This window comes from Sebastes fasciatus, chromosome 20 (assembly GCF_043250625.1).
Source record: "Sebastes fasciatus isolate fSebFas1 chromosome 20, fSebFas1.pri, whole genome shotgun sequence".
NCBI classification, from domain to species: domain Eukaryota; kingdom Metazoa; phylum Chordata; class Actinopteri; order Perciformes; family Sebastidae; genus Sebastes; species Sebastes fasciatus.
In genome coordinates, this window is record NC_133814.1 from 24,779,056 (window position 1) to 25,067,413 (window position 288,358).

General features: G+C 39.7%; 10 protein-coding genes across 51 annotated transcripts in view; 5 read left to right on the top strand and 5 right to left on the bottom strand.

The window, feature by feature from the left end:
* Positions 1–7,138: 7,138 nt before the first annotated feature.
* kctd2 (potassium channel tetramerization domain containing 2) lies at positions 7,139–11,956 on the bottom strand. The gene is made up of 6 exons (XM_074621070.1): positions 11,248–11,956; positions 9,515–9,623; positions 8,703–8,794; positions 8,472–8,567; positions 8,177–8,302; positions 7,139–7,254 (listed from the first exon to the last, which is right to left on the bottom strand). The coding sequence occupies exons 1-6, from the start codon at positions 11,605–11,607 to the stop codon at positions 7,225–7,227; spliced, it is 813 nt and encodes a 270-aa protein (XP_074477171.1). The 5' UTR covers positions 11,608–11,956; the 3' UTR covers positions 7,139–7,224.
* A 1,046-nt stretch (positions 11,957–13,002) lies between these two features.
* On the top strand, positions 13,003–20,677 carry tubgcp2 (tubulin gamma complex component 2). Its single transcript, XM_074621069.1, has 18 exons — positions 13,003–13,132; positions 13,311–13,472; positions 14,569–14,697; positions 14,987–15,163; positions 15,499–15,658; positions 15,748–15,955; positions 16,035–16,234; positions 16,825–17,014; positions 17,109–17,254; positions 17,336–17,516; positions 17,694–17,874; positions 18,309–18,481; positions 18,596–18,724; positions 18,806–18,926; positions 19,047–19,190; positions 19,661–19,777; positions 19,861–20,024; positions 20,303–20,677. The coding sequence occupies exons 2-18, from the start codon at positions 13,323–13,325 to the stop codon at positions 20,376–20,378; spliced, it is 2,646 nt and encodes an 881-aa protein (XP_074477170.1). The 5' UTR covers positions 13,003–13,132; positions 13,311–13,322; the 3' UTR covers positions 20,379–20,677.
* Positions 20,678–21,858: 1,181 nt separating this feature from the next.
* Positions 21,859–38,894, top strand: adam8b (ADAM metallopeptidase domain 8b). The gene is made up of 23 exons (XM_074619346.1): positions 21,859–22,078; positions 25,610–25,716; positions 26,739–26,812; positions 26,899–26,974; positions 27,257–27,333; positions 27,811–28,018; positions 28,122–28,184; positions 29,285–29,347; positions 29,442–29,611; positions 29,699–29,780; positions 29,890–30,032; positions 30,260–30,446; positions 30,819–30,908; positions 32,366–32,564; positions 33,075–33,177; positions 33,367–33,532; positions 33,622–33,702; positions 33,813–33,897; positions 34,969–35,089; positions 35,189–35,348; positions 35,459–35,506; positions 35,700–35,750; positions 36,804–38,894. The coding sequence occupies exons 1-23, from the start codon at positions 21,976–21,978 to the stop codon at positions 36,906–36,908; spliced, it is 2,562 nt and encodes an 853-aa protein (XP_074475447.1). The 5' UTR covers positions 21,859–21,975; the 3' UTR covers positions 36,909–38,894.
* A 3,855-nt stretch (positions 38,895–42,749) lies between these two features.
* On the bottom strand, positions 42,750–64,844 carry LOC141758038 (inhibitor of nuclear factor kappa-B kinase subunit alpha-like). Its single transcript, XM_074619086.1, has 22 exons — positions 64,703–64,844; positions 64,105–64,223; positions 62,557–62,651; positions 62,229–62,346; positions 60,680–60,749; positions 60,495–60,583; positions 60,318–60,407; positions 60,023–60,147; positions 58,845–58,952; positions 58,487–58,622; positions 57,412–57,606; positions 56,941–57,043; positions 56,589–56,712; positions 54,712–54,863; positions 54,536–54,597; positions 54,318–54,427; positions 52,625–52,674; positions 52,364–52,469; positions 52,011–52,158; positions 49,855–49,991; positions 47,365–47,464; positions 42,750–46,128 (listed from the first exon to the last, which is right to left on the bottom strand). The coding sequence occupies exons 2-22, from the start codon at positions 64,207–64,209 to the stop codon at positions 46,063–46,065; spliced, it is 2,289 nt and encodes a 762-aa protein (XP_074475187.1). The 5' UTR covers positions 64,210–64,223; positions 64,703–64,844; the 3' UTR covers positions 42,750–46,062.
* A 2,845-nt stretch (positions 64,845–67,689) lies between these two features.
* On the bottom strand, positions 67,690–152,768 carry LOC141757960 (PH and SEC7 domain-containing protein 1-like). 7 transcript variants are annotated; one of them, XM_074618893.1, is made up of 18 exons: positions 141,844–141,975; positions 140,702–141,024; positions 127,192–129,621; positions 126,833–126,950; positions 125,308–125,857; positions 123,901–124,368; positions 116,758–116,952; positions 114,250–114,330; positions 112,877–112,989; positions 110,927–110,985; positions 108,846–108,935; positions 87,835–87,878; positions 79,001–79,194; positions 77,866–77,936; positions 75,397–75,554; positions 73,608–73,752; positions 71,315–71,458; positions 67,690–71,206 (listed from the first exon to the last, which is right to left on the bottom strand). In XM_074618893.1, exons 3-18 carry the CDS (start codon positions 129,337–129,339, stop codon positions 70,931–70,933), a joined length of 4,854 nt encoding a protein of 1,617 aa, XP_074474994.1. In that variant the 5' UTR covers positions 129,340–129,621; positions 140,702–141,024; positions 141,844–141,975; the 3' UTR covers positions 67,690–70,930. The 7 variants fall into 7 exon arrangements, with proteins under 7 accessions (XP_074474994.1, XP_074474990.1, XP_074474991.1 ...); XM_074618889.1 differs by having other exon boundaries at positions 126,827–126,950; XM_074618890.1 differs by lacking the exons at positions 140,702–141,024; positions 141,844–141,975 and adding an exon at positions 152,414–152,768 and having other exon boundaries at positions 126,827–126,950.
* A 6,939-nt stretch (positions 152,769–159,707) lies between these two features.
* LOC141757974 (very long chain fatty acid elongase 6-like) lies at positions 159,708–177,505 on the top strand. The gene is made up of 4 exons (XM_074618963.1): positions 159,708–160,034; positions 164,619–164,750; positions 168,313–168,464; positions 170,388–177,505. The coding sequence occupies exons 1-4, from the start codon at positions 159,934–159,936 to the stop codon at positions 170,816–170,818; spliced, it is 816 nt and encodes a 271-aa protein (XP_074475064.1). The 5' UTR covers positions 159,708–159,933; the 3' UTR covers positions 170,819–177,505.
* A 2,998-nt stretch (positions 177,506–180,503) lies between these two features.
* Positions 180,504–200,145, top strand: LOC141757973 (transmembrane protein 150A-like). Of its 2 annotated transcripts, none has more exons than XM_074618961.1 (8): positions 180,504–180,852; positions 182,302–182,375; positions 184,975–185,022; positions 188,233–188,319; positions 189,727–189,794; positions 193,136–193,263; positions 198,187–198,364; positions 198,568–200,145. In XM_074618961.1, the coding sequence occupies exons 2-8, from the start codon at positions 182,311–182,313 to the stop codon at positions 198,813–198,815; spliced, it is 822 nt and encodes a 273-aa protein (XP_074475062.1). In that variant the 5' UTR covers positions 180,504–180,852; positions 182,302–182,310; the 3' UTR covers positions 198,816–200,145. The 2 variants fall into 2 exon arrangements, with proteins under 2 accessions (XP_074475062.1, XP_074475061.1); XM_074618960.1 differs by having other exon boundaries at positions 180,506–180,820.
* Positions 200,146–202,012: 1,867 nt separating this feature from the next.
* On the bottom strand, positions 202,013–212,165 carry LOC141757971 (S-adenosylmethionine synthase-like). Of its 3 annotated transcripts, none has more exons than XM_074618957.1 (9): positions 211,926–212,165; positions 207,166–207,243; positions 206,600–206,722; positions 206,378–206,490; positions 205,975–206,118; positions 205,487–205,705; positions 205,179–205,361; positions 204,816–204,949; positions 202,013–203,686 (listed from the first exon to the last, which is right to left on the bottom strand). In XM_074618957.1, exons 1-9 carry the CDS (start codon positions 212,014–212,016, stop codon positions 203,584–203,586), a joined length of 1,188 nt encoding a protein of 395 aa, XP_074475058.1. In that variant the 5' UTR covers positions 212,017–212,165; the 3' UTR covers positions 202,013–203,583. The 3 variants fall into 3 exon arrangements, with proteins under 3 accessions (XP_074475058.1, XP_074475059.1, XP_074475060.1); XM_074618958.1 differs by lacking the exon at positions 211,926–212,165 and adding an exon at positions 208,799–208,867; XM_074618959.1 differs by lacking the exon at positions 211,926–212,165 and adding an exon at positions 207,341–207,829.
* Positions 208,435–259,100, top strand: LOC141757967 (microtubule-associated protein tau-like). Of its 32 annotated transcripts, none has more exons than XM_074618938.1 (18): positions 208,435–208,727; positions 216,759–216,796; positions 218,233–218,335; positions 230,350–230,485; positions 234,158–234,229; positions 236,006–236,104; positions 237,758–237,781; positions 240,611–240,645; positions 241,368–241,508; positions 242,106–242,172; positions 242,314–242,352; positions 242,561–242,814; positions 245,648–245,740; positions 246,087–246,179; positions 249,632–249,713; positions 249,860–249,966; positions 251,097–251,247; positions 255,731–259,100. In XM_074618938.1, exons 4-18 carry the CDS (start codon positions 230,368–230,370, stop codon positions 255,733–255,735), a joined length of 1,380 nt encoding a protein of 459 aa, XP_074475039.1. In that variant the 5' UTR covers positions 208,435–208,727; positions 216,759–216,796; positions 218,233–218,335; positions 230,350–230,367; the 3' UTR covers positions 255,736–259,100. The 32 variants fall into 32 exon arrangements, with proteins under 32 accessions (XP_074475039.1, XP_074475032.1, XP_074475030.1 ...); XM_074618931.1 differs by lacking the exon at positions 251,097–251,247 and adding an exon at positions 244,439–244,531 and having other exon boundaries at positions 208,439–208,727; positions 218,233–218,285; positions 237,755–237,781; XM_074618929.1 differs by lacking the exon at positions 251,097–251,247 and adding an exon at positions 244,439–244,531 and having other exon boundaries at positions 208,443–208,727; positions 237,755–237,781.
* Positions 259,101–260,654: 1,554 nt separating this feature from the next.
* LOC141757963 (KAT8 regulatory NSL complex subunit 1-like) overlaps positions 260,655–288,358 on the bottom strand; it is a 36,404-nt gene continuing 8,700 nt past the window's right edge. The window contains exons 3-15 of one of the 2 annotated variants that reach the window (XM_074618908.1): positions 275,104–275,245; positions 274,839–274,922; positions 272,260–272,369; positions 271,133–271,274; positions 268,704–268,872; positions 268,070–268,225; positions 266,472–266,690; positions 266,208–266,353; positions 264,312–264,433; positions 264,114–264,171; positions 263,039–263,151; positions 262,630–262,882; positions 260,655–262,209 (exon numbers count right to left, since the gene is read on the bottom strand). In XM_074618908.1, the coding sequence (XP_074475009.1) occupies positions 261,970–262,209; positions 262,630–262,882; positions 263,039–263,151; positions 264,114–264,171; positions 264,312–264,433; positions 266,208–266,353; positions 266,472–266,690; positions 268,070–268,225; positions 268,704–268,872; positions 271,133–271,274; positions 272,260–272,369; positions 274,839–274,922; positions 275,104–275,245 (1,954 nt within the window). In that variant the 3' untranslated portion in view covers positions 260,655–261,969. The remainder of the gene's footprint in view (positions 262,210–262,629; positions 262,883–263,038; positions 263,152–264,113; positions 264,172–264,311; positions 264,434–266,207; positions 266,354–266,471; positions 266,691–268,069; positions 268,226–268,703; positions 268,873–271,132; positions 271,275–272,259; positions 272,370–274,838; positions 274,923–275,103; positions 275,246–288,358) is intronic. The other variant, XM_074618909.1, reaches the window with a different exon arrangement.

Sequence of the window (288,358 nt, forward strand, 5' to 3'; positions counted from 1 at the left end):
ATTATATTATATTATTTATTATATTTTCATTGTTGTTGTGTTTTAAAGTATTTTACTTAGAATTTTGAGGCACTTGTAATTTACTTGAGTATTTCCATTTTATTTTTATCATTTATGTGTTTGTTTTTTTAAGTATTTTACTAACAATTTGAGGTACTTGTAATTTACTTTTGTATTTCCATTTTAATTTGATTTATTTGTTTTTTTTTTTAGTACTACTGCAGTGGTGTAATTATGTAACTAAGTAGAGTAAATAAATAAGGGAATTAATACAAAGATAAATAAAGAAAGAAAGCAAATAAAACAGAAATATAAATTTCTGTAACATTTTATCAATTAATTAATGGCTACATTTATTTTTAATATTATTTTTGCAACATTTAATGACATATTTATTTATCAAGTCATTTATTTATTTTTTATTTTGTCAGGTTCCGTCCTCAATAAAATAGAAACAACAAACTGTCAGTGAGCCACATTTTTAAAACACAGACACATTTTATGATTAAAAACCAGACTGGGTTTTGTTAAAATCGTTACATGTAAAGAAACGACATCGGTAGACAAAATTCAAAAAATATAAAATAAATAAAAGTGAAACAAACAAAGACAAAAAAAAAAAAGAAAAAAGTTTTTGTCAGCTTCCGAACATTTTTCTCCACAGTCTCCATTGACAATATTCACATTTGACATCAATACTGTTGATAAATGAACACAAAGTAACGGTTAATAGGTGACATTTTTCAATACCTCTAAATGAGTGTACAAGTGTGCATGTCCACAAACGCATGCAGGTGTTTACAGGTTAACTGGCAACATGATCCATGGATTAAAAAATCTTTCTTTTGTGTGTTGAGCTGCGGTAAAATGCTTTATAAACCAAGGTTAGGGGCGAGGAAGGGTGGGTGGGGGGGGTCTGCAATCTGATTGGTTGGTTAATTTGTATTGAAAGCTAGCTATTCTGTATCTACTGTTAACATGACAAAGATACAAAAACAACAAAGAAACAGAACATGTGAGTAGAGAGTATGTCTAGCTGTAGACCAACTGTTCCACACAAGAAATCTACACCTACAGACCACAGAGCCATGCCGTCCCTCTGCTCCGCCACCATGCATCACATACACGTTGCACTAACACAGAGGTCAGACACAATCCAGTACACAGTACACATCATAATCTCTAGAACAACGCATGCTCTCGTGTTTTCACGTGCCCAAACAACAGATATATATATATATAGAGATATATATTTATTTTTTTACAGATTTGTTAAAATTGCACATAATCTGAGGACTAACTAGTGCAGGTGAAAGTAAAAAAATAATGGTCTTTTTTTGTTTAAAAAAAACAGGTGCTTGATTCAAAATGTTCAGATAATCACACTGCAAAGTTCAGCAAGGTCAGTAGTTCTCAAACTGTTTGGCTTGTGACCCTTTAAAATACCCGGTTGTGTACGCAGCTCCACCCGATTCGACTGTTATCAGGCCATTAAATGTGCGTTTTTGATCCCTATAAGCATCATAGATGTGGGTCAGTAGGGGCCTACTACGCTGTAACAGTGAAAACTAAACATAAAACTGAATGAAACGTTACATATTGAAAACAAACAAAACGGCTTCTTTAAGTTTAGGCAATAACACTACAACTTCTTTAGGTTTAGGCAACAAAACTACACCTTTTTTTAGGTTTAGGAAACAAAACTACAACTTCTTTAGGTTTAGGCAACAAAACTACAACTTCTTTAGGTTTAGGACAACAAAACTACAACTTCTTTAAGTTTACGCAATAAAACTACAACTTATTTAGGTTTAGGGCAATAAAACTACAACTTTAGGTTTAGGCAACAAAAACAGTTAAGTTTGAGGAAAAAGATCGTCTTTTGGTTTTAAATAAGTATGTTTGAAAAGTGAAAGTGAAACTTAACGCTTGTGAACACAAAGACAACATGTGGTTGGTTTCACATTGGATGCAAACCCCTGGTGTCCTGGGTGAAAGCTGTGTTTTTTAGCTCTGTCGTCTTCTTTTATTCCTTCTTTCGGCAATCGCCCATATGAATCGATGATAAAACCTACTAGTGGGTGTAGCAGGGCCCTACTGGCCCACATCTATGAGGCTTATAACCACTGATAATGCATATTTAATGACCTGATAACGGTCTAATCGATTCCTTTATTTAAATAATTTATTTGATTTATCAAGAAGTAAAACTATCAGGTGATGAAACAAGACTAATCAGCCATGCAAGCAGCTCTCAGCTCTGCTTTGAGCTAAATGCTAACATGCTTATGTTTAGCAGGTGTACTGTTTACCTTGCTAACCATCTTACTTTAACATGTTAACAATTTATTTATTAGCCCTAACACAACAAGTCAGAATCACCAAAGTCAGAAGGGATCATCCTCTGGGAACCATGAATGTCTGCACAAAATTAAATTGAATGGCAATTGTTGTTGAGATATTTCAGTTTATACCATAGTCACGCTGCCAGCATGTAAAGCTGCAACGATTAATCGATTAGTTGTCAACTGTTTAATTAATCGCCAACTAATTTGATAATCGATAATCGGTTTGAGTATTTTTTTAAGAAAACATTTTTTTATATAAAATTAATATTTACTGGTTTCTTTACTCCTATATGACAGTAAACTGAATATCTTTGAGTTGTGGACAAAACAAGACATCTGGGGATGTCATCTTGGGCTTTGAGGAAACACTGATCGACATTTTTCACCATTTTATGACATTTTATAAACCAAACAACTCAAAACAATGAATGGAAAAAAATAATAGACAGATTAATCAACAATGAAAATAATCGTTAGTTGCAGCCCTACTAGCATGGCTAATAAGTAAAGGATAACGTACAGGGAGCCGGTCATTACTGTGAAATAAACCCCACCCTGAAGGGGTTTTTATTTCCCAATAATGACCTGCTCGCTGTACATTATCCTGCTCATTACACGGCTTCTTACTGAAGAAATCAATAATTTGACATAGAAATGGTCAGCCAGAGTCCGACATCAGAACTGCGCCCATAGCAACGGTCTGTTATACATAACAACGGTCTGCTATTCATAGCAACGGTCTGCTATACATAGTAACGTTCTGTTATACATAGCAACAGTCTGCTATACATAGTCACGGTCTGTTATACATAGCAACGGTCTGCTATACATAGTAACGGTCTGTTATACATGGCAACGGTCTGTTATACATAGCAATGGTCTGTTATTCATAGCAACGGTCTGCTATACATAGCAACAGTCTGTTATACATAGCAACAGTCTGTTATACATAGCAACGGTCTGTTATACATAGCAACGGTCTGTTATACATAGCAACGGTCTGCTATACATAGCAACAGTCTGTTATACATAGCAACGGTCTATTATAAAGAAATAACAGACTGTAGAATGCAGTGATTGACCAATCAGAATCAAGTATTCAACAAAGCCGTGTAATAAAAACAATAAGTAGAGGAAATAAGCAGAAATATTATGTCTTTTTTTTTGCTTTCCTATCTTTTTAACCATCTTGCGACCTCTTCTGGGGTCCCGACTCAGCCTCAGTTTGGGAACCACTGAACTGTGCAACCAGGGGGAAGATATAACTGGGTATCCACGAAGGTGACAGGTACAGTAAGTGCTTTAAAAAGGTTGATTACATACATCTAAAGAACGGGATCATTAGAGATGGCTTCGGCATGCAACAACAACAAAAAAAAAGAAGGCGAGTTTATAGTCCAATCGATTTCTGATAAACAAGTGCACTGCTGGAGTTTTACTAAGATAAAAGCAGAGGAGGGAAATCTGCTCTGACTGGTCTTCCTGCTGCTCCCTGCTTCCCTCCCATTTTGGTAAAACACAACTCAAACCACCTCCGCCACCACCACCATGTTTACAGCAGATTCAGACACAATTTTGAACCTCCAGGAGCGATGATGAGGGGTCGTGGGTGGATTTAGCTCAAAAGCGATGGCACAAAGAAAGCAGCAGTTTGTCGGTATCATAAAACATTAAATAATGCAGGGGGGGACGGACGATGGGTTTGTTTGGCTTGCCTCTCACTGAAACACTAACGATAGAAAACAAGCTAAAGACCGCGTTATACATTATACCTCAGGTAGGTGCCTCCGGGGCTTTTTTTAAGGTATGAGAGGCACCTCATGATAAGAAGAGGGGGAGAACAACTGTGCACAACACAGGTCAAAAGGCACAACACTGGACACAGACGAAGGGGGGAAACAACACCCAAGGTGCTTTGCAAAAGGCCCAGAGAAACAACAAGGGGAGGAAGAAAAAGTGCTCCTCAATGAGACGTTTGGGCATTTTTAGCAGCACACGACTCGGCTGCTTCACGACTCAGATCAGCAGAATAAAACTGCACAACACACACCGCGAGAGGAAAAACAAAAAACAAAGAAGAAGAAGAAGTCACATCAAAGTTTGAGCCTGACTGAACATCAGGGAGCATGACAACAGCACAGGTTTTTTTTTTTTTCCTCGCATTATTTTTTGTTCATGCTTGATATAGTAACATAACTGCATCAAATATGTTCTTTATACAAAGAAGGGTGTATCAAAGTGATTAAAGATCAGACGCTCCTTTTAGCTTTTGGTGATTTAAAAATGGGAGTTCAGTCTGCACGATGGGCGCCGACGATCAGTTCTCCATCTGATATGTGTAAATATGGCTCAAACTTTGCATTAAGCTGCTCATATCACAAGGCTGCGTTTACACCAGTAACAGCATTATATTCACAGTTGATAACAATTTTGTACGGTGTAGCGGTGAAACGATTAATCAGTTAGTCGATTAGAAAACTGCAGTCAATTAACCGGCAAAAAAAATCACTAGTTTCAGTTTCTCAAATGTTTTTTTGCTGTTTTTCTCTGTTTTATATGATTGTAAGTTGAATATTTTGGGGGTTTTGACGGCTGGTTGAAGCAAACAAGCGATTTGAAGACGTCACCGTGGGCTCTGGGAACTTGCATTCTGCATTATTCACTATTTCCTGATATTTTATAGACTTAACGATTAACTGAAAATAGAATCATTATTAATGTAAACAATCATTGCATTGCAGCCCTACAGTTTGGTGACTGTTATAGCTGCAACTAACGATGATTTTACTGATTACTTTCTCAATAAACCGATTAATAGTCTAGTCTGAAAAACGTCACATTTTCTCGGAGCCCAAGGAAACGTCCTCAAACGTTTTGTTTTATCAGATCCAAACCCCCAAACATATTTAATTTACAATGATTTAAATGCAGAGAAAAGAAAGTTGCAGATTCATTTTCTGTCAGTAGACTAATCAGTTAATCGACTTGCTCCACAGTTTTTTTAAATGCACATTTGAAGTAGAAGTCAATTCAGTTTTACTTACAGAAAAGTGCACATCAGTTATAAATAATTTGAAACCAAATATTTGTATGTATTTAGCCAGATAATCATTGAGCTGTGTGCTACAAACAGGAGAGTTTATCTGTGTTTCCAATGTTGTTACAAGTCTTAAAATCAGCAGTTATCACACAGCAACTTAATGTCAAGCACATTTCAAGAGAAATATACGTTTAGCCGAGTTGGTGCCCATCTGCTGGCAACAGAAAAACAACGTTACATAACATCCGAAATATAAAGGCTTCGCTCCAAAGCTCGGGAAAAAACTGAAGACACTTCCTGTGTGGCAGGTTCGGTTACAGTCTCTGTAAATCTCTGTGATGATGTCGGCTCAGGTTATCTCAGGGCATTTAAGCGCGAGGAGACACAACTCAGCTCGCGCCACAAGTTGCTACAAGTGCTGCAGAATGTGAGACGACACAGTCAGACGGAGGCAAAGTGAGTGGAGGTTGGCAACGAGAATAGCCGCGGAGAGAGAGAGAGAGGGGGGATGCTTGAAGGGAGTTTGAGGCAGCATACAAACTGGCCCACGGTCCAATCCTCGCCACACCACGCTCGTCTGGACGGATGGCAAATGACAGTTTTTCTTTATCCATAATTACAATTTTAAGATATGCAAGAGATCAAAGTAGGATATCTAAGAGAAAACGTGTTTTTTTTTTGTTTTTTTTGAGGAACACTACAGAAAAAACGTGCAGCTGAAAAAACGTGGTGATATTGATTCAGTCATGGACAGAAAAGCAGAGAGGCACTGCATTACACAAACTCACATCCATGTTTACCGGGTGGGAAACCTTTCAGGAAAAAACTGGTTATGAAAAGTGATATTATTATTCTCCGTCATTTAAATAGACTCACCCACCAAGAATATGTAAATATATGACAACTATGATACAGAAATCAGTAATTACACCAGTTGCATTTCATATAATTTCATCATGTAGCCTATATAGATTTATATAGATTTCCTCACATGCCTTGACACATTGTACACAGGTTTTTTTTTGTTTTCTTTTGCGCGGAAATATCCCAAATTTTCCCAAAATCGAGCCCAGGAAACAGGAAACAGGAGGATGGCGTGATCTTTCCAAGACGGGACGCCTGTAAGATGTCAGCGGAGGAAACGCTGCACCAGGCTGGCTCACACACAGCGAACTCTGCGTCATGCTGCTGCCACCTCCTCCACCCTCCTGGCTCGGTTTGTTGCGCCGCGACCTGCCTCAGACATCAGCTGAGGAGTCTGGGAGGAGTGCGGAGAGGAAAGGCGGCGGACGCTCACTCCATCAACAGATTGAAGTAAACGAAGCTCAGTCAGTGTCATTCCTTTACGTCCGTTGAGAGTCCTGAGGAGATTTTCTGCTAAGTCGATAGAGCCAAATGTATAAGCGATGATGATGAAGATGATGATTTTATAGTAGCTCTGCGCTGGGCGTCCATCCACTGACGACAATAAGGGGGTACAATCAGCACCGCGGCGACACTGACCATCAAAAAAACAGCTGCGATGAGGAAAACCACTCACTTGTAATCCCTTTTAAACTCCTCCTGAAGTGTTCCACAGCCGGCGATGGAGGAGGAGGAGACGAGTCGAGGTCGTGTTGCAGCACTGGAGGAGAGGGAGGCGTCGGGTAGCCCCCCGCTGAGGAAAGGCACACCAGAGGAGGAGGGACGACGATGATGATGATGAAGGCGGTGATGGTAGAAAGGTACAGGGCGGGGCGGGGTGGGGGGTAAACTCATGGATCTTGATGAAAAATGTTTGTGTTATTGTTTTGTTTTTGTTGATAAAGTGTTATTTAGATCAGCGTCGGGGTCTCTTCACATCCGCGAGCCTCGCTCCTGAAGGATCTGTGAAGACAGAAGGACAAATAAGTCACAGAAATCCCTTTAAAAATCCCTTAAAATCTCACTTATTGTGAAGGTAATTAAAGCTGGTCAGATAAAGTAATTGTTTAAGTCATTTACAAAAGGAAAAAAAATCTAAATACTTTCAGGTTCAAGTTTCTCAATTCTCTCTTTTATATAATTTCAAATTGAATGTTTTGGGTTTTGAACTGTTTGTCCAAAATCAACAACATGCAAGTCCATCTCTCAACACTTCCTGAGACATGAATCCTTAAAAACGGATCACAAATATATAGTTTAATTTAAATAAAAGTACTGTTTGCCTGTATATACCTGTATTTACCCTCTGTCTGAAACGCTCCGTTTTAGTGCATTTCAACGGAATTGCAACGGAATTGCGTTGCTAGGCAACAGCTTGGGTCCATGTTTACTTCCTGTCAGCTGATATTATTCACATACACTGCAACAGGAAATAAACTGGGACCCATTTAGAATGTTTAAAACCGTGTAATGGTCTAAATATTGTATATGTGACATCACCAATGGACAGAAATCCTAACGGCTTGTTTCAAACGCACAATTTCTGAATACGGGCTGTGTGTGTATTTCTCTGTATATCGCTTTGATAGTTTAACAGTATTTATATATCACTTAAACCTGCTATAAAATATAAAAGACATGAAAATCTCACTTTTTACAATATGGGACCTTTAAATACTTTACAAATCTGCCTTTAAGCTACATTTTGAACACATAAAAAAAATTTACAATTAAATATTTTAATCGATTGACAGCCCTAAAAAAATATAACTGTCAGACCATTGAGAATACTTATTAGTACCAGTTGGTTTTTATCTTTTCACAGGATTTACTGAGAAAAAAAAAAATACTGAATATCCTTTGAGATGTGCAGCAGACGGCTCACCTTGGCCTTCTCGGTGGGCTCGATGACGATGCCGTTGGTGGAGTTGTTGAGTTCCCGGGAAACGACACATAGAAACTCTGCCTGGTCCTCGTTGCCGTAGTTATAAGAGGAGCCGATGCTTATAAGCTGAGGACAGGAGAGAAAAGACGAAATATAAGTTCCCTGAAATTTTCATTAAGTTCTGTGACTGGAGCAGAGAACCATTTGCATTCTGGGTAATATTTCTATTTCTCAGGTTTTCTTGCATGAACTAAAATATGACAAGAGGAGAAAAAAAAGGCTGTATTTTCTGCACCTGCTCAAACTTCCAACCGTCCGACATGGTCGAGACCATCTGTGTGAGTTCCTCTTCTTGGCACTGTAGTACTCGATACACATGCTTCACGGGACCCTGAGGGACGAGACGAAAACACACACAGAGCAACATCAATGATCTGCACGCAAACAAACACAAAGCTATTTTGGTTTTATTTTGTACCAGAAGGAAGTCTGGAGTAACAGATTTATCCGTCTCTGTTTTCTGTACCTGAGATGTTCGGTTCTCGTTGTCCCGTATCCTCTCTTTCACCAGCCGCACCAGAGACACGATGTTGTAGAACTCGGCTTCCTCCAGAACACCTGAAACAATTTCTCATCAGATCACATTGTTTGGTCTCTTACGGTTGAACCTAAATATTCTACTATTCGCTCGTTGTCCAGGTATTGGACTTTCAATTCGGATATTCATTATGTATGTTTTTGAACCCCTCAGGATTACAAACATGCATAAAACATACCAAACCTTTCCCAAAGAGCAGTCTGTTCTTAGTAGGGATGCACCGATACCACTTTTTTCAGACTGAGTACAAGTACAAGTACTTACATTTCGGTACTCGCCGATACCGAGTACCGATACGAGTACTTCTCTGTGCCAAAAGACCCTCGTTAACAGCCAGCTGGAGGGTGTGAGCGACACACGGCAGGCTGGGGAATCCCGCATACCAGGCGGTGCGCCGCGACCGGCTCTAGGTCGACTTGGAAAGTGTGCCCCAACCGCGTCATGCCCCCAGGGCGGGGCTCGGCCCACGTAAAAGCTCCAGGGGTCTGCGGCGATGTCTGCAACCTACCCGACCCGTCTTGAAACACGGACCAAGGAGTCTAACGCACACGCGAGTCAGAGGGTGCAAGCAAAACACTCTACACTCGGACGCAGCTTTGGATATTCGCCGTTGACAGCTACCGAAGCTTCGGAGCCCTAAATATGGTATTCGGGACAGCAATAGTCTCTATACACTCTAAATTAATGATCACTGGCAGATACCAACTCTGCAGCAGCAGCAGCTATTAAAAACATTTTACCTTCCTCAGCCAGGTGTTTATCCATGATCAGTTTTCCGTGCCGAAGGTAGTTCAGGATGGGGCCGAAGTATGTGGGGTCCCTGTCGATCAGGTAGGCTCCTGTCTCGTCCTGTAGGAACAAATAAAAAGGTCGACATTCGTGAGGAGGATTGGTTTGTCTTCACTGTTGAAACGTGGTCACTCTGCAAAAATTGGAAGAGGGCAAAATGTTGAGTCGGATAATGTCCAGAAAAATAATTCTGGAGGAGAAGAATGAGTTCATTCCTGTTAAAACTGACATGCCATGTTATGATTTGAGCATATTGTTTTATGCTAAATGCAGTACCTGTGAGGGTTTCTGGACAATATTTGTCATTGTTTTGTGTTGTTAATTGATTTACAATAATAAATATATACATACATTTGCATAAAGCAGCATATTTGTCCACTCTCATGATGATAAGGGTATTAAATACTTGACAAATCTCCCTTCAAGGTACATTTAAGGTACATTACCCTCTGTCTGATCCGCTCTGTTTCAAGTGCATTTCAATGGAATTGCCACAGAATTGCGTTGCTAGGCAACAGTTTGGGTCCATGTTTACTTCCTGTCAGCTGATGTTATTTACATACACTGCAACAGGAAATAAACTGGGACAATTTAGAATGTTTACGTTTAAAACCGCGTAATGGTCTAAATATTGTATATTTGTGACATCACAAATGGACAGAAATCCTAACGGCTTGTTTCAAACGCACAATTTCTGAATACGGGGCTGTGTGTGTTTCTCCGTATATTGAGCGTTTTGATAGTTTAACAGTATTTATAAAGCACTTAAACCTGCTTTGTAATATAAAAGACCTGAAAATCTCACCTTTTTTTTTTACAATATGGGACCTTTAAATTGAATTTTAGAAAAACCGTCATAGTATAAAATCACACCACCATATTCATAAAATCTGATTTTAAAAAGTTATTTTTTATGCAATCACAGAGGGATCTTTGTGTAATATGTAATCTATTAATTAAAAATCTTTACAGTGTTTTGGAGAATCCATATCAAAAAACATAATATCACGATACTCAATATTTTCTTCCACCCCTAGTACTGACTGATGTCAAATATTACAAATTACATGAAGGTTTTGTTACACACAGTTAAAGTTTATAACATAATATGCCTTTTGTAATGGTGGATATATTTTGGAATGCACATTTTCCATATATAAAATCGATATAGAATATAGATTTAGCTAGCTAGAATATACAAACAACATCATAATAGAGGTCAAGAAGGAACTCTGGGAATTGAGTCTAATCAGAAAACATGTGCTATGGCCTTTTTTAAACTGTATTATATTTAGTTATGCTATTTTACATTATTATATGACTTTTTAAATATGTGTTACGAGAATAAAGTCATAACTTTACGAGAAAAAAAGGAAATAACACGTAAAATTACTACTTTATAATATCATGACTTTTATTATCATAATATTACGATTTTTTTCTCGTAAACTTCTGATTTAATTCTCATAATATTATGACTTTATTATCATAATATTACGATTTTTTTCTCGTAAACCTCTAACTTTATTATCGTGATATAACGATATTTTAATTTGTTATGCTATTTTACGTTTATTATATGACTTTGTACACATGTGTGCATGTTATGTGTGTTTAATAAAACCCTAACCAGATGAGTATTAAGCCCATATTATTCTGACTTCTTCTCTGTGTGTGTTCTCACCTTGTCTGAGTCCAGGTCCGGGTCTTCCTGACAGAGTCTGAACAGGAATGATTTGGGGTCCCGACAGAGCGTCTGTTTGGTGGTGATGAAGTAGGTTCCTCCGACGTTCAGACGGACCCAGCGGGATCCGGGCTTCTCCACCGGTTCCGAGGTGCTCTTGGCCGGGAACCCGAACACAGAGCGACCTCCGCCGCTGCTGCTGCTCGACACACCGGGGCTGAGCTGGCCGCTGCTCCGCGGAGGAGGAGGAACCAGGAGAGTGGGCGACGCCAGCCGAACCGAACCCGCCCGGACGTCGCGGTGCTCCGGCTGCTCTATGGTGCCAGTACCGCTCGGTTCCACTACATGTAGCTCAGCCATTTTACTCACTACGACTGTAAAAACACTCACACACAACCTGCACACGGTTATCTACCGACACACCGACTCACAGCTGCTCTCACTGCGGAGAATCAGCTCCTCTCGGCCGGATAGTAAACACAGAGATGAGGTGTTTGTCTCCGTCGGTCGGTTCTCATCAGGGCGTTGTTGCTGTTTCTCTGCTCTTCTCTCTCCACCGCCTCTCTAACCGCCTCCAGCTGCAGATTAACTCACTATTATCACCCTCAGAGGCGGTAGGACGTTAGCAGCATCGTGTTTTAATCGTTTCTTTATAAGATAAATTGATATTTCTCGTCTATTCAAACGTTAATCAGAGAAAAAAGGCAGTGCTTCCGGGTTGTAACGTGATTACTGTTTACTTCCGTTGGGTTGGTGCTTTTCAAAATAAAAGCAAATGCAGGCATATTCGGTTAGTGGGATTTTATCTTCTGAAGTATATTATTATATTATTATATTATTATATATTATTATATTATTATATTATTATATTATTATATTATTATATTATTATATATTATTATATTATTATATTATTATATTATTATATTTAGCTGCTACATTTTAGAAGCAAATCAAAATAAATAAGATTAAATTCAGATAATGAGAAAATCTGCTACATATGCTTATCACTACTTCCACACTTAACAAATAAAGATTAAAATAATCAAAATAATAAATAAATAAACGGGGAAATGAACAAATATGGAAATAAATAAATAGGGAAATAAATGTTAATAGAAAGAATAAAGTGGAAAATATTTAGATATGAAAATAAATGAATACAAACTAAGTAATTTATCAAATAAATAAATACTATATATACAATATGTTTATCATTACTTCATTTTTTTCTATTGTTGAAATCAACACTTGTAAATAAAATAATCTAAATCGAAACAAATAAAAAGATAAATATATAAATAAATGGGGGAAATAATGAATATGAAAATAAATAAATAGGGAAATAAATAAAAACAGAAAAGAATAAATTGGGAAATAATTAAATAGAAAATAAAAACAAATACAAAAACAATTAATTTATCAAATAAATAAATACATTTTATTTATTTTTCTATTTCTGTGCATATTTACTTATTTTCATATATTTCACATATTTATTTGTTCTTCCTATGTCTCCTGACACTGTGTTATATTTGTTTCTGTGGAAAAGAGACATGTCAATACCATGTTTTGTTATCTTTGAAAATTATGCCTCACACAACAACAAATACAAAAAACACACTATTAAATAAATACATAAAATATTATTCTAAAAAATTGCATTAAAATTAGAGTTATATAAAATAGATGAATGTAGTGGTGAAATTATGATCTGCTGATAAATAAAGTTGCAGAGTGATATTTAGCCTGTGGAGGGCGCTGTGGCGCCGGTTACTGCGGGTATTACAGCAGCAGAAGAAGGATTTGACTGTTGGAGGGCGGTTCGGTACCGGCTGTCTGCTCCGCTGTTACCTGTTGTTATTGAACCACACCAGACTGATAGGTATAGTTACACCTGTATAAGGTTTATGATTACTGAGTTACGTTGTTATAACTGTTCTGGATGAGCTAGCTGCGCAGTTAGCATCCTCACAGTTCATTTAACCTGTTTAGCCTGTTAGCATGCTAGCATGAATGTGTCTTTCTCTCTCCTCTAATAATAAAGTGTGTTGTTATTTCAGCTGCCTGGAGCCATGAGTGAGTTCAGGATCCACCATGATGTGAACGAGCTGCTCAGCCTGCTTCATGTTCGAGGAGGTGATGGAGCAGAGGGCTACATAGACCTGCTGCAGAAACACAGGACTCCCTATGTCACCACCACAGTGTCTTCTCACAGTGCCAAGGTGGGTGGGACACACTTAGGAAGGCTTTAATACAACTCTCAGGGCACAGAAAAGTCCTGCAACATCACCTTAATGTCCTGCAACATCACCATAATGTCCTGAAACATCACCTTAATGTCCTGCAACATCACCTTAATGTCCTGAAACATCACCATAATGTCCTGCAACATCACCATAATGTCCTGCAACATCACCTTAATGTCCTGCAACATCACCATAATGTCCTGAAAGGTTCTGAACTTTTACAGGCACTACTGGCCAACAAAATGTTCTTTTTGCCAGATGTTCCTGCAACAACTGGCAGGGGAAATTGGGACTCTGTTCAGACTTGAGCTAAAGTGTAAATTGTATGGGAATACTTTGTCTGTTAACATCTAATTTGTGAGACTATTTTCAGCTCTCTTTTAAAAGTTAGCCAGAGGAAGAGTGTATATAACAGGACACTTGCAGTAGGTGGACTTCAGCTGTAGCCTATGAAGATGAATACTGTAAATTCCTGAGATATGTATCTGTGAACTTGTACATACATGTATATTTATATACTGTATACGCATGTGTCATATACATGATCCGGATAAACAATGCGTTACACCCACCACCAAGTTACTGGCCTAAGGAAACAAAACAAAACAAACTTTTATTGAATGACCCGACGAAGACCTATAGTGGTCGAAAGATGTTGGCTTTTTTTTAATGATTTATCCACTATAATAAAGGCTATTTAATATATTTCCTTCCTCGTTGCCACTTGTTTTAATATTTTGGAGTGCCTGGATTGCCTTTCTGTCCGTCCTCATTTTTTCCTAGTTTTCCAAGAGCACCCAACACGTTTTTCCTTACGGTTGAATTCACAGAGCAACCAATTATCTCTCTTTCTTAAGTTGTTAAATGTTCTATAAAATTATTCCTTGAAACAACTTGGAAGCCTGATATAGACATGCATACATAGCAACAAACACATCCTTTAAATATAATAATAAAATCAGCCTTTTCAGCCAATAGGTTTAGTTTAAATCAGATTTGTTGCACCCCCTGTGGAAATGAATGTGTTGCTAACTGAATATTCTCTTAATACTGGCTGTTATATCATTTCCAGGTCAAATTAGCAGAATTCTCCAAAACCCCCGAGGACTTCTTGAGGAAGTACGAGGAGCTCAAGTCCAAAAATGTTCGAAACCTCGACCCTCTGGTTTACCTGCTCTCCAAACTCTGTGAGGATAAAGAGGTAATACATCGTTTATAAGCAGCTAATTACATATGGGTTTGTTTATTACTTGAAAATTGAATAACAAACAAATTGGTTTTACAGATTTGAAATGATTATGATGTCAAGAATGATTCCTGTGTTTACATGTGATTCTTTCATCTCTCAATGATGGGAGTTGTGTTAAAATACGAGTGAAATAAGCAGCTAATGTCACTGATGTAAATAGAAGACTCAACTCTTCATATCATTGGAAGTGGCTCAATTTGTTGATTAGATATCTCACAGTTTTGTCGTGATATTTTCGCAGACGCTCCAGTTTCTGCAGCAGAACGCCAAAGAGAGGTCAGAGTCATTGGCGAACACGACGTCAACCACAACGACCAGTTACACTCTGCCTCAGACCAGCACCAAGATGTCCATGCAGGAACTGGATGAGCTGCGAAAGAAGCTCGGCAACGTGACGGCCAGCTCCAACGCTCCTCTGGTGAGCATCTCTTACTCGGATGAAGCAGATCTGACGGTTAGGTTGGCCCGTGAAACTGTGGTCATTTCCCGATACATGAAGGAAACCGATCAATATCAAACTAAAGCCAAAACAATGAGCTGACGGACGCAAAAAGGCTCTGTGAAGGTGAAGGGAACTGCAGAGATGGTGATAATTCTCTGTTGGTTTGTGACTACAAGAGACCCCTTTAATATTACAAAGCTGACATAAGTTTCATGGGTGAACCTGCTGTTGAATAGAAAGTTTAAATGCAATGTCCCGTATCTGACGCTGCTTGTAGTTCATCGGCCTCTCTTTGTGATTTTTGCCTGCAGCCTGCTGAAGTCACACGGAAGATGCTGAGAGACAAACACAACAAGAAGAACCCCACACAGCCCAACCCCGTGTTTCCTAACTGGGTGTACGACCGTCCCGCTCTCATCGGAGACTTCGTCACCAACCCCACCCCTTCAGGAGATCCAGCTGTGGCCATTGGTAAGCTTCAAATTCAACTCTGCTGTGAGACACTAGCTCAGTGTGTTTCCTTTTTAATACTGGGTCATCAGCTGTGTTTTGTTGTTCAGGTACGATGCCCCTGCCCGCTCAGGAACAAGCTCTGGTGGAGGATCTGCTGTTTGTCCTGGTTGGAGTTGACGGGCGAGACATCACAGCTCAGCCGGTACTGGGGAGGCAGAACCGCTCCTTCATTGTCGACTCAACGCTGGACATGTCTATCAAAGAGCTGGTTAACAGAATATTACCAGTCGCGTCGTATTACTCCACGATAACACGGTGAGTGTGTAACAGTGACATTTGTTCTCATAGATTTATAACTGAGGACAAATCATAAGATGGTGTATTTGTCCTTCAGCTTCATCGAGGAGAAGTCGTCCTTTGAGTACGGCCAGGTGAACCACGCGCTGACGGCGGCGATGAGGACCCTGATGAAGGAGTACCTGATCCTTGTCACTCAGCTGGAGCACCTGCAGCGGCAGGGCCTGCTGTCCCTGCAGAAGCTCTGGTTCTACATCCAGCCCACCATGAGGACCATGGAGATACTGGCCTCTATTGGTAAGAGACTGAACCAGGGTTATTATTGTTAATTAAAACCAGTGTTCAGATTGACACTTAAAACATGCCCAGTTCAATAAAACACAGCCCCAATCATAACCTTTCCAGAAACCTGTGTAAAACCGTAAAACCATTACATGCACAATAGAAAACACTTTATAAGCATACAAATCTTCATCAAATAACCGAAGATAAAATGTATGTAAATAGGCTATTAAAACCCACAAAGAGTGCAGTCAGACAACCAAATCATGCTCATAATTAGGACAGTTGTCCATGAACACAGCAGCTTTGTCAAGTGAACATGAGCTGCTCATTTTAACCACTTGAGGGCGCTCTGAACCATTTTTAGAGGGATAACTACAGCAGCAGATTGGGCACAAATGTTGACATCTGTTGTATTTCATCACTAAACAATACAAGATTAAACTAATATAAACTGTTGTAGCGACAGGTGATCCTTTATTTAGTTTGCTAGAAACATTTCGATATTTCCTGAAGATAACTGCACTAATCTAACTTACTTTTTGATAACTTCAGCTTTTAGTAGTTTTCAACAATGAAATAATCTTCTTCCACTAATTTCTCAGCGTCCTCGGTGGACAAAGGAGAGTGTGCGGGTGGGTCGACACTGAGTCTCCTTCACGATCGAACCTTCAACTTCACCGGCGACAGCCAGGCTCAGGAGCTGTGTCTCTACCTCACCAAAGCAGCCAGCGTCCCTTACTTTGAAATACTGGAGAAGTGGATCTACAGAGGCATCATCAAGGATCCGTACAGGTACACGTTTAAAACTGATGCTCAAAATAACAAAACACACACCGTATCTGCTTTGTGTTTAGATCTGATAATATGTGTGTGTGTGTCGTCGCAGTGAGTTCATGGTGGAAGAGCACGAGCTGCAGAAAGAGAAGATTCAGGAGGACTACAATGATAAGTACTGGGATCAGAGATACACCATCGTACAGCACCGGATTCCCTCCTTTCTGCAGAAAATGGCAGACAAAATATTAAGCACAGGTAAAAAAACAAACAAATGTACCACATTATAAGAGCCTTTCTTAGACAACAGATTAAATTCCCTCCTCTGTCGTTGCGTAGGGAAATACCTGAATGTGGTGCGAGAGTGCGGCCGCGATGTGACGTGTCCTGATGCTAAGGAGGTCCTGTACACCCTGAAGGAGAGGGCGTATGTGGAGCAGATAGAGAAAGCTTACAACTACGCCAGCAAGGTCCTGCTGGCCTTCCTCATGGAGGAGAAGGAGCTGGTTTCACGTCTGAGGTAAATAGTTAATGGTATTTATTAGAGCAGTCAATCAATTACAATAATTAATCACTATTAATCGCACATTTTTTATCTGTTCAAAATATGTTTGAGGCTTGTGTGTTCACAGTCTTTGTATGCAGTGATTTACTGGTATACTTCTAAAACTATATGTGCCTGTGTTGTTTTCATTAGATCCATCAAGCACTACTTTTTGATGGACAAAGGAGATTTCTTTGTGCACTTCATGGACCTGACGGAGGAGGAGCTGAAGAAGCCCGTGGACGACATTGTTCCTCCCCGACTGGAGGCGCTGCTGGAGCTGGCTCTGAGGATGAGCACGGCCAACACTGACCCCTTCAAAGACGACCTCAAGGTGGGACCAAATAATAAGACTGCAGTTTATGGGTGCTCTGATTAGTAAATGCACTAAAACTTTAGATGCACCAGTGCATAAATATGAATCTGTGGTGCTACACGGTGCACCTGTTACATACAATTACTGTGGATGCACGCTTTATTTGTCACTTTTTTCCCTTCTAGTTCTACTTTGTATGCAGGTAACTGAATAATATCATAGCTTTAAACACAACATATTCAGTTGTGTTTACAGCTCGTCTCTGCTGCCTTCAAGTGGCCAAAAGCAGTTAATGCTTGTTTTAAAGACATCTGACTGATGAGACTGACGTCATGATTTATGAGTCATGATTTATGAGTCATGATTTATGAGTCATGATTTATGAGTCATGATTTATGAGTCATGCTGTTTCACACTTTATGACGTTTGAACTTCCCCTTTTTTCTCCGCAGATTGACTTAATGCCTCATGACGTCATCACTCAGCTGCTGCGGGTGCTGGCCATCGAGACCAAGCAGGAGAAGGCCATCATCAACGCAGACCCGACAGACGTGGCCCTCAGCGGGCTGGAGGCCTTCTCCTTCGACTACATCGTCAAGTGGCCGCTCTCGCTCATCATCAACAGGTTCTGATTCCCGTTCTTGTATCTTTTACTATCCTGTCTATCCAGCTCTTTGTAACCTTTAAAAAGCCATCTATAAATATATTTGAACACATTTCATTTGTATTAATTTTGCAGGAAAGCCCTGACGAGGTACCAGATGTTGTTCAGACACATGTTTTACTGCAAACATGTGGAGAGGCTGCTGTGCAACGTGTGGATCAGCAACAAGGATTTCAAGCTGTACTCTTTAAATTGTGCCAAATGGTGAGTTTATTTAGAACTTTAGTTGAATTTATGTAAAAAAAACAAAACTCAAATGTCCTCACACTGCTGTTCAAACTGCAGGTTTGCTGCTGCGTTCGCCCTGCGACAGCGCATGCTCAACTTTGTGCAGAACATCCAGTACTACATGATGTTTGAGGTGATGGAGCCCACCTGGCACGTCATGGAGAACAACCTGAAAACGGTGAGTGAATGAGCTCTCCTGTCCTGATCACTCACTGTTCAGTCTGATGAAACCTCAGCCGGCAGACAGCCGCGACAGTTTACCGTGTTGACCGTCTGTCTCCTCCTCCTCTTCCTCCAGGCGTCAAACATCGACGACGTGCTCTGCCATCACACCAGCTTCCTGGACAACTGCCTGAAGGACTGCATGCTGACCAACCCCGAGCTCCTCAGGATCTTCTCCAAACTCATGTCCGTCTGCGTCATGTACACAAACTGCATGCAGGTGTGTTGACAGGATGACGAAGAGGACATGTTCTCTGAAAAACACACAGCTGCTTGTTTCTGCTCCTTGACTTCATCTTTTTCGTCTCGAGAGCTGCCACTTCTATTCAGGGAATCGCAGACTTTCAAATATTGCTGTCAAAGTTTTTTCGCTTTGACTCGACATTGATTTACTGTGCGGTTTGGTTATGCTGGCGCTGTACCGGACCATTGTGGTGAAGAGGGAGCTGAGTCGGAAGGCGAAGCTCTCGATTTACCGGTCCATCTACGTTCCGTCCCTGACCTATGTTCAGAGTACGATTACTGCGTTCACAACTGCCCAAACGAAGCGCACCAGAGTTCGGTTAAAACTGACTAAATATTCATATTGCATTTCATGTTCTGCTTTGATTCAACACTAAATTTGTACAGAAATAGCAAAACGAGCAGATCCTTTTACTGAGATGTTTTATCTTTTCTTGACTGTTGCAGCGGTTCACTCAGTGTATGAGGTTAGAGCGCCTCTCTCTGGAGCAAGGCACCATGGACGGGCCTCCCACTCAGAGCGAACACGCTGAGGAGGCAGAGAAGAAGAGGCTGAACACAAAGGTATTTCCAAAACAGCCTGCCCCCATCAAATAAACAAATACAACATGTAATGAAAAGTCTCACATAATGTTTGTGTTCTTCAGTTATTATCGGAGCACGCGGACACCCTCCAGTCAGACGCAGGCTTTGAAGCCACTATCAGCAAGTTCGACAGCAACTTCAGCATGCTGCTGCTGGACCTGCTGGACAAGCTGAGCATCTACAGCACCAACGACTGTGAGCACAGCATGATCAGCATCATCTACAGGTAAAACGGCTTGAAATTAAATGTGTTTCTGCACGTGATAATCTGCACAAACTAGGGCTGTCAAAGTTAACGCGATAATAAGACTAATTTCTTCTAGGCATTAACGCAACTTGTGATTTTTAGGTTGTAACAGACTCTGTTTTAGAGCTAGAGTGAAGATACTGGTATCATATGAAACTAGAAAACCTAAAGAATCCATCATTACCAACCATGTCATACAAGCTTGTAGCGAAGGAGGTTAAATAACGCAAATTAAATGAACTCTTCTGATTTCACAGGCTGGATTTCAATGGATTCTACACGGAGCGTCTGGAGAAGATGGCCATAGAGCGCAGTCAGAAAGCATCAGCGTAGCATGTTATGACTTTGTGTGTATTAACTGTCACCCAGCAATAAAGACCTACTTTCCTCATGTCTGTCCATCAGTCCAACCGCCCAGATGATCACCACACAGACATAAGAGTGCTGATGCTTCAGTGTGTATATTATATATGATGTACTGCGTTGCGTCATTTCAATGAATCAAATTGTACATTTAAAGATATGCAGAACTAATATGTTTATTCTCATGTCACTCCTTATGGGTAACTTATTGTACCTGTACAATGAAAATGTATGTTTGTATTCATTAAAACAAGACTTTACTGAATGAATATAAACTCTCGACCTCTGCCTTAACTAAACACGGTATAGCCCAGCAAGCGGGTAACCTTCCTGGAACGTTCCTTGAAGGTAGAGCTGCAACGATTAATCGATTAGTTGTCAACTATTTTGATAATCGATTAATCGGTTTGAGTAATTTTTAAGAACAAAAAGTCAATTCTCTGATTCCAGCTTAAATGTGAATATTTTCTGGTTTCTTTACTCCTCTATGACAGTTAACTGAATATCTTTGAGTTGTGGACAAAACAAGACATTTGAGGACTTCGTCTTGGGCTTTGAGGAATCACTGATCCACATTTTATTGCCCAAACAATATAATATAACATAAATATGATCTACTTATTTTTCCCTGATAACATGATGAGGCTAATTAATTATATATGATGTAAAGGAATATAAAATTAATGAATGCTACAAATGAAATATTAATCCATCAATAAATAGTTCAAATTAAAAAAGGGATTTAAGAAAACACCATAAAACAGTCAATAATTACCCATACCCAGGAAGACTAGCTGGTGCCATTGGCATCAGCTAATGGGGAACTTTATGAATAAATAATATATATATATTATATTAATAATATTTATAAATAAATAAATAATATAGTATACAGTAGTACAGTATTTTTTTATATATATATACACAGTAAAGCAAATAATAAATAAATAAATAATATTATATTATATTAAAAATATTGTATTAATAATATTTATAAATAAATAAATAGATAAATAATATAGTTTACAGTAGTACAGTATTTTATATATATATATATACACAGTAAAGCAACAGTACAACAATAGGACATAATAGCCCCAGAAGATGGCAGTATAGCTGATTATTAATTTTGAAATATTTATAATTATATATATATATATTAAAAAAAAAACACATTTATTATTAGTTAGCGTTAATTGAGTTATTGTGACGCAGTTAAGTGTCCATGGCTGTCAACAGTTCATTACCACTTCCGGTCCGTAGAGCAACCGTTAATTGTGGTGTGATTAAATCAATTAATACGGTAATTATTAAGAATTCGTGCACCCATAACACATTTTTCACACTATCAACTTTACAGTTTAAGTTACATCTTCATAATTCATCAGGAATAAACGCTAGCTAACTAACGGTTCAAGTACAGTGCTTTTATTTTGACATGTTTTTATTTAAACGGAAGTCGTGTGTTCTTCTAACCGTCTCTCGCTTGACCGGTTGATTCCGGTAAACTGTGAGGCGGTGATAAGAGAGTGACCGACCGGAGGCGGAGCTCCAGAGTCCGGCTGGTATGGGTGATTCACGGTGGAGGGTTAACGGTAAGATGAGCGGCGGTGACCGAGCAGAGCGCATCATGATGGGAGTGAACATGGTCTCACTGTGGCTGACTTTAGGTAGGTTCAACCTTCACATTAAAATACTGTTATTACTGTATGAGAGAACTTTAACACTGTAAATACAGAAGAGAAGTTAATGTTTGATAAGAAGCTGTTATTATAATGGCATTCATTAATTATCTAAGGCTCATATTGTTTGGGGAACTTCATGAAAAGTATTTTATTGTTGTTATGAATTTGTTTATTTTTAAAAGTGAGATTTTTTCAGGACTTTTATATTATAAAACAAGTGGACAGATAGCTGGACATCTCTGGGAGTGATATTAATCTCCTCCACCTGGAAATGGAGTGACACAACTATTCTCAGAAAGCACACCAGACATATTTTTAATTTAATTAAATAATTAATAATGTAATTTTTTCATGTAATCATGTTGATATATATATATATATATATATATATATATATATATAGAGAGAGAGAGAGAGAGAGAGATATCAAATAAATAAAAAATAATTCTGTAAAATAAATTGTATATATACCGTATATATATATATATAATTTATTTTACAGATTTTTTACTAAATTAATATATAAATATAATTTATTTTACAGAAGTCTTTTTTACTAAATAAATGAATATTAATAATAAATAATATATATATAATACAAATAAAAAATAATTCTGTAAAATACATTTTATATATATAATTTATTTTACAGAAGTTTTTTTTTACTAAATAAATGAATAATAATAATAAATTATATATATATAGTATATACAGTATTAATTAATTAATTAATTAATTAATTAATTAATTAATTAATTAATCTATTTATTTATTTATTCATTCATTTATTTTAACGTGTGGTAATTTATTTCTTATAATGGCATTAATTGTATCTTAGGCTCATATTGTTTGGGGAAACTGCATGAAGAGTATTTTATTGTTGTTATGACAATAAGTTTTTTGGTCATCAACAACAACACAGCTACACATCCCTGTGGGTGATATTAATCTCCTCCACCTTGAAATGGAGTGACGAAACTATTCTCAGAAAGCACACCAGAGACTTTCCTTTTTAAAGGTCCCATATTGTAAAAAAAGTGTGATTTTTAGGTCTTTTATATTATAAAGCAGGTTTAAGTGCTATATAAATACTGTTATTACTGTATGAGAGAACTGTTACTGACATTTACAGTAGAAAAGTTGATGTTTGACAGGAACGGTTAGATAAGAAGCTTTTAATGTGCTTATTATAATGGCATTAATTATATATCTTAGGCTCATATTGTTTGGGGAAACTGCATGAAAAGTATTTTATTGTTGTTATGTCAATAAGTTTTTTGGTCATCAACAACAACAACAAGTGGACAGCTACACATTTCTGGGAGTGATATTAATCTCCTCCACCTTGAAATGGAGTGACTCAACTATTCTCAGAAAGCACACCAGAGACTTTCCTTTTTAAAGGTCCCATATTGTAAAAGAGTGTGATTTTTCAGGTCTTTTATATTATAAAGCAGGTTTAAGTGCTATATAAATACTGTTAAACTATCAAAACGCTCAATATACGGAGAAAAACACACACAGCCCGTATTCAGAAATTGTGCGTTTGAAACAAGCCGTTAGGATTTCTGTCTATTTGTGATGTCACATATACAATATTTATAGACCATTACACGGTTTTAAACATTCTAAATGGGTCCCAGTTTATTTGCTGTTGCAGTGTATGTGAATGACATCAAATGACAGGGAGTAAACATGGATCCAAACTGTTTTCTAGCAACGCAATTCCGTTGCAATTTTGTTGCAATGCACTAAAACGGAGCGTTTCAGACAGAGGGTGAATACAGGTGTATTCAAGCAGACAGTATTAGGAAAATAAAGTCTTTTTTGAACATTACAGCATGTAAACATGTACTAGTAGAAACACAAAATAAAAGTATGAACCTGAAAATGACAATTACTAAAATTTACAGAGATGTTTTGGTGCAGTTTTATAGAGCAGCAGTGAACAGAGAACATCTTTACTTACTCAATAAATAACTGTGAGGTTTGGCAACATGTCAGCTGAGGACAGGACACACTTGGACACAGTGGTGCGTACTGCATCCACAATTAATAGATATGATCAGCCCTTGGGGAGATCTATAAGACTACAAAAGAAGAAGTTTTAGAGAACCCCTCTCATCTGGCTAACAATCTGTTTAATTTCCTTCCTTCTCACAAAAGAACAAGAAGCATTAAAACCAGAAACAGCGCACACATTTCCTGAAGCTGTCCCTCCTTAACACTACAAACAGCTCTGCAGGCCATATGGCAGATGCAGATTAAATAATGGTGCAATAGGGCAGATGTTTTTATTGCACTTTATCTAGTGGGTCGTGTGATGTTGCTGCTAATTTCCCTACATGTGCTAGTGTTTTATCTATGGTGTTGTTGGATTTTATTTTACGCTTTTATATGCTTCTATGGGTATGGATATTAGGCCTATATCTGTTTTATACTTTGTTTAATGTGTTATGTGCTCTATGAGTGAGTGGCTTTACTATTTTTGTCTTTCTCTGTCTTTGTTTAAAAGTGAGCTCACTAAGACTAATTCCAAACAATCATGTTGATACGGAAATAAAGTATTGAATCTTGAATCTTTTCAAAAAGAGGCAGTGGTGGAAGTAAAAGTATTAATAGGCCTACCACACTGTAAAATAAATAAATAAATAAATAGATAAAAAAAAGACACATATATACTGTTTATACTGTATATATATATTATTTATTATTATTATTCATTTATTTAGTAAGAAAAACTTCTGTAAAATAAATTATATATATACAGTACATGTATATATATACATATATATATATTACAAAATAAAGGAATAAATAAATATATATGTATAATTTATTTTACAGAAGTTTTTTACAAAATAAATAAATTAATTAATAATAATAATAAAATATTATATATATATATTTAAATTTATTTTTACAGTGTGGTAGGCTTTATTGTTACCCATATTACAGTTGTTTAGTTTATTCCTTTGTACATATTTACTCCCATATTTATTAAAATATGTAATCCAACTCAGCAACGTGCAATATCTTACTATTTTTATAGGTCAAGCAAATACATATTTTCTATTTATAGTATCTTTTTTTTTACTCCTTTTTATTTGTACTACTGTTTATTAGATGTGTATTCACCGTCAGGATTGCAATTTATTTTTGTTGTACTGTTTTTGTTGTAGTATTACCAGCAAAATGTACTTAAAGTATCAAATGTAAAAGTACTCACTATGCAAACTATAGCTGTTAAATAAATGTAGTGAAGTGAAAAGTACAATATTTCCCTCTGAGGTGTAGTGGAGTAGAAGTATAAAGTAGCATAAATTGGATACTTAAGTAAAGTAAAAGTACCTCAAAATTGTGCTACAGTACTTGAGTAGATTCCCAGTAAATTTCCAACACTGAAAAGAGGAAATAGAACCAGGGAGTGTCCTTGAAGTCTGTCTAACAGATTAAAATGCAGATTAAAGTATATTTTGTATAAATGTGAATAACAGTGTTGCTTGTTGTGTGTAGTTTGTGTGGTGCAGACCTCTGGGATGTTGGCTCACGTGGACAGATACGAGGTGGTCCGACCTCAGAGACTTCAGGGGAGACACCAGAGAAGCTTGCAGGACAACCAGGTGACTACACCTCACCTGCCTCACCTCACCTGTGATACCTGATAATCAGGGTTGGAAATTAGCCTGAGCCACCAGCCAGATGCTGGTAAAATATGCATGTGGCTGCTAGATTTGCTTCACTAACCAGCCAAAAACAATAATGGTAATCTATTGAGTGTCTTGTAGGTTTTGGAATCCACCAGCCAGTGGCAGGTGGACAAAAAAGTTAATGTTCAACCCCGCTGATAATCAGAATATAGGTTTATCTTATAGAATGGGATCAGGAGGGGAAAACGTAATCAAAATGTCACTTTAGTGCAGACGTGTTTACAGCAAAATGTCCTTAAAGATAATTCCTATCTCTATTAAATAATATTAATAATAATAATATTTTATTATTATTATTATTATTATTATTATTATTATTATTAATAATAATAATAATATGCTATTACTGATTAATTATTCTGCATGCAGGATTTTATGGCTGTAGCTAGAAGTAGTTAGAAGTTAATTTTTACTACTTTATATACTGTTGGATAGTTGAATCTACGTTATATTTTATAACCTGATCATATATTTTGTATGTAAAAAAATGCAATATTCAAAGACGTCAAATAAATCTTATGCAGTAAAAAGTACAATATTTTGTAATATAAATGTGAGTATTAGCGTAAAGTATCACAAAAGTACAGAATAAATATACTTGGTTACTTCCCACCAACAGTAAGCTGATATATACTGTATAGTAGCTCAAATGAGTTTCCTCTTGATCCGCTGTATAACAGTAAAATGTTACTTTCACCTCAGTGCATCAGTAACAATAATTCAATAATATAAAATCATACAATATTCTTAAAGGGGACATACTGCACGATGAGTACTTTTACTTTTGATACTTCTGTACTGTTACCTGTAGCAGAGTATTTTTATTAGTTACTTTTACCCAAGTAAAGGATGTGTGTTTCTTCCAGTGCTGCACATTATTGTAATTTTTACAGTGATAAATAGTTGTTGTGTGACTGACGAACGATTTTCAACAGCTTTATCCTGATACGGTTCAGTACGAGTTGACCATTGAAGGGAGGAACCACACAATTCATCTGGAAAAAAACAGGTAAATTAGAATTTCAGATCCACTTAACAAACATGTATTTTAATATTTTAATATTTTAATATTGTTTTTCCACTTGTATTTAATAGGAATCTTATTGGGAGAGGCTACACTGAAACACACTATTCAGAAGATGGAAAACGGGTGACAGTATCACCAAATGAGGTGAGACTTTAATTTACTACACAGGTGTTGGTGTAGAAAGATTAGTAGGTGTCGGACATTAAGACAAAAATAAATACAGATACATTTGTATCTGGAAACTTTTGTATTTTGCCTTATATCATGTGAAGTTATGTGAGTAAAAGTGAACCCGACATGATAAAGATCTGACATTCCCAACCTGTGATTCATAATTTCATGGATAATAAAAACAAAGGAACTCTTTGTGAGTAATTGAGCACACGCTGATCTCGTCTTTAATCTGATGAATGTATTTTGGTCCAGGAGCACTGCTACTATCACGGTCATATTGAAGGCATGAAGGACTCTTCAGTCAGCGTTGGGATTTGTTCGGGCATTAGGTAAGAAAATCTGGGTGTTTTTTACAGCTACAAACTTCCTTTTTTGTAATTTGCCGCTTACATCACTCCAGTGAAAGTTTCTCAAATACTTGTGAAATGTGTTCCTTCATGATATTTAGTAATCAGTTAGTTGTGATGCAACTTTTTATATGATTGAATTTGGGGCATCTTATCATATTAGTATTGTATCTAGTCTTAGTTTTCATTTTATTTTCCTTTTTATTGTGTTTTTAAATGTCGCTCTGATGCATTTCTTTGCCTTATTTAAACCACTTTGAATTTTCTCTTTGAAAGGTGTTAAATAAAGTGGCCTCGTCTAAAGCTTTTATATTTTTTAAACCAAGACATTTATGATCGATCCATTGCGCTCCTGTGTTCACAGACTGTTTCCATTCGTATGTTGGATCACATCTTTGAAGTTTTGCTTCAGATCATCTACAAATGAAGCACTTGTCTTCTTGTTTTCGGTGTTTTCAGTGGCTTTGTGAGAGCCCAGCAGCAGGTTTACCTGATCGAGCCTCTGGGACAGTCTGAGGACGGCGGTCATGCAGTTTACAGACAGGAGCACCAGAAGATCAGCAGCAGCTCCTCCTCCAACAACACCACCTTAATTTACGACCGGGAACAGGACGAGGACCAGGACCAAGGCCCTGGGCTCTCTGGCCTCTTCAAGTCCAGATCATGGGTAGGTGACATCAGTATGGTTTTATGGTAAACCATAAAAAAGTATGGTTTTAAATCATAATATTAACATGAAGGTTGCATTTCTGTTTCCTTTTTTTCTTCAGAAAACGCCCTTCTTAGGTCCACAGAGGTTTGTCGAGCTGTTTGTGGTGGTGGACTACACTGAGGTAAATATCTGATTTTTAATTCCTTTACTACTATAATTTCCATCACTGAATGAATCCAGCTCAGCCTTAGAGATGATAGGGTGAGGAGCTCAGACATCCAGAGGGAGCTCGTAGTAGAGCCGCTGCTCCTTTGCGTCGGAAGGGTCCAGCTGAGGTGGTTCTGGGATCTGATCAGGATGCCTCTTAGACGCCTCCCTTTAGAGGTTTTCTGGGCACGTCCAACTGGTAGGAGGCCCCGGGGCAAACCCAGAACACGCTGGAGAGATTATACATCTCGTCTGGCCTGGGAACGCCTCGGGGTCCTACAGGAAGAGCTGGAAAACGTTGCTAGGGAGAGGGACGACCCCATGTCCCGGCCCTTGATAAGTGGTAGACAATGGATGGATGGATGGAAATGAATCCATTCTGGGCACAGGCAAAGGAAGGGACCGAGGCATGCTAACCCCTGGCATCACAGATTGGTTCTAGGGATATGGAACGTCACCTCTATGGAAGGTGAGGTGGAGTGGTACCAACTCGATATAGTTGTGCTTTCCTCTACGCATGGCACTGGACTCTTTCCTTTTCCGGAGTTGGTTCTGGGTGAGAGGCGTCGGGTGGATACTCACTAGCCCCCTGCTGAGCGCCGCTGTGTTGGAGTTTACCCCGGAGAACGAGAGGGTCACTTCTATGTGACTAAAAGTTGCTGAGAGGAAGCCTCTGAACAGCAGATCAGAGTGTCTCTGGGTGGCGTCCTGGAAAGGATACCACCTCCAAGGGACTCTGTAGTTCAACTGGGGGACTTAAAGCGCTTGCGTGGGCAACGATGGTGAAACTTGGAAGGGGGTAACTGGGCTCCGTAGGATAGCTGGGCTCACCTTTAGAGATGATAGGTTGAGGAGCTCAGACATCTGGAGGAGCTCGGAATCGAACCGCTGCTCCTTCGTGCCAAAAGGAGCCGGTTGAGGTGGCTCTGGGATCTGATCAGGATGCCTCCTGGACGCCTCTCTTTTGGGTTTCCCAGGAGGAGCTGGAAAACGTTGCTGGGGAGAGGGACGTCTGGAATGGATGGATGGCTGGATGAATGAATCTGATCATGTTTGTCTCTCCTCTTCCTCCAGTATATGCGATATGGAAGCCAGACTAGATCCCGTATTCTTGGAGTTATTAATCACGTTGACCAGGTGAGTTTTGTTTTGGAAGCTGTTCCAGTGCTCTTATCCGACAGATCTCAGTGCATTCATCACTCCTGAATAACGTCTCCTCCTCTGCCTGCAGATGTATCGACCTCTGAACATCCGCATCATGCTGGTGGGCTTGGAGATTTGGACGAATAGAGACCACATTGACGTTGACAGGAATCCGGAGACTACCCTGGACAGTTTCCTCCTGTGGCGGCAGGCCGACCTTCTGCCGAGGACGAAGCACGACAACGCCCAGCTTGTGACGTGAGGATCAGTCTTAGCTGTCTGCGCAGATGTTGAACACAGTAATGCTGCCAGTTTAACCTGATGTTTGACGTTTTCCTTCAACAGTGGCAAAGATTTTGAAGGAGATACAGTCGGACTGGCAAATAAGTTTGCCATGTGTACTGGAAACTCAGGTGGAGTCAATCAGGTATGAATAACGTCTTCTAACTCACATGAATCCTTTAACGACTGGAGATGAAGGTATTTGGTATTTTATGATACATCCTGCTGAATGTATCTCTGCATTTGTCTTCCAGGATCACAATGATAGCCCAAGAGGCCTCGCCTCCACCATCGCTCATGAGATGGGACATAATTTCGGCATGTCCCATGATAGCATACGTTGTAGGTGCGGTCCATCTCTCAGCCTTGACAGCTGTCTGATGACAAGCCAGCTCAGGTAAGGACGCGGACCTTTTGGTCTGTCTTGCTGCAGCTTATAATGTGTATTTTTGCAAAACACAAAAAATATTTTGATAATTTCTTTTGTATTATATAGTTGGAAGTATATTTCAGCGTGAACATCACGAACATTCAGCTTGAACATACAAAAGTATGTGCACACCCCGTGTCCTTGGTTTGGACCACTTAGTTACAATTAAGAGAGATCTCTTTGCTCTTCTTCAGGACAGCAAGTCAAGGGTTCCCGGAGTTTTTCAGCAGGTGCAGCTTTGAGCAGCTCGCTGATTACATGGAGCGAGCTCAGCCCACCTGCTTGTTCAGGCCCAGCTCCAGTAAGATCATCACTCTGGGCCCGAGCTGCGGCAACGCCATGCTGGACCCCGGAGAGGAGTGCGACTGTGGCACAGCGAAGGTAGAACTTTCAGTAATGGCGCTGGTCGTAATTTTTAGGACCTTGGAAAGTTTAAATATATCCTTTAGTGAAGAAAGACACGATGTGGGTTTTCTGTTTTAGCTGACTGGTGTGGTTTCCTGTGCGTGAGGTTGCAGCTAATAAAAGGGAAGGCCGTGGTGATTCAGGCCGTCCAAAGCTGGAGCTTGGCCTTAAAAATTAAAATAGTTTTCCTGTGTGCTCACATCATATCAGGGAGACAACATTCTTGGCAGAGAGGCTGCTTGTGTTGGAGATTTAAATCTGATCTGTGTTTCATCACATCAATCCCTGCTAAAGATGTAACAGGATACACAAACATGACAACTGAAAAAGACATGTTTTTTTTTCTAGGAATGCAAAAACCCTTGTTGCGATGCCTCGACTTGTCGCCTGACTGAAGGATCCCAGTGTGCTCACGGACAATGCTGTGACAACTGCCAGGTACTTTAACTTCCATTAATGTAGCTTTAAAAGTGGGTTTCTTATAGTTTGTTAGCTAAAAACATGTTTGTTATGTGAATTTCCACCCGAGGTCCCAGACCAAATTGAACAAGACTAACAATCCTAGCAGCTCTGTGATGCTGCAGCGGTGCAGGGCTCAACAATAACGATTGCCTGTTTGCCTTGACACGTCGGGCTAGTAAATCTAGCAACTCACTTGCCCGATCGGGGAAATGGTAAAACCGAATTAAACACAGTTTTTAACGGAGCTGATGATGGAAGTAGCTCAGGAGTGAGCCTTCTCGCTTCCTTCTCATCTCTGCGGAGAGTTGCACATGCTCAGTACCGATCGGGCACTCGCTTGAAAATGGCGGCGGGTAAGGACAAAGTTTATGAGCTGAAGCGCAAGCGAGCATTTCAATTATTAAATTATAAGTATTTGTTGTTACTTGATAACCGCTAATAAATTAAACAATTTGTAAAGGGGCAAGTCAATTTCTTAACATTAACATTGAACCCTGTGGTAGTTTGAGCTAAACGCTAACATGCTGATGTTCAGCAGGTATAATGTTTACCATGTTAGAACATCTTAGTTTAGCATGTTAGCATGACAATATGTGCTTATTAGCACACAGAGCACTGCTGAGGCTGATGGGACGTCATTTTCACATTTTGCAGTTATTTGGTCATAAACAAAAACATTCATCCCGATGGGGGACATGAATAAACCACAGTTCATGGCAATCCATCCAATATTGGTTGAAATGTTTCACTCCGAACTACAAATGTCAACCTGATAGTGGCGCTACAGGAAAAGTGAAGGGATCACCAAAGTTATTAGGATCCATCCTCTGGGAACCAGGAATGTCTAAACCAAACACTTTGTTCCAATTCATCCTGTAGAAGTTGAGATATTTTAACACCGGATAAGTGACAACTTTGACCTGCCGTGTGCACTAGCAGAGGATCACCAAAGTCAGAGGATTGAACCTCTGGGAACATGAATGTCATTACCCAATTTCATTACAATCCATCCAATAGTTGTTTAGATATTTCAGTCTGGACCAAAGTGGTGGACAGACACACCAACAGCGCCAGCAGCACGGCTAAAAACCCCTCTAGACTGGGTTAAAAAAGCTAAATCAGATCCACTGTCAGTGGACAGACAATCATACAGACACACCCTGCTTCTGACTAATAACTGTGGGCATTAAAATAGCAACAGGAGAAGGTAACTCTTCCAACCACGTTGAAACAGCAGCAGTTCAATAATAACAGGAAGCAGAAGTTGATATCCTGCTGTTTCTATGTGCTGTAACTGACCACGTCCTTCCTCAAATGACAGTTTCAAAGACTAGACGAGCTGGTGCTAGTCATATATGATATAAATACACAAGCTAATTATATACAGTTTAACCAACATGTACTTGAGCTAAATCACCTGCTTTAACCCACAGCCTAAACTGGCTGGAAGTGTGTGCAGGAAGTTGGCCGGCGACTGCGACCTGCCTGAATACTGCACCGGAGCATCGGGGGACTGTCCCGAAGATAGCTTTGAGATGAACGGCAAGTCGTGCTACAAGAAGGCGCAGGGCTACTGCTACAACGGACAATGCCCCACACATCAGCAGCACTGCTGGAGGCTGTTTGGACCAGGTACACTCAACAGGGGTTCCACTGTTTTCCTTTGCTTCTGAAATAGACAAGCTGAGCCTCCAGGAGATTTAGTTATGAGTTGTTTCTAGTAGTCTCTGAAGTGCCTCTTTCTAAGAAAGATTGCTTTAATAGTGTGCATTTGTATAATATAAAGGACTACAGAAAGTTTAATGAATAGTAGTCTCTGCATCTACAAAAGACGTGTGTATTTAAAATGGGGCTGCCCTTTCTTTTCCTGGCACAAATGGGCCTCCATATAAACTCCACTGACCAATCAGAGGATTGGTGATTACAAAATCATGCTATACAGCCAAAACAAATGTTCAAATCCATATAGGGCTATTTTTTATTCTATTCTAAGATAATTCAATTTGGATTTAAAAAGTCAAAATGTTGACTTGATGTTACATACTTACATACATCTTTAAATTTTCATCTGATTTCTTCTTTTCCTGGCATGAAAACGCTTCCATAATTTAATGGTTAACCGTGAATCTCTTGTTTCCTCAGGGGCCAGAGTCGCATCAGACTTTTGTTTTAACCTGAACCGACGGGGCCTAGAAGGTGCTAACTGTGGAGTGAGCCAGTCCGGCTACACCCCGTGCACTGCAGAGTACGTATCATCAACATTCACACTGAAAGGCCTGGCTCGGTTTCTATCCGAAGTTTATCACTAAACACTCCTGAAGGAAACCTGGCACACAGAATGAGCCAGTACCAGAACTGAGAAGAAGCAAAGACTGTCAAAAACAACACATGAAATGTTGTATGTTTGAGGATAATTTGTTCTTTTCTTTTGTAGGAATGTGAAGTGTGGAGCCATGTTTTGCGAAGCAGGCGGCGTGTCCATCACAGGTAGAAGGGCAGCCTACACCTTGTTCAACATCGAATGTAAACTAGCCGTGGATGAAGACAAGACCAGAAACATCGACAGGGTGCCAAATGGAACCGGATGTGGACTGAATAGGGTAAAACTCCCAGTTGGGGAGACACACATTACATGGAGTTTTGTTACTTATGTTGGATGTTTTGCTCAGAATCAAACATTTGTACACAGGTTTGCCTTGACTACAGATGTGTGGATATGGCAGTTTATGGGAAAAGGGAGGATTGCGCAAAGAAATGCAACAACAATGGGGTGAGTTAGTTATTTTTAGGGTTTGAAATCACTTGCAGCTGTTTTCAGTTTGACTCTACTGGGCCAAGGTCCATGTTTAAATGACTGTTATTGCTTTTTATCTTATATAGGTGTGTAATCACAAGAGAGAGTGCCACTGTAATCCCGGCTGGGCCCCACCTTACTGCGACATCAAGTATGCAAATTTATCTCAAGGTACAGTACAGGACGATTCACTGGACTTGACTTTAAGACAGTAAATGTGTTTCATCTTTAGATATCGGTTTAAACCATCAGCTCTCAGTGAGACAAAAACAGGTCACACCTGCTCGATGAATCATTCTTCCAGTAAGAAAGAAACATGAATGATTCATTATGAGTGATCTCCTGTTTCTTCTAGCACGGACCTAATCAAGTGTTCCCGATACACCTTAAAACAGTTAAAAGCCTTAAAGAGTTAAAGCCAGACTGCGCTCTGCATCAGCTTATAAAACAACGTATCACGTGATATTTTTTTGCACAAGGAGCTAGAATAGAAAAAGAACTTGAAAATGGAGTCTGCTAAGTGATTGTGCAACTATTCAGTCTTCACATTAAACGACTAAAAATATAAACAAAGGAGGAAGAAGAGACACTTTGCAGGCGGAAGTTGTGAAACCGTCAGAACAAACTGAGGATGCTCGATTGTGAATTTCCCCCAAATTATGGGGAAATAAGTTGATCAACTAAAAATACGATACGACTGACTACTTAGAAATGATTCTACTCTTTTTCTGAGTAACAGAACATCTTTCTCTTTAATTTTGTGCAAAGGTCAACCTTTGCTGAGACATTTTACAACTTTGGCCTTCTCATATCAAATTTGTCATATTTCTGCCACCATAACAAATCACAAATGTTCTTATTACAGCAATTCTCTTGTTTTAACGAGATACGTCTTACAGTATTAGACAATATTTTCATGTTTTTGCTACACACCAAATTATTCTGTTTTAAAGAGGACCTATTATGCTTATTTTCAGGTTCATACTTACTCGTATTTTGGGGTTTCTACTAGACCAGCATTTCCATCCCTAGAGTCTCGCCGCTAGTGTGGCTAAAAAGTTGCATGACTAAAAAAAACTTGCTTATAAACTTGGAAAACAACAGTGTGGATATATGTGTCTTTTTTCCACGTAAAGCTTTACGAGCTCCATACATTATGACATAAATAAAAGGCGTGTAACAACAGAGGTAGTGTATATGGTGTATATGACAACAGTGTGATTTCCCCGTCTACGCCTGCAGGTCAGAGCGGGATAATAGCTGGTGTGTGTGCAGCGCTCTTCATCCTGCTGGTGATCATCGCGGTGACTGCCGGCCTCATGTGCTGTAAAAAGGGCAACAGGTACAACTGCATCTCCAAAAGGTAGTTTGTGCTTTAATTCAGTCTCTCATATTCCAGCTCTGTCCGCGTTTCTTTGATTTCGTCTTCTACTTCCAGGCTGACAACATTTTGTGTTCACAGTAAAGAGCATTCAGCTCCATGCCAGCTGAACCCGATGTTTCAGGAGTTGACTGTTCAAGAGAGACCTCAGATCAGTCAGCCCACGTTCATGCAGTCGACAGCAACACAAGCCTGCGCTCCTCTGATTGTTCCTGTGAGTCCCAGCAGAGCCGCTCCACAGGTACAGACAGCACCGATACTAAAGGAGTTACTCATTCAGTGATCTGTTATTATTTATTACTACATCAATGCAAAGTACTGGGATAGTTATTAACTGCTTTTTTCTTCCAGCCACCAAAGAAACTGCCTTCAGTGTCGCCTACCTCACAGACTGAGCCGGTAAGCTTTAGAAAAAACAACTTGCAATGTGATCTAATGCATAATGCAAACTGAGGATCGCATTCAGATTTGGCAACTAAAGTCGGCTGCTAAAGTTCAAAAAAGTTAATAATACATGTAGAAATGTATCTGCATTCAGACGTGTGGTGTGCAACACAAATGTCAGTGACTTTCTTCTTCTTCTTCACCACAGACGAAACCTCTACCTCCATCTAAACCTCTACCTCCTCTGAGTAAAGCACAGGTGAGTCACACCTACAGCTGCTCTCACTGATGACTAGTTCAGCTCAAGACGACGTTCAGCAGTGAAGCCGATCAGTCGCTCAACCAACAATCGATTTGTTGATTCAAGCTTCTCCAGTGTGAGGAGTTCTTTATCCGTTTCCTGCAGTGGGGAAATGTAACTAAGTACATTTACTCAAGTACTGTACTTAAATACAAATTTGAGATATTTGTACTTTACTTGAGTCTTTTCTTGTCGTGCCGCTTTCTACTTCTACTCCACCACATCTCAGAGGGAAATATTGTACTTTTTACTTTTCTACATTTATTTGACAGACTTCGTTACTTTAGAAATAAGATTCATAAAATGTGTTGTTTTATTATAAATTGAACTACCCAACAGTATATACAAGTAGAGCTCATTTTTCATGTAAAAACATTTGATGTTTCCAGCCTCTCAAATGGGAGGATTTGAATGTATAATGTATTAATAATAATGTTGAGGTTTGGACTAAACAAACAGTGTAAAGGTGTCACTTTGGGCTCTGGGTCATTATGACGAACATTTCTCACTACTTTCACTATTTTTACAAACCAAACAATTAATCTATTAATGGAGAAAATAATCAGCAGATTAATCCATAATGGAAATAATCATTAGTTAATAGTTCAAAATCAGCTCAACCAACTACAGCAGTAAAATCCTGCTTTTACATTAATACATGAGTAATAATAATCTAATGATAGAATATAAATTATAATAGTAGAACAGTCACAAGGGACATTTTTTTGCATTTTATACTTTTACTTTTAATACTTTAAGTACATTTTCCTGATGATACTTACATACTTTTACTTAAGTAACATTTTCAATGCAGGACTTTTACTTGTAACAGAGTATTTTCACAGTGTGGTATTAATACTTTTATTTAAGTAAAGGCTCTGAATACTTCCTCCATCACTGGTTTCCTGCCTCTATTGACAGTTTCTTGTCCAAAAACCTCCATAGTTTTAAGTGTAGAAGAAGCATCTTCATATTTATAAATGCGTTTTCATCTTGTTTTGTATTTTTCAGTTTAAGGCAGCCAAACTGAGTCCTCCTCCTGTACCTCCAGTCAAGCCCAGCCCTCCTTCTCCTCCTCCTCCCACAGCGAAGCCACGACCTCACAGACTCACATGAACGTCTCATTAAAAGTCTCAGGATTTTACCAAAGCGTGTAGTCCTACATATAGAAAGAGAGCGATCCTTTCTGGGATCCTACGTGTGACTCACAGAGAGTCTTAAAGACTGCGATGGAGTGACCGACTGAGAATGTCTCTGATGACCAACAGTTGCCTCACAGCTGCTGTGGAAAACTCTCCATTACTGGAACTGCTGCTGTAAAAAGTTCTTTTAATGTTAAGTTGTCTCATTACAGCGTGAGCAAAATGGTGCTCACATGAAATGTACTTTTTAAATATTTATTTAATGCTTGTGTAAGGGACCGTATGAAAATTATTAGAGGGTGGGGGAGGGTCAAAGGGGGGGATGGTGGGGGTGTTTTTATATTTTATTTCAGCCTTCTCTCTAAGCCCAGTTCATTTAGTCACTGGTGGTGGTGATAACTGTTTGGGACGCACTATTCTATGTTTGTCATAATGTGAAGTTTGGTGTTTAGCTCAGTTTTTGGTCTCCACCAACTCCTCAGGAAAATATCTGTCTCTTTAGCTGCTAAATGCTGCACTATGTTCACCAGCTAGTCTCTGAAGCCTCTTTCCCACCGGACCAAAAACCCCACTAACATCTGGCTTTTGTCTTTAGTGTTAAAGGTTACAATCTGCATTTATTCATTCATGACTCTGCAGTAGTCACAAGTATTTATCGACTCCCCAGCTCCGATCGGCAGTGATGGAAACATGAAACCCGGGTAGACGCGCTCATTTTCGCCCCTTTTCCGTTGCAATGCTATGTTGAAGTAAATATATAATAAATAAAATCAACAGGGATTTGGACAATTATTATAAATTATTAACTTACAAAATATATAATTAATATGCTCTCCTCAAAGCCACCAGACTCCATTGACAGAAACAGTAATTTTACCTCGCTGACTATTGAAACACACTTCATCAAAACTCGACATAAACAAAACAAAACTCATCAAAACCATCTTTGTTAGTCTTTCCACTGTTCCAACAATCACCAACTCTGGTCTGGTCTAAATAAAATCTTAATTAGCCGAGTTAGATGTGAAAAGAAACATCTGTTATATGCACTCCTCAATGCCACCAGACTCCATTGACAGAAACAGTACATTTACCTCGCTGATTACTTTAAAACACACTCAAACTCGACAGAAAAAAACAAAACTCATCGAAACTGTCTTTGTTAGTCTTTCCACTGGTCCAACAATCACCAACTCTGGTTTTGTCAAAATAAACCCTTCATTCACAGAGTTAGATGTGAAAAGAAACAGCTGTTATATGCGCTCTTCAAAGCCACCAGACTCCATTGACAAAAACAGCAATTTTACCTCGCTGATCGCTGTAAAACTTTGTAGTCTTTTCACAGTTACAACAATCACCAACTCTGGTTTGAGAGTTTGAAAGAGAGACTGAATAAGTGATAGATATAAAATAGTAACGTAACATTTTCACCGTTTACTAACCCGTTTTTCCTTGACGTTGAAAACACACCAGAAAAAAAATAATTTTCATACGGTCCCTAAACTGTGTCCAAAGCCAGTCTGTGCCTTTTATAAGGTTTGTTTTGTATAACTTTGCACTGTACTTGAAAACCAATGAATGGTACACACAGTGTTCAGATGACCTGTGTGAGTTAACTGTGGTTCAGCTTGAAACATTACATGCTCCTTTGTTTGTTTCCCGTCCCGAGGCGAGGTGTATGACGGAGCCTCCAGCAACTAGTCGTCGTTTTTTTACTGCACTTTTTACGGCAACAAGTCACAGGTTTTTATACCCTGTCGGTTAAATTGTAAATTATCACCGTTTGGTGTTAAAATCCGAGACATGTTTGACTGATTGAATGTAAAAACTCCCACAAGAGGCCTTTTGTTGCAACAAATAAAGTGCACTTTATTCCTAAAGTATGTTGCATCAGCAGATTACACACTTTATCTGTTTATTATGGGAATTGCATAATTATTAAAAGTTACAGTTTTCTCAATGAGGTCTGTTGTGTTCACTGTTTTTCTTGTGGAAAATCTTTATTAACTTACTGAGAAGTCTTCTATTGTTCTTCCCAGTAAACACACGAGTTAACAGTTCATTCATGTTTATTGGTCTCTAGTGAGACGCTGAAGGAAACGGCTCTGAGAAACAATTCCGAGAAACAACTCCCATCATCATCTGGGCTTCCTGCTCAGCCTTCTTTAACAGTCGGACACAAACGCTGATGGCTTCGGTTGTTTTAAGACTCGGCGTTCTCATGGGAAACAAACCAAGAACTTTCTGAGTGAATTAGCAATAAGAGCCTGAAGTTTGTGTTCCTCAGAGGATGAATCCTACTGACGTTGGTGATCCTCAGAGGATGAATCCTACTGACATTGGTGATCCTCAGAGGATGAATCCTACTGACGTTGGTGATCGTCTGTAGCGCCACCCTGAGGTTTACATGTGTGGTTTTGTGTAAAATGTCTCAACAACTGTTGGATGGATTGACATAAAATGTTGTTTCAGACATTCGTGTTCCCCTCAGGATGAACTATAATAACTTTGACTCTTCATCTAGCGCCATCATCAGGTCAACATTTTAACGGTTTTTGATCAAATATCTGCAAAACTAATGACAATCCCATTAGCCTCAGTTAGTCCATGAAAATCACAAACAGGAACAAGGGACAATCCTGGCGAGTATACGGACGCAGCTCTCACTTTGGTTATACAAGGACCAGATAACTCAGAAGTCAGCAACCTTTACTATCGAAAGAGACATTTTAGCAAAAAAAAAGAAGAAAAAAATCTGTCTGGAGCCGCAAAACATTTGATCATTGTGATGAAGGTAACACAGTTTATAGTCTAAATATATAGTATATAAGTCTAATGCAGTGAGGGCCAAAGAGACAATGTACTACAGAGTATTAGGGCCACATTGAGGGAAAAACATCTGAGATTTACAGAATAAAGTCGTAATATTACGAGAAAAAAAAAATCTTAATATTACGAGAATAGAGTCATAACTTTACGAGAAAAAAAAGTCATAATATTATGAGAATAAAGTCATAACTTTACGAGAAAAAAAAGTCATAATATTATGAGAATAAAGTCATAACTTTATGAGAAAATAACACGTAAAATTACTACTTTATAATATTATGACTTTTTTCTAAAAATCGCAGATTTATTTTTTTCCCTCAATAACATAAGCCTTCTCCAAGTCCACAAGACATATGTAGACTGGATGGGCAAGTAGAAAAACTGTATTTTTAACTCCATTCCAGTCTCAGTGAAGCTCTATCAGACGTGATATATCAGATATGACAGAGGCTGAATTTTCAGTAGCACACCAGCAGCTAAGTGACCAGATCTGACTCACACTCCTCCACTCTCCTGGTTTCACTCGTTCCAACAGATGTTTAAACCTGTTAAAAGGATTTACTCCAATTCAGACACTCAGTGAGGTCCAACACATGATGTTGGTGATCAGGTCTGGCTCTCAGTGGGTTTTGGATGGGGTTCAGATTCTGGTCATGGCTCTTAGTCAAGTTCTTCCACACCAAACTGGGAAAGCTGTTTCTTTATGGAGCTGGCTTTGTGCACGGAGGGCGTTGTGTTGTCATGTTGAAACATAAACTGTTGCCACAGAGTTTGCTAAAAGAGGTTTTACTTGCGGCAAACTGCATCAGAGTTTTGGGGAAATTTCTGCTTTTCTCAGTTAGAACAAATGAGGACGGAGCTCCTTGGTAGCCGAGTGGTTACAGGGGATGACATATGACCGCAACGTCTCGGGTTTGAGTCCAGCCTTGAGACCTTTGTTGCGCTCTCCAGCAAAAATCCTTCATCACATGAATCCCCCCCAAATATTTAATGTCAGATTGAATCTAACCATAAACGGGGTGAAAGTATTTGAGTCAGAGAGGAGGGAGCTGAGGAATGTAGGCCTGAGGAAAAGGGTGGAGGGGGTCTGATTCCTCACTGAGATCTCCTCTGATTCACCAAGCCAAGCAGCTCATAAAACAACACTGTTTACAATGAATGTGGTTTGTTCTACAGCGAAGCTTTGTCTCCGCTTGTTGCTCACTCAGATCAGCGGCTTTACTGGACTCACTCTGCAGGAGATGATGTACGATGACGACATCCGTCTTCAAACAGGGGGATCAGGGCGTTTTAGTCAAACACGCAGCCGTCTGTGTTTCCAGTTCCAGAACAGAAACACAGACGGATTTATCTCCTCTTGGTGATTCACGATCCGTGTCTCAAGGTCTCTGGCTGCAGCTGTGTCTCAGACTCTGTGATAAATAATCCTCTTACAAGTCCAAACATCAGAATATCACTGACGACAGCTTATTAGATGTGAATCTTTCTGCTGTAGGAGAGCGGAGACGCATCTAAAACTCTGTAACACTCTCTGATAAATCATTCCCACATGTTGTAAAACAGGCGAGGCTGAACGCGAGTCCTCAAGTGAACCAGAAATAAACACTTGGACTGGTCATAGGAAGGAAGGAAGGAAGGAAGATAATCTGTGTGACTCACGGTTAATCACTCTGAGATACTGTAAATACTGGAGATAATCATCCTGGTTAAATAGTTGAGTCAGGTTATCTTGATTTTTTTTCATACCAGGACAAAGTGAAACTACTTTTCTAAAAGTGTCTTCTACATCATTTAACAGAGGTGGACGGCAGGTCACATTAACCTCATCTGTTACGACGTCCTTTAAAAAAACTGAACTCGTGCTTTAATTTGTGGATCTTTCAGATTATTTACTTGAGTAAAAGTGGTAATACTAAAGTGTAAATATACTGTTTTACTTATTCAAACTCTTACTTAAGCGAAAGTACTAAAGTATTAGCATCAAAATATACTTAAAGTAAAAGTACTCATTCTGCAGATTGACCCATTTCAGAATCATTTATATTATATTATTATAATATAATAATTATTGATGCATTCATGTGTTTAATGTTGCAGCTGGTAAAGGTGGAGCTCATTTTAATTACTAATATACACTCACCGGCCACTTTATTAGGTACGAGGTGTACCTAATAAAGTGGCCGGTGCTAGTACCGGGTGGTCTTCTGCTGCTGTATCTGCTTCAAGGTTGGACGTGTTGTGCGTTCAGAGATGGTATTCTGCATACCTTGGTTGTAACGAGTGGTTATTTGAGTTACTGTTGCCTTTCTATCATCTCCAAGCACTCTGCCCATTCTCCTCTGACCTCTGACATCAACAAGGCATTTCCGTCCACACAACCCCCGCTCACTGGATATGTTCTCTTGTTGGGACCATTCTCTGTAAACCCTAGAGATGTTTGTGCGTGAAAATCCCAGTAGATCAGCAGTTTAATACTCAGACCAGCCCGTCTGGCACCAACAACCATGCCACGTTCAAAGTCACTTAAATCCCCTTTCTTCCCCATTCTGATGCTCGGTTTGAACTTCAGCAAGTCGTCTTCACCACGTCTAGATGCCTAAATGCATTGAGTTGCTGCCGTGTGATTGGCTGATTAGCTATTTGTGTTAACGAGCAATTGAACAGGTGTGCCTAATAAAGTGGCCGGTGAGTGTATATCTATATATGAGGTTGGTTGTATGTATATAAATATGAATATGTATATGAATATGAACTTATCACTGCACTAACGGGTAGTACTTTTTTTAAATTTATTTTTTTGTTTTATATATGTTGTTGATGATGTCTGTATGTCCATTTTACAAGTATGTGTATGTATTCCTTTAACCGTAAATACAAAAAAAAATAATATTTTTTTGACTTGATGATGTAAAAGTAAAAAGTTTGGGGAAACATGAATGTCTCAATCGAGTTTCATTTCAGAATAAGCAGAGAAGTGAGAGCAGAGTCATGCCAAAGTCATTTTATTTTAATACCAGGCAAACATTTGATCTTTATACAAGGACATCTCTAAAAAATTAAACATTCAGAGACAAATAGAAACCATCAGATGGAAACAAATACTTAAATGGAAAGAAAATCAATTTACTTAAATACAAAAAAAAAAACAATAATCTTTTTTCCATTGCACTTCAACTTCATAAATACAACTGGGAGGGTTAACCAACGTCTCTCTGGCCCAAAGTTACTGCAGAACATTCAACCGTTGACTCTCACTGACTGGCTTCCAATCAGTCACATTGATTTCACCGGTCGAAGACACCGACTGAGCTCCGAGGCCACGTTCATGTCATATAGATGGATAGATGATGAAGATAAAGAGTCTGTTGTTTAGGACTAGAGATGAATTAGTTGATTATTCGGCGACTGTTTTGTTAACTGATTGATTGTTTCAGTGATTTTTTTTCTGGTTCTCAGATGTGATGATTTCTCTGTTTTATAAAGCTGTAAGTTGTATATCTTTAGGTTTCAGACTGTTGGCTGGATACATTAAATATTAATAGGTATTTTTCACTATTTTCTGACATTTTATACACTAAATAATAATACTTATCAAATACTTAAAATAATCACCAACAAATGAATTGGTTAGTTGCAGTCCCATTGACTTCCTATGAGTGTTTACATCATCAGATCACTCTAGTTGACAGTTGAGTGACTAAAGAGCGCTGCAGGAATGAGTCCTAAAACCCGGAAATGAGTTAGCGTTTTATCACTTCCTGGTTCCCTCGTCTGGAAGCCAACGGGTTTTTAGTTAGATGCCTGAAATAAGGTCTGTGTTTAACACACGCTGAAGAGATTTAACGTTTTATTCTACAAAAACAACATCAGTAAATATCCCACTCATGAATTTAGAAGCCTTTATGTGTCTTTAAAAAGGCGGTTGCTAACAAATCTAAATGAGACGACTAAACGTCATCACGGTGACTCGTCTGCCTTCACAGCCTCGTTGTTTATACGCACTCATGTGACCGTGGTGTAGCACTCTATTATCGATTAATCTGATGATTAACTGATTAATTTTTTCTCGTCAGATGGCATAAAACATATGTTATTTATAATTTCTTAGAGCCCGAGGTGACTGAAGCCAAAACCAAAAGATATTCAGTTTAAGAGAAGCAGCAAATCCTCACATTGGAGAATGTTTCAGTGTTTATGATTAATCACACCCGACTGTGACAGGCTGAAATATTTAATAACGACATTTGGGCCTGTCCGACCTTCATCGTGTGTATGTTATGTACAGTATGATATACCTGATGAAGGTCGGACAGACTGAAACGTTGTAATGAGGGCTGTCCCCAAACACACCTCTAAACACGACATAACAGTGATCTCCGTCTGAGAATAACTAATAATAATTAATGTTGAATATGAATAATGAATAATGTTGTGGGATTATTCCTTATTTAAATGTTTTATACATTATTATTTCATACTTATATATATATATAAAAAAACAAAAAACAAAGCATTCAAATACTGATTTGGAGGTTGGTTACCATGGCAACGATCGAAGCTTCAAAGCATTCCGGTCAGCCCTAGTTGTAATTAAATAAATATTTCAGCAGCGAGCGAGCGAGACGGTGTACCCTTCTCTGTATTTATGCTTATTCATTTTCTTTCAATCAGAAATTAAGTGTGTTTCTGTCCAACTGTTTTTTAGATACATATTTTCAATTTGCCCATAAAAAACCTGACAACACTGGATATTAAAAAACGTAACGTGAAATATTGCGAGAACGTTTTTCTGCTTGGCTGAGGAGGAAAAGTTGGTGTATTGAAAGAAGCCAAGTGGGACAAAGTGTAATGAAGGAAGACTTCATGAATGAATCGTGACGTAGATGAAGAACGTGACTTAAACGTCCACTGAAGAGCTGAAAACATCAGATCTGTGTGGAGCGACGAGGAGACGTGACCTTCCTCACATTAATACGTGAAGTAAAACACAGATACCAGATTTGGTTACGTAGAAGGTTATGTTTTCGGTTCGGTTTGTCTGTTTCTCAGCAGGATTACTGAAAAACTCCTGGCCTTATTATCATGAAACTTGGTAGAAGGATGTAGCATGGGTCGAGGAAAACCCCTTTAAATTAGATATATACATTATTATTATTATTATTATATTATTACGGCCTTGGCAAAGGTCTGCGAATGCCCTTCTCGTTCCATTATGTTTTCTTTCGTTTGAGGTTTGACTGGAGCTCTTTTAATGACTTCTTCTGAGTGATTTGATGACTAGAGATTTATCTCCACCAGCTGTTTATCTCCTAATATTCACATAACAGTAGTGGATGGAAACACTGTGATTAAATGTGTTTAAAATCGGCACTAAATCTGTAAACTTGAATAATCGTTTCAACCATTTATGACATGAACGCAGCACAAAGCATCCAGTGAAATAACATGTGCAGATAAATGAGACAAACAAAAACCCTTTCTTAATCTCGCAGACATTTAAAAAGACAGATGTACAGTATAGACATTGTATAAACATGATGGCCAGCCACGTCTGTCACATATATATCATGACAAAAGACTTCTGCCTATGATACGTAACACTTTTATTAAAAAAAAACAACAACATTTACATAGAATCTAAACCCCCAGACTGAGTATAGTAAAATATATCAAACTGATTATGAGTGACTGTTAAATCTGTTAATCCTGCGACAGTTTTGGCAGCCTGGAAACGTCTCACATCTCTTTGCAGAGAGGATACATGGAGTATCAAAGTGCTGTTTGCTTGATTGTAACTTCCTCCTCGCCTCCCCCCACCCCATCCCCGACCACTTCCTGTGTTTTCCTTGTTCGTCACACGCTTTAACTGGTTCCCATGTTTCTGTCCGACACTCTCTCTCTCTCTCGTGTGATCAATCCACCTCAAACCCTCAAATCTGGTGCTACAGTTTGCTAAATTTTTGCAATAACAGTTAAAATGTTTATCATTATATGTTATGAATTGTGATGAATATTGTGCAGCAAAAGGAAAACAAAGTAGAGTGACACAGCTTCATGTTTTTTTCTCGTATAAAAACAACTACGGTCCACCATGTGAGACGACGGGATCGGACAGACGCCACTGAGCCGACGGTGTGAGCTCCGTCTGGAGAGACATAAGAGGATATCCCCCGAGTCCGTGTTCAACTGTACAGTGTGTTTTTTTCTGACGCCACTCTGCTTGTGTGTTAGCAGCTCACAGTCTTTAGTGTTACTCGGAGCACAGGCAGGGATGGATGGAAGGACGCAACACAAAACGCTTACGCATTTCTCTTTTTTAATTTGGTTGTTAAAGTCTCGTATTTCGTCCAGCTCCAGTCTTGGTCCTTGAAGGAGGAAAACCACCAAGTGTTAAGAGAGAAGTTGAGATGATAAAACCAGAATTAAAACAAGAAATCCTGTATAAGAAGGAAGCAACTCCCCAGAATGAACTGCAATCTGTGAAAATACTATGTATATTTCTGAAAGCAACAGCATATTAAGCCGAGTTTATGCTCGCCGTGGTGTCCCCAGAGGGCGCACGAACCAAAATTGACATCAACACATACTGTTCGTAAAGTACTTAGACATGATGACTGACACAATAAGATAAATTAAAAAGTAAAATAATGAATTAGAAAGACGGCAAATTTGTTTTTAAATGCTTCAGAAGCAGCAGATCTTAAATCGTAAATATGTTGTCACCCGAATCAAAGTGTTTACAGGATATGAAACCTTTCAACCTTCGTTTCATTATAATGCATTTAATACTTGACTCCTTTCTTTACAAGGATTCTATAAAGGTGATAAATGTGTCCATGAATATGAGATATGAGTTCACAGTTAATTACACAATTCCTCCTCGGCATTGAGGAGTTTGGTTTATGGCATTTTGCCAGTAACACTCATTGACTTTTGTATGCCTGAACGCTTTTGTGCATGCTCGTAGCTCACGCCACGGTGCCTCAGGCGAGTATATACAAAGCTTTAGGGTCATTTGTAAGTTTAAATATAAAAAAAAAATGTAATGTGCCGGAAGAGGGGGATAATATTCCAAGAATTTGCGGGATAAAATTTGTACATTTACAAGAAAAAAATAAAAAACAACAGAAAAATAGAGTTGTGTTTTTGAGGCCCGGTCACATCACCACACCAATCTTTAATAACTGTTTCTACAAAGTACTTTTTGCTTCCTATCTGGCGATCTTAACTGTATAATTAATGCTAATTTGCATCATCTCTGTCTCCATAACTAATATAAACCACCTCTCAGTGTATTTAAACATCCATCTGACATCAGCTTAAACAAATAAAAACTTCAAACATCCTGTAAAAATGTGCAAAGATTTTTCAAAACTCTTAAAATCATATTTATAAAAATGTTCGCAATGAACCAAACACGTTGATAGAACCTTAGACGGACGCTTAGGGATGCATCGATCTGACATCTGCACAGATCTCATCAGGTTATCAGTTAAGTATATGTATGGACACTGTGAGTGTGTTCTGCATTTGTGTCTATCAGTTGTGTAAAAGTATGCAAATGTAATAACAACGTTAGGAGATAAAAGAAGAGGACTCACCACTATGCTTTTGGCCTGCTCATCAGCGGCCTCCTGCATCAGGCTGGTCAGCTGACTGAGGTACTTCTGGTTCTCCTGCAGCAGACGAGGTGCAGCATCACTGAAAGAAAACACACACAGACAGACGCCGGTCAGCCATGTTTTCATCACATGAGACCTCCATCACATGTACAATGGCTTCAGTATGTTACCAGCTACAGAAGAGAAGATAGCCACGGGGGGAGAAAACGCACTGACCTACAAACACAGCATTATTATTCAACATCAAACTAGCAACAAAGTTCTGTTTTGTTTGGGTTGTAAAATACGGCCAAAGAGTTATGATATTCATAAAACAAAGTATTCATTCAACCCTGTGGCTTTTTTATTAACAACAAAACAAACAGACATTGAATTGATGTGATTTAGGACTTTCCTTTAACGCTGATCAACAGAAAAATAAGACTAAAAATGTGTCTAACTTTAAGTACGAGAGGTGGATTGTCTGGAGAAACCTGGAAGTTGCTCAACATCCACCCAGATCCATTCATTATGTGAAGAATACAATTCTATTGGTCATCTATATTTGTGTCACCCTGATTGTCTACACTGTAATTTGATTAGGTTGGTTTATTCTGTACACAGACCTATCTGTCACATGTCTGTCTGTCTGTCCAGGGAGAGGGATCCCTCCTCAGTTTCTCTTCCCGAGATGTTTTATCCATTTCTTCCCCTGTTAAATGATTTTTTTGAGTACTTTTTCCTTATCCAAATAAAGGGTCTAAGGACCGATCATCTGTGTGTAATAGTGGTTGTTGTATCTGGAAGGTTTGTTACACTCAAGCTTAAAGCGACTATAATTAATATCTTTATAACAAGAATGACATGACTGCTTGTATGTGAAAGATGTCGCTTGTAGTGATGAACCCACTAGGAGAATATCCATATACAATCAATACCCGCCGTCGGGGCCTTCCACTATTCAAACTTTCAGAGTTTGTAGCGGGCTCACATGAAACTAGAAAAACCTGAGGAATCCATCGGTATCAACCATGTCACACTAACTTGTCGCGAAGGAGGTTAAATAATGCTCCAAAGTTACCCTAAATTTTGGCGAGGAAAAACTGGCACGGCCATGTTCAAAGGGGTCCCTTGACCTCTGACCTCCAGATATGTTAATGTGTCCAAATTTTTTTTTAAAATGTCCGAAAACGTCTGAAAAAATGTCCAAAAAATATCTAAAAAAAGTCTGAAAAAAGTCCAAATGAAGTCTGAACAACGTAAAAAAAAAAAGAAAAAAGAAAAAGAAATCTGAAAAATGTTTAAAAATTTCCCCAAAAAAGTCCCAAAAAAGCCTGAAAACTGTCTGAAAATGTCCGAACAAATATCCGTAAAAAAGTCTGAAAAAGTCCCAAAAAAGAAAAAAGAAAAAAAAAGAAAAGGAAGAAAAAAAAAACAGTCCAAAAAAAGTCTGAAAAATACTAGCTTCTCATGAAGGAGGTTAAATGACTTACGCTAAATTTTGTCGAGGAAAAACTGTCATGGTCATTTTCAAAGGGGTCCCTTGACCTCGGACCTCTAGATATGTGAATGAAAATGGGTTCTATGGGTACCCACGAGTCTCCCCTTTACAGACATGCCCACTTTATGATCATCACATGCAGTTTGGGGCAACAAATTGTGTGTTTCTGGTGCGTTCTTTATATTATGAGTTTTCATAAAATTAGACGTAAAAAAAATCACAATATATCCCCTTGCTTACAGTTTCACAATATATCGCAATATATTGAATCGTTACTCCTGTATCATGATACGTATTGTATCGCCAGATTCTTGCCTACAGCCCTAGAACCCACAGAGATTTATCACTGACTCTGTAGTTCCCTTCAGCTCTACGGAGCTTTGTGGTTTTATAGCAACTTCTTTCAGTTTTGGTTCACTCTCACTGCTCTCATCAGCGTACAGAGGCAGCTGTAAAAACCCACTGAACACTACCTGCTCAGCAGCAAACAGGAGACAGACCCAGTTAGAGCCTAACTGGTGAACATCGTGGAGCATTTAGCAGCTAAAGAGACAGATATTTCCCTCACGAGTTGGTGGAGACCAAAAACAGAGCTAAAAGGACTTTTATTCAAAAACACAAATCCAAATGAAAGTAATTGTTGCTCTGTGTGTGTTGAATGTGGAAATAGGCAGCTGTTTGCTAACTTACTTTAGATGATAAAGTGTCAGTGTTGTGTTTACAGCTCGTTTCCGCTGCCCCCCGGAGGCCAAACAAATAGTTTCTAGATGTAGAAAGCTGCCTGATACAAACATATCCACAGACTCAAAGGTTGGTTTTACTGCCTGGAGGTGCTTCCACTAAATATTGACTTGAACATTTATGCAATCAATTATTCTGTGTTCTCCGTTTAAACTGAGATTAGATCAATTTGTTTTCACACAGTTAAACATGAAAAAGGTCAAAGGGGGTTAATACTTTCTATACAGGCATCTGAATGGATCCGTTACCTGTCATTTGGCCCAGGTAGGGAGGTCAGGGGATGCGGGGAGCTGACAGGTTGTGCCGACTGTGACCACTGAGAAACCTGCAGCAGGTTGGACGACTCGGGACTGGCTGCTATCGAGTTTCGTGTCGAGTTTTGAGCCTGGAGGAGAGAGAGAGAGAGATAATACTGTTACATGCAGCAACAATAAACATCTTTCTCCTGCTAAAAGGAATGCAGGCAGCTCATCCTCCCACTGTTCATATTTGTGGTCATATAGAGAAGCCAAGTCTGAGGAGGCAACAGAAAACAGGAAGTACAACAGCTGACTTCTGAGCTGCAGAGACAGACACAAGATGGACATTGTGGAACTAAAACAATTAGTTGATTGACAGAAAATAAACCAGCAACTATTTGGATAATTGAATTCAAGCAAAAACGCAATTGTGAAGATTTCCTGTCTGTCTTATGTGATAATAAACTGAATCTTTCATGGTTTTGGACTTTTGGTCAAACAAAACAAAGTGAAGACATCATGTTGGACTTTAAGATGGACATTTTTTAAAATTATTTATGACAAAAGATGAATCAGTTATTAAGAGAATAATCCCCAGAGAAGCCGATAATGAAAATAATCAGTAGTTGCAGCCCGAGGACAGTGAGACATGGTTTTATTCAATTACAGTAGATTACTCTGTATATTAGCGTTGATACTCGGGCTGCTGCGGGGGAAGGAATTTCCTCTGTGGTGATAATGATTCACTCAACAAATATGCGGTATTATCACCATTTTTACTTAATTTATCCTGATTTTAGTTCTATGTAAATATGCATTATTGTTAGGCTGTTATTAAGTATATTGTTGCTTTGTAAATGACAGAGATGACACAGTTTTAAAACTAATTAGTTTATCGTTAAATGCAGAACACAGAAGGGCAATGAGGCGCAGCGCTTTTTTCAGAAGAGATGCTTTGGTTGCATCTGGTTGCTAAGATACGGAATATCAGCGGATGCAAAAATGTCGCCGCAAGATAGAGTACTTGCTCTGGATGAAGGGAAGGCTGAAGCACGAATAGGGAGAGAGGACAGACCCGGCGGTCTATGTGTATTCATTTCTCCTCCATTGTTGTTGTTGTTCAGCACGTGTACATGTAGGATATGTGACGTTCTTTGTGGTATTTGTCCCGCCCCTCCTCCACTGTGATTGGACGGCTTGGTAAAAAGTGACAGTGACGAGTAAAGCTGCACAATTCATCGAATAATAATCGTGATCACAATTTTGTCTTCCTACAATAAAAAAAAATAACATGAACTACTGTGATATTGACATTTGAAATGCGTGCTCTGCTCATAATCAAATCACACGCTTCCTAAGCTGACAGCCAGCCACCAGCGGGTGATCGAGATGTTTTGACTTCACTTTTGGCGAGCTTCCATGCTGCTGCGTGTGCACCCTACAGCGGCATCCTGTGGAAAACGTTACTGAATGTTGCGGCTGCAGTCCGTAGTAGAAGAGTAATATACTGTATATTTTACAGTCAAAGCAAAAATGCACTGAATTCAGGTGAAGAAGAAACTTCTTCACCTGAAAGTCTTATTTTGATTCAAAGATCTGTTAATTAGCAGGAATGTGGCACGATATGGAAGTAAAAGCAGTTCTCTGTTGATTTTTAATATTTAAGTGCAATAAAAATATTTTGTCCCTAAAATCAATGTGATAAATAATCGTGATCTCAAAATTGATCAAAATAATTGTGATTATCATTTTGACATTAATCGCACAGCCCTAGTGACGAGCGCAGCGTTTTACCCAAAGTTGAATATTTTTTAACAACGACGACCAGAGAAAAAAAACGCCAAACATGCAGCGCTCAAGAATAAACGCAGAATAAAATCTAATCAGCTCATCCATGAGTCCAAGTGGATGTGAAGAAATTCAGTCAGGGCGTTTCTGAGAGATCGCGTTTATGAGAATGGGCGTACGGACAACACGAAAACATTATGCACATCCGGCCAAGGCTGTCGCCGGCGCAGAGGCATAAATATCGTGACTACAACGGGTGTGGCAGTTGCTTGCCATTTCCTGCCGTTGACTTAGAAATATTGCGGTAGCCCTAGTTGATACACCACACATCGTTTTACGTCTATACTAGATAAAATAAAGAAGGCAGAGACACTTACACAGGCGATCTTCAGTAAATGCCAGAACTCTCTTTGCCTCTTGATCTGCATCTGCATCACTGTGTTGTCGGCATCCTTGATGCTCTCCAGGGTTTTCTCAATTCGTGGAAACAAGTCAATGATCTTCTGTTTGCTGATCAGGATCTTACTGTTAGGAGGAGTCAAGACAGGGCAGACGTTAACATACAGTATTAGTATTGTGGCTCTTCGGGTGGTGTTTTCAGATTGGAGAATACATTAATAATAGCATACCAACAAAAAGTTGTTGAAATCATAGAGATGTTTAAAGTGAATTTTATTCTCACAGGTCTGAATAAACCACTGACTGTCTCTGAGGAGTGTTGGACTCTTACCTGAGGTGGGTGTACAGGTCTTTGAGGACCTTGTCTTGGTTCTGGACGGTCTGAATGATGGCCTTCACCATCTCAGAGCTGTCACTGCTCACATCTGGCTCAGGTACTGAGAGACAAGCATCACATTAACTACTGAACACACATTTTAACTGTGACAAATGGATTCATTCGATTTCTATTTTGCTATTTGAGGAAAACAAGCCATTAAATTGATATCATAACATTTTCAATGCAAATAAATTTTATTTAGACATTTCTTACTTTTGCATTTCATCTTCATTTGCTTGTAGAGCTCAATCGCCTTTTCTTCTCTGCAATAAAATGAATTAGTCACATTTAAATGTTTACACAACTGACTTCTGAAGCTGTGCCAGAGGCCCAAATAACACATAGAACTGAGAGCTAACAGTTTACTATGTGGTCTTTTAAACAGCAGATTTATTGTATCATGCGGCATGTTTAAAATGCCGTCGAACATCCTTCCTGTCTCGTCTGTTTGCCCCGTTGAAGAGACACCATTCACTGCTTCTACAGCAGCACAGAGGAGCGTTTTTCCTTTTGTAAATTCCCAGAATTTGAGAAAGTAGAGTGATGTGTGTAAATTTTCCATGAAGTCCTGTGGGATGAGCATCAACACTATTTCGTATTTGTATTCAACTCCCATAAAGCTAAATGTGGGTGTTTAGGAATGCATTCACAAAAGATCCGGCGGTGCAGCGAACACGCCGGTCCTCCCATTCATTTTGAAGGGGGGTTGTGCATTTAGGCTGCTAAAAAAAAATGCAGCGGCCTGCAGCAAAAAAGTAGAAACAGAATAAACTTTTTGGAGAAACGCAACCCGACATCATGTAACCGACGATCCAGAGCTGTACAACCAAGTCTTGAGGGAACAAAAGACATTAATCGTCGCAGTCAATGGGCCATTAAAGTGACTCTTGGTGCCTTCAAATGAAACTCATGAGCTCGTGTTTACAACATGTGAAGTCGTGTACACGATATGCTTGGCGTTCAAGCGGTTGAGACGTGAGAACACCGCTGCTAATCAACGGCAATGTTAACGTTACTGTCGGCGTCTAGAAGCCACAGATGTCAAAAAGTTCAGCTGAAAAGTGAGTTTTTCTTAGTATTTGGACACATGATGTTACTACTGTTTTTGCAATAGACTCACATTATATTTTAGGAAATAGCAGTAGTCCCATGTGCCCAAAGGCTAGATATAGTATGACAACAAATGGCTGTATCTCAGAAACAACCAGGAGCACAATCAAGTATTTGGTATCTATGAACTCATAACAAGTTGAATATTAAAGACATGCACACGTATGTAGAGTGAAAAAAAGATTCCTATGGAAAACATTTAAAAAAACACAATGTTGGCGTTTTTCCTAATTTTTAAAAAATCCTGACTTTGGTTATTCATTTGTTGTACTATTGTTGTACTGTTAGATACTTGCCTAAAGTATGTCTATATCAAATTTCAATACTTTGTTTATTTCACAACAAATGTTGAGGCATTTTGTTGTTTTGTGGATGTGCTAGCTGTAGCCTCTGTCGTTGATGTCGAGCAGAAGTTTGAGTAAAGTCAGAATATGCACAGTTGTCGTTGGAGTTATTGAACTAACAATGTTTCCTTATCATAATAAATATAGTCTTTGGGTAAACATGGATTAATAAAGTGAAGGGAGTACAAGTGATCAATGCTGTGCAGGAATACTGTGAACATTTCTTGTGTAAAAGGGGCTAGTTTGACCTGATTATGGTGCTTGATAAAAAGTTAGATGGCTAAAAGATCATAATCAATTATGTTTACAAACCATCACAAGAAGAAACCTTTAGGCTTTGGCTACGTCTTTAAAAATTAAATAAAACATGGGAGGAAGACTATCGTTGATAAATATGTAGATGACATAATGTAGTGTGGCGTCTCCTCAGATCAGACCACATTAACACTCACAGCTGCTCCATCTTGTCTCCTTGGCGTCGGGCGTACGGGCTCCTCTGAAGCTCCACTATCTCCGAGTGCAGCGCCATGATCTCGTCATCCAGGTGGCTCACCTCTGCCACCTGCAGGACAAACAAGGGATCATGCCACCATGAGGATGAAACATTACAGGCCTTTTAAATGGTTTTTTTTTTTTAAATGTTTTAAATGTTTTTGAAAACATGCATTACCTGAGCAAAAGCAGCAGCTCGCTCTTCGTTCTCCTGCCAGGCTTTCAGCATCTTTTCAGAGGCTTTAAACAAACACACACAGCTCATCAAAACAAACATTTCGCTCAGTGCTATTAAAATATTCCAATCTGTAAATGTTTTCCATTAGAGGGTCAAGAATCAAATCAAACACTCACATATGCCATAGTGCATCTGATCGCTGTATTTTTCCAGGTCGTACTGGATGCTGCTCTTGAAGAAGTCCAGCTTGGCCTTCAGCTGCTGAGAGAAGCCAAACATGCTGTTCTTACACCTAGTCAGGTTGGTGTTGTAGCGCAGGAGGCTCAACCTGGAGGGGGAGGAAGGAAGGAGACAATCAAGAGTTAGAGAAAAAAAGCACCATTATAGCAGAGGCTCCGGTCCAATTCCCTAGGCACAATCCTTCTGATGTGGCTGGCAGAGCTGGGTTGATTTCTGGTCCGGTCGTTTGATTTTATGCCAACCAGCTGAACCGCTATTTGTCGTTATGACACATTCTGGCAAATTAAAAAAGTAGCCGACATCAGCAACGCGTGCCGACAGCGTCACGGCACTAAATCTAGCTTTTATTGCATTAGCAATAAGCCACATGACAACGTGATTAACATAATATTATGTTTGTTTATAAACGGACTAACGGAGCCGCTAGTGTCTGACAGGCAGTGTGCAATTTACTGCCGAGCCGAGGCCGGTGTTATGTAGAAGTGTGTTCCCCTGTCGAATAGTGTGTCCCCTCCTGTTAAAATGATAGCGCCCCCCCTTGGTAGGTAGGGTTAAGGATAGGGGTTAGTTCAGGTTTAGGTATGGGGAAACACATATCGACAGCAAACTATTCGTGTTGAATACACCGGCAACATGAAGGAGATAATGTTTTTTTGGGTGACGAGCCAAGACGGGTTTCTGCCAGCTCGGCGGCCCGTAATAATAGGGAGTGTGTGGTTGAGAGAGAAGGAGCGGGCGAGTCACTGGCGGTGAGTGTGAAGTATTACAGTAACCTTATAACTGTGAACGTAGCAGTGCAGTGTGTGTGTACAGTTTATTTGTCGGTGGATAAATGCTGCAACTCCTCAAGACCCTAGCTAAATTCCCGTGTCTTCCTTGTCACCTGCTGATTAAAGTGAAGGAGTTAGCGAAAGGTTAAGAGTTAAAAGTTGAACCCAAAGTTAGCGACAACTTCAGCCCAGGCTCACTTAAGGTGGGCTGCTAAGGTGGACCAGCTATTCTCATTTTAGTGACGAGCTGCTCCACCGAGTTCTGGTGGAGCGGCTGCTGAGTCAAGTGTGACATCTAGTGGTAACATTTGGTACACCGGTTTGGAGTTTGGCTTAACATCAAACCGATTAGAACATTTTTAGCCCTACTCTAATGGCTGGTTTCCCCGTCAAGCTGAATTCCCTGCAGGTGTGAAGTTATGTTGGGAGCACCTGAAGCAGCTGGTGAGCTGTCAACACCCTCCCCAAGCTAACAGGACTTAGCACTGATAAGGACCACAGTGTGAGGGGACATGAACATTAAAAACTAGAACGCTTTCCCCAGGCCAGGATAGTCCATTCCATTGTTTATATCTACATAGGGAGCAGGTCCTCTTCACTGAGTCCGCCACATTACACCGCCATGTTTCTACAGTAGCCCAGGACGGAAAACCAAACACTGACTCTAGAGAGAGACTTTCACGTTTTTACATTACCTGAAAGCCACTGTAGTTCTCCAACACGTTTGTGAAACTGCGTTAACGTGAGCTGCAGATTGCAAAACCGTGGTACAGCCAGCCGCCGTCTGACTTCCGTTGCTCCTAAAGTAGGGTTATTATGCTAAGTATGGCCTCTGAGCGAAGTGAACGCCATTACCACGGTTTTGCACTCAGCAGCTCATGTTACCGCAGTCTTGGAAAGGGAGGAGTGAGCGGAGGGGTACTCAGATATTTTGTGTTGAGAAAATACAAAATGCTGATTTCTTGATTCTTTCGTAAATTGAATATTTATGTTTTTGTGGTAAAAAATTATAACAAATTACAGAAGTCTGTCATGTGACTCACATAGCAGCCCTCTGTCCTTGGAAAAGCCTGCTGTAGTCATCCTTCAGCCCACAGATGTAGCTCACTGCTTCACCCCAAACCTTCTTCAACCCCACCAGGGGCAGCTGCGTCTTGGCTTCTTGCACTGCAAAGAGTTAAAACAAGACCTATGAGAGTCGCACTGTGTGGTGTTAAAACAAGACTGGAGAACACAATACTGCCATTTAGTGGATAAAGTTGACTAGAGATGGTGTTCATCAGGGTAAAAAAAAAAGATATCGTCCGTTATAGAATAGTTTTATACCTGACAACAAGCTAAGAAGGAAACAGGAAATGTGCAACCTGCTGCAAACAAACCTTAAAATAGACTCACCTATAGTGTTGACTTTATCGGGCAGTTGTCTGGCACTGAGGGGACCAGAGTACTTGGTGATGCTCTTGTCAAACAAGTAGACGATGTAGCTATCCCACCCTCTCTACACAGGAGAGAAGAAAATCACCACTTATACAGGCAGCAAACACCTTTCCTGTCGCTTAAAACAGCATTATTGATTGATTCAAAGTCCCTGAGCGCACATACAGCAAGTGTGTGGGAACCACGATACCTGCAGACGCAGCTTTTTCTGCATCATGTTTGCTTTTCAGCACTGAGACAAGACTTTTACATGCATATTCCTGTCTTTGTAAAGGTTCCAATGGGAGATACTAACACGAAATTGCTTTGTTTTTGCTTTATTAGCAGTAGAGAAATGATAGGACATGAAGAAAGAGACTAAATAAAACAAAGGCCTGTGGCTTAGCAGTGATTTAAAACAAAATCTAAGCTGCACGAGAGTCAACTTACCACTCCATCGAGGACACACTGCGCAGCGGGCTTCCTGGGATCCAGTGACACTCCCGTCTCCTGCAGCAGCTCCTGGTTCACCACCTCGATCTTGGTCTCAGCCTCGATGCGCTTCTGCAGACTGTGGAGACTTTCCTCCACAGTCAGCTCGAACGAGTGGACCCGAGCTGTGGTCATGTTCAGGATGTGGACGACCTGCAGAGACACAAAGTACGAGTGATTCACTGTTCGGTAATCCATTGTTTACTGAAATGTTTGGTATACTCAAGGTCACTAAAAGAGAACTCCACTAGGATTCAGCACTTCGACTCACGATGGACCGTTTAAAAGGATTTCTTTTAAACTCCATTCTGTTTAAATTCGGTATTTCTGCACAGTTGCAGATGAAGATCAGGCTACACTAATATATTAGTATTATACTATTTGTAGTATTTGATTCCAGTGGTGGCTGCGTAGGATTGTTTCTGACTCGAGTGATCCAAACATTTCCAATAACTCCAGTTATTAATAATTTCCAAAATTCACAACATAACATAACATAATAATCTGCTTCAATCAATATTTTGTTGGCGTTTAGCCTTTCAAAAACAACATTATCAAAGCTTCATTCAATAACTTCAATAGAAGCTTTGAATGTAAAGAAATTACTTTTAGTACAGCCCTAATATTTTATTCTATGCATTCTTCTTTTCAAAATACAACATGACCTCCTCCACATGTACAGACAAGCTGGCATTAAATGTTTGGTTAGATTCCTAATCTTGATCAGATAGTGACCTTATTCAAAATGATGTCAGTTTTACACTATTTTATTAACGATAAAGTTCTTGTATGGCTGCTTGTGTTTAGACAACATTTGAGAACACAAAACATTGTTTTGATATCGGTATAGAAACTCAATTATCGTATCAGCCTTGGGATAAATGAAATAAAAAAAAACAACAACAAAGAATAATCATCAACATTTTATAAATGAAGGCTATCATTTACAATAGAAATATATAAATGCTGGTAGACCCAGATACAACTAGCTGTAAAGCACCGATGAAAGGCTGCATCTTAAGATAAAACTCACCTTCATGCTCAGTATCTGCTCCAGCGCGTCAAAGCACATGGGTCTCTTGGTGTCGGAGCTGACTTTGCCTCCTCTATAACCGGGGTCCCACTTTAACATAAGCTGCAGCAGACCTTCCAGTGGCTCCGACAGCGTCCTAAATAACAGCAATTAAAATATGTGTTCAAGGAGAGAAACCGGCACCAAACAGTGTCCAAATACTTGGAACACACAGCCAGGCGACTCGGGTCTATTTTCCCTTTCATTTGAGTGACTAAAGGACAACAAACTTTCACTCCCAGTGCAGAGGAAAACAGTGCAACACCCCGTATGAATAGTGTTTGAAGCGATATATTTTTAGCAGTCACCGGGTCCTAACCTGCTGAGATTGTTAGGGTAAGGGAGGTGCGTGGAGAATCTGACTTCTCCGTTCAGTTCCTCGACAGCCATGATGTCTTTTGGACCTTTATTCCTCACTTTGCTGGCCCTGTGGATGACAAGAGACAAGATGATGATGGATAGTTTTACATCTTAAAATGTTTTTCATTTATTTTCTATACAAAGCACAAAAGCATAGTCAAAGTTTGATGGACAATTAAACATTTCCAATTTGGTTAAACTTTAAAATGGACTTGTTAGTCATGGAAGATGCTGTCTTCAAATGAGGAACTTCCTTTGATTGGGTTTTAGATTTTAAATAAACACAGCACAGCATTTCTCATGCAGGAATCATCTAACAAACCAGGTATAAGAGTGGCTGCCTCACGTGTGTGTTCACACGTGTTTGTTTAAAGAGATAAGCAAAGGGTTTTGCTTTACTTTCTGTTTGCTAAGCCAGCCAGGAAGTTGCTCTGATAAGTTGACAGGTGTTTTTGTACTTTCTGTGATTTGGCTCCACCTGCTAGCCTATCCTGCTTATTCTGCGTGTTCAGTGTGTTGCTTTTGTATCCAATATACCTAAACAATGTTATTTGACTTAATGGAAGAAATCCTACAGGTGTGGGAATGAATATACTCTTACTCTACTGCTTTATAACGGATCCACCTATCATATTAAAAATTATTGATAGTGCAACACACCAAAACAAAAACATTAATGGCTTATTATTCTCTGTCTGTATTTTGTGTTCTGATTTGATTGAGTTTGGACTCAAAGAAGGGGTTAAATTTTGGCACAAATCGTGGAATCGGGCACTAAGGGTTTTAGAGTAATTAAATTGCCTCCATGGGTTGTGTTTCACACCCTCTGCTGCTGCTGCAACTGCTGACTGTGTTGGTGAACGGCCAAATCAGCAGACCAAACTACAACAACAAGCGTTCGGTTGTTTTCAGAACACCAGCATGCACCTGTCTCTAGCACGTCACTCAGTATCTCTGCCTTAGGCCTTCCCTTTCACTCAACCTCTGCTGCAGACTGGCGAAGTGAATCAAGGTGACTTTTCTTTTGATTTAGGAGACAACTAAAGTCTCAGATATGCTTTTATCTATCTCGTAAAAATAAATCACTCCTGCACAAAATGTACATGTCATAACGTTTTGCTTATCGGGTCAACTCACCACTGCACAGGTTGAAGGTTGTGCAGGAACGGACGGAAACCACAACTGCATTCAAACACCATGGTACCAAAGCTCCAGTAGTCCACAGTAACAGTGTATGGCTTATTCTCAAACAGTTCAGGAGCCTGCAGAGGAAAAAAAAGTGATGCAATTCAACATGATGCATTTGATTGATATCGACAACTATGCTATCTAGCATTACTACATTTGTGAAGGCAGGAAGAAAGAGTCGTTCAGTAGATAACATAAAGCTAGGTGCATCTGAGGTTTAAGAAATAATTACTTGTTTGCTTACCAGGTACTGAAGCGTGCCAACGAAGGAGGTACACAGACTGCCTTGGTCCAGGTCTTTAGCATAGCCCAAGTCAATGATTTTGTGAACCAGCTGCAGAAGAAGAATAGGTACATGTAAGACATGTTTCTTTAACAGATGTAAAGTCAAACAGAACAAAACCATAAAGTGTCAGTTTACCTTTCCGTTGATTTCTTGCAGCACTATGTTTTCAGGTTTAAGGTCTCTGTGTATGATCTTGTTTTCGTGCAGATACTGGATACCAGATCCTGGAGCAGAGAACAAATGGTTTAACTGATTGATGAGGCTCTATAAAAAGACACGTCTGAATGAACAAGCTGCTCATAGAGAAACATGGGACATACCAACATCATTGAGTAATGAAAGCACTTCACTCTCTTTCAATCCGCAGCAGTTTTCAGGTTTGCTCAGCATCTGTAACTCACACAAAGGTAATTCTATCACATCTGCAGTAAATCAGCCTCATACAACATGCTATGAGTGTGTATCTTGTATGACATACAGTACAGTATGTGATGCAACTTTAACAATTTGCAAATTTCCCCACTGCGGGACTAATAAAGGAATATCATATCTTAACCTTTGCACATCTGCACTGTGATGAGTATTTAAGACTACAGCTAAACTAAGTATGTCCACACTGAAACGCCCTAAACATTAAGAAACAATTTACATCTCTTCTTCTCCTTCATTTTTCTGCAGGTAAACTACAAAACTGTGCATCACAGCCAACATCTGGAAAGGAGACAGACATAGCCTTGTTACTCTGCTGATTAAACTTCTATTCCGTCTCCTCATGCTCTCTTGTTCTTTGTTTTAATACAGACAAACTCACAATTTAGTCGTTCTAATTTACATATTTTTCTGTCTCTGTTGACAGACAACTAAACAAGCATTAAATTTGATTGAAACGTATAATGCTATCTGGAGCCTCCCCCTAAAAGTCGAGTTTTGCTGCATCATGGCGCACAGAGCAATGCAGGAACAACAGCATGGTTACTTTACAACAGATTCTTATCTCAAAATGAGTGAACCACAAAACTAACTGTGATGGAAGTAGAGATGGGTGACGGAAACGGACAGTGTGACTCATGTCTGCTCTGGTGTTGACTGTCAGGGAAGTCAGTTAAACTAATATTTGGACCTCAAACCCTCTAGGGAGTTCCGGGGGCACGCTCCCCCAGAAGAAAATGTTGTACATTTTAAAGTTAAATGCATCAATCTGGTGAACTTAAAGAGCAAAATTAAGAGGTTAGATCTATGAAGAGTCTTTTGGTCGGATCTTGTGCTCTTGTAAACAATGTTGTGCTGTACTTAAGTACAATTTTGAGATACTTCACTTCAAGTATTCCCATTTTATGTAACTTTTTAGCCCACTTCTACTCCACTGCGCTACATCTCAGAGGGAAATACTGTACTTTTAACTTTAATACATTTATTTGACAATATTAGTTAGCCTACTGGCTATGTGCACATTCAGATTCAGATTTAATAATAAATATAAATTCAGCTGAAAGCAGACGGCTCTTTTCTTCCTCTTTGGCGGTTTTGGCAGCGTCTTTCCCGGTTCACTGTGCTTGTTTACGATACAACGCCACCACTTTGGCGTAACGCTGCAATTGCAGTTACAAATGACAGAAATCCATCGAGTGCAACGCTTGTTAAAATATAGTGTTTTCCATGAAGACACCCATCAGAATTTTGTCGATAGCTGGAGGCGGGACGAAATTTGACGGAAGCGGCGGCCTCGTAATTCTCTATGCAGGAAAAACCTGGTAGTGTGAACTATGCATTAGTGTGAATGGAAAGCCAAAAAGAGGGGGAAAATGCATTGTCAAATGCAGCTGGCTTAATGTGGATGGATTCTGCGCTTCCTTTCCAGGAGTCCCTTACCTTCCTCAGGTCTCCCCTGGAGCAGTACTCCATGGCCAACAGTGGAAGATCATTTAAGGCTATGTGCGACATTTCCTGCGGGACCTCTCGGGCTGTCACGACGTTGATGTGATTCAACCTGAGTGAGACGGAGGAGGAGTTAGTACTACATTACTATTTAATGATGCCCAGACGTATTGTGCACAGTCATCCACTGAATATCTGCAGGTTCCTTTAGATAATTATAATAACTGTGAATAAGTATTGTTATTATGATACCAGGACGTGACAATTATTGTGCTAATGAACTGTTCCTCGTAGGAGAAAATTATATAAAATTAAGACAAACTTTTTCATGATTTGGATTTCTCTGCTCCATCTGTCCTTATTCCTTGGTGTGAGCTCCAGACGGCACATTTTCACAGCTAGTTTTTCATTTGTATCCTACAAAACAGACAAACAGAAATTCTATTATTATTTCATCGGTGCATAAAAGCGTACCCAAAAATAGCAGTTTGTGTGTAGCTATTCCCCATAGGTCTTCATGAAATGTCACAACAAATAGACTACTTTATTAACCCTCTGAGACCTGTGGGATCACAGGCGACCCCGACCGACTTTACCTTCTTTCAAAGCCTGTAGCAGGTTCAGTTTTAGAGCTAGAGTAAAGTTACAGATATCATATGAAACTAGTACTACAAATCCATTAGTACCAACCATGTCATATCTATAACAACTTGACACACAGTGCTGAGCTGCATCTCAAATTAATCTTCAGGTTTTCAGCTTTCAGATGACGTACACAACTTCTATGTGACATCTACTGCTGACCTGCTATCTCCCCCTAAACACCACCTGGACCCCCCTGAAAAATACAAAAATGGGTCTATTGTAGGGATGTTACAAGAACCGATACTTCGGTACCAAGTCGATGACAAAATTCTAAAAACGTGACGGTATTCTTTTTCTACAGTACCGTACGATGCCTGCAGGGTCCGAAATTAACACCCGCCAAGAGCCAAATGCGGCTGCTTCTATCTTCTGCTCTCTATCAGAGTTTGACACAAACACACACAACATCGCCATGCAGCAGCGAGATCCAGAGATGCAGATGTCCTTTATGTTCAAGAAGATGATTTACTCCTGGGGGAAAAACTGAACTGCATTTGATTATCTTACACTTAACTCCCCAGATCCACTTTGTTTGAACCAATCCAACAGCATCCAATCAAGTTTCAGGAGAAAACCATGAAGAAGAACTAACGTTATGTCACTGAGCATCAGTTGGATCCAGTTACTCTGCTGTTAAAATTACGTTACATTTGATGAAGAGCGCATATGGCCTGTTTAGGACTCGAGACCTGAGTTGGGACTTGAGACTTACTTGTGACTTGCAAAACAATGACTTGATCCCACCTCTGGTAGCCTGTACCCAGAGAAATGTCACCATGTCAGTGAATTTAAACTACTGCTTGCAATCTGAGGATATTTATAGACACATGTACACATTACATGGGATTTATTGTTTTGTTTTTACAGTGTTATTGAGTTTGGTATCGAGAATCGTGGAACTTCACTGGTATTGGTATCGACAACTAGATTTCTGGTACCGTGACATCCCTATCCAAGATGGTTGCAGATAGTACGTGTTTAAAGTTCTTAAAGTCCTCATAGGTCTCATATGGGGGTCAGGTCTTGGTTGTGGAGCCAGCATGAAGGACTGACCCAGGCACTTTGTGTTGTGCCGAGGGGGGATGAGTCTGTGGCTGAAGGTGCTCCTCATCTCGACTAGCTCATCATGGAGAGGGTGTTAGTAGTGATGCTGGTTGTTTTGCAAGGTGTTGGTGTTTAGTATCATCATGTGTGCAGTGTCAGCTTGATATGGCTCTAAACTCACATGATGCTGGTACAGGTAAACATGAGCAAACCCGCCCATCCCCAGCCTCTCTCTCAGCTCCCAGTCTCCACAGCTCTGGTTCTGTCTGAATGGAGGTTTCTCCATGTTGTCACACAAAGCTGCACAAAAAAGTGAAGAAATAACATTTATATATACATAATACATAACTTATGCTTCATTTTATTTATTTATTTATTTAGAAAAGGCATGTTTTACCACAAACTGATGGCGATGTTTTAATTCCTACCTGGCAGCTAAATAACACTCAGGGACATGGCTACATCCTGGAACACCTGCCAAGCTAATGTCACATTACATCGATGTTTACGCAATAACGACGTCGAATTGACGTTTTGTGGTGATATAAACACAAGTGTCGCGTTAAAGTAAAGATAACAAGTATAAAAAACACACAAAACAAACAGTTTATTACATTTATGTTGGCTACATCAACAGCTAGCTAATGGCAGCCCCTGTGTATTCCAGGTAATAGACGGCGCCCAGCAGCTCTCTAGCATTAGGGAAATGAAGGCTTCTCCGGCCGTTTAGTGACGTTTAAACTGATGTTTCTGTTGCTAGAGCGAGTGTTGAGACTTACTTGGTGTTTCTATGAGGGTGTCATGAGCCGTATTCTGGTGTTTTCGGGTGTTTTCGGTTGTTTTCGTGGTCGTTGCAGCAGCTCTGAGAGGACTGTGTACTTTCCTGCCTGCGTGACGTCACCAGAATCCCCGGATGTGTGTTTCTTGAAAATGAGACGAGGTCCGTTCAGGGACACAAACACCTGCTGCGTTAAAACCACCACTCAAACTGTTTACATTAACGACCATCACATTACTGTAAATAATACAAGTACATTTACCACACAAGTACTATTACATTTTGTACTTTACTTGAGTATTTCCATTCTCTGCTGCTTTATATATCTACTCCACTACTATTCAGAGGGAATATTGTACTTTTTACTCCACTACTGATTACTTTAGTTAGCCTCATTTGCGGATTCAGATTATTAATACAAAACTTAAATCAGCTAATATATTATGATGTATTATGTAAACAATAAAAATACATCTATCCAAGTACTGTACAATTTATAGGTACTCGTACTTTACTTGATTATTTCCATTTTATGCTGTATTGTGGAATATGTACTGTATATATATATATATATATATGATGTCTTAATGTGGTATTTTGCAGGGATTATTGATCATTTTTTATCAATTCTTGATTGGTAAAAAAAAAAGATTGAATTTAGCACCAAATCTGTGTAACAAATGGTGTCAACCTAAAAATTGCTGAAACAATTTATGAGACATAATAGAGCATGGAGATGACCATCATATACTTACGTATATCACCATGCTCTACTCTCTTACATACTGATTTATTAATTTATTATTTATTAATAATTTGTATTTTATTAAACACAATTTATTTAAATTTATTTTTTATTTATTTTTATTTCTTATTAATGACTAGAACAACTTGACACACAGTGCTGAGTTCATCTCAAATTAATCTTCAGGTTCCCAGCTTTCAGATGATGTACACCATGTGTTACATCTACTGTTGACTTTTTATCTATCTCTGAACATCCCCTGTACCCCATCCCGACACCTCTAAAAAAGAGGGCAGGATGGAGGTTAAAGTATCTTAAATAAAATATTCATTATGCAGCAGAATGGCCTCTGTCAGTGATGTATTATTGTATATTATATTATTGGATCATTATTACGGATACATTAAGATGTAAGCAGCATTTTATTGTTGTAGCTTGTCAAGGTGGAGCCAAATTTAAATGGATTATATAACAAAACACTGTATTTATATGCAGTAAAAGTCTCAGAAACAGGGCCGAAGTCTTCTATCATGATATAGAATTTTTATAGAATAAATAAATAAATAAAAGCCTAGCTTATATTGTACTAAAAATGATACAGAAAAATATATATGATATAATATCGTTTTGACACTATATATTGTCATATTGCTCAGCCCTATACTCAGAAATATACTTACGTACAGTAAATGAGTGAATGTACTTTCCACACAATGACGTCCGGACACATTTAACCTTTCAAAACACTTTTATTTTCACCTTCTATGCCTCCCAAAAAGAGAAGCTCACAGACAACATTTCCTTGGTGAGTTTAAACAAGGCAGTGACACATGAAGCTCACTGTGTGTGTGTAGCATTAAATGAACATTGCCTCCTTACCTGCACCAGTCTAAAAAACACTGAGATGGATCAGATCAGACCTCTACATGTAAAAAGATTGGTATGAGCTGGCTCCAGTCTCTAAAACACAACAGCATACATAACAGCGTTTAAATATAGCCATTTCCTTCATTCACATTGAGAGAAATAAAAAAAAAAAAATGACCATGAGCTCAAGGACAGGAAAAAAAACAACAAGTTGACCTACCTTTAATATTAACCCTTTGTTTAATACTCTAACCATAATATAAATGAAAACAGGCCATAATATCTCATGCTTTATTTACATTCAGAAATGAGGCGTTTCTTGGGCTGAAATGAAAAAAAGTGATTTTTAAAGGACAATTCGCCCCCAAAAAAAACTGCTGCAGGCATGCACTGCTGCTTTAACAGAGGTATTCTGTGAGCGCAGTACAACAGGGTGACTTTCACTTGAGCATCACAGAGCCGTCACCAGGGGAACCAGCCATTTCCATGCTAACCAGTGCCATGGAGATCCTGCAGCTGCTCTTTGATGTAAGTGAGTGGTGACAACACATGGAGAGAGGAGGATGGAGGATGGAGGAGGAGGAGGAGGAGGAGGAGGAAGAGGAGAAGGAGGAGGAGGAGGAGGAGGAGGAGGAGGGAAGAGGACCTTGGAGAGTTTGTCAAGGTGGAGGCTCTGAACAGCTGCCTTCCTTTCATACTACATCCATCCATCCTGTATGGAGAGCATACAGCCTGTGTGCCATTTCCACATTAATTATGTGGCTAAACAGTGTTTCTTTCTGGTATAAACGTGTATTTATACGGTAAAATCAGCAGTATTAATATCCTTTTACCGTAATAGTAGAAAAAGCTCTACTATATTTATTATGGTGAAATTCTAGTAACCAGTTTTTTACCGTAAAAACATTTTTTTTTTTAAACTTCTCATAGTTATAAGGTCTATTTTTGGATCTTAGTCTGCAGTTACTTATAACTAGGACTGGGTAGTACAATATGTGCCTTTGAAGTGTATATATTATCAGTTCAGTTTAAGATAAATGATCCAATATCAACTCTTAAAATTCCAAGAACAGTCTTTGAGATTATTTTTATTATTGATTAATCTGCTGATTAAACGATTTCTTGAGAAAATAGTGTATGAAAATGTTCAAAAATAGTGAAAAATGCAATTTCTGACAGTCTTCTGTCTGACCAACACTCCAAAAATCCAAATAGATTTAATTTGCTGTCATATATGACAAAGATGACAGTGAGATGTTTGACATTGTTGCTTTAAAAATGAAGATTCATTAATTATTGAAACAGAGGGATTTAGTTTTTGATTGACTGTAATGATTGTTTCAGCTTTTGTGTTCACATTTAAGATATAAAAATCATTCTTGACCTCAGAAACAGCAGTTGATGAAAACAATAAAAAATAAAAATGAAAATTTGAGCGACTATATTTTCATAAAAACTTGATAAACTATGATCGAAAGCTCCAGAACATGGCTGGAGATTGTGGTAAATGATAGATGCTGTAGTGTGGAATAAAAATAAATGTAAGATACAAGAATAAAAAGGCTTCAAACTGATGAAATACTGTTTTTTTTGTTATCTGATGTAACTGAATGAATCACAACTCATCGTCCTTCCTCTCAGTACACCATGAATGGCACTCAACATGAGTCTGGCTGCTCCTTGACAGTTTGGCCACATTATAAACAGCCGAGTCAAACACTATTAATAAATACAGAGCCGTAACGCCGAGTTATATAACCGCTGAAAGGTACAGGACGTCAGCCACGGCAACAATATCCACAGAAACCTTTTTTTCTTTTTTTTTTTAAACCACCAGATACTGAGAAGCGATAGTGAGATGACCGAGGTGAAGGAAAGACAAGAAAAGCACAGGATGAGATGCAGATGATTATTTTCATTATCGATTAATCGCTTGGACGTCAGAAAGAAGTGAAAAACATCACTCATAAATGTCTCTGAATTGCTGCTAAAAACCCAAAGATACTCATTTTTAGGGCTGCAACTAACGATTATTTCCATTGTTGATTAATCTGTAGATTAATTGATTCGTTGTTTGGTCTATAAAATGTCAGAAAATGGTGAAAAATGTCCCAAGATGTCCTCAAATGTCTCGTTTTAATATTAATATATTAAGTTTACTGTCACAGAGGAGTAAAGAGACCAGAAAATATTCCCATTTAAGAAGCTGCAATCAGAGACTTAAACCGATTAATCGATAATCAAAATAGTTGGCGTTTAATTTAATAATTAATTGTTGCAGCTTTACTCAGTTTTACTGTCACATAAGACAAAGAAAAGAAGGAAACACTCATAATTAAGAAGCTGGGAATGGGGAACGTTTGGCATTTTTGCTTGAAAACCTTCCGTCGATCGCCTAATCGACTAATCGATTAATCGATTAATCGTCTCGGCTCTAAGACTGCAGGCAGAACGTGATTTAGAGGCAAACACCGAGCTACGCTTAAATATAAAAACCATGTGTTCCAAAAAACAAATTAAGAGTAAACAACACGATGCTGGATGGAAGAAGCGTCCGACGACACGACAACTGGCGGTCCAGCTCAGTCGCAGCATGCACACGCTGACATCCACATACGGCGAGACAGACACTCAAACAGACTCCACATCCACAGGTAATACAAACAGGTGTTGTGTCATTTAGCCCTGCAATTCCCCCCCACCCCCACCCATCAGGTGAGCGGGTGACGTCATGCATATTCACTGCAGGTGCAGCAGGTGTGATTATGGCTGATAGAAATCATCGAATGTTGACAGCTCTCCCTGTTGGTTGGACGCCGGCGCTGCAGCTGCGCATTTTTAAAGCCTGAGTAGAAAATGGCTATAATGCTATGAGGCGTTTATGGCCCTCACACGTCCTCCTTAAAGAGGAGCTCCTTCCTTTTTTTTTTTTTTTTTTTTTACATTCTCCACCTTTTTCATGCATCTCTGACAACAACCCTGATCCCTTTTAAAATCATGCTATTAACCAACCATGCGCTGTCTTTGGATTACCTCCCACGGCAGCTGAAATCCTCACATAAATTCACCACGTGTGTGTGTGTGTGTGAAAAAACAACCTTTGATCACTTACTAATCTTTGATAGGTACATAGGCGTCACTATAATACTCATATTGTGCTGAATTATTACCACCATGTAAGAAAATAAAACAACAACACATGATTATCGTGTAGCGCTTTTGGGACTTGACGAGAAGAAAGTGCACCCTAAATGCATCTCCACAATGTTTGAATATATTGTAAATATACCGTCATATATCCTACAATATAAGCCGATGGTGCGTTATATATATACAACACATCCTGGATGTTTACAAAGAGTATGGATAACATATTTTTCCTTTTACATTTTTCAATATCATATACACTTGACATACACAGGAGGAATAGGTTCAACATCAACAAACGACTGTAAAATACTGTAAAAATATTGAAAAAACAAGAACATTCAGGGTCTGCCTGGTGAGTGTTAAAATAGGGTTTATAAATGAGAGGCTATAGGTACATACGCAGATTACACATGTTGGGTGTTATGGCACCGGCATGAGGATAAAATGACCCCAGAGAACGAGTTTCGCTGCTCTCAGTTTTGCCCTCAAAGTAGTAAAAGGCCTAACAGAAGCAGTGCTGGATGCAGGCATGCGGATCACTGGAGAGAAAACAACATTCGGCCAAGAAATAGAAAGAGAACAGAAGCACACCACGGGACAGAAGCCAAAGCAACTGGGAAAGAGATCTCCTGTTCAAGTAGAGCAAAAAATAAAAGACCTCTCTAGATGAGACGCAGTCGCTGCGTATATCAGGAGTACTGTGAAGTCTGACTGACGCTGTCGCCACTAACTGGCCGTCAGTGAGAGAAGAGGAGCTGCACCGTGTCGTCATGTCGCAGCTGTCCACACTTCATTACAGTCCGTAGATTCAACCTTCAGTGAAAGAGGAGCTAAAAGCTGTAATGTCCGGCCCCTGTGTGGAATGTGAAAAAACAAGGAGCTGGAATGTAAGATGGCTCCTGGTGATGTGTTACAGCGCTTCAAACCAGAGTGGCGGTAGCAATCGTCTAAAATGTGATGTTTTAAAATGTTTGGTCCCAAAAAACGGAGTGAAAGGTCAACAACAAAGGTGGGAGAACGAGGCCGGGGGAGGCGCCTTGAAAGAACAAAAGGGGGAGAAAAGGAAAAGGATGCTGGATGTACGTCCCTGTATTGGCGCCAAGCACTTCTCTTTATCTCGCCGCACAGTTCAGTCTGCCGCCGCCACCCAGTTCTCAAAGACACCTCGTCTCTGCAGATGTGTGACCTCCCAGCCGCCCCTCCCACCTCCTGCACCAACGTCCTCGCTGGTGTTTCTCAGCCGCTCTGCCAGTCACAGGATCTGCACCTCCTCTGTTCGATGAGAAGATTGGGGTGCCGGGTAGGGCGTCATGGTTTGGGGGGAGGGTATGGGGTCGACCCCTCACTCCTGCTCCCCCTTCAAGCAGAGCTCCAAACCCTCCTGGATCTCAAATAAAAACCTATGCAGGGAGACAGCCTGCCGCTGGCAGTGCAACGCTGTGCCGCTCCCGGCGCCCCCGCCCCGTCTCACTTCTTGACGGCCTGCCGGTAGCTGTGTCTCTGGCCTTCCTGTCGAGGCTTGCCGCCGCTGTGGGCGCTGGCTTTGCTGCTGTTGCCTCCGTCCCTGGTGCTGCTGGCATGGCTGATCTGGCTGGCCTGGCTGCTGTCCTGCAGCGTCGGGCTGGAGTGAGCCCTCTGCAGCCTGTTGTCCTCCAGCAGCTGGGACTCAAACACAGACAGGTCCTCTTCGCCGCTCCGGATTTTAGCTCGCAGCAGCATGACGTAAGTCCCGTACCGCGTTTTCTATAGAGAGAGAGAGACAGAAGACGAGTGAGAGAGCTGCAGCACTATGATATCGATTTAATGCTTCACTGCCTTTCCCAATTATTTCTTCCTCTGAGTCCAACTCACCTCAAACTCCAGATACTCGTCTCGCTGCCGGTACTCCTCTAGCTCGCGCCCTTTGACCTTGCGGTCCGGAGGGTAGGAGCGCAGCTCAGCCAGCTCAGTGGAGAGCGCTCTGAATCGAGATTCATGGGATCTGACCTGCTCCTCCTGTAAGACCAAGGTCAACGCTGACATCAGCAGGGAGGTGGAGGGAAGAATAAACACCTGTCTTCTTTCATTACCAGTTCTTAAATGTTCTGTCTGTTTCATCCCACCGAGTACTGACTCCCACACCCAACTGTTCCCACCACATTGTCCGCCTAATGCTACATGTCCACCAGATCCAGCGAGGACACTAGGGGATGTGCTGCTCCACACAATTGCCCGCTCAAGCGCTGACGTTCCCCATCGTGGAATGTACCTGCTCATCAACTTTCTGTTATTCCGTCTAAACAATCCACCAAAATCTACTTCTGAAAACATTTTAGGTCTATAAATAGGCGATGCCACTGCTGAATCTGGTTTCATTTTAGAACTAGATCATCTAGTTTCACAGCTTGGTCCAAGTTTCGTGAGCCGGACGCGTCGTGCTGGACGGGCTCATTTGCATAAAGTTGAGATTTTTCAACTTTATGCAAATACAGACCTTCTCCAACTCGCGGCAACACTCCCACCATGCACTGGGTGAGAGTAATGTATCCTACTGTAACTAAAGGAGAGTATTATTTAGTTTTTCTTGCATTAAATACCGTGGTAAACATTTAGTTCCTTCATTCAACGGTGGGACTGCAGAGAGCTGACAGGAAATGAGGGGGAATGACATCAAGCAGGAATCAAACCATGTGGCATACGTCTTAACCACTACTCCACCACGACACGCCATCAATACTCTTGTTATAAGAACAGTAAAGATCTGGTTATAACAAAAAGCTGTACGGAGAAAATGTGTTTCCACTTTCACTTCACAACAGATCAACATGAGGAATGAAACGCCAGCACTCATAAACCTCTAGTGACCTCTAGTAATATATCACTTCGCTGTTAAGCAGAGTGTTTATTCATGAAAATTTAATTCTAATTACCCCGCCATTAGGTTATGAGAAATTACGTGTCAACTACTTCTGACAATGGCTGCACAGAACAGATCATTATTCTAATTCTGAAGGATTTCCATCGGCTCGCTCTGATGAGTTTTACAGGATCCTGGACTCAACTGAGACCAGGTTCAGCCCCCTGAAGGTCTAGAAAGAGCAGTCCACTTTAAGATACCTCAGACAGGACTTAAGACCCGTCCCGTAGCGTCTCATTTAAAAGATAAAAAATTAATTGTCTTCTTGAAAATCTGGGAACCGGTTCCGTCACATTCCAGAGAAACCAACACAGAGTTGTGTAGCTTGACGTATCTTGGAGTCAAAAACTTAAAGTCACAGTCCTGTGGTTCTGACAGGTGGTATCTGTTCGGATTAAAGCGGTATGAGTAAATCACAAATATTATCTCCTGAATAGTTTTGCATTTATTTTTATATTCTGTTTACTCTTTTGTAAAGGTGCCTTAAACACACAGTATGTAGTCTATAGGTGCTTGCAATATGGTGAGTGAATTTATTTGATTAATTAATTAATTTATATTTCTGTATTATTATTATTATTATTATTATTAGTAGTAGTAGCAGTAGTAGTAGTAGTATACATTTTATGTTATTTCTTTTAAATTTAACTTTAATTTTTTAGTATTATATATTTTTATATATTTCTTAATTTATTTTAATTTTATTATCATTATTTTTTATGTATTTTTAAATTACATTTATTTTATTATTATTATTGCCATTTTTTTCCTCCCTTGTTTTTGAATACTTTTTGTTTTTCAATTTACAATTATCAATCAGTTATCATATATACATACATACATTACTTTATTTGTTATGGTTTAGGTTGTTGTAGTAATTAATAGTATTTTTTCTTAAAGGCAGGGTTGGTAAGGATTTTAGAAAAACATTTTCTTTTGTTGTATTAGTTGAAATTCTCATTACATCCCGACAGCAATCAATAAATCAAATGCTCCGACAAATACAAGAAATAAATCTGGTATCTGTGGCTGTCGCAGGACTGTAATAAATCCGTCCAATCATTTCAATCACCCTGAATGTAATGATTGGACTTTGGACTTTGATTGGAAAACAGTTGGCAACACTTGGCTGGGTTTTTCAGCTGGATCATTTTTTAAAATCTAGTGTACTCTTGTTAGTTTCTCAAGATCATCCATCCTGCCTTTAATGAAACAATAAAAAAAACATGATTAAAAAACAGAAGCTACCTCAGACAGCTTTGACATCGTCCCCGGCAGCAGCGGCCGGCTGAACTTCTTCTGGGAGCCGATGGCTGCTGGGAAAGGAGGAGCGGAGAACATGGTGGCCACCGTGTTGATCCTGGTGATCCAAGACTGCATCTGCTCCGCGTTCCTGCGATGGATCATACACATTACAAACAGATCTAACACAGTAGGTACAAAACACAGTTATCAGCTCGTCTCCGTGCTCACTGCAGCACACGACTACAGCTCACACACATCAAAGGGGTAATTATCAGAGAATGCTGCTTCGCTGTTGACAAAGAAATTATTTCGGAGCCAATTAATGCGTGAGAGAAAAAGGGCCTGTTTTACACTAACAGAGCCATTAGGGGCCCATGAGAGATATCAGATTGAATCAGACAGCCTTGCTTAAATCCCCATGGGAGAGACGGAGAGAGAGGTGGAGAGACAAAGAGGAGAAGAGACATAAAGAGAGAGACTCGGAGAGTATCTGGGACAAATGCAAGCTGCAACTGGAGCACAGAGCCTGTCCTCCTGGGGGCTGAAACATGTGGTCACTCATGTGCCACTTCCTGGATCCTGATAACACACACATGCACACCTCCACCTTTCCTCTTGACACTCCACACACATGTACGTATACGTCCTGTTCAACATGTTTCATTGATCCGTGTGCTCTCTGCATGTGTTCTGCGCTCCATGTGCACATGTGCACAGCTGGCGCAGCATGTTGTTAGCTGAGGTTGGGCGCTCAGCTGTGATTAGCCAGCCGCAGATACACTATGTGGCCAACAGTATGTGGACAGTGTAGTATTACACCTATATGTGATGTGTCTTTCCACCAGATCTTTGAACCTGGCTAGAACCTGATCCAACGCTGATGTTGGTGATCAGGTCTGGCTCAAAGTCCAGTTCATCAAAGGTGTTGGATGGGGTTGAGGTCAGGACTCTGTGCAGACAAGTTCTCCCACTCCAAACTGGTAAAACCATTTCTTTAAGGAGTTGTCTTTGTGCACGGGGTCTATTGTCATGATGAAACAGGAGAGGACCTTCACCAAAACTGCTGTCACAGAGCTGGAAGAACACTATTGTGTAAAAGTGTGTTTATATGCACTTAAAGGTCCGGTGTGTAGGATCTGGTGGTATATAGTGGTGAGGTGAGGAGATTGCAAACCGACTGAAGCCTCTCCTGCGTGCCAGGCGTGTTGGAAAGAAACGGTGGCCGACGCGAAAACATGAATGTCGCTCTCTAGAGACATTTGTTATAAGAGTAGAATGCTTAGAGTGTGTGTGTACGTGGGAAGTGAGTGGTGAAGTGAGAGAGAGAGAGAGAGAGCGGCGGTGACGGGAGCGAGTAACGTTATCAACTCCGGCTGGAGTTTGGTTTGTCCGTTCTGGGCTACTGTAGAAAGGTACATTTGCAGCTAAAAAAAACCCTCTAAAATCCCACGGTTTGATGTGTGATTTTGTAAGAATCCAGCTGCCGTGCAAGGTAATTAATTCATTAAATAAAAAGGGTGTCCACATACTTTTGACAACATACTGTAGTTTGGACAGAGAGAAAGAAACACGGCCTCAAGCAGACACAAGATAAGACAGGAGTACATCTGTGCAGGGTAAGATTAAAGTTTAGTATTTTTCACATTGGGTTGAATTTTAAGGTCTGCTGCAGACGCTGTGCAGCTGTCCGTGCACTACGCTGAACACCGCGGGAGTGGATCTCTGTGCAGTGTGTGTGATAATTCTCCACACATGATTTCAGCTCAGTGAGGAACATAAAAACAGGACTCACGGTGCCTGGAAGAGGTACACCCTCCAGTCAGCGGTGCGCAGGTAGAAGACGTTGGGCCTCTTGCTGTAGTCTGAAGCCTTCATGGCCAGAGAGTGGTGGATGGACACGGCGTTCTTCAGGTCCTCCTCAGATAGCTGTTTATCAGGCCTGTACTCCCCCTGGCATGGCGGGTATAAATAAGAAATGAAGGCTATGATTAACACCGAGGGGTGTGGACTCTTATTAAAGTTGGAGAGCTGACTAAGAACATATTTTATTGGAAGAGCGGCAGGAGAGTAAAAGGCTGCATAAAAACATTAGCATGCACTGAAAGCATCCCTTCAGAAAACAACTGACTGAGTCTCTGGAGTAGAGAACATCAGGGCTGGGTATTGATGATACCAATACCAAAACAATACCTTTTCTGATGCCTCGATTGATGTTTTGACACCACACTGAGAAAGGTGACTAAAAAGATGGTGGCATCCTTGATAGAAATATAAAGTTCCCTGAATTTCCACGACTGGAGATGAGAATTTGAACAAACTAAAGGTCTTTACACACCGGAGGCGTGATGAATAAATGACACGAAAATGCGAAACACTCGCCTGCAAATATTATATGTCAAGGGCTTTTATTGTGAAAGGTAATAACAGAGGGAGTGGATCTGGTCTGTGCTGCCTTTATTAAGGTTGTAAGGAGTAATAAAGTTTGTCTGTCCTGGTTTGGACTCTTGATTCGGAGCCTCCAAGTTGCTGTTTCATAAATATAGGCACAGCTCAACCCGTTCTGCACAACGTGATCGGTTGATGCCTTTATTCACGGAGCAAAAGCTCAAAGTATGCTGTATTTTTGCTGCGTAATATTCCCGTTCTGTGTGAAAGTACAAACAACAGTTAAAAAAATTTAGTGACATGCAAATTAATTGCAAGAACAAAACGCTGCTGGGTGCAGATTTATTGTCTGTTAAATAATCATAATAACAAATAATGTTTACAAAATCTTCGAAAAGTCTTCTCAAATGATGGGTTAATTTACTATAAAGTTATATATAGTGGGTGTTGTTTGAAATCTTTCGATACTAGTGCTGGTAAAATTCATTAATTGCAGTAACAATAACAAAAACATACTTTTTTCAGACCTTACTATGAGGAACAAAAGTGTTTTTTTTCCTACAAAACCTTTTTTATTTAACAAAAGAAGCCTCATCTGTAAGATCTCAGATGTTAAATGATCTTTGCCTGAACAAAATACCGTCTCAAATTGGCAGGATCTTGATTTAATTCAGGAGTAATCTAATCCAGAATCAAGTAAACGAGACATTAAAGTAGGGCTGGGTGATAAGGAGAAAATACAATATCACAATTTTTTCGATTTGAGATGATATTGTTGACTATTGGTGCTTTTACAAAATATTTACACAATGAGATGTTTGATAAATAATCATCAGTAATGGATATAATGACTAAGTGGATAAAGGCAAATAACAGAACAGCTAGAGCAGTCTGGTAAGTTCAGAAAATTACTTTAAAAACCAGGAAAAGACACTTCTGCCATATTATGAAATCCAAAATCTAAGACGATTAGTCTCATATCACGATATAGATATCGATATATTTCCCAGCCCGACATTAAAGTCTGACCATTTAATCCCATATGTTTCAGTACCTGACATTTTGATACTACGGACACATTTTGGTCGGAACCAATAAAAGTATTGAGGTTTGATATATAGAAATCTACGGGGTCACTAGGGGCTCATCCTCAAGCTGACGTTGTATTTTCTCTCCACTCAGGAGGAAGTCTGAGCCGCGGTGGCCTGTTAACCTGGCAGGTTTCCCCACACCGAAGCCAGGACATTATGTCACAGCGCTCTCTGAACATGTAAACAGGAAATGGGTTCAGTAAAGTGACTCCCTTTGAAAGTAAAGCATTTTGAGGATTACATCTACAGTCAGCAGGTGACCTGATATATACAAAAGAACATTTAGGATCTCCACGGTGGAGATAAAGATTCACCTTCTGTTACACATTCGTTAATGCCATGAAAGTAAAACTGGATGTTTATGGAGATGCAGTCACCGGTTATTTCAAAGGTTGAATAATGAATATCAAGTAGAAGCTGTTACAAATTGCTTCTCACGCAGCCTTTTTTTTACTGGCACAAGTATATATATTATATACTAGGCTGCACAATTAATCACTATTTCATTGAAATTGCAACTTGGTCTGCTGCTACTTTCAAATCACAGGAGGTTCAGTATATGTTAAAGGTGAAATGTGTGTCGAAATACCATTTTAAACTAAATATGGTGGTGCTGCAGAGATGTCCTGGTCTACACATCATATTCTACAGATTTAAGAAAACATCATTGTTTGATCTCTGCAAAAATCACACCATTATCAATGCAATATCAGTCAAAATAATTGCAATTAATTATTGTTTTCAAAATCGTAATTATATATACTGTAATAATGTGAGTGACTTACTTTCTGCAGATAGAGAATTAGCCCTTTTAGGATGGCGTAGAAGGTCTTCCAGCCTCTCTTCCCTCTCGGTGCTGAGAGGAGGAGCAAATGTGTTAATATTACACCTTTAGTTATGGACATAAATGTAATATCATGCTCTTATTTTGTTTAATTTGCACTTACACGAACAGCACAAACACTGATAACAGAAGAGAGACAAATGTGAAGTAGAGGACAGTAAGTCATATGCAATGAACCTAAAAACAATATAAAAGACATGAAATCGTAAAATTGAAATACTAGGTCTGTCAAAGATAACGCAATAATAATGAGTTAACGCATATTCATTTTAATTTCTTTAACGCATTAATGCAATCCATCTTTCAGAGGTTGTAGTGGGCTCATTTTTAAAGCTAGAGCTTGTCGTGAAGGAGGTTAAATAACGCTCCAATCTTACGCTAAATTTTGGCGAGGAAAAACTTTCATGGCCATATTCAAAGGGGTCCCTTGACCTCTGACCTCAAGATGTGTGAATGTAAATGGGTTCTATGGGTACCCACGAGTCTCCCCTTTACAGACATGCCCACTTTATGATAATCACATGCAGTTTGGGGCAAGTCATAGTCAAGTCAGCACACTGACACACTGACAGCTGTTGTTGCCTGTTGGGCTGCAGTTTGCCATGTTATGATTGGAGCATATTGCTTTATGCTAAATGCAGTACCTGTGAGGGTTTCTGGACAATATCTGTCATTGTTTTGTGTTAATTGATTTACAATAATAAATATATACATACATTTGCATAAAGCTGCATATTTGTCCACTCCCATGTTGATAAGAGGATTAAATACTTGACAAATCTCCCTTTAAGGTACATTTAGAACAGATTAAAAATGTCTGATTAATTTGCGATTAATTATTCAATTAATCACGATTAAATATTTTAATCAATTGACAGCCCTAATTTTTACCTTTATTTTTGGGATGGGAAGATGGAAGATAATGTATCTGCTGATGATGATCATGTGAGGTGATTAAAGGTTCCTAAACAGCTACTAAATGGACCCTGAGGTGAAATTGTTTTTCTGTTTCCGAGGATGAATTTTGAACCTCGAGATGTTTAAAATGTGAAATAAAAGGTTCTGAGGCTTCGTACTTCTCTTGCCGTCCGAGTCGGCGTGGACTTTGCGGACGAGGAATCCGTTCTTGTACAGCAGCGATCCGGACGAATGCGTCTCGTCCGTCAGGGGCTTCTCGCCGCTGTGCTCCCCCTTCACCGATCTGGAGGCGGTGGACTCACACAGGCTGTCCCCGAGCTCCGAGAACGACTTCCGCAGCTCTTCCTCGTCGCTATGGAGACAAAAAAATAAAAAAAACAGATCCCATGGTGATCAACACTTATGTGTCATGTCTCATTAGCAACGCAAATAAACACATCATCATCCATCCTGTCCATTTCTCCTCTCACTCTGTGCTCGTTACAGCAAAGCGAGAGGTGCGGAGACTTCACACACACTTACTGGGGAAAACTTTTCATTTCATACAGAACACATGAGTAATATCCAACGTCCACTGCTGGCATCTTGGCAGAGCTTTGTGTTGCACAAGACATTTAGACGGCATCATGTATCTGGGAGGAAACCGGAGTGAACGGAGCTGCCTTCAAAGCTTTAATTGAGAGAGTTTCCTGCTCCGGTTCTCCTGAGGAACGGTTCTCCTCTTCTCCTTGATCACAACGTACCAAAGCTAACGAGTGACACCATCTTTCTTCTTCCAGCTTTGAGGTGAAAAACAAGGTCATCTTTACCCAGGAGGGCCGAGTGTTACTCTTCTTCCTCTTGAAGCCTCATAGAGGTGAGGAAGAGAACTTTCTATGACTCCCATGTCTATAATGCATTATAAAACATACTTATAATGAGTCATAATCTGCTTATAGCACCGTATAATTAGAGTTATAAGCACTCGTAAATATTCATAATGCTTTATAACAATGACCATAACATATTGTAAAGTATTTTATAATGACTTATAAGGTTAAATATCATAATAATCCATAATTGCTGGTCACTCACGGATTTTTTTTTGTTGCAAGGATCATAGTGTATTATGATTACCATAGCTGTAATTAGGGCTGTCAACGTTGACACGATAAAAGCAGCATATTTGCCCACTCCCATGTTGATAAGAGTATTAGATACTTGACAAATCTCCCTTTAAAGGGACTGTTTGTAAGAATCAGAAATTGCTTGTTGACAGCGACACCTGTGGCCGTTAAGTCAACGAAAGTCAGCGTCCTGAGTCTGAACAGTGTAGCCACACAGCGAGCGCGCATGGGACACCGACCTGCAATGATTTATTCGTGTAAGAAGTTACAAACAGTCCCTTTAAGGTACATTTTGAACAGATAAAAAATGTGTGATTAATTTGTGATTAATCACAATTAACTATGGACAATCATGCCATAATTCGGGATTAAATATTTTAATCGATTGACAGCGCTAATTATTTAATTTTCCCTATTTTTAATGGGGTTTGGTTTCAGATATTCTGTCAATTTTGTCCTTTAAATCCCAATTTCTCACCTAATTCTTTTCTATTTTCATTTAGTTTTCTTCCCTTTTCCTTCCTATTCTGATGATGTAGACCAGGTAATGTCATGATCTCTCTGGTGGTGCGGTAATATGCTGTACATTACTTTCTATTATTGTTTTATTTATGTATTTAAATAACTAGGAATGCGCCGGTTTCTCAACCTCTATTCCTATTTTTCACGGTGCTGATTTATTGGTTTTCTTTCACTGCTTACAGCCTTTACAGTTAAATGCTTCTTTATATGTCAGTACATGTTAAAGGATAACTCTGAATATTTTAGTAATAACAACACTGAGCTCACCAAGTTAATTAGTGAGTTACCTAAAGTGTCTATCCAATAGACATTGTACTTATGTTGAAGTTTGGCGGATGAATTCTATATCCTAATTTGTATTTATTCTATATTTTTGTCAACTAGACCCTTTTCTTATTTGAATATGTTTTATTTATTTTATTACCACATCTGGGAACATTGCTAAAAAGTAAAAGAAACAGATGATCAGATTGTAAACAAACCTCCAAGTTAGAGAAACGTATTTGACCTACTGTACTTGTCCACAAAGTTTTCCTTATTTAAGACGGACAAAGTAAAGAAATAAGCTAATAAATAAGAGGTTAGTCCAGCGTGAAACTGTAGCACTGACCTGTCTAATATAATGTAATTTACCTGACTCCGTTCTTTATTAAAGTGAGTTTTCAGGCTGAGAGTTGTTGCTGGTGGATGTGAAGTTTCTGATCTTGTCGTTCATTAGAAACGGGTCTCGAGGAACCATCTCAGTAAATGAGGATCCTGATGAGCTGCTGAGTTCTGGCTCGCTTCGTCTGCAGCGTTATTTCTTTCTAACTACTCTCATGTGAACCGACTGTGTGTCTTTATTTCCCGCAAAACAAGTCTCTTTATGTTCGTCTTTTCTCACTCAGTGCAGTTATACTTGAAAGATTTTTATTGTAATCTCTGTTTCTTACACCATTTATATTACATTTTATCTTATATTCTTGTTTACTAGGTCCTTCATTTTTATTTTATTACTGTTTCTATACCAATTTGAAATGTTTTATCTTAAATTTTTGTTTTTATTTTAATTTATATTATTGTCTACTAGCTCCTTTTATTTATTATGTGTTTTATTTATTTTATTACTGTTCTATTACCATTTTTTAAAAATTGTATTTACTGTATATTCTTGTCTACAAGGTCCTTTTTATTTTTTTTAATTTATTTTATTACTGTTTCTTTCCTAATTTATTTTTTATCTTAATTTATATTCTTTTCTACTAACTTCTCTTTTATTTCTTATGTGTTTTATTTATTTGTATTACTGTTTTTTTGACAATTTCTGAAAACTTTTATGATGTATATTCTTTTTCTACTAGTTTGTTTTTATTTCTTATTAATTTTGATTACTGTTTCTATATAATTAAGTATTTGTCATCCATTTTTGTTTTTATTTTAATGTATATTCTTGTCTAATGGGCCTTCTTTATGTATTTTATTTATTATTTTACTGTTTTATTAAACATTTTATCATCAATTTTTGTTTTTTATTGCATATATATTTTGTTTTCTTGTCTAATAGCCCCCTTTTTTATTATGTATTTATACAATTACCGTTTTATTACCATTTTTTGTTTGTACGGTATCATTGCTATTCTTTATACTTGATTGTTAAAATCCTTTAAAACTTTTGTTTTTGAGTACAAATAAAGATAATTATATGGATATATTATTACAGTATTTGAAAGAGAGACAATACTTATGATACACATTAGTAGAGCGGTGCTAATCCCATTCTCCTCTAAATAACCCCTCACAAAGCGCTGTGTTTTTAAAGGGATTTGTCACATTAGCAGATGATAGATGCTTTAGGGCAACAACAGCGAGCGTCTCTGCATCTGCCTGGTGAGGTAACACGGCAATTCCACTTGTTACCTCACCAGGCGGCACCCATGCAAAAGTTCAGCCCGAAAATAGAAAAATGGCTTGATGCCGAACCCCCCCGAGACCACGCTATGAGTAACCAACAGTACATAACAGCAGTTAACCCTGTACAGGAGCCAGAGAGAGAGAGAAGGGAGGCTGAGACAGAGCCAATGAGCATCTCGCCTGTTGCCTGGTAACTGTGGCCTGCCTCAATCCCTTTCTACACAGAGACAAAGTGGAGAGGAGATGGAGAGACAGAGAGAGAGAGAGAGAGAGATGGGGGGAGGATGGAGGAGGAGAGAAAGGAGACAAAGATGATCCTTCTCTGATGGCAGAACATTATCCACAATGATTGAGGGAGGAGAGGAGAGGAAAGACAGAAAGGAACAAAGGAAAGGAAGAGAGAGGAAATTAAAGAAGAGGTTAAGAAACGAAAAGAAGAAAGAAAAGAAAAGGAAACGAAAAGGAATTAAAGAAGAGGACAGGAAAAGACTGAGAAGGAAAACTGGAAAGAAAGGAAAGGAAAAAAGAGGAAATGATAGAAGAGGTTAAGAAAAGAAAAGAAAGGAAATGATTGAGGGAGGAGAGGAGAGGAAAAGAAAGGAAAGAAAATATCGTAAAGAAAGGAAAAGGAGAGTAACACAGAGTAGAGGAGGAAAAGAGGAAAAGAAAAGAAAGGAATGGCAAAGAAATGAAAGTAAAAGATGGGAGAGGAGATGGGAGGAAAGAAAATAATGAAATGAAACAAAACAAAAGGAGAGGAAAAGAAAGAAAAGAAAAATATTGTAAAGAAAGGAAAAGAAAGGAGAGGAAAAGACCAAAAAAAAATACTGGCATGGAAAACGTAAACGACACGAAAGAAAAACAAAAGAAAAGAAATGAATGAAACTGAGAGAAGAGAAAGACAAGAAGAAGTGAAAGAAGGGAAATGAAAGTAGAGAGAAGACGTTAAAGGTGTGTTGATGCAATATGAAGAAATAAGGAGTGAACAGGTCGGCCGGTTGAGAGCAGTGCATTCTGGGTTATTTGTGCAGATGTTGCTGCATCAGTAAACCAACAGAAAGACGACGTTAATTCATCCTCTCTCTTATATACACTGTAAAAAAACATATTTTTTACAGTTTTTTTCAAGATATTTTACTTTCTTTTTTTTTAACAGTGTACAGGTTTCAGTACTCAGAGTTACAGACGTATATTACCAGTGGTGGAAAGTAACTAAGTACATTTACTCAGTTACTGTACTCAAGAACAACTTTGAGGTAGTTGCACTTTAGTTGAGTATTTTCATTTTATTTATACTTCTACTCCACCACATCTCAGAGGAAATACTGTACTTTTTACTCCACCATATTTATTTGATAACTTCCATTACTTTGAGATAAAGTCATTCTATCTGTTTAGATTATTAACACATAATATAAATCAACTAATAAATTACGATGTATTGTTAAAGATTAAACTATCCAGCAGTATATAAATGAATTCAAAATGAAGCTCTACCTTTAGCTGCAACATTAAAGTGATGAACAAATGAATGCATCATTCTTATCTTATCTTAAGTAAGTAGCCATGTAATAAGCGTACTTTATGTGTAATTTGATGCTGATGCTTTTATACTTTTACTTGTAACAGAATATTTTTACTGAAGTAAAAGATCTGAGTACTTCTTCCACCACTTCATATAACCAAAGTATTGATGTACTTATTAGAGCTCTAACGATTAATCGATTAGTTGTCAACTATTAAATTAATCGCTATTAAATTAGTAACTATTTTGATAATTGATTGATCAGTTTGAGTAATTTTTCAAGAAAAAAAGTCAAATTAAATTGACATTTTAAAGGAGAACATACTGGCTGGAGCATTGTTGTTGTTGGAGAAGCAAGTATATCAACTTTCATTAATGTCTGATGACGTATCATGGTCATTTTATGATTTATTACAGTAAATATATTACATATTGGTTTCTTTACTCCTCTATGACAGTAAACTGAATAGACAAAACAAGACATTTGAGGACGTCATGTTGGGCATTTTTCACCATTTTCTGACATTTTATAGACCAAACAACTAATCGATTAATCAAGAAAATAATCAACAATGAAAATAATGTTTAGTTGCAGCCTCAGTCCTAATGTTTAAAGGTCCCATATTATGCTCATTTTCAGGTTCATACTTGTATTTTGTGTTTCTACTAGAACATGTTTACATGCTGTAATGTTAAAAAAAAACTTTATTTTCCTCATACTGTCTGCCTGAATATACCTGTATTCACCCTCTGTCTGAAAGGCTCCGTTTTAGCACATTTTGACGGATTGCGACAGAATTGCGTTGCTAGACAACAGCTTGGTTCCATGTGTACTTCCTGTCAGCTGATGACATTCACATACACTGCAACAGGAAATAAACTGGGACACATTTAGATTGTTTACGTTTAAAATTGTGTCAAGGGTCTAAATATTGTATATTCGTGACATCACAAATGGGCAGAAATCCTGACGGCTTGGTTCAAATGCAGAGTTTCTGAATACGGGCTGTGTGTATTTCCCTGTGGATTGAGTGTTTTGATACTTTCACAGTATTTATATAGGACTTAACCCTGCTTTATAATAACAAAAACATGAAAATCTCACTTTTTTATAATATGGGACCTTTAATGTGATATGACGCAAGTGGACGTCACACACGCACTGCAGGTGAGAGGTGAGAGGTGGCGGCGGCAGCAGCAGACAACAGTGAGACAGGAGGACTGGAGCCATTGAGGGAGGAGCAGAGTGAGAGAGGATTAATAGAGCAGATGGGGTCTCGTTGTGTGTCCTCTCTCCCCCATCACTCATTTCATGTACCTCCGTCCTCCTCACTGCACTCGTCACATCATACAGTGAAATCCTGCCGTTTACCTCCTGTTTCTATCCACAGATCTCCCTGCATCTACGACTTGTTGCGTCTCTCTTTCAGTGCACAATAATCACCATCACCACCACCTCCCTCTGCTCGCCACCCCCGCTGCTCCTCAATGAAGAAGCATGTGTGTACTGTATACGTCTGTGTGTGTGTGTGTGTGTGTGTGTGTGTGTGTGTGTGTGTGTGTGTGTGTGTGTGTGAAGAACATGTGGGTGCATCCAACTGCACCGTTGAGAGAGTGGCCGTGTCTTTTTTTCTCTGTGGGGGTGTGAAATAACATCCATCGCCGAGCTTTGCGTTGTGTTATAATACTGCGTGCCCACACACACACACACACACACACATACACACATACATACACACACACCTGTAATGAGATGCACATGCCAGATTTCATAGATTTCACATATACGATTTGTATTCATGTAATCGCAGCACATGGTTTTGTTTTAGTGTCTGTAAATCACACCTCTACCACAGACTGTACTGGAGAGTGTAAATCAAAGCTGAGCCGCTCTATATATAGAATAGAAAGTCTTTCTGTTTGCACTATAATTTAATATTAACACTGATATGTATGTATATAATGTATCTTCCTTCCTTTAGTGCTACTACTACTTAGTAAACTGCAGTTCATCGAATGGCCACTTGCTCCCAAAGCGAGTCAATCCTCATAGACCTTCATGTTAAAATGTCCAACTCTACAGCAGAAATAAATGTGTTTACAGCCTGGTACCAAAGACGGTTTTGGTTTCTAAAGCTAATTTCCCTGTTTGTGACAACTGTTCCGTTGTTATGCTACATTGTTATATTATGTTGTTATGTACATTATGTTCCGTTGTTATGTTATGTTGTTATGTTACATTGTTATATAACGTTGTTATGTTACGTTATGTTACTTTGTTATGTTACATTGTTATATTACATTGTTGTTACGTTGTTATGTTATTATTCAAACACAAACCATGATGTATTTTCTAACTTTAACCACGTAGTTTTGTTGCCCAATCCTAACCAATCGTTTCATAACGTTAACAACATGGCATTGTGTGTTTCTGCAAGAGTGATACGAAGCTGATATGAAACATTTTAATGAAACGTATTTTTTTGTTCAGAAATGTCGACATTCAATGCATCCCGTGGTTTGCAGAAACGTTTAACATTTAACTGTGCAATCCTGTGTTGTATGATGGCAATACAATCCTTGAAATGTACTCTAATGTAATATTCTAATATAATCTATTTTATATCTTATATTTATAATTCTTGACTTTTGCAGCACTTGTTTTTCGTTTTGCACCAGAATACCATGTGAAAACCTACTTGGTAATAAACCTGTTTCTGATTCTGTTTCTGAATATAATAGAATATTAAACACACTTCATTGAGCTGTGATTACAATATGCAAATTGCAAACGCACAACCCGATGGCAAACATTTCCCTGCAAGACGTGCACAAGGACAAACAGAAGCAGCAGTCGCAGCCTCAGAATCGATACAGAACTGAAGGGTATCTGTCACAGGGGGTCAGTTCTTGTGTTGTGATCTCCGTCAAGTGAGTTAGCAAGTGAAAAAATGTCCTCTGTGTGATGAAATATGCATCAACTAAGCAAGCAGGGTGTGAACCTGGTAGCAAAAGTGCTCCGCTTCCTAAAAGCAGAGACAGAATTTACCCAAAGTCAATGATGTCGGCCAGCTGAAATATTAAAAAAAATGAACAAAATCTGCTGCCAAAACTGGAAAAAAGCAGACCGCTGTGGGCCGAATCTCTTAATCTGTAATTCATTTCTGTTTGGAGGTGGATTCTCTCTTTGCTCAGTGGTGTTTACGTCTAAAATGACATCTTTTTCTATCCCCTCGTGGCCTCTTATGCGATGGTAGTGTTTAAATAGCTGTCTATATGTCAGCGGAGATGTTTGAACTGGATTGCCTGCCTCTCTGTGGATCTCCTCCTCGATCTGCTCCTCTGACCACTTTTAGTGGAGCGCTGCTGCAAGCTATTTTTGGAGAGGTAGTGGGAGGCTGTGGTCACACCTTTGTACAGGATGCAGGTAAAGAGCCATTTAAATTGAGTCTCTCTCTCTCTTAGTCAATGCCTCTTTATCCACATGTACAGAGGAGTACACACACAAATATATCTCCACATTTGTACATACAGTACATCATCCATCTGTTACCGTGTGTGTGTGTGTGTGTGTGTGTGTGTTTGCTGCTGAGAGAACACAGGGAGGAAAGAGCAATGCGGTAGCTATGGAGTCGTATCCATGGTGCCGTAACTATGGCAACAAAGCTTGGAAAGCTAGTGACTTAATTGGCATCTCTGAGGCTCTCTGGAACTGTGATCCAGAATAGCAACCCTTGACACACTAATGTTCCTTCACATGCCAGACAACACTCACGTCACTAATGAGGATGCTAACAAGTTAATCAATATCCCTTATTGTTTCCTGCCCTTCAGGACAATGTGTGTGTGTGTGTTTCAGTTCATCGTTGACGAGGCACGGCACAGAAACAGAGTCACAGAGGAAGAGAAAATGAAATAAATGTAGTTTAAAGGTGATTAAATGACTTACAGCGTCCATTGCAGCTTCTGATTCTTGATTGAGTTGTAGAGCGCCTGCAGAGGGAAACGAGAAAATCACATTTTCAGACAAATATGACAAGTAGCAGCAGCAGCTGTTGGCGATTTGATCAAATATTACAGGAGGGGTGGTGTATCGTGGTTTTTCTGTGAAAGCAGCACAGCCGGCTTCATTCAGTAAACTGTCTCACGCTGCTCAAACTGCCCTTTGCCTGAGCTTAACTCATTTTCCTTTTACCAAACAATCCATCAATCATCCAATCAGTCGACCACCACAACATCAGTTACGGAGCCCATTATCCACCGAGCACTCGGCCTGTCGATGGATAGACGAGCAAATCAATCGGCCCCCGATAAATAATTTAGACTTTGACGCAAACGCATCGAGCGGCATGAAGAAAATTAAGTTACAGGAACATGGACACGAAAAAAAATAAAACATGACGAAGAGGTCAGTGAAAACAGACAGCTGAGTTGGCTTTACACTCTCGTCTAAATGCTGTCGTGATGATCAATTAGTTGATTAATTGACTAGTCAAGAAGAAGAATATCTTTATCAGCTCAACTTTATCACTTTTCTCATTTTTATATTATTATAAATGATAAAAAAAAATGGAATAACTTTGGTTTTTGGACTGTTGGTCAGACATAAACATTTCATTTTATAGACTTTAATGATTAATTCTATTAATAGACCGATTAATTAATGAACAACCATTAGTTAGCAGTTAATCAGCAGTGTTAGAAGTTCTGTTACTTAAGTAAAAGCAGCAATATTACATGTGAAAGACTCAATAACAAGTTTAAGTCCTACATTCAAAATTAGACAAAAAAGTACTAAAGTATGAAAAGTGGAAGTACTCATAATGCAGAATGGCTCCTTTTAATATGTAGCCAGTTAATGTTGAGCTAGTTTTATCTACCTTATATACTGCTGGGTTGTTTAATGTATAACGTTTTATAATATTTTATTAATAGGGCTGTGAGAGTTAATACAATAATAACACGTTGACGCAAATTTGTTTTAAGCCACTAATTTCTTTAACGCATTAATGCAACTAACAATTTTTGAGGTTGTAACGGGCTCAAAGCTAGAGTGAAGATACTGGTATCATATGAAAGTCAATACAATTCAGTAAATTCATTACTTTATATTCATGTAATGAATATATAAATGTAAATTAGATGGTAATCTGCATGAGTTATAATAATCATCCATTTATAGTGATCAATTTGACCTGGACAGACGTGATCACTATAAGAGGTCACTAATTAATCACAAATGTACCTTCAAGGGAGATGTGTCAAGTATTTAATACTCTTATCAACATGGGAGTGGGCAAATATGATGCCTTATGCAAATATATATCTATATTTATGATTAGAAATCAATTAACAACACAAAACAATGACAAATATTGTCCAGAAACCCTCACAGGTACTGATTCATTAGGTTTTTTAGTTTCATATGATGCTAGTATCTTCACTTTAGCTTTAAACCTGAGCCCGCTACAACCTAAACATCGCAAGTTGCGTTAAAGGAATTAGTGGCGTTAAAACAAATTTGCGTCAACGCGTTATTATCGCGTTAACTTTGACGGCACTAATCTGCACTTATGCTTAATTTCTAAAAACTTTATTTGGGTTATCTTGATGTTCATTCAAATCCATTCTAACTTGTTTGTGATTAGACTCCCTCTCGTTTCTTTGCACCAGTTTTTCTATCTTTTCTTTTTTTTTGGGGTCATTGTTTCCATTCTCGAGAGAAAAACACTCTTTTACTTTCATTATCATCATAATCAACACAAAAAAAAGTAGCAGCAGGGAGAATAGAAGAGAGTTTAATGAGGGAGCCGGTCAGCGCTCAGCATCTCTGCTCTGAAAACCAAACGCAGCACATTCGGCTTCAACTTCCTCCAAAAAATCTGTAGCGACAATCAAGACGTGTGGACACTTTACAGCCCAGACAGCATGAAGTCATCAGACTGAAGCCTTTAAGACTCAGACGGAGGCCGCTGGATGCAGCTGACAGACAGCAGTGACAGCAGATGTGATGGAGAGGACACTTAAAGGCACTTCATCACCACCTTGTTCACCTCTGGATTCCTTGTAGACCAGCGCTGTATGTTCTCTACCATAATTGCCACCCGGGGAGAAGAAGAAACCTCAGCTAAAATCGATCATTTCATTCCTTTTATTAAAGAGCTGCCGCTAATGGTCCTCACTGGGATTCTGCTGTTTTAGACTTCCAACCTATTATGGATGTGATCGTGACTTTTAGTCAAATGAAATTGGATTTATAATGGCGTTTGATTCGGCGTGCCTAATCAGGTTCATTTCCAGAGTTTTTTCGTTGAGACGAGGGGCTAATCAGAAACACTTCTATGAATATTAACGACCATCCAGCTCTGGACCGTTACAGATTTAGTTTCCATACTGTACAAAATCTTAGCATTCAAACTATGTCCCAAAACTAAATGTGCTCTCATACATTTTAATAATCCCAGAGAGGAAATACAGCTGAGCTTCTCAGAGTCAAACTGCTTCTGTAGCACAAATCTGATGGACATCAAATATTAATGGTGAATTTGTAAGCTGTAAAAAGTTTACTGATGTGCAACAACAGCAACATAATGTTCTGTCGACAGAAGTTCATTATGTGTAAGTGAAGAAAACGGCTTCATTTGCAAAAGATGTGGCAGCAGGGTGCAGCAGGGATGACGTGTTTTTAGAGGCCGACCAGGAAGTTAGCATCGCTCTGGTTCCCTCGATAAAAAGACAATGAGATTGTTCCATTGGGTTTGGGATTATTGCAGAAAATAAGCTCTGTGGCAAACAAACATTTATGATACTTGCACATTTTGTTCAGCAAGATAATCTTCACAAATGAACACAGCTTTCATGATCTTTGAAGTGTGATCACAATCACCGCTTACGTTAGGCTATAAACAAACTAGAATGGCACTCGGAGAGCGCAGACCTCCGCCAACGCGTGACTTTAAAAACAGATCACAGCTCACAGCTGGCAGTACCGTGAGGTGGTCGGCTTATTATTAACACGGTGTGTTTCTGTATAACGTATCGGCGGATGCCTCTCTCATTCAGCAGCCTTGTTATGTCTGTATAACTTTACACTACGTTGTCTCTCATCCCGTCATCTACCGCTTTTTTCTTTCTCATTGCGCACGGCCAGCAGCTCACGCACACACATTCACACACGTATCTCTCTGCTCTCAGAAGGAGGCGGGGTCACGCATCATCAATGCGTCATCAGTCACACTGTGCATGTGTTATACCCTGTGGTTTTAATGCTCAGGCTGATCGGAATCCTTAAAAATATTCCTGAATCCGGATCATGATCTGGATCACCACCAAAATCTAATGGATTTTTCATTGTGCCACACCTCACCCCTCCAAAACATTCCATTCAAATCCATCGCAAACTTTTGGAGTAATCCTGCTAACAGACAAACAAACAAACAAACCAACAAACCAACGCCGGTGAAAACATAACCTCCTTCCTAACCGTCTTTTTAAAGACGCGTAAAAGTTTCAAAATTCACGAGTGGGGTATTTGATGACATATTTTATGTTGTAGAACAAAACGTTAAAACCTCTTCAGCTTGTGTTAACAACAGACCTTATTTCATGGCATCTAACTAAAAACCCATCGACTTCCAGAAGAGGGAACTAGAAGTGCTAAAATGCATTTCCGGGTTTTAGGACTCATTCCTGCACCGCTCTATGAAACTAAACTTAGAGCTGGGGCTTGATTTACCCTGCAACCAATTATTATTTTTGTATGATATAGCAATTAACATACTGTATGCACAGTGAGTATAGAGCTCTGACTAATTATTGATTCTTCTGCAGAATGTTTTCTCAATTAGGTTTATAAAATGTTCAGAAAATAGAAAACAAATGCTAAAAAGTGACGTTATAAAATTTGCATAAAATCTTGTTGTCCGACCAGCAGTCCCAAACCTAAAAGAAATTCAGTTTATTATCACATAACAACCTGTTTTCACTTCCGACCAATTTTGGTTGAAGAAGTGTTAGCGTCAAAATGTAATTTTCCCAAGCCTTTCTAAAAACTTTACATGTGACCTGACGTAGGTTTCTGCAGGATGACGTTGCTACATAGAGTATATACGTATCTGAAAGTCACACAATAACACAAACAAATGAGGAACCAATCGAGGCAGCTGTAGACCAGCAACTCCCGTGTTCTGCGAGGTAAAAATACTGTTTTTGTGAATGTAGTCTGGTGGCTTTGAAGACAGCGATATAAAAGCTTCAGTTCCCCGTTGGAAAGGGCTGTCTGACGGCGAGGTAAAGCGGTGAAAATATTCACAATACATTCCCCTCGGGGCTCCTTCCAAGGCAATGCCCCCCACACACACACACACATGCACAAGCACCGCCGCATCGTAACTACTTCACAGACACAGAGCGGAGAGAGGACCTCAACTCAACAACGCTACCTCATGACAAGTAACCGCGGCAGTGCTACTGCAGGGCTGAGTTTTCTCTTCCATTCTCCAGGAAACGTGCGGCGGTGACGCGCTTTGAGTTCAGGCTGGCGTACGCCAAGGGTAGAGTACGAGCAGGGAGGCAGGGAGGCATCTGATTGGTTCTTTCCAAGCGGACCGCGAGGCAGTGATCGGTAGACGTTTTTACAGGATTACAGCAGCTACAGATGACGGCTCATCAGTAATGGATCGCTGTCGGGGTGTAAAGACCATTTCAACCAATAGAACAAATAGTGTAGACTGGAGAACATCGTCAACCCTGCCTTTAAGGTTGCTAAAATATGTTTTTCTGCTGCTCCTTTTGTACTTTCTACTTTTGTTGCCTAAATAAACCTAAAAAGTAAGTAAACCTACGTTGGAAGTTTATTTCTAAAAGTGACTGTATGCATGTAACAGGCAGAGACTGACACGCCGCCCCTGACACGTCCTAAACTGCCGCTACTGTACCTACTGCGTCACAGTGTGAAGCGTAGTGCCACTGATCAAGCGTCTGTATTTGACGAGATGAGACTGAGAACTTGTTGCACATAAGACGAAGATAAGCAGCTTTTTTCCTGTCGATTGATTCAGTAATAATTATGTTTTTAATGGTGGTGCACGACACCATCTTCCTTCATGAGTTTTTTCTTGTGATTTATGTATAAGGGTGCATGCATTTCTATATTTCACCTGAACATGGGACAGATTTAGTGTCACAGTGAAACTGTGTTACAGATGAGTTTATTCCTGAAGAGTATTTTCCGTTTGTACAAAACAGAAAACACCCCTTACTGTAAATCCTCAGGGAGCACACAGTACCAACAAGCAGCAGGACTCTGTGGCTTTAAAGATAGACGACTAAAGAGGAAAGGTAGGTTTACAAAAAAAAAAAAAGGTAGATTGATGTGAGACTCATTCAGTCTGGAGCCTCACTGAGACAAGGATGGATGTTCGTCACCTTCACCTACTTGCTTCATCAACGTCACCGAGTGGCAGCAAATGAGAGCCATTAGCCTTGAGTGGTGGCTTTACACAACCTGGCAGTCAACCAATCTCCTTCATCAAACACTCCACACTCCATATGTGGATGTATATAAACTGCTTAGATGGTAAATCAATAATAAATACAATGATACAACACAAGGAATCAGATATTATGAGCTATTATTCAACGTTATGTTGGGTAAGATATGACACGTGAAATGAAATTAAGTAGGAAAACTCTGTGATTTCTTTTGAAGATGTGGATCAGCAGCACTTTTGTGATGATGAATGATGTGTCTGAATGTAAAAGTAAAAGTAACAGGAAGAGTTTTCGGTACCTTCCTCCTCTTTCTGGCCTGCGGGTGATTCTGTCCGTCCTGAGCCTTCCCCAGCAGGTCTGGAAACACCAGGGGTTTGAGCGAACGTGAGCGAGGGGTTCTGGGATAGCGAAACGGGTCCATCATGCGAAAATCTCTTCCGTAGCGAACGGTGCAAAGAGAGCGCGAGCGAAGACGCCCTGCCGAGTGCAGGCTGTTGACGCCAATCATTGCTCAGAAACCAGAGTCCAGAGAATCGTTGGGGACAATCTGCCCCGTCTTCTTTATTTTTAATGTCTGCAGGAAATAAGTTGATCCGAACAGATAAAATAAAGTGTGAAATAAGGTTCTGGAGATGGTGATGTGCCAACAGACAGCTGGAAGTGAATTCAGCTGTTACTGGAAGCAGGCGGTGATCAGTGGAAACCGCGGAGGGAGGCAACACATCATCAGTCTGCTGTCAGCGGCTATCAGCATGCATCAAACCCCAACAGTCTCGCCCCTGAGAGAGTCTTGATCAACGCCCACCAGGCGACACCGGGGTGCCCACATGACGCTGAATTATTGATAATGCAGCCATGTATTATACATGTGCAGAACTCCTTTTGCTGCTACTCAAGAAGACTTTGCAGGTGGCAATAAATCCAGCACTTTTTCTTCCAGTGTGAGCACTCAGGTTGGAGTTTAACGGGAAGTAAACTGCAGTTCGAGGCAGTTAAATGTGTAATTTCTCCAGGTGAGTGTGTGTAGAGGTGAGTGAACACACTCTCTCTCTCTGTCTCTGCAGGATACGAGCCTCTGCCAAAGGTGACACCTGTCCAGCTGCCACCTTTTAGCGACAACACACTCCTTAAACCTGCACTCAGCTGACACTCTCACAGATGGTATGAAACACTGGCAGAGGTGTGAACGGACAGCCAGCATGAAACAGATGGGTGCAAAATGCGGAAATCAAGAGGTAAAAAACACACACACACACAATAGGCTCTTTTGTGACAAACACACAGGCTAAAAACACACACACACACACACACACACACACACACACACAATAGAGGGAGATACAGAGGATTGGGAGGGAAGGATGACCGCCTTCGGACTTCAGAGAAGGAAATCCAAAGCTTGATTTCGTCACAAGCCCAAAAATAATACGATGTAAATTAAGGAGAATACTACAAAAAAAGGAGGCGGATGTAGAAGAATCAGAGATGTAGCGCTGATCGTTCCTGTTGCTGCCACCGTAAAATGGACTCCATCAGTTTTACAGTCACAGTGCTGATTGTCAGATTATCTCACTTCTCCTTCTGTCCATGTGTGGAGGTCCGCTGTCATTGTTAACCCCCTCCTCTGTGATCCACTTCTCTCTGTCAGTATTCTCTCTCAGACTCTCGTTCCCGTCGTACGTTCGGCGGGTGTGAGTGTCTGAGGGGATAAAAACGCCGCTCTCCTGCTGCTGATATCTTTCATGCCTTCCTCGTCTTTGTGTGGATGCCTGGTTCGTCTATCTGTTGCGATCTTTAACGTCCAATCCGGCGCTCGTCTTGCTTCCCTTCTCCCTTCTCCCTGCTGCTGCTTCTGCGGAGGAGGAGGTGGAGAGGAGAGGAGGAGAGGAGAGGAGAGGAGAGCTGGCTGCCTGAATCGCAGAGCGACAAACGATGTTGATAGGGACGGTGCTCTCCCTCTCTCTGCCTCCCTCTGCCTTCGCTTCGTCAATGCGTACCTCCCTCCCTCCCTCCCTTTCCTCCTTTCTCTCAGTCATCGCCAGCAAATCACAGTCTGCCTCTTACACACACACACACACACACACACACACACACACACACGCAGGAGAGGTTACACACACATGCACGCTTTTTTAAAAATATACTCGCAATGACAAATTAGTATTCAGTGGTGGTGTTGTGGGAGAGACGGGTAAGGTGAGAGGGGGAAGAAACATGCATTAAACAAAGGACAGTGTGAAAAGGTGTGAAGGACCAAGAGTGTATTCAGCAATAAAGGAATAGTTCAACATGTTGGGAAGAAGGCGTGTTGGCTTTCTGTCTACACACCAAGCCGACATCGAAGAACTAGAGGCAACAAAGACTACCAGATGCGTCGCTTCACGTCGCCTTTTCTTTAGGCCAAAAAGTTGTACTCGAAGACACCGCAAAGACGACAGCAGACGGCCGGTTAGCACGTACATCCTGAGCCTACGTGAGAGGAAATAACTATCCACACCAGCAGGCGGCGGTAGTCTGTATTCGTCATTCAAGACGGGAAACAGGAAGACCGAGGACGGCGGATACACAAGCCGTTGCTCTTATACGTACATGAAACAAAGCACCATTTTCACACAGCTCTCACTTACACTTAGCTTCATTCCAGATGTTCATGTCATTGTGTAAATATCCGTGTGTTGGAATGATCAGATGAGACGAAGATGAAAGATGAGAAGAGCCTTCTGTGCTTTTCTCGTTGGCTTGCTTTCCTCATTTCCGTTTCTCTTCTCGTGCACTGATTCGTTTAAGCTGAACAGCCAATCTGAGTGATTTCTCTCACCGACGATTCAACATGTCGAATCGACCGAAAACACACCGGGACACACCGCAGAAACTAGGGCGAGGGACGCTCACCGATGGCCTAGTTAGTTACTGTGTGGTTAGGTCAAATACATACAATCAATAAGGCAGTACAGTGATACTTGACCTCTGAACTGTTCTGCTTTCTAGCAAAAGCTCTGACTGTTTCCATTCAATCGACCAACAAAGGTCTTCATCAGGGTCACTGTCAACATTCAGCAGTAGCTTGCTTATTTTTGCATTTTGTACTTTTTTTGAGACCATATTCCACCCAATGCAATGAGCCCTTCACAAGATTAAATAAGCCCAATACACCTGAAGGATCCAAAGAGCACCTGTATGTGATTACCACCACAAAGACCCAGCAGCGCTTCTACTCCATTGTCCTCTGACTCTACTCACACTTTTGGCACAAACTATTTGATCTCATCTGTCCATAATCGATTTGATTTGAAGACTTTTTCCACTGAAAACAGCTGCCTGCTGCAGCAGAAAACAACGTCGATGAGACCGAATCAAAACAGTAAAGTAGTGAGCCGGAAAAAACAAAACACAGAGCTGAAAGATGCTAAAATGTCAAAAATATTGATTATAGCCGCTTTAATGGAGCAGTGTGTAGGATCTGGCGGTATCTAGCGGTGAGGTTGTAGATTACATCCAGTGCAAAAAACACGATTGGCTCTAGAGCCAGTTGTTGTAAGAGTAGTAGGTCATCTGGAGCAGAGTGCTTAGATTGTGTTTGTATGTACGTGGGAAGTGAGTGATGAAGCAAGAGAGAGAGAGCAGCGGCGACAGCAGCTGGTAACGCTATCGACTCCGGCCCAAAAGTTAACGTGTTTGGTTTGTCCGTTCAGGGCTACTGTAGAAACATGCCGGTGCAACATGGCGGACTCTATGAAGAGGACCCGCTCCCTATGTAGATATTAACGGCTCATTCTAAGCTAACAAAAACACAACAATTCTTATTTTCACGTCATTATACACTAAAGGAAACATTCATATTATATCCCATTTCTGCCAATATGTCCCCCTAATTGTTACACACTGTTCCTTTAATGCACATACATGACCTTTACATCAATCTCACTCTTAGAAGGAAAGCAAATAAGGGTAAAATTGTTCCTTTAAATGCTCTACAAACAAGCATACATAATTATTTAACCACATTCACATGTTTCCTTTTAGTCTGCTCAAATGCTTCTGATGATTAGTGTGTTTGAGATTTAATGGATCCTAAAAAGCCTCACAATAATCAGCAATATGACACACACTACTTCATCACAACACGCAGATTCACGGCATCACTAAGCGATTATGAATGTTTAACCCCAAATTTAAAAAGCAACCAAACAACCTTTGCAGCAAATAAGCAAAATAAAACACTTCAGGTGCCATAAACCTGACATGGAGGCTCATAAAACCATAACAAGAGTGGAAGCAGGAAAGAAAAAAGGAGGCCACGGAGAAAATTGAGCGTCTGACAGAAACCTTTGCTTTACAAGACAAATGAATGAGGTGTTTCCCCCGAGAGAAATCGGTCAAATGGAATTATTGACTTGAGAGTGAGTAACAGGGACAATATGAGCTACGGGACTGTGACCGGAGATTTAATGACTGCGTCAGTCTGAGACCTCGGAGCATCGACCGCACTGATTTGACGTCTACAGTCGAAACAAACCAAAAGATTCAGAGCTCAGTTTCACCAGGTTCTCCTAAAGGAAACATCCGCTGTTATAATTTGAACTTCATCAAGTGAACAACAGTGTCAATATTAAAAATATTTAGTGTTGTGCTGTTCTACAGGCAACTTTGCAAATATGGTGTGCAACATTTTTTTCTGTCCCGCAAGCTAAAGATACCAAAAATTGACAGTTCTTGCTCACTACAGCCGGCCAGCTGTTTGTTTTGGTTGACGGATACGGAACGGATATGACGTCACGTTACTCAGACTACAACAATAAAAGCGGTAACTTCCTTCTACACCAACAAAGACTCAAATTAAGCAAATATATTGATTCTGGCATTAAAAAATCGATTTCAAAATCACAAAGAAAAAAAAATGCAACACATGGGTGAATCAATTTTTTCCCCCATCCCTACTACAAAAACGTTTTTTTGAGTAAACTGTAAAGAAACCATACACTGTAAAAAAAGAAAGTATAATATAACGGAAATTTTCCGGCAGTCTGTTAAAAAATAGAAAAATACTGTCCGTTAATTAACATAAATAAACTCTACTTTGTCGTCTCCAACCAAAACTCCGGTGGAGACGATAACGTTACTCGCTGCGGAGCCCGGGGCTGAGGCAGGAAAAGCCAACACTAGGATCAGCATTGATTCACGGAGAGACCTTCGTCTGGTCAGCTAACATTACTGCCAAGCAGCTGAAATATAGAGAGATATTGGGGTTTTAGCTGACGTGTGTCTCCTCACTGTTTTGAGCGATGCTCGTTCATGTCTGTTTAGAGCGAGCAAGCGCGAGCCCGACGCTGACTTTGGTTGAGTTAACGGCCACAGGTGTCGCTGTTAACAAGCATTTCTGATTCTTACAATCAGTCCCTTTAAGAAGTAGGAGAATTTCATTTTCTAATAAATGTAGTGGCGTAAAAAGTAAAATATTTGCCTCTGAAATGTAGTGGAGTAGAAGTATAACATTTTATAACATTTTATAACAACATATACTTTTACTTGAGTATACGTTCTCACTGGGAAAAACACCGGATGAAATGGGATTGTTACAACCCTCAGAATTTAATGCTCTACTTTTTTTCTCTTCCTTTTGTTGTTGTTGTTGTTTTTAATAGTTAATGCACCTAAAACCTTTTGTGTAATGAACTGAACCTGTGTATTTGTTTGTATCCAAAATGACGCTCTCATCCTCCTCTGCTCCTTGTTCTGTATTTCAGGCCCATTTCTAAATTTAAAGCACCATAATAAAAGTTTAATGTGTGCTGTGACTGAAGGAAACTGTTCCTCCCTGATGAGCAGTGTCGGTCTTTTGACGTGCGCCATCAGGGCGGACATGTTGGCGAGCTGCGACTTCATCAGGAGGGAAAAGAAAGGAACATCAGCGAGCCCTGGGGGGGGAGCTATGACCTTTGACTGCAAACAACCTGCATCAAGACGACAGCTTGTTATAGCAGGAGGAGGTAAAAGCCTCAGTGTTAGTTTCTGTCACTGTCTGTCTGTCTGTCTTTGTAGTCCTCTTATCCTCCCTGAGACTCTGTGGGCAGCAGCAGCAGCAGCTTGTGGGCTTGTGGCTCGAAGCCCAAGAAAACCATCAAGGTCCCTCCGAGCAAAGCACTTAACCCTGAATTACTCCAACGAAGCTGCAGCCGACCGCACAACAAAGAACACCTGCTTGCCAAAAGCAAACCAAACAACTTGGTTTTCGTTACCTCGTGCCCTCTATCAGTTCTCCCGTCTGCTGTCAGTCTCTCCATCCCACTCAATATTTCACATCCTGTCTGAATGTCTCCCTCCGTCCCTCATGGAGAGTCCAGACAGCTCGGGGAGAGAGGGGGGAGAGTATCCACCGCCTCACGTCTCCGCTGACCTCAGCAGCTGTCTCTTCTTCACACTCTGTCTTTCTCTTCCACTACGTCTCTCTCTGCTACTTCCCCTTCAATAGCACCGCATTTTATTTATTTTTAGAGTCAAAATGTGTGAGATTTGTATCTCAGTCAGTGTCCGTTTTGTTGCAGCCATGAGATGTTTGGTATGTGTTTCAAAGGATTACTTTAAAGGATATATGCAGATGCAACCTTTGACTTTATTGGTCTTATTTTTCTGGATTTATTAGGGACGTTTTCCATCTTGTCTGTCTGTAAGCAACCTGATCTCACGGGAAGGCGTATAAATAGCACGACTTTACAAGGACATTCTGCGGTGACATGGGGACGTCATTTGCACGCCAGGCTACAAAACCACGGTTAACGGCCTCAGTTGATCTGGAGCACAGACAGTTTTAAAAGAAGTGGACAATTCATCATCTTTTCATGGAGTTTAATGTGACTGGTCTCCATTCTCCATGAATAAAGCAGCGTTACTCGACTAAACAAGCAGGGCACTAAGCTCTGTGAGGAAGAGGAGAGTTGTTCAGCTTCGGAGAGGAAATAGCTGAAATGTTTTGTTAAAAATGCATTTTTGTGACGAGTGTTCAAGAAATCCCGTCATGGATCTCTCTGTTCCAGTGGACGGCACGTGCATTAACTATAACTACTGGAAGACGAAAGACGTCAGAAAGGTCTGATGCAGTTTCCCTGTTTTATGAGTGTTTATTGTTAACATAAAACAGATTCAGAAAGTGACAGCATGTCTATTTACACTCACCGGCCACTTTATTAGGCACACCTGTTCAATTGCTTGTTAACACAAATAGCTAATCAGCCAATCACATGGCAGCAACTCAATGCATTACGTCATCTAGACGTGGTGAAGACGACTTGCTGAAGTTCAAACCGAGCATCAGAATGGGGAAGAAAGGGGATTTAAGTGACTTTGAACGTGGCATGGTTGTTGGTGCCAGGCGGGCTGGTCTGAGTATTAAACTGCTGATCTACTGGGATTTTCACGCACAACCATCTCTAGGGTTTACAGAGAATGGTCCCAACAAGAGAACATATCCAGTGAGCGGGGGTTGTGTGGACGGAAATGCCTTGTTGATGTCAGAGGTCAGAGGAGAATGGGCAGAGTGCTTGGAGATGATAGAAAGGCAACAGTAACTCAAATAACCACTCGTTACAACCAAGGTATGCAGAATACCATCTCTGAACGCACAACACGTCCAACCTTGAAGCAGATGGGCTACAGCAGCAGAAGATCACCCGGTAATAGCAAGGTGTACCTAATAAAGTGGCCGGTGAGTGTATATTGCAAATGTTGAAATTCTTTACTCCGTTCAAATCGCCACTGACTGTTCGGCAGTAACTGTTTACCGTGATGACGCGGCCATCATGTTATAAAGCCTCCAGAATAATATCAATGTTTTAAAAATGACCGTTGTTCCCCTTTAAGTGCAGCACCTCCGCCCTAAAGTACTGTGAGTTTGTGACCCCTAACACCAATGCAGCTTAATGTGGTAAAAAAAATCATGTGTATTGCTGTTTTAACAGTAATATTTCCTCTTTGTTTACATTAAATATCAGCAATGATTATGAGTAAAAAGCAGCATCTGTCTTTGTGTTCGTCCTCGTCCTCAGAAATGACCTGCTTGTTTCTGCTCAGGCTGGTCGAGGCCGTCGAGCTCTAAAAGCTCCCGTGCAGATCTCAGACACATTCATAGCTACATTAAAGAACGATTCCTTCCTTCTCACTTTACAAAACCAAATAAGTCATCTGTCTTTTCCCTCGCCGTCGATGCCGCTACACAATCGATAACATCAGTGCACCTAATTACAGTATGAAGAGCGCGGTTCGGGGCGTCTTGATTGAGCCGTACGACATTTTCATTTCAGCAGAATTTGTTCTCCTGCTCTAATGCGGGCTGGTAACCTACTTCAGTGCATCATTAGCTCCCACTTGAAACTTTAAGCCCTGAGCGGTGCTGAAGAGAGAGAAAGAGAGAGAGAGAGTGAGAAGGAGTGCAAACCTATGCATCTCTGAGCCTCACAATAAAGCAGGAAAGTTTCCCTCTAAAGCACTAGCTTGGGCCGGCAGCCAGAGCTTCACATTCTGCAGGGAGCTGCGGTAGTTTCACAGCGGCTATGTTTCCCATGCAGGCCGGTATAGAGGAACATGAAGCGGTTATGAAGGCTTAAGAGCTTATTGTGGCACTGGGACCACAAGTCTTTAATCATTTCGTTGTGTGGTAATTGCCCAAACAGAGAGCCACTCGTGGACACATTAGGTCCAAACACTGCAGTGCTGCAAAAAACAGCTGACAAAGTCTTTGACAGAAAATGAGCAAGCAAATGAATAAACATCTAAATTAATTAGACAAGTGGACAAATTACACAGCATGTCTCAAAACTACACTTACAAGGGAAACATTGGCTTATTCTTTTTAGCTTTTTTCCCTTGATATGTATTTATAATAGGGGAGTAAGAAAATACCAATACACTTGAGTATCACGGTATTATATTTTGTGATACTGTATCTCAAAAGCACTATAAACTTTTAATTAGGGCACCTTCAAAGGAGATTTATCAAGGATTTAACACTCTTATCAACATGGGAGTGGGCAAATATGATGAAGTTTCCTATAAAAATCCATTGATAAACTGTTAGTGGATAAAATCACCAGACAAGAGTGTCAGTTTTTGGTAAAACCCATCAAATGAAATATCCGATGAATCAAAGCAAAACTCATATAAAAATCCATATTTTCATAAAGCAGTTCAGCTCAATGATTTGCAGCATTGGTCTAATAAAACCAGACTTACTTTATTACTTTAAAAGGGATAACTTCATCTGTATAAACGGCAAAGTCTTGTAGCATCCTCATCAAGTCAGCTACGTACATCTGTTCAAAATGTACCTTAAAGGGAGATTTGTCAAGTATTTAATCCTCTTATCAACATGGGAGTGGACAAATATGCTGCTTTATGCAAATGTATGTATATATTTATTATTGGAAATCAATTAACAACACAAAACAATGACAGATATTGTCCAGAAACCCTCACAGGTACTGCATTTAGCATAACACAATATGCTCCAATCATAACATGGCAAACTGCAGCCCAACAGGCAACAACAGCTGTCAGTGTGTCAGTGTGCTGACTTGACTATGACTTGCCCCAAACTGCATGTGATTATCATAAAGTGGGCATGTCTGTAAAGGGGAGACTCGTGGGTACCCATAGAACCCATTTACATTCATATATCTGGAGGTCAGAGGTCAAGGGACCCCTTTGTAAATGGACATGCCAGTTTTTCCTCACCAAATTAAGGGTAAGTTTAGAGCGTTATTTAACCTCCTTCATGACAAGCTAGTATGACATGGTTGGTACCAATGGATTCATTAGGATTTTTCTAGTTTCATATGATGCCAGTATCTTCACTCTAGCTTTAAAACTGAGTCTGCTACAACCTAAAAATTGCAAATTGTGCTAATGCTGATCAGTCTTTCCCTTTTTTTCCTTCCTATTAACTTAGAAGATAAGACCCAGGTTGTAATAAACCAGAATTATCATGGGCCTCCAATAACAGTTATCTGACTGAGAATGAATGTTTATCTGTGTTGTTGAGCCTCTGAGCCTGTCAGCCCGTCACATCTCTGCTGACTGACGGTCTGGTGGGGGTAACTGCGGGAGGAAATATCCTCTGGAGTACATTACAATAGTTTATTACCTCATTATGAACCCTGGAACGAGAACACGCTGATTGAGACAAACAAGCATCAGCACTCGAATAGACATGTGCACCGTGCTGTATGTACAGTACACTCTGTACGACCTCCATCCATCCATCTGTTCCAACCATGTCATACTGGCTTGTCTAGAGGGAGGTTAAATAACGCTCCAAACTTACGCTAAATTTTAGTGAGGAAAAACTGTCATGTCCATTTTCAAAGGGGTCCCTTGACCTCTGACCTCCAGATCAGTGAATGTAAATGGGTTCTATGGGTACCCACGAGTCTCCCCTTTACAGACATGCCCACTTTATGATAATCACATGCAGTTTGGGGCAAGTCATAGTCAAGTCAGCACACTGACACACTGACAGCTGTTGTTGCCTGTTGGGCTGCAGTTTGCCATGTTATGATTTGAGCATATTGTTTTATGCTAAATGCAGTACCTGTGAGGGTTTCTGGACAATATCTGTCATTGTTTTGTGTTGTTAATTGATTTCCAATAATAAATATATATATACATTTGCATAAAGCAGCATATTTGTCCACTCCCATGTTGATAAGAGTATTAAATACTTGATAAATCTCCCTTTAAAGTACATTTTGAACAGATAAAAAATGTGTGATTAACGGTGATTAACTATATGGACTATGGATTTATCGTGATTAAATATTATAATCGATTGACAGACCTAGTTTCCAGGTATTACGTCGGTGTGCTGGAGCGTCTATAAGAGAGGATTTGAAGCCGAAGCTTCACACGCTCCGTTCGGGAGATTCCTCCATTCTGCTCCTCTATTGTGGCGGTAATGGGAAACATATCACAAGGTTTAATCAAAAGACAAAGAGAGGGAATAATTGAGAAAAAGAGGAAGAATCAGCGACAATCCAGAGTTATTAAAGCAAAAAGAAAAAAGCTAGAAAACAAGAATGAAAATACAGAGAGAGAGAGAAAGGGACTAATTGATGATGAAAGACGGAGGGTAATGTACCCGAGGGACGGAGGTGGCAGCAGGTGTCGTGGGGATGCAAAGCCCCTCTCATTATTTTCCGGTCCACCAGGCAGCTGATTTCTGTTTAAGCTACAGGCCTCGGCAGTGTTTCCTTGTCCCTCAGAGCAAAGCTTCAACATATGGCGCAGTCTTAAATAATCACATTTTACTGATGGATGCAGCACACGTTCATGAAGGGCTTTGACTTTTATCCAACTTTGAATGAATCCAGAGTTTGTCTCCAAGATGTATATATATATGTCAAAACTTAGTGAAATGCAACATTAAATGTGTAAAATTCTGATCTGTGTAGTTATTAATATTGAAAATAGCTTGAAAAGCAGAATTATTAGAAAGTTATTATTAAAGTTATCGTCTCCCGACCGCAGCCGAAGTGAACAGGGAGACACCGGCAGCCGGTCAGAGACAATAACGTTTCTCTCTGCAGAGCCCTGTCACTTCACAAGACACGGGAAACCTCTGTTGGTCTGGAGGAGCTGCAGCAGTTATTTCTGCACAAACATCCACTGTACATTTACTAGATATTCTCAGAGCTAAACTAACTCTTCTGCAGTGAGGAGTGAGCGCACGTTCACGTCTAGAGGTTGAACAAGACAGCGAGAACGCGTGCGGTGTCTGAGTGAAGGCAAGCAGGCAGAGGAGCAGAGACTCCAGCCACAAGCGAGCAAGCATGCGTCCCGACCCGGTACATTTATACGCTTAAAAAGCTACAAACAGTCCCTTTAATTGCACATTTTTTATCTGTTCAAAATGTACCTTAAAGGGAGATTTGTCAAGTATTTAATCCTCTTATCAACATGGGAGTGGGCAAATATGCTGCTTTATGTAAATGTCTGTATATATGTATTACTGGAAATCAATTAACAACACAAAACAATGACAGATATTGTCCAGAAACCCTCACAGGTACTGCATTTAGCATAACAAAATTTAGTATGTTCTTAACTATTTGACATTGTGTATTATTTGTATTATTCTAGGATGCCTAATAACATCAGGCAAAGGGAAAACTGATGAAAACTAGCCTCTCCGCTGATACGGGTACATTTACAGCTGTTTGAATGTTGATTAATGCACATTTTCAAATGAATATTCAATTACTATTGAAGACTGACATTACAACTAACATCTAGGTGGAAAAGTAGAAAGAATAAATGAATAATAACTTCCTGGTAAGTAAGAGGTAAAAGGGTGAAATCCAGACAGAGAGGACAATGTGGGAATGATTATTTGCTGTACTTCAATCACTTCAATCTGAGAGATAAGAGAAGGAAAGAGCGACAGAAGGATGGTGGAGAAACAAAGATGTGATGAAAACACAACGGTCGCTGTGACGCAGTTGCAAAAATGGTGACAGAGGAAACAAGAGCTGAGTCTGAGACGATATGTGAGATATACAGTACATGTGTGTTGTTGTTGTTGTTGTTGTTGTGCAGCGCCAGTGGGAAAGTGAGACAGAGAGAGGGATTTCTTAGGCTGACAGACACAGATAACCAGACACAAAGGGGAAATGGAAAAGAAAGAGAATGAGTGGAGGAAATGAGGGATACAAGGATGGAGGGGGAGGAATGACAGTTATTTTGTAAGAGGAAACGATGGAGAGATAACAGAAACACAGAGGAGAGGAATAAACAAGAGAGGAAAGGAAACGGTACAAAGAGCAGATTCACGAGTTGCACAACAAAAACTAGTTCTTCTGTAGACGTTAGTTGTTAAATAAAGTTACTGTTAAATATTTGCAGCTTGCTATTATGTGATCAGATTGAGTGTAACAGGGCAGGCTGTTCTCATTCACTGTTTGTGCTAATACGAAAAGCATGTATGCACTGTAATTCATACATAACCTACGTAATCGTGAGCCAGGACGTGCAGGCCTGCCGCTAAGGAGGTCAGATGACGTATTGTAAAAAGATTTAACATTTAAGTCCATGTAGGCCGGAGGTTGGGGGGGTGGTGGACGGGTCAAACAAGCACTTTGACTTTCACCAAGGAGACCGTTGTTCATGTCCCGCGTGAAACCAAAAGTCAACGTTAACTCATTTGACTGTACTTTTGTTACGTAACTTGCGTACTTAATTGGGCTGTAAATCAATTCAAATATTTAATCCAGATTGATTGCATGATTGTCCGTAGTTAATCGCGATTAAAGCTGCAGTAGGCAGTATATATTTTTGGTATCATTGGGCAAACATCCCATAATAACCTTTCAGCATATTGTAATTCAAGTGTTCTGAGAGATAACTAGACTTCTGCTCCTCCTCATGGCTCTGCTTTCAGGCTTTAGAAAATCTAGCCCGTGACGGGAGACTTTGACCAATCACAGGTTATTTCATAGAGAGAGAGCGTTCCTATTGGCTGTGCTCCGGTCATGTGACCAGAACTTGGCATTCCTTCACCGGATTTCACAATGGTGGCGGCGTCACAAACTTTCTCATTTTACAGCTAAACAGTACACTAGAAGATGATTCTGAGAACATCTGAGGAGAGAAATAGGCATTAACGTAACAGAATATTGATTCATATTTGATCAGCGCTGCCTAGTTTGACCGTTTGGTCGGAGTTCATAGTGATTGACAGCTGGCTCTCATAGACGGCAGCTGGACAGCAGACCTCAGATCAGCTCTTACTGCTTGTTTTCCTCCGGTCTGTGAAATCTTGCAGATGCCATTAGGAGCACCGGAGGACACAGAGGCACATGATTTTTTTTAGGTTACCTGTTTCGTGTACTACTGTCACCATATAGCGACCGTTTTATAGAAATACATTGTTTTAATCATATTTGCTCCATTCTCACCTACTTCAGCTTTAATCGCAAATGATTCGCACACTTTTATCTGTTCAAAATTTATCTCAAAGGGAGATTTGTCAAGTATTTAATCGTCTTATCAACATGGGAGTGGACAAATATGCTTTATTTATGCAAATGTATGTATATATATATTATTGGAAATCAATAAACAACAGCCTCCTTATTAACAAGCTAGTATGACGTGGTTGGTACCAATGGATTCTTTAGGTTTTATAGTTTCATATGATACCAGTATCTTCACTCTAGCTTTAAAACTGAGCCGCTACAACCTAAAAATCCCAAATTGCGCTGATGCGTTAAATTAGTTGCATTAAAACAAATTTGCATTATTATCATGTTAACTTTGACAGCCCTTGTTTTAAGGCAAAGTGTCCTTTAAGTTTTAACAGTGCAACCTGATTTAGTAAATCACTTGTTTGGAACTAAGATCATAAAAAATACATAACGCTGAAACTTGTATTTCTGAGTAGCTGGTGCAGCTGGAGAGAGCCGAGACGACGGGTCAGGACTGGGAGGAGGTGAAAACGAGTGCAGATAAAGGTGGCAGCGAGACACAGTCTAGAGATGGAGATTAAAACCGCACGGGAGTTTAACAGAGCCGAGATAAGGAGCGAGTGAGAGAGGGCCGGCCGAACATTTAGAGAATCGGAGAACAAGGGAGAACGAGAGAGTGTAGCTGGAGGGTGAGAAAGAGAATAAAAGAGCTTGTGGAAAGTGGAAGGCTTGATTAAAAAGGCTGTTCCTGGATCTATACGAGCATTAATAAAACAGCTAATGCACGTCTGTGGGACCGTTTCTTTCTCTCGCTGCCTCGCCTAGCTCGCGGTCACATGGCGGCAGCATGGATACTATCTGCCCTTAATAACAGCTTTTCATTTCAGAAGTCATTTCAGCAGAGGGACGAGGCCTCTCTCTCTCTCTCATGCATTATAAATACCCCATTACAACTTGTTGACTTGCACTCAGGGGCCCTGTGGCATGTTGACGGACCACTCTGCAGACAAAACTAATCAACGGCATCATCATTAGGCGCACCAACGGACAAGCGGGCCCGCTCTGATTGGGTTATTTCGCCACATCATGTGGCCCCAGGCCTCCGTCTGAACCCTGTCTGATGGTTCACGATGTATTGCGACCCAACTCAACTGGGTTAAGATAATAGCCTAATCTAATGCTGCTGAAGTCACGCACGGATACCCCGAGGGGAGGCTACGTCTCCTTGCCTCCAGATCACATAACTATTATTCTCCCAGGCCCGCGCCGCGTAGCTGGAGTGTACCAGGAAGCGGTGGGCCCAGGCAGGCTCTGATTGCAGGCCTCTGGAGATGAGGTGGATGCCAGCTGGCAGTGAGCGCAGGCCAGACAGCCAGGATCAGTCGCACAGATCTGAGGGACAATACCACGCTGGCACGCTCAGTCTGCTCGCTCTCATTTCACATGTGTGTCTGTGAGTGACAGCATGTGTGTGTGTGTGTGTGTGTGTGTGTGTGTGCTATTTTAGTCTTGAGCTTACTTTAAGCAGATCCTTGGGAAAATCTTGGCCGTCGTTCAGTCCTTCCAGGTTGCCAATGAACTGCGTGCACGACATCCTCTTACCGATGTTCTGAAAAAAGAGGAATTAATTAATAATCACACATTTTTTATCTGTTCAAAATGAACCTTAAAGGGAGATTTGCCAAGTATTTAATACTCTTATCAACATGAGAGTGGACAAATATGCTGCTTTATGCAAATGTATGATTATATTTATTATTGTAAATCATTTAACAACACAAAACAATGACAAACCAAAATTTAGCGCAAGTTTGGAGCGTTATTTAACCTCATTTACTACAAGCTAGTATGACATGGCTGGTACCAATGGTTTCTTTAGGTTTTCTAGTTTCAGATGATACCAGTATCTTCACTATAGCTTGAAAACTGAGCCTGATACAACCTCAGAAAGATCGATTGCGTAAATCAAATTGTGGCGTTAAAACTAATTTGCGTTAACGTGTTATTATCACGTTAACTTTGACAGCTCTAAGAGGAATATCAATTTATTTCATACTACTTCTTAGGGCTGGGCAATATGACGATATATATTGTCAAAATGTATTTATTTTATTCAGTTTATCGTATATATCTTTCTATATGGTGTCTCTCGCTGTCTGCCCTAGACCTACATTTATTTATTTTTTCTCTATAATTTCACTCAAGTTCTTAAAATGAGAAAATACTCAGTATTTTTCATTTCTCAAGTAAAAAAAATAGGCTTTACCAGGTAGATATTTCATATACAGTAGACTATTTATTTATTGAATTACCAGAAAACACGCTGCATCATGATATATATCGTTATCGAGACATGAAATGACCTACAGTACATTGTGATATTAGATTTTGGCCATATTGCCTAGACCTACTACGTCTTACACACAGTGATGGAAGAAGTATTCAGATCTTTTACTTACAAGTAAAAGTTGCAATACTACATTGTGAAAATACTTTGTTAAAACAAGTAAAAGTCAGAATCAGAATACACTTAAATACCAAAGTAAAAGTACTCATTATGTCCCATTTCAGAAAAATATATATCATATTATTGTATTAAAGTTATTGATGTATTAATGTGTTCATCACTTCAATGTCACAGCTGGTAAAGGCGGAGCTAATTTTAATTACTTTATATACTGCTGGGTAGTTTAATCTATAATATTATATCATTATTTATTATTTGATTTATTTTTGTATTAATAATCTAAATCGGTAATGTGAGATATTGTATCTCAATGGGACCTTTCTGGTTAAAAAAAGGATAAATAAATTAAATTGAATTGAAATGAATTGAATTGAATTAAATTAAATTGAATTAAATTAAATTAAATTAAATTAAATTAAATTAAATTAAAAAAAATCTAAATTTTCTGTCATTTTAGTAATTATTACTGGATTAATAAAACCATTGAGTATGATAGTGATGATAATCAAAGTCAATTCAGTTCAATTTATTTTATATAGCGTCAAATCATAACAGAAGTCATCTCAGGATGCTTTTCATATAAAGCGTTTCTAGACTGTACTCTATAATTTATAGACCCAACAAGAGATCCCCCGTGAGCGTGCACTCAGTGCGACAGTGGCAACAAAACACTCTCCTTTAACGGGTAGAAACCTTGAGCAGAACCTGGCTCTGGGTGGGCGGCCATCTGCCTCGACCGGTTGGTCACAAACACAACGAAGATCAAACTTACAGTTTATCTGTTAACGTTTCCCTAAAGGAGCAGATCCCCTATCCAGTCACCTTCTACAGCCACTTTAATGAATCACTCATCCGCAGAGCTGCACTATCACTGAGATCTGCAGAGGGAGGCTCGGACTATAAAAGAGGCTCAGCAGCAGACCTGCAGATCAGCTGGTGATCGGGCTTATAGTCCCAAAACTCCACAGTTAATCAAAAGGGCATTCGAGGAGAATCCAGCTCATAAAACTTTTATTTGTTTATCCTTTGCCTGACTGCAACGCCTGCAGTAACACTACCCGTACACTAACTGTACAGTAGATTCTCTTTTACACATAGATGTTAACCATCAGATACCAGTTATTATTACTCACCTGGCCGTGTAGATCGGTGTTCAGCAGCATGAGGGCGCAGGTGAGGGTGTGAACTGCATCTACAGAATGAACACAGGGAGTTAGCCCCATCTGCTAAATGAGAAATAAAACTACCTTTTTCTGTCAGCTTACAGATACTTAAATGGACTATTTGTAACTTTCAGAAATGCTTGTTAACATCGACACCTGTGGCCGTGAAGTCAACGAAAGTCAGCGTCGGGCTCGCGCTTGCTCGCTCTAAATAGACATGAACGAGCATCACTCAACACAGTGAGGCGACACACGTCAGCTAAAACCACAATATCACTCTATATTTCAGCTGCTTGGCAGTAATGTTAGCTGACCAGACCAAGGTCTCTCCATGAATCAATGCTGATCCTAGTGTTGGCTTTGAGGCTGAAGCAGGAAGAGAAACGTTATCGCCTCCGACCGCAGCCGGAGAGAGACACCGGCACCCGGTCGGACACCGTTACGTTTCTCTTCCTGCTTCAGCCCCACTGCAGGAAGAGAAACGTTACCGTCTCCGACCGGGTGCCGGTGTCTCTCTCTGGCTGCGGTCGGAGACGATAACGTTTCTCGCTGCGGAGCCCCGTCAATTCACAAGACACGGGAAACCTCTGTTGGTCTGGAGGAGCTGCAGCATTTATTTCTGCACAAACGTCCACTGTACATTCACTAGATATTCTCAGAGCTGAACTAACTCTTCTGCAGTGTGGAGTGAGCGCGCGTTCACGTCTAGAGGTGGAGAACGCGCGCGCTGTCTGAGTGAAGGCGAGCAGGCAGAGGAGACGAGGCTACGACCACACGCGAGCGCGCATATGCGAGCGCGCATGTGTGCCGACCCGCTACATTTTAGAAAGTTACAAACAGTCCCTTTAACGGCCACAGGTGTCGCTGTTAACAAGCATTTCTGAAGGTTACAAATAGTTCCTTTAAACTTAATAAGTCAACTAAGTGTAAAAATAGGCTTTTCACAGGACTCAAACCTCTGGCCTCCTAGGTTATTGTCCTGAGTTTGACCCATTCATCCACCACAACCTAATCCCTGTACTAATTTTGTCACTCTTTATATTATATTACTACTACTACTACCACTGCTAAATCTTTCTGCAGGAAAGGGCCTTTGGCTAGCTGACTATTGTTAAATTAAGTAGCATATTCAACTTGGCCGGGTGTAAATAGCCAAATAGCTGCAAGATGCCATAGGGTTCGCAAAAATGAGGCGACACGATTATTTATTTTTAATTAAATTTAGTTACAATTTTAAAAAAAATTTAAGAAGCTTTCAGTTTGTTTTTGGTTACCTCTTACTTTATCGTCATTACACAATAAAGGATTGCACAATTAGAAGCAGTACCCTCCATGCTACTCACAGAAAATATATGAACAGATATTCAAATTAGAATAGAATCAAATAATAAAATAGGCAATAAAGTATATAAAAGTATAGGAAGAAATAAAAAGGAAAACAATTCTATTTAGGAAGCTATACATATATAACTATATACAGTTATTTGTTTATTTTATTGTTTATTTTTTGCTGCAGCACACACAACTAACTGCACCACAGTAGCCAATTTACATCTGTTGTCCCCGGTTATAAAGGTACAAAAAAGATGTAAAATATGTGCAATAAATGTCAGTGAAAGATGCAAGTTATAGTGCAAAAACAGACTTTAGCTGGGAGTGAAGTCGACGGCTAAACAATGAGCCGAAACTCACTATAAAGCTCCGTATAGCCGAGGGGAGCTGCAGATTCAGCTGATGATTCTCTGCAGGTTCATCACTATTATTCTACTATCACACTGTCATTTGATGTGCTGTTATTATAAAATATTAATTATAGCCACTTTAATGGTGTCTATGTGTAATAAATATTCAGGAGCAGACATATTTACTCTCTATTTATTCATCGCTGGTTCTTAGAAAACGCTCCTCTGCAGTACTCACCCTCTGATGGAATGACTTTTGGGTTGCAGTCCAAGTAACGCTTGGAGAAGTGTGACAGCACCCGCTCCCTCTCCTGAGTCTCCCCCATCAGGGCAAACTGCCTGAGGAAAGTCCTGCACACACAAACACAACCACAGTTACTACATCTTATCCATCCAAATATTTATCCACTACAGATTAAATATGACCTGTAATAAGCATTATAGTCCACTGGAGAAATGTCCCAAAACATAACTATTGAAATGACCACAGAATATAAAGATTTAATTCATTTAAAACCATATGCAGTGTTACATTACTGTGTATGTTTTCCCATTAAAGTGTTTTTTTATGTAATTACATGACTACTTATCATGTGTTATGTATTAAAATGTAATTAGTTGCCAGAGATGGAAAGTATCTCTACTACTTTATACTTCTACTCTACTACATTTCAGAGAGAATTATTGTACTTTTTACTATATTATATTTATCTGACAGCTGTATTTACTGTTCACAACTTATAAAATATGATGCATTCTTACAGAATAATCTACCTAACAAGGTATAAAATTTGCTCCAGCTCGACCTGCTGCAACATTAAAATGCTGTTAAAATGATAATGCATCAGTGATAATATTAGTAATAATGTTATATAATATATGTAATGCTGTAATATAAACATGTGAGAGGAGTCAGTACTTTTACTTTTGATACTTTAAGTACATTTTGCTGATAATATGTCTGTACTTTTCCTTAAGTCTATTTTTTAATACAGAACTTTTATTTCTCAGTACTCAGTACTTCTATCCTTACAGTTAGTTATTTACCTACTTTATTTTCAGAGGAAAAAGCTGATGTAAAAACACATGATAGTGGTTGTTCCTCAGCAAATTACTACAGTTATACCCCACCTGAATGAGTTAAACTGCATTGATGTGAAGGTGAGTATGTAGGATGCACGCTCAGACTAACTAATATCTAATAAATAAAACAAAAGTGAAACAAGAGGAATACAGTATGAACCTCTGTTAAACAATATACACTGAGTATTTACTGTACATACTGTCCAAACTCTAAATGCAACACCAGAGCTGCCCTCTAGAGAGCAGTGTTTGACAGTAGAGAGTTTCTACTACAATACCAACAAAGATAAAATCAAAACATCTGCAGATTTCCTCTTATTGAGGCCAAATCAAAGCCAGCATCACACAACATCATGTGAGGGTCAGACAACACACGTCATGATTTAAAAATGTAATCAATCATTCTTTAACCATAAGAATGTATATATGTATATATTACATTTAGCAGTTATTTTATGTGATAAACGAACCGTCAGTTATATTTTGTCTTGTCTTGCATTGTAATTATATGTATTTGTGTGTTCTCACCTCAATGCCTGGTCAACAGAGAGGCCTGTGAAGTTGAAGAAACTCAGATACTCTTCTGCTACCATACGGCTGAAGTCATTACTGTAGACAAACAAGATATAAAATAACATTATAAGGAGGAAATATAGCAATCCAAAAACAACAAAAACCCAGCACAAAATGTCAAAGCTCTGATTACAACACACACAGGGAGAGAGAGACTTCATTCTCTGCTCAGGTGGACATTACTCCACTATATCTTTACATAGCAAATCGTTTTTTGCTGCTATATTAATGCTCTGGATATCGTATAGAGCAGGGGTCTGCAACCTGCAGCTCCGGAGCCACATGCGGCTCTTTAGCTCCTCTCCAGTGGCTCCATGTGGATTTTTTAAAAATGGAAATGAATAACTGTTTTTGTTTACATTTTCATTTATATTTATCATTGTTGTAGGTCTATGGTTCGACAGTACGACGGAGTATTAGGGCCACATTGAGGAAAAATAAATACATCGGAGATTTTGAGAATAAAGTCATAAGTTTAAGAGAAAAAAAGTCGTAATATTATGATAATAAAATCATAAGTTTAAGAGAAAAAAGTTGTAGTATTATAAGAATAAAGTCACAATATTATAAAGTAGTAATTTTACGTGTTATTTTCTTTTTTTCTCGTAAAGTTATGACTTTTTTCTCATAATATTATGACTTTATTCTGGAAATCTCCATTTTTTCCCCCCTCAATGTGGCCCTAATACTGCGTCGTACATGTGCACTTTGACCCTCACTGAGACTTATCAAACTTTCAAATGCTAGCGTTCTCAGTGAATGGCCTCAGTGTGGGCTGTCAGTCAGTCAGTCAGCTGAAGATTCCCAGAGCGCACGTGTCACAAAGTGAGGAAACCCTTTAATCCCAATTTTTTTCTCATCAGCACGAGAGCAAGCAGCTGACAGACTGACGGGCTGATGGAGCAGCGCGTTGCTGCCCAGAATGCAGATGTAGTAAAACACAGCAGTATTGAGGCAGAATGTAAAGTGGCAAACAGAAGAGGAAATGTACAGGAAACTGAATGTGACCCAGTAGATTATCATTCATTAAATAAACATAAGATGCAGCAGAAAGGAGTTTTTTCCTGCAGTTATAGAGTACTTAACATATTGGTTAAGAGGAGTGATGGAGCATCTTATTGTTTATAAGAGTAGCAGCAGTACTATTGGTATTTCTATTCATTAGGGATGTAACGATACACTCACGATTCAATACGATATATTTTCTCACGATTCACAAACAAAATGAGATTGAAGACAAATTATGACTGAAAAAGACAAAAATCTACAAAACATATTTTCTCTTATCTTTTCTTTATCAAAAGAAAGAATCCTTTTTTATTTCTTATTTCTTCGGTGTTTTTGTCTCGTCTGTTATCTTCTCGCCTATTTCATTTTCTGACTTAGGGAAGACAAAATGCAGCCACACCTCCGATTTCAAACACTCAATCAATCTCACATCAAATCCGAAATCTTCCACCTTTTGCCTGCGGCCGCCATGTTGTTGTGCCTTGGATCATAGACTGTATATAAGAAGTGGACGTAGTGACGTGTATTTGTGTTTCGTGTTTTTGACATCCGTTTTGAAGCCTCGAGGCGACCAAAAATGTTACAATTAACTTCATAAACTGAAAACACACTGTGAAAGGGTTAAAGTTGTGGATGTATAAAGAGAACTAGATACAGGGTCGGAGACGGGCCCCCGTTCATTCCTATGAAAGTTGCTTAGTGGCGTATGAAGCAAAAAAAGGATTGACTTCCGAGTATAAATCTACGCAGATCTTCCAGTGATCTTCCGTTCTATTGGGCCCATAGAGCAGGTGCAGTAGTTTCTCCTTTAACTCCGCCTCCCAGTCATAATCATACTACTTAACACCTTGTAACAGCAAACAACTAGCTAACTTACACGCAAACCACTTAGCAACCAGTCATCAATCACTGTCTGAAGCCCTAGCGATGATTGCTAGTGCTAAAAGCAACGGGATAATAGTATTCCATATGCAGGATTACAAGACGTGTGCTTGAACCAGACGAAAACACGGACAACTCCCAGACCGGACAACGCCGTGGTAGCGACCTGTCAACCACAAGGTAGCCCCGCCCTAAAGCATCCCCTGCTTTATGGTCTATCTGACTCTAAATGGGACCATCATTTACTAAATGAACATCATGCTGTATTGAAGAAGACTTGAAACTAGCGACTGAGACCATAAACTCATGTTGACAATGTTTACTGAGGTAATAAATCAAGTGAGAAGTAGGGTCATTTTCTCATAGACTTCTATACAATCAGACTTCTTTAGCAACCAGAGGAGTCGCCCCCTGCTGGCTGTTAGAAAGAATGACAGTTTAAGGCGCTTCAGCATTGGCTTCACTTCTCAGACCTGGAGGTTGCCCGCTGGCTTCAATGCTACACAACAAGCACACTTTTGAGATTTTCAGACACTTAAAGCCACAACACAATAAAATAGTCTAGTAACTCACTTCTTGCTGAGGTGACGCGCCACGTCGGACTTCCTGAAGCCGTCCAAGTTGAAGAGCCGTTTGGCCAGGCGTCTGGCGGCTGCCATGTCGGCGCGGTGGCTGCCGTTGGTGAGCGTCTCGCTGCTGCCCAGACCCAGCCGCTCACTCAGGTCTTGGTCCAGCTCCGAATCTGTCGCCAGGCGGGCCTTGTCCCTGCTGAGAGAGTGAGAAGGGGGTCAGAGGGTGAAGACAGAGCAGAAATAGTGATTATCAGACACAAATAGATGGACAGAAAGGGATATGGAAAGGAAGGGAATGATAGGAAATGAAGAACATTTTGTTCCAGGAGTGGAAAGTGGGACAAATGACATAGATTTGTAAATAATTGAAAAGGAACGAGAAAAAGGGATAAAAGGAGGAACAAAGAATGATGGCGATATAATAATAAAACTAATAACTTCGGTATATCAATAATTTAATATAGTAATACTAATATCTGATCTTAAATCAGAGTTTCCAGCTGTAGGATATGTTTTAAGACAAATACACAAGGGGGAGATGAAGAGAGTAAGGCTGATCAAGAGAAAGGAGCTTAAAATATAAATATCTGTTAAATGAAACAGAATATGAATGATGAATGAGAGAGGAAAGATGACAAAAGAGAGGATTGGATGGAGATATGGAAGGTAAAGAAAGCGCAGAACAGAGTAAACAAAGCCCATATTTTACATGAATTCAGTATCAAGTATAACAGGATGAATGCAAATCATTTTATATTCAACTTGATTATACACTCTGCAAATCCCCTCTTTTGCCAGCTGCCTCGCTTTCTCGTTATCACTTCCTAATTAAGCTCCTTCAAAGCATTAACCAGTTCAGAAGTGCAAAACTTATTACATCTGAATTACGCTGTGATAATAACTTAAGCATGTTATGTCACACTGAGCTGAAAGAGAACCACGTTTCAGAAAACGAGGTCTCTGAGTTCAGTTACTTAGAATTCGACGTGATGCATGACCTTCATTGATGCTGTCGAGAGCCGTGTGACAATTCTGGTCACGCCAGCCGGGGCCGATTGAAAACAACGACGGTTCAACAGCTGAGAGTTGTAATACAAAAAAGCAAGAAACACTTCCTGAACAAGCGGAGCTCTCATTTGTATTTCTCAGCATGAGGAACAAGCCAAGAAAACCCACAGTCCCAGGGCTTCGCTTCCCACACTTACACATCCTTGCACTGTAAAATGAGTCAGGCGAAATCACACCAGAGCAAACAGTAATTAATAACAAAAGCCGACTGGGTAAGAAAAGCTACGAGGGCTCAATGGTCAACTTTGGTTTCACAAAGTACACAGAAGAACAAGAACTGAGTCTACAGCCAGCTATTGTGAGGCTGTACTATGAAACATTGCCAGAGCTTTGAGCTAAATGCTAACATGGTAACTAGGGCTGTCGGAGTTAACGCCATAATAATGCATTAACGCAACTTGATTTTAAGGTTTTAGCCGAGGTTGGGCTCAGTTTTAAAGCTACAACCTAATGAATCCATCGGTACCAACCATGTCATACTCGCTTGTCGCAAAGGAGGTTAAATAACGCTCCAAACTTACGCAAAATTTTGGCGAGGAAAAACTGTCATGTCCATTTTCAAAGGGGTCCCTTGACCTCTGACCTCCAGATCAGTGAATGTAAATGGGTTCTATGGGTACCCACGAGTCTCCCCTTTACAGACATGCCCACTTTATGATAATCACATGCAGTTTGGGGGCAAGTCATAGTCAAGTCAGCACACTGACACACTGACAGCTGTTGTTGCCTGTTGGGCTGCAGTTTGCCATGTTATGATTGGAGCATATTGTTTAATGCTAAATGCAGTACCTGTGAGGGTTTCTGGACAATATCTGTCATTGTTTTGTGTTGTTAGTTGATTTACAATAATAAATATATACATACGTTTGTATAAAGCAGCATATTTGTCCACTCCCATGTTGATAAGAGTATTAAATACTTGACAAAATCTCCCTTTAAGGTTCATTTTGAACAGATAAAAAATGCGCAATTAATTTGCGATTAATCGTGATTTCATATTGTAATCGATTGACAGCCCTAATGCTAATATGCTGAAACCCTAACATTGCCATCCCTACAGCCATGCTGCTACCATTGCTAAAAATGAAGATGAGTGTAGAGAAAACACCAAATTTAAAGTTGCTAAACACGAGAATGGGAGCATTTCTATTGCCCCCACACGGCTCTCAACATGGCAACAGCTAACGGTGCTAACAGCGCTAACAGTGTAAACAAAGGCAACACTACTGACAGAGCTAACAGTGTTAACCTGGAGGGGAACCGGAGGGAGGGCGCTACGCTTCTGCAAATACACTGACGGTTGGGACGACATTATCAGCTGTAACCGCCGTATGAGAGCAGTGCAGGGCGGCGGCCGTGAGCTAGCCAGTGGGGCACGCTCACATGCACTAAAAGCATGTGCGGCCGGACCGGCTATGTCAACAAAGCACAGAGAAGATCTGATTACAACACACACAGAGGGAGAGAAAACATGCATGCAGAGAAAACACAAAATGTAAGTGTACATCTCAGTATAGCAGCTTTAGAGACTTTTGAGAGATGATCTATCAATACTGTTTTAAAACTGAAGTGAACAGGCATGCAAATCTACTCTGCACAGCTCCTGACTGGATATTCCCTCTGGGGAAATGTAATATTCAAATGCTGTGATATACACACACAGACAGGTGAGACAGGTTCCTGGGTGGGGGGACATACCTGTGGCAAGACCGCCTAATCGACAAATACCTCTCCTCTCCTACTGCAGCTGAACCTTGACAACAGAAGACAGACGGCGTCCTCATTTCCGTCCCCTGACCGCCACCTCGCCTCAGACTGCTCGCCCGACCGACCCCTCCTCTCCTTCTCCCGGCCTCGTAACCTGAACGCATCACCGTCGCAGAGGAACACCTGTCGTCTCTCCCGGGACGCCTGCAGACTTTGACATTCCTCCGCTCGGATTTGACTGAAACTTTCCAACTTTCCTGTCCTCCACTTTCTCACTCTCCCTCTGTGTTTGCTGTCATTTGATCCTCACAGCAAGCTTCCTTCCCCCCCACCCTCAACAAAGTAAAAGAGCTGTTTGTCCTGAAATGCCTCTCCTTCTCTATCTTTTTCCCTCCGAGTCTGTTTGCTGTTGTTTCTGTTCCCTCTTTCCACTCCTCCCTCTCTCTCTTTCTCCCTCCCTGTTCCACTGTGTAAACTCTCACTGTCCCCTGCTGACCTTGGATTCGAAGCATGGCATGAAACTTGGCTTGTCTGTTGCCTAAAAATCCCCCTCCCTTCCTTTTTCTACCCTTCATTCATTCCTCTCTCTCTCTCTCTCTCTCTCGCGCTGCATCTCCTATTACACACACTCTGTATATCCATCCTTTGGGTGTTGTACAAATCCTAGTCTACCTTGTTCCTGGTGTGAGCTTTTAACACACCTACAGAGAAAACAAAGATGTGAGGTCTCAGGTTTAAACTCAATAGCGATATATCTACTGGGTGTGTGCCTTTAAACTGTTTCCTCTACAACTATATCTGCCCAGGGGAGAGAATAGGTGGCCTTTTGTCAACGCCTGAGTCCATTGTGGAGTCTGTTTACAGCATACGCTTCATCGAGGCCTGCAGGCGTGTTCACAATCACAAGATTAAGCCGGCACTCAAGTTTAGGCTCCGCCACCTGTTTGCATTGTCTCATCAAGAGCTGAGAGCGCCTGAGAGAATTCCCTGTGTCAGCCTCCTGCTTTAACGGTATCCCCGCATAATTGAACACCCTCTCAGTCCGCTGGGCAGCCCTGCACAATGAGCCACTGTCTAATGGAGCAGACGATCTGAAAAGAAGTGATGTGAGGGGAAAGAAGGAGGAGGAGGAGGACGGGAGGGGAGGGGAGTGAAATTCCAACTTTTATCAAAGTATGGACTTCAGAAATATTTGTCTCGTCGTCTCGCTCCTGGATTCCACAGCGCCAGGGCCGCCAGTCGGGCCGGTTATAAAAGCGTGATAAGATCGCTGCTAAGCAAACATTTACCTGAACTAGTCCAGAGAGATTTTGGCTCCCGTATAAAGAGTTTTATCAGAGAAGTTGAGGGAAAAATGTTTAGGTTTAAAGTAGGCTTTCAAAGTGATAATAACGCATTAATGCAACTTGTGATTTTTAGGTTGTAGCGGGCTCAGTTTTAAAGCGAGCGTGAAGATACTGGTATCATATGAAACTAGAAAACCTAATGAATCCATTGGTACCAACCATGTCATACTAGCTTGTCGAGAAGGAGGTTAAATAACGCTCCAAACTTGTGCTAAATTTGGGCCATTTTCAAAGGGGTCCCTTGACCTCTGACCTCCAGATGTGTGAAAGTAAATGGGTTCTATGGGTACCCACGAGTCTCCCCTTTACAGACATGCCCACTTTATGATAATCACATGCAGTTTGGGGCAAGTCATAGTCAAGTCAGCACACTGACACACTGACAGCTGTTGTTGCCTGTTGGGCTGCAGTTTGCCATGTTATGATCTGAGCATATTGTTTTATGCTAAATGCAGTACCTGTGAGGGTTTCTGGATCAATATCTGTCATTGTTTTGTGTTAATTGATTTACAATAATAAATATATACATACATTTGCATAAAGCAGCATATTTGTCCACTCCCATGTTGATAAGAGTATTAAATACTTGACAAATCTCCCTTTAAGGAACATTTTGAACACATAAAAATGTGCACTTAATTTGCAGTTATAAATTTTAATCGATTCAAAGCCCTAGTTTAAAGACTAGCAAAGAATAACAAGAGAAGAGCAAAATGACCCTGCTAAGCTGTTTCTAACCTTTCAGAGTATTTCTGTATTAAACTTGAGACTTTAATCATTCCTCTGTTCCTGCTGCTCACAGTTAACCACCTGCATTACATTCATTCTCATCAAAAAGCACCTGCCAGCCTGGTTTCTATCCTCTTCTGCCATCTAGTGGTCACAGCAACAAGGTGACCCGGTGCAGTCACTCTACCTCTGCAGTGCTGTCACAGTAAGTTAGGGTGACATTCCCAAAGCCGGTCTACCTCACCGTCACACACATAGGCACCGTAGCATAGCACCTCCTCACAATAACCGACTGTTGTCCCAGATATCTTGCAGGAAGGAGGATGCAAGGTGTATTAAGAAAGACAAAGGGTTCTAGATATGAAGTAAAGTCTCCTGAATTGCAGGTGGGAGTCTGTGGAGGGTTAAAACAAAAGTCTTTGGGACTCTAACAGTCAAGGTGAGTCTCTCACTGCTGCAGCAGCCATCTGTCTCACACATACACACACACATGCACACACAAAGCATGCACTTCAAGTATACAACCATCCAAAACCATCTACAGATGCACGTGCACATGCACACACACAGATGCACAGATGGATTCACATATCACACACACACACACACACACATGGCTGCCTGGCAGACAGCAGAGGGACCCAGGCAGCCTTGTCTCGACCTTCACTCTAAAGCTGCTCGGCTCCAGAACAGCACTGCAGCACTGCTCTGCACAAGGAGAACGACACAGACGAGACACTCTCATTCATCTGGAGGCTGACAACAGCCCGTTAACGTCATAAAGGCAGATAAAGGCAGTCAAAACTGCATCATTACTGAATTAACATCAAAAACTCTGATTATGATGTTCATTCATAAGAGTTTATGAACAGATCATTCAAAGGAAACAGGTTGACGTTAGACCAGGTTCATTTAGTCTTTCTGTTATACATTTAATAAATATGACAGCAAAGAGCAAAGAGATGTGTATGATTTAGAGTATTATGAAGATTTTATCCTCATACTTTCTAGGGCTGTCGAGTAAAATAGTTCATCGCGATTAATCGCAAATTAATAGCACATTTTTATCTGTTCAAAATGTACCTTAAAAGGAGATTTGTCAAGTATTTAATACTCTTATCAACATGGGAGTGGACAAATATGCTGCTTTATGCAAATGTATGTATATATTTATTATTGTAAATCAATGAACAACACAAAACAATGAGAGATATTGATCCAGAAACCCTCACAGGTACTGCATTTAGCATAAAACAATATGCTCAAATCATAACATGGCAAACTGCAGCCCAACAGGCAACAACAGCTGTCAGTGTGTCAGTGTGCTGACTTGACTATGACTTGCCCCAAACTGCATGTGATTATCATAAAGTGGGCATGTCTGTAAAGGGGAGACTCATGGGTACCCAGAGAACCCATTTACATTCACACATCTGGAGGTCAGAGGTCAAGGGACCCCTTTGAAAATGGACATGACAGTTTTTCCTCGCCAAAGTTTAGCGTAAGTTTGGAGCGTTATTTAACCTCCATAAGTTGCGTTAATGCGTTAAAGAAATTAGTGACGTTAAAATGATATTGCATGAACATGTTATTATTGCATTAAATTTGACAGTCCTAATGCTATCAAATACATGCTGCTCTTACACTTCGAGTCTTATTTCAGTGTAGAGTGGAGATAAATAGAAAACAGAGAACGATTTGCAACGACAAACATGACCCAGATTCACCATCACTCAGATTCTTTGGTGAATCACTGAAGAACAGGTCACCAAGAACATTTCAGTTGTCAACACGGTCAGCTACTTGCTACTAAACAGATCATTGGGGATCGGTAGATTATCATCAGAATACAGTCATGCATTTTGGCACGATAAGGCTAAAAAACAACAACTGAGAAAACCATTTCTTTAAGAACCTGGCTTTGTGCACGGGGGGCGCTGTCATGTTGAAACAGGAAACGGCCAAACACAAACTGTTGCCACAAAGTTGGAAGCCCACTATTGTCTAAAATATCACTGGATGTTGTAGTTTTAAGATTTCCTTTAATTGGAAACTGGGAGCCCAGTGATTACAGAGGAGGGCTGCACTCAATGATAAGAAGTCATTTTATTCACAGGAGATTAAGAACCATTAAAAACAGCCCTAAACCAACTGATAATATGTCAACGTTGTGTTAACAACTTGTTTCCGCTGCCCCCCAAAGTGGAAAAAAATCAATGATTTCAGTCATGTGTGAATTTCCCACATTGCCATAGTAACACTCATCACGACTACTTGACGTGCTGCTAACTCACATTGGTAATGAGAAGGACGGGTTGCTGTACCAGCTGCTCCCCAGCTGCGAACACCCTCGTCCTTTGGGTGGCGTGTCGTCCGAACCGCTGCTCAGCCTCTCGCTGGACGGGGCTCTGGTGGCGTCCGAGTCCCCCGTCATGGTAAAGATAGAATCGGAGATACTGGGCCTCTCGTCGTGTGCCAGCGGGGCAAAGCTGAGCTGGACGATCTGCCTGGCGCTGTGGCAGACCGGCCCGTGGATGGCGGGGGTTAGTGTGGGCAGGTCAAAGGTCAGGACGGTTTGGGTGCTCGAGGTCAGCAGCTCCTCGCTGTCCAGGCTGTTGTACGACGTGCCTTTGGCTCGGTGGGACTCCATGATGCTCTCAAAGTGGCAGCTGAAGGTGTCCTCCGCGGCACAGCGAGGACCGGAGACCAAGATGGGGGATTTCAGGGCCGGGTGGTGGTTGTCAAAAAACGTTTCCATTGGTCTGGACAGAGAAGAAGGTTTTAGAAACACTGCAACAACACAGCTGTGTTTATAAAGAAAAGCTTTGCATCACGTCAGGATGTAATGTTCTGTACTGTGAGAGAGTTCAGACTAATTTATGCATAAAGGCCATCAAACTTGTTTACAATCTACTTGAAAAATAGGTTACAAGTGAGATCCAAATTCAGATCAGAATATAGGTCAGGGGAAGATCCTGCTACGCCAGAGAGTTTGTTAATGTGTGTGCTTGCAGGTTTGTGTATATGATATATGATATATGATAGGGCTGTCAAAGTCAACGCCATAATAAAGCTAATTTGTTTTAATGCCACTAATTTCTTTAACGCATCAACGCAACTTGTGACGTTTAGGTTGTAGCGGGCTCGGTTTTAAAGCTAGAAGAAAAGATACTGGTATCATATGAAACTAGAAAACCTAAAGAATCCATCGGTACCAACCATGTCATACTAGCTTGTCGTGAAGGAGGATAAATAACGCTCCAAACTTTGGCGAGGAAAAACTGTCATGGCCATTTTCAAAGGGGTCCCTTGACCTCTGACCTCCAGATGTGTGAATGTAAATGGGTTCTATGGGTACCCACGAGTCTCCCCTTTACAGACATGCCCACTTTATGATAATCACATGCAGTTTGGGGCAAGTCATAGTCAAGTCAGCACACTGACACACTGACAGCTGTTGTTGCCTGTTGGGCTGCAGTTTGCCATGTTATGATTGGAGCATATTGTTTTATGTTAAATGCAGTACCTGTGAGGGTTTCTGGATCAATATGTGTCATTGTTTTGTGTTGTTAATTGATTTCCAGTAATAAATATATACATACATTTGCATAAAGCAGCATATTTGTCCACTCCCATGTTGATAAGAGGATTAAATAATTGATTACAGCCCTACTATATGACTGTGAGTGTTTCATGTTCACCTCTTCAGAAGGTGTCCAAACACCTCTGGCTCGTCCTGAGCTGCATACTGCTGCTTCCTGTTGTCTCCTTGCATCCTCACACTGGCCCAGCTCACCATTTCTTCCTCTTCCTCCTCCTCCTCATCTTCCTCCTCCTCCCCATCCTCCCTGCCTCCTCTTCTCTCCTCTACCTCCACCCCATCTGTCCTCCCATAAGGCAGACCCCCCAGCGGGCTGCTGCCTGTCCCCGAGGTGCCCTGCACGCTGCGGTTACTCCCGAACGCAGAGTCTGCGTCGTCCTGCTCGGCCAGCAGCACCTCGTCTATGTCCGTCTCTCTGTAGCAGCGCAGTGGAACGGCGTCCAGGTCGGTTTCTGAGTACTTTAGAGTGCGGCGGATGATGCCGGTTTTGGGCGAAGTCCCGAGAACGGCTGGAGGAGGGGTCACCAGCTCGACCTCTACATGCTGCACCTCGTGGTTGGCAGAAAGCAGAGGGAGGGAGGACGGAGGAGTCGGAGTGGGAGACTCGCTGGAGTTACCGCTGGGAGGAGCTGTGGAGGTTTCCACAGAATCTGCACATAAGATAAGATAAGAGATAAGATGAACCTTTATTAATCCCAGCAGGGAAATTCAGGTGTCAAAGCAGCAACATCAGCAAACAGAGTGAATCACAGGAGAGGTAAAGGTATACACACATTATAAAAACAATAATAGAGATATAAAAGATACAGAGTGAATGGGTTAACATAGTGTGTACAGTCCGTCAATAAATAAATGTAGTATGCACATATGTGCAGTCTATAAAGTGGTATAAAGGATGTATAGTGTAAAGTGCGTCAGTGGTTAGAGTCCAAGATGGTTGCAGATAGTGCATGATGATAATGATAATAAAAATGATAATGATAATGCATAGTACATGGAGACAGTTAAACATTAACGTCAGTGAATGATTTTTTTGAAATGTGATTGGCTATATTTAACTTATCTTTCATCTCAATTAAAAAAGGAAATAAAGTATTTTCAAAGTGTAAAACCCTTTAAAACAGGTAACTACACCTTAATTTGTACATTAAAGGTCCTGGATTTTTCAATTAAGATGCAAATTAGAGGTTAAGTAATGAATAAATTAATAGATTGATATACGAAAGAGGCTTTTAATTGATTATCTCCTCCGTTTAAGGGATTTAAAAAAGATTTTAGTCTCTTCTGTCTTTTATTTTGAGCTTACAGTCCATATATGTAAGACGTACATTTTAAAAACACAGTAACAAGTATGGAATTTATTTAATTTAATTTTTAAAAAGGCTAAATAATTTCCTAAAAAGCTGTGCACTGCTTTTCGAAAACGTTACAGAGGGAAATAGTTAATTTGTTGGGGACTATTTTCAGCAGTGGATTAATACAGATTTGGTGCTGTAGTGAGTATTTACAGCAGCAGGATGGTGTTGGACTGAGTCAAAATAAACTAAACAGTGTGTTCAATAATCCTCCCCTCTGGTACAACATGAAAGTGCAGTAACTAGATGAACTAGAGGACATACTCTTACTTTTCTCCCCCCTGGTAGCAGCCTCCTCAGCAGGGGTCCCGAATAAAAACTCCCACTTGGCACGAGCGATCCTCTGACAGTGGAGCGAGGGCACCGGCGCTGCACAGCCACTGTCCGTCTGAAAGACACACACACAGAGACAAGCTTAGAGGCTCTCTCTGCAGTGCAGCATTAACAGAAGAGTACGACATTTTGGGAAATAAGCTTCTTCACTTCCTCGCAGAGAGTTAGATGAGATGGATTCCACTCTCATGTCATCAAAGACTGGAAGCAGGGGGAAACTAAGAAATCTTACACTATTCCTTTAACTCTAAAGTACATAGAAACATGCAGTTGTCACCATTTCACCCAGTGCCCACCTGTATTCCTGAGGTGGCGGCCCCGGTCTCGTTGCTCTGGTGACTGGACTGACTGGACTCGGGGGACACACAGTCCCTGTCCCCAAAGCTGCCCGTCACCCCACTGGAGCTCCGCGAGGACGACCCTCCCATCGCTCCGTTCTGCTCTGCCTCTGGAGGCTCTTCTACCCTCTGCTGCTCCGCCTCATATCCCTCCATCTCATTGCCCTGTCCCTCCTCATCACAACCCTCGTCTTCCTCTGGAGAGTCCAGCACCACCGGTCCCAGAAGCAGGATCTCTCTCCTCCTCTGCTCCGCTCGTTTCTGCTGGGCTGTGGGACTGAGCGGCCTGCGACGCTGACTGGATTGACGTTGAGGAGTTTGGTCATTGATGGACTCAAATCCAGCCTCGGGGCTCGGCCTCGGGCTGTTGTCCACCTGAGTCCCCCACTGCTGCCTGGATGTCCAGCTAACCGGCGCCTCCTCAACACTCTGGTTGATAAAGAGCCTGCGAGCAAGCTCAGTGCAGTCCCCTCTCTCGAAACAGCCCAGGTCTCCTCTCTTGTCCAGGCTCGGGGACCAGGAGTCTCTGGCGTACTGCGGGAGCTGACGGCGATGCAGGGTGGGGGTGTCCGGTGCTCGGAGCTCAGTTTGGAATAGCCTGGGGTCCCTCATGGGAGAACTGAGCTCAGTGGGAGGATGAGCGGGACGGAGAACGCGTGAAGGAATGGGGGAACTATGAGCGGCTGCTAAAATTGAGCTCTGATTTTGGGACTGTTGAATGCAGTCCTCCTGGTGTGTCTGATAATTAGTATGGGAGTTTGTTTCGTGTGAGTGTGAGTGTTCAGGCTGGTGAGAGTCTGTGTTGTCAGTTGCTGGCGTGTGTTGGTCGTTTAAAGGGATGTTCATCTTAAGCGTTTGCTTAGACTGTTGTGCATTTGGAGCTGAATTGTGAAAGTCTCCAGCAGGATCACCTAAAGCGTTGTGCAAAGAGGAACTTCTTGCCTCTGTGAAAATAGAAGATACTTTGGCCTCCTCTGCTAGCCTGCGGGCGACTTCAGGGCTGTGAGTCGGAGAGGAGGCTTTACTGTCACTTAACTGGTTCAAGCCCTCGACTACATTATTGCCAAGTTGGAGGATTGCTCCCTGCGGTGAAGCGCTCCTGTTGCAGGACCTGTGAACATGTCTTTTAGTGGCTGGACTGCCTGCCACGGCTCTGTCCTCTGCCGACCAGTGAAGAGGGCTCTGGGACTCGACACAGGACTCGGGCTGCTTGGACTGGGAGGACAGCTGGTCTGACGCCGGGCTCCGAGGCAGCCCACAAACCGCCTGGCTCCTCAGGTCTTTGAGGTTTACGCTGATGTTCTGACGCTGAACAGGGGAACCAGCCCAGGACTGACAGCGTGGCTGTTGGTTGTAGCGTGAGGATGAGGCTTGCTCAAGTGCATGGGCTAGTTTAATCCTCAGTAGAGGGGAGCCAAACTCCTCCACAGCCCTCTGGGTAGCTGCCCTGCCGATGGGGTCCAAGGCTGGTTGGCGAAGGCCGGGAGAGAACGTCTGCTGGTGACGTCCCGGAGAACGGAAAGTCAGCTTGGGACTGGAGCTGCACGATGAATCGGGACTCCCGAACCAAACCGGGTCACTGAGCCTTTTACGAAAGTGAGAAGGGGTGGATCTTTCCTCTCTGGTCCCTCTCTCGCACACAGTCTTGCGTGGACTGTCCACGGTCTTCACATTGGACTTCTCAATGTAACTGAAGGTGACGACAGACCGCGTCCCATCGCTGACCTCTTCCTCGTTAAACCTCCGGAAGTTGGGAGGTGTGTGAGGGACCGTGACCTTTCCAGAAGACGGCATTATTGGTGGAGAGTGGACGGCAGACACTCCATCACACGGTGCACTCCAGCGCTTGGTGACTGACGGGGAGCTGCTGGCTTGCTGGATCTGGAAGCTTTTTCTAGAAGGAGACTGAGTGTGTGTGCAGTCCTGAACCAGACGGTGAGCTGCGGAGGCCTTGGTGACGGTCGTCTGGCTCGCCAGCTGAGACAGGAGCTCCGCCGGACTGTCCTGAACCGAATGCCCCTGAGCAATCCCTTCCTTCCCTCCACTCGGATCTGGGGCAGACCTCACTTCCACATACAAATGAAGGACTTTTCCAGACTGGGACATGACCTCCTCTCAGGGCGTAATGAGAACACAGAAACAGAAACAGAGCAGAGAGAAAAGACAGACAGGGTGAAAGAGACAAAAACAAACGGAAGCTCTTCTTTGTCCTCTTCTTCTATTATTTGTCGGTTCGTTTTTCTGCTGGTGGTGCGTGTCAGTTTATTTTTAGACGGTCTTTCTTCTCCCTCCCAGAGCGTCTGTGTGCAGAGCAGAGACACACCGGCTGAACAGCCAGAGGACAAACATGCCCATGGGACACCTCCAACTGCTCCCTATTCTTCATACCTGTGAATTAAACAAACAGGAGGATCTGTTATCACCGTGTCCTCAAGTGACGCTAGATACACACAGCATATTCCAGTATTTGTGATGCACGCATTAACTTGTTAGTGGTGCAACCAGTTTCTCTTAATACATTCATTGTGCAGTGAATGAAACCATGCTGTCAACAAGTAAGACATAATGTTCAGCTGAATGGACTGTAAGTTAGGTAGAACTGTATATGAATGACTGAGCCTTGGCAGTGTACTCGTCTCTTTTGAAAGAGACTTCACTTAAAAGGACTATATAACATATCAAGGCATTCAGCTGCTGACATTTGGACTCCTTGTTCTGGGTCAACTGGGTCATCTGTTTTGTTGTAAGAAGGTCATTCCTGTTCAGAACTGGTCTTGACCGGACGTTTTTATAAAATGTGAACCTGTTCTGAATGTCTAGCAGCCGCTCACAGTAGATGTGAGCTTTTCATTCACAGACACTCAAGGTGTTTTATAAAGAAAGACGTCTCTTACAACCATCCATACACAGTAAGATAAGACTAATATACTATTTCTTTATATTAATCTTGTCTCTAGGTGGAGGCTTCAGATAAACCCTCTTAAAGCCTCTTCCTGCATTTTATATTATTCTTTTTTTTGTTTGTTTTGTTATGTTGTATAGTCTTAAATTGTGCAAAACAAATAAACAAAATAAACAAAAAAAGATGATGAAGAAGATGATGTCTTGTTGTGAGCCATTAATGTAAACTAACGTTCAAAATTGGTTTGGTTTGACTTTGACTGGCCTTAGATTGTAAAGTTAGACGAGTCTAATTAAGCTTAAGTTTGTTGCATAACTATTAAGACTGATTACTAACTATTTCAACTGTTTACCCATTACTTCTAGCTAATATTTAGTTAACTATTTTAACTGTTTATCCGTTATTTAATTATACTAAGGTGTAATTCATACTGTGCAATATCATTTTCCACTTGTGCAATTTTGTTAATAGTCTGTTTATTGTCAATGCTGTATATACTGCTCCTATTTTTATATTTCCTTCTATTTAAATGGTTCATATTTTGTTACACTTTGTTTAGCTGTTTTTTACTGTGTTAGCTGATGCATCTTGTTTTTATGCACTATCACCTTTGCTGCTGCACATCTCCCCACTGTGGGACTAATAAAGGAATATCTGATCTTATTACTGTTAGCTAACTTTTATCTAACTATTTCAACTGTTTATCCATTACTTTTTAGATTCTAGTATATTCTTGAATTGTTTCTGAACATCTTTAACGGTTCTAATGACCGTTGGATTTATGCTGTTTACCTGTTCTGTTATTTTCTACCACACTTGGTGTCTCTGTTGCAGCATCTTCAGTTATCTTCTGTTTAGTGTCTTTATTTCACCCATAATGCATTGTGCTACAGGCTATCTAAGTCAAGGGAAGCTTTGTGCAACTGGTACATTTAAGTGTCTGCAGCAGGTCTGACTTAAAGTTCTATTTAAAACAAAGACGTCTATTTTTATGCAACTAATAAAATGGTTCTGGACCGACATGATAATAATCTGCACGTCCAATGTGACATTGAATAATTGCTGAGTTGTATTGTGAGGATCAAACCTGCAGGCCGCAATCTAAAACATATCTGGGTCATTTAAGAACCTAACTGGAGATGTTTGCACGTCTATTTGGCCATGCATGACACTCAGCAGGTACGAATTGTTTTGTTGACAATGTTGTGCTATCCTGTTTGGATTTTAAATATTGTATTAACACACAAAATCCAACCCTTTATTACTGGGACCCGTCAGAACAGTGTGTGGATCTTCCTTCAGGATCTGTATTGAACCCTTAAATCTCTCACACACTTCCCTATCTGTGGGATATATACATTGTCCTGTAGTGAGGTGAGAACATGAGCTCGTCCTGCCGGGACAGGAAGCAGGACATCATCATCGGCCCTCTGACTTCCTCCTCTGCTCTCTGACTCACCGTTGATAAGACCTGCTGACTGACGGCTGCTTTATCTAAACTCTGAATGAAACTATTCAACGCCGTGGATTCAGTCACAAATGAATCTATTAAAAGGAATCGACTGTCTGATTGTGAGAAGCTCAGATGAATCATGATTATCTGATTTTATTTAGGAATCAGTGCGACACTTGATGCAGCAGTGAGGACACCAACATATACTGTATATTCATATATAGGATATTGAAATGAGTAATAGCTTGTTTAGTTTAGTTTAGTATTACAACAATAGCTACTCATCCTGGGGTCCTCATTCATATTTTTAACAATACTTCAATAAGAAAATACACAGCCTATAAATAAACATCCATAACATTCATACTCACAATATGACTCAATACATAACACACAACAACCAACACCAATTCAAAGCCGATATCGAATACACACTGTACAATACGTCTTAATTTCATCTTTTACATAATTGAGAAAAGAAATCACTCAACTGATCCACTAAATCACAAATAAAGTGGGACGGACAGCTGTCTCTACATCCATATCACATCTTTGAGAGCAGAAAAAATATTAAAAAGTCATATAATATTCTACACTATTCCTTGTGTAAACATATATAATCTTAACTTTTTATTAAAACATGTTTTATTACTTTCTGAAATAAAAAAAACCTTGGTAATAAATTCCATGCCACTATTGCTCGATAATGAACTGTACTGAAGTACAAATCTGAGGTACTTTACTTGAGTATTTCCATTTCATGCTACTTTATACTTTATACTTCTAGGCAAATATTGTACTTTTTACCTCATTATACTTATTTGAAAGATTTACTAAAAGATCTTTGCATACAAAACATATAAAGAGTTTATAAAATATGATGTTTTGTTATGAATTAAACTTGTATAATAGAAAATGAGTTGCCAATTGCTTCTTATACTTTTAATAATTGTAATAATATTCATTTATTTCTAATATTTTTTTAGGTTTGGACTAAACAAACGTAGTGAAGGTGTCACTTTGGGCTCTGGGTCATTGTGACGGCATCTCTCACTATTTTTACAAACCAAACAATCGATCGACTATTGGAGAAAATAATCAGCAGATTAATCAACAGTTAAATCCTGCTTTTACATTAATGCATGAGTAATAATAATGTAATGATAGAATATATAATAATATAACAGTCACATGGGACATATTTATACATTTAAGGACTTTTACTTGTAACAGAGTATTTTTACTGTGTTGTATTATTACTTTAACTGAAGTAAATGATCTGAATACTTCCTCCACCACCAGCGTTGACGTGTCAAACATCAGATTCAGGAAGACCATCGTGCACCAAACACCAAACTCCAGTCACAAAAATGTCTTTATTATTAATGTCTGTATTATTGTGTGTGTGCTGGAGCCTCTCTCTCTCTTTGTTGAGCTAAATCTCTCTTCGGCACTTATCAACTCAACTAAGCTGACTTCTTTCCAATTGTTCTGTTCAGCGCTCATGCAGAACGACTTTCCACGCCAATAAAGCCTCAGACAACAGAACTCTTGTGTACTAAAAAAAGAGAAATAAAGTCGCTCAGAGGAGGATGGTGAACTCCGGACTCGCTGCCAGCAGCGACAGATTGGAGTTGCCGTATGGTAGCAGTGGGAGAGAACGAGTGTGCTGGAAAATGATAGTTGACAGAACAAAGAGAACTTGTGAGAGAGTTGGCAACGTGAGGCGAGTGACTTTTCCCTCCTTGACCCCCAACTGATGTTTCTGCCCTCGCTTCAAAGAAACCAAACTCAATCTCAACAATCTCTTCAGCCTCACAAACTCTTAATTAATTTACCCGGCCTCTCTGCGTGGCGTCACAGCAACCGTTACGTTCACTACTGGCCATCTGAAATAACCTTTTTTTTCTTTTCACTTTGGATAAATAAAGTAAAAAAATAGTTTCTCCAACAACTTTTACAGCCTTTTCCATTTGTCACACTCTTATCTTTCTGTCGTTTTCACACCTCGGAGCTACTGTTCCCACGGATACACACCATTCACAAAAAGAAAAGGCCTTTGTCCGGTTGTTGGTGGCTCCTCCACGACGTCCCATTGTCTATAAAGGTGTGAGGAAGACAACGTGGCTCCTCGGCTGCATCATAAATACAACAGAGATGGTTAAAGGATGAAGGGTCATCTTTGTAACTACCATGAAAGAGTACTTCCACACTGCAACGCATCTATTTTCTCTCTGTTTTTGCCGGTTTGTTCGTCCACACTGAGGAAAGCAACGCTCAACATCATCATAAACAATGATGGAGGTTGACAGTAAAGTTAGCGGGTGTTAAGGGGGCGTTAAAATAAAATGCAAGGGGCTGCGTTGGTGTGTTGGAAGTTCAGTTTAGATAACAGATGGATGATTTTGAACGCTGATCAGACGCTAAAACGCTGCACAGAGTTTTATAATAATTAGGGCTTTCAAAGTTAACGCGATAATAACGCGTTTTAACGTCACTAATTTCTTTAACACATTAGCGCAACTTGCAATTTTTAGGTTGTAGTGGCTCAATTTTAAAGCTAAAGTGAAGATACTGGTATCATATGAAACTACAAAACCTAAAGAATCCACTGGTACCAACCATGTCATACTAGCTTGTCATGAAGGAGGCTAAACAACGCTCCAAACTTGCAATACATTTTGGCGAGGAAAAACTGTCATGTCCATTTTCAAAGGGGTCCCTTGACCTCTGACCTCCAGATATGTGAATGTAAATGTTCTATGGGTACCCACGAGTCTCCCCTTTACGGACATGCCCACTTTATGATCATCACATGCAGTTTGGGGCAAGTCATAGTCAAGTCAGCACACTGACACACTGACAGCTGTTGTTGTCTGTTGTGCTGCAGTTTGTCATGTTATGATTTGAGCATATTGTTTTATGCTAAATGCAGTACCTGTGAGGGTTTATGGACAATATCTGTCATTGTTTTGTGTTGCTAATTGATTTCTAATAATAAATATATACATACATTTGCATAAAGCAGCATATTTGTCCACTCCCATGTTGATAAGAGTATTAAATACTTGACAAATCTCCCTTTAAGGTTCATTTTGACCAGATAAAAAAAATGATTAAATATTTTAATTGATTGACAGCCCTATTAATATTATGAAGAAGGATTTTACAACTCTGGAAAAGTTATCACAATCTTTCATCACGATGATTATAAGGTAAACAGTAGAAAAAACGCTTTCTACTATTGTGTTTTGGATTAAAATTACTTTATTATTTTTTTTATAAAGCACTTTGTTACTTTGTTTTGAAAGGTGCTGAATACATAAAGCTGTTATTTTTGTTATTATTATTATTATTGTTATTATAATAATAATAACAATAATAACAATAATAATAATAATAATAATAATATTAATAAAAATAAAATAATAATAAAATGAAATATGATATAGGAAAAACACAAAAAATACAAATGTTATGTTATTTTCAATACTGTCCGCCTGGTTAAGAAGTAGCATCTATAAGCTGCAATCTAATCAGTATTTTTACGTCATTGTCTGACAATATAGAATTAAAAAGAAATACATAAATGAGAAGAACTAAATCCTGAGTTCAGCCGATGTTGGCTGTGAGTTTTGTCGTTTGCAAAAGAGGAAATTTAACTTGTTTTCTGTTGTTTTGGTTTTTTAGTTTGGACAGAAATCAATAAGAAAATGGCCGAGTGTGCACGCTCGTAAACGGTGTTTTCAGCTCCATACGGATGGCGTCATAAATGTGACAGAGCTGGTGGAAGGATAGATCCACAGGGATTATCATTAGAGATGTAGGACTATACGTTATCGATTCTGGGAAAAGAGCTGCTGGGCCTGAACTTGATTTGATCCATTAACTCGTCATCTGAGACAGATGTTGATGTGGGAGCAAGAGAGATAAAGACGGGTGAGAGAAAGAGCATGGGAGATGGATGGAGAGCAGGAAACATAAAGAGAGAGAGAGTGAAGCAGGATGAAGGCGTCATGTATGTGGAGGAGAGAGCTGTGCTGGCAGACGGCCAGCGTGATGCAGTGTAGAGTTACAGGAAGGTCCACGTTAGAAACACACAACCCTCTTCCTCTGCAGCCAGATAGAGCAAACACACCAGGAAGGAACACATCTTCCTTCTTAACTCTAATATTATCTAACCATGAAGATAGTTTGGATGAAGGTGCCAAAGTGTTCAAAGATCTCAAATATCAGATACAATGATTTACAAGGCTTTAAGTACTAAGTTATTGGTGAAGGTTGTTGGGGCTGAATGCAGCCTGCAGACACACTTAGGACTGAATAAAATGTACTGTCAACTTCACTTTGTATTATTATTTACAGTTAATATTCTCCTAAAAAGATGCTATAACTAAATAAATAACTAAATACATAACTAAATAGATAACTAAATAAATATGCATATGAAATAAATAAATATGCATATGAAATAAATAAATATGGCTATGAAATAAAGCCTGAAATAAATAAATGAGGCATGAAATATATAAGTAAATATAATAAAAAGAATTAGCAAAAGTGGCATTCAACACCTTTAAAAGTTTTTTATTAATATTTTATTGCTAAATCCTTTAGCACATTTCATATCCAACATTTCTTTTTAATGTTACTGATTTTTATTTTTTTAATATTATTTTGGGGGTATTTTATTTCCATTTTATTTTTGTTTTACATTATTTCATACTTTATTTTATTTCAGTTAATATTCTTCTAAAAAAATGCTAAAATGCTAAACTGGAATGCCATTTTAACCAATATTAAATAAATAAATAATTACATAAATGAATAAATATGCCCAGGAAAAAATTAAAAATGAATTAAAGAAAATTAAAATTAAATATGACTATTTAATAAATCCTGAAATAAATAAATGAGGCAATAAATATGTAAATAAATGCAAATATAAATACACATTTATTTACAGGATTTATTTCATAGCCATATTTATTTATGTGTTATGTATTTATGTATTTATTTATTTATATAATAATAAAGTGACTTTTCCAACCTTAAAGCTACTTGAGAAGAAATATAAAGGGGAAAACAGGATCTTAAGGTGGAAAACAGTAGCTGTTGGTCTACGTATTGTCCTTTTCTTTTCGTTCTTGGATCCAGACTCTAATCTTAACTCCCAGGTGCTGCAGTGTTCCCCCCCAGTGTGTGTGCCCAGTTTCCTGAAAGCCGTCCAGTTTGGCTCCAGTTCTTGGTGGGAGCATCGCTGCCGTGCCAGAAGTTACAATAGAAACAGACCATTACCACTCGCCACCTGCCCCGCTCCGCTCGATTTACAGGACTACACTTCAATCACATGAATTAAACTTGTAAACAGATCAACAAGGAATCTTCTCTGAACTCCAACAGCATGCTTTAGTATTTACGTACTGCAGTAGCTCGTATTTAGATGAGTGAAACAGCGGTGGAAAGTAGAATCTTTAGGTACATTTTATGTCTCTTTTTATGTCTCTTTTTATGCTTTATGCTCTTGTTGTTCCGCTGCATCTATTTTTATATATTTTTTAAACTCTCCATCATAAGTCCAACATCCAACATCATGTCCGAGTCCAGCATTGTTATGGGAGAGCGATGCTAAATTAGTGGAGTACTATTTCAAATAGGTATGTCAATAAGTAACCGTTTAACCGTTAACCGACATTAAGCATTTTAACCGATTAACGCTATCGGTTAAAACGGTTAAAAGAAATTGGGTTGAGCGGCTCAGAGGAGCGTCTCGTCACTTTAAGGAGAAAAGCCGGTCCACCTTAACAGCCTATCTTAACACGCGGAACCGGAGTTGCAGGATACAGGAAGTCGGCTCCGGTCTCTGGCTTGCTTGAGCGGAGTGGAGGAGTTGTAGTTTGGTAGCATTTATAAACCGACAAATAAACTGTGCACACACTGCTACACCTACGTTCACAGCTAGAACGCCACCAACAACCTCACACTCACCGCCAACACACACACGGTCTGCTGGAAACTCGCTAAAGTTACGCAGACTACGTGTGTGGCGGAGCACGAAGCCTCCGGCAATGCTAGAGCTGCTAACGTAGCACAAATAAACACACAGTCTGTTGGAAACTCGCGAGAGTTACGCAGACTACGTGTGCGGCGGCGGCGAGCACGAAGCCTCCGGCAATGCTAGAGCTGCTAACGTAGCACAAACACACACACTGTTTGTTGGACACTCGCTAAAGTTCCGCCGGGCAGACACACAGCTGACAACCTGCTAAACTAAACTAAATGTGCGGTGGAGACTTTTACTGGGAAAGTGGCTGCATGTCCGCGACACTACACGCAGCATCGTAGCTGCTAAGTTAACGCTCCCGGACGGTGAACTGGAGACTCCCGTCAATGAATATCTGTTGTGCTCCTGCAGCTGGTACACCGCTGCATGCGAGGCACAAATCTTGTCGGTTAATAATCAGTTAACGAGGGTCAGTTATCGGTTAAGAAAATGTTTCAAAATGAGCATCCCTAATTTCAAAATACATTCCTTTTTATGAGATAAAAAGTTTAAACTGAACCGAAGGACAAGACTCGAGCAGCAGCACCTGACACACCTCGATAAACAAAGAAAAAGACACAGCTGCTCGACATTGATGACTCATCCTCTTGTTGTCCTTCTGGGTCACAATAACACATGCACACACACGTGGATATAAACTCCATCGAGTCTCTTGGTCAGGTATTTATGAGTCAAATCACACAGGTAATTAAACCCCCGGCAGCATGTGCAGCTCTAATATTAGCTCCGTGGATACGACGGGGGTGCAGGTGGTGGTGGTGGGAGCTCTTGCTAATATTAGCTCTCAGCTTGCTTGTTGCTGGCGCCCTGTGCACATAGCAGCTATGATTTCAGCAACATGACAGGTGGTGCAGTTTTAGGTACAGTAGTAGCACATTTAAAGCCCGGGGAGATTAAGAGGATTTGTATGGAGTTTAATGGGTGGCGAGGGTGTGAACACAGTGCAACACCCAACACCTCCTAATCATCCACTATTGATTCCTCTACATATGACATTACATCACACTGTATTTGGCACGGCTGCCTACTCATGCGAATTCCCAAGAAATGGCAGAGGGCTCGCTGTCACACCCAGAATACACGGCTCAAACTCAACGAACTTCCACCCGTCGTACTGAGTCATAATTAACCAGCAAAGAGGATGAACTGAAAGAATTAGAGAGGAGACTCGGTCCCCTGTCTTTCCCCTTGTGCTGCCTTCAAAGACACATTCAGACAAAAGAGACTCTGACTCATGCAGAGGCACAGAAAAGTGTGTGAGGAGACAGATGCAGAGAGGCTTAACTGGTGGAGAAAATAAGGGAGAGACACTACATTGGCCGTGACTTTGATGGCTGTACGACTCCTCCGCTCACTACCATGCATGCCCGTGGGAACAGATTTTTGATTTACTGGCAAAAAGCTGACATAAAAACCAGTGTAAACTCTGCATAAATGCACCCGATGATGTATAACATGCAGCCTCCCTCTCACTACTGAGCGCTGTGTTACTCCTTTTTCCACAGAGCCTATTTTTAGTTAGTTCTGGAATATTTAAAGTGAAGAAATGTGCTATTTTATGTAAGTTGCTCTGCTGTTATTCATCTGTTTGCAGGTTGCACTCACTTGAGTTGTGACCCTTCAGGAAAACCCCTAAATAAAACATTTTTTTTGGAATATATTCTCAGGCTGTGATGATCAACCTTACGAAGGACAGAACCGGCCAAAATCTAAAATAAATAAATAAATAAATATGTCATTAAATGTAGCGGAAAAAAATATTAAAAATAAATGTAGCCATTAATTAATTGATATTTATGTCTTGGCGGTGGACACGGGTCAGCACGGGACACCCTGACTGGTCTGCGGCTACACAGCAAACTGCGATGCGCTGTGTGTTCTGACACCTTTCTATCAGAACCAGCATTAACTTTTTCATCAGTTTAAGCTCCAGCAGCTCTCCTATTGGATCGGACAACACGGGCCAGCCTTCGCTCCCCACGTGCATCAATGAGCCTTGGGTCTGACCCTGTCGCCGGTTCATGTGCTCTCCTTCCTTCGACCACTTTTGGTAGGTCCTGACCACTGCAGACCGGGAACATCCCACAAGAGCTGCAGTTCTGGAGATGCTCTGACCCGGTCGTCTAGCCAGCACTATCCTTACGCTGGCCCATTTATTCTGCTTCCAAAACAAAGTTCAAAGTTCAAAATGTTCACTTGCTGTCTAATATATCCCCCCCACTGCCAGGTGCCATGGTAACCAGATAATCAATGTTATTCACTTCACCTGTCAGTGGTCTTAATGTTATGGCTGATCGGTGTGTATATAATGTATAATAAAGATCATGTATAATGCTATTTATACGTATTCCCATGAGATCAGGTTGCACTCTTTTTACGCTGTTTAGTTGCACCCTCTTCTTCTGCAATGGCTTAATGACACCCGACTGTGCCACCAGCTGTTTATCTCCATGAACCAACTCCTATAAAGACGGTACAGTGACATCAATATATATATATATAAATCACACATCAAACAGTTCAATGCAATGAACTGTGTTCCACTGTAATGCATTGCAAACTCTTCAAACATGTAAAACAAAACTCTTGTTGTTTTGTGTCACAGTTCAGATCAAATCATCACTTTATATTAACTGAGAGTCAACGACGATAATAATTATCACCCGACACGTTGTTTATCACAAGCGTCACACCTTAAATACTGGTGGCAGTGCATGTATTGACATGCTCACATGGCTCCATTATACAAAAATATGCAGCAGTCCCTCATTTCACATGTTCACTCATTCATGCCTTCACACTCTCACACACCCACCCACACACACACACATTCACACACAATACACTGAGGAGTCACACTTTCTTCAGCCCATTAGTCATGAGGTTCCTACAGCATGACATGCACATCTGGATCATCTGTACGCCGGTGCAAAGCTGTCAGTGGGTTGTTTATGGTGATCGACCCCGAGCTGGCAGCAGTAAACCACAGACACTAACAGCTACATTTGCTACTATAGACACACAAAAATCTTCTCAAGCTCACACTCACCTCTCCTCCTCTCACAGCCGCTTCACCCGTACAGGATTTACACCTCCCACATGGTTTATCTTGAGTCTCATCCTCTCTCTGCTACTCCTTCTTCCTTCCCTCTCATCTTCCCTCCTTCCTTCCTTCCTTCTTTCCTCCTCTCCAGCAGAGCAGTGCAGACCTGTCCGACCAGCACAGCCTCCCTCCCCAGCAGCAATGCTCCACACTCAGCCAATTAGCAGCGAGCCCGGCCCACCATCCCTCCCTCTGCCTCTCACATACATGCTGAGTCAGTGTGGAGTAGTTAGTTAGTGCGGGAATGGGGAGGTGCTGCAGGGAGGGAGCTGCAACAAGACAAGTGTTTAGAGGAACAAACAAATTACGATGAAGTATTAGGGCCACATTGAGGAAAAAATAAATAAATCTGAGATTTTCAGAATAAAGTCACAATATTACGAGAGAAAAAGTTGTAGTATTATGAGAATGAAGTCATAAGTTTAAGAGAAAAAAAGTCGTAATATTATGAGAATAAAGTCATAAATTTAAGAGAAAAAAAGTTGTAATATTATGAGAATAAAGTCAGAAGTTTACGAGATAAAAAGTCATAATATTATGAGTATAAAGTCATACATTTATGAGGAAAAAGTCGTAATATGAGAATAAAGTCATAATATTATGAGAATAAAGTCAGAAGTTTACGAGATAAAAGTCGTAATATTATGAGATTAAAGTCAGAAGTTTACTAGAAAAATATCATAATATTATGACAATAAAGTCATAAGTTTACAAGAAGAAAAGTTGTAATATAAACTAGCTTGTGGAAAAGGAGGTTAAATAACGCTCCAAACTTAGGCTAAATTTTGGCGAGGAAAAACTGTCATGGCCATTTCCAAAGGTCTCCCTTGACCTCTGACCTCCAGATATGTGAATGAAAATGGGTTATATAGGTACCCACGAGTCTCCCCTTTACAGACATGCCCACTTTATATACTATAAATATATACATACATTTGCATAAAGCAGCATATTTGCCCACTCCCATGTTGATAAGAGTATTAAATACTTGAGAAATCTCCCTTTAAGGTTCATTTTAAACAGATAATCATGCAATTAATCGCGATTAAATATTTTAATCGATTGACAGCCCTATTTATTAGATTTACCTTTTAATGTTCTCGTCTGTCATGTGTCCTAGGTGTGTGTGTGAGTCTCTTCCTGTCCTGATGTCACCCTGGACCGAGTCTACTGTACCTCCGCACCTGCCTGCAATCAGCTCATCACCTCCCTCAGCTCACACACCTGTTATTCATCAGCTCATCATCTCTGCAGTATCTCTACCTTCAGCTCATCACCTGATCATCATAGAGTTGTTTCTTGTCAGAATATCACCTTGTTACCTGTGTCCTATTAAAGGATCACTGCATCATCTGACCTCCAGTCTGTCTCACCTGCTCTCTCGTCAACCGCCCTCCTCACCTCTGCTTCCCTCTTCCTCTGTGCCTTCAAATGAAAGTCGTGAGCTCGTGTTTACAACATGGGAAGTCGTGTACACGATATGCTTGGCATTCAAATGGTTCAAGTCATGAGAACGCCGCTGCTAAGCAACGGCAATATTAACGTTACTGTCGGCATCTAGAAGCCACAGAGGCTAACAATTTAACAAGCCAGCAAGCGGGTAACATAAAGTAGGAAAAGCAAAGACATAATGACGGAGGAAAAAGATGAGGCTGTTGGGAATATCAACATTTTCCTCAGACATGTTATAAAATTACAAAGAAAAACAATATACCATTAAAGTTACAATATATTAACTTATTATTAAAATGAACTTCCATGGCCTCCGCCATTTCAAACAAATACGTCACAACTCGTGTACTCGGAGCTTTCAGAAACTTTCCACTTATGAGATCGTGAATACCACAAGAGGTGGACTCTTCCTGTGAACACGGTAAACACGACCCCATTTGAAGGCAAACAAACTAAAACCTGAATTTCACCACTGAAGACTTTACTTTTTAAAACTAAATTTGACAGAACTAGACAATGTGGACACAAGTATATGGACGTATAAAGTCGGGGTGTCACGATGTACCTGTATTGACGATAACCGTGATGTTTTAAAAAACAATTCTTGATATGTTAATAATATATTTACGGTAATATTGTGTTAACTAGAAGTGCACTCGGAGAGCGCAGACCTCCGCCAAGGCAGGTTTCATGTACGTCGCTGCCCCCCTGTGGTTAATGGTGTTAATGCTCAGGCTGAGCGGAGTTATAAAAAAAAAATCCCGAAGTCAGTTCATGATCGCCACCAAAATCGAATGGATTGTTCATTGTGCCATATCCAACCTCTCCGAGGAATTTCATTCAAATCCATCACGGACTTTTGGAGTAATCCTCCAAACAGACAAACCAACAAACAAACAAACCAACAAACCAACGGCGGTGAAAACATAACCTCCTTCCTAGGCCTTAAATACAGTCCAACTGAGTAACAGTCAGCGTTATACAACACTGCGTACTATCTCTGTCACTGTAGTAAAATATAAAAAATGTCCTTCCTCCCTACACTCGTATTTTGAGTGTAATTAATTTGCAAAAAGAGACAAAATGCAAAATAAACAAAAGAGTATTATTATTATTTATTTTCCAATTTTCTATAGATAATAACAGATAACATAAGATAATAACATTATCATTAATTTTGGCCGTGATAATCATGTAGTGAAAATCTGATCTCATGTCAGCCCTATAGTACACAGTAACATTATGTACATTGTGTACTTTTGGTCTGTGGTTGTTCTTCATTGAGTACTAACGTTCAGCCATCCACAAACTTTTTTTCCCCACGTTATGTAACGTCTATATTTGGTACATATAGCAATGTCAGTGTTTTTTTTGCGTCATGTTATTTTTTTTGACAGTTTTTAAATAATTCAGTGGAGCAACATCATGATAGTTCCTCTTAAAGCTGCAGGAGAAAATGTATTTCATGATTATTCTATAAGACAGATATTCAGTAAGAAATGTTTTTTCAAGAGAGACAGAAAATATAAAGAAAATGAGTGACATGTGTGAGCGATGATTTATCAGAAACCTCTTATAGGGTCTGAAAACATCAGAGAGGAAGAAGCAGCTCGCTCTCACGCCACTGAAATATTAAAGAGAAGAATGGAAGCAAAAAAAAAGAAACACTTTTTTACTCTCATTTTCTCTTCACATAAATGTACATGTTTATGGAGGACAAAACCTGCCAAAAAATATGCCACAGATAAATGAATAAATAAATTAAAAAAAATTAAAATAAAAAAAAATAAATAAATAAATGTAGCAAATCATTATTAAAAATAAATGTTGCCATTAATTAATTGATTAAATGGGACATAAATTGATATTTCTGTTTTAATTTGTTTCTTTATGTTTATTTATCTTTGTATTAATTCCCTTATTTATTTACTCTTCTGTTTAATTTTACCTTTTATTTATTTTATAATTATTTAAAAAAATTTAAAAAAATATTTATTTATTTATTTATTTATGCAGGATTTTCCCTCTGCATTTCACCCCTTATTTATTTCCCCAAACTTATTTATTTCTGTATTCTTTTCTTTATACATTTCTTTACACATTTCTTTATGCATTTCTGTCTCATTATGTTAATGAGAGGGCTGTTACTCAACGTGTGCCATTAATTAATGAATACATGTTGACTATAGGATTTATTTCATAAATATAAAACTACCTCCAATCTTTTTTTATTGAAGGTTTTTTACGCACTGTTGTGTTTATGACCAAATCCAAGCAAAAGTTATGGTTAAAGGTGTAGAAATGCACCTGTGTTTCCGTCTTAAATCACAAAAAGGAGCTAAAAAAATAAACATTTTGAGCATTTTGAGCATCTCTTCTCCACTAAGTGAGATTCTAAAATGCTAAATGTTTCCCAGTTTAACAGAAACTGAGACTCTGACGTTGGTTGAAGGTATTTTTGTCACCACCTCCTCTCCTAACAGGTACAAGGAAAAAAAATACCCTTCTGTCAGAGGAGACCTCATGTGTTACATCGTGTCATATCTGCCTGGTAAAGTCTGTAATTTAACCGTCATCTGTTTCTGTCTCTTTAGATCTTTGTGCATCTTGGATGAAAGACCGATTGTGGTGCCAAAACAAAAGCTGTTTACATGAATCTTCTCCAGCAGCCTATTTATAATTTATCAAAAGCCAGAACTCTTTTCTATCATTGAAAGACATAATGTCATTGTATGTTTAACGAAGAAGAAATTCAGCTAATTCTTGTCTCATTTTTGGTCTTACAAACAATAAATTCATCAAATTCAGTGCCCCGTATCGCTATTTTCCAAGCTACTGTAGCTAGCTGTGACATATAAGTCGAAGCGATGTCGAGACTTTCGTCCTACGGAGGGAGGCGTGGTTTCATCTCTTAGCCCGTTGGCAATTTTTGTTAGCATTTTTCAAAACTGTGGTAGGTAGGTAGGTAGGTAGGTAGGTACATAGATACGTAGGTACGTAGGTAGGTAGGTAGATAGGTAGGTCGATACGTAGGTACGTAGGTACGTAGGTAGGTAGGTAGATATGTAGGTTTGTAGGTAGGTACGTAGGTAGGTAGGTATGTAGGTAGGTAGATATGTAGGTATGTAGGTAGGTAGGTAGATATGTAGGTCTGTAGGTAGGTAGATATGTAGGTAGGTAGATATGTAGGTATGTAGGTAGGTAGGTAGATATGTAGGTCTGTAGGTAGGTAGATATGTAGGTATGTAGGTAGGTAGATATGTAGGTAGGTAGATATGTAGGTATGTAGGTAGGTAGATATGTAGGTAGGTAGATATGTAGGTATGTAGGTAGGTAGGTAGATATGTAGGTCTGTAGGTAGGTAGATAGATAGGTAGGTAGATATGTAGGTTGGTTGGTATGTAGGTACGTAGGTAGATAGATAGGTAGGTAGGTAGATATGTAGGTATGTAGGTAGGTATGTAGGTAGGTTGGTTGGTTGGTAGGTTGGTAGGTAGGTACGTAGGTAGATAGATAGGTAGGTAGGTAAGCATCTGTATCCTTTGACCTCTATTTAGCCCTTAAAGCAGGCAGATCATTTATCTAAATAAAGCTACAGCTGCACTCAACATACAGCATCCTCCAGAGTTGAGGATGACGTGTGACTCTGAATATCAGCTAGTCAGGTCCTCTAAGAAGCTAAAGCAGCTTATATTTACTCATATTAATACCTTGAAGACTCTGGAGATGTTTCACAATGACGTACCTCTGACTGACGGAGGATTCATCATTCAAAGTCTGGCTCAACAAAGCACTAAAGTCAACAGTTTCTTCCCTCTCTGTGTGTGTGTGTGTGTGTGTGCGTGTGTGCGAGGTGAAACATGTGAAGATGACAGGCAGCGATCATCTGCACCATCCCGTCTCTGCAGACTGCACCAAGCACCACCAAGCCAGCTTTTACCAAACAGCAGCGTCAGCACTCCTCCCGAGGCAGACGGAGAGGTTTTTAAAAGCGGGGAGGCTTTCAGCAGCCGCTACGAAACACAAACAACATCCTGACTGCTGTTCTATTTCAGACAAATAACGTTAAGGACAATCAAATTAAGAGATTATGTTGATTGCCTCCGTCGGTCAATGGCGATCTTTGTGGGTGAACTTGAGAGTCCTGCAGAGACAAACAATGGCTCCCATTGATCGATGGGGTGTTTAAGAATAAACTCCTCGGTGTGACAAGATTGGATCTCCTCTTTCTTTCAATCTTTCTTTCAAAGGTCAAGAATATACAGAGGGAACTGAGTAGTGAAGCAAGAGAGAGAGCAGCGGCGGCGACGACGGGAGCCAGTAACATACTTGATGGACCCGCTCCTTATGTAGATATAAACGGCTCATTCTAAGGTAACGAAAACCCAATGATTCTTATTATCAGGTGATTATACACTAAAGAAAACTTAGTTATTAATATTATATTCCATTTCGGCCAATAGATCCCCCTCAATGTTACACACTGGTCCTTTAACGGTGCACTGGAAGACATTCGTAGCATCGGACTCGGTTGTTCGCGTGAAAAAGTGACAAAAATAGTTGTGTCAAGAGTGAAAACAAAGAGGTAGAGAGAAATCCTTTCTCACCTTTCGTACAACTGACTAATCAGAGCAAGAAGTGAGTGTGAATGTCGGATTAACGTTGTCGGAAAGTTACAAAAATAGCCGGACACAGCCCCGTCTAATCCGACGTCTGAAAGGTGGTCATCTGACAACATGTTCTGAAGAAGCATACTGTCCGCTTAAAGGCCAAGACACACCAACCCGACATCAGAGAACTAACGGCGATGAAGGCCGACTGTTACGTCGCCTCACGTCGCCTTTGTCTTGGCGGACAAGTTGCACGTGAACGCACCGCAAAGACTACAGCCGACGGCCAGTTAGCACGTACGTTCTACGCCTGCGTGAGAGGAAATAACTCTCCACACCAGCAGGCGGCGGTAGTCTGTATTCATCATTCAGAAAGAGAAACAGGAAGACCGAGGACGGCGGATATACAAGCCGTTGTTTAGTGACGTACATGAAACAAAGCGGCGTTTGCCGACCATTTTCACACCACTCTCACTCACCACTTAGCTTCATTCCAGATGGCCATGTTGTTAAGAAAATATCCGTGTATTGGAATGATCAGATGAGATGAAGATGTGTTTGTCCTCTTGACTTTACTCGTTGGCTTGCTTTCCTCACGTCAGTTTCTCTTCTCGTGCACTGATTCGTTTAAAGTGAACAGCCAATCAGAGTGATTTCTCTCACCGGGCTCCGCTGCCAATTAAACATGCTGAATCAGCCAAAAAGCCTCCGACACGGGCTGACTAGAGCCGACGGTGCGGGACACACTGCACTAGGCCGACAGACGCTCACTGACGGCCTTAAACTTGGTGTGTCAGGGCCTGAAGACCTAAAAAATACTAGATTTCTCCTTTAAAGCAGGGGATCTCTACCTAAATCAAAACAGTCAAAATATTTAGAGGTGGATTACAGAGCTTGTGATTTACGTAACGCCACTCCTCGATTAAACCCCTTGGAACCAGATAAACGGTGATATCACTTGCTGCTGAGCACTTAGCAGGACATTGTGGGCTATCAAGCGTCGGGAAAATCAATTACTGGCATTGAAACGTTACCAAACAGCCAAGATTGAAGCCTGTACTTCCCCCGTACTCATATTGCTTCTGAGTGACAAAATGAGGAGCATGTAACGAGGCGAAAAGCGCCTCTACAACAGCTTTGCGTTTCATTAATCACACCGGATCCAGGCCACTGCAAAGCGCTCCATCTGCACTGCAGCCAACATACAGGAAAAGACTCACAGATTGGAGCAGCTAGCAGCAGATAACCACTCATTATACGGACACAGAGCAGGGTTGTAAAATGCTAATGCTGGCCATCATCACACGAGCTCGCTCCTATCTAAATGCTAAAATGCCCCTTTTCATTGCCAGCGCTCTCACCTCCTAAATACTCCCACTGTGACACCTCTGAAACATATACGCTTGGCTTTCAGCGCTGGATATAATGAGCAGGAAACACACCGTATATCTCCTCATTACGGCTACACTGACTCTACAGTTGTAGTTCTTTGAAATCAAAAGGCAAACTGTGAGCGAATGATGACAAAAAGACAGAGGCAGTAACGCCGGGCTGGTGAGAGGGAGCAAAGAGTGAGAGAGAGTGTAGGAAGGAGTAAAAACAGACGTGGGAAGGAGACAACAACAGTAATTCAAGACCGCTCTGGTCACTAATGTTGTTTTCTCAGCGTCGTTAACAACACGGGAACAGAAACAGGGCTGACCGTCTCAATCTTCCAATGAGACCTGATGGGAACCAAAACATTGTTAGCACTAACCACTTTGTTATCACAGCTCTCACACAGGCCTCTGTGTGTGTCCTGCTTCCTACAACACAACCCTTTATCCTCTAACTAAAGAGCCTGATCATATTCTGTGTGTTTATTGTTGTCAGTACATTACATGAGAAAAACAGAACCAACGATGAGTTGATCTCTTCTTCCTCTGTTCCACAGAGCCTCTATTGTTGTCCAAAAACAATTAAAAACACATCAGTGAGCCTCACTGTTGCACCTGGCATGCTGTTCTCATACACCGTTCGTAGCCATACCTATGCAAAAAGTACGTCACCGTAATTCATATGTATCGCACAAAGTCAATAATCGTGAACCAGGAAGTACAAAGAGTAACAAAGAGACCGGTATTCGTGTCCCTTGAGAAACCAGAAGTCAGCGTTGATTCATTTGTCGCGTAACATCCATACTTAAGTAACGCCACTTCCGTAGTTATTTTAATCCAAACTACGATCTTTTCCTAAACCTAACTAAGTAGTTTTGTTGCATAAAACTTATGAAGTTGCTTCCTGTGAAGACGGAAGTTTATTTTGAAAAGACGTGTTGCTGGACATTCGTAGGAAAATGCAGGAAAATTGAAGATTTACTTATTTATAAGATATCATACGAACCGCTGAATGAGGATACAGTACGTTGCACTATGACGCTCTACTTGGTCGTAGTTATTTAGGAGTAAAGGAGAAAGTTAGGTGACGTAGTATAAAGAGCGATAAAGTCTGCGTAGGATGGACTTTCACCCAGGAGACTGGTGTCCCGTAGTGAAACCAAAATAACTGCCTGTTAGTACAAAAAGGTGTATGAATGACACGATGACGCGTTAAAGCATTTAGCGTGCAATAAGAACCCAGTTCTGAAACGCATCCGCGTGAATTTGCTACGCTCCTTCGTCTGGTCAGCTAACATTACTGCCAAGCAACTGAAATATAGAGTGATATGTTTTAGCTGACGTGTGTCGCCTTACTGTTTTGAGCGATGCTCGTTCATGTCTATTTAGAGCGAGCATAAGTGCGAGCCCGACGCTGACTTTCGTTGACGCTGTTAACAAGCATTTCTGACTCTTACAAACAGTCCCTTTAAGTTGTGTACATAACATACTTAACTACGAAACAAACCTACTTGTTTTTACCCAAACCACAATCTTTTCCTAAACCTAACCAAGTTGTTTCCTGTTTATTTTGGAAAGACAGTGTATGCATGTCAGGAGCGGAAATTGACACATGCAAAACTGACGCTAGGTGTCAGAAGGTGTTTCATATTGTTAAACGACAGCGTGAAAAATGAAAGCAAAGAGCTTGGGAAACTGAGCCAACAAGTAGGGCTACGACCAATAAAAACTTCAGTGTTAAAGATTTCTTCGTACATGTACTCAACACGTCACCTGCTACTTATTTTGAGGGAAACAAAAAGAAAAGTTAGTCTGATTATCTGGAAAACACACTGAAAATAGTCCCAAACAAATGCACTATTTCCTCCTGTGTGAGTGACGCGTGATAAAAACTACAGTGACCACCTGTTTTAGGTAATAACTAAGACATTTTTAAATATAAAACTATATGTTTGTGACCTGTTTTTTAAAAGATGTATGTCTTCAGTTGGATCCAAGCAGGGAAAGAAAGATGGAAAGTATCAAGAGTCGGATGACGTGTTTGGTCTTTGACCTTGACCTCCTTCCTTCAACTTTTTCACTCTTGTCATCCTCTGAAGTCATTTAGCAGTTTGTGATCAACCACCCAAGATGCTGAAATCCTGATTGTCACGTCATGAAAGCGTTAAAGCAACATGTCACATCTGCAATGAATCAAACAGAAACAGCTCGAGTGCAGCTGATTCCACAGAGACGCTCTGACAAACAGCCCTGCAGACGTGATGAAGTAGATGTGTGTTTCTGTGTTTCGGTGTGTTTTTACGTCTCTCCAGGTAAGGTGAGAAGAATGGAGTCCTTTTTCTTCCCCCCATCGTCAATTCAGTGAAACCAGGCAGAGTCTAGACTGAGCCCCAGATGGGGGATTCATAAACTACAACAAATGAAGACAAAATGCTTCCAGCTGCCCTTGGCGGCCGGCTGGGAATGGCTCTGCTCTCCGGCTCATATAGAGACGGGGGACATTTGACAGGGTCCTCAACCGGTCATGCAGCTCTCTGTCCTCTGTGAGCTGCAGAGAAGACACTTTTCCTGCAGTGTCATTTATCATCAGCAGCAGCATGCATTAGCATACAGATCTGATCCTGTCACATATTCAACTCTATCTCCAGATAAACACAAACCGGTTGTGAGGTTTTCTCGGTTAGTTGTTTGGTTTGTAAAATGTCAGCAAACTGTGAAAATGTTTTCATCTGTCAAATGAATAAAATGTGTTTTATTTGACTTTACTATCATACATCAATAATATATTAACATTTAACAAGCTGGAAACAGTACATTTTGGCTTTAAAAAAAATGCTCAAATGATTAATAGATTATCAAAACATTCTTTCAAAAAAAACAACTTTTATCTCTGTGAATTTCATTTCATTCTAATTTATTTATCTATATTGTATTTTATTATAATTCTATTACTACTACTACTACCAATAATAATAATATAAACATTATTTTTTTTAAAGCATTTATCTCTTTGTGAATTTATTTCATTGCAATTTATTTATCTATATTGTATTTTATAATAATAATAATAATAATAATAAAAACATTTTTTTTTAACTTTTAGCTCTGTGTGAACTTGAATGAAATGTATTCATCTATATTGTATTTTATAATAATAATAATAATAATAATAATAAAAATAAAAATAATCATGATAAAAACTTTTTTTAAAAAAGCTTTTAGCTCTGTGTGAACTTTATTTCATTTAAATGTATTTATCTATATTGTAATTTATAATAATATTAATAATAATAATAAAACATAATTTTTTAAAAGCTTTTCTCTCTGTGTGAATTTTATTTCATTGCAATGTATTTATCTATACTGTATTTTATTGTATTTTATAATAATAATAATAATAATAATAACAAAAATAATAATAATAAACATTCTTTTTTTTAAAGCATTTATATCTGTGTGAACTTTATTTAATTGCAATTTATTTATCTATATTTTATTTTATTTTATTGTATTTTTTTGTTGTGAAGCACTTTGTAACGTTAAGAAAAGTGCTATACACATACATTTTTAATTTAGAAAAGTCTGTGAATGGATGGCAAAGTTTGTGTGCTTTTATTGGCTGCTTTCGACAAATTAAATAAATTAAATAATGAAATAAATAAAACAACTGCAGTAAAACATCACTATTTGCTGCTTTCATTCAACATGTAATCTCATTATTTATATTTTCAAGGACCCCAAAATCACCTAATTTTAGAAGCTATGATTCATACATCCAGCAGGTCTGCATTCACCTGTGTGTCTCTTGTCTTCAGGTGCAGCTCAAACTTCATCTACAACCTCATCACGTCCTCACTCACCTTACAGATAAAACACTCCTGTGCCAACTTTTAGCTGCCAAGGGCGAAACTTGACTGTGATGCTCTGCAGGGTGGCAGTCTGCAGGCTGCACAGCACGCACAGCTGCGACACTCACAGTGAGGTATATATATATATAATAAACAGTATATATGACCTTTTTCCTCTCTCTGCATCCTCTACAGGTCCTGCTGGATGTGTCACACTGATGCAGTGCACACTCTCTCTCTCTCTCTGTACGTGGCTCAAGTTGTGCACTTGTATTTCTGCATGCATGTGAGGCAATGCAACGAGCTGGAGGTGAAAACGTCATTCCTTCACTATAACAACGAAGGGTTTGTTGCATAAAGGTGTCTACTCACCAGTGAATGTGCTGTTATCTCTGCAGCAGCAGCAGCAGCAGCAGCAGCAGCAGTGTTGGTCTCACACAGATGATGAGATGCTGCGAAAGAGACACTGCGGTCCACATTTATCCTCCAGATCCAGAGAGAGAGAGAGAGAGAGAGTCGTGTGTGAAGGGTATGATGAAGGGAGGATGGAGGAGGAGGAGAGGATGCTCGGTTTCAGGTGGAGACAGACTCGATGCTGTGAGAATAGACAGTTCCTTTGGTCGGTGTTTTTTACTGTCCTCTTCAGCTTTCAGACATCTCAACTCCTCTTCCTCTCGTTCCTCTTCCTCTCGCTCTCCTCTTCCTCTCTCTCCTCTCCTCTCTGGGCATGCCCAGTCCCTGCCTCCTCCTCCTCCTCCTCCTCCTCCTCATGAGCTCCACTTTATTACTGCTGCTACAAGTTATAGGTTCACTGGTGGAAAGTAATTTAGTACATTTACTCAAGTACTGCACCTATAAGTATCATTTCGAGGTTGTACTTTCCATTTTATTTTTATTATTATTATTATATTATTATTATATTATTGTTATTATTATTATTATTATTATTATTATTATTATTATTATTATTATTATTATTATTATTATATAATAATAATAATAATAATAATCATAATTTTTTTTTTTTTTATTTACTTTATTTTACTTCACTAAATTTCGAGAGAAATATTGTACTTTTTTACTTTAGTTACTTTTCAAATTAAGTTTTTACATACAAAACATTATCTTTTTTTTGGTCAAATGTCTTCATTGGATTTTTTTTTTGCACAGATATTAATAACACACACACACACAGTTGGCAGTATGTGTTAGCAGTGGTCTGTGGTTATCCCCACCCTGCCTACACAGAAGTGTCATTCACACACATATATGTGTGAATGACATGCATAGATGCATATATGCATACCAGGACAGATAGAAAAATAAATAAATAAAAGACTAGATAAATAAATAAATATGTCATTAAATGCAGTAAAAATAATATTAAAAATAAATGTAGCCATTAATTAATTAATAAAAAGTGTGGCATACATTGATATTTCTGTTTTAAGTTGCTTCTTTATTTATTTATCTTTGTATTAATTACCTTATTTATTTATTTATTTTTTTACTGTAAGCAAATTAAATTAAAGTGAGTGTTATTTAGCCTTCCTCACGCTACGCTCCTTCTGCTTCACCCTAAAAATGCAACTTGCAACGCATTGAATGCAGGACTTTTACTTGTAATGGAGTATTTTATACTGTGGTATTGTTACTTCAGTAAAAGTATGTAAGCATAATCAGGTAAATGTATAAGTAAGTAAGTAGAGTAGCGTACAGTAATTACATTCCACCATCAAGATAGTAGCATTAGACAACGCGTAAAACTAAGTTAGGATATACTGAATAATAACTACAAAAGAACAGTAGACATTTACTGAAATACAAACACACATTTGCGTCCTGTCACATCAAGTTTTTACTTTTGTGACAACATTGTGTTACCTTAACGTTAACTTCTATAGGCTACATATTTAAAGTAAAATGTCTTCATGCAACAGATATTTAGTTTAAAACTGATAGTTCCTTCTGAAATTATTCTGCATGCACACCATCAACCAGATCTGAAGGTGTTTCATGGTAATAATGACATTGATGATTTCCATGGGGAGATAAATACCTTCCTTGTGTGATTACAGTAATGCTGAAACACCTTGAGGTGTCCGTGAGTTCCCTCAGAGATCGTCCTCTGGAGTGTAATACAGGCTGGTTGTTGTTTATGTGAGATAATGAACTCATCTTCATATCACTGTGACCTGAATGTTAATAAAGTCAGGAAACACTCCGAGGGGATGAGCTGCCCTACACAGATTAAATTAAGTAACTACATACAGTAGAAAACCTTAAAGGTCCCATATCATGCTCATTTTCAGGTTCATACTTGTATTTTATGTTTCTACTAGAACATGTTTACATTCTGTAATGTTAAAAAAAAAACTTTATTTCCCCCATACTATCTGCCTGAATATACCTGTATTCACCCTCTGTCTGAAACGCTCCGTTTTAGTGCATTTCAATGGAATTGCAACGGAATTGCAACGGAATTGCAACAGAATTGCGTTGCTAGGCAACAGCTTGGGTCCATGTTGACTTCCTGTCAGCTGATGTTATTCACATCCACTGAAACAGGAAATAAACTGGGCCACATTTATTATGTTTATGTTTAAAACAGTGTAATGGTCTAAATATTGTATATTTGTGATATCACAAATGGACAGAAATCCTAACGGCTTGTTTCAAACGCACAATTTCTGAATACGGGCTGTGTGTGTGTGTTTTTCTCCGTATAGTGAGCGTTTTGATAGTTTAACAGTATTTATACAGCACTAAAACCTGCTTTATAACATAATAGACCTGAAAATCTCACTTTTTACAATATGGGACCTTTAAGTAGATTTTGACATGCTTGTACTGTACTTGAGTGTTTCTATTTGTAGCTGTGTGTCCATTTCTGTGTAAGTACATTGAGAGCAACCTTAAACCAGAGTCTTTGTTTACACATAATTGGCCAGTAGAGCTGACTGTGATTGTGCAGTGTTTGTGGATATTGGTGCTGCAGCAGCATCCTGCTCTGGGCCGCCTCCTGCAGGCAGAGAGGAGGCCTATGTGTGCTCGCTGGTAGAAGAAGAAGTGGATCAAAGTGCAGCAGCAGGGCAGCGAGGTCGAGTCGATCAGACGGCCGCTGAAAGGACGGCTGTGTTTCGGCTGTTTACAGACTGACACAATAAGTCTTCTGCTCCACAACCAGCTGCTCCACTCTTCCACTCTCAAGTGTCCTGTTTAAGTGTGTTCATCAGTCTGCTGCCTTTAGTCACAAATTAATGACTTGTTTGGAAACAGTGAAACTCCTCCTGGTTGTCATAGCAGCTGTAGAATAAGAGACATTTACAAGCTGAGGATCTCCTTCAGGCTTCGTCCAGCAGATGGCCCCAAATGTTCATTCTTTACTTATTAACCTTCTAACTCAGCCTACAGTGGTGGAGAGTAATTAAATTAATCTACTCAAGAACTTTACTTAAGTGCAATTAATTTTGAGGTACTTGTACTTAACTTGGGTATTTCTATTTTATTCCACTACAAATCAGAGGGAAATATTGTACTTTTTCTGAACTAGCCTACATTTAGGTATTTACTAATATTACATATCTATTAATATGTTGTTATTTTAAATACAAAAGATATTATTTTAATACTATTTTATATAATAATACAATAACTAATAATAATCCATTTTTTATATATATATAAACATTATAATTTTAATATATATAATATAATATAATTTATAATACTAAATAATATTTTCTTTAATTATTAAAATAAATAATAATTATTATTATTATATAAAATATAATAATTGTATAAAATATGATCAATTGTTACAGATTAAACTACTAAAGTTATATGGGGTATATGTATATGTAGTAAAATGAGCTCCACCTTGACCAACAACAACATTAAAGTACAGTTTACAAATTAATACATAATTAATAAATCAAATCAGGTTTATTGTCTTTTTTTTTAACATTATATGGTTATATATATATATATCCATTTCTGTGCAAGGCAGAAATGATCCAATAATAGTATAACTCTCTGCATTATTAGTATTTTGTGTTCAATACTTCTGTACTTTTACTCATAAGTGAAACTTTGAATGCAGGACTTGTAATGGAATATTTCTATACTCTGATATGAGTCTGAAATTATTTGAATACTTCTTCCACTACTGTCAATCTATTTATCATCTTTTTTTTAATTTGTGAAATAATTTTTTCACTTTTTCCAAGACTTATTAAGATGAATTCATGTGTATTTTATGTATTTATTTATTTATTTATTTATTCTTTCTTTCTTTCTTTCTTTCTTGCGCTCTTGTTCTGTTTGTACCACTGGGTGTATTTGCAATAAAAGTATATAAAACAGATGAATTCATACAACAAATCTGTACATAAAAAGAACCTGAACTCATTAGTGTTTAATCTTTTTCTTTAGTGATCACTGATCACTGACTTTTCTCTGCACCAGCAAGTGCAGACATGGACTTTGTGTCTGGATTATTCTCCCCTTTCTGCTCATTGTGGACATTGTTTCCTGGAATAGTAGCGTCAGGTTTGCAATGTTGTAATTTGATTGGATACAATTTAATTTAGGAATATGTACCATCTAATCACAATATTGCATAATATTCTCTCTGATTTGGAGACAAGCTATCAGCAGTCAGTGTTGGAACACATAGGATACATTGTGATCTAGATTTTGACACCTTGAGGTCAGGTGATAAAGCAGCACCTGCCTTAAAGAGGAGATTCACAGATTTTCTACTATACAGTTAATGACATTATCAGTTGCACAACACAGTGAACGTGCCTCGACCTTTGCCCTGGTGATAATCCATAATTCTGCTCCGTCACAACACTGAGCCGACAGATGTGTGTGCAGCTGTGCAATCGGGAGTCTTACGTAACTGCTCACCTCCAGTAACTGTCTCTTTCAACTTTGGCACAGATAGATTTCAACAGTGTATCAATGAGCAATTACAGATAATACGATTATTTGTATAAAGATAAGGACCCTGTCTCTGAATGTGTGTGTGGAGGCAGCATGTGGATTTTATAGAGTAATACATAAAGGCTTAAAGTGAGATTTAACTTCAACTAATTCATATTTTCATTATAAATTCAACTGTAGATTAAATTCTTGATTAATTGATTAATCCTTTGGTGTATAAAATGTCCATCTCAGTCTCCCAGAGTCCAAGGTGACGTCCTCAAATGTCGTGTTGTCTGTGATCAAAAGTCCAAAACTCAAAGATATTCAGTTAATTATTATAGAAGACTGAGAAAACCAGCAGATATATTCACATTTGGAATCAGTTCAAAACCTTTAGACAGTGATTTTTTTGCTATTTTTGTTTTAAAAAATTACTTTTTAAAGATTGATTATCAAAATAGTTGCCAACTCATCAATTAATAGAGAAGTACTCAGGTATTTTACTTATGTAAAAGTAGCAATTACACAGTGTAGAAATACTCTGTTACAAATAAAAGTCCTGCATTCAAAACTTTACTTAAACGTATAAAAGTATTTGCATTCAAATACAGCCTTATAGTACTGTAAAAAAGTAAAAGTACTGGCCAAATTTAGAATAATAAATATCATATTATTGGATTATAATTATTGATGCATTAATGTGTTCATCACTTTAATGTTGCAGCCGGTAAATGTGGAGCAAATCTTAATTACTTTATACACTGCTGGGTAGTTTAATCCATAATATTATATCATAATTAATTTGTTTATTTAAATTGTGTATAATAATCAAAATCTGCAAAGTAACTAAAACTGTTAAAATAAATGTAGTGGAGTAAAAAGTACAATATTTGAGAGTAAAAGTACAAAGTAGCATAAAATGGAAATAATTTTTAAAATTGTATCTAAGTATAATACTTGAGTAAACGAGCAGACATATAAATTTGAGTTTATTCTATAAGAAAACAAAAAAACAAATAATTAGATAAATTATTTACATTTTATTATAATTAATTACAATAAAATACAAAGAACAACAACAAATAAACAGATACATTATTTATATTTTATTATAATTAATTATTATATTATATTATTAATTATTTACAGTGTGGGACATGGATATGCAAAGACAAAAAATAAAAATAAATTATAATTATTTAACAATAATTAATCAAATAATAAAAACACATGTTGTGTATAAAAATAAATCATTAAAATCAGAGTCCAGTTCCCAGTGTCCTGGTGATGCTGGTGACCAGACTGAACCTCTGAACTCACTGCTGATGTGACGTCACAGCCAAATCCCGCCCCTCCACTCCTCCATCACTGCACGCTCGAGGGACAGACAACGTGCTCTCTGCGTCAAACCGGACAGCGACAGCGCGAGGAACCGGAAACGAACCTCTCTACCTTCACAATAAAAGTTAGGACAATAATTTATTGATTCATTTATTGGTATTTATTAGTCCTTTAATCAATAAAATGTTAGAAATATTGATGTCTTCAAAGAGCTTGTTGTGTCTCTAAAAAACCCCAAAATGGCATAGATAAACAAGCATTAGAGAAGTGCATTTATTGCACAAATCAATTACCAAATTGGTGTTTGATTAATTTTCTGTCAATTATTAATTAATTGCTAATTGTTCAGCATCATTTTTTAGCATATTCCAAGATTATTTTATAGCTCTCTTGGTAAAGCATTTGGATAAATCTGTATATGACCAAATGATCACATGTGACCTCAAAAAGGCCATCAAATTGACATTTACAGACAATCCCAAATACCAAATACAAAATACAGGTTATCTTTCTATGAACAGAATGGTTCTCATGTACAGATGATATTGTGACTGATTTATCACTTCTCCTTTCCACATTCATCCCTTTTGAACACAAACACCTGATTTATGGAGAATGGAACCTGCCAAAATAGAAAATAAATTAATAAATGACTCAATAAATTATTAAATATGTCATTAAATGTAGCAAAAATATTATTAAAAATAAATGTAGACATTAATTAATTGATAAAATGTGACATAAATTGAAAATACTGTTTTAATTTGCTTCTTTATTTATTCATCTTTGTATGAATTCCATTATTTATTTCCCCTTGTGTTTAATATACAAAAATAATATAATATAATAGTATTATATAAAATAATAAATGTTATTTTTTATATTATATATTCTTAATTAATTATTAAGTACATTATTTGATGAATAAATAAATATGTCATTAAATATAGCAAAAATAGATATTAAAAATAAATTTGCCATTAATTGATTGATAAAATAAAAAAATAAATGTAAAAATAATTAAATAATAAGCAAAAATAATAATAAGCAAAAATAATATTAAAAATACATTTAGCCATTAAAGAATTGATAAAATAAAAAATAAATGCAAAAATAATTAAATAAATAAATAATAAGCACAAATAATATTATGCAAAACTAATATTAAAAATACATTTAGCCATTGAAGAATTGATAAAATAAAAAAACAAATGCAAAAATAATAAAATAAATGCAAAAATAATCTATTAAATAATTAATAAATGCAAAAATGAACCAGAAGCATAAGGGTACTAAAAACAAAGGCTCACTCGTTTGCTGCGTCATAGCTTCGACGCGTTTTTATTTTGAAAGTCCGTACCGGAACAGCATCGTGTTGTTTTAGCTACCTTGTGAGGAGAGTGAGAGGGAAGTACATCTGGTGCAGCTTCATCCTCCTCCTCCTCCTCCTCCTCCCAACGACCAACAACCGAGATAATCCAGCTAATATCAGCTGGATCAGATAAAGGAGCAGCAGTCGGACTGTTCTCCGTCAGCAGGCCGGTTCGGTTCGGTCACATTTAACCAGAATCCTCCAGAACCTCCGGCTGCTGTTAGCGGAAGAAAAGCTGAATAACAAGATGAAGATGAACGCGACCGAGCTGAATCCCGCGCTGGCTGAGTACGACTTCGAGCAAAGGTTCGACGAAAAACGAGCCCTGGAATGGATGCAGGAGAACTGGTATGTATACAGGAGAATATTACCTTACAGAAATGATAATAATATGATTAAATAATGCCGGTTTGGTCCTCCTCCTCCTCCTGTACAGTCTGGTGGGAGGAGGACTCAGACCTCATGTCCTGTCAGAGGCTGCAAGCCATGCAGACCCACTGACTTATATTATATATTATATATAATATGTATATCATATATAATATGTATATATAATATGTATATTATATATAATATATAATATACATATTATGTATAATATGTATATTATATATATAATATATATATACATATTTATATATATATAATATAATATATCATATATATGATATATAATATTATATATATATATTATATATACACATTATTTATATATATATATGATATATCATATATATATCATATATATATATATATAATGTGTATATATATATATATATATATTATATATAAATATACTATATACATATGTATATATATATCCCTCCTTTACTGTATTATTTAGTACATTAATGTGTCGCATTTGAGGCTAAAACAGACAATAATGAGCTAAAGTTAGCTTAAGAAACTGCATTTTACCCGCTTTAATTCAAACGTCCTTGAGGATGCAAGCCATGACTTCATCCCTGCTCCCATAGGTCACACCTGCAGGTCAGACCTGGTCACACCTGCAGGTCAGAGCAGGTCACACCTGGTCAGTTCTGGACCTGGTCACACCTGGTCAGACCTGCTCTGCATTTTATTTCATTAACAGCTGTTTGTATACTTGAAAAATATGTCTACTTTATATGCACCAAAAATATATTGTCACTGAAACATACACACAGTAAAACTGTTGATTGCTTGCAGAAACACTTTCATTATCATTTAACATATGTTGTACAGAGGGAGTGATCCGTCACCCAGCAACAGGGAAACCTAGTAAGACCACATTTTTTTAGCCTAACTTTCATGAGGTTGTGCACAACTGAAACTAAATACAGCTGTGTTTCTGTGACGGTAAGCTGTCAAATGAAGCCCCATAAAGCTCAGCACATATCCCCATTCCCTCCACTACACACCGGCCTGGAGCTCCACACTGTGCACACAGCATGGAAGGTGTACACACCTTTTAGCTAGTAGTAACTGAATAATAATAACAGCAGGGAAGCTTTGTGTAATGCTTGAACCTGCTTAAGAAACTGGTGAATCCCATTTTACCTGCTTTAATTCAAACGTCCTTGAGGATGCAAGACATGACTTCATCCGTGCTCCCATAGGTCACACCGGGTCTGCATTAAAACTTCATTTTATTTCATTAACAGCTATTTGCATGCATGAAAGAAAAGATATTGTTCTGTCTACTTTATATGCACCAAAAATATGTTGTCTCTGAAACATACACACACAAGGCAAGGCAGCTTTATTTGTAGAGCACATTTCAGCAACAATTCAAAGTGCTTTACATAAACATTCAAGAACATTGCGACAAAGTGCAAAAGAACATTAGGACATAATTAAAACCGTTATAAAAACATAAAAACATTAAAGATTAGAAAATAAAAATAAAAGCTAGGATAGAAGCTAAAATAGAATATAACACACAAGTGCAGAAGCTCTAGTGCAGTATATAAGATCATTATCTGGTTTAATAAAAGGGCAGCAGCAGCAAACAGGAATGTTTTAAGCTTTGATTTAGAAGAACTCAGAGTTGGAGTTGGTCCTGCAGGTTTCTGGGAGCTTGTTCCACACATGTGGTGCATAAAAACTGAACACTGCTTCTGCATGTTTAGTTGTGACTCTGGGGACACTAAGCAGACCTGATCCAGATGACCTGAGAGGCCCGGATGGTTCAGAACACAGCAGAAGATCAGGCCCTGAACCATTTAGTGCTTTGTAAACCAGCAGGAGTGTTTTGAAATCAATTCTCTGAGAGACAGTGTAGATCGTTAGTGTAGAGACCTCAGAACTGGACTGCTATGATCCACTTTCTTGGTCTTAGTGAGGACTCTAGCAGCAGCAGTGGTCTGAATCAGCTGCAGCTGTCTGATCGACTTTTTAGGAAGACCATTAAAGACGCCGTTACACTAGTCAAGTCGGCTGAAGATAAATGCATGGACTAGTTTTTCCAAATCCTGCTGAGGATTGGTACACAGTAAAACTGTTGACTGCTTGCAGAAACACTTGCATTGTCCTATAACATATGTTGTGCAGGGGGAGTGATCCCTCACCCAGCAACAGGGAAACCTAGTAAGACCACATTTTTTAGCCTAACTTCTATGAGGTTGTGCACGACTGAATACATCTGTGTTTCTGTGACAGTAAGCTGTCACATGAAGCCCCATAACATGCAGCACACACAACCCCAATCCCTCCACTACACACCGGCCTGGAGCTCCACACTGTGCACACAGCATGGAAGGTGTACACACCTTTTAGCTAGTAGTATGTGAATCATAATAACAGCTGGGAAGCTTTGTGTAATGCTTGAACCTGCTTCAGCGTTCCTCCTGCTGGGTCGCCATGTAACTTTGCTGTGAAGGCACACAGTTATACTTCCACACAGCAGCTTCATGGATCAATTAAAGCTCTTTCTGCAGGATGTAGTAAATCATTGTTAACCCTCTGAGATCCTGAGGATTTCACGATACTTGGGTGCCGATTCGATATGTATTGCAATTCGATATTACGATTTATTGCGATTTTTGTTAACACTAGACCATGGGAAAAAATTGAGGGACTTTTACTTTGGAAAATATCTAAATTAATACAGTAAAAATGTTTGATTTTCAGCATGTATGTAGTCAGAGATGTCCTGAAGTTGCAGCCCTAGTTTACCCGACTTGGGCATCCTTGAGGGCTTTGGTATCATGCAGGTTTTTCTGCATCCAACATGGATGGACTGATAACGGCTATCGGAAGCCCCTGTAGCATTAACTGGGTCAAGCAGCATCTACTCGGCGTAATATGTATTGTGCCCATCTGGATTAGTCATCTGGTCTATTCCCAAACCACCTCAGACTCACGCACAGCCTCACAGATGTAATGCATGCACAGAGTCTGGATTAAAAAAACACAAATACCAGGTATGGCTGTTCTTTTTCCTGCAGCAGCGTCACGGTGCACACATAATCTACTTCTCCACCATTTAGCATTCTGAGCTCGGGAGTTGACCTTTTCTGCCCGGTCGTCATTTTCTCCCGCAGACCGTTAATTGAAATAATATCGCTGGTTGTTGATAAGCCAGGCGGAGCAGCGCCCGGTTAAAATTGCCTCATCACTCAGAGCTGGCAGTCTAAATGGTCAGTGTGTCAACAACTAATCTCTGTTAATCCTCCGCTGTGATTATAAATGAGGATAGGATGAAGGATGGGTTTATAAAACTGACATTTTTTAATTCATAGTTTAAAATAACATTATGTACATACCGTCATGTGTTTACTTGACTCATGGCCCGGACAGTCAGATCATGTCATATTTGTTTTTATTTGCAGTTGTCTGGTCCGTTCACCCTAATTGTGTAATGCTCTTACGTAACAGCACTACGTCTGTATAATCATCTAGTAGTTCAGGGTCTGACTGAGTTGATTTAGGGTTTAGCATCGATGTTTGTCAGAGGAAGTCTTCTTCCTCTTTTTGTAAACTGATAAGAGTTCAAAGTACATTTAGAGGAGGTTATTTCAGATAATTCAGTTCAATACGGATTGTAAAATACACCTATCTCCCGATTCAATACTGTCACGATACTTGGGTGCCGATTCGATATGTATTGCGATTTGATATTACGATTTATTGAGATCTTTGTAAGCTTTTTTAACACTAGACCATGGGAAAACGTTCAATCATACACTTCTAGGGACTTTTACTTTGGAAAATTTCTAAATAGTGTTTTCCACTTTGGATTTAAAATATGAGGTTGCAGGTCGTATCCACGTGGACCCTCCGCCGTTTTCTGCTCTGTTGTATCTGAAAATACTATCTTTTTGGCTACTTTTTTATGTTAAAGTTACTGTGAGGAACTTTTAACTGGTTATGAAACAGTCTCAATTTAATACTGATGCCTCTATATGACCTACATAAGTAAACAAGACCATCAGAGAGAAGATTGGCTATTTCTACATAGTTATTCGTAATGCTTGACATCGGTACCACCGGGTCGGATTCCGCGCAAATCTAGACAAAATCATGCAGAAACTCCTTCAGCTCAGACTCCAACGGGGCCTCCGGCAGACCCAGATCCAGATCCGGCTTCGCTGCTGCCTTCGACGGGAGGTGGAGAGCTCCACGTCCAGCTGCAGTGGTTCCTCCTCCAGCCAGGAGTAGAGCTTTGCCTCGCTGCTCTGCTGGGAGCCAACACCGACACCACGCTGCTGGAGGGAAGGGAGGCAAGAGAGAACCAGAACCAGGACTGATCGGTGCAGACTGTCTGTTTAGATTCAACCTTATGATGATTTTGAAGGATCTAGTTTGTGGTGCTCTTATTGCATGCAGGTGTTTAATGAGGCTGGGCGAAACAACAGAAACACCTCTCGATTCCCCAGTTAATAGAGTCTTCTCAGTAAAGCTGATTAAAGCTGATTAATGTATTAATACGGTGTGTTTTCTCGTCCACAGGAGCATTGGGTTCATGTTCTGTGGCCTGTATGCTGCGTTCGTGTTCGGCGGTCAGCACTTCATGAGGGAACGGCCGAAGCTGAACCTGCGACGCCCGTTAGTGCTGTGGTCACTCAGCCTGGCCATCTTCAGGTGAGTCACAGTCAGGACTGAAATGAGAGTAAATTTAATGCTTGATTGATTAAGTGGAATAAGTAATTTATCAAGAAAAAGTCCTCTCAAATGTGAGGATTTGAGAGGACCGTTTTTATATAATTTATCTTGAGTCTTTTTGGGGTTTTGAATTGCTGAATTGTCTCTGGATGAATGTTGTTAATTGGACATTTTATAAGCTAAATGATTCATTTAAAAAATCATAGACAGATTGATCAATAATGGAAATGATTTGCAGTCTGCAGTGTGTTACGGAAGTGTAAAGGTCTAACAGAAGAAGATAGTGTAACAATCTGAAGGCCAGAATATCATTTTATTTCTCTAAAGATAAGATAGATTTATTTATCTTGAGGGAAATTGTTGTGCAAGCAGTTGGAGTACAAAGTAGGAGAGAGTCCAAATATATATGTATATATTTGGACTCTCTCCTACTTTGTACTCCAACTGCTTGCACAACAATTTCCCTCAAGATAAATAAATCTATCTTATCTTTAGAGAAATAAAATGATATTCTGGCCTTCAGATTGTTACACTATCTTCTTCTGTTAGACCTTTACACTTCCGTAACACACTGCAGACTGCAAATCATTTCCATTATTGATCAATCTGTCTATGATTTTTTAAACAAACTACACCAAACTGTTGCCTCAAAGTTGGACGCACGCTGTTGTCTAAAATATCTTTGTGTACTGTAGCATTAAGATTTCCCTTCAGTGGATGTAAGGATTGTGTGGAACAATCCAGATAACAACAGCCCTTACAGTATACTAAACTGCAGCATGTGGACAGGAGTGTCCACATGCTGCAGTTGTTATTGTCTTCTGCTCTAAGCAGGTTATTCAAGTTCTAGTGATGGACAAAAGCTGAAGCTGTAACAGTTAATTACTCTCATTTTACAGTGTGTTATCTCAATATTAATATTTGGTGTTTACTATATTTTCCCCAGCGATCCATGCTCTTGTACTCCTGCTGTCGGTTGTTTTCTCCTCTGATTCACTGTTCACAAAAGATGACTAATTTGAGTGTGAATTCTCCGACTTTCTGGGTAAACAGGATGATTAGATCATCACTATTTTTACCTGCACGAGGCCACCAGAGCTGGAAGAGTGCAGGGAAACATGTTGACGACTGAAAATGTGGAAACCAGTTCGATAACACATCTGTCACCAACACATTCCTCGCTGGATTTAAAGCTGTTGTACTCAAAGGAAAGGCCAGAAGCTGATCTTCAACACCTCACAAGATAACACCGCTATCCTTTGTCAACACTCAGTGTGTGTTATATGAATGTTACAGAGTAGAACAACGGCATTGAGCTGAGTTTACGTAGTGAATTAGATGGCCACGATGTATTTTCTCTCATTAGATGAGAGAACCTAGATTATAGTAATACCCTGGAGAGTTATGTAATTTATGTGATGTTTATCTTGAAATCAAATCACCATATGAAAAGTCATATTTAAAGCATCTGCTACTACCATATGTAACTGAAAGTGTTACGATGCTAAAACCAAACATGGTGCGATCGCGGCCAGGGACGTTTGCAGAGGTTGTGACTCACTTGGCAGGTGGCAGCAGGCGGGCTGTCGTCCTGATCACAGAGCTCCATCACCGCTGGATCTGTGGTGTGTTGAGCCCTCCATCTAATCTTAATCTGGACGCAACCTGCCCTCTCAACCCCTCAGCTGTTTGCATACAGGACATGACAACATGACTTTGGAATTTCTAGCTGTTGGAAGGATGGTGATATTCTATGATTTTCTTATCGTCAATGAATCCCATGTAAGGATGTCAATAATTAACCGTCATTAAGCATTTTAACTGATTAACGCTATCGGTTAAGACGGTTAAAAGAAATGTTAATAATTAATTCAAAAGCTGAGCGGCGGCTCAGAGGAGCGGCTCGTCACTTTAAGGAGAAAAGCTGGTCCACCTTAACAGCCCACCTTAAGAGGCAGAGGTGGAGTTGCAGGATACAGGAAGTCGGCTCCGGTCTCCGGCTCGCTTGAGCGGAGCGGAGGAGTTGTAGTTTCGTAGCATTTATACACCGACAAATAAACTACACACACTGCTACACCTACGATCATAGCTAGAACGCCACTAACAACCTCACACTCACCGCCAACACACACACACGGTCTGTTGGAAACTCGCTAGAGCTACGCAGACTGCGTGTGCGGCGGCGAGCACGAAGCCTCCGGCAATGCTAGAGCTGCTAACGTAGCACAAACACACACACTGTTTGACACTTTCTAAAGTTACGCCGGGCAGACACACAGCTGATAAATATAATAAATACAAATATATTATAAATAACGACTATTCGAAAAATCGAAAATCATAACTCATCCCTAATACCAATACCAGTGAACTTCCACGATTCTTGATACCAATTCAATACCGCGGTAAACAACAAATCCCATGTACTTCAACATCCACTCCTTTATTACTGTTTGCATACTGTTTTTTGTTAGGAAGTTAAACCATGTATGTATAAAGAGAACTGGATACAGCGTTGGAGGCGGGGCCCCTCACTGTGTCACTGGTTGACATGTTCCTTCATTATCATGAACACACACACTGTAGTTCATTCTGACTCAATCCCAAAACACCGTCCTGCTGCCACAAATACTCACTAAACTACAGCGACCAGCTGTTTAATATTTACGTCTTCTGTTGAAACCAGTTGGCTTTAGAGCCACAGGCAGGGTAAGGAAGTCAGAACGTATTTACAGACGGACTAACACATTGTTGGTTTGTGTCTTTTCATGGGACTTGTTGACAATAACTAAATACCAAACGAGATTGTACAGTTATAGCAGTATATACAGTTTATCACTGCTTGTTTTTTGTGTTTTAATATTGCTGGGCAGCTGAATTCCTTCCTGCAGTCTGTGGATCAATGTATGATTATACTGTACTACGATGGCAGGGCTCTTAGAGGGTTTTATTGACATTACATGGATGAGTAATGAGGAGTCTTTACGGCTGCAGCGGAGCTGAACAGTGGACATGAGGATTAAACTCTCTGGTTCACTGATGTTTTTATGAGAAACAATACCCTGGGTTGTAAACACGGTGACTTAGGAAGTGTCTTGACCTTTGAAATCGGATGTTTTGTATTCAACACTTTCACACATCAGGACTCCAGACTGAGACCATCCCAGTTATTCAAGGGTGATAAAAGGACTGTATTGAATAACACAAACTGTTTGCAGATGCCAATACGAATGATACTGTAGTGTGCTTCATCTTAGCCTCTATTATGTGTATAATATGTAGTATGAATGGCTGTTAATTAGCATGTACGACTGGCTCTGATCTCCCTGTTTGATTGATTTAAATGCAGAAAAGTGTATACAAAGTGTGTACAGAGGAACAAGAGCTTACACATAACCTTTAGTGCAATGCTGTACACATATTCACACTGATATGAAGACTGATCTCACATTTTTAAGGGTCATTCATCTGAAAATCTGCTGGTATTTGAACTGTTTACTGATGTCTTTGTTTCTGTGTTTGTTGTGGGTTCACTCTGCAGCATAATAGGAGCTCTGAGGACTGGACTGTACATGATGCACGTCCTCACAAACAGCGGCTTCAGACAGTCGGTGTGTGACATCAGTTTCTACAGCGCCCCCGTCAGCAAGTTCTGGGCCTACGCCTTCGTTCTTAGCAAAGCCCCCGAGCTGGGTAAGACTTCCTCTAACCTCTCTCTCTCTGATTATGTCCTTCTCCTGCTTGTTTTAGTCAAGTCAAGTCAGTTTACTCATATAGCACGAAGGGCTCTCAATCGATTCAAATATTTAATCGCAAATGAATCGCACATCTTTTATCTGTTCAAAATGAACCTTAAAGGGAGATGTGTCAAGTATTTAATACTCTTATCAACATGGGAGTGGGATATCACGTTCACAGGAATGGGTCAGACGTACGAAGGCAAGAACACAGCAGCAGTCACGTGTTCAGACAAACATCCATCACAGTTTACGGACTGACTTCCAGCTTCAGCTTTGACCGACTGTATTTACTGTAGTTTTTGCAAACACAGTTTTCCTGTGCAACAAGGACCAACATTTCTTCTGCACTCACATTCAGTTTTATCTCCAGAAGAAGAGCTTTAGATACTGTTGGCTTGTTTACAACCAGATCTGAGTGCTTTCTTGCCCATTCACACTTTGTTGTTGTGATCTTGCTGTGTTTGCATAAACCTGAATGATCCTTTATCTCTGCTTTATAAGGCTTATATGCACAGATAACCTATATACAGGTCTTAAACAGTATATATTCTGTAGTAAACTAACGGCCCGACCAATAGGAGGATGAAGACTCTTCCTGTCTGCAGCTGAGGAAACACTGCCTGTATCATTTATCCGCTAATGGGATTTTCTCGCCACCTCAGCATCTTCCTCCATTTCCCAGCACTCAGGTCTGCGAGCACCAAGAGGCGAGATTAGTGAGCAGCTCTTAAGATGATTGTTTGCTTGATAAATTTACTGGAAAGTTTAAGTGCTCCGAGGAGGAGAGGAATGGTCACTCAAGGTTAAAGTCCTTCAACATCACATCATGCTGCTCCCTCTGCGGCAGGAAATCTAATCTTTGTGTCAGTAAATAATTTTTCAGGGCAAAAGTTCAGAGTCCCGTGAGCAAAGAAAAACATCTATAAAACAAACAATTTGTCCCTGCTGCCATAAAATATCTTGATCTGTAAGGACAGGCAGTATTTGAAGCCAGCTTGCTACGTCAGCACTTTATATCTATTTATTTAACCTCTATTCAGTCCTCACCATCGAGGACCTGGTGCTCCTTTTAATGTAGCTTCTATTTTGTATTTATGTAAATCTGTTTTAATGTGTCCTGTCTGGATGTGATATATTGTGTTTTAATGCACCCTTTTTAATAGCAGATTTTGCGCAAAACAAATGTCTGCCTTTGGTATGCAAAAAGTAGACAATAAAGTATATCCTATTTCAAATTTGGGATAAGTAATTAAAGTGACATGCCTTGTGACAACTTGTACAAGTAAAAGTAATCATCTCAAACTCCCAATTAGCACTTAAGTAATATATATAGGCTAAATATTGTTGAAAAGTAAAAGTTTTTCAGACCTCTAAGTTACATATAACTACTGTTTCAACACCTTTTAAATGTCTCCATGTCAACATGTAATTAGGATCTGTTTGACATTATAATATAGTAATTTAAAATCTGTTAAACCAACTAAGACATTAAAAAAACAGTAATTTTCTAACCTAATCTAGCCCCGTTTTAATCAGTAACATCTCAGTATCTGTGTGTAATGCTGCTTTTGAGTATTATTAATATTTGATATAATATTTGAGCATATTGTTTTATGTTAAATGCAGTACCTGTGAGGGTTTCTGGACAATATCTGTAATTGATTTGTGTTGTTAATTGATTTCCAATAATAAATATATACATACATTTACATAAAGCAGCATATTTGCCCACTCCCATGTTGATAAGAGTATTAAATACTTCACAAATCTCCCTTTAAGGTACATTTTGAACAGATAAAAAATGTGTGATTAATCACGATTAAATATTTGAATGGATTGCCTTGTGACCTTGTGATGATTTCCTCTCCTCTCCCAGGTGACACGGTGTTCATCGTCCTCCGGAAGCAGCGCCTCATCTTCCTGCACTGGTACCACCACATCACCGTGCTGCTCTACTCCTGGTACTCCTACAAGGACCAGGTGGCGGGCGGCGGCTGGTTCATGACCATGAACTACGTGGTCCACTCTCTCATGTACACGTACTACGCGGCGCGGGCGGCCGGCCTGCGGGTTCCCCGTCCCTGCGCCATGATCATCACGGCCTCCCAGATCCTGCAGATGGTGATGGGCCTGGCCGTCCTGGGCCTGGTGTACCGCTGGATGCACGAGGTGCGCTGCCCGTCCCAGATGGACAACATCGCGTGGGGCTCTCTCATGTACCTCAGCTACTTGGTCCTCTTTGCCTCGTTCTTCTACAACACCTACCTCAGAGGCTCCTCTGGCGACAAAGGGTCCAAGGCAGAGTAGTGCTGTCGAAGTGTGCCATAAGTAGAAACGACCGACCGTGAGATGCCGTGAATGTGTGAGTCACAACCAGGTCCTCCTCTTTTTAACGACATTCTCACTTGACTTTTTATAGGCATCCGTAGCTCGACGCAGTTATACATCCGTGGATTTAGAGCGGTAGGAAGGAGGAGGCCTGCTCAGACTCAGACAGGAGCACAGTATGGAGATGGAGGAATACCACTAACATAGTTCTCACCTCGTTTATATTATTGCCTCTGTGACTTAGACTCTTGGCCAGTATCAAAAAAAAAACAGCCACATGTTTGTCAGAGGTGGTTAACAGATGTTTGTATGTTGTAATGACAAAATGATCATCCTTGATGTACACGGAAAAGCTCTGAAGTAGAAAAAGAAGTATGGATTTTAGATTTTAAAGGAACTGTTCAACATATTTAGCACTTATTTGCTTTCTCTCTGAGAGTAGGGATGTCACGGTGAGGAACTTTGGTGACGCCTAATATCTGTAGAGCACTTACTCTGATCTTTAACGTTGAGGCGACAGGTTTCCAGCTCGCACACCGTGCTGTGAACGCTCCGTCCTCCTCACGCCGACTGCCTCATTAACGTTATGATTCTCTTATTAGCGCTGGGTTCAAATCCGAAGTATTGACGAATAGGCACTTTTAAATGATGAATGAATGCCTTTTATTGTCATTGCACAGCTGTACAACGAAACTCTGGAGAAACTCCTCTCAGTGGTGCAAAAAAAGAATAAAAGAAAGATAAAAAGATAAAATAGATCGACCCAACAACTCAGCATGTATAATACATAAACTGGTAGCAGCATAGATAAACAATATTGCACAATTCCAGCAGGATATATTATTGCACTTAGCCGTGATAGTGCATATTACTAGTGAGAGTTCAGTTCTCTTGTGTTTTTGGCTTTGACTCCAAATCCTGAGACTCCGTCCGTACGGAGCAGACACTTTCACTTTCAGTTTGTAGCGTCCGTCCTCCGACTACGTGTTGATATCACTGCTTTAAGTATTGAGCTGGAGTCAGGATGTATTCAGCTTAGCTTAGCATAAAGTGTGGAAGCAGAGGGAAACACCTCACAAGTTTTATTCTAAAGTGAAAAAAACACCAACAACACCCTCTAAAAGATCTTAAATATTTGACCTGTAAATAAAATAATTTACTCAAACTGATTATTAAAATAGTTGGCGAATAATTTAATAGTTGACAACTTATCGATTAATTATTGTCGCTCTAGTTGTGAAGGTTGCTTTTGAAATGTAATAAGTAGGGCTGTCAAAGTTAACGTAATAATAACGCATTTTAATGCCACTAATTTCTTTAACACAATCGGTCCCTTGACCTCTGACCTCCAGATATGTGAATGTAAATGGGTTCTCTGGGTACCCACGAGTCTCCCCTTTACAGACATGCCCACTTTATGATCATCACAGACAATATCTGTCATTGATTTGTGTTAATTGATTTCCAGTAATAAATATATACATACATTTGCATAAAGCAGCATATTTGTCCACTCCCATGTTGATAAGAGTATTAAATACTTGACAAATCTCCCTTTAAGGTACATTTTCAACAGATACAAATTTAATATTTGAATCGATTGACAGCCCTAGTAATAACTAATGTAACTTATTACTTTTCTAACTAATGTTTTAATCTGGGCAATAAAGCTGAAAAGTCCTAAAAACATTAAGTTAAAGCAGGCAGTATAAAGGTCCACACACCAAACCGTCATCAGAGAACCAGCGGAGATGAAGGCCGACATAAAAGCTTTTTATTCAGATGTAATCACAAACATTTTGATTAGTAACTGCAATCTAGTTAACACTGTTCTTAGCAGTGCAGGTTGCCAGATCCAGTCGATGCAGAGATGTTGATGTCTGTGCAGAGACAGTGGTACCAAACGCGGCAACAACAAGACGTCAGGATGTCAATAGTTCTGGCACAGAGCTTAAGAAGTTCTTGCAGGAGCCACGCTAGCTGTTTCCCTCCGCTTCCAGTCTTTATGCTAAGCTAAGCTAACCAGACTCCAGAGCTTGTATTTAACTCTCACACAGGAAGCAGAAAATGTTGAACTATTCCTTTAAAATAGTGTCTGTTTTAGCCCTAGCACAAGTGTGACCTCCAGAATAGTGAGTTTAGGATTACCAAAAGGGAATGAAGACTTCACAATGCACTAAATGAAAGATTTAAACATGTAGCTCTGAAGCTCGTCTGAAGGTCTTAAGCTTGTGTGTTTGGCGACGGTAAGCTGCTAACACACACACACTCGTTGTTTTAAAAAAGAGGAACGCTGGTGATCAGTAGAACACGTCTGCTTTCTCACAACACAAGCACTTTGTCAGATGATAAGATCTGAACACATTCCTCAGCTGACAGCCGTCCCAGAGCAGATGACTTCCAGGAAGTATGTTGTGTAATGTGTTGTTTAATGCTAAAGTCCTCCTGTCCCCTCTGTCCCCTCTGTCCACATTCTGCCTTCTTCATCTCACCTGAGAACTTATACCGTACAAAGCCCCGTCTGCATGATGAGGAGAGTTTTAGTTGGTGGTGACGGCCACATAAACCAGCAGCCAAATGTAGAAAACAGGATGTCAGCGTGGATCTGCTCTTCAAATCTCAGTTGTTGTGAAACCCAGAGCACTCAAGCCTGACTTCCACTCCCTCTACAAATATAGACACACCCTAAATCACCTGTCTGCATCTACTGTGCTAGTACTACAAGCACTTCTGTTTGCTTTACAAGACAGTGGAAAGAAAAGAGGCTTAGTAGTTTCACTGTTTGTGTTCTCCGACCTCCTTACGCAGGATTATTTATCTAATTTATCTGTAAACCGTCCCCTGCAGTCACGTCTCAGTCATCATCAAACATCAGAGAGTAGTCTGTGATTTAGTTTATAGCACTTTAAAGGAATACTTCACCCCCAAAATGACCGTTTGTATATCAATTACTCACCCTGTGTTACCTTGAGTTCCTGAAGAAACCTTTTTCTCTCATGCCTCCACGGTGAATGGAGAATCAAAAAACGGAGAAAGGTCTTGATGAATTTAAATAAATGGGGGCCGCGTTTAACAACATCCATCCATCCATCCGTCCTTTTTCTTCCGCTTATCCGGAAAACCTCCAAAGGGAGGCGTCCAGGAGGCGTCCTGATCAGATGTTGAACCACCTCAGCCACCTCCTTTTGACGTGAAGGAGCAGCGTCTCTACTCCGAGCTCCGTCCGGATGTCTGAGCTCCTCACCCTATCATCTCTAAGGCTGAGCCCAGCCACCCTACGGAGGAAGCTCATTTCGGCCGCTTGTATCCGCGATCTCATTCTTTCGGTCACTACCCAAAGTTCATGACCGTAGGTGAAGGATGGAACGTAGATGGACTGGTAAATCTTCACCACAACGGTCCGGTACGGCGCCCGCGTAACTGCAGACGCCACACCGAACTGCCTGTTCATCTCCCGCTCCATTTTACCCTCACTGGTGAACAAGACCCCGAGATACTTGAACTCCCTCGCTTGGGGCAAAGACTCACTCCCCACCCGGAGGGCGCAATCCACTGAGAACCATCATGGCCTCAGACTTAGACATACTGACTCTCATCCCGACCGCTTCACACTCAGCTGCTGCTGTTTAACAACAGCAAAACTAGATCAAAACATCCGTTTACAAACTCTCACACAACTCATGCAGTATAATCAAAGTCTCATTTATCCAGTCGTATGCTCACTACTTCACAAACACATGCGTCTCCGCTAAAACCTCACTATTTAAAACACTTGCACGAATGAGTAGCGTGAGACTGTTTATGCGGAAGTGTTTAAATAGTGAGGTTTTAGTGAAGATGCATGTGTTTACTGAGCATATGACCGGGTGAATGAGACTTTGATTACACTGCACGAGTTGTGGGAGAGTTTGTAAACACAAGTTCTGATATAGTTGTTAAACCTGGATCCCATTTACTACAATTCATCAAGACTTTACTCCATTTTTAAATCTCCGTTCACCGTGGAGGCGTGAGAGAAAAACTAAGTTTTCTTCAAGAATTCAAGGTAACACACGGAGGGTGAATAAGTGATATAAAAATGATAATTTTGGTATTCCTTTAATTGAAACAGACTTTAAGATAATAGGGATAATATAAAAAAGAACATGAAGACACACAAAGTTAAAGAGTAACTTTGCAACGGTAGTTTTCACCTTTTTCTAGAGATAAATCTGTTGATCAACACAAAGAAACCTGTGAAAATCTGACGTTGACTTTGTCTCCACGTCCCCAAAGCTACAAGGCAAAGTCTGCTGAGATTGCATAACCTGAGAGGAAACTGTAAGCAGTTCAACCAGAAAGTAGACCAGATTTTTGAGGCCCCAAAGAGGTGAAAGTATCCAGTGTTTCACTGGGAATAAAATTAGAGAACTTGATTTTATGAAACAGGAAATCTTTGCGTCTCATCCCTTTAATCCTCGTGTAAACCCTCATATCGATCTCCGTTTGGAAACCACTGATTTTAAGATTAACGCCTGAGGTGTGAACGGTCTTTACGCAACCACAACATCACACATCTGCCCCTTTAATGTAATCATGCTCACCCTTTGCTACGTGTACATAGTGTTTGTCCCGTTCTTCCCTTGTGTGCTGCCATCCAGATTATTTGAATCCCCCCGACCCGACATCCTGTAGATCCCCCGGAGGTGCAGCGCGTGATTTACTCAACTATAATTAGATTTAAATTATACTTTAAAAATGTGGGCTGTAAAAAAAAAAAAAATAATAGCGTGGCTGCTGTGATCATTTGTGCTGCTAAGAGGACCAAACAAGCTGATGTGTCCATTGTAAATAATAAGAATCTATTTATTTTCATAATATATAACACTCTCCGGCGGATCTGAAGTGCACCTGGTAGAGTGTTTCTGTTAGGATGTGCAGTTTGTTCCTCTTTCCATCCGAATGTCATGTTTCTTCATTCATCATGACACCGTTTCTGCCTCTTAAATGTGAAGAGATGAAGGCTCTTCAAACCGTTAATACTTGTTTTAATTAGAGTAATTTCATGCCGTCCTTTTTCTTGTGTTTTATGTCCTTGTAGGTAAAAACCAGTCTGTGTGTCGTAGCAGCTTACAAATGTACATCGAGGAGGGATTTTGACTTGAACATATGAAGTTGTTCTGCCGTCATGTTTAACCACTATTACTGTCTGTCTGTTGTGGAGGAGCTGACGTCTACATGCAGCTAGAGCGTTTAAAAAGGGACATGAAGACTGGCTGATTCGGTCTCTACTGTACACAAACATTAAGAGAAAAGTCCATATTTCACCTGTTATTGAGCAGCGCGTTGGATCTTCAAAGGTGTTTCCATGATTTTAGGATTAATCGATTAGTTGTCTGGTCTATAAAATGACAGAAAATGGTGAAAAAAGCCAAAAGATGACGTCCTCAAATGTCTTGTTTTGTCAACAACTCAAAGATATTCAGTTTACGGTCATAGAGGAGTAAAGAAATCAGAAAATATTCACATTTAATCAGAGAATTTAGACTTTTATTTTCTTAAAAAATGACTCAAACCAATTATCAAAACAGTTGACAACTGATCGATTAATCGTTGCAGCTCAACGTTTAAAATCTGCAAATATTTTATTATTCCGGGGCAGAAAGTTGAACCTTTGACGATGCAACCATGTCTCCATGTCCTTGTAGGTAAAAACCAGTATGTGTGTCATAGCAGCTTACAAATGTACATCGAAGAGGGATTTTGACTTGAACATATGAAGTTGTTCTGCCGTCATGTTTAACCACTATTACTGTCTGTCTGTTGAGGAGGAGCTGACGTCTACATGCTGCTAGAGCGGCTTTAAAAAGGGATATGAGGTCAATATTTTACCTGTTATTCAGCAGCGTGTTTGCTCTTTAAAGGTGTTTCCATGATTGTAGGGCTGCAAATGACGAGTATTTTCATTGTTGATTAATCTCTTAATTATTTTCTCGATTTAATCGATTAGTTGTTTGAGCTATAAAATGGTGAAAAATGTCCATCAGTGTTTCCCAAAGCTCAAGATGACGTCCTCTATTCCGTGAAAAATGACTCTAATCGATTATCAAAATAGCAATTAATTGATTAATCGTTGCAGCTCTACATGATTTCACAGATGTTTGCTTGGAGAAATTAAATGTTTGCCAACGTTAAATCTGCAGAATTAACCTGCAAATATTTAATTATTCCGGGCAGAGAGTTGAATAACAGCTTTGACGATGCAGCTGGATAACAGGATAATAAAGTTTGGACTTCTCCACTATGTGAATTATCTTTACACCAACATGTTGCCGGTGTAGCCTGAAGTGTTTCAGCACTTCTCACTACTACTAAACCTGTAGTTTTTACTGTAAAGCAGCATGTAAAGAAGACCGTCTGAAGTGTTTTGTAACGTCAGTAATGATTCCTGCTCAGAACCTTTTTTTAAAACTTGAAATAATTTTGGGTAATTATTCGTGTGCCAAACGATGCTTCTGTTATTGTTTCTCTGTCATGGATCAACGTGAGCGTGTCGGTCTGTACTTTACAGGTTACGGTTTGTCTAAAACTGTCGACTGCAACCGAAGGAGAATAAAAAAACAGTTCAAGGGCTTTTGATGTTGAAATGTTGTTACAATAAATAAATGACAATAATGGTTTTAAAAAGGTCTCAGTTCATTGTTTCAGACGGGGCAATTCAAGTCGTAAAAGCAAGATAAATAATTAGCATTTGCTTTTATAATCTAAACTATCTGCACCTCTCTTTTCTTCTGTCATAGAAGATGTTCGAAGAAAAGTTACTGATTTACAATTAATCTCACAATAACACTCCAAAAATTATCATTTAAGAGTAAAATGTTAATGAAAACTATGTTTGAACTACGGCTGTCAATCGATTAAAATAGTTAATCGCATATTTTTTTATCTGTTCAAAATGTACCTTAAAGGGAGATTTGTCAAGTATTTAATCCTCTTATCAACATGGGAGTGGACAAATATGCTGCTTTATGCAAATGTATGTATATATTTATTATTGGAAATCAATTAACAACACAAAACAATGACAGATATTGTCCAGAAACCCTCACAGGTACTGCATTTAGCATAAAGAATATGCATGTGATTATCATAAAGTGGGCATGTCTGTAAAGGGGAGACTCGTGGATACCCAGAGAACCTATTCTAGAATCTATTTAATTATTTGTAATTAATGAATTAATTTATTTATTCATTTATTTTTTATTTACCAGGGACAGTGCATGGGGCATTTTGTGGTATTTAACTGTAAAGAAAATATATATATTCTTATACTAATTCCTCTTTATTTATTTATTTTTAATTTATTTACCAGGGACAGTGCACATTAAACAACATTTCAGTTTCTCACCTGTAAATGGGCCAGAGTTAGCTAGAGAGCTCAATTTTTAACCAATAATGTTATGTAAATTATAGTAACTAACTAAATATGTATTATGGTAGGTTTTTTTGGGCATTTTGTGGTATTTAACTGTAAAAAAGAAAATATATATTCTTATACTAATTCCTCTTATTTTATTTTTTTATTTTTTTATTTTTTAAATTATTTTTTTTATTTTTATATTTCAGTTTCCACCTGTAAATGGGACAGAATAAGCTAGAGAATTAATTTTTAGAATATATTTTCATCTGCAGTCCTTGGGCAGATTATTACAAATTAGTAGCCTAATCAATACAATGTTGGCAAGAAATACAGTACAACACATTACGATACAATACAATACAATACAATAAAATACTTAAATACATTTAAAAAAGTAGGAGATATGTAAAAACAACGAGATTATGTAACGACAGTGCCAGATATTTATTCTTATTTAATGTTTACTTTTCTGTTTATATGTTTTTATCCTGCCTGAACTTCCTCTCTGGGGATTAATAAAGTCTTATTTTAAAAATTACAGCAAAATAAAGTAAAGTAAAAGATGCATCCTGAGCAGGTGAGCCTCCTCCAGGTGTTTTCATTCACAGCCTGCAGCGCCCTCCTGTGGCAGAAGCCAGATGTTTCCTCTGACAGCTGTTGACCTGCAGCAGCTTCAGTGAAACACTAAACCAACAGAGGTTAACTGGAAGCAGCTGTAGGGATCCCCTATGGATGTATTAAGGATCCCCTCACAGGGACATGTGAAGATGCTTTCAGGTACTGTGGGGAAATATATTATATATATTATACTACTTTCTACTTCATTCAGAGGGTAATATTGTATTTTTACTCCACTGTATTTATCTGACAGCTGGAGTTACTGATAGTTCACAGTTTAAGATTTTATTTAAAAAAATATATATAAGCAAAAATGAATCAATATTTTATAAGAAAAAAAAAGCAATGATTAGAGAGAAGTCCACATCCAAAAAAAAACAAAACAAAAGAAATGTGTGTAGCAGAATTTGTCTTTTCTTCTAGCATGTAGGGCAGCCTATATGGCACTGCATCATGTTTTCTCCATTCTAAGACCACCCATTAGTGCACTTCCATCATGTTTTCTCCACTGGAAAAGCACCCTAGAGGCTACTTTATCATGTTTTCTCCACTGGAAGGGCACTTTAGAGGGCACTTTAACATGTTTTATCTACCATAGGGCCATCCAAGAGGGTACTTTATCATGTTTTCTCCACTGGAAGGGCACTTTATCATGTTTTCTCCACTGGAAGAGCACTCTAAAGGGCACTTTAACATATTTTATCTACCATAGGGGCATCCAAGAGGGCACTTTTATCATGTTTTCTCCACTTGAAGGGCATGCTAGAAGACACTTTATCATGTTTTATCTACCATAGGGGCATCCAAAAGGGGCCATTATCATGTTTTCTCCACTTGAAGGACACCCTAGAAGGCACTTATCATGTTGTATCTACTATAGGGGCATCCAAGATGTGGCATTTCTTTCAAAAACACGACTCCATGAGTGTAATGGAGTATTTTTCACATTATTGTATTGCGACGTTTTGGCCTTGTGTACACAGGATGGGAAAAAAAGCTCAAATGTTAAAGCAAAAAAAAAAAAGACAGACAAACATTAAATCATAAAAGAGTAAAGCATCAATAAAAGATAAAGATGAAATAGTTAAATTATTAAAAAAAAAAACAGCAATAAATAAATTGTAATGCAACAACATGGACCGAATTAATTCATATCTAACCATAAATCACTTCAAACTCAAAGTGTTGATCTTTCCTACACTTACAGAGGCCCATCTAACATCTCCTCACTGGCAACTCAGAAACACGAGCTTTCCAAGGGGCACCTGAAGGCATCATCATCATCATCATCATCTGCTTTCCTGGAAAACCTTTATAGCAGTTTGAGGGAGAAAAAGAAAAAAGATTCAACAATATCCCCAAAACATACTAAGTACAGGAGTGATTCATTTCTGTTGTGAAATGTATTTCCAGGAACTAATCTGAGAACAAAATGATCTGTGACAGAAAAACATCCACAACACCTGCAACAGCTGATTGCATCTAAACAAGTTCAGTGAGGTAGTCAATGCAACAGTCCAGATAGATCTGCACACACTCACACACACACACACACACACACACTTATGAGCTCATATAATAAGACAAAACATTAATTATCTAACACTAGTGAGAGTCACATCTGCCTCTTTAAAGGGGGAACCCCATGTGAGTGAGTGCTGGGAGGAGTTTAAAGTTCCTGGTTCCAGCTGCTCTCTGCACAGTGGATCATAACATCCAGGCTGCTGCTGCAGACAGTGGACTCAGAGGACTCAGAGGAGTCTCTCTCTCTCTCTCTCTCTCTCTCTCTCTCACTGTGAGATGATGAATGAAACCGGTTTCTGATGAATCTGCATCACATTTGTCATCTCATATCTGACAATGAACCCAGCAGCAGCTGATGAAGAAGAGGAGCTCAGACCAGCTGCGACTTTCTGCAACTTCTTTTGCTCCAGTTTGGAGGAGCTGAGATGAACAAACCAGAGGTAGGAAATCAAAACTTGTGAAATACTTGCAGGTAAAAAGCATGCACAGGTAGAAAGGAGCAGCTTCTGCAGGAGAAAAGAGTCATTCAGTAAAACCAGAGGAGAGGAAAGTGATTTAAAACTCTGTTTGTACTGTAGTTGTTGTTGCAGTTTCAAGTTAGTTTTATGAATGGAGGTCAGAGTTTCTTCTGTGTTCACATAGAAAATAGTGAATGAACACACAGGAACATGTAGATAAATCTCTTTCTTCTGTTTATTTAACCCTCTGAGACCCTCAATAGACCCATTTTTTTCTTGTTTAGGGAGGTACAGGGGGTCTTTAGGTGGAGATAGCAGGTCAACAGTAGATGTCACATAGAAGTATTCAACAAAACCGTGTAATAAACAAAAAATAACAAACTGAAATGTGAAAATTTGCTGCTTTTCTTTGTTTTATATCGTAGTAAATTTAATGTATTTGAGTTTTTGGACGGTCGGGGGAACAAAACAAGATATTTGAAAGGCATTTTTTTTTGCTATTTTCTGACATTTTGAACTTGGTATATGATGGTCATCCTCATGCTCTATTATGTCTCATAAGTTGTTGCAGCAATTTTTGTGTTGATATCATTTGTTACACAGATTTGGTACTAAATTTAACCATTTTTTACCACTGGAGAATTGATAAATATGATCAATAATCACTCCATAAAACCACATTAAGACACCAAGACCTTGAGGAACACCATAGAAAAAGACATGCTGTGATTTGGGATCAAAAATGTTTAAGATTTCTGCAAGAATTGCATTTTTTCAGTGATTGGATGGCGAACCACTTCTGTTGTGTAAACTGCTCAGAAACCCCCTTATTGTCTAATCTAGCTAGGAAAGCCATCAATCCTCTGAATGCTCTAGGTCTCTAGTTTGATCCATCCATCCTCTGAATGCTCTAGGTCTCTAGTTTGATCCATCCATCCTCTGAATGCTCTAGGTCTCTAGTTTGATCCATCCATCCTCTGAATGCTCTAGGTCTCTAGTTTGATCCATCCATCCTCTGAATGCTCTAGGTCTCTAGTCTGATCCATCCATCCTCTGAATGCTCTAGGTCTCTAGTCTGATCCATCCATCCTCTGAATGCTCTAGGTCTCTAGTCTGATCCATCCATCCTCTGAATGCTCTAGGTCTCTAGTCTGATCCATCCATCCTCTGAATGCTCTAGGTCTCTAGTTTGATCCATCCATCCTCTGAATGCTCTAGGTCTCTAGTTTGTGGCTGTAAAGTTTCATGAGGCTGTGATTATCCTAGAGGTCACCACAGGTCATTTTATACAGGGAGGCTCACTACAATGAAATGTCTCCTATGGGGACTAACATCATCACACATGAATGCAGTTGGGCTCATTGGATCCACAAGAGACTCAGCTTTACAGTGATACACAATTTATGTAATTCAAGACTGTTTAGGGACCCCGGGTGTTTGATGGTGTGTGTTGTTCTCTGCAGGTGGTCATCATGTCCCGGTGGATGATCCTTCCTGTCAGTCTACCTGTCTTCACCATCACTGGGATCTGGCTTGTGTGAGTACCTCAGAGTTAAACAACCATCAACATGTTGCTCTCCAGACTACGTAGTGTGGCAACGTGTTGTCGGCCCGGTTAGAGAGGCTCTACTATCATCTCCTCAACTGGCTGCTCAAAGTTCATCATGAATGTTTGCTGTTTATTCTACCATTGTGTTGGAGATCCTTGAGATTCCTGTCTGGTCTGCTTGTGTTTCACTCCCAGCAGTCACATCTGGAGCTCTGCACATGACAATAAGAGATGATTTTATGTGGAGGAAATGAGCAAGCAGGGCTGCTATTATGAGAGCATTCAGCGTGAGAGTATAATCCTGAAGACTGAATACAATTTAAGGGAAATATCTTTGGAAACATCCTTAACCCGTTGAACTCTGCAATAGAAATGGTCTGCCGAGGCCTACTTTGGTGTTTTTACTTACGCCATAGCTTTCTGCTGCAAATAAAAGAATGATCTAGCTATTAAGATTTATATTTTACATCGTTTAAACAGAATCATGCAAACCACCGTGCGTTGTCAACGCATTTTGTACCGCACGTAATGTAACGTAATCCTGCAGACACCGACCTGGGAAACATTAAAGGAAAAGGGGAGACTCATGAGAACCCATTTACATTCACATATCTGGAGGTCAGAGGTCAAGGGACCCCTTTGAAAATGGTCATGAAAGTTTTTCCTTGCCAAAATTTAGCGTACGTTTGGAGCGTTAGTTAGCCTCCTTTCCGACAAGCTAGTACGACATGGTTGATACCAATGGATTCATTAGGTTTTCTAGTTCCATAAATAGCTTCAAACTGAGCCCACTACATCCACATAGTGGAGCATTTAGCAGCTAAAGAGACTGATATTTCCCTCAGGAACTGGTGGAGACCAAAAACAGAGCTAAAAGAGAGCGAATAGTGGACTAATATGTCAGTGTTGTGTTCACAGCCAATGGATTCTTTATGTTTTCTAGTTTCATATGATACCAGTATCTTCACTCTAGCTCTTAAACTGAGCCCGCTACAACCTCTGAAAGATCGATTGTGTTAACACGTTAAAGAAATTAGTGGCGTTATTAAATGTAAGTTCTACATTTTAACTAAAACCAAGACAAATATTTAAATAAAAAAATCTGTGATCCGCTCTACCTCAGTTCATCACTGTTTGTTTGTGTAAAGGCAAATCAATTCTCCTGACCTGATCTTGTTATCAGCGATCAATAGAGACACTCCAACCGTCACCTGTCTCACTTTAAGTTTCTACATGTGTCATCAGCTTTGTTTTGATGATGTGTCTGTGTATCTGTCGAGTGTTTTGGTGATTTAATCTCTGTTATCTTGATATGTTCAAGCCTCAGATAAGATAATGTTGACATGTGGCTGCAGTTAAAAGGTGAAAGAAATTAAGTTTTTCCTCTGAATTTCTGCCCTTATGTCTTGTAGAACATATAAAATCCTGCATTAACTTGTCAAATGGTAATTTTCAGGAGTATAAATGTAGTAAAAAACATTCAACCTGAGCAGAGGATGAAGTCTTTCTCTCTCTGTGCTTTGTTGACATCGCCGGGCCGGCTGTGCATCCTTTTAGTGCATGCACCGGCTAGCTCACAGCCACCGCTCTGCACTGCTCTCATACGGCGGTTACAGCTGATAACGCCGTCCCGACCGACTCCTCAGTTGTTATCTCTGTCAGCACTGTTACAGTTGTTTTCACTGTTAGTGCTGTTAGCACCGTTAGCTGCGAGCCGCCGGCTCAAGGTCGTGTCTGGAAGGTAACCCCAAGTTGCAAAACTCTCGCGAGATGGTTAAGGTTAGGCTTTTTCTTACGAAAAAGCAGTATACTTCCAGTTTATTTTATAAAGTATACTTAAGTAAAGTTGAAGTATATATTTCCCAAGTATACTTTATGTAGGAAGTATACTAATATGAATGTACTAGTAGTATACTTATAAGCGTACTGCTTTTAATACTTCTAAATAGTCCAACTTTTTGGTTTATAAAAGTATACTTTTAAGCATAAAACATCATGGTGGCGCTAGATGAAAAGTCAGAGGATGACCAAAATTAGCAGGATTCATCCTCTGGGGACCGCGAATGTATATATAAAATCTAATAGAAATCCATCCAGTAATTCTTGAGATATTTCAGTGTGAACCAAAGTGGTGGACAAACCTCTGAACATCTGCTTCATCTGGGCGAGCTGCTCTACCAGAAGCCTAAAACGAGCCTCATAGTGTATTTATGTGTGTTTGCAGCCAGTCTGTGTGTTTGCGGTTATTGTGTAGTCGACACATTTTAATGGATTTCAGAAGCAGCAGCTCCTCTGGCGTCACAGTTCAGGTTAAAATACAGCCAGCAGCTGCGTACACGTATGACGAACACGAGCAGCCTCATTAGTCTGTGGCAGCAGCAGCAGGACGGTAGTTCATGTTGTTCTTTAGAGCCTGGACGGGCACTAATCTGGCTATATGTGCATGTGATTTTAAGTGTAGCCTATATATCCTTTGTTAAACATTATTAAAGTACACAGACAGCCATGTTATAGGAGTGGAGATATTGTATGAAAGATTATATCAGAGTTATTTATTTTGATTCTTTTGTCCTTTCTGTTCTTACAGATACGCGATGTCCGTGTACAACCAGCATGTCTGCCCTCTGCATAACTGGTACAGCACACACACACACACACACACACACACACTCAATGATGTCAGTCCGATTATCATAAAGTGGGCATGTCTGTAAAGGGGAGACTCGTGGGTACCCATAGAACCCATTTACATTCACACATCTGGAGGTCAGAGGTCAAGGGACCCCTTTGAAAAAGGCCGTGCCGTTATTTAACCTCCTTCCCGACAAGCTAGTACGACATGGTTGGTACCAATGGATTCATTAGGTTGTCCAGTTTCATATATAGCTTTAAACTGAGCCCGCTACATCCACATAGCGGAGCATTTAGCAGCTAGAGAGACAGATATTTCCCTCAGGAATTGGTGGAGACCAAAATCGGAGCTAAAACTGAGTGAATATTGGACTAATATGTCAGTGTTGTGTTCACAACTTGTTTCTGCTGCCATCAAGTGGCCCAAAAATGTATGATTAAATACATGTTGCATTGTTTTTGGGTGAATAAAGTTGCAAACAGGGAGGTTAGAGTTTGTTTTATCCTCAGAAAACGTCCACATCGCTTTTAACAAAATGGCTAAATATCTTCATCGTTGTTCTTTTTTGTTCTGCAAACAACAAAACTGCTCATCACAGCTGATATCTGCTAAAGAGTCTCTGGTTAAACCCCTGTTATGTGTTTAAAATACAGCACAATTTAGCTTGTTTACATGTCTTTCTGTCTCTGTTGTCAGATCAAATATAAAACAGCGATTTACGTCCTTGTTTTCCAACAGCTTGTTTCCCTCGTCTACACTAAAACAGGACCATTTATATTAATTTAAGCTGGAGAAAAAGCTCCGTTCCTGGGTGTAATAAAACACCAGCTCAGTGTGGACGGAGAGCCAAAACAGAAACGAGGCCAACTTTCTAAAGTAGTGACGAGGTATTTTTCAGTACCTGTTAATGTGTCACAAAACTCCAAATCACTTGCAGATGCCAGCTGTGAAAACTGTGGAGGGAAAAACTCTCTCTAGCCGGCGTGTTTACGCAGCATCGATTCAGGAAAAAAGGTTATTCATGGCGGGCTTAGTTTTGTGCGCCAGGAATCTTTTTTCTACATCAACGAGGCCCCCCGCTCGCCACTTCCTGCCAGCCGTAATTCAAACATACTGAGGCACGAGGTGGAGAAATGAAGATGTGGGAGTGGACATTAAGAAAATAAAGTGCTGTAAATGTTGACATGAGACGGGGGGGACGTGTAAAGACAGAGTGAATGTGAGTGTAGGAAGGGAGTTACAGTAAACTGACATCTCTGAATGCAAACAGACTGAGATGGACGGAGGAGGAAACATGGTGTCAGACCTGCAGCTGGTTTTATCTCCTGATATCCCGTCACCTCTGTGGAATGTAAAGAAGAAGCACCTCCCCAGCTGGTACAGAAAACACAGAAAGTACATCAATAACAGTTATGGGTTAACACATGTCGAGATGTTTTCAAAAACCTAATCAGCAGAAACGCATCAGTCGATGTGTGCAGAACACCTGCGTTACCATGGAAACTGTGTAAACGATAACACATGCAGATTATTAAGGTGGTATTTTAACAGCTGTCATGTTCTGATGCAGCTCATGTTGTTGTGATTATAGGCTGTTAGTTTTATTGGTATAAAGATTAGGGCTGTCAAAGTTAACGTGATAATAATACAAATGAATTTAACGCCACTAATTTCTTTAACGCATTAACGCAACTTGCGATTTTTAAGTTGTAGCGGGCTCAGTTTTAAAGCTAGAGTGAAGATACTGGCATCATATGAAACTAGAAAACCTAACGAATCCTAGGCTGGTGTTTTATTAGACCAAGGAACGGAGCTTTTTCTCCAGCTTAAATGATAAAATATAAAACGCTGGTCCTGTTTTAGTGAAGACGAGGGAAACAAACTGTTGGAAAACAAAGAAGTCAATTTTATATTTGATCCGACCTTTCACCTAAAAACATTTTGGGTTAATTTTCGACAGTCTTCGTAGATCATTGTGAGTCATGAAGCTCCAAATTTGCGAGACGATGCTCAAACATTAACAGAGTTTTAACACATTTGCTTACTTTACATTCATTATGCACCATTCAGATGGTTAAAAATTAAAAACAGGCCTGAAATGAGGATTGTTTTTTTTAACTTTGAACTTTAAGACGAGTTTCAAAGATTCCAGCGGGGCACAAAAACAAGTTTTGAATTTGTTGATGTGTTACTTTTGTTACTTTTAACCTCTTTTACCCGACAAAACCGGTACCAATGTGTTAAAACACTGCCTTTTAAAAACTTTATAAAGTGCTGTGGTGGTTTTTTTTCCTGAATAGTTTCTAAAAGACGAGGCCTTAACGCTACTAAAACAACACTCCAAGTGTATTTTGTCCAAACAATGATTGTTTGACAACGATTTCAATATTTTAGTTACAAAATCAACGCACAAGAAATTGTATTTTTTTTGTATTTAGTGTAATGTACCTCGGTGACTTAAGATTCTTTTTTGTTATCTTATTTACATTGTTATTGATCTTATTTGTTATTATCTACTTGATCCTATTTCATTATTATAATAAAACGACTCCATTTGAAGTCAAAATTATACAATTTAGTTGTTTTTTATTGATTTTATACTGTGCACCATGGTAGAATGTGATGATGCACGGGTTGAATGTCATGGCTAAAGGCTCCATTGTGTGCACATAGTATTTTAGAGCCAGATTCCCTTTCAAGAGGTAGAAATCCCATTTGGCACACTTTGGGTATCCAAGTGTGCCAAATGGAGAGTCGGCCTGATCCTGTCCTCACTAAAACCTTTGTAGAATCTATGTGCTTTGTGTTATTTATATCTGCTTTGGCACAGTTGTAGTCGAAGAGTTTCTGAATGAATTCAGTGGCGTCTCTGTGCATGGCGTCGTTGCTATAATGGTGTTATCCACTGAAAACATTTTAGGCGAGGATAAAAATGTAAATGTTTCCTTTGGTTTATCACAGTTTACTCAGACATAGTACCAATCACAATGTGACCGACACTGGGGATGAATTCTCTGAGGTCTTACCTATCCATAGAGACCAAGATCATGCATATAGACCTGCTAGTTGTGGAGCTATTCTTGATCTATTTTGGGTATATCTGTCTAGGAGAACCAAACCTTCCAGCACCCTAGAGGCTGAAGAGGTTAAATCTGTTTATCCGTCAGTATCTGCAGACTGAGCGTGTTTCCGTGTCCGTGTGTGTGTTTACAGGCTTTATAATGAGTCGTGTGAGGAGCAGCTTCCACTACAGAGGGGTCCGGTTCTGTGCTGCACGCTGGACAACATCCCTCTCATCAGGTCAGTGATGATTAAATCTCTGCAGGTATTTTAGTCATTCTGCAAAACTGCTGCTTCGAAACTCCTCTTATTGTGAAACTCCTGTTATTGTGGAACTCACAGTCACTGCTTCCTGTATATGAACTTCAGGGAGCCACACAAAGGCACATTGTTGACATGGAGCTGTGTGGTTTCTTGAAGCCACAGTGGTGAACCAGTGACGATCCTCTTTCCACTCTCACAATAATAACAGTATCACTCACAGTACGCATGATGTGACCGCGGGTATCAAATGATGGCAGCTCGTCTCGCTGTGCTCATTTTTATACGTTCAGTAAACACTCACTTCACTGAACCCAAAAAGAAAAACAAGAATATGTCAGCAGCACACATTGTGTTTTAGTTGGCACGCAGCACAGCCTGCGATTAGTGAGTAAGAACAAGAGAAAAATGCACCTTTGTACTGCACGAGTATGACTCATGCAGCAATGTGAAATATAAGACATTTAAGTGGTTGCAACAGAACATTTATCCGTCTGAAACTGTTGAATGTTGTGCACTAATGTAAAGCTCCTTTCAGACTGAATAAGCAACCTGCTCACTGGAGAAAGAGAATCATGTCTGTAACCTTTAAATGGTAAATGAACATTTATTTTATTTATGATTTTCTAGTCTTCCGAACGCTCAAAGCTCTTTACGCCACATGTCAGCGTTCATCCATTCACACATTCAAGGACCATTCTGCCATGCAAGGAGCCAACTTTGCCCATCAGGATCTAATATAAAGGCTCAACCTTAAGGTGCAATTTGGGGTTAAAGCCTCCCTCCAGCCAGTTTTACTTCCTGTTTTTCTGTTATCGTTCTTTGTCAAACACATAATAGGGGGCGTGTGGATAATAGTCAGACGTAATCCATTACCATGGCAACCAGATGGCATCGTTTTTCAACCCAGTTTAGGTGAAACCAGCTACAGCAGCTTGGAAAACAGCTGTGGGGCGAGCGAAGCTTAAACGTGAGCTCAAACTGAGCTGTTAGACTGCTCTCCTCCGACGGGAAACGACAGGGTGGAAACAGTAGGGATTATACACACTGTTCAGTTCCAGGTTAAGTTAACGAAAAGGGAAAAGAAAAATTGGGAAATTTGCCATAATTCTGGAGAAATACGGGAGGATTGTGATCGCGGGAGGAAACCGAGAGAGGGCGATGATAAACGCGAGTTTCCCGGGAAAATCAGGAGGGTTCGCAAAGTATGCAAATAAGGTCACGCTGCTTTTTCATGACTATTTCTAAGGAATTCCTGCCGCACAGTAAAAAACCAAGAGGAGGTCACAGATCTGATCTGATTTGATTTGAACTCTGCAGGAACTTGATTGAACTTTAGCCAACACTAACCCCCCTCCTCTCCTCTCCTCTCTGTTTTCATTGCAGTAAATGTGGAACTCTGCCACCTGAAAGCTGCTTTTTCAGCCTCGTCTGCAGCACCGGATCCTTTATGGGTGAGTCTGTGTTCAGAGTCTGTGTTCAGGCAACGTAAGTCTTGAACATGCTGCTCTTGGTTGAACGGGTCTCTGTGCACTCAGAGCTCCAGCCTTGTTTTCTCAGCTGTGTCGGCTCCTGCCGAGTCTCTGCTCCCCAGGACCCGCTGCCAGGTCCCGCCTCACCCCCCCCCAACCTCCTCCACCACCTCCTCTATGAAGGGAAAATATTACTCTGTGCCATGAATGGTGCGTTTATGTGACACAGGAGCATTCACTCTCTGACAAGGAGGGCAACTCCTCGGCTCTGCTGTGAGCCAGAACCACTTTATTTAGGGTGGTTTACTCCGAGTGTGCAGGCTGGTGCATGAACTATTTCTTTCTCTGTTTGCTTCATAAAACTTTCTGAGAATTTAGACTCCAGGAGTTTACCATAGTGAGCTTTGGTACACTCAGATTTTGGGCTGGACTGCAGAGGGCCGAGTTCCTTATTGCTCTTTCAAAATTAAAAGACGGGAAAGGTCCTTAGTTTACATTTCTTCTATCGGCGCATTTCCACCAGATCCAGCGACGGAGGATGTCGCAACGCTTTCCATTCATTTCCCATGGAAAGCAGGAGAAGCAGTCGCCCAGTCGATCCGAATTTGTGACCCTGTTTTCCACCAAAATCAAAAATAAATGATTAAATAAATAAATGACTCGATAAAAAAATAAAAAAAATAAAATGCAATTGAAAGTAGCAAACACATAAATAAATACATTTATTTAAAAATAAATTAAAAATAAATGTAAAATAAATTAAAAATAAATTAAAAAATAAATACTTAAATAAAAATTAATGCAAAAAATTTATTAATTAAAAAATTCATAAAAAATAAATAAATACATAAATAAATAAAAGTGGAAATTAAGCAGAAGAATAAATAAAAATGGGAATTTATACAAAAGTAAATAAATTAAAAAAGCAAATTAAAACAGAAATATCAATTAATAATTACTACATTTAAATGTAATACTATTTTTGCTACTTTTAATGGCATATTTATCTATTGAGTCATTTATTTATTTATTCATTTATTTTGGCAGGTTCCGTCCTCCGTAGTCTCTTGAGCTTGCAGCATCTCTGTTGACACACAGTGTGTAAACACACAATGAAAACTTTACTGTAAAGTTAATAACTGTATTTCGCTTTTAAGAATGGATATAGACTAATGTTACTCAGAGTAATAGGAAAATATTGCTAATGTTATTAGGCATGTAATGATAACTTTAACATATTTTTCAATAACAGTTAGAGTACAACTGTTTTGTTTAATTTCCCTAGGTCTCCAAATAATGACAGCTTATAATCTACTTTTACTTCAACACATCTCTCTAACGTCTCAAACCCAGAGATGCTCACAAAATACGGCTGCACAGAGCTGCTAACAAGGTTGTACACAACTAATCTATTAATCAACTAATCGTTACAGCTCTAAAGGAAAGCTGGCGTGTGCAAGCTCTCCAACATCAAAAGCTTTTTTATTGTCCTGCTCTCATAAACAAACTGAGTTGATGTTTGGAGGTGTGGTGTTAGTGGACGTGAGAAGATCAGTGAGGCTCAGACAGACAGATAATCCTCATCGCTGACCACCGCTGGTTCACCGCTGGACTAACAACATGAACATCACAACAGCTCCAGATGTGAGCGGCGTGAGCATCAGGAGGTCGTGAGGGAGAGCGGCGTGAAGCTGCTGAGAAGCTTTTGATGGAGCAGTTTAATAAACAGACATCAGGAATCTGCTCACGCTGAGGTCTGCAGCATCGCCGCCGCCGCTTTACGTTGCAGATGTGAACTCGCTGTTCCTTTCATGCTGCATCCTGACAGTGAAAGCACTGTTAAGTACTGTAGGGTCATTAAGTGTGTTTCGACGTTGTTCGTACTGTTATTAAATTTGTTATTTCATTATTATTTTATTTGCTTGCATGTTAACAATGCAGCAGATACAGATGCTCGTTGACTGAAGAAGAGTTGGGTCGTAACGTTCGTATATCCTGCGGTCCCGTAAAGGCTCGCTGCGGAAGACGACATGCTCGACTCTGCCCTGAAGTCCCGCCCCCTTGCTACTGCACAGAGCGCTGTGACTTTATTCTAAATTTATTCATATTGAACGTGTCCAAATTGCACCAAAGCACTCCAAGGGGTCCCCAGCAATACACCCGCCAAGTCTGAAGTAGATCGGATAAGCGGTTCCTGAGATATGCGAAGGACAAACGGACAGACAAACTCCTTACTTTAATACTCTTATCAACATGAGAGTGGACAAATATGCTGCTTTATGCAAATGTATGTATATATTTATTATTGTAAATCAATGAACAACACAAAACAATGACAGATATTGTCCAGAAACCCTCACAGGTACTGCATTTAGCATAAAACAATATGCTCCAATCATAACATGGCAAACTGCAGCCCAACAGGCAACAACAGCTGTCAGTGTGTCAGTGTGCTGACTTGACTATGACTTGGCGTAAACTTTAGCGTAAGTTTGGAGCGTTATTTAACCTCCTTCCCGAAAAGCTAGTATGACATGGTTAGTACCAATGGATTCATTAGGTTTTTCTAGTTTCATATGTAGCTTTAAACTTAACCCACTACATCCACATAGTGAAGCATTTAGCAGCTAAAGAGACAGATATTTCCCCTCAGGAATTGGTGGAGACCAAAAACAGAGCTACAAGAGAGCGAATATTGGACTAATATGTCCGTGTTGTGTTCACAACTTGTTTCTGCTGCCATCAAGTGGCCTAAAATGTAGCGTTGAATACATGTTGTAGTTTTGGGTGAATAAAGTTAGCATCTCTGTGACATATGATACCAGTATCTTCACTCTAGCTTCAAAACTGAGTCCGCTACAACCTAAAAATCACAAGTTGCGTTAATGTGTTAAAGACATTTTTGGCATTAAAACGAATTTGCATTAATGTGTTATTATCGCGTTAACTTTGACAGCCCTAATATATATACACACACAAATACAGTATAGAAATGTAAAAAAATATTCCACAGTGTGTATCTACAAGAGGACAAAGGAGGATTTTTAAAAGAAGAAGAGTAGAAATTGCAACAATCAACTCTGTAATTAGAAAATAATCAATGCCTGTTAACGATCCAGTTTTAAGTAAACAAAGATGATAAATGTGTGTTTGTTTCTTCTGCTTAAAAGAGCAGAAAGGAGGGAAAGACCCAAACCGTAAACATGTCAGACACAGTTTGTATTGTGGTCACGGTTCCTGGAAGAGAACACAATGTGATTACATCACAACTGATGAAGTGATGAAATATCTCATCCTTATTCTCTCCATCTGTATCCCGCTAGTGATGCTGATCGGTCTGCTGCGTTACGCTCACGTCATAGAGAAGCACCAGAACTGTGTGCTGAACACAGCGGGCCTCTCCACGGCGTGGATCTGTGCCGCCGGCCTCATCATGGTGGGAAACTTCCAGGTAATCACAGTCTGATCAGTCTCTTTAGAAAGCTGCAGGACTTTGTGTTGATGATGTTGGTTTAGAGACAGATCAGATTGACCTTTACTCACAGCTCCCATCACTGTGTGTGTGTGTGTAATCATTCACTGTATTTCAATCAAGCATTCTTCATTCAGCTCAGGTTTTAAGCATTACATTCACACCTTCTTGATCCATAACGGCTCCAGGTTTACCAATAAATGATGATACGGGTTTTAAATGCAGGTTCCTCATTGTTGCTTTAAGTCTCACTAGCGACGAGTTAGGGCAGCACGATTATTATTATAATGCAAAATGATAATCACGATTATTTTTCACGATTATTAATTGATTTTAGCGACAGAAAACAAGGGAAGAAAAATAATAATAATAATAATAATAAATAGAAATAAAAAACATAATATAATAATAATAATAATAATACAAAATAAAAAAGATTAAATAATAATAGATAGAAATATAAAAAATAGTATAATAATAAAAATGTAAATCATAATAACAATAATAAAGACATATAAAATGTATAATAATAAAGAAATAAAATTAATAAATAAAATAATCGACTGTTATGGTTTCTGTCCCTTACTCTTGTTACTCTTCTTCCCTTCTCAGCTGAGTCCCACTTCATTTTTAATTTCTTTCTTTAATTTCATCACTATAGATAATCAGTTGAATCATGATTTTTATAGTTTCCTGAAGAAAAATTACTACAACAACGTAAACCATAACAAACAAAGTTTATTAACTATTAATATATTAATAATAATAGTGACTGTAAACTGAAAACAAAGTATTCAAAAAAAATTGTAATTTTTTTTACTTTTCTTCGGATTTTTCAGACTTTTTTTTTTTTTACATTTTTCAGACTTTTTTCGGACATTTAAAAAAAAAATTGACTTTTTTTTTTTTTTTACATTTTTCAGACTTTTTTTCAGAATTTTTTTTGGACTTTTTTTTTTTTTACATTTTTCAGAATTTTTTCAGAATTTTTTTTGGACTTTTTTTTTTTTTTGGACATTTTCAAAAAAAATTCTGAATTTTTTTTTTTTTATACATTTTTTGGACTTTTTTTCGGACATTTTTTGGACATTTTCAGACATTTTTCAGACTTTTTGTGGGATATATTTTGGACATTTTTCAGACGGTTTTGGACATTTTTCTAATTTCTTTTTGACAAAAACCCTTACGCAGTCACATATCTGGTGGTCAAGGGACTCCTTTGAAAATGGTGTTATTTAACCTCCTTCCTGACAAGCTAGTATGACATAGTTGGTACCGATGGATTCATGAGGTTTTCTAGTTTAGTATGATAATATCTTCACTCTAGTCCTCTTCATCTCCTGAACTCTCTCTGTAGCACCATTCCAGCGATTTACTGATATCTCATCACTACTACAACACGTGTACGTGGTGCTTCTGCTGGTTTTAAACTCTCCGCTGAGCCTCTCTGAAGTTCCTCTCTCCCCCTGCTGTCTCTCAACACTTTGTAATCCTTCCAAGCAACTCTCTTTTGATGTTCTGTTTGTTCTGTCTGTCTCTGCGGTAGCATGATCTTAAAAAACACGACGTGTTGTGTGTGTGTGTGTGTGTGTGTGTGTGTGAGTGTGTTCCTGTGCAGTTCAAGGAGGCGCTCTCATGATAACGTCCACCATTTGTTTAGAAGAGCAGCTCAGTGTGCAGCAGTCACCTTTTGTGCTGACTTGTAACCGACGGTTTTTAAATAGCTGTTGAGATAAAGACAGATTTATAGTAGAGAAGAAGAACTTGTGCGTACATGTGTGGGACATACCGTGCACACCTGAGTTTTCATGGCCTCAGGTGTTAAATCTGCAGCTGAACATGTGATAACTCTGGGTATGTAGTTCAGCATGTGTGTGTTCAGCATTTGAATATTACAGAGACGTTTTTGTGTTTAGGCGTTACAACGTATTTAACAGTTTTTCACCAAAATCTTTGGCAAAAGAAAAAAAATCGTGACGTTAACTTAACGTTACTCCTCGTAGATCATAAACCCTTTAAAGGGACTGTTTGTAACTTTTTACACGTATAAGTCTACCGGGTCGGGATCCCACGCGCGCTCGCGTGTGGCCGGAGTCTCCTCTGCCTGCTTGCCTTCACTCACTCAGCGCACGCGTTCTCGCTGTCTCGCTGTCTCGCTCCACCTCACCTTCATGCATGCACACTCCTGCCTGCAGAAGAGTTAGTAGCTCTGAGAATATCTAGTGGACGTTTGTGCAGAAATAACTGCTGCAGCTCCTCCAGACCAACAGAGGTTTCCCGTGTCTTGTGAAGTGACGGGGCTCCGCAGAGAGAAACGTTATCGTCTCCCTGCGGGCGCAGTCGGTAGGCGATAACGTTTCTCTTCCTGCTTCAGCTCCGGCACCGACACGCTTTTCTGAAGCAGGAAAAGCCAACACTAGGATCAGCATTGATTCATGGAGAGACCTTCGTCTGGTCAGCTAACATTACTGCCAAGCAGCTGAAATATAGAGTGATATTGTGGTTTTAGCTGACGTGTGTCGCCTCACTGTTTTGAGCGATGCTCGTTCATGTCTATTTAGAGCGAGCACAAGCACGAGCAACAGGACGCTGACTTTCGTTGACTTAACAACCACAGGTGTTGCTGTTAACAAGCATTTCTGAAACTTACAAATAGTCCCTTTAATATGATAATGAAATCGGTTGAGAAATGTAGACGTTATAGTGCTTTTTATCCAGAGAAACGGCAGCTCCTCCGTTCACTTGTATGCCAGTCTTGCCCGATCCAATGTGGCGCCCGCGCTGACGTACGATCCAGTAGTCAATGCGGCGTCTACAGTATGTTTATATCTCTATGATTTACCTGTACACATCCAGCAGACAACATTGCTTCATTTGGAGCAAACCAAAACAGTGAATATTCCTTCCACTAGAAGAGAGCTGTACTGTAAGTGGTGATACTGAGACACGTGTGTGTGTGTGTTGTCAGAGGTCAGAGGTCAGTGTTGTAGTTGAGGCCGTCTCCTGCTGCTCTGTCTGCACTCGTCTGGGCTCCTCTAATTACATTTGGGGGGAACACACTGCTCAGTTCATCCTCAGGGTCCTCTCGTGGTGAAGCGTGTTCCTCCTCCTCCTCCTCTTCTTCTCTGATTGGCTGTAGCGGTCCTCCTCCCCGTCCATTCTCAGTCTTACATAATGAACCTCCGTGTTTCCCGTCAGAGTAAACATCGAATGTGCTGTTTAAATGTGTTCCATCCATCTGCTGAGCCGTAAACACGAGAGGACGCTGTTTACATCTCCGACATGAAGATGTTGATGTTGAATTGGAGTTTCAGGAAATCATGAATGAGATTTGGAAAAAATAATAATGCTATCAGTCAAATTCCTCTTGTTTGAGTGTAGGGAGTCGGAGAGAGAGAGTCTGTAACCAAAACTGTAAATCTGAAATGATTTAAGAGGTGCTGGATTATTTGCACGATATTATCTTATGTTTATTATTAACACGATATCAATATTTAATTTTAAAATATCACCGGTATATTGCAACACCCCTAATTTTAGAGGAATTTCTGACTTTTCTAAAACAAATCGGACAAAAACACATTAATGCTCCTTAAAGTGTTAAAGCAGAGACGTGAGCTGATTCTCCTCATAGTCTCCTTCTCTGGAGACATGAATGGAAAAGGTGGTTTGTGGTGAACCAGCACACATAATTCAAGCAGAACGTACGTTTACTTGCTCTCTGTTGTCTCTTTCCTGTAATTACACCTCTTAAACAGCTGTGATGTCTCCCACAATGCACCTCAGGATGTGTCATCGTCGTTCCAGCTGCTGCATTTGAAAATATAATAATAATAATAATATTATAATATATATATAGTGTGCACACAGGAAGTATTTTAAAATGATAAATGTAGTAAAGATGCACTTCCTCAGTCTGTGACACTGAAACTGGCTGAGTAACATTAAAGCAACAGGGTTCTTATCATCTCTGGAGTCAAACTGACACAGTGTCGTCTTTCTCTCGGAGTCACAGATGATAACGGAGATGATGTCGTTGCCCTTGTAAATTGCTATCATTAGAGTTTATTCTCTCGTGGTGCAGATTGTCCCGTCCTGACCTCTGATGTTCTTTGTTGGATGATATTGTAACAGTGATGACCCAGAGTGCCAGTGTTAGGTCACGATGAACCTCTGTGCGTGTGTTTGTGTGACATTTGTGTTTTGTGTTTTTTTTATCAGCTTTGTTTCCACAAGAAATGATGCTCACATGTTTTTAGATTTAGACGTAGAGGGTTAACGTTTTTATTATATTTTTAAGGGTTAATGTTTGGAAAATGAGTGCCAGTGTATATTGTGAAAGAAATAGCATCAGCTCACGGTTATATTTGGTAAAGATGGATTGATTTCTTAAGTAAGAAGCCGTGTAATAAGGCTACTTACATATTTCTTTATTATTGTAGTTATTATTATTATTATTATTTAACATTTTTAATTTATTATTATTATATTATGTTTTATATTTCTATTTATTATTATTATTATTTAACATTTTTAATGTATTATTATATATTTTATATTTCTATTTATTATTTATTTTTAAATATTTATTATTATAATGTTTTATATTTCTTTTATTATTATTATTATTTTTTATTTTTTATTTATTATTATTATTATTATATAATGCTTTTATATTTCTATTTATTATAATTTTACATTTTTTAATTATTATTATTATTATTATTATTATTATTATATTATGTTTTTATATTTCTATTTATTATTATTTAAATTTAAATTGAATTACCTAAATGATTAACCAAAATCTCTTTATTTTTTCCCAAATGATTGCTACTACTACTACTGTTTACCCGAGGTTAAATAAAAGATTTTAAGTGTTTTGTGTGTTTTATTTCTCAGGTGGATTTTGCCAAAGTGCTCCACTACGTCGGTGCCGGAGTGGCCTTCCCCTCCAGCATGATGTTCGTGTGTCTCCAGTCGGCTCTGACCTACAGACTGGCCAAGACCCAGGAGGAGTACCGAGCAGGTCACCTCCGGGTGGGGATGGCCCTGCTGGCTCTGATCACCCTGGTCCTCAGTATCCTGACAACATGAAGCTCATTCTTTGTTCAGCTTGTTAGCAAAATGTTGACATTTTCTGCTTCCTTCCAGTATGTTCAAAGGTTATGTGTTGAAATTATGTTACGTGTCCCCCTGCTGGAGAAAAAACACCTTTACATCTCTTTCCTGAATCCTGAAATGCTGTGCAGCCTTTGTCCTCCTTAACCTCCAACTCACCAGGTGGAGTTTTCTTCTGCCAGGAGAGCTTCGCCCTGCAGCACGCCTCCGCCATCTTTGAGTGGATCTACTGCATGCTCATCATGCTCTTCTACGGGACTTTTGCCTTTGAGTTCAGGGGCATGTCGGGGGACACGTTGATGGTCCTGTGCAGAGGAGGACGGGTGCACAGCTTCTCCACCTCTGGACATAAGATGGTTGTGGGCGCCGGCTCCAACCACCAAAAGCCAGAGAGCTTATCGATGCTGTAACCAAGTATTTAAAAAAATATATATTTAATCCTCTTATCAACATGGGAGTGGGCAAATATGCTGCTTTATGCAAAATGTATGTATATATTTATTATTGTAAATCAATTAACAACACAAAACAATGACAGATATTGATCCAGAAACCCTCACAGGTACTGCATTTAGCATGAAACAATATGCTCAAATCATAACATGGCAAACTGCAGCCCAACAGGCAACAACAGCTGTCAGTGTGTCAGTGTGCTGACTTGACTATGACTTGCCCCAAACTGCATGTGATTATCATAAAGTGGGCATGTCTGTAAAGGGGAGACTCGTGGGTACCCATAGAACCCATTTACATTCACATATCTTAAAACGAAACAATTTTGCGTTAACGCCCAGGGGCCCAAAGTGTCAGGGCGCCCCCTGGCATTCACCTACAAAATGTCACTCAAAGAGACACGTGCCAGCCAGTAAGAGACTCAAAATGACACACAAAACATAAAAAGACTACAAAGAGACTAAAAGGAGACACAACATTACTACAAAGACACACAAAACAACTACAAAAAGACACAAAGCAACTACAAAGAGACTCAAAATAACTACAAAGAGACTCAAAATGACCACAAAGAGACACAAAGACCGACACTTAACAGACCTTAATCCTGCCTTGCTGAAGTGCCGGCTACAACTGCCAAACATTGCACAATATCGTACGTGCCTTTCTGAACACTGAGAGAGATGCAGGTGTGCAGACACACGCACACAGTCGTCGCTGTTTGTGTAATTCTCTTAATGTAATAATCACTCTCTGCGTTCTTGGCCTTTTATCAGACTGGACGTCCTCAAAGGGCCTCGGATGCAGCGGCGTCGGGTTGTTTGAATGTTTAGACGCTCCGTGTTGTTTTTTACTCAGGAAGTTTTGTTACATAATCAACTTTCACTCTTTACCTCACTAGTAAGGTGAAGTTTCCCAACAGGTGGATTAAAGAAGAAGAAGAATTCATTTAACAATGTGGATTAGTTGTTTTATTGACGGAGTATCTGTCTGTATATTGAACAGTTTTTAAGTTTTTTTTTATATTCACAGAAACACTCTTTATGGCAACAAGTCGCTCTCTCATATCGCCCGAATAAGCTCTGTTGTATATTTTGTTGTATCATCTCCTTGCCAAAGAACGTTGTGTCATTGTTTTGAGTAACAACGACAGTTTTACAGTTTGAATGGGACCAAACTATTTTGTATTGTCATGCAGTATTTTGATCATATGCAGAAATACTTTTACATAAAGTTCAATAATGTATGCAGAGAACAAAAGAATTAAAGCAAATAGGAAAAAAAAAAGATGATTTCTTTATTTTCATTCGTATACTGTATACGCAGCCTTGAAGAAAAATGTAATGCCTTTTGTTCAAATGTTTTATTGTTCAAAAGCATCATATTTACATAATTTTTCCAGGACTAATGAAACAGTGTGTGCACAGAATGAGATTAGAGATGAGAAACGTGCCTCTTAAAGTGGCAGATTCACAGGTTTTTCTCTGATTCTTTGACTTTTTAAACATTTTGAGATCACATCTCATTGTTACTTTGCAGATATTTGCAGGTCTTGACAGTTTTTAGTGTCAAATAATATAAAGAAACAGTGGTTTCATTTCAGACGACGACCTTAGAAGAAATGAAAATGCGTTCAGACTGCAGGTTTGTGCATTGATTTCCTAATGAAGCTCTAAAAACTAGTAAGACTTTCAGCCTATACTGAATGTTATCGTTTTAAATCTTTAGATTAAAGCCTTTCTATTGTATAAAAATAAATGTTAGGAAGCATTCAGGATTTCTCTAATTCCCAACTCATGAGTCGCTGGTATTTGAAACTTCTTTGGGACGTCTACAGCATTTCAACATCACATCTGTTATTTGCTTTGCAAGTGTCTGCAGGTCTTCATAATGTTATAGTACCAAATAATATGAAATTTAAAGTAGTTTCATCTTGTACACGAACCTCTGAAGAAGATGTAATAGTATGTTTAGGATACAGGTTTATGCATTGAGTTCTTACAGAATAGAATTCTGAAAACTATAAAACAATATTACTGAATGTGATGACTTAAAGACCTTTAAAGGCTTTAGATCAGCGGTTCCCGACCTATTTAACTATTTAACCTGCTACTTAGTAGCAAAATCTAACAAAACATTCTGCTTCAATCCATATTTGTTGGCGTTTAGCCTTTCAAAAACAACATTTTCACTGCGGCCAATTTGCTCTCCCGCTCGCCGTACACCAAAGGAGTCCCGCCCTTTGCGGCTGGATTGGGACCTTATTTCAGAAGAAATATGAACGGTAGTCAGCGGTGAGACACAAATATTTTTTTGATCCCGTTTGAATTGCACCATGAATCACACATATGATGTTTCTCAATTTAAAAGATAATTTTGCAAGTCAAGAAAGTCTCAGTTTGTCGTAGTGTCATTTAGTTTTGTGTGAAGCCGCTCAGTGAACTACATCTCTCGTCTCGCACAATATACGTCAACAAAACTAGCTAGCTATGTTCCACGCCACAGATGAAACGTTATCTGACCTGATGTGTTTTATCAAGCGACTGCTGGTCGTTTTTATCAGCCGGGAAGAGAAAGAATGAGCAACACCCTTTGCTGGTGTGAGTTCATCCCAGTAGGAAGCACACAGACATCGTAGCTTCAGAGAGAGAGACGTCACTTACGCAACTTTCGGGTGTGTCGTCTTTCTAATTACGTTTTTTCACAGTCTGATACTTCAACTGTTTTACAACAAAATTTCTTGACTTGCAAAATGATCTATTAAATTGACAAACATCACATGTGTGAGAGCAAATTGACCTCAGTGAAAATGTTGTTTTTGAAAGGCTTAACGGCAACAAATATGGATTGAAACAGAATATTTTGTTAGATACAACTAAGTAGCAAACGAATCTCTCTTTTTAAATAGCTTTATAGACAGACTTTTGTATAAATTATCCAGTAAGTGTGTTGTTATGATTTTAGTTATGTGCAAATCTAATTTTGACAACCTCAAGAGTAGACAAATCCTAGCGCACCCACCTTGTGATCTTTGAACCCAGGTTGGAAACCACGGCTTTAGATCATCCAGTGTGGCACTAAAACCTGCAGACACTTTAGCAGGCAGCTATCTACAAATTAGAAAATATACAGTACGGTATAAACGTTTGGAAGCTTGCAGGTTTTCTCTAACTCCCACCTCTAACATATGAAACTTCTTTGGGACGTCTACTGTGTCTGTCCTCCCTCTGAGATCACATCTCTTCTTGGTTTTGTTGTCATTTTGAGTTGATCAAGTGTCTGCAGGTCATTTGGTTTAATACCAAAAAATAAACAACTTCGACGTGAAAGTATATTTAGAAGTTTTGCGTTAACTTGAAAAAAACTATAAAGACTCTGCAGCTTTGAAGGCTTTATATTAGTCCAACTACCCCCTGCAGACACTCTGCTAGCAGCCAGCTCTCTATCATATAAAACAACAATAACTCTAAGAGTGTAAAAAGGTTATGATGCACGCAGCAAAGGAATCACTCTGATTTATGAAGTTCTTTGGGAAATCTGCTGTATATCTTCTGCGATCACATCTTATTTACATAAGACATCATCTTAAATGTACCTGTTCAGGACAGGTTGTCACTGTTAACGTTTCTGATTCTTACAAAGAGCCCCTTTAAGAAAGACCAAAATATAATAGATTCAGGGTTCCAGTCTTTTCTGTTTGTAGTAACTTTAAGATCTTTAAAGGCTTTAAACACTAAAACCTGCATCCTACAGTATTTATCATATAAAAGTATCTGACAACTATAACAAAAACGTAGATTAGTCTTAAGACATTAAAGCAGTTCAGACATACCCTTACAAAAAAGAAGTATACTTCAAGTTTAAGTAAAAATAAGTACAGTTCATGTATATTCCTAAGTATGTATATGTAATACGTATACTAATATCAATGCACTAGTAGTATACTTGTACTACAATACTTCTTAGGACTAAATTGGCCCACTTTTTAATTTATAAAACTTTAAATGTAAGAGTAGTAAACGTTGAGTACACAACTAACATCCAAGTTGTATTTTGTACTGCAACTATAATATGAACACTTTAATTTGAAAGTACATTTGAAAGTATACTCTCAGTAAACTACTAGTTTAATAGTTTTTACTGCAAGTATACTTGTGAACTTATAGCCAAATGTACTTTTCTGTATACTTTTCAGTATAAGCTAAGTATACTTGGACTTTTAAATATACTTTATCGGTATTAGCCAAGTAAACTTAAGTTTAGTTTTGTTAAGTATATCTCTGATAAGTACATACAAAGTAAAGTGAAAGCATACTCTCTTATTTTAAGTTAAAAAGAATTACACTTGAATAAACGTATTTTTTTTGTAAGGGTATGTATGGCTGCTCTCCCGTCACATTTGGTCATTCACTTATTTCTGGACAGAAAATAGTCGCTAAGTGTGAAACAAACTGCAGGTATGTGACTGTACACTGAATCTACGGGACTGAAACACCAGATAGCATCGCTCATATTTCAGGTTACTATTGAAAGGTCATAACTTAGAGATGAAATATCTTTTGTCCAATCAACAGAGATCATCTGAACCCACCCTGACCTATCCCTCCCTCCCAGCTGCCCCTCTCTTACTGGGTTACAGGAGCACGTGGACCGCTATCTATACATCTCACACACACACACAGACACACAGACACACACACACACAGACACAGACACACAGTTACTCTAGAAGTTGAGGTTCTTGGGGATCTCCCAGGGGAACTCCTTCCTGCCAAAGTGTCCGTAGCAGGCCGTCTTCTGGTAGATCGGTCTCTTCAGGTCCAGGTCTCTGCAGCAACAATCAAGCAGTAAAGATAAATGTGAAGTACAGTCAGTGGTGGAAAGTAACTAAGTACATTTACTGAAGTACTGTACTCAGGTACGTTCATAATTATCATTTTTCATTGTTGCCGAACTTGTTGAACTAGTGCTGCGAGCTACTTTCATTGGAAAAGAGTTGGCAATACTGGGCTCGGTTTTTTAGGATGGATTATTTTTAAAATCTAGCAAACTCTTGCTAATTTCTTAAGATTACCGATACTAGCTTTAAGTAGTAAGTACGACGGGAGTATTAGGGCCACATTGAGGGGAAAAAAAATCAGAGATTTCAAGAATAAAGTCATACTATTTCAAGAAAAAAAATCTTAATATTGCGAGAATAAAGTCATAACTTTACAAGAAAAAAAGTAATTTCCTCCTCCACAAAGGTATATCTGATATACCTGTATTCAGCCTCTGTCTGAAACGCTCCGTTTTAGCATCTGTCTCTTTAAGAAGTCTGCTCTGATTGGCTTGTGAGAAAAATATGGTGCACCTTTGTAAAGGTAGTTCTCAAGCTGTGGCCAGTATCAAAGAACGTACTGTATATTGCCAAGAAGTGAAAGTCAAGTGTTCTTTCCATTGCAACATCAGCGCCCAGCAGCAGAGCTACACCTCCACCATCTTGGACTGAAAGCGACTACCGGATGCCAGTAAAACGTCCGCCTAAAAATTGCCCTACAAAATTCTACCGAAATGTCCTGTGTTGAACAATAAAATATTCTAATTATGATAAGTGTTTTCAGTCCAAAATGGGGGCAGCAGCTGTTGTCAAAAAAACACCGGAGTTTCGTCTCTTTGCTTCTGTACTCTTTGCCAGTATATTCTAATGTGACATAGGAAGGGGAGCCAAATCTGAATGGCTGGTTGAATCACGAGTTTTCTGATCTAAACATCCCACAAATAAACTGACTGGGTTGTCTTATTTCCACACTCCAGATGACCCACATGTATGTGACCAAGCACTGAGAAAGTGAGTTTTTCATCATATGTCCCCTTTAAGAGATCTTCTTCCACTACTGAGTATAGTTACATTTCCCACAACAATCCCGTTGCACATCACAACAGAGCAGAGGTAGAGAGATCGGTTTAATGCTGACCTGACGATGACGCCGGGTCTGAGGTCAAAGTTTTTATTGACGATCTGCAGCAGCTCCTTCTCGCTCTGCTGAGAGGAGCCGTAGGTGAAGAGGGAGATGGAGATCGGGTGGGCGACGCCGATCGCATACGACACCTGAAAACACACACAAGAGAACACCTTACACCTTGTTCAGGGTTATGAGTTTGTGGACGGATTGAACTCCTTTGTTTGAACCTGACTGGACCACAACATGGCCAAAAGTATGTGGACACCGGATGTGATTGTTGGATTCAATTAAACTGCTGCTCTAACAGCCTCCACTCTTCTAGTTTCTGTTTTTCCACCAGATGTTGAACCAGCTGCAGGGATTTGTGGATCTCACCTGCACCAGCACCCTCCTGCACAGTTCGGCCTTCACCAGAGACTTCGCCACCCAGCGGGCGGCGTAGGCAGCGGAGCGGTCCACCTTGGTGTAGTCCTTCCCAGAGAACGCCCCGCCGCCGTGGGCCCCCCAACCGCCGTATGTATCCACGATGATCTTCCTGCCCGTCACTCCAGCATCGCCCTGACGGTGACAAAAACAACAACGTCATTGTGAGAACAACACGTTTTCGGCTTGTGGCCTTCATCACAGTCATCATTAAACAGATTCTAAACAGCATGAGCCTGGAATAAGAAGAAGCCCTTTACCTGTGGTCCACCGATCACGAAGCGTCCGCTGGGCTGCAGGTGGTAGATGGTGTTCTCGTCCAGGTACCTCGCCGGGACCACGGCCTTGATGACCTTTTCCTTCAGGACCTTCTTCTGCTCCTCCAGGCTCACGTAGTCGTCGTGCTGCACCGAGACCACCACGGTGTGGACCCTCTTGGGGATGACGGCGCCGTTCTCTTGGGTGTAGTGAACCGTCACCTGGATGGATGGATGGATATTACGTTGTGTTATGCTCAAAATGGGATGTAATTTATGTGTTAAAGGCGTGTAAAGGAACATCTATAGACAACATTCCTCTTTTCATATTTGAGTTTTGTCACGTGTGCAATGAGCTCAAAGCTCCAATACGATACATGCACAGGCTGAGACTGTTCGGGGGGTTATTGGACAGACATCTCCCAGCTCAGATGTTGCATACCAGCCTGCTCTGTATGGTCAGCATGTATAGTGTATTTTTTGATCCCCACCTGCGTCTTGGAGTCGGGGCGGAGCCAGGGGACGGTCCCGTTACGTCTCAGTTCAGCCATCTTGGAGTTGAGTTTGTGAGCGAGGACGACGGTGAGGGGCATGCTCTCCTCCGTCTCATCTGTGGCGTATCCAAACATCAGACCCTGTCCTCACAGAGAGAAACTAATCAGTTAGGATGTCATCGATGTCATCGATGTCTCTGTCCTGTTCACACTGGTGGAATGTAACTAAATACATTTACTCAAGTACTGTACTGTAAGCAGGGTGATGTCAGGTAAACTGGACCAGATAAGGTTGGAGCATCATAGCCCTTTAAGATTTTACAACCAATATACTCACATAACTCTCATAATTACAAAACAATTACACTCCTTCACATTTTTTTTAGACTATATTGATGACCTGGTCTCCGGCTCCAATGTCATCCTCCAGGCGGTCAATGTGAACTCCCTGAGCGATGTCGGGGGACTGCTGCTCCAGGGCCACCAGCACGTTACAGGTCTTATAATCAAAGCCTGGACAGACAGAGAAACTCACTCATGTATGCACATAAACTCAAACTAACTGTTGAATGAACGGGTGCACAGATGTATGAGACAAACCATCTGATCTGGTCCCACTCACCTTTATCTGAGTTGTCGTATCCGATGTCTCGGATGGTTTCTCTCACCACCTTCTGGTAGTCCACGTTGGCTCGGGACGTGATCTCACCACAGAGCAGCACCATGCCGGTCTTACACACCGTCTCTGTGTTGACACATAGACCACATTAATAATTACACTGCATGCTATATATATATATATATATAGAGAGAGATTATATATATACTGTATATAATCATATATTGTAGCTCCTAAGAGAAACACAATCTGTGTGTCATACTACCATACTAGAAAAGGATTTAGTATGTACCAATACATAGTATGCCAAAAATACCAGGCTGTCCTACTACATCTGGTTGCATTTTGCAGATTGCAAGCCAGCATGATGTTCTGGCTATTCTGACACACAATCCTCTACACAGCAGATATACTGTACATGTATGAGCATGAGGGTCAAAGGTCAAGGCACTATGTTATGATGATGTAGTATGTCCCACTTGTATGCATACTGCAACATACTAAGGGCAGCTGCAATATGTACTAAAAATACTAAGAAAAAGTCTGTGATTTACAACATTGTTACTCACCACAAGCCACTTTGGCGTCCGGGTCCTGCCTCAGGTGAGCATCCAGCACCGCATCACTGATCTGGTCACATATCTTATCTGGAAAAACGAGAGATTTAAAGAATATCAGTTTTCTGATCACTCGTGTGACCTTCAGCTTTACATTCCTCATCTGGGCAGAGCCAGAAACTCTCACATTTCACCGCTTCATCAGAGGAGGAATACACATCACATGTATTAGGAGCTACAGCTCTCTATGAATAGCCTCGGCTCGGTGAATGTGACATGGTACACTGTAACGCCATCAAGTTATCAAAGCACCGCCACGCTGTCATCAACTGTACCGACACACATTTCCTTTCTTTTACTTCACCTCCACCACAGTTTATATTGTACTACACTGCGTATATCTGCTGACAATTAAACAGATTTTTCACACAAAAATGTGATAATTTTATAAAGAATTCCAGAAATGGAATTATATCTGTCAACAATTTCTTCCTCACAAAACAAAAGAGCAATGAAAACAATGAATGTATGCAATATCTTTAAAGTTTTTAAGTGAAATTATTGTCATACTCTCACGTGGTCTTTTTTTATTATTATCTATTTATTTTTATTGTGTCTTTTTTATTTTATGTTGGTTTTGTTTAATTTCTGTTGTCCTTTTATGTTTGTCACAGCTCTTTGTTCATGATTTCACTATGCTTCTTTTGTATGTAAATGTTTTTAATGTTTTCTGCTGTTACTATGGATACTGACATTTTGAAATAATAATTAAAAAAAAGTTACATAGCTGTCTGTCAACGTTCGTTATGAACGTTTTCGTCACTGCCGCATTGCATTGTGGGAAATGTATGCCGCTGTAGTGTCCAGTGTAGCATACTGTAATATTTCACCGGAAATAGTATGCAATTTGCGTCCTATTGGTGTCATACTAAGGTTTCGGACATACTAAAATATCTCACATACTGTTTTAGCGTAATAAATAGCATGTTAGTGTGCAATTTCGGACGTAACAATACTATTTCCGGTGAAATATTACAGTATGCAACCCGACACTAATTGATTCAATATCCCACAATGCAATGCGGTATTAACGACAACGTTCATAACGGCTCTGTAACATAAATAACGCTCCAATTTAACTATAAGTATAAGATTTCACTTTTCTAGGTTTAATATATATATATTTTAAATTAGTTCAGACTTTGATTCTCATAAAACCGTCACTTTGGTCACGGGAGGTTGCTACGGGTTACCATGGTTACGTGGTTACCGTATCCAAGGCTCTCAGGAAGCGACGACGTAAACTACTGCTCATACATACTACTGTTTACTCACACAAACGTGTGTTGATAACTAAGTAACGTAGATAAGAAACAGCGGAGCAGCAAAGCGAAGAGTTAAACAGGGAAAACTTAACGTAAAGACTCGTCTTGTTCGTCGCTAGCAGAGAGCTGAGTGATGTTAACATCGACAGAGAAGAGGAGCTCAGTAACCCGGCAGCCATTACTAGCTAGTTCAACTGAACCACCTCTCAACCAGACCTGAAACCAAGAGGACCAGCAGGACTGAGGCGGGTACAGTACCCCACAATCTATCTAATTAGGCCTCCCTTTTTACCTATCTATCGTAACCACACTTTATAGACCTTTATAAACTCGGTCCCTTTGTATTTCCTTGCCGTAGCTGACCGGAAGTCATCTTGGACCAAAGCTGTTGCCCCTAGCAACAGAGGTCTAGAACTGTCTCAACCACTTATCCATTAGGCCAGGCAGCTTTATCTGTGTAGCACATCTCAGCAACAATTCAAAGTGCTTTACATAAACATTCAAGAACATTGTGCAAAAGAACATTAAGACATAATTAAAACAGTTATAAAAACATTAAAGATTAGAAAATAAAAACAAACTAAAAATAAAAGCTAGGATAGAAGCTAAAATAGAATATAACACACAAGAGTAAAAGCTCTAGTGCAGTATATAAGATCATTATCTGGTTTAATAAAAGGCAGCAGCAGCAAACAGGAAAGTTTGAAGCTTTGATTTAAAAGAACTCAGAGTTGGAGCGGTCCTGCAGTACGTTTAGCTAACAAATTAGCCTGTTAATTCTTTGTTTTATGTCCTGTTTAAGCCCTAAAAGCTGAGTAAATCCATAGAAGAGAACAATACTATTATTATTAGAAATGCTTCATCCCTGGACACTTTCAAAAAACACCTCAAGCACCACCTGTTCATCAAGGCCTATGATCTCAGCTTACTCTTCCTACACATCACTCTTTTAATTACTTAACTATAGTTTCTCCTCTGTGTTTTTTATTAGTATGATTTTGTGTGCCCCCTTTGTAAAGCGTCCTTGGGTTTCTGAAAGGCGCTATATAAGTCCAATTTACTGGTTGTCAAGCCATGTTTTTATATTTTAAACACCACTCAGATGAGTCAGGCTACATTCACAGACTGTGAACAAAAAAGTAGTAATCCTGGTGGGGCAGTATGTGCTTGCCTATATGCCATTGAGCTACACACTGTAGGCTAATGCGTTGATATTGTTGCCACTAGCCCAGTAAATCCTGTATAAGCTGCAGGTGTGAAAGGAGTGCACAAAGTTTCACACCAGGGGTGAAAGTAACACATTACATTTACTCTTGTTACTGTAACAAAGTCATATTTTTGTGTATCTTTGTGTACTTTATGTTGTTTTTACTTGTCGGCCTGCTTACTGTAAGTATGTTTTAAGTCAACTATTGCACTACTATTTCACATGAAAAAGTCCTGATGAGAATCAAATAAAAGAAAGGTCTAGAACTATTTCAACTATTTCTCCATTACAATAGTACGATTAACTAACAATTTAGACTGTTTATTCTTTGTTTTATATCCTGTTTAAACCCTAAAAGCTGAGTAGATCCATAGAAGAGGAGAATACTGGTTGTCAAGCCTTGTTTTTATATTTTAAACACCACTCAGATAAGTCAATCTCTAATATATAACAATGTACTCTGAGCAGAATCGGTTATATTCACAGACTGGGCAGTAATGTATGTGCTTGCCTATATGCCATTAGGCTACACACTGTAGGCTAATGATATTGTTGTCACTGGTTGCAATCATGTGGTGTAAGTCCTGTATGATAGAAGATATCTACAAGTCTTGATATTGTCGTTAAGGTTGTGATCATAGGCTGTCAGTGTAAATCCTGCATAAACTACAGGTGTTTCCAACAGATGGTTTTAAAAGTAACATTAGACTTGCACTGGAGAAGGGAGTGCACACAGTTTCACACCATGGGTGAAAGTAACACATTACATTTACTGTTGTTACTGTAACAAAGTTGTATTTTTGTGCATTTTTGTGTACTTTCTGTATTTTTTACATGTAGGCCTACTTCAGTATGTTTTATGTCAACTATTGTACAACTAGGGTGACCAGGTGTCTCGCTTTACAGGGGACTGCACAGTATTTTTATCCTTTGTCCCACGTCCCGCATATTGAGACGAAGTCCTTAAATCTCTGCGTTGTTGCCTTGGTGATGTTTTATTCTGATGTTAAAGTGACATGTAATTTACTTTATGTGGCCTAATAATACTTGTTGCACCCGGTGTGGTGTCCATTGCCTCTTTTTGTTTATTGTCGGTCATTTTTGTGTAATTTGTCTGAGTTTTGTCTGTTTTCTGGTTCATTGCTGTGAGGCTGCACTGAGGAAGGTGGTTGTATGTATTTATAATTGATAACCAGTTGTGTGCACAGGCTGCAAATGTCTGTCTATAAAAAAGGAATTTATTGAATTTTATTGTTTGGACATAAGACCTCTGTGGCCGGCATGATGTTGTTGTGTGAATAAATTGAGATGTTGAGACGCACTTTATTTTGCAGCCTGAAGGTAGTTAGTTCCATCTTATCTTGTATCCCCTAAAAAAAGTTACTGCAAGTATCACTCGTAGCTTTTACTCAGAGAACATTTTAAATGACCTACGTTTTAATTTTATGTGAGTACATTTTTACACGAGTATTTTTATTTCAGTAAAATATTATTGCACTCTTTCCATCTCTGTTGCAAACTCACCTGTGATTCCTTGTTTCAGTTATTTATTTTCTACTTTTCTTTGTGACATATCACATTAAACTGAATATCTTTCGGTTTTAAACCGTCGGTCAAAATAAAACAAGTAATATTAAGACATCACCTTGGACTCTGGGAAGTTACGATTGGAATTTTTTTCAGAATTTTTGTATTACTGTAGAAACATGGCGGACTCCATGAAGAGGTCCCGCTCCCTATGTCGATATTAAACGGTTCGTTCTAAGGTAACGAAAACACAACAATTCTTATTATCTGGTGATTATACACTAAAGAAACTTATGAATATTATATTCCATTTCTACCAATAGATCCCCCTAGATGTTGCACACTGGTCCTTTAAGTTGAACCAGTTTAAAATGATTTACAGTGAAGCTGCAGTGGCAACTCTCTTGCAGTAAAATCCTAAACATCATGTGCAGCTGCAGTGCATGTTTCCTCTTTGATAATGCATTAAAGCATCTAAATCTAATTTTATACCTGTATAGTCCAGGATTTCATGCTCTGAATACAAATCACCCCATCAGTCAGGTGTCTGGCTCTTAAAACTACTTATTTACGGGACGGTGCCTCCCTGCACCGCTCAGGAATCTGCACATTCCTCAAAGTCATCAATGATCACTGAAACATAAAAGAGTTTAACCACCTCCTCATTCATACTGTGCAGCAGCAGCAGCATGGAGAGGGAGTCCTCTACTCACCGGGATGTCCCTCTCCCACAGACTCCGAGGTAAACATGAAGGAGCCGTCGTGAGGAGTGTGGTCGTAGATCCCATCCATTACACCGTTCATTTTGACTCGTGTAGACCGATAGAGATGATGAGCTTCTCTCGTGTGTCTAATGAAAACAGGAGGACAAAGACGGACAGATAGTCTGGCTGCAGCCTAATCTCGCCGTCCCAAGGCAGAGCCGCCGGATAACTCTGCACTATATAAGGCAAAAACAACACACACACATGGGGAGGGTGGGGAGGGTGCCATGTGAACCAGCGGGTCAGACCATTCAGAGGCGATAAAGGGGAGCTGGGATTCCTTTCTCCTCTTCTTCTTCTTGGAGACACTTTTTCTTTAACTCGTCCCATGCTGAAAGTTCCCCTCTTCTTTTAGAGAGTGGACTCCTCAAACTCAGATGTTTTGATTAGTGAAACTCTTGAATCAGTTTATTTCATCTGAGTTTTACTTTGAAGTTCCTCCACAGATTCATTCATGCCTACTCTTTGTTTCTTTGTACCTGGGGGCCCCTGAGGTCTCTGATGGGGCGTCTGTGGCTGAGAACACATCGAGCCGCCAGCCAATCAACTCATATAGGATCAAGTAACTAGGGAACAGGGGAGACGCCGGAGTTTTGGTCGGAGACGATAACATTTCTCGCTGCGGAGCCCAGTCACTTCACAAGACATGGGAAACCTCTGTTGGTCTGGAGGAGCTGCAGCAGTTATTTCTGCACAAACGTCCACTAGATATTCTCGGAGCTACGAACTCTTCTGCAGTGTGTAGTGTGTGTGCATGCACGCGAGAGTGAAGCGAAAGAGCGAGAACGAGCGCGGTGTGTGAGTGAAGGCAAGCAGGCAGAGGAGCAGAGTACAACAAAGACTCCGGTCCTGGAGACCAAAGCTATGGTCTCCCCCGCATCGTCTGACCGCGGCCAACACTATTTAACAGATGGACTTCACTAGATAGAACTTTGAGGTTTTGGTGCTTCCGTGTAGTTTGTGTTGGAGTCTGAGTCTGAACAGAGTAGCCACACGCATGGGACACCGACCCGGATTGATCTATACGTGTAAGAAGTTACAAACAGTCCCTTTTAAGTAAAAATACAAAAGCAATAGCATCAAAATATACTTAAAGTACACATTATGCAGAGTGGTCCATTTGACAATAATTCGTATTATATTACTGGATTATAATCATTGATTCATTAATGTGTTCATCACTTTAATGTTGCAGCTGGTAAAGGTGGAGCTCATTTTAATTATTTTATATACTGTTGGATTGTTTACTCTATAATAATAATCATAATTTATTAGTTGATTCATATTTTGTATTAATAATCTGAATCAGCAAAGTAACTGAAGCTGTCAAATGGAGTAAAAAGTACAATATTTGCCTCTGAAATGTAGTGGAGTAGTAGTTGTATAAAATGGAAATACATAGTTAAAGAAGAAGCACCTCAAAATTGTACTTCAGTACCGTACTTGAGTAAATGTAATATACTAGTTACATTCCACTACTGCTGTTTATACACAGACACGTTTTCAAGTGTAGTTTTTCTTTTACATAAATATCTGCAGTAAGTTTTGAACAGCGTGTATTTCAGAGGAAATGTCAGGAGGTTAGTAGAGACTCTTTTAAAATATTACTTTTGAGTTTCCAGTTTACGTTTTCAGTTCATAAGAAGGAGATCGTGTATTTGTTGTCAGGTCCCAGCTGTAACGTGATGTTTTGACCACTAGATGTCAGTCTGGTGCTGAAGCTGTTTATATTTATAGACTGTCTTCTTCGGTCATGTGATGCTATTCTTTGCACATGCTGAGTGCTAAATTAACAAACAAACTCCAGAGTAAATCTTATCTTATTACATTATTATTTAATGGTTAGCATAGACAGACACTTTTACCACGCACATCCACGAACTCATGAGGAGTGAACAAACAGGAAGTGAGAGCCAACTGGTGCATTTGGAGACACAACAAATTCCTTTATTCATTTGTTTTTATGATGATTTACAAATGAGTACAAAGAGAATATTTTTGAATTATTGAGCTGTGGTGGTGAAGAAATAAACAAGATAACCATTAAGTAACCAATTTAAAACCCAGTAAAATTGTGCAGCTGTTATAACTTGATGATCACAGGAAAGAGCAGAAAGCACAGCTGGTACCCGTATATTGATACTTTGGAAAATGAGTATTGAAATCATATAAAATATTCTGAATCAATACTTCTATATTTTTGACAACACTATTTGGACAATTTGCTGGACAAAACAAGGCATTTTCTGCCATTTTTTTAGGCCACTTGTGGTAGCTCTGGTATTTAGTGGAGTCCTTGTATTGCTTATATTCAAAAAAAGAAAATGATTTCATGCAGCAGTGATACTGTTGATGCTGCAATATCTCCCTCTACTGTTTGGTTCCATTCTTGTTCTTCAGCCGTCAGTTCAGGCAGTTTTTTGTCCACTAGGACTTTATCTAAATACTTGTACTTTCACTTGAGTATTTCCACTTTATGCATCTTTATACTTCAACTCCACTACATTTGTCTGATGGCTGTATTTACTTTCCAAATTACAGTTTTCTTCCCCTTCCAGTCCAGTGAAAATCGCATATCTCCAGATGTGTTGATGTTGAATACATGTCGGTTTTGGTCTTTTCACAGGATTTGTTGACGAAAACAAAAATATAAAATATTGCCAGACTTTTTTGCTAAATGTTTGTAAATATAATTATCATTTCATCTTGCAGTAAAGGACTTTGTAATAGTGTTTAAAGACAGAGACAGATGAGTGAATGTGAGTTATGTCAAAGTAATCCAGAGGAATTATCACAATTTGATTTGGGTTATCTCGTATTACACAACTTTTTTTTTTTCTTATGTTGATAAATTGTGATTTTTGTGCTGGTTTACAGTTTTAACCATGAGTGAAGTGGCTATTATATTTCTTGAGTACAGCTGGACTACCTTCGGTCGCACGAGAGTAGACAGGGTCGGAGAAAAAAAAATAATCGTCGATCCTGCTTTGGATTTTGATGGTCGAGATCGGAAGCCAATTTTGATCGATTTGGAATTGAAAATGCGACACCCTTACTTCATATTCAGCATATAGATGTGTGTGGCATTGATTTTCTTGTCTAACTCAAGAAAGTGAATAAGCTTATTTCCCAAAATCAAACTATTTTAAACTTAAAACCTCCCAACCGCAACTTTAAACCTTCCTCTTATTCAAATCCACTAAAGCGCCACTTCGTGGAAAGAATGAAGCGTCCTGCAGTCAGTGAAGTGGCTCCTGCAGGTAACAGCCTGCTGACCACATGAGGATTTAAAGGTTGTGTAAAAAGACAGATTTTCAGCCTGGGAAGGATCCCACGGCAGCACCTGGCCCACAGTGAACTCCCACCAGGGTAAATCCAATCATCTTCAGCCACACAGCTCGTGGCAGCTGTTGTACTGGGCAGATTTCCAGAAAGGAGGGAGGAAAGAGAAAGAGAGAGAAAGAAGGAAGGAACAAAGAGTCTTGTTCTGCCAACACATCACAGCTTCAACATTCCCAAACACATCTGACTGTCAGTAATTCCACCGCTGTTTTCCGGAGCTGAAATGGTTTCTCGACTTGGTGTAAAAGTTGGCGCCCAGTGTGTGTGTGTGTGTGTGTGTCTGTGTGTGTGTGTGTGTGTGTGTGTGTGTGTGTGTGTGTGTGTGTGTGTGTGTGTGTGTGTGTGTGTGTGTGTGTGTGATAGTGAGAGGCCACAGCGAGGCCGGGGAAAGAGGAGTGACACAAGGGTGCACTGTTTAGTCCCCCGGGCCTCCACTGTTTTATGTGCCAAGACTTGACCTTTGTGTGCTGACCACACTGATCTGTTACTGTAGCTTCTGTTCAGTCTGGATGTCTCACACACACACACACACAATCACTGCATGTTTCTAAATAAAACAAAGACATTTATAACCCTTTTATTTCCCCTTTAAGTGGCTTTGAGATTGTTTGAATCATCTTATTCAAATTATTGTATCTTATGTGATTAAACAGATGTTGCTGCATAATTTGCAGTTGAAAAAAAGGTAATAAATCGCAATATATCTTATCGGAATACTCAGCATATCGCAAAATGATCGTATCTTGACTTAAGTATCGTGATAATATCGTATCCTGGGGTGATTCTGGTGATTCCCACCCTTGTAGTCAACCCTACAATATCGTCTCAATATTGATATCGAGGTATGTGGTCAAAAATATTGTGATATTTGATTTTCTCCAAATTGCCCAATAGGGCTGTGCAATTAATCGAATTTCACTTTTGGCTTCCAAAAGTAAAAAATGTAATGTAATCACTGTATAATATATATTGTGTGTTATGTTCTTGTTGTTGTCTGAGGATGTGCGTCCCTTATGCACGTCCACTGAGCACAAACATTTCATTGTATTTTAATACACATGACAATAAACTTGAACTTTTATTTGTAGTTAATCCAGTTATTGTGTTTGTCCAGCCCTCGTGTCTGTTAAATGGTTTATCCTGCCAGTATGTATATGTTCCCCTCATGTGTCATTAATTAGGTCAGTTTTGTGGTTTGTTGAGGTCACTCAGTTCTTGCTGTATTTTGAGATCATTTCTGTTTCATTGCCCAATAAATTAATAATGTTTTTGCTTTGGATTTTCTAATTTTGTGGGGTTAATAGAAACCAAACCATCCACAAACCTGCGTCTTGCTCTTTGGTCCCTTACAGACTATTTTAGGCATTTTGAAATCTATAAATGACATAATGACAAAACATGTTTGCAGTCAACTGATATCAAAATAATTTTTTATTTCAGACATGTGGTCCCCTGAAGACAAAGATACAAACAGTAAGGTATGTTTTAAGTGTATTTGTATTTATTTTGCACAAATAAAGACTACTACAAAAAATAAAGAATATATATACAATATACAGTGCAGGACCTAAATAGTGTTAAAATGTTATAATGTTAGAGAACACAAGATTAATGTACAGAAATATTATGACTACATAATAAGGATGACCAACAATTAGAATAAGATAAATACTGTATAAAAAACAACAATAACAATAAATATATGATGTGCATAAGCAAATGTGCGTGCATGTGTATGTTTATGTTTGTGAGGGGGATATTGGTTTATATTATTTATATTCTAAATGTATTGAAATTTTTTTTAACTCAATAATAATTCAGAATATGTGTACATATATTTATATATATATATATATATATATATATATATACTGGGTATACAATGTATATATATGTATTATATATATACAATGTATATATATATATATTTATTATATATATACAATGTATATATATATTTATATATATATAGTTATCGTATATATATGAGTGAAAGTTGAACATGGACTATACATTTTTTTTAAATATTTTGTAATTTTATGGCTTATTATTGCTTGAGGAAGTTAATTACTTTGCACTAGGGACATGGTAAAATCGAGCACATGTACAAAAAAAAGAGCAATAAAGTAAAAAAGCAGGTATTTTAATGTGCATGTTTCTGTTTATGTGATAAATTAGACCTTACTCTATAATTTAAGCCATTTCTTATAAATATTTGACACCTCTTAAAGACATGAGGAAGTAATTCATGGGGACAGAAAAGTGGCTGCATAACAGGAATGACCCATTTATAGAAAAACATAAAAGCAAACCCATTTACAGCTCTTTGTTTACAGCCTCCATGAAACCAGATGGTTGGTTAAGAGCAGACAGGTTGCATTTCAGGACAGTCAGTCACCTCCTCTCTCCTCTCCCCTCCTCTCCTCATCTCCTCTCCTCTCTTCTCCTCCTCTCTCCTCCTCTCCTCTCCTCTCTCCTCCTCTCCTCTCCTCTCTCCTCTCCTCCTCTCCTCTCTCCTCTTCCTCTCCTCTCTCCTCTCTCCTCTTCCTCTCCTCTCCTCTCCTCCTCTCCTCTCTCCTCTTCATCTCCTCTCCACTCCTCTCCTCTCCTCCTCTCTCCTCTCCTCATCTCCTCTCCTCTCCTCTCCTCTCCTCTCCCCTCCTCTCCTCATCTCCTCTCCTCTCTTCTCCTCCTCTCTCCTCCTCTCCTCTCCTCTCTCCTCCCCTCCTCTCTCCTCCTCTCCTCTCCTCTCTCCTCCCCTCCTCTCCTCTCTCCTCTTCCTCTCCTCTCTCCTCTCTCCTCTTCCTCTCCTCTCCTCTCCTCCTCTCCTCTCTCCTCTTCATCTCCTCTCCACTCCTCTCCTCCTCTCTCCTCTCCTCATCTCCTCTCCTCTCCTCTCCTCTCCTCTCCTCAGCGCCCTCCTCCGGCCTGCTGCTGTACTGCGAGAGGACAAGCTGTGAGAGCCCGGTGAGCGACTGAACACACACAACACAACACCGCTGTCTGTCTGCACTCAGGTAAGAAAAGAAACCTTTCTTTTTATTCAATCCAATCTGATGTCAGTTCGCTCACAGCAGAACACCGCAGCGACATGCGAACCAAAAGACGCCGCGTCGTAAAATCCTCCATCGGCATTCGTCTTGTCACTTCATATTTTTTTGCATGAGGCGGGAGAGTTTGGGCCTGAAAATGAAAATGAAAATGAAATGTTTCTAACATCATATGGCAGCGTGCATTCTGCAGCAGCGGATTATTTTGCACGTTTTTTTGGTGTTTTTTCTTTTTTTGTATTTGTGCCTAATCTCCATCTTCCATCTTCCATCGATCCTCCATCCACAATAATTGTTGTTGCAGCCGTCGTCTCTCCAGGAGGAGCAGTCAGTCGCTGCTAACACGTTGTTGTTTTCTCCTCATTCTCTGCAAAAACAAAAATGTCTCCATCATCATCCTCCTCCGGAGCAGGTCCTCCTCTCTTCTCAGACGCGCTCAGATTGTCTTTACGCGCTGAATAACCAGACTAATCCGACAGAATCTCTATAATCTCATTATTAAATGAACCCAGGAGGACAATAATGCACTGTTATGTCTCTAATATATAGTCCAATATCGCAGTTTCTTCTCTTTGTGTCGTCTGGTTGGATGTGATTTTTGGCTCTCTCTACACGTTGCTTTTTTTTTCCTCGCTCCTGTTATTCTGGATCATTCGCTTCTTTCTTGCATCTGAGGGCCTAAATGGTTTCTAGCATCGCTGTATACGTGCAGAAAGCACACATTCCCTCCTTTTTTATTCTATAATAATGCGTGTGAAGCAATGCACAAATGCCCCCTGGTGTATTGCATTTAATTTGCATGCATGTTCATGATTTCTGCATTATTTATAGAGCAGATTCTGTTGGGAATTGGGTGAAACGATGCAGCGCATGCATGTGTGCGCAAATGCCAAGCCCATTTTTCATTTGATCAACACAGTGGAGAGAGAGAGAGAGAGAGAAAGAGAGAGAGAGAGAGCATGCACAGCAACGCAGCGTCTGAGCAGTGAACCAGGCTGCTTATCTGACACATATGGGCTCCTCTGTAATCCTCCTGGGGTCAGTGGACAGGATCTGATGGCACAGGGAGGTGCATGAAAAGCCTTTCAACACAGACCCGGATGAAAACAATAGAGCTTAAGGAGCTGTTTGCATGTGAGTGGTGATAATACCTGTGGTCTGGTCTGGTGTGGAGGACTGGATGGATCTGTTAGAGTGAGTCTCTCTGTCTTCGCCTCCGACACACCTCTTTTCCATCCTCATGGGAAGAGCCAGTTTCTTGTTACATTGATTTCTGCAACAAGGAGGAGGAGGAGGGTGGTGGGGGAACCGGGCAGGCGGGCATGTTGTAGTCTGTAACCGCAGCTGGAAGCCATTCCAACCGGCCAGATGATGAGCGGAGAGGAATGAAAGACATCTCAGTGTCATTTCGTAAATGTTTGGATAGACACAGAACAGCCTTCTGCAAGTTTCTGCACCGCTTTGGAATGAGTTGAGAAATGTTCACAGTGAGGTCTGACAGGGACCCCTCCCTCCTAAAGAACTGCTGAAGTTGCGGTTTGAATTAAAGGATGAGTTCAGAGTTTTGTCATATCTTAGAGGGGACATATCACGCTCATTTTCAGGTTCATAGAACATGTTTACATGCTTTAATGTTCAAAAAACACTTTATTTTTCCTCATCTACGTCTGTCTGAATATTCACCAAGCCCCCGGGAAGAGAGCGCCGGGCCGTGAAGCAAAATTTCCGTAGTGGCCAAGCGGTGGTACTACAACTTCCGTGTCCGTCATGTGATGCTCTATGGGCGCAATGGATGCGGAAGATAGCCGGATGATCTGGGTACTTTATCACTCGGCAGTCGAGCCAATTTGGCTTCATGCGCCACTGAGACACTCTCATAGGAATGAACGGGAGCCTGTCTACAACGCTGTATCCAGTTCTCTTTACACATCCGTGGTATTCACCCTCTGTCTGACACGCTCCATTTTAGAAACTTCTGAGCACATCTCTGGTAAACACCAGATTGAAAGTGGTGCTTTTCCTCTTATTCTTTGGGGAGAAACTGTTTTACAGATCTGTCGGTTGAGTGTTAGTCATCTAAGAAATTCTTTGGTCGAGGACAGCCCTAGAGTGAAGGATGTATATGTTTTTAGGCAGCAGAGATTAGTAGAAAGCTGTCTGCAGTTTTTTCTGTGATCACTAAAAGAAGACCTGTTATGCTTTTCTCCTTTCCTTTATTATGTTATTCAGTTTTTTGTGCATGTAAAAGGTCTGTAAAGTTACAAAACCTAAAGTCCACGCCAAAGGGAGTTACTCTCCCCCACAGAAGTCATCAGAGCGTTTCAGACATAGGGTGAAACATAGGGTGCACAGCCGGTATTAGAAATGTAAAGCGTTTTTTTTTTTACATTAAAGCATGTAAACATGTTCTAGTAGAAACCCATTGGCTCTAAAACCTTAATTTTATGCCTTTTTGATGATGATCAATATGTTGATATGATCTGGTAGATTACTAAATTGACCTGAGGTGACCAGCTACATCATTTCTTTCTCTGTTGGTGTCTGTGTCTGACGATCTGTGGCTGCAGACGGAACATTAACCAGAACAATCAGACTTAATGTTAAGTAGCTTACAGGTGATCTAATCTGTCGCCGGTCATTTTAACCAGCGACGGCAACAGTTGGCTAAATACGAGAAGCTCCAATCTATACAGTATGTCTTCCATTTGTCTTTGCAAATAAAAAAAAAAATGAGGTCCAAAAGAAAAAAGGTTTGGATAAAAGATTAATGCTTAATGAATCAGGTGTTTTGCTGACCAGGAACTGGAAGTCCATCCCAACATCTAATGTGGATTGTATGAGGTGCTTATTCATAGTCAGTGTTAGGGGTGTCACAATATACCGGTATTGATGATAATTGTGATATTTATAAATTAAATATTGATATCATGTTATTAATACACACGTGATAATATCGTGTAAATAATCCTGCATCTCCTAAACGGTTATAGACTCTCTCTCCACCTCCCTACACTTGTATTTTGAGTGTAATTAATTTGCCAAAAAAAGAGACAAAATGCACAATAAATAAAGTTAAAGATGCGTTTGAGTGATAGCAATCTATTATTTCTTGTTTTTTTTAATCTTCTATAGATATTGATAATATCGTGGATTCTTTTTGCCATGATTAAATCTGATTTGGTGACAGCCCTAGTCAGTGTATTACAGTAAATGACGGTCGGCGCGCTCCCAGTTAGTAGAAAGAGCTCAGTAATGTACTGCTGTGGTGGCACACATTAGTTCGGATCCGAAAGTCACACAATAACACAAACAAACTAACTGATCGAGGCAGTGGTAGACCAGCAACTTCTGCGAGGTAAAACTACTGTTTTTGTGAATGGAGTCTGGTGGCTTTGAAGAGAGCATAGATAACGGCTTCAGTTCCCCGTCAGTATGGGCTGTCTGACAGCGAGGTAAAGCGGTGAAAATATTCTTAATATCAGCGCTGTAACCTTTTCTTTTCCATTTGAAAAACCTGTAAAAGAGCTCAGATTGAGTTGACCTTTTAATGAAGGTTGGAGGACTTTGTAAACAACCAGAGACAACGATGGAAATGAGTCTATAATCGATGCAGGTTTTATTATTGTGGTTTTCCAGGCCTTTAATTGAAACAATCACTCCTCTGAATTCAGCTGCTGACTTCATTGAGTCATCAGCGTCAGCGGCGTGTCCTCGAGCGTCAGGCGTTATGGAATGAGTACACGCTGAAGTGCTCCATTTAGCAAAGAGTGACGGGCTGCTGCCTGGCGTCCAAAGGTGACCTCATCCAGCCAGCCTTGGCCTCCGGAGCTTAGGCTGGCAAGACCAACAACATCCCTGAAATTACTTCTGTACAGTCGAGCTTTTACACAAGTTATTCAGTCTCACATATCTGCTTTAGAGCTGAAACTATCAGTCTATTCATCGGTTAGTCAATTGACAGAAAATTCATCTGCAACAATTCATGTTTTAAGTCATTTTTAAGCAGAAATACCAAATATTCTTCTCAGATGTGAAGATTTTTCTGTTTTATATGAGTGTACACTAAATATATTTAGGCTTTGAACAAACAAAGCAAACAATTTGAAGACGTTATCTTGATTTTTTTGAAAATGTTCTTACTGTTTTCTAGCATTTTATTGCCAAAACGATAACTGATAATGAGAATAATAATTAGCTGCAGCCCTAATCTGCTTCTTCTGGGGTCCTACTTTTGATTATTGCCTCATATTTTAGATAATCAAACATAATGTTCATCATTATTTCTATTTTATCAAAGTTATGTAAAGACAAATGGATTCCCAGACGCATCTCCTACATACATTCATTCAGGTGCACAGTAAAAAAAAGAAAAAGACAAGATAAAGCTGACAGAGTTGTAAATGTCTGCTAAAAGAAGCTGCTCAGACGTCTTTCCGATTGTGTCATCTCGTTAAAGAGAAGAAGAAATGCCACAGCGGGCTTTAAACTGCATTCTTCTAGGCAGTTAATTGGCACCACGCTGGTGGAGGACGGTTCATTTCACCAGTAGACGAGTGTGTGTGTGTTTGTGTGTGTAGATGAGATGGTAGCTCCGGGTCTTGTGTACATATTGAAACATGCAGCAGCTGGAGATGACTTTACTCTCTGCACCATGACAACACCAGAGGAATTCCTCAAATTTTTAATTCCACGACGTGAGACTGTACGGCGAGCCGTTTTAACATTTAATAACTAAGCTTGACTATCCGGAACTAACATTAGAGATATCTACAATTACATTTTGTCTAGTCGTAGTTACATTGTGATTTGTTTAGAATTCTTATTCAAGATATCTGTAACGTCATTTTGATTAGTAAAAACTAGAGATATCTGTAATTCATTTCTGACTATCCTACACTGTAAATTATTACCAGGATTTCACAAGATGCAACTGTAAAATACATTATCATTACATCACAGGCCTAAAAGCATCAGTAGGCGAGATTGGAGCAAATATGATTTAAAAACAAAAGTTATTTTTGTAAAACGGTCGCTATATCCTGACAGTAGTGCATAAAACAGGTAACCTGAAAAAAATCATGTTCCTCTGTGTCCTCCGGTGCTCCTAACAGCATCTGCAAGATTTCACAGACCGGAGGAAACAAGCAGTAAGAGCTGATCTGAGGTCTGCTGTCCATCTGCAGTCTATGAGAGCCGGCTGTCAATCACTCACAAACTCCAACCAAACGGTCAAACTAGGCAGCGCTGATCAAATATGAATCAATATTCTGTTACGTTAATGCCTATTTCTCTCCTCAGATGTTTTCAGAATCATCTTGTAGTGCACGGTTTAGCTGTAACGTTTGTGACGCCGCCGCCATTGTGAAATCTGGTGAAGGAACGCCAAGTTCCGGTCACATGACCGGAGCACAGCCAATAGGAACGCTCTCTCTCTGAAATGACCTGTGATTGGTCAAAGTCTCCCGTCTCCCGTGAATTATGTTGCAGATATCTCTAATGAATGTCCAGTCTAGCTATTAAATGTTAAAAGAGTTTGTCTTTTACTCCTTCTGCAAACTGGAGCTTAAAGTCCGCTTTGATAACAAACGTCTTGTTTTAAGAGGTGTGGAGCGGTAGCAGGGTGTGTTTAACATCCTGGAGGTATGAAAACAAAAGGTGGTAAATGTATGTGACTACCACAGCTGCTAACCAGGAGGGGAATTCACATGCAGCCCTGCAGTATGTTTCCCCTCCTCCTCTTAGAGAGAGATGGAGGGCAAAATGGAAACGGGCTCCACCTTCAGCGCCTCCTCCGCCGCAGCGTTATAGGAACGGTAGAGAGCCAGTCTGAGGCTGCTGGAGGCTGCTGGAGGCTGGGCGAGGGAATACAGAGAGAGAGGGAACGATGAGGAGAAAGTAGGTCAGAGATACAGAAGCAATCAAGCATGAGAGCAGCATCCTCGTCTCTCAGCTGAGCTACAAGCAGCGCTGGTGAGCCGGCAGGACGAGACAAACGCCTTTGTTTCTACGTTTGATCCGTTTCAGCACTGAAACAATTACACGATGAACCAGTTGACACGAAATGAATTGGCAAAAAGCTGAATTATTCTCTGCTTCCATCTTCTCAAATGTGACGATTTGCTGCTTTTTCTCTGTTTTGTGTGAATTTAAATGGAACAAATTTATTTTTTATGACTGCCGGTTGGACAGAAAAATAATTTTAAAGACATAAACTTGCACTATTTAATAGATAAATCCTTTGACATCCAGACACCGCCTGAAGACAACATATTTTCAAGGCTTCAGTTGTTTTCTCTGCCATGCGTTAGAGCTGAAACGTTAGTCGATTCATTGATTAATCGAGGACGGCAACAACCGATTACAGATGGCATTTTCTAAAACACAAATCCAGGGCTGCCCCCCCTCTTAGTCGACTAGTCATCTAATAAGTCGTTTTTGTCTAGTCGACTAAGATTTCATTAGTCGATTAGTCATTTTTTATGCATTTTTCATGCTGAACGACTTATTTCTAAGAAACTTATGTGCACATCTCTGGTAAACACCAGATTTAAAGTGTGTGATTCTTTGTGGAGAAACTTTTTTTCACTCATCTGTCGATTAAATTAACTCGATCAAGTCGATGAGTTGATGTCTCTATGTGTCAGCCCTGCGATGGACTGGCGACCTGTCCAGGGTGTACCCTGCCTTCGCCCAATGTCGGCTGGGATCGGCTCCAGCCCCCCCGCGACCCCTAACGGGATAAGCGGTTGCAGATGGATGGATGGATGGATGGAAGTCGATGAGTTGACTAAGATTTTCTTTGGTCGAGGACAGCCCCTGTTTCCTCCCTGACTACCATACAGATTTTTATGTATAAAATCAGATTTCCTCTTAAGAGAAATCAACATTTTGCTCCACTTCGGTGCATCACACTTTGATTTTGGGGGTAAACACACACACACAGAGTTCCAGCCTGCACGTCCTGCTGCATGCTCGCTGCTCCTGGAGCTGTGTCAACATCCCTGTTGACCGACCTCCTTGCAGAGCCGTCTTAGCGGGGTTTGCTCGGGAGCCGTGGGCCGGTGCCAAGATCACATTTTCACACGCCCCTGAGAGGAACAAGCTGCATCAGCAGACCTTTGAGCTTTTTCCCCCCTCACAAAGCTGCGACAAAGACCGCTGTCATGTTCCCTTTCTACAGCAGGTGAAATTTGTGAGCGTGTTTTTGTCCCAAAGCAAATCATGAAGAGGGTAAAAAAAAAGAGTCTGTGAGAGGCCTTAAGTCCAGGAAATATTAGTCTCCTGTAATATAACCAAGCTGCAGACTAAATGTACATTATGATTATAAGCTAAAGGATCCCGTTCTTATCAGTCTTGAGTTTGTTTGCTCTCTAACCATCGGAGCTCCCGGATGCAGAGGGATCGGCTCCTCAGAGTGGATTGTCTCTGTTGGCAAGTGTGCAGCTTTCTTCTTGTTTGGATTCTGTCATGTGTAATGCTACAATGGCAGTTTTGTCCCGGAGCACTGAGAGTACACCATTCATTAGGATTTCTATGGGACACACAAACATCGCTCTACCATTTATTATAATATCTCCTGTTTGTTAAAAGGATAAGTCTGGTGTTTATTCTAAAAGACTAAAATGTGTTAGTGTGACTCCCAGATTCTGTCTGTGGCACTCAGCTGGTTCCAGACCCTTTGAATCGCTGCCTACATCTCCGCTTAGTTCAGCGATTCAAATACTGTAGGTCTGGTGTTTCCACCGTTTGTGGGCAGGATTAAGAATGGGGACGTTATGTTCCTGCGCCGGAGCCAGAAAAATTACAAAAGGCACGGCCACGAAAATGGCGGCAAGCGTGGAAGAGCTCGATGGCGATGCAGCAGTACAGGTTGTTGTGAGTGAACTAGCAGAAATAATAATAACTCTTAAATTTGCAGATTTCTGCAATGACAAATTCACGGCTACTAACAACCGCTGCTTCTGTGACGTTGGTGAGACGGATACGTGACTTGCCTCTGATTGGTTATACCACTTTTTTTCAGACCAAGTACAAGTACTTACATTTGGGTACTTGCCGATACCGAGTACCGATACGAGTACTTCTCTGTGCCAAAAAGACCCTCGTTAACAGCCAGCTGGAGGGTGTGAGCGACACACGACAGGCTGGGGAGTCCCACATACGAGGCGGTGCACCGCGACCGGCTCTAGGTCGGCTTGGAAAGGCTCGCAGCAAAGGTGCTTCCCGGGGCCGTGGACAAAGTGTCACAGGGGCGGATTGTCCTCAGTGCGTGCGATAGGACCCAAAAGATGGTGACAAGAGGGTAACGTCACGCTGCCATAAAGTGGTATTGGTGCCGTTGTATCGGAGCCTTTTTTGCGAGTATACGAGTACGAGTACATGAGCACAGTATCGGACCCGATACTGGTATCGGTATCAGTGCATCCCTACTTTTTAAAGTGTTTTCTAACGTGATCTGGTCGCCACTTTCTCTCATTAACGCTGTTATGTGGAAGAAATTGATGGCGATGCAGCAGTACAGGTTGTTGGGAGTGAACTTACAGAATTAATAATAACTCTTAAAATGTCAGATTTCTGGAATGACAAGCGTTCAATTAACAACCGCTGCTTCTGTGATGACTGACAGTGACGTTGGCGGGTACGGATACGTGACTTGCTTCTGATTGACAAGGGTCTTTGTTTTGCTCTAACCAAACAGAAATCTGCAATTCAGTCTTCAGTCAGGAGGATCAAGCCCACTTGTCTAAAGATCTTTTAAAAAATCTTTAAAAAGTGATCTCCTAAAACAGCTGCTCACTGTAGTTCTTGCAAACGTTACTCAACTGGGAGGAAATGGTGCATTTGTTGGGGACTATTTTCAGCAGCGGATTAATCCACATGTGGTGCTCTAGTGAGTATTTGTGGCAGCAGGACGGTGTGTGTGGGACTGAATCTAAATAAACTACAGTGTGTGTTCATGGTGATGAAGGAACATGTCACCCAGTGACACAGTGAAGCTCATTGATGTGTTTTTAATATTGTTTAGACAACGATGGAGCTCTATGACACGGAGGCAGAAGATATTACTTTGGTCTTTTTATTAGATTTGTTGACAATAACAAAATGTAAAATATCACCAGCCTTATACTTTAACATTTTAGAAACATAAACTGGACATTTTAAATGTTTTAAATCTTATTTAAAGTGTTTTTCTGGTCGTCACTTTCTCCCATTCACGCTGTTTGCTCTGAACGTGAGACGTTGTTTAAACATCCAAGGTCAGGAGATATGAATGTACACAGAGGGTAAGGTCACATAGCTGAGCCAAGTGTGCCTTTTTAGAGGGGGTTTTATTGGTAGGAGTTGCCACGGCAACAGTTTAGGCATTGCTGGCTGTAAAGAGGGAGTTGCATCACTGCGTGGTGTTTGTGGGGAAAAGCCTAAAGAGGACCAGCGGTGGAAGAAGTACTCGGATCATTTACGTAAAGTTAGGAGCGTTATTTAGCCTCCTTCATGACAAGCTAGTATGACATGGTTTTCATATTTAGTTTTATATATATAAAAGTAACTTGTAACTATATCAAAAGTATAAATAAGTATATAAGTGAGCTTAAGTCAGAAGCATAAAGTAATACAAAATTCAAAAACTCTAGTAAAGTACAAGTATGTGAAAAGCTTACCAGAGTACACTCCTTGTGTAAATTTACTTTCCATCACTGATAAGCATTTATGGCAACATTACTGATTAATGTTCATTGCTGCATAATATTGACTGATGATAATTCTATAAATTAATGATATAAACTCTCTTTGGCTTTAAGCAAAAACTCTGACGGATTAAACCGAGTCGTGTTTATGAGCCAAAGTGGACACGAGGGGTGAAAATGAAGATCAGAAGCCGACGAACACGGAAAGAGCAGTTTGGATGCAGACACTGATTATTACGCCATAAGCTCTCTGCTCTGGCTCTGTGTGCGATTGTGTGTGAGGGCAGTGAAAAAAGAATATGATTCAAACTGAAAACTGCTGATGTAACCGGCGGCTTGTGTTTAATCTGATATGTAATCCTCTTTTTATGAGATTTGACGCAATTCATATCTCGCCTGGTTGAAGGAGCATGTCGTGACTGTTTACTTCCTGTGGTACAGTACGCCACTTTATACTTCTACCCCACTACATAGAGGGAAATATCGTTCTTTTTTACTGCACTACATTTATTTGATAACTATATTTACTTACTTTTGACATAAAAAGAGGTTGTAAAATATGATGCTTTAAATTAAACTACCAAACATTTTATACAAGTACAGCCGAAACGATTAGTCCGTTAATTTAATTTACAGTACTGTAAATGAATTATTTTGATAATCGTTTGACATTTTTCATGTAAAAACATTTCATGAGTCCAGATTTGCAACTTTTCTTTTTAATAATGTTAAAGGGACTATTTGTAACTTTCAGAAATGCTTGTTAACAGCGACATCTGTGGCCTTGAAATCAACAAAAGTCAGCGTCGAGCTCGCGCTTGCTCGCTCTAAATAGACATGAACGAGCATCGCTCAAAACAGTGAGGCGACACACGTCAGCTAAAACCACAATATCACTCTATATTTCAGCTGCTTGGCAGTAATGTTAGCTGACCAGACGAAGGTCTCTCCATGAATCAATGCTGATCCTAGTGTTGGCTTTTCCTGCCTCAGCGAAGGCTGAGGCAGCGGGGCTCCTCAACGAGCTCGCCTCCCGACCGCAGCTGGCAGCCGCAGGGAGACACCGGCACCCGGTCGGTAACGAGACGACAACGTAACTCGTTGAGGAGCCCCATCACTTCACAAGACATGAGAAACCTCTGTTGGTCTGAAGGAGCTGCAGCAGTTATTTCTGCACAAACGTCCACTCTACATTCACTAGATATTCTCAGAGCTAAACTAACTCTTCTGCAGTGTGGAGTGAGCGCGCGTTCACGTCTAGAGGTGGAACGAGACAGCGAGAACGCGCGCTCTGTCTGAGTGAAGGCACACAGGCAGAGGAGACGAGGCTCTGGCCACACGCGAGTGCGCATATGCGAACGCGCATGTGTCCCGACCCGCTACATTTATACGCTTAAAAAGCTACAAACAGTCCCTTTAATGTTTGAGTAATAATGTTGAGGTTTGGACTGTTGGTAGTGATGGTGATAGTGATGGTGTCACTTTGGGCTCAGGGTCATTGTGATGGCATTTCTCACTATTTTCACTATTTTTACAAACCAAACAATCTGTCGATTAATGGAGAAAGTAATCATTAGTTAAGATAAGATATTCCTTTATTAGTCCCACGGGGGAAAGTTTGCAGTGTACAGCAACAAAGGGGATAGTGCAGAGACAAGACGCAGCAGTAAAAAACAAAAATCAAGATACAACACAGTGCAAAAAGCAAAACAAAAGTAGACAGACATATAAAATCTGAACAATTTAAATAGAACTAACAACAATCGCCATTTTCTTTCATACTAGTGAAATTACCACAGCAAACATTTCAATGTTTTAATACTTACTTACTACACTTTTAATAGAGTATTTTTACAGTGTGGTATTAGTAGTGGTATTAGCATCTTAATGATGATGATGATGATAATGCTGACATATGGCGGTACATGAAACACACTTGTTAGAGGTGGTTATTTAGGAAGTGCAGCTACTGACAGTTGAGGTCGGCGTGCACATGGGCAGAAGGGAACTATTTTTATCAGTCAGGCTGTAACATGAAGCGCCGACCCCACGTCAGGATGTATAAATAACTGGTTTTCACCGTCTCAGTGTCTGTTTACATCTGGTGGTGACGGACTGGGTTCTGCACGCCGGAAGACAAAGTGTCCATGAATTGCGCCGTCATTAAATGTAATCCTTTAAAACCAGGTGTTCATCCTGGTCAGCTGCTTTTGCAACATGTAAAACGTGTGACTTGTCATAATGTATTGTGACACTCCTGACTGTCCTGATCGTTCGTTTATTGCTCCTCTGCAGCCTGACCTGCGACTGGCAATGGACTGCATGAACAACGCCTCCAACAGCTACAGCTCTGGAGACACCATGAGCTCCTCCTTAGCCAACATGACCATCAGCGACCAGCACCACCAGGAGAACGGAGTCCTGATGAAAGGTCAGACATGAGCAAAGTCACTTTTATTTATACAACCCAATATCACAAGGCTTTATAATCCGTACAGCATACGACACCCTCTGTCTTTACAGCATTGATTCAGATCAGGAAAAACTCCCCAAAGAAACACTTAAATGGGGGGAAAAATGGAAGAAACTTCAGCTGGAGTAACTGAAGAGAGATCCTCAGATATGCAGTAGATGTGTACAGAATAGACCGACAAAAAAAGGTGCTCAGTTGATGCACTCGATGACTAGTGCAAAAATGAGAAAAGTAAATACAGGTGATACAGAATAAGTGGGTGTTCAGACCGGTTCAAGACCAGTCTGAAGGTTAACACACATGAAACTAGGGCAGTCAATCGAATCAAATATTTATTAGCGATTAATCGCATGATTGTCCATGATTAATCGCGATTAATTTGCCAATTAATCGCACATGTTTTTATCTGTTCAAAACGTACCTTAAAGGGAGATTTTATCAAGTATTTAATACTCAAATATGCTGCTTTATGCAAATGTATGTATATATTTATTATTGGAAATCAATTAACAACACAAAACAATAAGAAATATTGTCCAGAAATTATCATAAAGTGGGCATGTCTGTAAAGGGGAGACTTGTGGGTACCCATAGAACCCATTTACATTCACATATCTGGAGGTCAGAGGTCAATGGGACCCCTTGGAAAATGGCCATGACAGTTTTTCCTCACCAAAATTTAGTCGGAAATTAACATTTTCTCCGATATGACAGCCCAATAAGATGATGCATATGAGACACAACACGAAGCGGGTGCAACAAAAATATATATATATTTGCTGATTGGAGGTACAATGTTTTACAACTTGTGAAGTAGGTCAAATTCTGCCCTGGTTGTGCCTCCTATTTTCAGGATTGTCTCAAGGACAGCATCATCCAAACAAGCCTGTTAAAGCAGGATGAATATTTCAGTTTGGTTTGAACATGTTACACAAAGATAAATATGGCAAAGTTTTACATGTAACCTAAGTTGAAGTAGTTTTCTTATTTTTGCCCAGTGAATGTGTACATTTTGAAAAGCATTGTATTTTATGTCTGCGTCTGCCACGGGACCGTCATGATAACAGTAGGCATAATTATAATATGTTAATTCCACTACAGGAGAGAGATTATGTTCTCTGCAATTAGGTGGAAAAAAAAAATTGGCATATCAAATATCAGCAAAAATCCATTATCGTGCATCCCTACTTTTAAGTGCTTATTGATTAAATTAATATAATTATATAATATAACGCAGTTGTTATTGTATAAGTCTTCAAAGGAAGAGTTGTACTTATATACTTATTAATAAACACTTAAAAATGTCCTTATATCTGCTTATAACTACAATATAATGCGATTTATTATTTGTTATGCACTGATGATAGGTTCATGTTTCTAATCATGTGACCCACAGGTTAAAGGTCAACTTCAAGTCAGTCACTGTGGCTTTAAGTAAGCGCTTTAATCCTAGAACATATTCTTAAATTATCTCAAATAGAAGGATCTATATGAAGATTTATATCTCCACGTACTGTACAGTTTCCTAAAAGTCAGTGTGGTCTGTACAGATCTGGGGCCGAGGCCGAGCCCCGCAGTTTCAGCTGTGCTTTGTTTTAATCAGCTTTACATAATGGATACAAGACATGCTTGACTGGCCCTGAGTGCCCGACTGCAGCTGCACTGTGCTCTGTAATAATCCAGTCATCTGGGTCAGAACGAGCTCCCGTCTCCATTCTGTGTCACTGTTCTATATTCAGTCCATAAACAAATCAGGCTTTTAATGCCTCACACAGAGAAAAAAGGCACATTTTATGACTGAAAAAGGGGTAAATAAATGTCTTGTTTTTCAGAGTTGAATAAATATCAACAGTCCTGATAGATTGCTCAATAATCAGTTTCAGTTTCTTCCTTCTCATCCCTTCTTATCAACCGTATTGGCCAATTAGTACGTAGCCTAGCGTTCCCCAGTTTACAGCCCTCGCTAGTGCAGTCGTTCTCCCCGTTTTCACTTCCCATCATCTTACGTACAAACAGGAAGCAGCAGCAGCACACACAGTCAGGTCCGCCCGTCAGCGGCGAAACGCAGAGTGAGTATCTCATCCATCTGTTTGAGTAGAAGACGTAGTTGGACAGTGTAGTATTAGTAGAGTAAAGATAGTTGTGTGATTAGTTTAGAGGAAATGTAGAGCAGTAAATTGTGTTAATATTATGATTTAATAATATTATTTCTTTTATAAATTTATTAGGAATCAACTTAAAATGTTATCCTTTGAATTGATATTATAATATAATTTGATACACATGAACATAGTGGAGTGTTTAGCAGCTAAAGAGACAGATATTTCCCTCAGGAGTTGGTGGTGGAGACCAAAAACAGAGCTAAAAGAAAGAATTTTGACTTGTATTCATTAGGTGACACAAACACAAAGACTCCTAATGAATGTTGCTCTGTAACTGCTGGATGTGGAAATAAGTTTGCTAACAACTTCAACATGTCAACTTAAAAGGGGATGATATTACAATATTGTTCCCGTAAGTGGCCAAAAAAATGAGTTATTGCAGGCATAAGTGACTCAGTGACAGCTGGATGTCTTCTACCAACCCGATTAATATAAATAGCACATTTTCGCGTGTCATTATGACGCGTTTTAGGCTTTTCGTTTGTCATTTTACGCCACACGTAGTTTTAGGCAGCAAATAAAGTTAGCATCTCTTGACCAAGACTTTCTAGTTTTATATAATACCAGTATCTTCACTCTAACTTTCACACTGAGCCCGCTACCAACTCCGAACGATTGATTGCGTTAAAGAAATTAGTGGCGTTAAAGCGATTTTGCGTTAACGTGTTATTATCGCCTTAACGTTGACGGCCCTAATTTGTAGTTATTAGTGTAGTTAGAGGTGTCAGTGGGTTTTTGAATGAGGTTCTCTCACTTCTGGAACATGAATATGAACATGTAGTATACAGAATGTGTCAATAGATTAGAGTCTCTTCTCTTTGGTCATAGTGGGCATTTTAAAAAAGAGCATAGAAATAATTCAGGTACAGGGATACAACTCAGACCTTAAAACAGTGTCCTATCTCATTACCTTCAATGTAGTATTGAAGTCTGAACAGTGTGATAAATTCAACTTTATTGTCCGAATAGAGTCTTTCTAAATGAGTACAAATCTGTTAATAAAGTGAGTGTTAAAATGGGAACTCTCCGCTCATGAGTGTCTGCATAAACTGATTTTTAGCCCATCATAAATAATGTTGCTGTTGTCATTGTAATAATATTGTCTAATAGCTTTATTTTTTTACATTTTGATGTGCTTACTTGACGGTTCCAGCTGAGTGAAATGAACAATGAAAGCCTCTTTTTCTCAGAGTTTCTTGTGCATGTTTATTATCTAAAAACACAGTGAATCTTTCCCAAAGTATCGTCACATTATTTCAAATGAAATTTGGTTTGTGTCATATTTGAATTTAAGACCTGTTTAAAATGTTTTTATGGTTTGTTCTTGGTGGTTCACATGAATCTGGATTTAGCAGCTAAATAACTGAAGGTTTTAACTACTTTAATTCTATTTCACAGCTCACAAGTGTTTCACAGTAACGTCACAATAAACCTCCAGCTTGACCTGCAGTTTACCTTTAATTCACAGAGACTGACGCAGCTCTCAGTGAAAACGGGGTGAAACCCGTGTCTGAACTCTGTGATGACGAGGTGCAACCTGGTACGACCGCCCGCTCTCCTCCGACACCAAAGACTTTATTAACTCAACTTAACCTTCATTCAGCATGTTTCAGTTTGCGTGCAGATTTTTCAGTTCATTTCTCCTCTTTTTCCAAATAACTTTCTTTTTGTTTCACAGATTTAATTGAAGAAACGTTCATCTTAGTTTGTTAATTTTCTTCTACCTCACTTTTTTTAATTTTCAGCACGTCTTGCTTTAAATGTGCTTTCCTGCCTGTTTTCTAACGTTTGCTTTAAACCTGCTTTTCTGATATTTACATGTATCTGTGTCTCTATAAACAAAGTGCAATAAATCTACATGTAGAATCGCCTCTTCACCAGCCACCAGAGGTGTGGACTCAAGTCACAAATTTGAGACTTAACTTGACAAAATCAAAAACGAGTTGCAACTTGACTTGGACTGAAACACCAATGACTCGTGACTTCACTTGGACTTGAGCCTTTTCACTTGAAAATACTTGATACCTTCACCAAGCCCAAGACTAAAAAGTATTTTATTTAAAAAGTGTACCTTAAATCAATTCATTTCCTAAGACTTGGGACTTGTCAGTCTTGACTTGGGTTTTGACTTGGGACTTGCCTGTCTTGGCTTGGGACTTGACTCAGGACTTATCAGTCTTCACATGGGACTTGACTCGGGACTTGTCAGTCTTGACTCGGTACTTGACTTAGGACTTGGCTGTCTTGATTTGGGACTTGACTTGGGACTTGACTTGGGACTTGTTAGTCTTGACTCCAGACTTGCCTGTCTTGGCTTGAGACTTGACTCGGGACTTGTCTCGGGACTTGACTCGGGACTTGTCGGTCTTCACTTCGGACTTGACTTGGGACTTGTCAGTCTTCACTTGGGACTTGACATAGGACTTGTCTGTCTTGATTTGGGACTTGAGTCAGGACTTTTCAGTCTTCACTTCGGACTTGACTTGGGACTTTTCAGTCTTGACTTGGGACTTGACTCCGGACTTGCTTGTCTTGACTTGGGACTTGCCTGACTTGACTTGGGACTTGCTTGTCTTGACTTGGGACTTGCCTGTCTTGACTTGGGACTTGACTCCGGACTTGCTTGTCTTGACTTGGGACTTGCCTGACTTGACTTGGGACTTGCTTGTCTTGACTTGGGACTTGCCTGTCTTGACTTGGGACTTGACTCCGGACTTGCTTGTCTTGACTTGGGACTTGCCTGACTTGACTTGGGACTTGCTTGTCTTGACTTGGGACTTGCCTGACTTGACTTAGGACTTGCTTGTCTTGACTTGGGATTTGCCTTGGAACTTTTCAGTCTTGATTTGGGACTTGCTTTTCTTGACCTGGGAATTGCCCTGGGACTTGCCTGTCTTGACCTGGGACTTGATTTGGGACTTGATTTGGGATTTGTCAGTCTTAACTTGGGACTTGAGACTTGTAACTAGTAAAACAGAGACTTGGTCCCACTTTTTCAGCCCCACATGGCTGATGAACATGGAGGATAATGTCTCTCTGAGCCTGTGAGGGTTATCCTCAGTAGCTGCTGTCCAGTCTGAGTCCAGCCAGCTTTGATCATAGACACTGAGAGTCCACAGCGTGGCGGAGAGGAGGGTCAGCAGGTTGAGAACACTCCTTGATCTGTTAAACAGCTTCTGCAAACGTGAGAAATACCACAACAGGAGGTCAGGAGGTGTCGTTCAGGAGACCTGAGGATAGTCTGTCAGATTAGGCTGAGGTCTAGAGTTGAACTATTCCTTCTCTTCTGACTGACTGACATCATTTAATCCTGCAGCAGCAGCAGAGACGTCTGCAGAGGAAGCCGCTGTTGAAGCTGAAGGTCCTGAGCTCTCAGAAATAGAGAGCGCCTCATGTGAAGACGAGGGGCAGCTCGGTACGCCTCGGGTCTCTGAGCGCCTGCCTCTTTTCTGCTGCTTCTGCATTCAGTTGGTTTTGACATTTTTGGAAATATATTTCTTGTTTGAGAAGATTAACAAAACTCACACGTTATTATAAATATGAAGCTACAACCAGCAGCATTAGCTTAGCTTAGCATAAAGACTGGAAACAGGGGGAAACTGCTAGCCTGGCTCTGCCCAAAGGTAACAAAATCTGCCTGCTAGCTCCTCTAAAGCTCACTAATAAACTGTGTTTGGCAGCCGTATGAGTAGGACTGCAAATACCGATTATTTTCTCAATAATTCAAATAATAATTTGGTCTATAAAACATTAGAAAACAGTGAAAAACCCCAATATGATGCCACAAATGTCTTGTTTTGTCTGACTAACTGGTTTAAAACCCCAAAATATTCAATTAGCTTTAATATAAGCAGCAAATTCTCACATTTGAGATCCTGGAACCAGTGGGGTTAACGTTAAGCTGGCTGTTGATGGTCAGTAAATCCGTCCAAACTGTTGTCTCGTTGCTTGTTAAACAACAACGTCTTGTTTTTTATTTAACGTGTTAAATACAGAATATGTGACGTGTTAACGTGGCAGCTATAGAGTTGTTTAAAGGAACATTTGATGGAGTAACAAGTGATGTCATTTATTTTGCTGTTGTGTAATTAGTTAAATGATTATAATTGAATTTATTTGATTTTTAAAGGTAATCGACGTGTTTTATTTGGTTTGTTTAAGTGTAAAAATGTTAATTTCTGATTTTACGGGGGGTTATTTGCCCGACTGTTTCTTAACCCTTACCTGTAACTTCCTGAACTCTTGTCGTCATCTTGATGTTGCCAGGCGACCAAGATATAACTCCTCCATAAAACCACAACTTGTTGTTTTTTACACTTTGTTTTTGTGTGTATTAAACAAACAACATGTTAATTATAGAGCTTGAAAGGCTGCTAGCTGTGGCTTCATATTGAACGTACAGACGTGAGAGTGGTGTCGATCTTTTCATCTAACTTGCTGCAAGAAAGCGAATAAGTTGAACTGCTCCTTTAAGTTTTTTATAACCAAAGCTGCTCTTGTGTTTGTCAAATGAAGCTTACTATCTTTTTCTTTCAGCATCATAATTGGAAAAAGAGTGGTTTTTGTTCTTTGGCTTCTTCTTTTCTCCGTGCTCGCTCTGACGGTTGATAATTTGCTTCAACATGATCATAAACAGACTCAAACATGTCCCTTTTTTAAAAATAAAAAGATGGTTACATCCTGGCTATTTCAGAATGAAGGGAATGTGCCAAACCACAGGCAGATTTAAGACTCAAGTGATCTGTTAAACAGATGCACCGCTCCCAGTGGTGGGGAACGCCAGAATAATGTTAAAACCAGCTGAAGCACCACATGGAGCACCAGCTTAGGTGGTGGTGCTGCACCACGTCAGACTGGTGGAAACCTGATCGATTGCATATTGATCTCTATGTTTTTGACTGACATATTTAACAGTTATTTTGCTATGGGCTTCCTGCATTAACCGAAGACATGCTGTATGCGGGCTTTGTATTGATTTCTTTGCAGTGAGTGAGTGTATCGATCAGTTATGAATGACAGAAACTCATTACTGATATCTTTTTCCATTTGTCTCAACATGTTTAAGCAGCAGCAGGAGCAGCAGCTTCAACAGGTAGGCTGTTTTATGTTTTATTGATATCGCACTTAGACTGTATTTATTTACTGCAGGAGATAGATATGAATACAGTTAGAACTCCAGGTGGACAGAAAGATGTTCTCTGCTATCTGTTTTCATAGTATGTGTGATATCTGAATAATTATAGACTTTTACAGGGTTTAATAAGAATGAATTAATAAATTAAACCATTTTAAAAGGTAATTTTAGATTGATTAATTCTGTATTAATAAACTAAACTAAAAAATATATATAAATATAAATTAAATAAAAAATATTAATGTATATATACATTTAAAATATACATATACACAGTGTATATATATATTTATATATATATAAATATATATATAGATAAAATTAATTTATCAATTATTAATTCTATTTCCTCATTCTGTCCTGAATAAGTATAGACTTTTACAGAGTGTAATTTGAACTAATTGATAAATTAAACCATTTTAAAAGAGATTGATTAATTGCATTTGCAGTTAAATTCCGTATTACTAAACAAAACTTAAAAATATGTAGAAATATAAATTAAATCAAAAATTATATACATATATATATGTAGAAATATATATGTAAATGTATATACATATATAAATATCTTTTTTTTAATCTTTTAATCTAATTTTACTTTTAAAGCTGCTTTTCTATATATTTTGAAATTATTATTATTATTTAATTTGAACCATTGTTAATATAAAAAGATTATTTGGTGAAGTTTAAATGATTCAATGTATTTACAGTTTACATTTCGTGATCACTTTAACTTAAAGTCGTCTCTTAGCAACCTAAACATGAAGTCCAACCCACAGAGCAGCAACTGGAGCTCTGATTGGTCAGCTGGTGTGTGTTGGTCGGAGTCCGACCAATCAGAGCTCCTGCTTCATTTTAGGAAGCGCATTCAGATTTCTTAAATATTAAAGTAGGAAACAAATTAATTATGAAGTAGAATATTATATGCAGACACATCAATGGAATAGAAAAAATAACATTTTAAAATGTAATTAATTTTGAGATTACATTTTAAAGCTTAATTATTGATTCACAATTTAAAGGCAAAATAGGGAAATATAATTATTAATTGGCAAATTTAATGATTTTTTATTTTTTTAGTTTAGTTTATTAATGCATCATTTAAATGCTAAATAATTGTATTAATTTATTACGTATAATTTTTATTATACACTGTAAAAGTTCATAGTTGTTGTGGTGTCACACTCCAGACTCTTTTTATAGCTCTTTAATAGTTTATTTCAAAGGTATTTGGGGGGTACTGCATTATTTTACAGTTTCCAGAAGGACTTCAGAAAGACTTTATTTCATATTTGAATCACATTTTTACAAAGAAAATGCACATTTTAGTGGTGTGTTGTTCATTATGTTCACTGGAATGCATCATCTGTCGTCTGTCACCCCGGTGTGATGCATTAATGTCCATTTCCATCTCATTTTACTTTCATGTGAAGGTTTTTTTCCACCATTGATCACGTCTTGCATCTTCACCTTTTTATAGCTCTCTCAGTTTTTCTATTTAATGAAATATTAAAATAGTCTTTTTTTATTTTCCTCCTGGACATCAGTTGTCCAGTTCTTTAATTATTATCTTTTTGTTTCAATGGGGAGATGGAAAACGAGTGCTGTGAATGTCATCATTAATCTGCTTTCCAAACAAATTAGCAAAGCCTGGTGCTACTGGAGTCCGCAGTGAGTTTGCGTTTGCGGGCGACGGATCAAATCCTGCCGTAGCCAGAGCTGTTGACTTCATGGGAGCTTCCTGCCCCTTGGACCCAGGAAATGAGTTGCTGGGGGAGTGTGGGAAGAGGCTAAGTGAGTCTTTATGGGCCTCTGAAGACCTCGGCTGCGGGTCGGAGATAAGACGGGACAACGGGGGGAGCCCCGAGCGGAACGGAGCCTCGGATTCTCTGAGGGCGAGCAGCCTCGACGCCGCTGAGTGCCTGAGTGAAATGAGCAATCTGTCCGGGATGTCTTTAGTTCGCAGCGCGGCTTTGGAAGACCTGACGTCCATCGGAGACAGAAGCTTGTGGGTCAATCAAGGAGAAGAGCTCGAACAAGATGGAGCAGCTTCAAAGTCCAAAAACATCCCAGAAACACAAGAAAGTCCGTCACACTTTGACTCTCATTCAGAAGATCTTCATAGAAACATTTCCGAGAACCTTTTAACCGAAATGCCATCTGACACGGCGGCTGAAAACAGCAGCAGTGACTCATCGTTACACAGGGCCGACTATTCAAAGCCTGACATTTCTGATGACTCAGACATGAGGAACATGAGTGTGGCTCAGACCACCGGTACCGCCGAGCTCCAGAAAACTCCCCCCGTAAGCTCTACAGCCAGAAAGTCTATGGTGCCGGTCCCTATTTTCAAAGGTCTGTTTGCCGTCTTGTTCACCAGTTCAGAGTCCTCTTCAGTTTAACTCCTTCCACTTCTTTCTTTTACAACGCAGCTTCTACTGTATGCCATGCTGCACTCCCCCCCCCTCCGAGTTGTTTCTATTGGACGTTAACTTTTTGACCCGAGGAGAAGCTTGTTGTCCTCCCATCCCCACTTTTTGTTTCATGTCTCCATCTCTGCTCACTCTGCTGGTCATGCGGCCCCCCCTGAAAAAAATCCACTTTATTTGGTTTCCACAAGCACTTTGTGTCACCATGCATGCTGCATATCACCCACATTTCATTTGGTTTCTTTGCCGTGTGAATGTGTTTAGGCACACACCTGGTAGCAAAAAAAGTCTTACATGGGAGGAAATAAAAGAAGAAATGAAAGATATTAAAAAACCTGCTTCTCTCTTCTGTCTGTAGCTCAAGCGAAGATGGATAACGGCTCTGCAGATAAGGTACGTGACCAACAACACTATCATCATTTCTTTTATTAAAGGGATCATTCTGGTTTATTACAAGGTGGAGCATATTTTTGTTGCATCTTTTCTACCAGTTATTGTACCATTGATCTGGAAACGTTGATCCGCAAACACAGATACTCGCTAATGTTAAACACACAACCTGCGCACTGAGTTATTCATTAAAGGAGTTTGTATAACACATTTTAGTATAAAAAACATCTTAAAATACATAATTCCCCGATGCTTTGGACTGGCGGGAAGTCATCTCAGGCCCGGCGGAAACCCCTAATATCGGATCGGTGCACTGACTGGCGTACCCGCCGATACACGATCCTGAATTTTGGGCAATATCGAACGCATTTCTGATACTGGTATCGGAACAACTCTATGCTGGAAACTACGCTGATGCTGAATGTTGTGGTCCATAAAAACAAAACAATGAGCTAAAAGATGCTAAAACGCTCAATTGACGTCATTTATTTGAAGCATTTGTTGCATGTTACTTTTCCCGTCAGACTTTGTCTTTGTTGTGTCGCTTTTTAAAAAGGCGATGAAAATAAGGCCCACGTTGTAATAAATAAAAGGAATAATCCTTTCATCTGTGAAATACAATCATTCTTTTCCATCATTTTTCATTTGTTGAATCATTTTCTGTTCATGATCATTAGAACTTCTTTTGTTTTCTTTTATCCATTTTTTTCCTCCTCATGAAAAAGACTCAAACTGCCACCAAACCAACCTCTTCCCTTAAAAGACCATCCGTAGTCACCAAGGGCAACAAAACACACGCCTCCTCCCGAAACGGGCCCAGCTCCATCCCCATTAAAGCCAGCAGCACAGGGCCCAGGCAGCCCGGAGTAAGTACGGCTCTGAACGCAGCTGAGAGTTCACACCTGAGCTGAGTTCAGGTTGTTAAAGACGACGGATGGATGGATGCTCAGTTTCCTCGTCTTGTTTGAGAGGTCAAGGAAATATAAATGCATCCATACTAACATTTCTTTTATTGTTAATTACCATAAACACTAACCAAAGACTCATCCATTCATCACTGATTACAGTTTGACTCTCATTTCCTCGACCAGATCACATTTCTATGATTTTTGTCTAACGCAGGGGTCAGCAACCTTTACTATCAAAAAATGAATCTGTCTGGAGCCGCAAAACATTTGATCATTGTGATGAAGGTAATACAGTTTATAGTCTAAGTATATAGTATATAATGTAGCCCTAACACTCCGTCGTACCGTCGTACCATAGACCTACAACAATGATAAATAAAAAGTAAAATGTAAACCAAAAACAGTTATTCATTTCCATTTTTAAAAATCCCAAGGGAGCCACTGGAGAGGGGCTAGAGAGGTTGCTGACCCCTGGTCTAATGCAAGTAGAATAAAAGCAGCTTTCTGAGCTCTCTGCTTAAAACTAAACCTTTCGGCCGTTTTGTTGATTTTCAGAGTCTCGGTGGTGCAAAGTCTCAAACCCCAGGAGCCAAACCTTCTGTCAGAACTGCAGCTCAACCAGGTACGGAACGAAAACTTTACTTTTAAGTCTTTTCATTTCATTTACATCCTTTTCATTTTTCTATTTATGTGATTTTTTTTATTTTTATAAGGAGTAAGATTTAAGGATTGCTTATGATGTGTCATATTCTTTGTGATACAGCTAGTGCCAAGAAACCTCCCACTCCAAAAAATGAAAAAGGTAATAAAAACAGAGAATCATTAGAGGTCACTTTTAGCATTGCATGGGCACAACGCCACAGTCTGATCCAGTCCTGTATCAGACTTGGTCAGCTTTTAGCCGGTAGAGCTCCTAGTCTGTTTATATTTCTATTTATTATTTTCCTTTCATCCACCACTGTTTGAGTTGTGTGAAACTTCTGACTCGTCACTTCTTCCGATTGCTTAAGACGGGAGTGGACAGAACAGCCCCGGCACTCCAAAATCTCCCAATAGCCAAGCGCAGTCTGCGAAGGCGGCGGCCGAGGCAAACAAAGTGAAGAAGATCGCGGTGGTGCGTTCTACACCCAAATCCCCTGGCTCGCTGAAGAGCCGCCCGCCGGCCCCTCTGGCTGCGGCGGCGGCGCCCATGCCGGACCTGAAGCACGTCCGGTCCAAGATCGGCTCCACAGAGAACATGAAGCACCAGCCTGGAGGTGGAAAGGTAAACCTGACTCTGACTCCAGCTGTTACACCTCATACTGCATGCAGTCCAGGCTTCTCCTGTAGTCTGCAGATTGGAGGTTTAGATCGGAGCTCTGGAGGCAGAAATACACACAGTTTTTGACGTTTCCTGATAAAAGGCACATGGTATTAATACATACATATTTAAGAAGTTGGAATGTAAACTTAAAGGTGCCCTTTGTGGTCTTAAAAGACATTTTGAGTGCATTTCAAAGCTCTCGATCTACCGGTCAATCTTCGTTCCTACTCTCACCTCTGGTCATGAGGGCTGGGTGATGACCCATAGAACTAGATCGCGGGTAAAAACGGACGAAATGTGTTTTCTCAGGAGGATGGCTGGCGTCTCCCTTAGAGATAGGGTGAGAAGCTCAGTCATCCGTGAGAGACACTACTCCTTTGCGTTGAAAGGAGCCAGCTGAGGTGGTTCGGGCATCTAGTAAGGATGCCCCCCTAACCTGGGCGCCTACCTAGGGAGGTGTTCCAGGCACAACCAGCTGGGAGGAGGCCACGGGGAAGACCCAGGACTAGGTGGAGAGATTATATCTCCACACTGGCCTGGGAACGCCTCGGGATCCCCCAGTAAGAGCTGGTTAGTGGGGCCCGGGAAAGGGAGGTTTGGGGTCCCCTGCTGGAGCTGTTGCCCCCGCGACCCAACCCGGATAAGAGGTTGAAGATGAGAGAGTGACTTTAGAAACAAGCCCAAAAAAACACAACCTGCGACTACCAATTATAATAAGCGGACTTTGCAACTCTGCCTTCCGTCCGTCTTCACTCGGTTTAAAAAGGGTTGGTATGTATTATTTAATTTTAGTTATTTTTGTATTATTATTATTCTGTGTGTGGGGTTGGTATGTTTGTGTTTCTGTCTGTAGATGTTACTTTTTTTTGTGATGAAAATTTAAAAAATAAAATAAAAAAAGATTTCAGCCAAAATAAAAAAATAAAAAAATAGGGTTAAAAACTGGCTCCTCCCACTGAGATTTGAATCAGCCAATCAGCGTATTTCTGCCTCCAGAGTCTCTGAGAAATGTTTTAGGAACTAAAACTCCAATCTGCCTTTTGATGTTTCCAGTGCTGTCTGATTAATACAGTCCACTGTGCTTTAAGTGTGAGTGTTTGTGTACAGTGTGTTTGTGTGTGTGTGTGTGTGGGGGGGGTCCATTTTAGCATTAAAAGCACTGCAAAGTCTTTGTTCTAATTTGGTTTAAACTACAGTTACGTGTCTGATGTTTTACTGCTGAAATTTAAAGGATCTTGTGTTGTGATATTTATGGACCAAAAATAAATCATTGAAAGTTACCCCTGACGTTTAAACGACAGATCAAACAACCAGAAGAGAGGATGAGCATAAATACTTCATCTTTACTGAGTGCAATGATTCCTGTATTTGGTCCTAAAAGGAAATGAGAGGAAGACCAGTTTGGAGTAGCCCAGTGTTATCTCTCTCGTCCTCTCTGACACAACATCACCTCTCAACCTGCATGTTATACACAAAGTTATCTCTGAATCAGCAGCGTCCTTTTTCTCTCAGGCTTCACAACTTAATGTGTCGAACCGTCGTCTCCGCTCAAAAAATCTAAAAGCTGACGTTTTCATTCTTCCAGGTGCAAATCCTTGATCAGAAGGTGGACTATAGTAGTGTCCAGTCTAAGTGTGGCTCCAAAGGCAATGTGAAACATGAACCCGGTGGCGGCAATGTGAGTAACTGAGGGATGAACTCAACACCCGACTCTTGAGTTTCTCTACAGTTAAGATCATCGGAAACCAACTTTTGGTAAAAAAGAAGAAGAAGAAGAAGAAGAAGAAGAAAGTGCTCTCTTATTATTTTTATTTTAAAATACATGAAAAGAAGATGGACTTCTGGATGGAATCTGTACAGTCACAATCTGCTCAATAAGAAATATTAGATTTTTTTTTTTTGTTCTCAGTTCACCAAAAGCTGCTTTAATGCGCATCAAATATAGCTTTTTGGGTCTCACCTGTCCTGGTTCAATAACTGTCACATTCTGCATAATATTTGTATTTTCATGCACTAAAGATATTAGAATACCCCAAGTAGTATCTGCAGTGGTTAAATCAAACCAGTGTGACAAACATACATATTTTTGACTCATTTCATTAAAGCTGCCGTCCTTATAAGGCCTTTAGACACCAGGGACGCTCATTTTTCATGCAAGCATTGCTCACGTCAATATATATTTTTGAACCATTGTTTTTGTCATGAATACTTTAACACAGAACGCAACTAGAATTGCACTCGGAGAGCGCAGACCTCCGCCAAGGTGCGTGACTTTAAAAACAGATCACAGCTCACAGCTGGTGGTACCGTGAGGTGGTTGGCTTGTTTTAAACACGGTGTGTTTCCGTGTAACGTATCGGCGGATGCCTCTCTCATTCAGCAGCCTTGTTATGTCTGTATAACGTTACACTACGTTGTCTCTCATCCTGTCATCTACCGCTTTGTTCTATCTCACCACGGACGGCCAGCAGGTCCTGCACACACATCCACACACGTATCTCTCTGCTCTCAGAAGGGTTGAGGCGGGGTCACGCATAATCAACGCGTCATCAGTCACACTGCGCATGTGTAGGAATCCGTAAAAATATTCCTGAATCCGGATCATGATCCAGATCGCCATCAAAATCTAATGGATTGTTCATTGTGCCACATCCCACCTCTCCAAAACATTCCAGTCTTCATCCCTCGAACATCTTATTTCTTCCATTCTGGGCGGATCCCCCCTCCGGCTGAATCTTCTTTTCTCATTTTAATATTCTGAAGACTTTTATTTTTCTTTCTCGAACTTCTGCAGGTCCAAATCCTCGATAAGAAGATGGACTTGGCTAACGTCCAAGCTCGTTGTGGATCTAAAGACAACCTAAAGCACACTCCTGGTGGAGGCAAGGTGAGGAGTCCCGTTCTTGACTTTCACTTTTGGAATAATTGACCTTCTTAACCTCTGAAATACTTGACCTGAAGGTGGATCATAGTGATTAAAGACAATATCAGACATGTACATGAAGTGGTAATGTGAGGGACCTCCTCATCGGGAGAGTCTTGAGTATCTCAGCAGTTCAGATCATCACACAAATCCTTGTTAAGAATAAGTTAAAGGTCCTTCCCGTCCTCTTTAATCAGCCATGTTCCCTGGTTAGATCTAGTTTCCTCTCCAGCACTGGTCCTCTCTCGCAGCTCTGCTGCAGCTGCTGCTGCTTCCTCCAGGATAACCGTCTCTCATATCAACTTTCCAGGTACAAATTCTTGAAAAGAAGCTGGACTTAAGCAATGTGCAGTCCCGATGCGGCTCCAAAGATAATATAAAACATGTACCCGGTGGTGGCAATGTGAGTAGATGAGGGGTTTGGCCCGTGGCCTCCTTGTTGCTTCTCCTGAATGCATCTTCACGGAGGAGCAGGATGTCAGCGTGCACGAAACCTCCCGTGTGTGTTCAACCCTCCTGACTTCGATACTCCAACTGTTAACACCTCCTATTAACAGTTTTATCATTAATACACAGGCATGAGCATTTCATACTGATGACTTAGAGTAGCACTAAACCAGAGAGCAGTGGTGGAACGTAACCAAGTACATTTACTCAAGTACAACAAATGCAAAGTTGCTCAGTGACTGATTAAAGGCATTGATATTCTTTTTTTAATATACATTTAATGACATAGGTTAGTCCCAACCAGTCGACTCGATCTCTAATTGACCTTGAAACAGTAGACGGCGTTTGAGTCATTTTCAACTCAACAAAAAAATTAGATTTTTATAAATTTGGTAAGAAATGTCAATATCAACACCAGTATTGATATTATATTATATATATTGATGTGTTTCATCACAGTTTAGTCATATTTAATTTGCAGCTCAAAAAACACGTTGAAGTGTGCAGTACCTCTTTAAATATACATTTAAGTTACTTGTACTTTTCTTTATTTTATGCAACTTTAATATTTTACTTACTACATTTATTTGACAGCATTAGTTTACGTACAAAACATATGAAGAGTTAATAAAATATGATGCATTGTTATATATTAAGCTACCCAACGGTTTACACAATTAGGGATGAATTGATTAGTCCATTAGTTGATCGACAGAAAATTAATCAAATTAAGAAAAATGCCAAAATGTTTCATGGTTTAGCTGCTTTTTCTTTGTTTTAAATGACAGTAAACTGAATAAATTTGTGGTCACATCATGACATTTCTCAGTATTTTCTGAATTTTTAGAAACCAAACAATCAGTCGATTGATGTAGAAAATAATCAGCAGATTAATCCAAAATAGAAAATGTCATCTTATATAAAATTCAGGGTTGTCAATCGATTGAAATATTTAATTGCAAATTAATTGCATTTTTTGTCTGTTCTAAATTAACCTTAAAGGGAGATTTGTCAAGTATTTAATACTCTTATTATCATGGGAGTGGGCAAATATGCTGCTTTATGCAAATATATGTATATATTTATTACTGGAAATCAATTAACAACACAAAACAATGACAGATATTGTCCATGACAGTTTTTCCTCGCCAAAATTTAACGTAGGTTTGTAGCGTAATTTAGTCTCCTTCATGACAAGCTAGTATGACCTGGTTGGTACCGATGGATTCTTTAGGTTTTTCTAGTTTCATAGGATGTCAGTATCTTCACTCTAGCTTTAAATTGAGCCTAAAAATCGCAAGTTGCGTTAAAAGTTTTGTAATGTTAAAACGAATTTGTATTAATGAGTTATTATCGCGTGAACTTTGACAGCTCTAATAAAAATGCACCTCAACCAACTACAACAGCAAAATCCTGCTTTTACATTAATGCATGAGTAATACAATTCTAATGACACAATACATAAAAGTCAAACAGTCACAGTTTTAATACTTTAAGTACATTTATTCTGATAATACTTGAAGGACTTTAACCTGTAATATAGAGTATTTTTACAGTGTGGTATTCTGAATACTTCCTCCATCACTGCCATAGATGTACTTTTCTCCCAGTAGTTTTGTCTGTACTGAATGTTAGATGTTAATTAGTTGAGTCTTTTGGTTGGTGTAGTGCTCACAGTGCTTCTACGGTGTTATGTAATGCTCATGGTCTTCTGTAAGCTTGATAACTCTGTTGAATCTGTGCTTGTCGGTTTGACTGTGATCAGAAAGTTTTACCACCCAAACTGGCCCCTCAAAACAAACATGCATGAATCCTGTGTGTGGTTTTTGTTTTAGTCAAACTGCCTCAAGTTGGATGATCGGATATATATTTTTTTTACCAGCAGAAAATCTATAAAGAGAAATAATTAATTCCCTTGTGGTGACGAGAACTAATTGTGTCATAAAAAGAGAGAGAGAGAGAGAGAGAGAGAGAGAGAGAGTCTCTGCGCAGTAACAAAGAGTCTCTGTCCAAACTGTGCCTGTTGAGATGAGCACTGAGATGACCTCAGCAGGGAGACTGAGCGCTTTGTGTTACGAGACCGTCAGACAGGAGAGATGAGACTCTGTGATGCACGGATCAGGAATATGGATTTTTATATCTACAGTCACCACGAGCAGTGCACGTTAGAGAATGCAGAATATGATCGATTTAACCCAGGGGTCAGCCACCTGCAGCTCTTTAGCCCCTCTCCAGTGGCGCCCTGTGGATTTATAAAAATGGAAATGAATAACTGTTTTTTGTTTACATTTTCATTTTTATTCGTCATTGTTGTAGGTTTATGGTACGACGGTACGACGGAGTATTAGGGCCACATTGAGGAAAAATAATAAATCTGAGATTTCACGAATAAAGTCATAAATATAAGAGAAAAAAGTTGTAATATTATGTTAATAAAGTCATAGGTTTACGAGAAAAAAAGTCGTAGTATTATAAGAATAAAGTCATAGTAATTTTACGTGTTATTTTCTTTTTTCTCGTAAAGTTATGATTTTATTCTCGTAATATTATGACTTTTTTTCTCGTAAACGTACGACTTTATTCTGGTAATATTACGACTTTTTTATCGTAAAGTTATGACTTTATTCTGGTAATATTCCGACTTTTTTTTGGTAAAGTTATGACTTTATTCTCGTAATATTACGACTTTATTTCCTCTTAGTTAAGACTTTATTCTCGTAAAGTTATGATTTTTTTTTCTCGTTAAGTTATGACTTTATTCTCGTAAAGTTATGACTTTATTCTCGTAAAGTTATGATTTTTTTCTCGTTAAGTTATGACTTTATTCTCGTAAAGTTATGACTTTATTCTCGTAAAGTTATGATTTTTTTCTCGTTAAGTTATGACTTTATCCTCGTAATATTCTGACTTTATTCTGTAAATCTGAGATGTTTTTCCCTCAATGTGATCCTAATACTCCGTAGTACATTGTCTCTTTGGTCCTCACTGCATTAGACTTATATACTATATATATAGACTATAAACTGTGTTACCTTCATCACAATGCTTAAATGTTTTGCGGCTCAAGACAGATTTTCTTTGTCTAAAATGCCTCTTTTGATATTAAAGGTTGCTGACCCCTGATTTAACTTAATACTAAACGTTTTTAACAAGAAACTGGATAATCTTTCTGTATTTCTTTTATAAAACAATCATCACCGATTCTAGTCCAAGACTTTAATATCTAACCCAGTTTGTCTTCACGTAGTGTTTTATTGATGTGTGTTTCCTTCCCGGTAACGGTTGTAGAAAACTAACAGGTCTGTTTTTTAGCACCAGTTAATCTGTAGCTGCATGTAAACTAGAGTTTAGAGTGACGTGTTGCTTTAAATTGAATTGTTTCTGCTCCCTGTTTTGTCGCCTTCACAGGTTCAGATTGTGCACAAAAAGATTGATCTGACCAACGTTCAATCGAAATGTGGATCAAAAGTCAACATGCGTCATAAGCCAGGTACGTTTGTGTTCGTACTTTTAGTGCAGGACTTTTACGTTTTATGTTACCTGTCTCTTGTCCATACTTTTAAAATGTATGTTTATATATATATATATATTTCTTAAACGTATTAATAATGGTGCTATATGTTCTGTTTTCATCAGGTGGTGGAAATATCGAGATAAAAAATGAGAAGCTGGAGTTCAAAGTTCAGTCTAAGATCGGCTCTCTTGACAACATCGGCCACGTCCCCGGAGGTGGAGGCAGAAGGGTAAATACATCACAACCAAACTCCATGTTAAAAACACTAGATTCAATTCTTTATTATTAGTGTATCGTAGTTGCCCTTCTTCATGTTATCCTGTCCTGCCAGTTCTGCTGGTTGCATGGCCAAAGCTTTTTGTCTGCATCGATGGAGAGTTTGCTCGTCTATTTTCTTTAGAAAAACAGTTTCCACTCGTGATATAGTACCTGAACGCAGCACGAGATCACCAGATCCTTTAGAGAAATGTATATAATAATAATATAATAATAATAAGAACAGTGAACTTTGTAGTGAAGATTATTTATCATAATGTCAAATAAAATAGTATGAAATAATATCAGGTCTGTATCAAGGAAACATATGTAGTATTGGTGTATTAATAATGCAGCAATGTATATTTTATATTCATTTCCCTGGTGTTTTGGTGCGTAACGGTCACAATAAACATAGTAAGAGAAAAGAAAAATAAACAAGTCAAGCAAGTACTAATATAAAATAGAAATTTGCAATAAAAATTAGGTAAAATATATATTTTTAAAAATGAAAAGAGCTGTAAAACTGAAGAAGATGGAATGTGTAAAATATTAGTGTGCAAATGTTCACAGTTTTAAGAATATAATAATTTTGTAGATTCATAGAAATGTATAGAAATGCAGGAGATAGAATATTTTATTTATTAATTAATTAATTAATTAATTAAAAATTAAATCTGAGCTTTTCAACAGCTAAGTCTTGATTTTGCAGTCATGCTTGCAGCCTTTACTAACACAGTTTTGAAATGGCTGGAAGACTTTCTAACCCACAATGCAGCACATGATCTGAGATTTTAAATTCATCAACACTGATATACATCAAAGGGTTTCACACACAAAACAAACAGACGTTTTAAGAGCTAAAAATGCACCGCCAAGTCCTTCATCTCTCATCCTTTCCTCCCCTGAGTTTGTGCGCTTTTCTCCCTCTTTTGTTCAAGCCTCCATCTTCTCCATCCAGCTGATTTTATCATAAATTATTGATTTTGTTGTTCATTATCTTCTGTTTCTTCATTGGTTATGTTGCGTTTTAATTTCTGTTGATGCCATCATGTGTATTTTCGTTGCATGCCTTGTCATTCCTCTGCTGGGGCTCCTCTGTAGAGGGAGAAGGGGAAGGAAGCAGAGGGGAGTACCTCAGACAGCCCTTCAATCCCCTCCCCCGCTGTCACCCCCCCTCAGTCACCTCAGACTGTCCCTTCAGCACCCATCACACCCATCTTGACGAACCCCCTCATAAAGATTGAGGACTCCTGTAAGTACTCACGAGCTGTGTGTTGTTAGTTGCTTTGAACAACAGCACAAATGGGGGGTTTTTTTACTTCGTTTTTTGTAACTTTTTACAGGTTTCGAGGGGTTAAACATGCAATAAAAGCATACATACTACATTACATGGCCAAAGTATGTGGACAACTGTTCCAATGCCATTAAACACCTGTCAGTCAGTCATCAAAACTTTGAGAACCCCTGGAATAATATGTCATAAAAATGTAATATAAAAAATGTTTCATGATATAGTATGCCATAAAGACAGTCATGAAAATGTTATGGTGTATTATGAAATTTTTCGATATACTATAAAATGACTTTTTTTCATGAAATTTTTCAATGACTTTTTTAGTCATAGTATATTATATCGAAAAATTTCATGAAAAAAAGTCATTTTATAGTATATCGAAAAATTTCATGAAAAAGTCATTTTATAGTATATCGAAAAATTTCATGAAAAAAAGTCATTTTATAGTATATCGAAAAATTTCATGAAAAAAAGTCATTTTATAGTATATCGAAAAATTTCATGAAAAAAGTCATTTTATAGTATATCGAAAAATTTCATGAAAAAGTCATTTTATAGTATATCGAAAAATTTCATGAAAAAGTCATTTTATAGTATATCGAAAAATTTCATGAAAAAAAGTCATTTTATAGTATATCGAAAAATTTCATGAAAAAAAGTCATTTTATAGTATATCGAAAAATTTCATGAAAAAAAGTCATTTTATAGTATATCGAAAAATTTCATGAAAAAAGTCATTTTATAGTATATCGAAAAATTTCATGAAAAAAAGTCATAGTATAGTATATCGAAAAATTTCATGAAAAAGTCATTTTATAGTATATCGAAAAATTTCATGAAAAAAAGTCATTTTATAGTATATCGAAAAATTTCATGAAAAAAAGTCATTTTATAGTATATAGAAAAATTTCATGAAAAAAAGTCATAGTATAGTATATCGAAAAATTTCATGAAAAAAAGTCATTTTATAGTATATCGAAAAATTTCATGAAAAAAAGTCATTTTATAGTATATCGAAAAATTTCATGAAAAAGTCATTTTATAGTATATCGAAAAATTTCATGAAAAAAAGTCATAGTATAGTATATCGAAAAATTTCATGAAAAAAAGTCATTTTATAGTATATCGAAAAATTTCATGAAAAAAAGGCATTTTATAGTATATCGAAAAATTTCATGAAAAAAGTCATTTTATAGTATATCGAAAAATTTCATGAAAAAAAGTCATTTTATAGTATATGGAAAAATTTCATGAAAAAGTCATTTTATAGTATATCAAAAAATTTCATGAAAAAAAGTCATAGTATAGTATATCGAAAAATTTCATGAAAAAGTCATTTTATAGTATATCAAAAAATTTCATGAAAAAAAGTCATTTTATAGTATATCGAAAAATTTCATGAAAAAAGTCATTTTATAGTATATCGAAAAATTTCATGAAAAAAAGTCATTTTATAGTATATCGAAAAATTTCATGAAAAAAAGTCATAGTATAGTATATCGAAAAATTTCATGAAAAAGTCATTTTATAGTATATCAAAAAATTTCATGAAAAAAAGTCATTTTATAGTATATCGAAAAATTTCATGAAAAAAGTTATAGTATAGTATATCGAAAAATTTCATGAAAAAAAGTCATTTTATAGTATATGGAAAAATTTCATGAAAAAGTCATTTTATAGTATATCGAAACATTTCATGAAAAAAGTCATTTTATAGTATATCGAAAAATTTCATGAAAAAAAGGCATTTTATAGTATATCGAAAAATTTCATGAAAAAAAGGCATTTTATAGTATATCGAAAAATTTCATGAAAAAAAGTCATAGTATAGTATATCGAAAAATTTCATGAAAAAGTCATTTTATAGTATATCAAAAAATTTCATGAAAAAAAGTCATTTTATAGTATATCGAAAAATTTCATGAAAAAAGTTATAGTATAGTATATCGAAAAATTTCATGAAAAAAAGTCATTTTATAGTATATCGAAAAATTTCATGAAAAAAGTCATTTTATAGTATATCGAAAAATTTCATGAAAAAAAGTCATTTTATAGTATATCGAAAAATTTCATGAAAAAAAGTCATAGTATAGTATATCGAAAAATTTCATGAAAAAAAGTCATTTTATAGTATATCGAAAAATTTCATGAAAAAAAGTCATTTTATAGTATATGGAAAAATTTCATGAAAAAGTCATTTTATAGTATATCAAAAAATTTCATGAAAAAAAGTCATAGTATAGTATATCGAAAAATTTCATGAAAAAGTCATTTTATAGTATATCAAAAAATTTCATGAAAAAAAGTCATTTTATAGTATATCGAAAAATTTCATGAAAAAAGTCATTTTATAGTATATCGAAAAATTTCATGAAAAAAAGTCATTTTATAGTATATCGAAAAATTTCATGAAAAAAAGTCATAGTATAGTATATCGAAAAATTTCATGAAAAAGTCATTTTATAGTATATCAAAAAATTTCATGAAAAAAAGTCATTTTATAGTATATCGAAAAATTTCATGAAAAAAGTTATAGTATAGTATATCGAAAAATTTCATGAAAAAAAGTCATTTTATAGTATATGGAAAAATTTCATGAAAAAGTCATTTTATAGTATATCGAAACATCCATCCATCCATCTTCAACCGCTTATCCGGGATCGGGTCGCGGGGGCAACAGCTCCAGCAGGGGACCCCAAACTTCCCTTTCCCGGGCCACATTAACCAGCTCTGACTGGGGGATCCCGAGGCGTTCCCAGGCCAGAGTAGAGATATAATCTCTCCATCTAGTCCTGGGTCTTCCCCGTGGTCTCCTCCCAGCTGGTCGTGCCTGGAACACCTCCCAAGGGAGGCGCCCAGGAGGCATCCGTGCTAGATGCCCGAACCACCAGTATATCGAAACATTTCATGAAAAAAGTCATTTTATAGTATATCGAAAAATTTCATGAAAAAAAGGCATTTTATAGTATATCGAAAAATTTCATGAAAAAAAGGCATTTTATAGTATATCGAAAAATTTCATGAAAAAAAGGCATTTTATAGTATATCGAAACATTTCATGAAAAAAGTCATTTTATATTACATCGAAAAATTTCATGAAAAAAAGTCATTTTATAGTATATCAAAAAATTTCATGAAAAAAAGTCATAGTATAGTATATGGAAAAATTTCATGAAAAAGTCATTTTATAGTATATCAAAAAATTTCATGAAAAAAAGTCATTTTATAGTATATCGAAAAATTTCATGAAAAAAGTTATAGTATAGTATATCGAAAAATTTCATGAAAAAAAGTCATTTTATAGTATATCGAAAAATTTCATGAAAAAAAGTCATAGTATAGTATATGGAAAAATTTCATGAAAAAGTCATTTTATAGTATATCAAAAAATTTCATGAAAAAAAGTCATTTTATAGTATATCGAAAAATTTCATGAAAAAAGTTATAGTATAGTATATCGAAAAATTTCATGAAAAAAAGTCATTTTATAGTATATAGAAAAATTTCATGAAAAAAAGTCATTTTATAGTATATCGAAAAATTTCATGAAAAAAAGTCATAGTATAGTATATGGAAAAATTTCATGAAAAAGTCATTTTATAGTATATCGAAACATTTCATGAAAAAAGTCATTTTATAGTATATCGAAAAATTTCATGAAAAAAAGGCATTTTATAGTATATCGAAAAATTTCATGAAAAAAAGGCATTTTATAGTATATCGAAACATTTCATGAAAAAAAGGCATTTTATAGTATATCGAAACATTTCATGAAAAAAGTCATTTTATATTACATCGAAAAATTTCATGAAAAAAGTTATAGTATAGTATATGGAAAAATTTCATGAAAAAGTCATTTTATAGTATATTGAAAAATTTCATGAAAAAAAGTCATTTTATAGTATATTGAAAAATTTCATGAAAAAAAGGCATTTTTATAGTATATCGAAAAATTTCATGAAAAAAAGGCATTTTATAGTATATCGAAAAATTTCATGAAAAAAAGGCATTTTATAGTATATCGAAAAATTTCACGAAAAAAAGTCATTTTATAGTATATCGAAAAATTTCATGAAAAAAAGGCATTTTATAGTATATCGAAAAATTTCATGAAAAAAAGGCATTTTATAGTATATCGAAACATTTCATGAAAAAAGTCATTTTATATTACATCGAAAAATTTCATGAAAAAAGTTATAGTATAGTATGTCGAAAAATTTCATGAAAAAAAGTCATTTTATAGTATATCGAAAAATTTCATGAAAAAAAGTCATTTTATAGTATATCGAAAAATTTCACGAAAAAAAGTCATTTTATAGTATATCGAAAAATTTCATGAAAAAAAGTCATAGTATGTAGAAAAAAAAGCTGCGCCGTGTCGTCTTTAGCTGCAGAGAATCCCGGCAGCGTGTTTTACCGTCTCCTGTTGATCTGCCCGCAGATTGAGAGCCACAAACTGAGCTTCCGTGAGGGGGCCAAGGCCCGCACCGACCACGGAGCTGAGATCGTCTCCTTGGAAGACTCCCCCCACCAGCTCAGCACCGTGTCCTCCTCCGGCAGCATCAACATGGCCGACTCTCCGCAGCTCTCCACGTTGGCCGACCAGGTGTCCGCCTCTCTGGCCCAACAAGGCTTGTGAACGCACCCCCACGACCTCCACTTCCTCCACCCTCCGCCACACGACCACGTAGAGGAGTTGTGATGCCTTCCTCGTTATTTTCACAGGACTTTTTTAGCTACCCATCACTGTTTTCTCCTTCACTAACCTCTTGAGGCGTTACTTGTACAGAGAAAAAAAGAAGTTAACAAGTAGGCCGACGTGTATTTAATCTCTCTGTGGTCTTTATTTGATCTTTCTACCTTTTGTAAGTCTCCCTTTAAGAGTTAAAGCAGAGCAAAATTCTCCCTGTGAATCTGAGGCTCTTCATATATCTAATCCTGGTAAATCTGACGTCATTTAACTCTTGGTTTCCCGTCACATTGACTGTAAACCCTTTAGAAAGTTACCTTCTTAATGTCCCGTTTGATGGGTGTCCCCCCTGATGAGATTTCTTTTGATAAAGCTAGCAGTTTGTGCTACAGCAGGAGGAACAGCTAACAGGGTACGGCGAGGCGTGTCGGAGGAAGAACCGTCAAAAAGAAAAAGTAGCAAACGATTTCGTCAAGGCAGAAAAAAAAAAAAAAATGACCTCAGTGCTGTCTTTGCTTTGTGTAGTCCCGACACGACAGGAGGATTAAAAAAGAGAAAGAAAAAAAACAGAACGGCTAGAGTAGAAACTTTGGTTTGTGTTGGGCAGTTTTATAATCGTACTCTGTGGATATATGACATGTATTTGATATGAAGAAACATTTGTATTGTGCCTGCTACTGTCAGTGTTATTTTATTTTTTGTTACTGCTCTATTGTAAATGCGCTAAACGCTTTGAGGAGGACAATTAATTAACTTTAAATGGCCAAATTATTACGAGGAATAGAGACAGTTCATTACAGTATTTACACTGCTATATGCACATTAGGTAGAATAATCATCACAGGCATTGGGAAGTATTCTTAAAGCGAGACTACGTAACTTAGCCACCATAAGATAACGGTCACACCAGACCGAGTGTTTAACTATGTAAAAGGTGCCGCTTATGAATTTGACTTTTCCTCTCTCAAACGTTGCATAGTCTCACTTTAAAAGGTTGAAGAAAAAAAAGTAGTATTTTAAAATGTACTCCCCCCAGATGGATGGATGAAGAATGAAGAATGATGGATGATGGGTTGATATGGCCAAGATGAGAGGAGGGAAAACTGTACAGCAAGAGAGTTCATTTGCTGGAGGCAGTTAAATCATTACATGTGTATCTGTAGCTGAGCAGCAGGACGCAGGATTCAACACCAAGTGACTCTCAGCTGGTTGCTTTTATCTTATAAAATACTTGTCTCTACCAAGCAGAAGCTACACTACACGGTCAAAAAGTATGTGGACTAACTCCTGCAAGCCTCCAACTCTTCTGGCTTTGAGTCAGATGTTTGAATTCAGGAATTAGAAGGAAAAATATTCCGTTATTTCACAAGATCAGAAGCAAAGATTAGTGAAAACTAAACTGCTTTTCTATCCTGTTGATCATCTCAAGATGATCTTGCGACCCCTAGTGGTGGAACCGCGGTAGGATATTGGATGCTGCAGCCTTAAAATGGCCTTAGTTGTTACTAAGGAGCAAAAACAAAAGTGCACTAAAGTCAGGTTTCCACCAAGTCTTTTAGTCCCTGGAACTACTTTTCAAGGAACTAAAAGGTTCCTTCAGCCCACTGTTTTCTGCGTTTCAACCGTGGTCTAAAGACCTGTGAAGATTAGACAAATTAGTCCTCTGACGTATAAAAAAGCAACATGACGTGAGCGTTAAACACTCTGCAGTTAAATATGTCCACAAAACACATTGAAGATAAACGGTTTTATCTCACTGGACGATACTCACTGCTGCACGTTTGATGTAATGAATGAAACTAAGAGCGTCTGTCTTCACAGTAAATCCTCTGTTGAGTGTTTGATGGTTATCTATTTGTGCATTAGAGCGTAACCGCCATGAAACAATCAGAAAATAACTTGATTTAGTGTCATTCAGGGCACCGTCGCTCTGCTCTATCTGTCTCTCCTACCGATCTCGCAATCTCTCTTTTTGTTTCTCTGTCAGGAAGCCGACAACAGAGCTTAACTTTACTTTTAAACAAAGAGAAATGCTCCCCCCTCGTCGCAATATGGTCCTAAATCGACACCAGAGTACTTCCGTGTTTAATGAATGAAGCGACAGTCATCCTCGCAAACTCCACCCCGAAAGTGCTGGTACTTTCAGAAAGTACTACCCCTCGACGAGGGGGTAAAAAGGCCCCGTAAAATGTCCTCATAACTTAAGTTAGACCCTGGTCCCTGTGGTCGCAACGCAACGAGTTCCTCAAAAGGAGGAAAAGTTCCTGCGGTGGAAACGTGGCTAAAGTTAGCAGGGTTGTCCACATACTTTCAACATCTCGAGACGGATTAGAAAAGATTCTGAGGGATTATTCATTTCCTTTAAGTGTAAAGAAGTTTGTATTCGGTGAATGAAATGAAATGCAACCAGCTGTAACCAGAACAATGTTCCCTTAATGTGCTCAAATCCGTCCCTAATGTCGATCAATATTCCCAGTGACTCATCACTATTACTCGCATTACTATTAAGTGAAACAACTTCTTGCATGCACCTCATGTAAGTAAGAGCTTGTTGCCTCTCCCCCCTTTCACAAAGTGGTCTCTTTGTATATCCTGTTTTTCTTTCTGGATTTGGAAAGACTAAAAAAAAATATCTATATATGTGGTTATAACGAGTTGAAACACTTTGCTCCCAACTGTGTGTGTTTGATGCCAACATAGATATAAAAAGTGGTTTATCTCTATGATCGCAAAGATGCTACTTTAAGTTAGCAGATAGGACTTAAGAGAGTGCTTGCAACATTATCCGCATGCTAAATTCTTGGTTCTTTGTTTCTCTCGACCACATTTGTCTCCGTGTGCAGGACGGACGCGAGCGAGCGTGCTGAAGGACGGGATTCGATCCCGCCGCACTGAGGAGTTATACGTTAATGTGCTTTGGTGGGTCCCTCTCACGGCACGAGAGGTTTTTTTCTGCAGTAACAAAACTCATCACCTTGTTTTTAATTTTTAGTTTACTTCTGACGCTGTACAGTTTGTGGAAATGTGATTGTTCTCGTTATTGTGCATTTGATCAATAACTGGTTTATGATGATTCTTGTTGCTGTATATGTGTATTTGAAAATAAATGCTATGAAGTCACCGTCGTCGTGAAGCATTCACAAACACAAGTGCAGTCTGAAATCACTCCCTATTTACCACATAGTGGCAGAGTGTTTAAGAAAGGGATAATGTACGGCGAGATGACCCGCTAGCTGTACATTATCCCGATTATTACACGGCTAGTTACTTAAGAAATCAATCATTTGACATAAAAACGGTCCTCCAGAGTCCGACATCAGAACTGCACCCATAGCAACGGTCTGTTATACATAGCAACGGTCTGTTATGAAGAAATAACAGTCTGTAGAATGCCATGATTGACCAATCAGAATAGAGTATTCAACAAAGCCATGTAATGATCGGGATAATGTACAGCGAGCCTGTCATTGTTGTGAAATAAACCCCGACAGCCGGAGCGGAGGTGTTTATTTCACAGCAATGACCAGCTAGCTGTACATTATCACGCTTATTACACGGCTACTTACTGAAGAAATCAATAATTTGACATAAAAACAGTCCTCCAGAGTCCGACATCTGAACTGCGCCCATAGCAACGGTCTGTTATACATAGCAACGGTCTGTTATGAAGAAATAACGGTCTGTAGAATGCTGTGATTGACCAATCAGAATAGAGTATTCAACAAAGCTGTGTAATAATCGGTATAATGCACGGCGAGCCGGTCATTGTTGTGAAATAAACCCTGACAGGCGGAGCGGAAGGGTTTATTTCACAACAATGACCCGCTAGCTGTACATTATCACGATTATTTCACGGCTACTTGCTTTAGAAATCAATAATTTGACACAAAAGCGGTCCTCCAGAGTCCGACATCAGAACTGCACCCATAGTAACGGTCTGTTATACATAGCAACGGTCTGTTATGAAGAAATAACGGTCTGTAGAATGCTGTGATTGACCAATCAGAATAGAGTATTAAACAAAGCCGTGTAATAAGTGAGGGATAATGTACAGCGAGCCGGGCATTAAGAAATAAATCATGACTGGCAAAGCGGAGGGGTCTTGCATCGCCCTGAAGGGGTTTATTTCACAACAATAACCCGCTAGCTGTACATTATCACGCTTATCACACGGCTACTTACTTAAGAAATCAATAATTTGACACAAAAGTGGTCCGCCAGATCATGTCAGGTCAGGTCCTAACAGACCCTAGAACGCTGTGATTGACCTATCAGAATCAAGTATTCAAGAAAGCCGTGTAATAATTCACTATAATGTGTGTTTACAGATGCAAAAATAACAGTCGTGATGATACGAGTTGTGTCCTGACATCTCGCCTCACCTGAGAGTAAATATGACGGGAGTGATTTCAGATTTTTCAGTTTTCACACGGAAGGACTTGAGGCCAGAACAATAACGCCAAGTTAAACATAAATGTTTTAATGGTACTATTTACAAAAAAGAAAACAATTCTGCTTTTTGATTAGGTTAACTGCTGCAACAATCGAACAGGTACATTGACATCTTGCTTAAACTACAAAAGAAAAAACAGTGATTGAATGGCTGTGGCATAAAAAGGAGGTGTAAAATGAAAACAACCATAGTTTTTTTTTGCATAGCAATTAGTTACTTAAGGTGGGGGTCGGGGGAGTGGTGGTGGAGGGGGGGAGGGGAGAAGAGTGTGGTTATGACGTCGGAGGGGTGGCAAAGAAAACAAAATCCAACAGAGTAGATCTGATCCGAGTGAAACTATTAAACAGCAGAAAATATTCCCTTAAATTGAAAAACCTGAGCTCGGGGTGGCTTCTAGCTGAGAGCTGCTACATTTGAAATGTTTGCGAGAGAAAAGAGGAAGTGGGGGGGGGTGATTGTGTTATGTCTTTATTTTACCACAATTTAACTAATACAGCAACGACTGTACGCAGAGTGAAACTAGCAGATGGTACAATCATCCCCCGCCAGTTTGTTTCTTCTTTTTCTTTTCTTTTTAATAAGTGGAAATCTTACCGTGTGCTTGTCGTGATAAGACTTTTAAAACGTTAGCATGTTTTCTCAGCATGCAGCAGCGCTTTTTCTGCGAGGGCAAGTGCTCTAAAAAAAGACAACCCCAGTCCTCTCTCTCTCTAAAGCCGCCACCCTTCTTCTAAAAACAGAAACCGGGGCGAGACGGGGGGAGCCTGGACACACTCTCCGTAACGGAGACTGTAAAAAGGAATGATTTTACTATTCAAAAAACACACACGCACACACACGCACACACACAGAGAGAGAATGTGTTAACGCAGGAACAGACAACAAAGAAAACATGTCAGGAATGAAAAACAAACAAAGAAAAGCAAAAAAAAACAAAAAAACAAAACTAGACTTGGCAGTTTGGAGAAGTGCTCTGGTGATTTCAGGCGACCTCTAGAGGGAGAAGACGATCGGGGGGGCCACATCTCAAATGTACCTGTTTATTTGGATGAGGAGGAGGTGGTGGGGGGGGGGGGGGGTATTTTTTCTTGTTTTGTAATTTGTCACTCCACTAAAAATGTACATGGGAATTACAAGCAAACTAGTCAATAGAAAACACCCTTTGGCCATATTTTGAGGAGTCCGCTACATAGTGCGCTACAAGTGTACACGCGACATATGAAACACCACTAAGCCCCCATGTACATTGTTTAGCCTACTACAGAAAACATTTTTTGTAACGTGTTGTTTTATACTTTTTTTTTTTTTTACATTTATCCTTTTTTTTCCTGTGACAAAAACAAGTGTAGGGAAAGGCTTCTATCTCCATAATGTTCACTAAAAACTGTGAAAAGTATTAGACTGATGTTTGAATATCAAACAACAGGAACCCATTTAATATCTTTATTCTGCTTTGAGGTTCTGCTTGTTAATGCCAGAGAGGAGCTGTGGGTGTAGGAGGGTCAGGGGGGAGGGGAGACCTCAGCCTGTCAGTCATTCATCGGTGGGCGGTGGAGGCGGAGGTGGAGGAGGAGGAGGCCTTGTGTTTGGCGCCGTCGTCGTCGTCACCAACACCACAAGGCAGCTCCATGTCGTCCGAATCCAGCCGTCCGTAGGGTGCCGCTCGGCATCCCGAGATGCTGCGCATTCTGGGCCTGATGTGGTCGCTCTCTGGCTCCGGCTCCGGGGCCGGGTCCTCTGGCAGCGGGAAACAGCGGCGTTCAAACGGCGCTACCGTCTGCAAACGGGAGTGGATAAACAGGTCAAATAGTTAACTAACAGTAGTGGATAAATATCTGAAATAGTTAACTAACAGTAGTGGATAAACATCTGAAATAGTTAACTAACAGTAGTGGATAAACATCTGAAATAGTTAACTAACAGTAGTGGATAAACATCTGAAATAGTTAACTAACAGTAGTGGATAAACATCTGAAATAGTTAACTAACAGTAGTGGATAAACATCTGAAATAGTTAACTAACAGTAGTGGATAAATATCTGAAATAGTTAACTAACAGTAGTGGATAAATATCTGAAATAGTTAACTAACAGTAGTGGATAAATATCTGAAATAGTTAACTAACAGTAGTGGATAAACAGGTCAAATAGTTAACTAATAGTTGAAATAGCTAACAGCTGACGGTCAGAGTACGTACCCTTTCTTCGAACGTGAAGTCCGGCGTGGAGCACCTGGTGTCCTCGCTGGACAGCAGCCGATGGGAGTCCCTGGAGCAGGGTGTGTGTGGGTTGGAGGTGGTGTCGGGGCTGGCTGGGCTCATGGGCGACGGCACGTAGCTGTAGTCGTGGAGCATGGGGCAGTGGCCGGGGTCTGGTGACGCCGGCTGAGGGGTGGGAGGGTTGGTCCCGCAGAGCAGCGGAGTGGTGCGCCCGTCCACAGATTTATACGACCTGAGGGACGAGACACAGATGATGTCACACCTACAGTCTACAACCACGGACTACTAAGTCACTGTGTGTGATGGTGATGGTGACGGTGATGGTGACGGTGACGGTGATGGTGACGGTGATGGTGACTGTGACGCAGATGACGGTGATGGTACTGACCTGCTGCCCCTCCTCTTAGCGGGAGCCAGAGCCATCCAAGTCCAGCGGGAACGCTCCTGGTCCTCGTGGGGCTGATGGAGCTGAGTGAAGGCTGCATCTGTCAGGTCCTCCACCTACAGACACACAAAACACCATCAGGACCTGGAAGACTGCTGACCTCACGTAACAACTCAAAAAGTCTTATTAATCAATCCACAGGAAATTAAGTGCCACCATTCTGATGACAGATTTATCATTTAAAGTCAAAATGACGGGGGACACATCTTCATTTTTTGAATTTCTTGACATACTATGATTTTTTTTTTATTTCATTTCATTTTTTAAAATTTGACATACTATGATTTTTTTCACTTTTTTATGAGATAATATACTAGGACTTTTTTTATTATTATTTTTTGACATACTATGCTATGAATTTTTAAAATATTCTATATGATGACTTATTTTTTTGACATACTATATGACTTTTTTTTTTTTTTTTTTTTTTACATACCTTTTATTTTTTTACATTATATATGACTTATTTTTTTTGACATACAAAACTGACTTTGTTCTTTACTTTTTTTGACATACTATATAACTTTTTTATTATTTTATTTACGTGACCTTTTTTTTTTTGACATACTATTCTATGATTTTTTAAATTATTTTTTGACATACTATACTATGACTTTTATTTTTTGACAAAAATTGTTATCCCCATTAGTCACTTATGCCACAGTTACCCTTTAAGGAATTTATTTTTTTTAACTATAAAATCAAAAAATGATCCGTCTATTTTCTGCTTAAAGACGGGTTGCATCTTATGATTCTATTCAATCAGTGAACTGCTTCCATTATAGAGATTTAACCTTCAAAGTGTTGCAGGTTTGACCACCAGGTGTCACAATTCGCTCACTGCCATACTGTTTAAATGTTTTACATTTTAAAAAGTACAAGTGATAGTGTCTTTTTGTGTATTAAATAGTGATTAAATCCGTATATCTCAGAAAGAATCTGCACATTTTAAAGTGGAACAAGTGAACAGACGTGTGGATCCTAATGAACCTGATAAATAAATATCATCTACGCTTACCTCCCGTTCGTCCTCGTCTTCGGTTATGGGCTGAGAGAAGATGTCCACGGATCGCCACCTGAGCAAACAGAAACAAAGGTTGAGGACGAAACCAGCAGTCAGAGGGAATATAAATGGACTGGAGAGGGAAACCGACCGGACGAGGTTTAGTGTGTCACAGTAAACAGGCCGCAGGACAAACATCATGCAGGTATTTACCTGGGTGTGAGAATCTCTTTGTACTGCAGCTTCTCCACCCGGGTGGTGGCCGCCACAGACATGGGGATCACGATGTTGTTGATGTCAAACGAGCTTTCGCCTCGCCTCCTCTTAATGGGCTGCTGCCGGGGCACAAAGGTAGGACGATTGAGTACGGACGTATGACCTCACATCAGCATCAATGAACTCATCATCACTCATTACTAGAAGTTATCAGTCAATCTGGTCTCAGATCTCATGTTCAAATATCAACGTTTCCTCTTCTAATGCTGGATGAGTCACATCATGAGCTCACTTTTGGATGTTTTAAGACTCGATGTGATGGAGATGAACCCATTTACTGTGTCAATGTCACGAACATATTACTGCAGAATACATTTTTGTCCTCATCACCCACCTATCAGACCTCATGTTAGACAGGTGTTCACGTTGTTGTGTCACTAGGGAGGGGGATTTACACATAATGACGACTGTCTTTGTTGCCCGACACCTTTTTCTTCTTCAGTAACCGCAAAGAACAAAACCACCAAGAAAATAAAGTTTCAGTTCCGTTTGTCCCAACCACTTCTCGCTCGCTTCATCATCATTACCCTGCATGTCAACGGTGCCTTTATGATATCAGGCTGGATCTATTTATAAGAAGGGCCGTCAAAGTTAACATGATAATAACGCTAATTTCTTTTACGCATAAATGCAACATGTGATTTTTAAGTTGTAGCGGCTCAGTTTTAAAGCTAAAGTGAAGATCATGGTATCATATGAAACTAAAAAACCTAATGAATCCATCGATACCTACCATGTCATGCTAGCTTGTCGTGAAGGAGGCTAGATATGCTCCAAACTTGCGCTAAATTTTGGCGAGGAAAAACTGTCATGTCCATTTTCAAAAGGGGTCCCTTGACCTCTGACCTCCAGATATGTGAATGTGACGTGTGGGCCTTAATGTGCCACAGGGAACTCTGTTGGGGCGTGTTTTTGTTTCTCCGTCTCCCTTCTGACCTACTTTGTTTTCAAGAGGAGGGATTGATTAAGGGAGGGAGGAAAAAGGGTGGAGTGCCGGTGCGTAGAGGCGTACACTCTCTGGCACTGAGTGCTGCCGTCGGGAGACTCCGGTCTTCGTTGTTTTGATCTTAGATGACTTTTTTTTCCAGCATTTAGTTTGTGACTTTGTTTTTGGGCTGGAGATCTCCGGTAGTTAAGTTTTCGTGCTTTTGGTTTAAGTTAGAAACTTTTGAGTTTAGAGGGTTGAGCTGGGTGCGACGGCCCGCTGTTTGGCTGGTCCGCCGTGTGGCTGGCCCGGCGACTCCCCCTTCTTTTGTATATTTTTGATAGTTACTTTTGTCTTGATTTAAAATAAATCGATTGCATTATTTTAACACAACTGTCTCTTTTATATGCTTCAGTCTCTCCAGAGCCTTTGGTTGTTTGAGAGGCCGTAACAGTGAATGAAAATGGGTTCTATGGGTCAATAGTCATAGTCAAGAAGTCAGCACACTGACAGCTGTTGTTGCCTGTTGGGCTGCAGTTTGCCATGTTATGATTTGAGCATATTGTTTTATGCTAAATGCATCCTGGTACATGAAGGCGCTGCCGGCTCGGCAACACGAGCAGGACAACTCATAACACTACATTTACCATCAACACTAATTGTACAACTACATAAAAGGTGGTGAATTTTCCCTTTAACACAATCATACAATCATATTCTGACATGTGAAAACACCAGATTTCCACAGTTAAAGAAAATTGCAGTTTGGTCATTTTGAGACAAGTTGGTAAAACTGGCTGACAACAATCAGGTTGATTTGAATACCCGACACATAAAGAAGTCCCAGGTCATTACCAGATAATGACACAAGCAAAGACAAAGTGAGACGTGGTCCAGTGTTTCCTTACCGGTGTGCTCTGGATGCCCTGGCCCAGTGGCGTGGAGTTCTCTGAAGACGTGGACAGCTGGCGTGTGAGGGGGCTGTGGAGGGACGAGTGCATGTTGGCCAGAGTCGGGCAGGGGCTGCTCGAGTCCAGGAACAGTTTAGGGGACGCTGGAGGACGTGACACAGACACATTTTAGTCTCCTTTGAGCCATGACCAATTGTTTTAGTGAGATACCTTCATTATCACAAAGATAGACCACCCGGTCTTTGATCATTAGAGACTCACTGTCGGTCCTCTCCAGCGAGTGCTCTCTTAATCTCTTGCGGCTGTAGTTCTTGTCGTAGGGCCCTAAGGGAGTGGAGAGACCCTGCAGCCGCTCAGTCTTGCACACGGCCTGGCCCTCGAGCCTGGCCGTGTTCAGAGCAGCACTGCTGCTGCTGCCGCCGCCCACACTGCTGTCCACCGTCCTCGGCTTCTCAGCACGGTTCTTATAGTGGCCTAGTCCTGCAACACCAGCAACCGGTCACACATCACCATTAGACGGGGAGGTTTCAGAGCACATGTTTTGAATTTGAATAGTTTTAAAAGGACATCCATTGAGTGTCTGCAGCCCCCAGATTCATGAGTCACTACACAAGTCTCCCACAAAATGACGTTCCGATGCAACTAAGCGTATTTTCTCCGGGATAAAAATACGGTTGCAGTTTTTAACAGTTTTAAACACGTGATTGACGTTGTAAATGGAAACAAAACAAAAACACATCAAAACTACTTAATACAAAAACATCATGGTTTGGTTTAAAATGACATTGAAACAAAACAAAACCAAAATGCAGCAGCACTTGTTGGTTAGGTTTAGGCAACAAAACTACCTGGTTAGGCTTAGTAAAAAAAAAACAACATGCTGGTTTGGCTTAAAGTCACTTCAAAACAAAACAAAACGCAAGATATGACATTGTTTCACATGGGACATGAACAGCGGTCTCCTGGGAGGTTCCCACTCTTTCAACGTTTTGTAATGTCGTCGTAATGTCATCTAACCTGCGTGTGCTACCATGTGACGTGACCTAGAAAATACTCTAGTCCATAAACTAATATTTGACTTAGTCCTGTCAGATGGGAATGTTTTCCATTACGGGGCGCTCTGATAGAGCCTGGAGGAAAATGTTTTACATTTTATGTGTTTTCAAATGACTGGAACATGTGTCAACTGTTTTCCAGGTTTCCCGGGATGCGTGGGAACCCTGGGTTATCACGAGAACCGACGCTGTAACCAGGAAACCTGCAGTAAAAACCTCAACTGAGAAGCATATTCTTCACATTCGATACCAGATGGGATATCGGTGACAATGATCTATTCAATTCATTTCTATATTTATATACTATATACTTTGAAGACTTCTTTACCAAGTTGCTGGTGTACGATTTATTATTTTAATAATAAAGAACATCTTTGTATTCATTGGTCACATTTTGTTTTACAAAGAGAGAAAAGTGACGTTTAAGTCAAGCCTGATGTTGTCTTACACATAAAAGAATGATCCCAGTCACTTCCACACAGTGAGGCATACAGCTTATTAATGAAACACCGGTATTGGATCGGTACTCAGTGTCGGCCGATACCCAAAGCCCAGGTATCGCTATCGGGACAGACAACGTCGGATCGGTGCATCCCTACAAAGAATGCTCCTAAAACCTGAACATTATCGGCATATCCCTCATGTCTTAATCACAAAATGCACACCCCTAATTCAGAATATCCAAACTGAATATGCTGTTTACATGACCCGTATTAAATACTGAATAATAGTGGTATATTAGTGTGCATGTAAACATCGGCAGTGTGCAGAAGAAGTCCGTAGCTCAGCAGCATTTGTACTTACTGACTGCCATAAGTGAGTTGGTGAACTTGTGCTTCTCTTTGGACGAGGACAGCTTGTGTTTGAGCGAGAGCTTCTTCAGTGGTTTGCTCCTCTCCAGTGACTTGCTCTGCCACTGGCTCTTCATCACCTGCTGCAGACGTAGGCCTATACAAACGTCTGAGGAGAGAAGTCAACAAAGGAGGGGGGTTCAAGTCTTTAAACACTGAAGGAGGAAGATTTCAACAATATGCAACTAAGTGTGCAGTGGATACTTCAGTTTGCCATCTGTAGCTCAAATATTAGCGATTCACAGAGGCATGCAAAATTTAGCTGCAGCCAAAGGCAATCTAGTACATGAGCACATGCCAAACCCACTGTTGTGTTGCGGTGGTAAATAGAAATTCCTTAATGATTACAAAGAAGCCTTGATTTGTGTGACGAGAAGACAGTGTTCTTATGAAGGATATGATTGCCATCTTGAATGGTAAAAGGAGCAACACTTATTGAGGGGAATGTGACACCCATTACAGACTTTCACTCAATCTAGACAATCATTCGTAAGAACTTCCTCTCTGCGGCCGCTCCCTGTTTGTCTTCCCCTCTAGATGTAAAGTAGGAAATGACGGCGTAAACTCCTCGGAGAGCCGGCACTGACCGTCAGGGAAGGAGAGGATGGGGTGGACGCCAAGATCCAGTCTCGACAGGCGCTCCAGGGTGGGCTGGTCGTACTGAGGGTCCTCTCTGGGGGTGGGCCAGCCACCACACATCACACAGCTGGGGTTCACCCTGCAGTTACACTGGATACAGCTGCTTCTCTGGGCCTGCTGGACACACAATCACAATCCAACGTTAACTAGAAAAGTACATATCAATCAGCGAAGAACACATTTTCTATAATTTAATGCACCACAGGATTCAAATGAGTCACTAAAGAAAACACATTTCCCTTTTCTGAAGTGTCATCGTGACACAGAAAAGGTTCTAATATTAGTTCTACTTGGTGCTGAATGGCAGACTAGTTTAAAAAACACAACAATACAGGCAGAAGTGAACTTCCTGTCCTGAAACTATGAATTACGTCATAACAGTGGGAAAATGGGATTACATAGAGCGCTACTAACTGCTGCTTAAAGTGGCTCTAGCAAATCAAAGACTTAAAGTCGCAGTGAAACGGAAGTTAGAGCGTCTTTAGCTTCTATACTGTGACGTATTTCACAGTGAAACTGAATATTTGAGCGGTGTACAGTTACGAGAGCGATTTAAATCAAATTCTTCACATTTGATTGGACCGAGAGTTTGGCACTATACATCAGCACATACGGGTACGTTGCAGAAAGTGAAGGCCACGCCCCCTTTTGGGGGGAAGAAAACAGAAGATCTCATAAACTTCAATGCAATCTGACGCATGTTTGGATTGCAATTTTGGCAAGTTCGTATGCTTGCATCTCTTGTTATACAAACGTTCGTTTTATACATGTCTAATAATTATTTTGCCTGAACCTGAGCGTTATCGAGACCTTAATAAATGAAGGTTGATCGCTGCCAACACAGTGGAGGATATTTCTTATCCAGACATCTCTACATATCTGATTGAATCCTGTCAGACTAAGTGTTGTATGTAAATAAACAACCTGTTAAAAACCAACTGTTTGATCTATAGGCTGAGATTTAGCTGGAGACGACAGTCTGATGCTGCTGTAACGTTAATGTATGACTGTATTACTGTCACCAGCATCATTTAGCCGTTTAGCACACCGACAGTGAATATTAACGTATCGCATGAGCCTCAGATCTCAGTGTGAAAGCCTCGGTTAACCCGCTACGCAACAGCTTTTCATCATTTCCTCTCCTGTGATGGCGAGTTTGTTTCCCCAAAAAGGGAGCGCAGCCTCGGCGATGAGCTTGGAGCCATAAAGCCCCTCTATTGGACCTTTTTCAGGACATGGCAGGAGAACATATCAGAGTTTTTAATGTTGGTGCAACCAACTACACAGCAACTCTTGGGCATAGCGTTATTACTATTATCGGTTTGTTTCAAGTAGAAGTTTGGAGACATGTTTCTTCTGTTTACTCCGTTACGTCTATGAGGGACACGTTGGCAGTCGAGCCAACACCAAGCACCGCCCGTTGGCCAGAGCGCTACCGGACCGGTTTGGGTTCTGTCACGTCTTTCCCTTTGTCGGCCTGACTTGAAGGATCTGCACAATAAATGTTCCTTGAATGAATCAGACCTCGGCCACATTGTTTCTTGGAAATGAAAACAACGTTTCTGCCTACTGATATCCAAACACACATCTCTTCCTGTCTCTCTCTCCGTGTTGCTTTGTTAACTCATACAGTCCACAAATGATGAAGTGCGGTTTTATATGACCAGTGTGGCTAGCTGGTCACCCAAAGCCTCATTTGATTAGATGAATTCTTGTAAACGCCCCTGAGTGCAGGATGAGTCATCAAACTGTTTTACAGAAGAGGAAAGACATGGATTTTATGTAAAACTACATATATTTGGGATTAAACAAGAGAAAAATGAACTGGGAAAATGCATTTTCATGTCACTGGGTCTTTAAAAACCAGAAACAAACACAAGCAGAAGTAAACTTCCTGTCCTGAAACTATAAATAGCTGCATAACAGCAGAAAACAGGGATTGCTTGGTGCACTACTAACAGCTGTTCATGTGAAAGTGTCACTAAGAGATGAAAGATTGAAGCACACAGAAGACATTTACATCAACACATGTTAATGTCCCACAGAACCTCTAAGCCAGAGAGTTGTCGGGGGAAACATGAACAATCAGCCCATGTTTCTATTTTCCACAACTCAAACTTGTGAGGCGTCACAAGGGTTATTTCCCTTCTTTGTTGTTTGTCCTAGTTTTTCATAAATAAGTCAGCCGTCTGCTGTTTACTCTGCTATTAGGTTACAAACCAAGGAGCTAATCAGGGAGCCGAAAACACACCAGAATAGAAGCCCACTTCATCGCAACCAAACATTAAACATCGTCACACAGACTTCAGTATCAAACCCATTTATACAAACTCAGCATTGCAGCTTCCATACTGTACAAGACCAGATTGACACTCACCTTGCCGTTAAGGTTGGGCACAGTGTTGGGCTGAATGAGCCGCCGTCGTCGACAGCTGACCATCGGTCGCGTACGCGCCGCCACACACGTGCTGTCGTAGGCCGACGGCTGCTGGTGCTTGGCGTCTGCGCACTCCGCCATCCTGTCACGAGGACAAGCAACAGAACCAAATCAGGTCACAAGATCTTTGACCTTCAACATGAGATGCAAATACATTTCGTCTCCGGACACACACCGAGTTAATTAACTCTCATCATTAATTAAATATATTTGAATGAATCTATTTTTGGTCTTTCTGAAAAGCATCAACATCAGTTACAATTGAAGATGAAATAGACGCTATTATTCAGATATTTAATGCTTAAAACCATCATAACTTTATCTCAGTAGTAACTGTAATTAGGGCTGCAAGTAATGATTATTTTCATCGTTTTTTTCGATTGAAATATCAGAAAATAGTTTTAATTTGTTTTATTCAACCAACAGTCAAAGACATTCAGTTTACCATCATATATGACATGTATGACTTACTAGTCTCAGTCTAGTCACTAGTCTATAATGCCTAGTCTCAGCTTTACAGACTGATTAGGGACCCCGGTATGCAGAAATATGCAAACACACCATTTTTAGAACAGGCGAACAAAACAAAATGACGAAAATAACTGCATGTTATTAGCCCCAAACTGCATGTGATTATCATAAAGTGATCTGTAAAGGGGAGACTCGTGGGTACCCATAGAACACATTTACATTCACATATCTGGAGGTCAGAGGTCAAGGGAACCCTTTGAAAATGGACATGACAGTTTTTCCTCGCTGAAATTTAGCCCAAATTTGGAGCGTTATTTAACCTCCTTCCCGACAAGCTAGTATGACATTGTTGGTACCAATAGATTCATTAGGTTTTCTAGTTTCATATGACATATATGATATGATATGACATGATATATGTGTGTAGAATTAATTAATAGATAATTAAAATAGTTGCCATTTACATTTCTGCAGCTCTATCAGCATCTCATAATTCAAAATCCCTAAAAATCCATTATTATCACGATTTCTCAGAAAGCAGATTCCCTTCTGGGAGCCTGAAATGAGATTCTTATTATTCTTATTATCAGCTGTACCTGCTGAGGACGCCGTTAACGGGCTGTGCGTTTTGACCTTTCCACGGGCCGGGCTCTGTGTTGGAGATGTGGGCGGCGCCTGTGTGCTCCAGCCGTTCTGAACCAACATCCTGCACGGACAGATAAGACAAAGCCAGTGAGACTCCACCTCGTGTTAACTGACCAGCAGCAGCTCAGCCAAGCCAGGATATTTAAGGAAACAACATAACAGACAAACTGAATCATCCCCGGTCCTGAGGCCCTGAATTATTCAGTTTGGATTTGTGAAGAAGGGCTCGGCTCTCCTAAAAACATCAAGACGCAGATGGCTGGGAGTGCCTTTCTTCACAAGCTTTCACGCACAAATCAACTCAGTTTCATGTTTTTAAATCAAACTTAGCTTATCATACGTCTTGTCCTCACAATCAGGTCTCATTTCATTATTTCCACATTTGACAGTTCCTTATTTGTTGTTTTAAATCAGTACTATGACCCAAAATCATACCGTTTAACAAGGTTAAAGTGAAAAGTGACTAATCAGAACACAGCTGTCCACCAGGATTAGAAGCCACGCCTGCACTTGTACTACTTTAACAAACATTTGTATAAACCGTTCAAACACATCCAGAGAAACAGGCTCATCCTGTAATGAATTATTTGAATATTAATGTTGTTGTTGAAAGAGATTATTACTCAAAAAGCTCTTTCGTCTGATTCCTTTCAGACCCGAGGGACAGATAAAAAAACAAACAATTTCCTGAGAACATTTCACATTTAATTTCCAGCCGAAGCTTTGATTGACAAGAACATGTTGAATGTTTCATTGATTATCAGGCATCTATGAATAAACCTGGAAGAGCAGAGAACAGTCAACAGCTCACATTTACCCACCAATGTAATCACACTGTTAAAGCGCTGGTTTAATCAGATTCTTACAGATTGAAAACTGATTTATTTAAGTATTATTATAGTTACTGTTCACACTTCAACGGAGATTAACTTGAATATTATTCAAACAGCATTCAGATGGTTTTTATGAGAATGTTTGAAGCTTCAAGATTTGTTTTTGGGTGAGCTATTGTTGCAAGAAATTATTGTTTTTTTGAGGCTCATTCTTCTCTTAATGTAATTTATTACACGTCAACTGTGAGTTCTTTAAAACAAGTGCTTCTTTCTCATTACCACAATGTTTCACACAACAAAAAAAGACAAGCTAATTCTGTTATTTCTGCCTCAATAATCACAAAACATACACATCACATCCTGGTGAGACTTACTGACTTCAGGATACATCCACATTAATACGTTCTCGTTTTAAAATGCATACGTTTATGCCGAGCGTCCACACTACTCCGGACGTTTGAAAATGCTGCTGAGCCCGTTTTAGGGTTGTAAAATGACGCAGACACCCACGTTCGCTTCCTGATTGGGTCTTATCAGTCATGACGTATCCTTCCCTGATTGTTCACGCCCGATCACGTGAACCTTTTCCAGAAGAAAACAAACATCTGTTGTGTTTTCCGCCGCGTTGAACGCCTTATAATCGTGTGTTACTTTCAGTAACCGCTCCACCTCGCTGTCGGTCCAAGCAAAGAAATCTCTGGTCTTACTTTTCACCTTTGCTGTTCTTCCTTCGTAGTAATTTCTGCAACTGAACAACCCACCGCGCTGCTTCCTGTTTACACCGGCACGCACATGCCCACTGTACGTGAACGGTCATGTGATATGCGTTTTAAAACGAAAACGTATCAGTGTGGATGTAGCCTCAGATGTAGCACAAAATGCTAAATACTCAATAAGAGATGCTGCATATGAGAGCCAGATTTAAGAGCTTGACTAGTCTGCTTAAAGGCAGCAGACACCACAAACTAATTTGGTTTAGCCCCAAGAGACATGAGGCATTTCTCAAACCACTTCCTACACCCTCTCCCTACCTACTAACGCTCCGTTTGCATTTGAGAGTCCGCCATGTTAGGTGCCATCCCAAACCAATATACGAACAGCGAGTCTGCATCGATGCCGACTTACTGACCACGTGCAACGGCGTTTTGTATACGTCATGGAATAAGCTACATGCAACTTCCCGTACAAACGTAAAATACTCAAACTAAGATTTAACATTGTCGTGCAGACTTAAGGTTACACTGTATTTAGGATCGAATCTACCCTTGTCTGGTCTAGAAAACCGTAGACGTGGTGTTCATTTGAGCAGCTCATAAACATTAAAAACGAGAAGTTGTTTACCAAAATGAATTGAAATGCCACCAGAGGCATATGAGTAAGGTTTATTGTTTTGTTTCAGTTTCTCTGCATATTGCATATTCTTAATACTGTGAACCTTTGCACATCACCCTCCACGTGATGCGAAACCACGGTGTCGAAACATTACGACAGTTTCCGTCGGAGAGAGGGAAGTTCGTCCCAAAGCTTGCCGCAGTATTTCTACCCTTCAGCTTAAAGACGGAGCTTCATTCAGCTGTGAGTGTGGCTACAGCAGGAGTTCACTCCACCACAGAGTAGGGAGGGTCCGGTTTTAGGAAGGCCCAGAATACGGCAAAGCACAGCTGTACAGTAACACAACCCTTAGCTTTCACTCTTACCTGAGTATTTACAGGCTCTGTCTTCACTTCTGTCCCACCTGCAGGCCCTCCGGTGGGGGAAACTCCTCCCAGCTCCACTGAGCCCTACAGAAGAACAGACCTGAGTGTTACACTTCCACCACCAAGATTAAAATAAGGAGTATATATATACATACCAACTGCTCTAACAGCTCAGTGTTTGTCTGCACGTGAGCCATCATAACACACACAAGCAGAAATATCTAACATGAGAGAGAGAGAGCGAGAGAGAGAGAGAGCGTCTGACCTTGCTGGCGCGGATTTGTCTGTAGATGTCGGTCTGCTGTCGGATGCGGTACTCCAAGTCCGAGATGTGGGCCTGGAGCCAGTTCCAGTGGCTGATGATGGCAGCTCTCTCCACGGTGTAGCGGCTCTCTGCCCGCTTCCATCTGGGGGTCAAAGAAAGGTGAACAGATGAGATTCAGGATTAACTAGAGCTGCGGCAATCAATCGATTGGTTGTCGACTATTACATTAATCACAAACTATTCTGATATCCGATCAATCGGTTTGAGTGATTTTTTTTAGGGAAAAAAAGTTACAATTCCAGCTTCTTAAATGTGAAAATGTTCTGGTTTCTTTACTCCTATATGACAGTAAACTGAATATCTTTGAGTTGTGGACAAAACAAGACATTTGAGGACGTCTTCTTGGGCTTTGGGAAACACTGAAACATTTTATAGATCAAACAAAACATTCGTTAGTCGCAGCCCTAGAAACAAAAAGCCTCTCCGCCATAAAAAAACACACACATGTAATGATTTACATATTTTAAATACAGCTGCAACAAATAGTAGATTGTTCTATTGCCAGAAAAACAACTAATTTGATAATCGAATTGTGATTTTTGAAGCAAAATACTAGGGCTGTCCTCAACCAAAGAAACTCTTAGTCATCTAACTCTCAATATGATTTAAGTTGATTTAATTAACAGATCTGTAAAAACTGAGTTTCTCCACAAAGAATCACACAAAAGCACCACTTTAAATCTGGTGTTTACCAGAAATGAGCTCATCAGTGTCTCAGAAATAAGTCATTCAGCATGAAAGAACAACTTATCAACTAAAGAAATCTTAAACGACTAAGACCAAAACGACCGACTACTCGTCTAAGAGGGGGAAAGCCTACAAAATTGCACAAAAAAAGCTGTTTTTAGCCTCTCAAGGGTGTAAATATTCTGCTTTTCTCTGTTTTATATCATTGTAAACTGAATATCTTTGGACTATTAGATAAAACAAGACATCTGAAGACATCAGCTTGGACCTGGGAGGGACATTTTTCACTACTTTCTGACATTTTACATAAAGTAATCAGATTAATTGATAATGAAAATAAACATTGGTTGCAGCCAGAAGTATTATTCAGTTGTAAGTGGAGTACAGGGAAGGTCTGTTTTGTCACGAGTCATCCTATCAAACATAATACATTGAAAACTGATCATCTCCAGAGCACGTTATCTCGTGAGCCTCCGAGCATTTCCCCCGTCAGACTGCAGAGGTCAGTGAATCAGCATTACACAAAGCTCCCAGCAAACTGCAGGCACCCTGGAAAATCCTCCTAATCAAAAACAACGACAGCGAGGGATTGCATCACAAGTGTGGGAGAAATATAAAAAATGGGGATTTTTTTTATTGCACTGATTTACTTCTTGGCAAACAGTGAATGCCAGCTGAGAGCAGAGTACTCCATTTTACCAGTATGACACACAGAATGGGCATTTTCAAAGGCAGAGACATGAGAGGAAAATGTCTGCTCTTGCACCGTGCAGCAGCGACCACAGAGGGCGCCGTTTCATCAAAATACGGGCCGCAGCAGCGAAGTGAACAATGAAAAAAAAAAATGACTCAGATGGCAGACAAAGATAGACCTTGCACTCCTCTGCGCTTTCTCCTCCCCACACCCGTCTCTGTTTTCAATTTCCAGAGCTCCACCAGGATGGAGGAAGTGGAGAGAATGCTACTGCTGGGAGAGGGAGAAGGGGAGTCAAAAAAGAGGGACGGCGAGGAATGGGAAAGCTCTGGCAGCCTGAGGAGGAACAGACGGGCTTTAAAAGCAATCTACAGGCCACAGAGTGCTGGAGGGGGTGGGGCTGGGTCAGGGAACAGTGCGGCAGACACTGGGATAACCAATAATCCAACCAGGCATCCTGTCTTATTGTGGAGCTGAGCGGAAAGAGAGTTATTGTGGCGCAGACATCACCCGCCAATGAAAGATGTCTTGATTCCTGCCTTTACTCAGCTGCAACACTCAGTAATCTATAGCTTCTTCACTGCAACACACCATCAAGGACACCACTGCGAATACCTGCTAATAACATTTGCTCTTCTACACACTCAATCCTGCACAGATAAACAAACATGTACAGCTCTGACACACTGTGAACGTTCACAAAACACTGCAACGCTCCTGAACACGCCCGTGGCTGGTGCATCAGATCAATGCTCTGGCAATTCATTTGCATCCCCCCGTGGAGGCTCGTCTCAAAACAACACCGGTGGTGGCGCAAAGTGTGTCGCACAGATTAGTCTTGAGCCCGTGCGCTCCGTGATTCACCAAGCAGGGTGGGTGGACAGCGGATCTACCTAACAGAAAAGGAGGAGAGGCCAGGTGTGGTGCCCCTCAGGGGGAAAACTGGAAAATGATCTCCAGGAGATTCATGCTCTCTATGACACATTAGATGTCCCAGCATGCATTGGCCTGCTTACAAAGAGAGAGTAAGGTTGTCTGCAAAAGTCACAGAAAACAGACACCAAGACACAGTAGTGGAAAGTAACTAAGTACATTTACTCAAGGTACTTGTATTTCCATTTCCTGCTACTTTATACTTCTACTCTGCTACAATTCAGAGGTAAATATAGTACTTTTTACTTCATTACATTTATCTGTAGGGCTGTCAATCGATTAAAATATTTAATCGAGATTAATCGCATGATTGTCCATAGCTGATCACGATTAATCGCATATTAATCACATGTTTTATCTGTTCTAAATGAACCTTAAAAGGGAGATTTGTCAAGTATTTAATCCTCTTATCAACATGGGAGTGGACAAATATGCTGCTTTATGTAAATGTATGTATATATATATATATTATTGTAAATCAATTAACAACACAAAACAATGACAGATATTGTCCAGAAATCCTCACAGGTACTGCATTTAGCATAAAACAATATGCTCCAATCATAACATGGCAAACTGCAGCCCAACAGGCAACAACAGCTGTCAGTGTGTCAGTGTGCTGACTTGACTATGACTTGCCCCAAACTGCATGTGATTATCTTAAAGTGGGCATGTCTGTAAAGGGGAGACTCGTGGGTAGCGTATCGTAGCGTCCTCTTGGATGCGTGCTTATGATCTGGCAGATAGGTCGCTACGTTTATAGAGGTTGACGCCCCCAGAAACGTCCCGAACACAGCAACATAAGAAGAAAAGAAACAGACAGAGGGCTACAGGGTCTCTGCAGACACCGCCACACACTTAGTGTATTTTGTACGAGTCTATACATTGTCCTTTTCAGTGTGCCTTTAGTAAAAGAAGCAATCTCACAGTGTAGAAATACTCTTTTAAAAGTAAAAGTCATGCATTGAAATGTTGCTTAAGTACTGCCAAGACCTGATAAAGAAGAGGGGAAATTAAGGTTGAAGGAGAATGTGCAGCACAGAGGCTCCCACCGCCAGGCCTTGGGCTATATCATAAGGACTGATTTAGACCTGACATGCTATCTGAGTTAAAATGAGTAACTGAAGACTGGTGAGTTCTCAGGGTCCAGCGGACCAAAGAGCTGGCAACCAAACCAGTCGTGCAGATTAAAGTGAAAAGGAAGCAGGAAGAGCTAAAAGTGTAGTTTAGTAAAAACATAAACACACAGAGGCCATCACAAGTGCAATGACCTTAATCGTCAGAGTGACGAAGGAGGATGAGGCGGAGGAGGGGTTCGGTTAGCAGCATTGAGAAATCCCCCCCCCATCCCCAACCCCCCTTAACCAGGACATATTTTCCTCCCCCCCACCGCAAACTCCCACACACAAAGCACCAGCGGCGATCACTACAGCCGTCGTTTTGTGTCCGTCAGCACATTCTCCATTGTGGCGCTTCTCTGGATGCAGCACATATGTTGTATGGTGCTGGTGCACCCCTGTACCATACCGTCCCCACCAAAACCAACACGACCGCTGGGGCTCAAAACACGTGGCCCCAGCTCTCCAGAGAAAAAAAACAACATATCACCCATCTACCTTTCCACTGGAAATTCACCGTGAACAGATGAGACACGTGGGATGCTCTTTCAGGCTAAAAGAACCAATTTGAGGTGCTGTTCAGTCACAGCTTGAAGTGAAGAACCATATTTCTATCACCTTTTATGTGCCAAATCAAAAGTGTATTCTGTCAACATCTTTCTGCCCTCCTCTACTTCATTGTGTGATAATACTGTAGGTGAGGTGTTCTTCCTCTCCATATGGACACACGACTGAAGGAGATTAACTTTCTAGTTGGTTGATGTGTATATTATGCTGTACACTTAATATGGAAGCACTCAGCACTATGAGCACATGTTCAGCAGAGCGTATGCATGCAAGTCTCCCGTATGGAAGAGGTATAAATACTCAGAAACAAGGGCTCGGACATACCCATTATACGTTATCACACGCTCCACTATGCAAACATTTAGGGCTGTCAATTGATTAAAACATTTAATCGCACATTTTTTATCTGTTCTAAATGAACCTTAAGGGAGATTTGTCAAGTATTTAATCCTCTTATCAATATGGGAGTGGATAAATATGCTGCTTTATGTGAATGTATGTATATATTTATGTTTGAAAATCAATTAACAACACTAAACAAAGACAGATATTGATCCAGAAACCCTCACAGGTACTGCATTTAGTATAAAACAATATGCTCAAATCATAACATGTCAAACTGCAGCCCAACAGGCAACAACAGCTGTCAGTGTGTCAGTGTGCTGACTTGACTATGACTTGCCCCAAACTGCATGTGATTATCATAAAGTGGGCATGTCTGTAAAGGGGAGACTCGTGGGTACCCATAGAACCCATTTACATTCACTGATCTGGAGGTCAGAGGTCAAGGGACCCCTTTGAAAATGGCCTCGCCAGTTTTCCCTCGCCAAAATGTAGCGTAAGTTTGGAGCGTTATTTAACCTCCTTCACCTGCCCTTCTGTGTGCAGCATTTAACAATAAACAAGTATTTAATTAGTTTTAAAACTGTCATCTTTGTTCTGTAAAAAGTAAGAATAGACCTAATCAAAGCATAACGATAAAGCACTAATATCACATGTTGCTCTGTTGAGCATACTCATCACCACGGGAGGAATTCCTTCACCGCGACAGCCCTAATGCCACCAAATCCTTCACACTGTCCCTTTAAAAGGTCATATCAACACAATACCTTTAAAGTATCCAATTAAAAAAATGGTAATCGTACTTATGAGCTAGTGAATTAAGCTGCCTCTAAATATGCAGCCATCCATCTAATATCCCTCTCACGCTCGCTGCTCATCTCTGGACCTGTGCTCAGCTGTCGTCTCCTCCGACACTTTCATGCACAAAAATACAGTTTGGAAATCTAGTTGAAAGTGCAGCTTGTCCCACTTTCCCTGTTTCAGCGAGGTTTTGTGTGCCACAACTCTAAAGTGCTGATATTAATTGAAAACAGGATTTGGGCTGGCAGTAAAGAGAGGGGTAAGGGTCTCCAAACCTGGCGTGCTAGCTCTCCAAATCATCCTGCCACAATAGTTCAAAGCTTCACAAAACTTTCTTTGCAGACTTTACAAAAAACAGGATTATACAAGGCCATTAAAGCAAAGCTGTGATGCAGGATATATATTTATAAATGAAGGTATTGGGCTACCAAACATATCTAATCAACCCAGTTTAGGAAACTTTGGTATTAGTATTACAACATACTCAATATTAACTCCAGTCATGGGTAAACACTTGATCAGGACAGCTCTAACTAGAGGTGGGAAAAAAATTTGATTCACCTATGTATTGCCGTTTCTTTTAATGCCAGAATGGATATATTTGCTTCATTTGAGTCTATGTGGAGAAAGAAGGAAGTTACCGCTTTTATTGTTGTAGTCTGAGAAACGTGACGTCATATCTGTTCCGTATCCGTCAACCAAAACAAACCGCAGCGAGCCGAAACAACAATGTAGAACCGTTGGAGAGTCAGCGTGGATACGACCTGCATCCTCACATGTTAAATCCAGCGTGGTAAACACTACACATCCAGTAAAGGATGGAAACACTTTGAGTTTCACACATTGACAGGAAAAGCAGAGCTAGACATCACGGCTAAAGCTGCGTGCTAACTCTGTCACGGACAGGAAACGTTATCGTATCGCGGTAACGTGCGGTCGAGCCGACGCTACAACAGTAGAGCACCCAGATACTGACATTTATGTTAAATGCATTGAAACGGCCCCGATGGAGCTGACCATGGATGTATGAAGAGAACGGAGCTGACGGGAGAGCTAGAGACCACCTTGGAGAAGTTAGGGGAAGTAGACACGTCTGGTTTTCAGAATAAGGTGTTAAAGGGAAGTGTATTCTTTGGTTTTTGGGTTGCTGGAATAAATGTAATAAATAATTCCTGACAATGAGTGATTAGTTGACTTCAGGACATCTCTGACTACATACATGCTGAAAATCAAACATTTTAATGTATCAATTTAGATATTTTTCAAAATAAAAGCCACTAGAAGTGTATGATCCAACTTCTTCCCGTAATGTAGTGTTAAAAGAGTTAACAAAAATCACAATAAATCATAATATTGAATATCAATACTTAAAAATCGCAATACATATCAAATCAGGAGATGGGTGAATCGTCCCGGCCCTAATTTTATATGCATTAGGTGGCAACTAATGACTCCATAATTTCCACTTTATCACACCAGTGTTCACATTGTGAAACCGGAGCACGACGGATAGATCTGCCAGAGGAGCCTGCTTATGAAGAGAGGTGAAGCAAAACCAAAAGGCCCGCGCACATTGAGCCTTTCCATATGAAACCGAAAACCACTTTGCAAATATGCTTCTCAAACCATTCAGTCATCAGTCATACTTAGTAACGAGAACAAGGGAAATCAAAGCAGCAGTTGTCATTTTAATTTCTTTCTTCTCAAGAGTTTCAAAACGCATTAAAAAGAGCTGGAAACTATCCAGCCGCTTGAAACCTTTCGGGAAGACTGAAAATGTCTTTTTTGTATTTTTCAGGTTTGTTCTGACGTGCTAGGATGGCTGGCTGGAGTTTCACATGACAGCTGGGTAAACTCATCCCTTACAGGAAGCGAACTGCTCAGGAGCCTGGGATTGTGAGCGAGGCAGACCGACAGGGTGTGGGGCAGGAAAAACTAGAGAGGGCAAATTCAGTCAGCAGAGCTGCAGCAGTCATTACATAAAAGAGGGGGGTTATGTAACGCCTGTGGGTTCGTGTTGAGGAACTTGGGCCGAGCTAAAACACATCCAGATGTGTCAAACGGGACAGAAACCTATACCGGCACTCACATACATACATAAACACACACGGAGGAATGAAAAGAGGGAAATGCATAGCTGAGCTACTCAGACTGCAGAGTAATGCTGAGCTATAAGCATGAAAGGCACGCTGTAGTCTCAGCCAACCTAGTTACCTTAACTCACAAGCAGCAGGCTTTTTCACCGTCATACAAACAACATGGACTCTGGATCATCCAACTCTAGCTTTATCATTTAACAGACAAAAAGGGGCTGCAAGGTCTGGTACATTTTAGCGCTGGTCAGATAACAAATTCCCGACATTTTCACGGTTCTGTCTACGAGCCATTATGTAAGCTCTGAGATTTCCTGATGAGCATTATTGTTGCCTCAGAAACAAGGAACTGTGCCTACTCGTTTCTTAACACAGAACAACCCGTGCTCCGTGTCTAAATAAACAGACTTTCCATGAATATGTAGCTAACGCATTAACCGTCTCGTCATTTTCTAGCTGGTATAAAAGCAGTTCTGAAGCTCGGCAGCACCCACGCCCTGCTAGAGGCCTTTGTGGACGTCACATTCACAGGCAGACTGGAGCAGAAAGGCCCTGCAGCATAAGCACGACAACAGATGTTGGCTGGCCCCCAATCCTCTAAGATACGGGAAACCACGTCTACAGTATAGACAGGGATGACAGGATTAGTTTGTAAGCATCCAAACAAGCAGCCCAAATAGGTTATTTTCCACACTGCTGCCAACTCAGCTGACGTTGAATAATTGAGGTGCTGCTGCCTGAAGAACACATTACATTGTCTGTAGTGTTGACGGGTGTTCTGCTGTAAGATAATAATTGGTAACTGAGACAAAACGTCAGTTGTGAAGATGTGGCATTATGGTTATATAGCTTACACACACACCCTACTTCCTGGACTAACGTGTTCACAATGAGGAAAGGTTTCTCCTCTGCAGGGTTGGGAGCTGAGAACCTGTTTTTTACTTGTTGTGTGATGGATGATTATACAATGTGCATCAGACGGCTGCTTTTAAAAGGCATTACAGATGAGCAGTTTTGAATTTTCCGAGGCAGCTTTCACTCGCTGTAACAGAGAATTATTAGGCTTACCACTCTGCAAACCTGCAAGTGATGGGTGTTTCTGTGACAGCAATACAAAAGCCTTCAAACACGGCTTATTCAAGAACATCTGAGCCAATTAACGCAGCTCTCTGTGCCTGGTTTATTATGCTCAAATTGCACAATTTTGCAGTGTTGTGTAGCAAGTAATACAGGCAATAAAACAAAGCTGTTGTGCATTTATAAAACACGGCTGAACCATTTGACAAGTGCGCTCAGATATGGGTTGTTTTTATGAGTGAAAGATGACATTGGGTTGCTTAACACATCTCCTGCAGGGAGGGCAACATCTCAATATTTGCTTCAGCATGCTGTTATGTGGGTCAGCATATAAAGATTACAGTTACTGATTAATTAATCAGTCAACTAGATTCATTATCAAATTAATTCAAAGCTTGCCGACACTTGTGTGTCTTCTTCATATGGTGTTATAACTAGGGCTGTCAATCCATTCAAATATTTAATCATGATTAATCACATTTATCTGTTCAAAATGTACATTAAAAGGAGATTTGTCAAGTATTTAATCCTCTTATCAACATGGGAGTGGGCAAATATGCTGCTTTATGTAAATGTATGTATATATTTATTATTGTAAATCAATTAGCAACACAAAACAATGACAGATATTGATCCAGAAACCCTCACAGGTACTGCATTTAGAATAAAACAATGTGCTCCAATCATAACATGGCAAACTGCAGCCCAACAGACAACAACAGCTGTCAGTGTGTCAGTGTGCTGACTTGACTATGACTTGCCCCAAACTGCATGTGATTATCATAAAGTGGGCATGTCTGTAAAGGGGAGACTCGTGGGTACCCAGAGAACCCATTTACATTCACTGATCTGGAGGTCAGAGGTCAAGGGACCCCTTTGAAAATGGACATGACAGTTTTTCCTCGCCAAAATTTAGCATAAGTTTGGAGCGTTATTTAACCTCCTTCACAACAAGCTAGTATGACATTTGGATTCTTTAGCTTTCTAGTTTCATATGATGTCAGTATCTTCACTCTAGATTTAAAACTGAGCCCACTGGACCTTCAGTTGCTTATTTAGCTTCCTTCACTACAACCTAGTATGACATGGTTGGTACCAATGGATTCTTTAGGTTTTTTAGTTTCATAAGCTGCGTGTATCTTTACTCGAGCTTTAAAAATGAGCCCGCTACAACCTCCGAAAGATCAATCGCGTTTATGCGTTAAAGAAATTAGTGGCGTTAAAGCGACATCGTGTTAACGCGTTACAACCAAAGAATATTAAAGTACACTATATGCTAGGATTGTAACGGTACGTGTATTCACCCTGAATCGTTCGGTTCAGTATGAGACATCCTATCAGTACGACCTGTGACTCAAACAGCTGTTTATGTTTACTACTACACACATGGAACAGAAATTCTCGAGTGCTCGAGCTTTACCCGGAGAGTTGTCAGTTGTAGCACGCTAGTCAGCTTTGCCCGGTAAGCCGGGTTAATCAAGCTCAATGAAGAACTGTTTTTGTCAAATTATATGCCAACATTGTTTAACTGAAGTCATGTATATCTGTATATACACTTCAAATAATTCATTTACGACGACATCACCTGAATGTGTCGATTAGCCGTTTTTAGCTGACAAAAACAGACTGGAGGGCGAGTCCTTCTCTCCACAGCGTTCAGACAGCCTCCCACTGCAGATTCAGACGGGGACAAACTAATAACTATTTCTAAAAGAGTGTTTATTGCTGCGTATGCGACCACACTCGATCATAAACAACTCAGAATTAAAGCATATTGTCAAAGTGCTTCAGCCCCGCTACAATGTGCCTTCACGTGTGCATTTTAAGCCACACTAATATGTTTGTTTTAAAATTTTCAAGCCCCTAAATTGGAGACATTTGAAAACGCTGCTGACTCCGTTTGAAAACGCTGCTGACCCCGTTTGAAAACGCCGCTGACCCCGTTTTCGTTTTTAAACTCCTGGGTTGTGTTTTAGTCTGGACAGACAGAAACGGAGACATTTGAAAACGGTGACGCAGACGACACCCACGTTCGCTTCTTGATTAGCTCTTATCAGTCCTGACGTGACCTTCCCTGATTTCTCACGCCTCATCACATGAACCTTTTCCGGAAGAAAACAAACCTCGACCACCAGCAGTTCATTTCAACATGGATAACGAGTTACAAGCGTTGCTGACCGTGTTGTCTCTGCTAGCAGCTGCTGTGTAGTTAAATTCTGACAAGCCAGCAAATGCTGTTTATGAACACACATGAACTCCAGCTTCATCAACAAGGTGTACAAAAGCAACAACTTATCTCTTGTGTTGGAGGTTTCATGTTTGCACAATCTGTAGTAAAACTCCACCCTGTAATATGTAATAATACCGATCCACTGATAAAAAAAAGCATACATTAACAGGGACCTATTTTTACGCACCGACACCGAGGACTCAGCAGTTGTTAACAACGGTGACTAATGTTCCAAGAAGCTGTACCTGCTTCACAATAAAACCCTTACAATGGTTGGCTTTCATGGTAAAGCAGGAACAAGATGTGTCATGTTTGTTGTAACTGAAGATAAACTGCAGCTGAGAACAGAATAGCAGTGATTTCTTCCTGGTTGTTTAAGGACATTAGAGGGAGCTTTGGTCAAGATTAGAGAGAAACGCAGTGATGACTGTAATGAGTTAGGCAGGAGTCATATTACCACTGTATCCCTGCTGGTAAATCTGAATAAGACCTCAGGGTTTTTCAGATGCTTCGTCATGTATGGAACTACATGCAGGTAGTACTAAATGTTTAAAGGCTACGAGAAACATGAGTCATGCTTGAGCTCAGCAACAGACGGTTGCTTTTCATCAGAGTACAAATATAATGAGAGAATGGAAACACAATTACTTTGCACAACACTGCTTGATAATGTACGACAATCATCTGTGCTGAGGTACAACAAAAGGTTAAATCCTAGTCTGAAATTAGCATCCGCCACGCGCCAAATGCGGGTAAATGTCAGCAAAATCGTCAGGCCATCCGCCACTTTGGCAACCAGGGAAAATGCTACGGATGGGAACAGAGAATCGGTTCACGTTGAGAACCGGTTCCTTGTTGTCCAATCTCTTGGCATCGTATGTCTCTGTGACTACTACCCTGCACTCAACTATAAAACGGTCCACCATTCATGAACACCATGATGACCTAAAATTAATGTTTTAGCGTTTTCATCTTAACAATATATTCTTTAATTTAATGAGAAAAGGTTATTTAAAATGTTGCCTTTTCCAGTTTCAATCATCAAGATCCCAATGTAGCTGATAAGCCTAATTCAATATACTCCTTGTTATTCAAAGGAGATACTTACTGTGGAAAGCCCCTACAACTTCCACGGGTCTCCACTTTCAAAAAACCCTCTGGATAGTCTTTCACTTTCATTACAAAAATGTCATGTATTATCAATGATTATCTACTTATAATAAACACATAATTGATTAACTAACTCCATAATAAAAAACAGTGGATCTGACTGACAGGATATGGGGCTATAAATTACACAACATGGCCAAAATACAAGAAACTGTTTTGATCTTTTGAAATTGATGTTGACGTGGAGGTGAATGATAAATTGATCTGATTTATTTTGTACATCTCAAAACAGCGTTCATAGTAGGGATGGGCGATATATCGAATATATTCAATGTATTGCGGCTTGTCCTATGTGGGATGTCGAACCTTCGAGTACAAATATTAATTGTCACGTAATTTTCTAAAGCCTGTGGCATGAAGTTCGCTTTGGCGTTTTGCTTCTCCCGCCGGGCGACTGTGTGTGTCGTATGAGCATACTGGTCGTGTGTTTTTGTATCTGGAGGGAAGCAAGAAACAGGGAAGATTGGAAGAAGTGAAGGGCCAAAGCCAGTTCATAGGTTTTGAGGTCGGAAAATGTGATGGAAGATGCCAGCCTCCACTTCGAAAAAGACGGTCAAACTAGCCCCCACGTTGTTTTTTAGTACGTGTATATACTAGACATTACGGTAAAAGCGTGTAACAACTGACTTCATAATAAAAGTGATCTTCTGGTGAATGTGATAAGTCAGTCAATAGTAAATAAAGAAATTAAACAAAATGAATAAATAATCAAATAAATAAAACATATGATCATGTTTTGGGAAAAAATTGAATTTCAGTTGTCTGAATAATTAGTCAAACTACATTTCCAAGGACCAATCTGACTTCATTATAACAGTACGCCACCTCAGAGAGTTCAGATTAGTTTGCTAGAATGATCCTGCTGGGATGATCGTACGCTTCAAAGGGTTAAATCAAACTGTTCTGTTATTTTAGAGAACATATGGGGATATATAGCACATTATAGCCTAAAAATATATTGTATTGTTATCAGCTGAAAGGCTTTTATTGCCCCAATGTGCACTTTTATGACTACAGAACATCATAAAACATCTATATCAAAGAAGGTGGTGTTACATAATTACTAACTGTGTACCTTTAAGTCATGGTACAGTACATTGCCCAGCTGTCTCGCCTGCATTTTACATAATGAGACGCCCTTTTTGGGTCAACAAACTTCCTCATTGCAACATTTACGTTTGCTATCCACATATTCTATATCTTAACATTATATTACAGTATTGCTAGTTTTGGCCATTATCTATTTGTTAAAGTAGTAGTTTAGTTTTGAGAGTTAAAGATCTGAAACAATATGCAGAATAGGAATTTAACAACTCAATCCGATTGCTACCGTTGTTTACATAAACTATGATGATTCATAATGACTCTCACTCCTCCTACAATCTCAGGCCACATAAATGCAGCTCACTGTCCACTCTCCTTGCTATAAATTTGCACATAAACTGCTCCAACACCTCCTTTGACCTAAAATAGGACAGAGACA

What these genes read in the sequence shown, in the direction of transcription:
- kctd2 (XM_074621070.1), bottom strand. Translation starts at nt 11,607, where the DNA reads ATGGCTGAGCTACATGTAGTGGAACCGAGCGGTACTGGCACCATAGAG. An exon ending in ACGAGAACCGAACATCTCAG is followed by an intron (nt 8,568 to 8,702) that starts GTACAGAAAACA and finishes CTCGTCCCTCAG; the next exon opens with GGTCCCGTGAAGCATGTGTA. An exon ending in AGCCCACCGAGAAGGCCAAG is followed by an intron (nt 7,255 to 8,176) that starts GTGAGCCGTCTG and finishes CTGTCTTCACAG; the next exon opens with ATCCTTCAGGAGCGAGGCTC.
- tubgcp2 (XM_074621069.1), top strand. Translation starts at nt 13,323, where the DNA reads ATGAGTGAGTTCAGGATCCACCATGATGTGAACGAGCTGCTCAGCCTG. An exon ending in TATTACTCCACGATAACACG is followed by an intron (nt 15,956 to 16,034) that starts GTGAGTGTGTAA and finishes TTTGTCCTTCAG; the next exon opens with CTTCATCGAGGAGAAGTCGT. An exon ending in ATCATCAAGGATCCGTACAG is followed by an intron (nt 17,015 to 17,108) that starts GTACACGTTTAA and finishes GTGTCGTCGCAG; the next exon opens with TGAGTTCATGGTGGAAGAGC.
- adam8b (XM_074619346.1), top strand. Translation starts at nt 21,976, where the DNA reads ATGGGTGATTCACGGTGGAGGGTTAACGGTAAGATGAGCGGCGGTGAC. An exon ending in ATTCATCTGGAAAAAAACAG is followed by an intron (nt 26,813 to 26,898) that starts GTAAATTAGAAT and finishes TGTATTTAATAG; the next exon opens with GAATCTTATTGGGAGAGGCT. An exon ending in GGGATTTGTTCGGGCATTAG is followed by an intron (nt 27,334 to 27,810) that starts GTAAGAAAATCT and finishes CGGTGTTTTCAG; the next exon opens with TGGCTTTGTGAGAGCCCAGC.
- LOC141758038 (XM_074619086.1), bottom strand. Translation starts at nt 64,209, where the DNA reads ATGGAGAAACCTCCATTCAGACAGAACCAGAGCTGTGGAGACTGGGAG. An exon ending in TTCATTACTCAATGATGTTG is followed by an intron (nt 60,584 to 60,679) that starts GTATGTCCCATG and finishes TCTCTGCTCCAG; the next exon opens with GATCTGGTATCCAGTATCTG. An exon ending in GGAGACAAGATGGAGCAGCT is followed by an intron (nt 52,675 to 54,317) that starts GTGAGTGTTAAT and finishes ATTTTATTGCAG; the next exon opens with AGAAGAAAAGGCGATTGAGC.
- LOC141757960 (XM_074618890.1), bottom strand. Translation starts at nt 129,339, where the DNA reads ATGTCCCAGTCTGGAAAAGTCCTTCATTTGTATGTGGAAGTGAGGTCT. An exon ending in CCGTCCTTCTCATTACCAAT is followed by an intron (nt 116,953 to 123,900) that starts GTGAGTTAGCAG and finishes TCACTCTCTCAG; the next exon opens with CAGGGACAAGGCCCGCCTGG. An exon ending in GTGTACCTCTTCCAGGCACC is followed by an intron (nt 73,753 to 75,396) that starts GTGAGTCCTGTT and finishes GATCCATCGCAG; the next exon opens with GAACGCGGAGCAGATGCAGT.
- LOC141757974 (XM_074618963.1), top strand. Translation starts at nt 159,934, where the DNA reads ATGAAGATGAACGCGACCGAGCTGAATCCCGCGCTGGCTGAGTACGAC. An exon ending in GAATGGATGCAGGAGAACTG is followed by an intron (nt 160,035 to 164,618) that starts GTATGTATACAG and finishes TCTCGTCCACAG; the next exon opens with GAGCATTGGGTTCATGTTCT. An exon ending in TAGCAAAGCCCCCGAGCTGG is followed by an intron (nt 168,465 to 170,387) that starts GTAAGACTTCCT and finishes CTCCTCTCCCAG; the next exon opens with GTGACACGGTGTTCATCGTC.
- LOC141757973 (XM_074618960.1), top strand. An exon ending in ATCACTGGGATCTGGCTTGT is followed by an intron (nt 182,376 to 184,974) that starts GTGAGTACCTCA and finishes CTGTTCTTACAG; the next exon opens with ATACGCGATGTCCGTGTACA. An exon ending in GTCTGCCCTCTGCATAACTG is followed by an intron (nt 185,023 to 188,232) that starts GTACAGCACACA and finishes GTGTGTTTACAG; the next exon opens with GCTTTATAATGAGTCGTGTG.
- LOC141757971 (XM_074618957.1), bottom strand. Translation starts at nt 212,016, where the DNA reads ATGAACGGTGTAATGGATGGGATCTACGACCACACTCCTCACGACGGC. An exon ending in ATACGACAACTCAGATAAAG is followed by an intron (nt 206,491 to 206,599) that starts GTGAGTGGGACC and finishes CTGTCTGTCCAG; the next exon opens with GCTTTGATTATAAGACCTGT. An exon ending in GCAGGAGGGTGCTGGTGCAG is followed by an intron (nt 204,950 to 205,178) that starts GTGAGATCCACA and finishes GTGTGTTTTCAG; the next exon opens with GTGTCGTATGCGATCGGCGT.
- LOC141757967 (XM_074618920.1), top strand. Translation starts at nt 239,434, where the DNA reads ATGTCATCATTAATCTGCTTTCCAAACAAATTAGCAAAGCCTGGTGCT. An exon ending in GCCGGTCCCTATTTTCAAAG is followed by an intron (nt 240,179 to 240,610) that starts GTCTGTTTGCCG and finishes TTCTGTCTGTAG; the next exon opens with CTCAAGCGAAGATGGATAAC. An exon ending in CAACATGCGTCATAAGCCAG is followed by an intron (nt 249,714 to 249,859) that starts GTACGTTTGTGT and finishes TGTTTTCATCAG; the next exon opens with GTGGTGGAAATATCGAGATA.